Source organism: Thermobia domestica, chromosome 18 (assembly GCF_964235325.1).
Source record: "Thermobia domestica chromosome 18, izTheDome1.hap1.1, whole genome shotgun sequence".
NCBI lineage: Eukaryota > Metazoa > Arthropoda > Insecta > Zygentoma > Lepismatidae > Thermobia > Thermobia domestica.
In genome coordinates this window covers 64833932-65122289 of record NC_137471.1, presented here as the reverse complement: position 1 = coordinate 65122289, position 288358 = coordinate 64833932, and the positions used below count along the sequence as shown (strand labels likewise).

At 36.2% G+C, this 288358-nt stretch overlaps 3 protein-coding genes across 7 annotated transcripts; 2 read left to right on the top strand and 1 right to left on the bottom strand.

Annotated features, from left to right (window-relative positions):
- The first annotated feature begins 55106 nt into the window (after positions 1-55106).
- On the top strand, positions 55107-138109 carry Sf3b3 (splicing factor 3b subunit 3). Of its 4 annotated transcripts, XM_081746350.1 has the most exons (21): positions 55116-55285; positions 60820-61094; positions 63812-63982; positions 65102-65274; positions 69711-69965; positions 72771-73012; positions 77380-77558; positions 83495-83650; positions 92258-92409; positions 98979-99134; positions 101559-101714; positions 102650-102910; positions 107292-107486; positions 116910-117044; positions 120723-120928; positions 121607-121726; positions 123069-123234; positions 125694-125906; positions 129731-129880; positions 131426-131623; positions 137754-138109. In XM_081746350.1, exons 2-21 carry the CDS (start codon positions 60869-60871, stop codon positions 137892-137894), a joined length of 3651 nt encoding a protein of 1216 aa, XP_081602476.1. In that variant the 5' UTR covers positions 55116-55285; positions 60820-60868; the 3' UTR covers positions 137895-138109. The 4 variants fall into 4 exon arrangements, with proteins under 4 accessions (XP_081602479.1, XP_081602478.1, XP_081602477.1 ...); XM_081746351.1 differs by lacking the exon at positions 131426-131623 and having other exon boundaries at positions 55114-55285; XM_081746353.1 differs by lacking the exons at positions 98979-99134; positions 101559-101714; positions 102650-102910; ... (7 more) ...; positions 131426-131623; positions 137754-138109 and adding an exon at positions 85512-85567 and having other exon boundaries at positions 55107-55285; positions 92258-92297.
- Positions 138110-143429: 5320 nt separating this feature from the next.
- On the bottom strand, positions 143430-178502 carry LOC145674765 (uncharacterized). Of its 2 annotated transcripts, none has more exons than XM_081744955.1 (7): positions 178305-178502; positions 171232-171341; positions 167781-167877; positions 165438-165699; positions 161744-161865; positions 154102-154944; positions 143430-144023 (listed from the first exon to the last, which is right to left on the bottom strand). In XM_081744955.1, the coding sequence occupies exons 2-7, from the start codon at positions 171303-171305 to the stop codon at positions 143991-143993; spliced, it is 1431 nt and encodes a 476-aa protein (XP_081601081.1). In that variant the 5' UTR covers positions 171306-171341; positions 178305-178502; the 3' UTR covers positions 143430-143990. The 2 variants fall into 2 exon arrangements, with proteins under 2 accessions (XP_081601081.1, XP_081601080.1); XM_081744954.1 differs by having other exon boundaries at positions 154118-154944; positions 178305-178493.
- Positions 178503-190045: 11543 nt separating this feature from the next.
- Positions 190046-219267, top strand: RnrS (ribonucleoside-diphosphate reductase subunit M2). Its single transcript, XM_081746135.1, has 7 exons — positions 190046-190226; positions 193280-193345; positions 196305-196475; positions 201783-202018; positions 207366-207594; positions 209837-210055; positions 218184-219267. Exons 1-7 carry the CDS (start codon positions 190158-190160, stop codon positions 218334-218336), a joined length of 1143 nt encoding a protein of 380 aa, XP_081602261.1. The 5' UTR covers positions 190046-190157; the 3' UTR covers positions 218337-219267.
- The last annotated feature ends 69091 nt before the right edge of the window (positions 219268-288358 follow it).

The following is a 288358-nucleotide window of genomic DNA, read 5'->3' as shown; positions in this document are numbered from 1 at the left end:
CGCTTTTGGTGTTCTTTTAGGTACCTCATTGCAACCACAACATTGGCCTACACCACGGGATGTAGAAAGAGTAGAAACAACATTTTGATTTTTTTTTCCCAGTGATTATGTAACAAATTTAAGAAAAAAGACGATAATAGTGGAATGAAGAAAGTGAGAGGAGCCGGAAATAACTAGAGAAAATTACACGATGTTTGTCCACAAGGCGCACTTGCTGGAAGCTTGGATCATAGCAGGGTCTTCCCCCCTCCCAAAAAAAAAAAACACTAGATAACTTTGTTTAAGTCTGATGAAGATACTGTTATAGTATTGAAACTTCACATCTTATACAGTGTTTTTACTAAAAAGTGTTGTACCTTGTTACGACTATTGAGTTAAATATAAAATATGTTTACAAGGTCTACAGGTGGTTTATTTAACGTTAGAAATATTTTTTGAACATATCGTTGTGCATGTTAAGGAGATACAAAGAATTTTCACCTATACAAAATTAAACATCACTTTCATTACTGCTTACAGTAACTGTATACACATACGTAATTTTCAACTTAACCGATAGTTTTCATTTGATAATCAGACAAAAGTGTCTAGGATAAGCGCATATTATAATTACACATGAGACTGGATTTGAGACAGGTCTAGTGCCTAGGAGATATCTGCCACACAGGAAGTCCCGGGTTCGATTCCCAGTGAGAGAGATTTTAAGTTTAAGCGCATTGCGGTGATTCGGATCCCATCTCAAACTGTAGGTCCAAGTTATATATAGCCTCGGTGCTGGAAGGAAACGCTAAACACTAATAATTAACTAATTAGATGGGTGCTTCTAGGATTAAACATTTATAGAGGATTTTTGAAAGGCGTTCAGCACCCGTAGAATTTTTCGCTGGATTTTATTCCGAAATTTATCACTCTGATGCCGATCGATGCACCAATGAATATCCGTATTTAATTGCACGAATCACTCTTAAAACGGTAGTTAAAATCAATCCAACCCACTTTTCCTCTACTGTTTTTATCAGGCGCATACACAGCAATTTCTTTCTAGAGGGGGGGGTCCAATTTCAATTTGAGAATAAAGAATTTTAAAATTTGTAAAATCGCTCCTAAAATTAGACTAAATTCACAGAAAAGCAACTTTGGGGGGAGGGGGAGCTGAGTCCGAACCACCAGAACCTATCGCCTGTGTATGTCCCTGGTTTATATTTTATTGGTTAAACTAGCTGAAATGCCCGTTCTTCGAACGGGGAGATCAGGTTTATTAAAATATTTGAACTCCCAACTACCCTAACAATATACATTTCAATAATTGATTACACGGTTCATCCCGACTATACATGTCATCCCCCATGTGACCCCGAAGGGTTGATAGGGGTTTATTAGCCACATTTTGACATAAACGCCATCGGGTTTGGCACCATTCATCTCCACAACCCCGAAAACCATGGATTCCAAACAAATATCGCTCATTTTCGATTATTTGTACTTCATTCTCCCTGTGACCCCTCTAGAGATGGTAGGGGTATCTGACCTCCACTGAGACTGAAACTCTATCTGGATTGTCATCATTTATCGCCGTGACCCCGAAAACTGAGAAATCGACACTTATACCTGTCATTTTCGATTATGTGTATATGTCGTCTCCTTGTGACCCTCTTGGGGATGGTAGGTATATCTCACCCCTACAACATTTTGTGCTGGTTATAAGTAATATGTGTACCAAATTTCGTTAAAATTGCTCCGGGCGTTCCAGAGTTATGCTAGACAATATATAGATACATACAGACACACCTACATACATTATTTTTTTTTACATATCATCCTCCTGCGACCCTCCTAGGGATGAAAGGGGTATCTTTCGCCCATAGTGTTTGTTTCCTCACTGTAAGTAATACGTGTACCAAGTTTGGTTGAAATTGCTCTAGGCATTCGAGAGTTGTGCTCGAACATACATACATACACACATACATACATACTGTACGTACATCCTTTTTATATGTATAGATAATGCCTTAACAAGTTTAAAGTTTTTAATCTACGTACAGTACAACCTCGTTTATCCGGCCCTCGTTCACCCGGATCTCCGGATAATCCAAACCGGATTTGTAGAAACTTTCTAAAATTTAATGTTCACATAGATAATAATTTTTAACTATGATAGCAAGAACGTAACCATAAGTACGACAAACATTTTCTTTTTGTTTTGATTAAATGTACAGTTCGTGTATAGATTTCACAGTAAATTATGGTAATACTGTACATAAAATGATTCTTATCGAGTTTTAGAAAGCTTTACTCACAAGACGTTGAAGTTAATTGACTCAGGATTTGTTTTGCTTATTATCCATATTATCAGGATTATTCGGATTTTCGATTTTCCAGATTGCCTTTGGTCCCAGATAGTCTGGATAAACATGGATGTACTGTATATAAAAAATACGTGTGTATGAACGGATGTAGACCCTATGTGTATGTGTGTATATGTTCTAGCATAATTCTGGAATGCCTTGAGCAATTTCAACCAAACTTGGTACAAGTATTACTTACCAACTTAGGAAATAAACACTATGGGCGAAAGATACCCCTTTCATCGTTAGGAGGGTCACAAGAGGATGATATGTAAAAATAATATATGTAGGTGTGTCTGTATGTATCTATATATTGTGTAGCATAACTCTGGAACGCCCGGAGCAATTTTAACGAAGCTTTGTACACATATTACTTATAACCAGGAAAAAATGTTGTAGGGGTGAGATAAATCTATCATCCCCAAGAGGGTCACAGGGGGATCACATATACAAATAATCGAAAATGACTGGTATTAGTGTCAAATTCTTATGTTAGTGATCGGGGTCACGGAGATGAATGGTGACTCCCAATGCCATTACCGTAAAATATTGCCTCCACTGGTATGGGAAGTGAGGGGGGAGTTAAAAATAAAAAGTCACGGTGAGTATGGCATGAACAAAGAATAGATTCAGTCGAAATAAACCGGGTAATCAATCTTTGAAATGAGCATTATATGGGGAGTTGGGGGATTCAAATATTTTGCACAAACTTCGTCATACTGTGCGAAGAACTAGCATTTTAGCTAATATATATAGTGAAACTTGTATACAACAGAAGGCGGTGGGTCCGAATTTTACTCGAAGGAATAACAGCGATAAGGACTGTGAGGAGTTTCCGTTATAGACAGATTTCCGTTTTATTCAAGTTCCGGTTTCTACAAGTTTCACTGGATATATAATCTTAGTCAACCATTGTCAATACAGTGCTGGGTGAAGGTCTTTCCAACTCTTTTCCGCAGCAACCTATCTTCCATTTCCACTTAGGGGGCGCGGTGGCTCAGTGGTAGAGCGTTCACATCCGGTGCTTGGGGTCCCTGGTTCGATCCCAGCTCGCGCCGTGTGGACTTTGTGGTGGACAAACACCGTGCTCGTGGGTTTTCTCGAGGTTCTCCAGTTTCCTCCCACTTTCTTCATTCCACCATTTCACTCATTTCTCATTATCACCGTCTCCTTTAGCCTAACCGGCATAACCGTGGGACGTAAAACTTAAAGATTTCATTTCCATTTCCACTTCCATTTCCTCTTCTGAATGGCTTGTAGTAGGTGCATACACTTGAATCACTTGTAGTGTATATCTCTGGGAGAGTTTGACTTCAAGCTTTGCTACTCGACTAGATATACTATCTACCTCAAGGACCTTGTTTTTCAATTTTTCGTTGATAAGAAATCCCACTCCGACAGTCTTGCCACATTCTGATCCTCTGTAGTAGAATAAGTGTCCTTTCTTCAATTCGATTAATTCTTCTCCTTTTCTTCTTACTTCGCTCAATCCGACGATGTCCCAGTTGACTTTCTGTAGCTCTTCTTCCAGCTCCTGGAATCTTGCTTCTGAAGCCAGGGATTTTGCATTGTATGTAGCCATGGTCAATTTTAAATAGCAACCTAGTCCGTAACTCCGGGGATTCTTAGCACCCTCTGTCGGTGCTAATAAGCAAAATTTTTGTAGCTTATTTCATGCTCTTTCAAATAGAGCAATTGGAAGACTCAATAAAATGATTGGTAACGGAGTTAAGTGTATTTAAGCAAACCTATGTTTTTAATCCCGGCGGCCATTTTGATGACGTCAACATAGAAGTTCAGCGTGTTAAATTAAGTGTCTCCCAGGCATTTTAAAATTATTTATTATGTATATAAATACTGTGTAATATTTGGGACTGATATTTGGAAGTGAAGTATTTTGGCTGAATTTGTCGCTATCTGTTAGAAGTCGTGACCGCCATTTTAATAAAGTAATTAACACGTTATGTGTGATATCTCAGTTATTTATGGACCGATTTTCTTCGTTAATAGCTCATTTTAAAGGTAACGAAGTTAGCAATATAATACGTTACCTAAGTGTTTCGTCTAAAACTAAGGGTTTCGGAGTTATTTTGTATTTTTCTTCAATAAATTCTCATTAATTTATTAAATTCTTAAATAACTCCGAAACGGGTAATTTTAGAGGAAATATTTTGGTAACATGTTTTATTGCAAATTTAATTTCCTTTAAAATGAGCCAAGTTTGAAGAAAATCGGTCCATACGTAACGGAGATATTGCTTATTTTTTGAATCGAGCTGTCCGCCATTTTGATAACATCACATGAGTTCCGGACGTCAGATTAAGTGTCTCCCGGCGGATTCTTGTCCTTTGGTATACATATAAGAACTGTGGAAAATTGCAGACTGGTAGCCGGAAGTGAAATATTCTTACGCTAACTCCACGCACTAAGTGAGACGGATGGTGCATCGCACATCGAAAGCACCTTAGTGTCGAATACTATGGTCAGCATATGATGTATTTCTATCAAACAGAAGAAAAAAGCTACAAGGAATTCAAAACTTGACTTCTTGCAAAGGGCTTTATTTCGAAAAAGAGCTGAGATAAGTATCACATCTAATTACGTAGATTATTTTCAAAAGATGTAATGATCATAATGCCGTTTACAGCAATTTGATATTTTACACCGTTTAGGAGATACAATAATGAATGTTAAAGTTGGCAATACTACTAAAAGTCGTGAAATTAGGAGAATATGTGGTAATCACAACTACCAAAAACTGTTGGTCAAGTATCAAAGGTGCGAAAACAAGCAACGATCGCTTTATAAATTTCTTGCAACTGCGTCATTTTAAAAAGTATTACCAACTGTAACATGTATATATGATGTCTAGTGATGGGTAAATTCCCGGGAAGATATTTTTCCGGAATATTCCCGGGAAGATTCCCCAAAATGGGAATTTTCCGGGAATTTATCTACAATCACAAATAAAATTGCATTCTATTACTATATTATGATTTCAAAGTTAAATTCGTTTCTATATCACAGTATATTATTACTCTTGTTCCCAGCGGAGCCTTTAAAATGTATATTCTGAACGATGTTATTTTATTAATATTTTATTATATTTAGAGAGTACGTATAAATCTATATTTATTTACAATATGTTCTACGAAAGTAAATATGTTTCAAAAATGGTATAGTAAGTCGACATACTTTTAAACCGCTAAAAGTTTAAATTTACATGTAAGTGGATTATCTGAACTTGACTCTACTACTGATATAAACATATTAAGTTTTTAAGTGTTATAAACAAATTAGGTTGGGTAAGTGCCAGAAGACACATGTCCTACCATTTTGTCAACATTTGCGATTGCAAGATACTTTCTTATCTTTATAATTTTGCATGTAATATTGCCATACACGACATTTTTTCCTGCCCATTTCTCGAAATTTCATGCTTTAATTCACATGTAAGAGAAGTCCGAGTACCTCTTCAGAAATTCGAGTCAGAGACAGGAGACAGACCGACGTCTATTACTAACGGTGGTTCAGGGTTTATTAATAGTACTTCATCTCTATTTCTACATAATTCTACATTACTTTACAAAATGGATTCTTTTCATCATTTGTAAATTAGTACTTTGCTACTTTTGGCTATTGTTTAGTTTGGTGGGTCCAGATTTTGCACCTACTTTTTTTGCGATATTCTATTCCGATGCGGTTGTTTTATGGTTTCATACGTTAAATTACGTTACCAACATTACCAACACTTACCTTTACGGTTTGTACAAATCCCCTACTGTCCTAAACAAAATTGTGTTCAATACTTTCTTGACTAATTGAACACCACTATCAACTCATTTGTTCCGTAAATCGTCCAACTTTTTGTTAGTTTTGGGCCCCCAATACTAAACAATTACCCTACCTTTTAGTGCAAATGGAAATGGTACTTAAAAACTCATATTATTAATTATGTCAAGTACAGTCAAAAAAAATTTAAATTTTTAAACCTCCAAATTCTTTAAAATCTAGAAGTAAATCATAATATATTAAAATAATGTAATTAGTCATACGGTTCTTATAATTTGGAAGATAAAGTAGGCCAGGGAAAAAACCCGGGAATATTCCTATTTTTTTTAAATCCCTTCCCACTGGGAATATTCCCACTGCCCATCACTAGTAATGTCCAAGAGGTCGGGTGCCCCAAACTATAACCTCAGTGCAGAAAGTGGCCAATCACTTCAGCAAATAACAAAAACATTCATTTTTAACAGTTATAAATTCATCGAAATTAACACATAATTACAAGCAAATTATCTCTCATTGGCTTAGAGCATGTACGATTTATTGAACTTTTACATCATATGTCTCTCCGGTGTTCACAAAATAACCAACTTTTTAAACATATAGGGGAGACCGGGGCTGGTTGGCGAACTTTTCATTCATTATTTTTTTTATGAGCAGATTGTGCACTGTATTGCAATGTAATGGATGTGTACGGACAGACCAATGTTTCCTCTAATAAATTCCATTTTTGTTTTTGTTTTGTTGCTTACAGTTTTCGAGAAATAATTTTTCTTTCTTTTAAAACGGAGTATGCCAACCGACCCCTACTGAGGGTCTGGTTGGCTGATAGCGTGGGGCCAGTTGGCATTCTTTTTAAATATAGCAAAGCACACAAAAAATTGGATTTATTATAAATATACGTTATTTTTCTGAATTCTATTATATATATTGCAATGAAGTAGGCTATTTGAAGTTTGAAATTACTTTTATTCACAACATTTAAAAGAATCAGCATTATGAAATATGAAAACTTCTTTCTTTTATTCTAGCTTGGTTGTCATGACATTGAAAGCTACAAAATTATCAAACCACATCAGTTTTAATATGATTTGGTGTAGGTTAATTCTTCATATTATTTCAAAATGTAATTAAAATAATTGAACTATCCCGCAGTTCACAAAGTAGCTAAGAGAAACTAAGATATGTTTTAGCTGAATTATCGAGAAATGCAATTTATTTCCTACTTTCCACCAAGAAAGAAAAAGCAATAGCTAGGCCTCTATTTTTGTAACAAAAGAGCACATGCAAAATATTCTTGATCCTGAGAATTAGGCCTATTCAGAAAATTCAGAGTCCGGCATACAGTCTTTTCTTGATTTCTAAATTTTGACAGCAATCCAATATCTGCATGCTATTCTATAACATTGAAGTAAAAGATTGGTAGAACTGTAAACTATATAACAATAAAACAAACAATGTAACAATAAAAATAAAATGAAACAAAATTTCACATGAGGTTGTTTGGCGCACTTGCCAACCAACCCCAAATGCTATACGCCAACTAACCACAAACCCATTTTGTGCAACAAAGTCGTAATTACTCAACAATTGTTTGGCATTTACGTTTTATTGTTTGAATATCCATTAAAACAAAGTTTAGATCTAACTAATGCTATATTACTTACCTCTGTACCCCAAGTAGTGACGATTCTGTGATGTAACAGAGAACTGAAAAAAATACTTCAGACTGGCAAAAACACACTTTAATAGACACCATAATCCGCAAGTTACAAATTCCATATAAAGGTGGCAGCTGCATCCATAGGTCGCTCTTTTATGACAGTAGCAACAGCTCATTATGTTAATTAATGAAGGAGTTATATGCAGTTCGTCAACCAGCCCCAATCTCCCCCAATAAGTAAATGTTAATGCTATTGTAAATGGTTACCTCGTTCAAATCCTCAAATATTTGGGCGGTGATTTGATTACTTCCTCTTAATTACTCTTAGTTTCTTGCTTGTTATTCATAAATACTTTCTTTCTTTATGTTTTTACTAGATTATCCAGTTATTTGATGATAATACAAACAGAGTTGGGTGTTTTCCGTTTGGCAGAATTGTCAATTGGAAGATTTGTCCATTTTCACGATTGGCGCATTTGGTAATTGGCAGTTTTGGTAATTGGCAGATTTGGTAATTGGCAGGTTTGGTAATTGGCGGATTTGTCAATTGGCAGATTTGTCCATTGGCAGATTTGGTAATTGGCTCATTTGTCCATTCTCACGATTGGCGCATTTGGTCATTTTCGCGTTTGGCAGATTTGGTAATTGGCAGATTTGGTAATTGGCAGGTTTGGTAGTTGGCGGATTTGTCAATTGGCAGATTTGTCCATTGGCAGATTTGTCCATTCTCGCGATTGGCGCATTTGGTCATTTTCGCGTTTGGCGCATTTGGTAATTGGCAGATTTGGTAATTGGCAGATTTGGTAATTGGCAGATTTGGTAATTGGCAGATTTGTCAATTGGCAGATTTGTCCATTGGCAGATTTGTCCATTGGCTGATTTGTCCATTTTCACAATTGGCACATTTGGTCATTTTCGCGTTTGGCGCATTTGGTAATTGGCAGATTTGTCCGGGTCTCAATTAAACTCATTACGGAAAGCTGGCACAAACATACTTCTTACTTCCTAAATTTCAAAATTTGCTCTATAACTTCTAAAACCCGAAATCAAAATAGTTTTGTCACTGCACGAAGCTTTACGTCACATCCACGAGCTTTTAAATTATCAACCCCAAAGAATTCCTGATATAAACTATTAAATAATTTTAAAAAGTGCAGCTCAGTAAAGTTCAGTCCAGTGATACTCTAGAAATAAACAATATAAAAGGTATGTCCATTGTCATCCTAAATATAACTAAAGTTCTGTACTCTTCATTTATCTAACTTCAATTTAAACAATATATGTTTAAAGTTTAACACCGCAGAAACAGGTGTTCAACATAATCATTACCAAACTAGTAAAGAATTACTAGTCATCAATACTTCATCTCCAAAATAATAATCCACCAGCAATGAAAACAACATCAAGATTGGAGCCAAATAACAATCAAAAGTACAGATCTAAAATATTCATCATCATCAAAATCTACCAAGTATGTGTCAAAAATCTATTTGTTGTAAACTTTCCAATGGATAAAAGAATTCACTAATAAACACATAAATTGACAATTTAAATTAAACTCTATTAAAACACTCTTAAAATTAATTTACAAAATTTCAATTAGTGATGAGCGCAAGAGTCTTAGTCTTGCAGTTTTTGCAAGAGTCTTGCATGCAAGATCAAGCCCAAGCCCAAGACCATACCTGCAAGACCAAGACTCTTGCGCAAGAGTCTTGCAAAAGTACCGCTCAGTTGTAGAGCGTTCACTTCTGGCATGTGGTTCTGAGTCGATCCCAGCTTGCGCCATGTGAGCTTTTTTGGTGGACAAACACCATGTGCGTGGGTTTTCCCGTTTCCTCCTTCTTTTTTCAGTCCATCACTTCATTTATTTCTCATCATCACCATTTCTCTTAGCCTCGGTGCGTAATCTTGGGACGCAAAACTAGATATTTCATTTCATTTCAAAACATATTGGTGGTGTTCTTACAAAACTAAGGAGAAAAGAAGTATTAAACATCGATTTTTCCGCACACCACAGGTGCCGGCTACATGGGCATGGCGTTGGCTCCTAGGCTTAAGCATCCTTTGGTAATTTTTAATGTGTGCTCATATAATTAATATCGAAATAACATTTTCATGACATTGACAAAAACTTCGTACATGTGACCGCAAGTTTGATTTGATGTGCGGATGCTTATACATTGAATAATTGTTTATCATAATGTAATTTTTAACCTTCTTAGATACGCTGCGAAAAATCCGTTATCGGGACTGTGGTATATTGTACAAATATATGTTATCCTTATGTTTACTACAGAAATCAGTATGGAGCATACGTTATCCATATGCTACGTAACATACATACTGTCCTCTTTCCGCTTATATGTTACACCACACCGTTGCAGGATGTCTGACATCTAATAGTCTCCGTATATTACATAAATATACGTATGTTACATATGTCAGCTACATCTGTATATGAGATCCTGACAGCCTATATACAGTTCTTTCGTTCGCACGGAAAATACGTTTAATGGAACACATAGGGAAGTACGTATAAATCATAGTTTTTAGTTATATATTTGCTGTACATTAAGTCCAAAATATAGAGAATTTACATGTATAACCTACGTTTTTACGTACGCCACAGACGTTTTTGTCTCAATGTATACGGCATATCGAGGTTTTAGCGGTATAACATTATACAACGATGGACTAAATAATTCATATTCACAAGTGAGAGTGATTTTGTAGTTATTTCAAATAACTTGAAGCTTGATCCCGTTATTTTGTACTTCTAATATAGATCAAAATTATTTATATAAATTAAGTTTACACAAAAGACATAGACAGTTGAGCCGTTTTCAGTTTTCACTCAAATTATTCTAAAATATTAACAGGTTTGATTGTAATAATTATTATTTTTATTTTTCTCTCTCTTTTTTGGCCAATATTGCTAAACATATTATGATCATCATCGTTATCATAGATATTTTGCCATTATTGGCAGGTCACTTGCTGCAACTGAGAAGCTTCGATGTATGGTGGTCCTCAGATAGTCTCTTAGTCTTGACGTACCTATTTTCTGTTTCAATACCTTTCTTTAACTACAGTCTCTTTCGCCCCCTCTCTTTCCTTCCACCCTCTAGCACGTTTCTCATAATACAGTTACTCCTTAGACAATGTCCCACCCAGTTCCTCTTCATTGTCTTAAATACATCTGAAATTCTTCTTTCCTACTGCTACTATTTCTAACGTGTCATTCGTTTTCCGTTCAACCCAGCTAATTCTCTCCTTTTTCTCTATGCCCACGTTTCGAAAGCATCCACTTTTTCATCGCTTTTGCGTGATGTTCATGTTTCTGCCCTATAGAGTACATATTGGAATCAGTAAAAAAAAATCTTAATATTAAATTGGAAGTTTGTTCAATACAAAGATTAGCCAATCGTGGTTAAAAGGAAAAATCTGACACCTTTAGAATGTAAAAGTAATTTAGCAATTCATGGTATTTCAATAATCTGTGTGTCTTGATTTTCATGGATCTCAGGGTAGCCTCCCCAGTTTGGGAACCAGTGGGGTATTGGATCTGTTAAAAATATGAAAAGATCACGAAACGTTGTGATTTATCTTATAAGTAGTGAAGCGTGAGTATCCATTGAAAGAAAAAATAAATAAATGTCCTCGCCCATGTTGTACAGTCCGCACCAAAAACTTGCAACATGAGCATGCATGTTTATTGTGAAACTACGCCTAACAGCGCAGTGAATCAACATAAAGTCTAAGTGGCAAGAATCACGCCAGGAGAAACCTCGGTGTCCTCCCCTGCACACTTATTTTGGAGCAAAAGACTTTCTCGTTTCACAATAAACTTACATGCTCATGTTGAAGGTTTTTGCAGCGGACTGTACTCTATCATCATACTTTCACGAAGGTAAACTATATTACATTTCGAAACATACGTTGTATTTCCGTTACTATCGGTGCATTGTAGAATTTATTATCCCTTATATCCAAAATAAAATTTATCTATGAAATCCTAATGTTTCTAAAAAAGCAAGACTTGCTAGACTCTTGCAAGCAAGACCAAGACCAAGACCAAGATTGGGTGTGCAAGACCAAGACCAAGACCACCCGAGTCTTGGTCTTGCATTTGCTCATCACTAATTTCAATATTGTACCTCTTGTAAACACCGCAAAAGTAAAACCAATAATAATATAAATCTCATATATCAACATTATATGTGAATTTATTGTGTATTTCAGATGTAAAGCATCACGGGCAACAGCCAATGGTGCTCGATATTCGGCGCGGTGTTGCCGGATCATGAACTCCCCTTTCCCTTCTCGCTCTCCCTCCAGTTGAGATTATGACACATACATTTGCAACATTATTCGCAATGTAAATATACTATTCCAGCAAACTCAAGAATTTTGACTGTGCATCCTAGAAGTATATATAGCAATTAAATTACTTACCTATTAACTTTTCCAGTGGATATGCTAAACACTCGTCTTCAACACTACTTTCACTATCGTCTATGTCAGTTAATATTTCGTCATTGTCTGAATCTGAGTCTTGTAAATTTATTATCATGGGCTAAAAAAAATGTAAACACAAAAAATAATTTTCGTAGCACTTTATTTTTTATTTTTATTTTTATTTTTTTTTTAAAGAAAGCTCCGCACTTGTACTCGGTTTGCTTAAAGACATTGTCAACTATAATTTTGGAGAAGAAACGAACTACCACGAAAGAAAGTAACCCAGACACTGATGAATTCTGTTTATGCTAGAAGAGAAGTTACGTTCCAATACAACTAGCACCTTTGTTTCCTTCTCAGTTTTCATAACAAATAACATTCCTTGGCTTGGTTTAGTCACACAAAAACAATCCGTCTGATTCCTAAGCAAGTCCATATGATCGAGTTTGTTTTGGGTTACGATAATTTACGACACCATTCAGACGCCTGGTGCTTTTGAATCCCTGCTGGGGGAGGAAAGAGGGAATAAGTGGTCGCATATATGTAAGGTAGTGAAACGTGAAGAAAAAAAATACTGCCCTTTTTCTGTCGAGTAAGAAAGAATTTATCCCGAAGTAAATTTCAAAACTTCCATATATATATATATATATATATATAAATGAATCAGATTCCAAAGGCGTGTAGCCACGGGGGAAAAGGGGCCCTGTCTTTCCAAACTATTTCCAACTCCAAAATGAGGTTCGTGGTATGTGTTTAATAAACTTATTTAATAGTTAATGCAAATGAGGGACGTTTATAATAAAATATGAAAAATTAAAAAAAATCAAACATCATCAATACGATTTCTGTACCTAATTAAAACAACTAAATTTAACCATATGCTTTATATTCTCATTTCCCTAACTGGGAGCACACCGTATAAACTCTCTATTAGATTATTGCATAATAATATCTGAGTTGATATTTTTTCAAGTTTTTTTTTTTTTTACTTTACTGTTTTAACCCACATAAATACAAAGTCAGATAAACAGACTGCTATAAACAGCATTTGTTTTCTTATGAATAGGTTATTGATTCATCTACAATCCGGTTTTCAACTCAGTACTGTCAAGATCCGTCTTTTGATAAGGTAGCATCGTGAAAATATAACATGTGTATAGTATGTATGGTGAGTTAAAATGCTTCCATATTCTGAAAGAGATCATTTGTTCTCTTTTAAATGTGTGAAAAGCTTTCCTCCCCCTGAAAGTAATGTTCCCCTAGAACAACCTGCTGGTTACACCCATGATTATTCTGTAATAAAAGTTGAGTTCTATTTCCAAATTGAAGAAAAATCCACTGGAAATTAGACGCGGGACTCATCGCTCGTTTTACTAATTGTTTTATATGGAAACCTTTAAAAGCGTGTACCATAACAACCAGTTGAAATAGAAAGATGTAGTTTTCACGTATGTGTTCGTGATTCTTTTCTCTACTTCGTAAAGTGAGCAGTTGATGTGCTAATACAATATTTCTAATAAGCGCCTCTGGTATTGTCAAGATTCGCAGTAGCGCGAGAGGTCAGCATGCAGGACTGCTTATCGCGAATTGTCAACACCGCTCAAAGCCAATTGGACGCCGCGTGAAGCCAACTCAAGGCCATGCCGCTTATCATTTGAAATCTGCTATAAACCTTTTCAATGCATATTTTCTTTCTTTTTAATGTGCGAACTTTTGCCGATCTTCACGCATAGGTAACAGAAATTCCCTTGTTAAGAGATAAAAGGAATCCAGAATATGTGTGTGACGATCTGGTGGAAACACCTTAATTAGTTCTCAACCAGCTAACCTTGTTGTTGTCTAAAATTACAGGATGTGAAAAATTGGAAGTGTGAGTGCACTTTTGCTTGTGGTAATACATGATTATTTTTAAAATTACAATATTTTACTTTTTCTCGAAAACTGCGGATGAGAATGATATTGTTTTACTTCTCGGAAAGATTTGTTTCTTGTTTAGCGTCCCTTTCAGCAACGAGGTTCTATGAGACGTAGACCTGTAGCTGAATGTGAATCCGAAGCACGTGAGCTCCCACCGGGAATTAAACGCTTGTCTTCCATGTCAGAGACGAGCAAGCTAACCGCTTAACTAGGAGTAAACTCAGTTCTCGAAAAGAATGCAAGAGAAATTGGTAAACTTTTTACACTATACAGTATAAATGTTTAGATTTACAATATAGTAGCATGAAATTTTGTTTTTTCTCCTTGAAAATTGCATATGCGTAACCTCAATGTTTTATGCTCATTGAACTTTCAAAGTTCAGTATGAGAAAAATGATTAGTACTATGATTCCGTAACATCTCAGTACAGTTAAAAAACAATTTCATTCGTGCATTTTTTGTCACTTGTGCAAACAGAATCTTAGGTCAGTTAGAAGTAAATGCCTTCATTAATGTAATGAGGAAGACCTTTGATAAATAAGGTCCAGGATTTGATTTCTAGTATGACAACACAATAAAGCATTTTTCAGTCTAGCGTAACTTTCAGCAGCGAGGTTCTATAAGACGTGAAATATTAAATTATTGTAAATATGATCGCTTTTACACTTTTATATGCACATGAGCTCATGTGCATATAAAAGTGTAATACAGTTATATTTACAGTAATTTAATATTTTAAAGTGTTTATGAGAACCTAATTTCTGAAATGTGACATGAAATCTAATGTGTTATGACAATCATTTCTCATATAAAACATACCATATGTGCTGAGACTTCAGTGAGAGGAGTGGGCTTTTTTGCGCCTGTAGATTTCTTTAATATCAGGTTTTATAGCGGAAATCTGCAGTTTTATATCTGGTTTGGCATCCAGTCTGTTTCGGTATTTGCTTTTGATGGATGCATACACAGAAAATCCAGTTTCATATAAATAGTTACTTACAAAAAGAGAGGCCGGTAGCCAGCCCAAAAATGTATGGGGGGGGGGGCGAATGGTCAGAATCAACCATATTATATTTCATAACCATATTATAGTTCATTTGCATGCCTACCGTAAAATTTTAGTGGGGCAGTGAAAATTATGGGGGGCCCACTCTAGTCCCCCGTGGATACGAGCCTGTAAAATGATATAACTACTCAATAGCTTTCTGCGATAACTCCGAGTATTCTTCTCTCAACTGGCACCAAAAGTCTATCAATGGCAGCTTTCTGAACTGAAGTTGAAGGGATGAATCGGACGTCAAGTCTGTTATCTTCTCGTATTCGTCAACGGTGATGGCGAGGAGTTTTTCCTTGGATGTCATGTGGATTTTTGACTTACTGATGTTGATGCGTTGATGGTATTAATTCTTTCTGGAAGATACTGATTTACAATGTGCTTTAAATTCTCCAAATATTCAATAAATTATTTATTAATGTCATCGAACACTCTGAGATTCTCTTCGTTCTCCTCAAGGAAATCTTTCAATGTAGGAAACACATCATATTCACACTGAGTGATAGATACTTCTGCTCCAGAACTTGAACTTCCTCTTAAAAGCCGTGATTTTGTTTTCTGCTATAAATATATTTAATTCCTTTCCTTGAAGGGACAGATTGACCTCATTCCTTTTCACGAATATGTCAACTAGATATGCAAGCCTAAACAGCCACTCTTGATCATTCAAAAGTTCTTCCAGCTCGAAGTGGTGATTGATGAAGAACACTCTTACCTCATCTCTTCGTTCGAAGAGCCTGCTTAAAGGTTTTCAGCGAGAAAGTCATCTTACTTGTATGGAGAAGGAAGGATTGATGAAGGCTTTTCATGTCGTAGCAAAGAATTTTGAAGAACCTTGCATTTAATGCTCTTGACTTGGTAAAGTTTGTGATTGTGACTGCTTCATCAATTACGTGTTTGAGGGGTTGTAGCATTTTATTTATAGCCAGTGCTTGACGGTGCAATATACAATGACTACTTTTGCAATTTTTGGCCACTTCCTTTATGCGTGTAACATCATTGCAAACATCAACGCAATTGTCCCATAGTATCTCATTTTCTTCTAAATACTCATTAATAATTCTAAAAATTTTTGACCCAGATGCATTAGATGGGAGAGGTTTACATAATAGCATATCTTCTACAGTTTCTTCATAATGGTAACGTACAAGCACAAGCAGAAGAGCCAGGCCTGCTACATCGGTTGGCTCATCTCATTGTAATGAAGACGGAGATGACATGAGCCTACAGTTCATCTCTTCCTTTATGTAACCTGCCAACTGCCATATCTTCAATACGATTAGCGACTGTTTCATTTGGAATTGGCACCAAAGAGATTTGTTTACCCGATTTTTCGTTTATCATTAAGTTAACCATGTCAATCGCGCAAGATTTTGTCAGTTTCTCAGCTACAGTAACTCGTCTGCCCGTGCTAATCTATAACTTACAACGAAAAATGCTTCTGTTGCATTTTCATATATACTGAATGACATCTCAGCTAAGCTCTTTTGTGAATTTAGTAACTCATGACGTTTTCTTCCACAGAAATCAACAATTTTGTTTTAAAACTCAGGATGATTGATTTCAAAAAGACGCCGTAATTTTGCAGGAGCCATGGAACTGTTAGGTAAAACTCTACCACATATTTAGTATCCATGAATCCAATGGCTAAACTATTCTCATCATATATAACGTTTTTAATAACATGTGTTGTTTTGGATTTTGGAAGGATGAGTAATTTTATTGTACTACGTCAAGATCTTGAGTCATTTCCTCTTTATCGGGCACATTTTTTGTTTCAGCCACATTAGAAGTCGGTGAAGGTTTGTTACAATTAACTGAAACCTTTAATGATCCCATAATGTGCTAACGATCCATCTTGATTGAGATTAAACTCAGAACTGTATGCAATGAAATTCAATCTTAATTGAAATGACATTTAAAACTGAACGTTCTTGTTCTTGTAACCTCATACAGAGGTTGTACATAGGGGGAGGTGCGGCACCGTAGTAGTTAAGTCCGCTATGGCCCTGGAATTGCTGAAAAAATAAAAAATGATACATCTCTACTAAAGTCAATGCTTAATGTACATTTGTAACTCGTTGCGTCCAGTAAAAACCTTGAAGAAGATAAATCCTACGTGCACTGAAGACGAGTCCTCAAGAGAATAGTTGAAAGTAGATAACTATGTTAGTAATGATCTTGAAAATTATCCTAGTGGGGAGATGAAAATTGTCATATGGATTTCGAACAGTTCTTTGGTGATGAGAGCAGTGATGTGCCGTAAACTATAATTTTACGTCTACGCGATTGTCTACTGTAATCTATACGTAATCTACATTACACCTTTTCCCGTGTAGACTATGTAGACAATCACTATCAAATGTAAGGAACAATTTCGTTGCTCGTTTGTTCATATTTCCTCATTCAGTTGTTTCGCTTCGGTGCAGCGAGCATTTTTGCCGATCCCAAACGTTTCAGCATTCTTGCCAATTTGATGTCGAGAACAGAACCCAAACAGCCTCTGCGGGGCTTCTAACCCGTTCCTACTACTACTACAACAGCTACTACTACATTGGCTGTGGATCTATATAGTACAAGGGCAACGTACTACTACTACATTTGCTGTGGATCTATATAGTACAAGGGCAACGTACTACTACTACATTTGCTGTGGATCTATATAGTACAAGGGCGAACTTATTTTAATGAAAGAAGTTTAATGAAAATTTTTAAAAATTATCGTTAAATCACTTTTTGAATATTATTTTTAATCTTATTTTAACGAAAAAAGTGTTATAAAAAGTTTTAAAAGTAGTAAAAAACTGTCCGTAGGCAGGATTTAAACCCATGCCAAAGATATTTCCTTTATTAGCATGTTCCGCTAGCCCACTCGGCTACCAGAGCCAACACCGTTTGCCCTTTACTTTGTGCTATATGTAGATCATGTCTTATGATATCGTATCTGTTTCGACCAATCAGATCAGAGGATATCTGAAACTTTTGGGATCCGCAAATATGCGTGCAGCGAAAGATTAGGGAAACGAGTAACATATAAAAAGTAGAGGGAATTATCTAATCTGTATGTTTACTCTGCTCTGCACATACCACTTCCTTAGATTTTCCACTTCGAGCACTGCTTTTATAATGAACTTTACAAAACTAATTCTCACCTGTGAGCTTTCAGTCTTGAATATGCTGTATTTGCCAATTTTTTCTTGCATATTTTACAAAATGCATAATATTTTTCATTTTCCTTCATCAAGACGAAACTAAGTATTCGAAAGTTACTATTCGCTGGTCTAGGCATTTTATTTTGTACGCAATTTCGCAAGGTAACGACAAAATAAAGCTCCTTTATTGTCCACGATGCCATATTAAATTACGTGTTGTTGACATATTCTACATAGTCTACGTTGTTTACATTGTCTACGCATAGTTGACACGTAAACGTAAACTATCGTTTTTTACGCGTAGACGCACATCTCTGGATGAGAGTGATGCATAACATGACATATATATATATATATATATATATATATATATATATAATATATATATATATATATATATATATATATATATATATATATATATATATATATATTATGAAGATTGTCAAGCAATATCATGTTTCCACTGAGGATTGAGTCAGTTTATTATTATTATTATTATTACTACCATCACCACTACCACCATTATTGTTATTCATTGGTGGTTTTGCCTTTTCTATTTTGATAAGCTTAAGAAGTCAAATTGAGAAGAAAAAAATTACAAGCGAAGTCGATATGTCAATATCTAGAAGCACTCTCACCAGATACATCATCAAATGTCTTGAAGTTATTGTCATTTTTATTTTTTTTATTTAAGGTATCCACATAAAAATGAAGAATATATTTGCATCGGGTTTAGTAGTTTTAGAGAGGGATACCATTTATCTGTAAAAATTCAATCAATAATTGCATCATTTAAAATTTGTGCAACAGAAAAAGGTCCATAACCAAGTGCTCTGTGAAGTTTATTGATCATATAAGATCTGCCTTTAGTAAATTGTTCATAAACAAAAATTAAATGATTTAAAGATCCAATATCACGCTGACACCAACATAAAGGTGTAGTCAATGTATGTATTTGATATAATTTATAAGGCGTTAAGGCGGTGTTAAAAAGAAGGCGATATAATAGAATTACTCTGTATCTAGACTAATTATGTATAGTAAGCCATGGTTTGGGTTGAGAGATAGACATGATTTGCCAATAATGTCGCCCTGGTCCAAGCCTATTTTCAGATTTCCAAGCATGTAACATCTGGTCTTGATTTCGTTTGATGATAGGAATAAAGTTTAAGTGACTAACTTTAATAAAAGCTGGTTGACCATCATTACATGCAGACTTTGCAGCTATATCTGTATCATCATGGAATTTGATATTAGAATGTAATTTCGTGTGTAAAAAATTATAATATATTCTTGCTCTTGAAGTTGATGGTATAAAAATTTTATATTTAAAAGAAGCCAAGTTGTTTTAATATTCCAATGGGTGTGTCTCAAAGCGTTAAGAACACTGAGAGCATCAGAGCAGATACAGGCTTCAGAAAGTTGTAATTTTTTGATTAATAAAAGAGCTTGCCGAACGGCAAAAGCCTCACCTTCGAAAATGGTAAAATATTGAGGAAGTTTGAATTTTTTGATAATATGAAGAGTAGGAACAACAACTGCTGCGCCGACATTCTGATGAATGTATTTAGATGCATCTGTAAAAACAAGTGTACAATTTGAAGATAGCTGATCCACACAAGAGTGCCAAATGTAATTATTGATATTTGGTAAGTGTCCTGAAGTCGAAGAAGAGACGTAGTGGGGAAGAATTGTCTTTATTTGTACCAAACTCGTTGTATAGTGAAATATGTAGCACGGCAGTGATGGAGATTGTAGGATCATTCCTTCGTACATGTGAACTTTAAAAAATGCTTTGACTATCCACGGTGATTTATTTCTATACGGCACCTTCTGATGTCTGTTTTCCAATACATGTTTAATCTGATGAAGCTGTGCTATAAGAGGATTTTTCCTTTTCGCCATTCGTGATAAAAGAAAAGTTTCCGCTAATTTGGAAATTTGTAAGTCAATAGAAATCATACCAGTTTCCTCAAAGAGAGCATTTTCCGGGCAGAAGGTAGGCTGAGAAAGGATGATTTTAAGTGCATCATATAAAAGTTTGGTTACTCGCTGGTAAAAATAGTTCATCTTCTCCTCATAAAATATGCTTCCATAAAGAATTTTTGTCGTCATACAATGTGTAATAATTTTGTATAGACAAGTTGGATTGAGTCCCCAACGTTTTGCACTTAAACGTTTGAGAATGTTGTAGTACGAATCCAGTGCAGTTGACAACAGAGCTAAGTGAGGTTTCCAAGTCATTTTTGTGTCCAAATAAAGCCCAAGGTATTTGAGGTGACGAACATAGCGTAACGTGCGATCTTCGATATGAATGGTAGGGAGTGTATAACAACATCTTCGCGTAAAAACGGAGTATGCAGTTTTCTCCCAGTTGATGTCGATACCATTGTTCATAGACCAACGTAAGAGTTTCTGTAATTTTTGTTCAATAATAATTGTCCCTCGGTGAAAATCATCCGTAGTCAGTATTAAAATAATGTCATCAGCATACGAATACAGTTTTACTTTATGGTTAAGTTCTGTTATGAGATCCAATATATAGAGATTGAAGAGAGTAGGACTTAACTTACTACCCTGGAGTAAGCCAACCGATGTAGTTCTAGGTTTATTGTAATGTTCGTTAAGTTTGATAAAAATCTTCTGTTGATAAGCAAGTTATGAATGATTCTAATAAATTTGGAAGGTATCTGTAAGAGGTATAGCTTTTGAATGAGAAGATCTAAGATAACTGAGTCATATGCTTTTCTCAAGTCAACGCTAAATGCAATAACAAATTGTCGAACTCGTCCTGTAGTGTTTCCACTTTGCATTAAATACCGTTATCGGTACTTAAACATTTTCCTCTTGTTTTGTCATTTGTTAGGAAAATTCTACCACATTCTCATATACGTGACGTATTCACACAAAAGATACTACAAATTTCTTACTGTTCTTCTTGCAGAATTCGTACAGAACGTTAACTTTCTTGTTGAATTATTTTTTTCCTTTAGACAATTCTTTCATATCAGATATGGTAACCTTGAAATTCCGCCCAAAATAGTTCTCATAATAAAACGTGTAAATTTCGGTTATAAGCTTTTAAAACTTTTCAATGCTTGAAAACAATCATAGTGAACCTTCCTGACATCCCTACAGACACTGATCTCAGCATAAACGATGAATCCTATACTTCTGGGACAGTTTACTGCAATACTTCCGCGATGCTTGAATGACAATGAAGTTGCATTGTAGTCGACTTCGAAACTACCCTGTACTCTGCAACAGCGCTAGAGATATGAATAAGCGACATACCACACACACACAAATACACACACACACTCACAACGTGTGAACACAGGTTCTTCTTAGAAACGCGCACGCAGACTTTTGATACCTGCCGGACAGATAGTAAAATTATTCCCGCACTCCACAGTCCATTGACACGGTTTCCAGCTGTGGAGGAGACCTTTCAGTTTGTCAAAAAGATGAAGGGACTTCGTAATGAGAACTGCTGTGTTGCGTTTCCTGAAGATTTGTATTTAGTCTCCCATTGTAAGAAAGCATATGCCCTATGCAATTTCAGAAACGTATATCACAATACTTCACACGCAAAAAATGCTAATACAGTGGCGTCACTAAAATATTTTTATTGGGGGGCTGAAGATCTTTAGGGGGGCATATTCCCCAACAACCCAAAAACTCCGTTTAGTATTTTAGAATCATCTTCAATCAAGGACACAATGAAATTCGCTTTTGGGCGAGGGAAAGGGGGGGGGGAGAATATTGTTGCTGCTCTACGCTTTCATATTTTTGTTATCATAGTCATGTTTATTTGTTTCACTTTTATCGTTGCGGAAATGCACATTCTTGTACTTCATCGATTCATTCAGTTCTTAAAAATACTTCATGAAAAACTTCTTTCTCAGCAATCTTACTTTTATATTCGACTTCTGACCTGCCTGAAATAGTAATACAATAAGATAAAAATAGGCAATAATAAGTAACATATAAAATTTCTTAAAAGTTATCCATCTAAAATTTACCGCATGAGATAGTTTATAGTTGAGACCTCACCTTGCGGAAACTAAGAAGTAAAGGAATGAGAAGTTCAGTTCACATAGCATTTCCAAGTGAGAAATACGATAGAAAAGCATAATTACGTCCAGTGGCGTATTTACGATTTTGTTTCGGAAGGGGCTTTCCTAACTTTCGGGTGGGGGAGTTTTGCCTGGAAATGTGAAAATTCTGCAAGATATTGCAGTTATTTTATTATAGTAAGATTTCGTGGAGGGAGATTAAGCCCGGAAGTCCCCCTAAATACACCACTGATTACGTCATAATCATAATAGCTATTGCTTTTCTCAGCTAAATCTAACACATCAACAAGTATCTGTAGTGGCTCGCCGAAGACTGAACTTCACATTGAGAACTCTATACAGAACGCGTTGCTGTTTGTTGAAGCTAAAAGAAGACAACCCAATATATCATGAGTCTACTGATGGCGTGTTAGAATCTTACTTTTGAAATAAATTTCTCAGTATATAACGTATTTTCAGTGTGAGATTTGGGAGGGGAGCTTGGAAGAAATTTCCGGGCTTAAACTCCCAAATAAGGCCTAGTGACGCCACTGTACATATAGTCGTCTTCTGAAAATCAAAACGAAATTAGGTAAGTAAATATGTATATTTTTAAATAAAGTGCTTACATACTGAACTACAATAAAAAGTCTCATATCACAGAAACAGACACTTTGTATTGGGTCCATTATTTCCCTTAAATGACTACATAGTAAACAACAAGATGAAAAAAAAAAAGACACATGCGCAAATTGGTTATATCTCTTTTGCAGGTACCGTAAGACAAGGTTACTTTGCACACGATTTAAGGAATTTTAAAGAAAATCGCATGTAACTTAGAAACGTAATGATTTAGAACACTGTATTTTAAACATATTATAGCTAGATATGTGTGGAAAACATTCGTATAAGTTCATTAGTAAACATTCAGTATAACCATAGTTACTGAAGTATAAACTTTGGTGAAAAGTAACCCCATAGTTGGGGTCACTTTCCATAACATACAAAAAAGTACGTTAACATACGAATATAACGTTTCTGTGCAATGTTTTCCCTTCAGAATTTATACATTTTACTTTCTACACAAAAGTGCATACAGTTTACAAATATTGATATTAGAACGAGGGTACTGGTATCGATACTAAGTATGAATTACCAATATTTGTGAAGAAAATTATGTATTTTCTGGTACCGGCACAGGGACTACATTCTAATAGTTCAGCATATGTCCCACATAAATGCCAACTCAGGAACAGAAAAAAATCCCCGTGAACTGATTTGCCTGGGTTATTCCTTATACCCAAGAATATCATCTCAACCGTAATTAGTGGAAGATTTACGGAGTTTGAGACTTTCAGGCTGAAGTCCACCCAAATTGCATGATTTCTTTTTCAAAAAATCTAATGCTAATCATCAAGCCGTTGACAACCCTAAACTCGGGCCGAGCAGCTATGAACATGTTTGGCCGACGCTCTATGAGTTTTAACAATTTTTGGCTCAAGCCCGAATACTTGTTCCTCCGGAACTCAAACCCAGAACCTCGTGACCGATGTCCTTGCCTCCTGAAGATTCCTCGAAGACCGAGATCGATAGTCAACTAGTTTTAAGTATTTCAGTCCAAACCGCCGACCTTTCATGCTTATACACAGTGTTATAATAATAATAATAATAATAATAATAATAATAATAATAATAATAATAATAATAATAATTAGTAGTAGTAGTAGTAGTAGTAGTAGTAGTATAATCATCATCATCATCATTGATAATTATACTGTCTATGTAGGATATTTGAAGAGAGTACTTGGAACTACACAGGGTTTAGCTCAAATTGGCTCGTTTTGGCTCCACTCGACTCGAAACTTGACACAAATTCGAGTCGAGTTGGAAGAAATTTTTCGAGCCGAGTTTTCGAGTCGAGCTCAAAGATATCTGTTTCAAGTTGAGTCGAGTTTCAAAGAAAACTCGATCGTGCCCATCCCTAAGTATTACAGTCTTCATTGATAAATCAGTGGCCACCCCTAGAAACCTGGAACGGTGAAACGGATGTCAAATCAGGGAGCTTCTGGGGCAAACTTCTAATCTCCATACTTTGTTATTTATCATTATACCCATTATTACAATTTTGGCCTATTATGATTTGAAGCTAATTGAACTTTCATTCTCATTTGTGAAAATTGTATTATATGGAATATGATTACTTATCATCATTAACTGGAGATGGGCAAATATGGTTTTTCAGAGAGAAATGGAAAGTTTCGCCAATAGGGACTGTTGCTGCCCTGATATTTCTGCTTTACTCTAGCAGAATTATAACCATTGATAATATTACCTCTGCCTTATATTAGCATGTTTCATAGTAAAATATATAACACTAAATATATGCAAAATACAAGTCAATTACATACTATACAGTGACCCTGGTGGAATGAGTGGTTACGCTCGTCGCAAGCGTACGTAAAACTCAAAAGATTTCATTTTTTTCATTTGGAGTTTGGACCCCCCGAAATAAATTCCTACGTACGGTACGCTACTGATTGTGAATTATGCGACCACCCTCGCCTACTTTACAATTTGCTTTCAAGCTCTTTACTTCTTCTTTCGCATAGGCAAAGTATCAAAATACTTATAGTCTTTACTGATGAGTGATAAACATAACAGTGATATACTTGATAAAAGAAAGACAGAATTTTTATGCTGAAGACGTCCAGTTGATAGAAAAGCCATCAACATTTAGGGTATTCGGTGCACTATATTACAAATCAAAATCTTAAACTAACAACTTATCTAAAAATTTAATTAAAAATCTACCCAAGTAATGAATGAAAAATTAAGAAGAAAATTTTGTCAATAGTTTCAAAATTTACAAATGACATTTAACTTTGTCCGTTCCCTCCAGGCAGCTAAATTTTCGCCTCGATTTTTCTTCCTTCTTGCAGAAAGATAAAGGCCGCTCTTCTTCCTTTTCTGAGATGGCATTTTCCTAACGATTACTTTCTTCAAAGCTGCACAAACACAGTGCGGAAGCAAAACAAAAACACACTATGCGTTCGCCCTGGAATTCGGAGATTACAAACCTACCAACAGAGGAAAGGATTCCCGAACGTGACATAAGCAGCCGATTTCGAACGAAGTGAACTCGTATTTCGCGCCTCCAAGAAGTTGAGTGAGGCCATAGCTATCTCTAGGAAGGCCCCGCCATAGAAACTTGGCAACGCAGCGCGAACGTCCTATCGGCTGGAACATTTGCTTTTCGGTAAATGGTGACAATCGCACGTTGTCAGTAAAAGGCGTTCGTATTTAGATGCTGTAAAGTGTCACATTTATGGGAATTAGAGGACAGAATGCCAGATAAATGTATTATGCCTGGGTATCAACGTAATTACACTAAAACAATTAAGAAAGAAGAATATGTAAAGAGTTTCCAAAGCGCTCTATTCTCAAGCGAAATATTGGATGATCATTACGAATTTGTAAACTGTAAAGATTATATTAATAGTTTGTTTCTTGAGATTCTAAACAAAGACTATTTGAACAGTTACATTAGAGGATTCTGCATTTCTGTACGTATGTGGCTGTACATGTGTGTTTCAAGACAGAACACCAACTTAACTGTGATGATATTTTGGTACATACAGAGAAATCAAAAGATGAATATTCCACTAAGATAAATCGAAGCAAATTGTCGGTACCGTCAGATTTAATTATAAGAGTATGCAAACATGTATTTGCAATTATGCAGGTGTTAATATCTAAAGAATATGAAAACAAGTTACTTTCAAACAATAATGAGAAATTAGTCTTGCATCGCTTAAGTGTATTAGGGATAAGCAGAGACAATAACATACTTGATTGTATAATATTATAAATCCATGCCACCACGTCAGTGAAAAATTGGTAGGAAACATTGTTTGTGTAATATTCTTTTAAATAACTATTCAAAATTAATGAAGCAATCTGTTGTAAAAGAAAGAAATAGAAGGAAGTTAGACATCTTTTCAGCATGAGAACGGCCTTCAATAGAGCTAAAGTTCTAACAATTCTGCCAAATTTGTAAATACTGTATATGTATTATCTACAATACTTAAGAAGATTCTCAATACCGAAAAAAATTTTCTAGGGGGACATCTCCCTGGTTGCTACATTACGTTGCTATTTTTTTAAATTTATATTAAGAAAACCTTAAGAAACTTAAAGTGAAATCTGAGTTTTACGTCCCACGGTAATGCCGATTAGGCTAAAGGAAACGGTGATGATGTGAAATGGTGGAATGAAGAAAATAGGAGGAAACGGGAGAACCCCGAGGAAACTCACGCACACGGTGTTTGTCCACCACAAAGTTCACTTGGTGCGAGCTGGGATCGAACCTGGGACCCCAAACACCAGAGATAAACGCTCTACCACTGAGCCACCGCGGCCCCTTAAATTTGTTGTTATAATACAAATTTTCGTGAACCAGGGGGCACCCAGGTCCCCCCCTTCGTGCTCGTATGTTTTATGAATACTTATGTAACCATATATAAAACTAGAATAGGAATTTATACATATATCATCGTCACTCATACAGATAGCCTCAGTGCTGAAAAGGACGCTGAACTTCAATTCAATTGTCAATTTAGTTATATAAGCCTATCCTACTGTTCGTTTACTCTTTCTTGCTTTGACTTACATCTTTCAATATATTTTGTAATCTTATTTTATTAATGGATTTTATATTATTTTAGTCAATTTGTTGTCATGATCCTTGTACTTTAAACGTATCTTACTAATTATATTGTATTAGTCAATCACTCTTTGATTACTTATTACTAACTTAGATAGCCTTCGCTATATGTCTCTTGTTATTACATTCAACAAGAATATTACATTTGTTTATTGGACAAAACAATCACAAACAGTTGACAAAAGGAAGTGAAAAAAAAATCAAAACAACCTGCAGAAAAAGATTTGTCCTCGTATTGCTCGCGATGGACGTCGAGTGGTGTGGGGAACAGCGTTGCCACACCGAAGGCCGGGGCCTTCCTAAAGACGGCTATGGTGAGGCAGACTGCAAGGAATAGTATCACTCCGCGCTGACGTCAGAAAGTGGGTGGGTCTATGCTTGCAGCAAACGCCGCCTATGCTGGCTAGATTTTTTTTAACGTACCATTTTCTTTTTTACGTAATAGTTTTGCTAATATGCATTTAAAATAGATTTTGATTTCAGGAACGTTTAGCAAAAGGTACAATCTACAAATCCCTGTTTTTCCTTTTTTTTTTTTACGCAACAATTTGTTTCTCTGTTGAAGAGTAATTGCTAGACAAGCTGTCAATTCGATATTTTATTAATACTTTTATTAATTAAAGTTATTTTACCATGCTTATTGGAGGAAAGAACTACAGACAACTGTTACATACAATTTAATCTATCTAACAAAAAAAAGAGCACAACGATATCTCACATGATAAGAGAATTAGAGCGAAAATAGATTACCATGGATTTAAATGGCAATAGCGAACTTGGACAGAATGCAATAACTCCTCTTAAAGAAGTTTTTTTTTTTTTTTTCATGTGTGTGGTAGACATTTTATCACCAGCTGAGAGATGAGATGAAGGAAGGTTAGTATATTCCTTAGGTTCGGTAGAACGATCCTGCAGTATTGCGGAGAAGGACGGAGTATGTGAAGCTATTGTGGTGACCTTGCTAACAAGTTTGTGCTTCATTGAACGAAAGTCGTTGTATTGCCATCAGTTACATGATTTGTTTCTGTCTGTGTCGTTCCGCACACTGTTCATAATCCGCGGCATGTGAAGCACCACAGTTAATACAGTGAAGATCACGATCACAAAATCCAGTAATATCAACATGATTAGAACCACAATTTTTACTTAATTTATGTTTTAATTTACAGGAATGGGCAATATGTTCATATTTCCAGCAGCCATTTTTGCATTGACGGATGCTTGGAATATATGTTTCAACTGGAACTGATTGATAATAAATTTTAATATCTTTAGGTAAAGTTTGGGAATCAAATGTTAGGACAACCGAGCGAGTAGGCTGCCGACCTTTTGTGAAATCATTGTGGGTGATTCTACGTGCAGAGGTAATCGGGAAGTCACATTTACTATCTTTTAATAAGTCATCCATTGTGATGTCCGTGTCAACGTCTTTGATAATACCTGTAGTATACAAAACATGATTAGGGATATATGCTTCCCATTTGTTATTTTGAAGAATGTCATGGTCCAGAAAATTATTGGCGTCCTGACCTGATTGAAAAGTAAGTTTAATTAAATTTCTACCAATGACATTAATATTAAGAATACCAGGTATTTCAGCCAAGTAAAATTTGCGGCTGATGGACATTGGATGTTTTTTTTTTTTTTTTTTTACCTAAATCTTCTGTAGTAGATTTCACATAGACACCATACGGTGCAGGGTGAGTAGGTTTGTGTAAATTCTTATCAGAATGGAGAAAATGCACATTCTGATTATCGGCTGAAAGCACAATACTATATTTCTGATTGGAAGAAGGTGTAGAAGTTGACTGAATATTAGTCGAAACCGCTGAAGTGGAGGAAGAATTGGTAGGAGTAGAGGTAGGTGAATCCAAAGGTACTTGTATTTCCATATCAATGTACTTAGTAACATCTGCAGTATTAGCATCAGCATTGTCATCCTCCTCCATGTTGAAAAAGGAGCAAAGTGTAGACCAAAAAATATATAAATTGCAAGAAAATTATACGAGGCCAAAACACATCGTGATTACATGATGTAGTAATATGTGAACCATGAATAAAATAACACAATATATGCACAAAAAGACAACAGTAATAATGAACCAGAACACAGAAAAAAACACAACAGTAAATACAACACTCTATACACCACACGTAACCAAATTGTAATCGCACTACACTTTCACTACTATACACAAACTAGATTATTATCCGCCATTTGCTAATCTCTCAAAAAACTGAACGTTACAAATCTGCTGATATGTGTTCCTCTCAAGAAAAAAAAGAAACATACGCGCATTGTTGCCAAGTTTACAAAAACATAAAATTAAATCAGACATGGTTAGTGTTCGTATGTATAAGAAAAAATATACATTTGTACATTATTGTCCTGCTTGTAGAAAACAATTAAAACATCTCTTTCAGCAGTGGATTTTTGATAGTTTTAGAACTGACTTTAGGGCGCATATACAATCACGGAGGATTATCAAACGATTTGTGAAACGAAAGTGTGAAAACACGATAATTGTAATCAGCAGAGTTGCCACACTTGGTGCAATTGTACCAAATTTTGTCATTTTGTCATTCATGCCCTTTTTGTCATTCATCGGCCCGTTGGTACCACGCTGGCATTTTCAGCCCTTTTGTGAAAAAGTTGGTACAATTCTATCCAATTTAGCACCATTTAACAAATACTTGTCACATTTTCAAAAGTGTCAGTAAGACTTTTCATACATCTCACGTTACTCATACTGTGTGTTGGACTCTTAAAGAATGTTGTCTTAAAAGTATATAGTATATTATCCTCCTTCAGTTGTGAAATAACCAAGAACAAGGTGTAGTAATTTATATTTTAGTATTTTATTACAACGTACTGTTTCCAAACGAACTAGGAGATGATTGATTTGTTCCTCGTTTTATATATTTTTTTATATATAGCCATAATACAATTTTGCTTTATTGATCACTTTGAAATAGAGGCAAGTTTGGTTTCCTAAAAATACATACCGAAGATGATAACTGTTTTTCCTTTTAATTTTCGGCCCCTGTTACCCTTCATACGTGCGAGAAAAGTTTCATTTACTTCCACGGTTGTTTGGGATCCTCCTGTTTGGATGTTTTTAAAAATTATTTTTAAAAAGAGCACTTTCTTGATTTGGACTCTTGGAAGAGAAGTGGAGTGTTCTAGAACTTTACCTCTTTTAGTTTTCATGTTATAGAGCCATGTATTACACTGCTACAAAATAATGAATTCAGCTTTTTTTTTTGTTTCAATTTGGTACTATTTTGTATTGGTTTTATAATATTTTCCGTATAAGTGTTTCATCTATACCTACTTTCCGTATGAAAAAATATAGGCGGTCAGGATCTCACATACAAATGGACGTATATAGCATATAGCTAAGGAATGTAACATACTGTAAGTATATCCATGTGATATACGGAAAAATTGTTAGATACCAGACATCCTGCAACGGCATGATGTAACACCTAAGGGCAGTGTGTATGTAGCACATCGATAACGTATACTTCATATTGATTTCTGTAGTAAGCAAGAGGATTCCTTATATTTGTACAATATACAGCTGACCGGAGAACGAATTTTTCTCAGTGTGGCAATCGGACACAAATCATCACATTACTCCCCATGAAACACATTTCAAATGGGATTATTGGGGGCACAGTTCCTTCTAGTTCCAAGATTGGAGGGACATGTCCCCTTCATCCTCCCGGGATTTGCGCCAGTGATTTGAAGAATAGTTTTGATGCGTCTATGAATAGCCGCCATTCATCGGGATTATCTTCTATATTAAGTTTACTCATAAGACCAGTTATATTGTTAGAACATACTGTATCACTTTCCACTGAAAATACTGTTCCAGCAGGTTCTGACGTGTCCAAAACACAGATATTTTTATATCTTCAAAATAAGCTCCCCACTGCTTAAGTCTGGATGCCAGTAGATCTGCGCCACTTTTCGACAACTCCGGGTAATTTAATTCAGGTTGAGTATCATATGGCGAATATATAATGATATGTTGGTTTTGTAAAGTCAGGGTCGGTGGAAGACGATGAATCTGCAGCAGAATTTTACAACCTGGGTCGACCTTATCCGCCTTTGCTCTTGATCGGATGAAACACTGGAGTAAGATACGGTAGGTTCTGGACCCTTTACTTTAGTTCTTCGGAAGGCACAGTGACGAACACCTCAAGGAATATTTGGATAAGTAGTAATCTATTTTTTTCTTTTTTGGAGACATTTAATTGGAAAAACTATGCAAAAATAGCAGTTGAAGTATGATCTGTCATCTCTCTCCATATTGTTGGAACTGAAAATGGCATACATGGCCTTTTCCCATGTAACCAGTCCCGCAAGTTTATAGAATAAGTATTACAAGAAATATGTGATGCCCACTTCTTGTTCATATCTCCCACTTTACAGTCAAACTACAAGTGATAGGCTTTCTTTATGATAAGTGTGAAATTCCACTTTTTGTTTCACTTCGTTAAAAACTACAATTTACATATGGCACTGTAAACACATTTACACGAGATGTTTCTGCTCAGTACAATCATAGAACGATTAATAATAATAATAATAATAATAATAATAATAATAATAATAATAATAATAATTATTATTATTATTATTATTATAACAGCACACACTCACCCAATTTCTCACCTAGAAAATGAAATGATATGAAATCTTTAAGTTTTACGTCCCACGGTTATGCCGGTTAGGCTAAAGGAGACGGTGATTATGAGAAATGAGTGAAATGGTGGAATGAAGAAAGTGGGAGGAAACGGGAGAACCCCGAGAAAACCCACGCACACGGTGTTTGTCCACAACAAAGTTCACTTGGCGGGGGCTGGGATCGAACCCCGGACCCCAAGCACCAGAGGTGAACGCTCTACCACTGAGACACCGCGGCCCCCATTTCTCACCTAGACCACGTTCGGGATGACATATTGTAAGTACAAAAGAACCTTACACAACACGTTTTTTTCTGGCAAACTCTTCAATACAAACAAAACCATGATGTGGTTGATGTTTCTTTGTCAAAGATGAAGTGCGAGCAATAAGGATAGCCAAAGATGTACGCAGGAATTTATTTTGGGAGGGGTCTTAAGCTTTTCGGGAGGGGGTCCAAATACAATTTGAGGCTAAATTATATTAACATTTGTAAAATTGACCTGAAATTAGAGTAAATTTACAAAAAAAAAATCGGAATTTCGGGGGTCATACCCGTAAAACCCATCTCCTGCGTACGTCCCTGAGAATAGCATGAAACTAACCGTCAAAAAATGGAAGTTTATTGAAATAAGCAGGCAGCTCCTGTTGCCACGAACCCTTAATTTGTCCTCCGGAGCACATCCGGTGATAACGTATTTCTTCAAACCTGAACCAATCTTCAAAAACTAATTTCATATTTGTTATCTGCACCCTAAAATTAGTAAAAATTGGCTACTTTTATCTCCGAAGCATTTTCACTATTGACCAATGTTATATTCTCGATTCATTTGCTTTAACTTAATGTATTATGTATTAAGTAAGATAAAACAAATTAATTCCGTATACAAAATTTCAATGAAAAGATCTCTCCGTTAGCTGTACCATATTATGCTATAATCTTCAGCACCTAGAATACGTTACTTTTTTTCTTATCAAATGTTTGATACCTACACTTTAAGTTGTCGCCCGTGAAACAGTAAATAGTATTGACCATAGAAATAAGTAACTTCTGAAACAAAATGCTTTTGTTCATTTAGAGTGTGTTTCTAGTACGAAACATTGTGCTCGGGTTCTCTTATATTCTCATTCTGGCAAATTATAAATGCGTACTTTATTTATCCGTCTCCTTTATTCGAAAAGTCATAATCGCGGGACAATAAACTTAATAATACATTCACCTATGTAGCTTTTCGTCAAAACAGTAGGCCTACTGTATGTATAGTTCTATAAATATTACACACAGTGCCGGATTTAGGTTTGATGGGGTCCTAGTCTATTGAAAGAGGTCCTTTATACGTGAAGTTTTAGGGACCCTTTATACGTTAAGCTTTCTTCTGTAGCGACAAAATGTAGCCGTTTTTCTAGATTTGAATATATGCTATATGCTAATTTATTGACCTAATGGATATCTAAATACAACTAAGGGCCCATAACAAGCAGGGCTGGGAAGTGGGGTCTCATTGCAAGTGGGGCTGAGAAATGAAGCCCCACTTCTTGCTTCATAAAAGCCTAGTACATAACAATACAAAACACCATTGTTGAATGTGCGTTTTATCTTATTTGCTTTTTTCTTGTTATTTGGAAGTTACATTACAATCAGTTTTTCTTTACATTTTTTGGGCCCTCAAGCGAGTGGGGCACTAAGCTATAGCTTGTTTAGCTTATACGTAAATCCGGCACTGATTACGCACAATAAGTACTAAATAAGTGCATTTTCATTTAACTGTACGTGAACTCGCAAATGGTTAAAAAGAAGTATATTTTAATAAGGGCATCTCAACTATTCATCCTCACATATATGATTTTTCCTAAAAGATAAAGAAAATATTCAATTTAAAGACACACTGTGCGGGAGTTCTGAAGGTATATATATATATATATATATATATATTAGGGATGGCCAATTCCGGAATTTTTACTTTCCGGAATCCGGAAAGTAAAATCGGAAAAATTCCGGATTTCGAAAAAATTCCGGAATTCGGAAAAATTCCGGATTTCGGAAAAATTCCGGAATTCAGAAAAATTCCGGAATTCGGAAAGATTCCGGATTTCGAAAAAATACCGGAATTCAGAAAAATTCCGGAATTCGGAAAAATTCCGGATTTTGGAAAAAATCCGGAATTCAGAAAAATCCGGAATTCGGAAAAATTCCGGATTTCGGAAAAAATCCGGAATTCGGAAAAAATCCGGAATTCGGAAAAAATCCGGAATTCGGAAAAATTCCGGATTTCGGAAAATTTCCGGAATTCGGAAAAATTATTTTTTCTTTTTGTAATTCTAAGAATTTTGTTCAAATGCAAACGAACAAATTTCCTTTTTGTAATCCTAAGAATGTATGATGCAAGTTAAGCTGAAACTTACATCCTAAAGTATACACTACTCAATCTTCCCATGGTTAATGAGATGTAGTCCAAAAGTACGATGTACTCCTAATATTTAATTTTTGTTTTACTGTGATATTGTCCAGAGGTAAGACATATATCACACTGAGATAAACAACTTGACATAATGAAGATGTTATCATACGTAGTTTTCCAGAAAATCGTGAGAAACGATTTTTTATGAAGTTAAAATATGCGTCGCTTGTTGCCAGTGTGATGCAATTGATAACTTTTATGCTGGAATAGTCTTATTATTATTATTATTATTATTATTATTATTATTATTATTATTATTATTATTATTATTATTATTATTATTATTATTATTATTAATCGTTTATGTACTGTAAAAGAAAAATATGAACCGTTAAGTAGTAGATTTTATCTGTTGTTTTTTGATACCTTCTAACAGTAATAACAAATTGCTTGTAAATACGCAATGATTATCAAGGACAATGGCATATTAATGTAAGGACTACTCTGCAGATTAGCAATAAACAATAAACAATAACAGATAAACAATAGTCCCCCCCCCAAAAAAAGTAACTAACTTGGGCACGTCAGAATGTTCGCGAGAATATAGGGACGCATTGAGACTAGCAAAAAACGTGGTGTTATTATTACTCAAAGGGCCGTAAGATGGAGGCATTAACGTTAATGTTAATGGCACCAATGAGCACTTACTTGCTCTAACGGTTAACCTCATTTTTGAGATGATTCTTAGAAGTGGGCGTGTTGGCATGCAGTTGGAGTACTAACGATTTGCGTCACTATCGAACACTGCGACGTTTAAAGTCGAAATTGGAGTCTGACATAAGTGGCTTGTCAACTTCACGGACATTATATTTTCCTTGAATGCGAGAATTTTGCGCCCGGGAAATTTTCGCCCTACCACAAAAATAGGAAAAAATGCGCTCGCAATATATTTGCACTGGGATGTTTGCGCCCTACCCCAAAAAGAGGGGAAAATGCGCTGGCTATATATTTGCACTGGGATGTTAGCGCCCTACAATTCAACTTATTATTGTATTGTGTAAAGTAACTTCCACTCGCACTTGAACTAGGCTTGCCTCTCATCGTTTCAGTGAGTTACTCCATCCGTTATAATATTCCGAACAAATGAAAAAAATACAATTTTAGTTCACTAAAGGGCAATCCATACAAATACAATTTATCATTATACTACAAAATTTACAATAAAAGTATAAATGACTGATATATAATTATTTATTAATATAATCAAAGAGTATAATTTAATCTACAAAAGGCTGTTTGGCTCTACCCAGATATCTCTGTTCACAGTCCTTGCGAGTTGTTTTGGCTTTTCAGGACACAAAATATAGAAAAGAAAATGTAAAGTGAATGTAAAATCAGTTCAGTAATATTATCAAGAAAACTATGTACAGTGTGTTTACTTGCTGGAATTACACTTCAAACACACAATTGCGTTCAGTCGTTCTTTCAGGAAAAATGTTCCGGGGGGCACATTTAGTATTCCGGAGGGGGGTCACTGCTGGTACTATTCTATTTATTATTATATTATAGACGTATTATTTTGGTCTCCTCCGAGGGGGCACTCTGAGAGCTCTGGGGAGGCCAGTGTTCTCCCAAAATCATCTCTGGAAGAAGCAGTGATTGCGTTGATCCGTTGTGTTCTTTCGGCTTATATTGAAGTTTATTCTCCCCTTATATAGCCACAATGAAAATAAATCACAAATGGCATGGTTGTGGGGGGAGGATTGTTTATGTTGTAATGGCAGCCCCTCCGAGGAAATGCGTAAGCTCCAATAGGTTCTTTTATTTCGCAGGGCTCAAACTTCCCGGTGGAGGTACTACCATGAGCAAAATAAATGACGCGTCTCTTTATTTTGAAGTTTTTTGAAAATATCTCCGTTTTCTTTATATGTTCGAAATTTCGGAAGGTTTCCCCAGCAGGAAACGTTAATAACAAGCCCGTTTTAAATATTTGTGTTAGATATTAGCTTAAAATAAATAAATTAGAAGCAAAAAACATTAAATCGACCGAAATTACGAGAATTACCAACTCTGCTAAAGTGGGAAATTTTCAAGAACTCGAGGGAATTCTACAGTTCAACACGAAGCAACGACATCTATGTCATTGAGAGAAATGCGGATTAAATCTACAAACGAAACTTTCAACGAAACATTTCTAATATGTCTTATTACATGCATTATCTGCAAACTTCAAATATATGAATCTATGCCAAGTATTAGCGTTTAGATAGAGCAAATAGTTGAAATTACCTATGGAAAAGGACGAATTGGTAGCACGATCGTAACGAAAAATCATCTTTACCGTATAACATGTTCAATTTGCGTAAGAAAACAAATAGCTCAGTTAGTTAAAACAACGAGTCTGTATGCCGAAGATAGCTGGTTCGAACCCCCACAGAGGTGCAACTGTCATTTCTATTACTGTGGTTATTTTATTTATTTTTTATGTGGGAAAGAATCAAATTGTAACATATGTGTAAAACAGATGACAATACCAAAAAAGAAAAAATGTTGTCGCACTTGCATTAGTGTCTCTAATTTTTGTTTGCAAACAGTTTCGTAATTATTTTCCCTGTGCTCACTGCTCACAATATGCTCGCTGGTGTATAACGAATGCTTTCCAGTAAACGTTAATTCTAATTTGGAGATTTTTATAAAGTTTCACAATGTTTATCATTAAATAATCTTCTATCTACTTGTTTGGACATTTTGATAACAGATTTCCCTATTAAATGTTTAATTTTCCCTAGATGTTTCATTACGGAAAAGTTTTACAATGTATTTGTTTTAAATTGAAATTGTTTTGAATTTACCCCATGAGGTAAGTAGCCCGAAGGAGGAGAACTGAAGTAGCTGATATTCTACGTAAAAGCAACCTATTATAGAATGATGACGCTTCTTACCTTCAGCACATAATCTTTACATTAGAGAGTCAGAGAGAAAAATCCTGTTTTTTCCTCTCCTATGACCACCCATCTTAAACCACCTCTACATACCATGGTTCGTCTTACACAATTTCGGTGCTCCAAAGACATTCATATAATAATAATAATAATAATAATAATAATCCTGAATATGCCATACAGTGGCGGCGATTGGACGTTAAAAGTCGGGGGGCAAGACATGATCTGAATATTTGTATATCACTGTTAGTTTCCCTGGTTGTTTCCAACACTTTGTTTGACGAAAGGTTGTATAACTAATAGGATACTATCTTTTTCAGTTAAAATACCGTATATCGTATTTTTATATTTTATTAAATAAATTGACAAGAGCAACAGAAGTAGGCACTAGCCCTTTGTATTCTTAAACAACAAAGGTGTAAGAAGAGATTTGATTACTTGCTCATGAACATCTTAAAATTCTGGGGGTCGCGGTGGCTCAGTGGTAGATCGTTCACCTCTGGTGCATGGGGTTCCTGGTCCAAACCCTGCTCCCGCCAAGTGGATCCACCATTTCATTTACAGTATTTATCATCTTCACCGTCTCCTTTAGCCTAGCCGGCATAAGCGTGGGACATAAAACTCAAAACTTTCATTTCATTTCTTTCTCTTAACATTCTGTCTAGAAAATTGTGTAATCAGATTATTTAATAACAAATTTACAAAACAAATGAATAGAAAGGATAATATTAATCATAGTAATGAATAATGAGGTATGCTATGTAGAAGTAATATTGAAACTGGGGATTAATGAACAACTTAATTTTTAATTCCACATATGCTTTTAAATGAATGTTATTACTCTTGGAAAATGAAAGCCAGTAAATACAACAAACATTTGCTACGACATTTAAAGCAATACATGTATTTGCTTGTGCAGCTTCTCGAAACATGTTCGTTGCCATTAGGTGCAGTTTTAACTCACTTGGAATACATCAAAACACAACCACACTTAGAATCATTTCACACTCCAGTTATACAAAATAATTCTAAAACCTAGAATTATGTTGAATTTACTAAATCTAATTGTGTATAAACTCGTACACCCCTAAACACACCACTTCACTCGTATATTACACTACAAAACAATGGAAAAGGTAGAAGTTGTTTCTTATTACGCTCTTTTTAATCAATATTCCTTACTTTAGAAAGAAGAAAAGACATTTTAGGAACTGTCAATTTTTGTGCAATTAAAGAATTCCTTGTGAAATACTTTTTTTTTTTTTTTTTTTTTTTTTGCAAATGTTCTCTCAATTAGTTTCAAAGCGGCTGACTAACATATCGAGCCGTTGTAAGAAGGTTGTATAGAAGCAAAACCTTCTAAATTCGTTTTTGAATTTTGGCTGGGAACGAAGAAAAAGTTACGCCCTCATGTTTTCAGAATTTCTTAACAACTTTTTTGTTTAGTTGTTGATTTCACTCATTTGTATTATTGATCACTAAACAAAAAAATGTTCAACAATTCTGAAGCATAAGGGCGTCACTTCTTCGTTTCCTGACAAAATTGAATAATGGATTTATCAGGTTTTGCTTCTATACCACTGAATTGAAAGTATGCTGGAATTATTGTGCTTCAATAGGTTAATTTTGGGGATGTTTTCCGTGGCAATTAAAACGCAATTCCTGTTGCTTTCTTAACTTCACGGGAAAACAACCAATATATACTCACGCAATGACAAATATTATATGGCACCATTTTTTCTATGAGACCGTAATACATACAAAAACATTACATTTCCAAATGAAACTATATACATTAATGGGTTACTTCAAAAAAGTGGGGGGACAAATGCCCCCTTTGCCCCCCCCTAATGCCGCCCATGATACCTTACTTACCTAATGTAGTAACCTTAGACATCTTAGTTTAAAATGCTTTCTTTTGTAATAATTTGAGCAACCATGTGGGAGGCGGCACGACGGTTTTTTGCCCCTCTCATTTCCTCCCAACAGACAAGGACAACGTTACTGACAAACAGGGACAACGTTACGTAATTTCTGATAAGCAGGGCAGACAAAATGAATAAGAAAATATATTTATATCACCCTCTCCCCGTTCATGATTGGAATATCACGTAGAATTTTTAATTCTACTGAAGATAACCCTGTGCGGTTAGGGGTAAGTAACTAAAGAGATACCTAATACATAGCTCCCCTTGATTGTAATATTACCGCTTCTTTATTTGTTCGAGGGAGCTCCTACACAACCAAGGGTGACAAAAAGAATAGGAAAAGTGTCTATTGATTCTAGTGGCTGATCCAGCACGGATTCCTGAGTGGGAGGGGAAGCGGTGAAGTGAAGGATTCTTTTGTTGATATGAAGCTGTCACAAATTACCACTTAACTAAACTAAACATAATGGTGTGGTTAACCGGAATCCAGTCAGTTCAAATTGATGTAAAAGTTTAATTTTTTACTTCATATTAAAGTTTTGGTTTCAAATGAGAATTTCAGTCCGAGTGGTCAATGATCAAATCTTGGGGGGCTTTTCGGTGTAGAGGCTATGACCCCCTTATGGGAAAAGACAAAAATATTAAAATTCTTAAAACTTTCGAAGTTTTCGTCTATTTTAAAGGAACTTTTGGCTTCATATTCAAGTGTTTGTTCCAAATGACAATTCCAGTCCGAGTAGACAATGATCAATTCTCGGGGGACTCTGCAATGTAGGAAAAATAATGACGTCTATATCGTGATCCTGTTGGTGACATCACGAGTCATGACGTGAATATAGCACAAAATAAACGATGAACGCTGTCGGCTCTCGTAGCTGAGTGAGCTAGCGCCGCATGCTAGTAAGGAAGATTGGTTTTGGCGTGGGTTCAAATCCTGACTAGGGACGATTATTTTTATTATTTTTAAAAAAAAGTTTATAACACTTCTTTCGTTTAAAAAAAAGATTTAAAATAATATTCAAAAAGTGATTTAACAATTATTTTTTTTTATTTTCGTTAAAATAAGTTGTACTATACAGTTCCACAGATCCATAGCGAAGTTAGTAATAAAAATAGTAGTAGTAGAAACGGGTTACAATGCAATTCAGCATTCATTTGTTTCCGTGCGATGTTGCCAAACGTAACTCGCTTACAATGCTTTCTGGCTAGGCCTTAGTGTGTTTCGAAAATATGCTTGTGTTCGGGATGAAGTTCCAAGGTTAAGCATTGACTATAAGTTTTTGCTATTAATATACCTTCTAACAATATTGGCAGTGGACAAAAGTTGGACCGTGTTGAAGCTTTTTGCTCCTAATTTAGTTATTTTACTTTATTATTTAACGAATATATTGAAAATATCTTTGTCAGCAAGCACGTATGCAGGAATTTATTTCGGGAGGGGTCCAAAGTTATCTGGGGGTCCGACTTCAATATTAGGATAAATTATAATATTTTTTTAAAAAAATAACCCCCAAAATTAGGTTAAATTTACAGAAAAGTTGGGATTTCAGAGGGGGTCTGGACCCCCTGAACCCACCCCTAAATGCGTCCTTGTTTTTCAGTAATGTTTCCTCATTTTGAAACCCTCAGAAACTTCGAATATATAAAGGAAAACGAGTTATTTTCGATAAAGTATCACTTCAAGGAGACGCGATATTTTTTATTGCACATGGTGGTACCCCAACTTAACAAGGGCAAGAATTCCTTTACTTTGGTTCTCTGCAATTGCGCTGTATCGAAAGGTTAGGTTTGTAATATATACTCCTAAGAACAAACGTGTTTGCCAGAGAACCGTGATACTGAACAGAGCTCCACAGAAATGCATGCTGAACTTTCGTTATAGCTACCCTTTGGTGTTTTTTGCCCTCAAGGTCAATCGAGTGATGATTCAGTTCAGTCCCTGTTCTTAAGCTGTGTTGGTATTACTTCGAATAGTTTTGACGTGTGTTTTCCAACCACCATATCAACAGACAATCAGGGCAAATCATAGCATACAATACATTTAAGCAAGTATATATGTCGCGAAATTATTTCACACATTATCCAAAGACACTTAATATATGAATCCATACATTTATTTATATAGGTAAAGCAAAGAGTGGAAATTACCTATCGAAAGAATAAATTAACAGCACGATCATAATGAAAAGCATGCCTCGTAATATAACAGACTTCTTTCGCGTAAGAAATCGAAACTCAGTTGGTCAGAGCAACTAGTCTGTACGAATTAGGTTGTTAGTTGGAGCCTAATACGAGTAAGAGTTTTTTTTACTATTGTTTTTCTCTTTTTTTATGTGAGGAAAAATCAAATTGTAACATCGCGATATCAAATGTATTTGGTTAGGTAACTTTGTCTTAGCTAAACTTTAACTGTCGAAATTATTTTACTAACCCATCAGTTACTGAACATTTCAAACACCAGTCGCATAACATGAAGGTTAACCTCACGTCCGCAGCCCTTAGTTATGCGTCCATACTTTCATGGCCGGACCTTGGGCGGGGCAAGAGTCAGAGGGACGCCAAAACGAGCCTCAAAAAGTAAATTTTATAATGTGTTTCCTACTGACTTTTTTGGTTTATATTCTTGTAAAGTAGCGGCAATTACATAATCTTTTTCCATTTCACCATGGAAGAAGAGTTTCATAGCACTAAGGGGACTGTATCGACAAATTGAGAGATGGCATGTAGAATAAAGAGTGGAGGGGGAGTAAGTATTGTTTGTTTCTTTGCTTGAGTTTAGCGTTCCACAGTTATGCCTTAATGGCCAAAGGAGATGTGGATACTGATTATAGTGAAATCCGAACCACGTTTATCGTTCAACAGTAACCCACCGGGAATTGGACCCGGGACCACAGAAGGCAGGCATGCTAGCCACTAGACCAAGCTGGAGGGGGGGGGGCGTTGTTCGTATTGTTTATAGCAGGCCATATTTTTTGTGAAGTTTTCCTAGGTAATGAATGTCTTTCTGAAAAAATGGGTTTAAACTATTAAAAACGCTAGGATAAATGTAAAATATAGGCTAATACTAGGGGGGAGGGCGCCATAAGGTCACTTTGCCCAGGTGAAAATTTGGCCTGGTCCGTCCCTGCGTACTTTCTATATATTTTTTGACTTTGCAGCTTGTGCGGTCCCCACGCCACAGGGTTGTGGGGGCGCCATTTACGCCAATAATAATAATTATTATTATTATTATTATTTGAATATCTTTGGAGAGACGAAATTATGTGACACGAATCATTACATGTAGAGCTTTAAGATGAGTGGTCAAAGGGGAGGGAAAAAAAAGGATTTTTCTCTCTGACTCTCTAACGTAAAGATTATGTGCTGAAGGTAAGAAGCGTCATCAATCTAAAATTGGTTGCTTTTACGTAGAATATCAGCTACTTCAGTTCTCCTCCTCCGGGCTACTTACCTCGTGGGGTAAATTCAAAACAATTTCAATTCAAGACAAATACACTGTAAAACTTTTCCGTAATGAAACATCTACTGAAAATTAAACATTTAATAGGGAAATCTGGTATCAAAGTGTCCAAACAAGTAGATAGAAGACTATTTAATGATAAACATTGTGAAACTTTATAAAAATCTCCAAATTAGAATTAGCTTTTACTGGGAAACATTCATTATGCACCAGCGAGCATATTGTGAGCAGTGAGCACAGGGAAAATAATTACGTAACTGTTTACAAACAAAACTTAGGGACACTAATGCAAGTGCGACAACATTTTTTTCTTTTTTTTTTGGTATCGTCATGAGTTTTACACATATGTTACAATTTGATTCTTTCCCACATAAAAAATAAATAAAATAACCACACTAATAAAAATCACAGTTGCACCTCTGTGGGGATTCGAACCAGCTACCTTCGGCATACAGACTCGATGCTTTAACTAACTGAGCTATTTGTTTTCTTACGCAAATTGAACATGTTATACGGTAAAGATGATTTTTCATTACGATCGTGCTACCAATTCGTCCTTTTCCATAGGCAATTTCCACTATATGCTCTATCTATACGTTAATACTTAGTATAGATTCATATATTTGGAGTTTGCAGATAATGCACGTAATAAGACATATTAGAAATGTTTCGTTAAAAGTTTCGTTTGTAGAATTAATCCACATTTCTCTCAATGACATAGATGTCGCTGCTTCGTGTTGAACTGCAGAATTCCCTCGCGTTCTTGAAAATTTCCCACTTTAGCAGAGTTGGTAATTCCCGTAATTTCAGTCGATTTAATGTTTTTCGCTTCTAATTTATTTATTTTAAACTAATATCTAACACAAATATTTAAAACGGGCTTGTTATTAACGTTTCCTGCTGGGGAAACTTTCCGAAATTTCGAACATATAAAGAAAACGGAGATATTTTCAAAAAACTTCAAAATAAAGAGACGCGTCATTTATTTTGCTCATGGTAGTACATCGCAGGCGCAATTTTCCCTGTTCTTGAGGTAGGGCGCAAATTTCCCAGACGCAAAATTCTCGACACCGTTCGAATGACCTCGGAAGACGATATGTTTTTCAATACTTTTTTTATATTCTTTTACTCGAGATTTCTTCATAGCTTCTTATTAAAATACTTACTAATATATCCTCATTTTATTGTCCTAACCAATCAATATGGGTATGTTGTCAGTAAAATATTTAGATTGATCGAGCCTCTGGTGTGTAACCACAGTATTTCATATCATGCCCCCATTAGAAATCTTGGCTAAACGAACCAATATATGTTGCCAATAAAATAGTTTAGAATGATTGAGCCCTTGGTAAATAACCACAGTATTTCGTGACAGACCCCCCCCCCTTCCTATTACCATATTCTAGCTACGTGCCTGACTCAGCTAATTCTCTACATTCTTTACCAAGCACACATTTTCTAAAGCGGAAAATGCTCTCTAAATACCTAAGCTCATTATTTTCAGCAGATGCACAAACTGGGTAACATTCTATCTACATGAATGTTATATATGTCGATTACTGGAAACCGCTTCTCGCTATCTATTACCATATTTACTATATAATGATTAACGTTAAAACCGGAAATGGTTGATTTGTACCGCTTCCGGTTTGAATATTACATTCATCAGGGAACTTGATTCTTAACTATTGACTCTGTACATCATGGCCAAAATTGATTGGTAATCCATCAGATAGCCTAGTTCTTGAGACTGTTTGTTTCACTGACGGACAGAATGAATATATGGCTATAGAGTTTTGATAAACTAAATTCGTTAATGAGTGATGATGGAACAAATATAAGAAAGGGAACCAAGAGTACCACCGGGAAAATTTTCGAACACAAAATTAGCCATCGAAAACCCACGTGTCCTGGGTTAGAATACCATAGATGAAAACTCTACCACTGAGTCATCAATCACCCGCTTATTAGTTTTGTTAATTATTATATTAATATAAATTAATGAATGCCTGCTTATGTTAATTATTGAACAATTACATTGTATACTTCGTAAAGTCAAAAATTATAAATTTGTATTTACTGCACATACAGTGAGCGCAGAAAGTATTCGCACACCTATGCTATTGAAACGAGAATGCCTGCGAAAAAGAAACAGAAAATTTAAGAAGTGTAATAACACACACAATATGAATAATGAAAACTAAGCTTTATGAATATATCAATAAAGAACCACAAAGACAAGTTTAATGGTCAGAAAGTAAATAAATTCCGTAGAAAATGTATAGAGTAGACGCAAAAAGTGATCGTACACCTGACGTACGAATACGAAACAAAGATACCACAATTGGGGTTCACTAGTATACACCTCTGTATAGCATGACGAGTAACAGAATGAGTTTAGTTGTGAATAGGAGTGAAAAAACTGCACGGTGGGCTGTCGAAATGGGAAGCAACCGAACAGAAACAAATGAGGAGACAAGAAAAGTAATTATTAAAGTGCATAAAAAGGGTAAGTCTTTGAGAAAGATAGCAAACCCCAGGGGCAGATCCAGAGGGGGGCGATCGGGGCCATCGCCCCCCCCCCCACAAGAGGAAACTTTCTTATTTTATATTTAAATAAACCCATCCATAACAAGTTTGGAGCTCTTAAAAGTAGCAGTATTACTGCCGACCGCCCCTTCCCCAGAAGTCCGTCCTGGATCCGCCCCTGTATAGAGTAGCCACAATCGAGTATTTTCCGCTGTATGTTTGGAGTCATTGTCTTGCTGAACAATAAATTGTTTTCAAGAACCATCTTCTGCGCACTAGTATGGAGATATTCCTTTAATATATTAATATACACTTTGTGGATCATCACTCCATCGATAAGGTGGAGACGACCCACTCCTGAGGCACTCATACAACCCCAGACGAGCACGGGCCCTCCTCCGTGTCCTACTTTAGGGACGAGATTTTGAGGATTCATCTCTGTATTCACCTTGCGCCATACCATACGCCTCCCATTGGACTCGATAAAATTAAATTTACTTTCGTCCGAAAATATGACCCTATTCCAGAAAGAAGCCTGATCCCTTATCTTTATACTCTTTTTCAAACTTTAGTCTCTTTGTACGATTTGTCTTGTTCACCCAGAACATTTTCCTGGCTATCCGACCATGATACCCTACAAATATTCCGCACTGTACTGGCTGATACTTTAACACCGCGTGTTTCCAGATCCGTTGCCAATTGCACAGCACTACTTTTTGTAACCTTTTTTCTTTCCCTAATAATGTAACGTTTAACTTGTTCACTCAACACTCTTGGTCTTCCAGTTCTTTTTTTTTATTATTTTTTTTATGGTTTCGCACAGTGATAGAAACATTATACATCGCAAATATTGTTTGTACTGTTGAACGAGACCTGTCTGCAAGGTTTGCCAGGGGCGGATCCAGGACGGACTTCTGGGGGAGGGCGGTCGGCGGTAATACTGCTACTTTTAAGAGCTCCAAACTTGTTATGGATGGGTTTATTTATATATAAAATAAGAGTTTCCTGTTGTGGGGGGGGGCGATCGCCCCCATCGCCCCCCTCTGGATCCGCCCCTGACTCTATAATACCTTGAAACAGCTTCGCACACCTCCCCAATCCCCAGACATGAACCCCATAGAACATCTATGATCTGTTCTGGAGACAAGAATCAGAAGGCACAGCTTGTCTACTAAAGAAGGCCTAAGAAAAGCTATTCAAGAAGAATGGGACATAATCAGTCCCGAAGCTACAGAACTACGAACTACTACAGGTGAAATCAATGCCACGAAGACTACAGACAATCATTAACGCACAGGGTAATCCCACAAAATATTAAATAACGTAATATACTTTATAAGCATTAATTCAAGCATAAGTGTACGGTGACTTTTTGCGTTTACAAAAAAGGAATTCTCTCTTTTCTTCTGAACAAAACAGTGATTGTGTTTGTTTGGCCTTTCTCTTGTATATAGAAATAAAATGTATGAATGTGTAGTCTTAATTCTGGTTATATATATATTTTCCACCTCCCGTTCTCATGCTAGCTGTTTTCAATATAAAGTATGCACGGTGTACGAACACTTTCTGCGCTCACTGTAGGTATGTTGACAATAAGCGAATGTTAGAATATTTGTTGAGATTTATTTTCCTTCACTGCCTTTCGCCTGGTTAAAAAGTAGTTTGCAGTGCTTTGGAGCAGCTGCAGGTGGGAACGCGATAATGTTTGAGACATACCGGCGACTTTTTTGTGTGTGAAAATAAGACCTTTCTCATAAAGTAGTAAATAACTGCAGTAGCAATTGTCTACGTAAATGATAAAGACATATCCAACTACAAGAAATTAATACAGTATATATAGCCTATTCATTATTGTGTTTCTCTTTTAACAGCTACTAGCTAAGGATGGCCAATTCCAGAATTTTTACTTTCCGGAATCCGGAAAGTAAAATCGGAAAAATTCCGGTTCTCGGAAAAATTCCGATTTTTTCTAAATTCCGGATTTTTTCCGAATGTCGGAATTTTTCCGAAATCCGGAATTTTTCCGAATTCCGGATTTTTACTGAATTCCGGAATTTTTCTGAATTCCGGAATTTTTCCGAAATCCGGAATTTTTCCGAAATCCGGAAAGTAAATTTTCCGATTCCGGAAAACAAAATTTCCGGAATCCGGATTCCGGAAAATTTTGGCCATCCCTAATATATATATATATTTATATATATTCTTTGGTTTTCTCCCTGCTGTTAAAAATGAAAGTGACTTTATTCTTTTTTATCCCCTCTTTGGGTTTGTTAAGCGTATGTAGAATAAAGGAACAACTTCATTCAAGTTTTTCCCTCCCTTCCTGCCAATAAAAGAATTACTGCGCTATATCAGGTCAAATGCAACACAATTAAATATTAAATTAATTATTCATTTATTGTTCATAATTATCATTAAATGCTGTTATTACACGCAACAAAACAATTCTGGAATTGCATAAAGAACTACAAAATCCGCTAATTTCTAGAAGAAAAAAAAGAATTACAAAAGATAACTAATTAATATTTCTTACATACAAATCAATTCTGTATATGAATAAGAGAGTAAGAAGCAGTTAAACAGATCAGATTTGAACTTGAAAATTAATGGTTTTCAAAGAAGGATTCTTGCCACTGTCCTGGAAAGGTGATATAAAAGGTAAATAAATGTCTTTCAGCTGTATATTGATACCAAAGTCATAAGGTTAGTAATTAGCATCATACCACAACTTCGAATCAAATAAAAGGCACAATTAAACGTATATTACAGGTTCGACTTCAATTACTGTTCGACAATGAAATTATATACGCAGAAAGGTAGGTTAGATAGTGTAATGAGAGTGTTAGTACTTTTGAGGTTACATATGCCCAAAGGACAATATAGTAAGTACTGGTAATGAATGTAAGTACATATGTACTTAGAGTATTTAATGTGTATGTACAAAAAGTAAGGCCTCCTATACACTATAGGATAGATTCTAGGAAATACGTTACGATTTATCTTCGGAAAAATGTTACGACATTTCTCGTAGGAAATCCTACCCTTCTGTGTCATGCACGTGACGATTTTTCCGTCTGACTTGATTACGTACTTGAGAAGTTCAACATGCATTTCTCACGAAATATTAAACTCACAGGTGCATCGACCAAATATATGGATTTCTTGTAAAATTGTCTTTCAAAATTATATTACGATTCACAAATTTTCGAGAACTAAAATAGGAGAGCACCAGGATGACTACAACCATGTTTGTCAATTATTAAATTGCACACCTCTAAAACAAACATATTTTCTCTCACCTGATGGCACTTAAATAGAAATCATACTAATTTGCTTTCCGAAATAAAGTGTGCTCTAACAAGAGAAATCTCATGGAATCGTTCAGAACATACGATATGACATGAAATTTGATGTCATACACGTTGAGATTTTGACTCTAGGGAAAATCGTAAGTGATTTCCTAGGATCTATCCTATAGTGTATGGAAGGTCTAATTGAAAGAGGTAGAGACACTACATGAAAATGATAGAGAAACGCAGATAACTCTACTACTCTGATTTATCGACCGATATATGAGTTCGCACTTGTAATAGTTTCAGACTATATCCATACTCTTGTAAATATAAAACACAGTTTTCTTAGTTTTGCACTCATAATTTCTTGGTGGAAATTAATATCTATCCAATACAATCAATATATCTATCATTAATATCTATCATTTCAAACCAGTAATTATTTTGCAAAAATTTACTATTTTCTTGATGACTTATTGCAAACGTGCACAATTTCAAGTTTGTTGTATTGCTATTGTGTAAGTGAATAAATATTATTTTGTTGCTGTTACGGAACTTACGTTACGTTTGTGGTGGATTAAGTTTCCTCTAGGGAGCCAAGAAGCTGTCAAGCCAGTAGTCAGCCCAAAATGTAGGGGGGGGGGAAGATGAAGTTAGGGGAGCCCGATTCAGCCTCGTAGATAGTTCATCACCAGGGCCGTGCTGGGACACTAATGACGGCGGTGGACAAGTCAACTAAAAGGGCGCCCATACTAACGGTTATATATATCCCGACAAACTTCCACTTATTTAGTTTTCTCTGCATTTACTTTTAAGCCCATATCTCTGCAAGCGTTAAGTAAGATTTCTGCATTCCTTTCTATTGTTCTATCATACCCTATTAAATTTACATCATAAGTATACACCATAAGCTGGTAAATACAATTCAGCTCTAGGACCTGATTCCTGCCTTTGATTTTCCTTATAGTGTTCTCCAGAACCAGTGATGTGCCGTAAACTATTGTTTTACGTCTACGCGATTGTCTACTGTAATCTATACGTAATCTACATTACACCTTTTCCCGTGTAGACTATGTAGACAATCACTATCAAATGTAAGGAACAATTTCGTTGCTCGTTTGTTCATATTTCCTCATTCAGTTGTTTTGCTTCGGTGCAGCGAAAGATTAGGGAAACGACTAACATATAAAAAGTAGAGGGAATTATCTAATCTGTATGTTTACTCTGCTCTACACATACCACTTCCTTAGATTTTCCACTTCGAGCACTGCTTTTATAATGAAATTTACAAAACTAATTCTCACCTGTCGGCTTTCAGTCTTGAATCTGCTGTATTTGCCAATTTTTTCTTGCATATTTTACAAAATGCATAATATTTATCATTTTCATTCATCAAGACGAAACTAAGTATTCGAAAGTTACTATTCGCTGGTCTAGGCATTTTATTTTGTACGCAATTTCGCAAGGTAACGACAAAATAAAGCTCCTTTATTGTCCACGATGCCATATTAAATTACGTGTTGTTGACATATTCTACATAGTCTACGTTGTTTACATTGTCTACGCATACTTGACACGTAAACGTAAACTATCGTTTTTTACGCGTAGACGCACATCTCTGTCCAGAACGAAGTTAAATAATAATGGCGAAAACGCATCTCCTTCTTTCAGGTCACTCTCAACGTGAAAGCTCGTGAACAAGAATCTCTCTACTCGAACCTTACTTTGGGATTCATTTAAACATATCTTAATTAATCTACCTTTTTCGGTATTGCAAATTCTGTAAGCATGTTGTACAATGTTTCCCTCTTACTCTAGTCTAAAGTCAATAATTGATGTGCCAGAATATTGTATCCCCATTTATTTTCAAGTATTAGTTGAATAGTAAATATCTGGTCGATAGTTGATCAATTTTACCTACATCCGCTCTGATAATCTCCAATAATTTCATCTGTGTATGGAGTCAATCTTGCTAATAGAATGTGTAACATAATTTATTGGATATTGACAGAAGAGAAATGCCTCAATAATCATTAAATCAGTTTTGTTGCTTTTCTTCTGAACTGGAACAATGATTGATTCTTTTCACTCTTGTGGTAATTCCTCCTTGTTCCAGATAAGGAGAATGAGTTTGTGTATCTTGCTCTACAATCCCCCCCCCAGCTAAAATTAAGTCAACCAGAATTTCGTCTACACTCGGAGATGTGTGTTTCTTAAATTTTTTAATAGCGATTTCTATTTTTGTCTGGTTAGGTTCTGGAATATACAGTTATGCTGTATGCATTTCACTTTCTCCACGCACATTAATTTTTGGCTATGTTCTAAGCAAATCGTCAAGGAAATATTTCCATCTATTTAAGATGCTAATCAGATCAATGAGAATTGTTCCTTTACCTTTCTTTATTTATAAATGCCCAGAATGTTTTTATTTTTTACTATTATCTTCAAGTTAATTAATTTTAGCTTTCAAAAATCGCGTTTCTTTGTTCTAAAAGTTTTGGAAGTTTTCCACCAGATGACAGTGAAATTTTATGTAGTTATTTCGTTCGGATGTTATAGCCAACGCTGTTTCTTCTGTTTTCTCTTCTCTACTACTTTAGTGCATTCTTGGTTGAACCATGCTTTCTTCCTACGTATTTCTGCGTGTCCCAATATTTCTTTTGCTGAAATCTTAATGTTTTCTCTAATTTCAACCGAGTATCCTGAACACTAGTGCACTCCGAACCTTCTAAAATTGAGAATCTATTCGACACTTCAATTTGGCTCCCCTCTCACCTGACTCTCCTCTAATTTCTTTAAATTAAACCGCTCCGTTTTGAGATATTGAATATTTCCTTTATTCAACGATAGTCTCTCTCTTATTATCATAATCAACTCTTCTGAACGACCGAACATCAGTTGTGCTAGACTGTTTTCTTCTATCTACTAAAGTGATCGACTTGAGTATGTGTTTTTCCGTCTGATGAGGTCCAAGTATATTTATGAACGTCGCGATTTGGGAATTTTGTAATCATCACGATAAGGTTTCTTGATGTTGCAAAGTTCAAGAGTCTAACACCGTTGTCACGACCTTCCTTATGCAGACATTTATTCCTTATAATCGGTTTAAAAATACCCTCTCGTCCTACCTTCGCATTGAAACCACCTAACAGAATTTTCTTATGGTATTGCAGGAGATGATCAAATACCCATTCTATTCTTTCGTAAAAAACTTTTTTTATTGTCATCCTTATTTTCTGTTGGGCATGTACGGTACATTTAAAGCAATAATATTACACCACCGACCCTTAAGAGAAGTAAAAGAAAATCTATCATTAACAAATTCAACCCATGTAATTGCTGATATTACGTATTCGTGTGTGAACGAAAAGTCCTGATCCTAGTTGGTAATTTTTAATTCGTTCCCCGTAAAAGAACGTAAAATTTCCCGACTTGACTCCTCCATTTGCTTCTCATCTAATTTCCTGATATCCCACTAGGTCCATCTTCTATTTCTAAACTCATTCGTTACACATTTTAACGCGCCTGCCCTATAGAGACTTCTTATCTTCCATGTTCCAATTCTCATGTTGATTTTACTTTGCTGAGTTCGTGCCAAGTTATTAGTTCTGATCCGAGGATTCTGCGAATATATCTCAACAAGCCTTTTTTTTTTTTTTTTTTTTTTTACAGGGCGGGTTGTTAGCCCCACACCAAATCCCCAAGCTGGAGGATCACCCCTTGTCTGTCCGCGAATGCTTATTCAGTATATTCTCAGCTAACCTCTATATCCCAAAGGCCTTCTCCTCGATCCACAACCTGAGGACGCGCTGTGCCGTGGTCACAGGAAGACCACATTTTACGGAAATGAATATATAAGTAGCTATATTTCAGAATTATAATAGGTACTGATTATCCGAACACCGATTTAAAACAGACAGGAACAAACAATATGCTCGGATATTTGGATGCATATTAAGACTGTGAAACCTTCGATGCCGTAAAAATCGTAAATCAGAGACTAGTGTCAGTGTAGTATTTCATGAATGCATCGTACGTTTGACTATCCGAACTATTCTTGATGTATCGCGTTGTTTCGTTTTATAGCTACATAACTTTATAATATTTTTGTACTCTTTACCTGTTCTCTGCCAATAGCAACTGTATGAATTTATAATACAAAACTGAAATACAGAAGAATAAAATTTTTTAAAAAAGTGATATTTCGCAGGGCATCTCATGTAAAGGGTGCCTTATATTCTTCACAGCTTCTTTATTAACAATCACTATTTGAATTTATTATATAAAGCTGGTACACAGGATAACTAAAACCACTTATCTATAATGTGATGTTTCATAGGGCGCCTTATGTAAAAGGCGCACTGTACCTTTCACGGGTTCTTTACCAATAGTAACTGTATGTATTTATTGTACAGAACTGTGGTATACAGAAAAGTAAATAAAATTGTTCATCTTTGATGTGGACTCGCAAGGGCGCCTAATGTAAAGGGCGCACTGCACCTTTCACGGATTCTCTACCAATAAAACTGTAAGAATTTATTACTAAAAACTTGTACCTTTATTTATACTGTGATGTTTCGGAGGGCGCACCGGGACACGTCCCGGTGTCCCGGTGGGCCAGCACGGGCCTGTTCATCACCATATTATAGTTGGTTTGCAAGCTATCGTGAAAATTTTAGGGAGGCAGCAAAAATTTAGGGGGGCCTGGGCCCCCAGATCCCCTGTATACGGGCCTGTTCTAAGCGACAATCTGAGATCGAAACGGAAAGTGATTAGTCTGTTCCTGGTGGATATTCGTCGAAGTGAAAGCAAGTGCAAAAGGTTTTTTTTTTTTTTTTTTTTTTTTATCCGTGCAAACGAATGCGACACGCCACACAGTGGTCGGAAACTGGAAAAAAGCGATCAAAAATCGAATTTGTCAGCTTCGCTGCCTATGAAATCGGTATTGATATTTGATTATAAGTATCTCTCCTGCTTCCAAACCCGGAGTTTCAGGACCTAGGAATATTTTCGCTGTCCATAAAATGCATGTAAACATGAACAAATAACAATACCGAAAAATCAGTAAAAAATGAAGCAAAGAATATGATATGTTTTAACCATTTATATCGTTTCTGAGGTCGATGAAAGCGGTTGAATAGTACATTGGACTCAAATACTGTGTGTTAAGTGAAGAGTTTTGTTTGTTATCCATTGACATATCATTTATATGATAGCTTTGTTAGTGTTACCGAAAAGTTACATATACGCTGATGTTAGTAGCTCTGCAGTCTAAGCTTACCCTTGGTTATTTCCAAACGTTGTTGAAATCGCAATCGAGATCCGCTATCTGAGCCTTGTAAAGGGAAAAGGCATATTGTGTTGTACGTAATTTGGATTGCCCTTCGTCCCTGAATCAAAGTTGTAGTGAAAGCCTCATACATATTGCACTTATAAATTATCAGTCATGTGCAGCTGCTGTATATTACACGAGTGGAGTAGTATATAAGAAGATTCTATACTTAATCTTTTAATCTTACCGAAACAACGTAATCCTGAACTAAATTACATTCCAGTAAATATTAGTATAGCAAATATAGTAAATAGGCTAGTATTAGTATAAGTAAATATTAGTCTCTTCGAAGATGGTGCGAGTGCAAAACCGCGAACTTTAATTTTGACCCTAAGGCCAAACACACATTTGTTTAACACTAGCTTTTTATTAGGTACACGTAAGGTATTAGAGGGAGAGCACATTGAACCTGTAACCACTTGTTGGATATATATTAACACCTGTCATATCTTCGTACTGGCTAGCGATGTCCAATTCACATAAGGCATCAACGTGTTATGTTTTCAATTTATAAACTGTATGTATGATTCACGAAGGTAGATTTCAAGATAGCAGTTTTCATTGTTCTCTATCCTCCCCAATTTCTACTCACCTTTATTACTCCCCTACATTGTTCCTTTGGTTATATTTTGCAGTAGGTATTTGACATTTATGCGAGGGGATTCCATATCTTTGGACCGCCATGTGTATATATATTTGCACGTATTGCAGTAGAGGTTTTTCGAATCACTTTCGCAGTAGTTGCAATCGATTTAGAAAGGGCAGTTACGTATAGAACGATAGAGAGACGTCCGTCAACTTCCATCGTTTCGGAATAAACTATTTTTGTCTGCTTTTTCCAAGTTTCCGACCACTGTGCGCCGCGAGTCGTGCTGCTCAGTGAGAAAACACCATAGTGGTTTCAATGATTTTTGTGTCCTTTAGAGTTTTGTTCCCGTAGGGAGAAGTTTGCGAAGACTGGTACGGAATGGCTTATGGGTCAACGTTACGCGTCAACGTCAAATTTACATTTTATTTTCCGATATTCAAGGGAGCCGGTCCTGGGGGGCCGAGGGGGCCCGGGCCCCTCTAAGCTCATGCGGGCCTCCTAGTGTGTTTATGAATATATATATATATATATATATATATATATCTTCTGCATCTGAATGCCCCCCCCCCATATTTACAGAGAAATCGGCGCCCTTGCCGATAGTCTGCATAGAATTAGTCATTGATTGGATTATTTGCTTTGCGTTGCGATCAGCAAAATTGTGCTAAATCTTTTCCGGAATGAAACCTTTTCTTTAGAAACCAATTACAAATTTTCAAAACCATGTATTGAAACACTGATACTCAACCGGAAGCGGAAATCGTACCTTTCAGCTCGTTGTGCTTCTCCGCCTCGTGGCGCAGTGGCGCTGCGTTCGTGTGGTTTTTGTTTGCTGTGCGTAAGATCAGCGTTGGTAATGTGGAAAATGGCTACGTGGTAAGCGAAAATGGAAGAAGACAAGATAATCGAATTTAATCCATTGTTCTTTTAATATTTAAAAGACATAAATCAGAGTATACAGGTAATTCCCCTTGAAACTATTTTTACATTTAATATATTACCTGAACGTTGTGCATATAAAATAAGGTAAAGCATTTATTTACCGGCATTTTAAGATTTTAATTATTGCAAAGAAAATAATTGCCCGCAGTTTCGAATTGTGTTATATATTTGTTGTACAGGTTAAATTTAACGACATCAGAGATTATAGTTCAGATGTTGAAGGTCTCATAATTGTGGCTTTATTCTTATATAGTGGTTTTGGCGTCGTATTCACACTAGTGGGGGTTTGCGTGGAATTCAAGGCTACAGAGTATTTTTTAAAAGGATAAAAGAATAAAAACATACTCTTGTCCTAGTTTTATAGTAAGTTTAGGTGAGGCAGAGTGGAGATACTGGAAACGTGGCAAGATTTTTTAGTTGATAAATCTTTATGTAATAAAGTACCTTATTACTCGTGAGTATCATAAGAACTAATACCGGTATTGTCTTAGTAGTTTACGATTTTTAAGATAGGTGGGACCATTATTTGGGAGTACAAATTAGGCCATAAGTTAACATCGTAGGAATTTCAAGTTGTGTAAATTCCTGTAGGGCACAACCACCGAGACCTCAGAAGTCGCGTATTCTCACTACTCCGCCCGTTTTTTTTTTTTTTTTTTTTTTTTTTTTAATATAACCTTCCCGTGCTATGCACATACGAGTGAGTCATGAGATCGTGCAGATTGATAATACTGTAGTATAAAAATACTTGAGAAAATTATTTCATATAGGAAAGCTCATCGAATATATTTATTGCCTAAGGTTCTGAAGATGTAATGTTGAGTTGAAGGGAACCAGCCCTTTTTTCGAAAACTTTTTAATTTCGCAAATTTCTGTTAATATTAGTCTAGGGTAACTACTTGCTTCATTGTATTTATATTCTTACATGATCTTTCGATAAGTACATATAGTCTCGACAGAATTTCTCATTTCGGTAGTAGTATACAACAGCTCCTCATTGTGTTCCGTACTCGAGGAGGATATAGTATACAACAGGTCCTCATCATTTCCCGAAGACTCACGAAGTTCAGTCTTTTACGGATTATTCATTGAGGACCTAGGAACTTGAAAATGGGGTAACAAAGCGACTTTCATTTACTTATCGACTGAAACTTGTACATGACATACTACCATTTCTGTACGTGGTGCAAGAGTTTGAACTATCCTCGAGTACGGTGCACTTTATGTGCGCCTCTGTAGTGCCCTTGTACTTTATATTTCACTATGTGTGTGTGGAAGGGGGGGAACTTGAACGCATATTGCATGTCTTGTGCTCGTGGATAGTTCTTACTGTTGCATTACGTACAAACGTGATGCTATTTCATGTAGAAGTTGTAATAGCACACATAAGAAACGCAGATCACGGTGTACTCATACTACTTATTCTAGTGTGAGTACAACATGATCCGGGTTTCTTATGTGTTCTATTACCACTTGTACATGACATACCACCATATCTGTACGTGGTGCAAGAACTATCCTCGAGGGTAGTAGTATACAACAGCTCCTCATCGTGTTCCGTACTCGAGGATAGTTCTTGCACCACGTACAGATATGGTGGTATGTCATGTACAATCCGCGGCAAAAAACCTGCAACATGGGCATATAAGTTTATTGTGAAATGACGAAGTCTTTTCCTCCAAAATAAGTATGCACGGGAGGAGGCCGAGGTTTATTCTGGCGTGATTCGTTCCACTTAAGCGTTATGTTCATTCCCTGAGCTGTTAGGCGTAGTTTCACAATAAACTTACATCCTCATGTTGCAGGTTTTTTTGCCGCGGATTGTACAAGTGGTAATAGAACACATAAGAAACCCGGATCATGTACTCACACTAGAATAAGTAGTATGAGTACACCGTGATCTGCGTTTCTTATGTGTGCCATTTCTACATGTAGCCATTTTTATTCCATTCTTAGACACAAATCAATTAGGGCCTGCGTTTTCCATAGTTCAACTCATTTTCCGAGGAAAATACGAGGGCATTTTTTTTAAACCTCCGTTAAGTCACCAGAGGAGTTACTTGAAATGATGAAAGTCAAATAAACCAAATCTGTTCATTAGAGGTTTTCACACATACCCCATGTGAAAACAGACTCTGCCGTTCTATCATTGTACAGAAACGAGTGTGAAAATCTATCGAATCACCTGCCAAGTGTGAAGTATGTGATGCAATTTGATTTCTCCAGATCCCTGAAATTACAGGAAAGCAGTCACGATACCATAGTCTAACCCTTTTACAAACGACATGGGTTCATCAAAATTGTTTTCCGACACGCTCTCGTGTACGAGGTAAGTCTTTCTTTACACACTGTAACATTTGTCTGTATTTGTGTGCAAGGTGATTCCTGTCATAAGCCTTAACTCGACGATGAATTGCGGCTGTATTAGGCGCTTTCCTTTGGAGGAATTTATATCATATAGTTCACCTTTGCAAGGCGCTTTAATTGCACTCGATACGGTTTCACGCTTACTACACAGTCATTTAACATCTGTCTGTCTGTGTCTTTTGGTGGTGAACAAATTTTGCTAATTTGCGCTTCGCCATAATTGCTCTTCGTTATCAAATATTTATTTATTTATTTATTTTTTGTTCTATTTCATCATTAAATACGCATGTATCTATAGTTGTATTACTACGCTAAAGTAGTACTTTTAAGTGTTGCCAGCTCTGTGTTAGTGTTAGTTAAAAAGACGCAAGTACGATTCACAAAGTATTAGCTTGTGTTATCACTGTGATGGGGGCCGCTAGGGCTCATTGGTAGAGGTGCGTCGGATCACTGGTTCGATTCAAGTTCGTCCAAAGTGGGCTTTGTGGTGGACAAATCGTGTTGTGAGGGTTCTCTTCCCACCCGTTTCTTAATTCCACCAGGGCTCTATCATGGTTACGCAGTTAGCGTATGAGTCTTTGCCGTGGGAGACCCGTGTTCAATTCCCGACTGGAGCTCCTGTGGTTTGGATCCCACATTAAGGTGTAGGTCAACGTCTCATATAAGCTCGCTGCTGAAAGGGATGAAAAACTGAAAACCAAATCAAATTACTGGCACAATTTTATTCTTTCATCAGTTCCTTCAGCCTCGAAGCAGGGTTGATTGATTTAAATCAAATTTATTTTGGTTGAAACGAATAAAATGCTATAGTACTCGCGCTGAGTCGTGAAGCTTGGGCTCTAAACCAATCAGAGAAATATTTTGCTTGAGCTCCGATATATCGGAAAACTTCGGTACAATTCGTAGAGCCGCTTTCCGAGCGCACACTTGGGAAAATGTCGAACAGCTGAAATTCACCAACAATGTTGCCAAACTTTGAAGACATAGTAAACGAGTATATAGAAAAGGCATTTAAAAATTGCCAATAATAACACTGCACAACAATAACTACCGTAACAACTATTCTAAAATGGTAACAATAGCACAAATAGTAACAACGAAAATATAACGCAACAAAAACAATTAACAAAACGGAACTTGACGCCAATCCGACAACACTGTACTCTCGGGAGATGTTTTCTGTGTAGCGCGAGAGAAGACACTGACAAAATTTAATGGGTGAGGGTTGACGACTGGAACACACCCTCGCGTTCTATTGGGTGGTGAAATCGGTAGATCTAGGTCAAGCTTCACGACTCGGCGCGAGTACTATAGTTTTCTGAACATTCTGGGATACCAGGGTGGAAAAAATATTTTTAAAAAAAATGTTGATTTTTTTTATTTAAATATTTTTTTTAAATTTAGATCAAATCTATCTTCTCGTATATAATACAAGTAGCGAATTGAAGAAAAACCATTAGGAATTAAATGTTAATTATGCTATTTAAGTGAAAATATTGGGGTTGAATTTTAAATTAATCCCTACTAATCGTTAACCTATGTCAATCCCAAACAATGTTTCTTAAGCATTAAGGAAAAAGTATAGCATCGTTTATCAACACACTTTTTTCTTCACAAAAGTTACTGATATTTGGCACGGGCATATTTTGAAAAAATCAGAACTAGCTTGCGGCACGAAATCTGTATATAAAATACGTAAATTTCGCCTAAAGTTATCTGAAAAAAAAATTAAGTTTCGGAAAGGGGATCGGACCCCTTCTAAATGCGCCCCTGTTACCTGAGAACAAACAGATGTGCACACAATAATTTTCGTCTTAAATGTCGATGATGATTTTCCCGTTGGAATAGTTAACGATTTAAAAACCCTATGTTACGAAGAGAAAAAACGAAGATTCCTCTTTTACCCGTTCAAAACGGGGTTTTCCCTATCATCCTCTGCATGACACTCGTTTTCATACTGTGCTGTACATACATTTGAGTCTCATTGTATTATGATTATTATCTTCCATAATCGAAATAATAGAACAGAAATGGAATGTTACTTGTTTTCACTTTAAATTAGTTTATTTCGGAATATGATTTAAATCAATCCACCCTGTGGGATTCTAATCGAATGTAAGGTTGGGGCTCTCGTTTTAATCACTGTGATGACGAAATCTTAACTCGTTTTTTAGACTACAATTCATTTATCAAGAATTCTTATACTGTACTGATTTAATCATTCATTTTAGCGAACTTCGAGGAGAAAGCTTGAATCGATTTATTATTAGGTACTCAGTTTTTACTTCAGAGGGAGTTTTACATATAGTTGGCAATGCACATCATAGCCTTTTAGCCGTAACTGGAACGTTTACATATATACATATAACGGTCTGGTCCTTCTGAGATGAATTTTTGAATGTAGATCCTACCTCAAACTTGGTTTTTGTCACTTTGAAGTTTGTATCCTAAGAGGAAGGGGTTCAAATTTATGTCAACAAAATACTCTCAGGAGTCGTTCAAACTAGGAAAATGAAACGTGGTAAACTCCATTAAAAATAATTGGACACAAGTCTCAGCTTTCTCAAAAATTCTACCTAAATTTTGAGCATAGTAACATATTACCTGAGCTGGGTAGTTTCAGTGATTGCAAAAGTATCTCAGCTGAAAAGTCAGTGGTACATGAGAAAATAATTTTTTCCGGTTACTGTGTATATTCGAATAACCATCCTAAAAGGTTCTATTAAACTGTTCTTAAGGACGAAATTATTATTTTGACAGTCTTTAAGTAAAACGTTTGTTCCCTTTTCCTTCGTCATCCTGTCTCTCGTACACAAACAGTTCCTATCAGTCCATCCAGACAAATAAAGAAATAAGCGCTTTTATTTTTTAATAGTTACAGTAGACACATAAGCAGAATAAGGCATGGTAATACATCTCTCCAAATGTCAATCCCGTTTCCTACTTTGTTTCGATTATACTTTGAAAATTACTAACAGCTTTTTTAAAGGTGCAGTCGTTACCAGAAGTGCGACTTGCCCAGTACATATCCTCTTGTATTAATCTTGAAACTCGGGAGCAATATGAGAGTAGTTTTGTGGGGTATAGAACAAACAATTTAGTGGATGGACGTGAAAGGTGCGTACCACTGCGTAGCCTATTGTGGATTATTAATGTGAAAAATTTTATTTTTCTTTCTAATTACAGATTTTGCAAGGCATGAGTTTGTTGTACTGATACATTTAAGGAATCCATCATGTTCCTCTATAACTTGACGTTGCAGAGGGCGACTGGAATCACCCATGCAGTGCATGGGAATTTCAGTGCTAGTAAGATGCAAGAAATTCTTGTATCAAGGGGGAAGACGTTAGAGTTGTTGCGTCCGGACCCTAACACAGGAAAAGTTCACACATTGCTGACTGTGGAAGTTTTTGGTATAGTACGTTCTTTGATGGCATTTCGCTTAACTGGTGGAACCAAAGGTAAGATTTATTTTCCTAAATATACCATTGATTGTGTGTGTCTATGTCTAAAGTTAGAAAATGGTTTGTGCATTTTGTATAATGTAGAAGCTAAACATGCTTTTTTTTTTTTTTTAACTGTCTATACTTCCGAAAAAAAAAAAAAACTTATTGATGTGTTGTCAAATCCTGCACTAAGTACTTAGAAAATCTACGATTCAGATAGGAATGTGGCCAGTATTTTAGACGGTGCCGAAGGGGTCCGTCCATGTCCAGAGAACCAAAGAAAAAATAATTGATTGCTTGGCCGTTTTTTGATGAAATTATCTTTTGTGAATTTCTACATGATTATCGAGTCCAAAAATAGATTCAATTTTTTATAGTTTTCTCAACTCCAATGTAAGCCATTCTTGTTTAACATGTGTTAATTGATGCGTTTGTACGAGTTTCCGTTAACTTATATTACTCAGAACTGATGAACCTTAGGTTGATGACAAGCCATTTCATGCAGGAAAGAACAGCCACCTTACGTCCAATACATGTTTAATGAAATTTGTATGGAAAATAGTCCGAATCCACCAAAACAATTGATACTGAAATTAACAAATTTATAATGTTCTAGGGCATATCCCAAGAAGGAATGTAATCTTAGGCTTAATTGTTTGGGAGTGTGTATCTACCTAAATGTACTAAATGGGAGATTTAAAAAAAAAAAAAAAAAATCCTTCACAAATTACAATATGCAAAAACTGATTTTAAAAAAGAGGGAAAAAAAGTCAATTTGGACGCCTTGTATCTTTGTTGGAACGAAGTTTAAAAATCCGAAATTTTGATAGATGAACCCTCTATTATGTATTATACTACTGTACATGTAATTTGTGTAGGCGAATTTAAACTATTTTGCATACAAATTTCATTAAATATGTACTAAACATAAGATAGGCTGTTCTTTCCTAAATAACATTGTTTTTGTTTCATCGACTTAGGGTTTATTAGTTCTCTCCCTTCCTTTCTTTTCCTGTTGGAGAAATGATATACAAATGCTTATCGTTGACTTTCTTTAAATTATGTTGTTGTATCTTCAGACAATAAGCTAATACACTCTGGAATTTTAATAATTATTTCACACAATTTAAATTGTTTTCTGATCACTTAATCTGAATTCCTTGTATTTGCATGCTTATTAGTACATTTAGTTGGGCTGCTCTTGTACCAATTTAAGAGGTATTACGCTGATCATAACGAAAAGTCGGGAGTCTATATAAGAAACTAAAAAGGCGTGGCGAAAAGAGATGTAAAACTACTTGTCAAATAACATCGTATACAGACTACAGAACACCTATTTTCAGATCTTTCGAAACCTGTAAAAGAAACAACCAAGAATAAAATGGACTCTATCCTGAAAATAATTTTAAAAATATATCTAGATTGCGCGGAAGAAACAGTATAAGTCAAAAAAATAGGTTTTCAGGAGGTGATTTTTTATTTTACCAAGCATAAGTTTGTATCACTTATATTAACGGTACCAAGACACGATTATTAACTCACGTTTAGAATTTACTTATATCAAGTTAACCGGAGGTGCAGCATGACATTAGATCTCCAATTTTGACTGATCTCGTTTTGGCCAATTTCTGACGTATACTGTTTCTCCCGTTTAGTCAAGATATATATCCAGTATTGGCACAAGAACATTAAGATGATTTGGCAGTTCTTCGTCGCAACAGAAGAATGCACCACACAACTTCAGCCCGTCAGTTCACAACGTGCTGCACTATTATTTGACGTACAGTCAGCGGCCATTGATAAAGTGTGTTATTACTGTTTTACCATGGGAATCGATTCCTTCATTCTGCATGTACTTTAATTATGTTTATTCTCTGTGAGGAGAGCTCCAAGAGAGCCATAGATTGAAAGTAAAAGGAAGTTTCAGGAATCAAAATTAGTAAAATAATTGTTGTTTTTCATAATTTGCTTTGCTTAAACTATAAGTATGTGAGCTTATTGTATTAATCGTTTTTCCTACTTCGAACACCTGAGAATGAAAGCAACAACGGCTTTCGAAAGTATTTTCACTGTTATACGTTGACACCACATGGGTTAGTGAAGATGGGAACGTTAGGAAAGGAACCAGAACTACATTTTCCAAACATTAGAATTCGAGACAAAATTAGAAAAGATGATTCTGGAAGTACTTTCCTGTGTTCGTCCTTCTTGACCTAAGGAAAATTTATATGAATACATCAAAATATGGTTATCACTGTCTTCTTGTAGTAAAAGGAACATGGAAATTAGGAAAATAGAAGGGAAAGTGGGATCCTATGTAAGAGGGAGGGAGGGACTTCTAACATCGAAGAATGAGGAAAAGTCACTAAATATCTCCGTAATGTCACTATAGGGATCAAAAACATAGACACTTCAGGATTCAGTAAAGATAAGAGCTATTAAAGATAACGTGTGGGAAAAATGCTACAAATAATGCAAAGAAAGTGATGTTTCATTATTATTTTAAATTTCGTACTATCGAATTAAAAAATGCTCACGGACGCTTGTCCACCACCAACTCGCTTGTTACGGGATCGAACTACGGACCTCTAGTACTGAAGGTGAGCAATCTACCACTGAGTCACTGCATGAGTTCCAAGAATGGCAAAATTTACGTTTTCATTTCGCTTGTAGAGAGCCATTCTGGCATTTAATTTTATTATAAGTTTTGAAATAGTGTTTTGTTTTTTCAGATTACATTGTTGTTGGTTCTGACTCGGGGCGAATTGTTATTCTGGAATATATACCGTCGAAGAATATATTCGAAAAGGTTCATCAGGAAACATTTGGTAAAAGCGGATGCCGTAGAATAGTACCTGGCCAATACCTCGCCATTGATCCGAAAGGGAGAGCAGTAATGATTGGTATGTATATTATTTTTTTTCTTCTTATAAGTAAACCATTTATTGTGATACACCCTTTAACTTTGAAACTAGTGGGGGGAAGAAAGCTGAAATGTTGTACCATGCAAATTTCAGTAGGAGAAAATCGTTTGCCATGCTGTGATACCACAAAGTTAACAATGTTGCCATCCCAACATAAAATTGTTAGGTCATACCTGCGCTCTGAATTCTTCATTTTCTTGGGATATTGTGCTTTATTTATTTATTTATTTATTATTATTTTTTTTTAATGTGTCACGGACAGGTGCAAAAGACCTTATTGTCGACGTGCCCAGCCACACACTTTCAATCAATCATAGTGGAAGGGAGGGTTAAATACTTTGAAAGAATGAAACACTAGAAGACTGGATTCTCTCGTTAACCACTGATTTCACCAAGTTAAATGAAGTAGGTTCCTTGTAACTTCCAACTTCTGATGGTGAAAGTAAAGGACATAAAATAAAAACTAATTTATTTTTTATTTTTAAATCCTTAATAAAGCACTTTTTCCGTGCAATTTAATGTCATAAAATCAAATATAGTGCCGAATATGTAACTTAAAAAAAAAAGTCAATATATATAAATAGAGGAAAGCCCTTCTCAATCCAAATTAATGTCAGAAAAATATAGTGCCGGATATTTATGAATCTTGATTTAAAATAAATAAAACGATCGAAGAAGAGACTAAGGCGATGGCAACATAGAACCTTTTCACACATTATGCTATGAAATTTTTGCTTTCGTGATTGAAAGAGTATGTTACAGTATCTCATACCGATAGGCAAAGGTTATCAAGGTCAGAAGAAATTTGCAGCGTTTTAAATATGACTAGGACTGCACATATTAAGTATAAACAACTTCTACGGGAGCCCACGTGTCTGTTTTCATAGTAGTTATTTCTTTTTCTCCCTTAATTCCCATTCTACCAATGTGTCTCACATGCGTTTATCATCCTTGTGTAGTCCACAGGACAAATATAATTCCCTTTCATTAAATAAAGTTACAAGTTTTTATATAATATGCTCTATGTAACTTTTAAATATAATTTTGCATTATAATCGTAGTTTGCTTAATATACATCTGAGATTTTTGTTTCTGCAGGAGCTGTTGAGAAGCAGAAGTTAGTGTACATATTAAACAGAGATGCGCAAGCAAGATTAACGATTTCCTCACCTCTGGAGGCCCATAAGAGTAACACATTAGTTTATCACATGGTCGGAGTTGATGTCGGCTTCGAAAACCCAATGTTTGCCTGTTTGGAAATCGATTACGAGGTAATTCGTATAATTATTTTCAAGTGTCTTCAAGCTTCAACCCAAATCTTAATTCTTTTTTGCCGTATGGTATTTGTTCATATAGTCTATACTCTGGAAAACTATCTCGATTTACTGTTCAAGTAATTTCCTGAGTTGTTTCAGCCAAGTGTTTTTTGATACGTAGAACACTTAAGAACTTCAGAAAACTGTATTGTGGAATGTACTGTAGTTTAAACATGTAGGAAAGAGTATTTGCTCTCGTTGCCGACGTAGAAGTGTAGATTTGTTAAAAGATATGCCATTACTGAAGTGGAGATCATTGTGAAATGTTATGTGCGGTTTTGTTTAGAAGCAAGACCAATTAGTTTTACTAAACATGTATTTTGTTGTGGGATGCTGGTGTTAGATAAATTTGTTCACGAAGTTTTTTGGGCATATATCGAATGCGTACGAAGTTGGCACTAATTCCATTCACTTTTATTATTCAAGATTTCCTGAATAGCTAAAGGTGCTAGAGTCTTCTATTGTGTGCGAATGCTACTGAAAATTTAGTGGTAGTAGTCAGGGTTGGCTGGTTTAAACCAAGGTAATTTGCTGGTTTAAAAAAAAAGTGGTTTAAACCAAAAACCGAAAAATGTTCGTAAAAGTGTGTTTGTAAAAGCTTGATGAACACACATTTGTGGGTTATCGCGTGTCACTCCCGCATATTATTCGTATTATATTCAGACCTAAATTCCCCATTCATTATTCAAAGAGATTATACTACGAAAGCAACTTTTTTTTTTTTTTTTCTTTTTTAAGTTTATGAATGTTTCTTTTGTGATTTTTTATAGTTATTATTGTTATGCAATTGCAATCAAAGAAAAATTCTAAATATTGTTTCGTTTCAATGATGTTTACTATTGATAAAATACATCGAAATACCGTACTTTTTTGGGGGAGGGGGTCATAAAAACCCACGAGAGGCATTTACTGAAATCAGAAGTATCTTTGGTATCTATTTATGTATAAATGGGTCAGAGCCAAAGTGGACTCAAATAATTCTTATTTTTATTCACTTACTGATATGCAAATTAATTCGTTATATTTCTTTAACTTGGACTAATAAGAGTCGTAGTGAACTAACTTGGACTTAATTGGTTCTTCTGTACTCTGCAGTATTTTGAAATTGTCCATATATAATTCTGTATAATGGGATCACTTGTGCAACTGTTTACCTTTTTGTCCTTCCCAAATGACTTGACAATTATATTAACACTTATGTAAAGATCAGTACAACGTATCAGGAGTCCTTCATGAGTGGGTCGGCAGACGTATCGCATTTATGGCAAATTAGTCCCGGTTTCTAGTTCAAATGGAGGACAATTTGTTTCGGATGTAAGTCGAGAAACGGTCTGGACTCCGCTTTAAGCTTGTGAGCCCTTCCAGTATAACCCGCTTGTTGCTTAATAACACCAACGTGAAACAAACTTATTTCTCTCCATATGTGATATACATACACAGAGCAAATTATTTAAACCAAAAAACCTAGTTAAAAAAAAAAAAAAAAAAAGGTTTAAACCAAAAAAAGTTTTTTTCAGTAAATACCATAGTTTTTGCCAAACCTAGTAGTAGTAGTAGTAGTTTGATTTCATACCTTGTACGTTCCGTGCTGTATGGTACAAAGAGAATCGAGTGATCGAACTCATCCACGAGGATCCGCGCGAATCCATAAATGAATCCATTTTCTATCCACAGTAACTTTCTTCTGATTGTTATCTTTGAAACTTTGTAGTGAATGAAAACAGTCGTGGAGAGAATTCCATACGGAACTTTTCCTGGCCCTGACAAATTCACTTCCCTTCGCAAATTACCATGTATGTAGTATACTTTACAGTACATGATCATATAAACACATTCCCAATCGTTACTTTTTTTTTTTAAAGAGGGGAATTTGCTCCTAATCCCCTCAGTAATTCAAACACCGAGCACGAATGCTTAAATTTGCATTTATAAGTAACGTATTTATTGTGTACTACATACAGTTACTGCGTGAGTTGTAGGGAGCTAATTTGTGTGACCTCTCATTTGCGGACAAGTAATCATGTGTTATTTTTGTCTCCGTTATTCAGAGATTTTATTAGATGGTTAAAAGTGGTTGTGTTTATGTAGCTAAATGCTTAGTGTGCATGGATTCACTTGCGTAAATTAAGGTAAACTTGTGTAATATGGTTCATATCTTTTCGTGAGTTGCAGCGCCAGGGAGGTTGTTACATGCTAACATTTTTTTTCCCCTAGCTTCCTATCTTATTTAAGGTGGCCTTAATTTAAATATGAATTAAAGGAAATGTTGCTTGCTTTGTACGAAACTGCATGAGTATAAACGGGGCTTGCTTTGTTCTGTACTGGCATATTAATTTCACATAAGAAATGCGCTAATTCATGTTGTGCTTTGTGTCGTTATGAAGTTCCTCGTGACTATGTGTGCTTTTGCTGTTCTATAAATTTGTTTTATAATTACTGTAGATTGGTGATGGGTTTTTTGAGATGATGAATTTGAAATTATTTGATTACCATGATGATAAAAAGGGATCGACTGCCTGATCAAAATTACCCATCTCTTAGAATTCCTGGTTGTCTACATCGTGAATTTTGCTATTTCATTTGTTACTCGTGTATACGTTTGTGGAATTTCTTAAAAGCTAATTGCTTCGGTTATTTCACTTTCAATTCTTCTAAGGCCTTAGAAGATACACCAGACCCAATCGTCACTTTTTCTCCCTAGTTTATTAATATGTAAAAAACTAATCATATTACATAATTTATTTGTTCTAGAAATCTTAGACACAAAATTTCAGGATTATCAAACATTTGAAATTTCAGAATTATCATACATTTGAAATTAAATACAAAATCAGTACAGTACATATATATATATATATATATATATGTAGTTTGAAATAGCTCAGTTTAAGGGTTTTAGGACGAATCATTTTATATCTTGCAGAAAGAATGTCCTAATTTGTACAAGGGAACAACAATAAATGGTAGCATAATGCCATAAAACAGTAATCGGTAACAATAGATATCTTTACATTGTTATAATATTCTCATACAGGTGGGAATTTACGTTACCCAATATGATGGACTGAGCATCCTTCTACGCGAGGAAGTTCGCGACGATTACTCATAGGTTTTCTCTTTATTTCTGCTTTGGAAAGCAATACAGTCATACTATTAAAAAATTAAATATAAAAAAGGAACGTATCATCAAAGTGTACGACGCCATAGCTAGTTTAAACACTTCACAATGGAGAGTACAGAATTTTGTAATAACTAGACAGATAGAATTTTTTTTAAGGTTTTTTTTTTTCAATAATTTGAGGAAGACAAAGGACTGGATGGCTCTCAAATGAACACTTAATGTAGAACTGATTATGTATGATGGGCAAATACATAGTAAACTTGGAAAAGCTTGTCTGTTATTGATCCGTTACTAGTGTCGGATCTCAGAAGTTACTAGGTAGCTGAATAGCTGGTTCACGGATGCCAGGAGAGAATTCATGTTTGCTTTTCCTGATAATTTTCACTTGCTGTTATAAACTTAATATGTGATCACTTGAATCAAAATAATTTCTGTAAAAATATTTAAAGAAATTAATAAAAATAAAAGTTCCGAATCTAGTCATTCTTACTAAATTGCATTGCTAATAGGTTGGTGATCTCACATATGCAGATAAATGGATACATAATATCTAATACATGTGCGGAGAGTTACCGTTGATTTGCCTTAGGTGGATGCTTGAAGAGTATGTCTTCTGAGTTAGAACATCATTACTCCATAGTTTCTCTCTCATTTGCTTGTTGACTTGTATGGTACCAGTAAATGTATTTCAAGAAAAAAAAATTGAATGGGCTACGAGTGCTGCTGACTGTTTTTATTTTCATGAAATAGTTAAGCGATAAATTCGTTTCTAATATTTATGCATGCGGTGTTCAAACCTTCTTTACCGTCTCAGCAATAAATAGGATAGTTTCATTGTAGAAAGTGCTTCAATGAAGACATACTAATAGAGGTTGTTTAATATGTGCAGGGTTTCTTGCACCTGAAAAAGAAAGTGTATCGGGTTTTTCATTTAAATGCAGTTTGCAATGATTCAGAAGTTAGCATCAGCATCTAGTGACGTAGTCAAGGAAATGAAAAGTACCATGTGTTTGGAATGCAATCTGAAATTACATATTTGCTGTTAGATTGAAGACAGAATACCTAGATCGTGTTTATTTCTTCAATTCTATTAAATGCATTTTTGTGTACTTGAATTTTTGTTTTCTAGTTGATTATTGGCAATTGCACACATACACATGATCTTTTTAAGTCACTTTCCGCATTACTCTGTGAAGCTAAATTATAAGTTACGTAATTTGTAAAATATTGAGCTTCTATTCTGATAACTAAAAAAAGAAAAGTTTTACAGGAAGCTGATACGGATCCTACAGGGGAAGCTGCACAGAAAACTCAACAGACTTTAACGTTTTATGAACTGGACCTTGGCTTAAATCACGTCGTGAGAAAATACAGTGAGCCATTAGAAGAACATGCTAATTTTCTTATGTCTGTTCCTGGTGGAAATGATGGACCTAGTGGTGTTCTGATTTGTTCAGAAAATTACCTTACATATAAGAATTTAGGTGATCAGCATGATATTCGATGTCCCATTCCTAGGCGACGTGTAAGTATTACTGAGAGTAATTTATGATATTTCAAGAGTTATATTTAGATATTCAGGCCATTTTTAATAGTTGTACCATTGTAAGGTAAAAGGAACTGGCAGGGACTGTCATTTTATATCAGGGTTCTAAAAAAATCTTTTAAAAGGTTTAAATAATAATGTACTAAATGTTCAAATGAAAAGAGATACTTTGCCAGTGCAGTACATAGAGCTTCTTATGTTCATAGCTACAAAGAATGCACTGAGGTATCTCCAGTATTTGAGACAGTTTCAGATATTGGTCGTCAGAACAGTGCAAGATCAATTGTAGGTGTAGGCATCGTTGGGTGTTGCAGTTTTGTTTCACCCTGGTTTTAATCCTTCGACAGTAATTTAGTGAGTAGGTAGAATAATAATTACACATGTATTTTTACCACTTAATTTAGTGTGCTGTTAGTAGTATAGTGTGTTTTCATACAAGTCATTGAAGGTGGACATCTTCGTGTTCGCGAGTTCTTTGGGTCTTCATTCTTCTTCAGTTCTTTTCCTTATGTCAATTCTTTCCAATATTAATCACTTGCAGTATTGTTTTTCCTTCAGTGTATAGGGCATGTTAAACCGAAAGTTTATATTAAGGAAATCGTACGTTTACATCTCAGATGTGTTAATTCTAGGAATGCTGGAGAATGCGATGTTCAGACCGAAGATTCAATAACCATTACGAACGTTGTGAAATAAATTAACTTCAGCATATATCGATAAGAGGTTTGATATATATTAGCCAGACACAATGATTATTTAAAATTACCCGTATTCTATTTAGCTTTTTAGCTTTATCCTTAATTTTTTGTTACGATGCTATCTTCAAATACTGAAATGTATAGTTAAATTAGTGTTACGTTACATATATCGATCTATTATTTTTAAACTATGCTCATTCAGAGGTGGACTATATCTGTACGAGGATAGCAAAACACCACGTGGCCATTTTCTAAGTTTTAGCTCCTTTAGTTGGTTACACTGAGATTATTTGCTGGCAAAAGTTGATAATGGGTTAAGCGAAAGTTCCTTGTTTAGTAGTGTGTATTTAGTTATCACCAGTGAACTGAAAGTGTTTTAAATTAAATTCAAAATCTTGTAATTTGGCCTGCTGTAAAAATGTACATACCATGTGTTGCTATCCTCAGAAAGGAAAGGAAGTGAGAGTAGAAGAAAGAACTCTTAATTGATTCTTACAAAGAAATCAAGTTTTTGTATAATTCATGTATAACTGCACAATAATAGTTCTTGCATTAAGCTATTACTGTTGAATTAACTACGTTCGTAACAGCATTGTAGTAACTACTGCACTATCATAGTTATGTGCGGTTGTGGCAAATTTCGGAACTAAAGCAAGTGAATAGAACAGGCACAGCAGCTAAACGGCAAATCATCTAAAATTTAGGACTTGTGCCTTTGGGTCTTATGACCGTTACCAGGTAGAAGCACACATTTTCTCCTTTCGATCTTGCTTCGTAAAGAAATTGGGGAACTGTTTGCATTAGGAAGTAGCAAATTCCGATTATGAAAACTAAAACGTGATAACAATCGTAATGTACAGATATTTACAAATGATATTTAAACTAAGTAAATAAACTTGAGCACGAAATGATGTAGGTAGCTTGTGAATCTAAGTAGAGGCGAAAGAAGGATAAGCGAAAGATACAATAAGATCTTGAAGGCCTAGAACCCGCACACTGCACAATGAATTAATTGAACTAAACAGCAGCAGACTAAAATGTAGGCCCTCTGTGTGGCAAAATGAGTCACAAGGTCTGCTTTTCTTTCTATACATATACGTACATTTAGATATTTTCAGCTCGTGCGATTGAACTGGAAGCAGCCGGTAACACGTTGCTCGTAGTTGTCAATGGTGATATCACTTTTGGACCTCAGCCACTTGTCCTCAGTCAGGTCCGCATCTCCCTCGGTATGCAATTTTGAAATGTATGCGGCATTATTTATTCGAAATGTTAAGTCACTCGAGCCTATATATGAAACTAGCGTAATTTCTTTGTTTCAGAGAGTATTTTTTCCCCCCTAAGGATTATCGATCCATTTTCCTTAGATTTATTTCCACACGTTTTCTGCAGAAATAGAAGCAGTTTTTGTTTTATTTTATTTATCACTTTCATTCCAAAGTTCTTAATACACCGTGTTTCAAAAAGAATGACCTGATTTTGGACAGTAATAATTACGGACCATGGGACGCGCTGACAAGGAAATGAGTGTTGTTTGAATGGGTTTGTCCTAGTTTCAGAAAATCACCGTTAGATGTCAGTCAATACGTCTTTTGAATTTGCAGTCAGTCAAAAGTAAGATGGCGTCCGCTCAACAGAAAGCGTTTTGTGTGCTGCAGTTTGCAAAGACTGAGTTAGTGATTCGGTCCAGCGTGCTTTTCGTCGGCGTTTTGGTATTGATCCGCCTGCGCCCGAAAACATCGCCAATTTGAAGAGAGGATGCTTGTGCAAAGGTAAGAGTCCTGGTCGGCATCGCACTTCCGAAATTTATGACAAATTTAGCTATCATCTAATGTTCGTGCTGCTGCTGATGGACACACACAGCATTTGTAATAGCATAGCTAAAATTTGAAGATTTTGTGAGTATTTTGCAATTTATCCCATTTTTGTAGTATATTTTTATCAATACATACGAACTTTTAAAATTAGGTTATTCTTTATGAAACACCCTGAAGAAAGACTTTGTATAGAAATAATATAACCTCAATAAAAGTTACTTTAATACTGTGTTGTGTTTCAACGGAATTGATAAACTGCTTTCTTCCAGAATGATTTGGACGACCCTGAACGTGGAATGATTTTCGTTTGTTCAGCAACGCACAAAACAAAATCAATGTTTTTCTTCTTGGCACAGACCGAACAGGGTGATATATTTAAGATTACTTTGGAAACAGATGAAGATATGGTTACAGAAATCAAGTTAAAATATTTCGATACAGTTCCTGTTGCATCTGCTATGTGTGTGTTGAAAACCGGATTTTTGTTCGTTGCATCTGAATTTGGAAATCAGTAAGTAAGGATTTTGTGTGCATATAATAAAATAGCGTATGGTATGGTCGTAAATGTTGTCAAATGTTTGGCTTCCCTTGAAGCGGGAGTAATTTCTGTTCAGTTTCCATTGATGCCGAATCTGTAAATCATGTTGGTATTGTCACTGTAAATTAGGGGGTGGCCAACCTTTTTAAGTTTCGGGATTACTTTTTATTTCAGAAATCACTGACGGTCTACTTGTCTCATGGTCATTATAGAGTAGTGGTGTCTATATTGAACACGACGTCCATAACCGTTTTTACAAATAAGACGGTTGGAGGCCCGCTACTTAAAAATCTTAAAAGATGTGTTTTTTAAAATTTCTTCCACATTATAAGGTCAGGTACAAGTTTGAATATTATTTTCAAAACTATGTAGATTTACGTAGAATATACTTGTTAAACCTTGTTACTATTTACTACCGTTATAAGTCAAATAAGGAGATACTATTTGGAACTTATATTTCCAAATTAATAATTGCTTCCCAGCAATTCCATACACCTTTTACCTTATATGGCGCATCTTTGTATTACATCCATTTATTTATAAACATAACCTTGGTAACGAGCATGGTTGCTATAGCAAATAAACTACAACGTGTCAACAGTTTCCTTCTCTAGCATCCGGAAAAAAAAAAATCGAAATTAATCATGACACTTGTATACTTCTCATAAATTGTAGCTATTGACAGATAACATTTTTGCCTAACATATTAAATAAAATAAGAGTAGTAAATTCATGTTATCGTTGTATCTTTCCACCCCCCCATTCATGACAATGATGCATTTTCAGGAATCTGAGAGCTTGACAATATTGACTTAAACAACAATTAGTTCTGTCTCAAAATCTTTCTATAATCGAAAAATATGCTTTCTGTAAATGCGTAGGAAAATATTTTGTTTGAAAGAAAGGAATGATTACAAACTTAAAAAGAAAAAAAGAAATATAACTTTTGTTACGAGTACAAGAATGGGTAGAAAACACATTTAAAACTTTTTATTTCACAAAACAGCTATAAAATGATTGCAGAGTGCAGAGTAGTGTTAAAATTTGAATAATGAACTATTTGAACAATTGTTGAATATTCGAATAATTTTCCCAGCTCGCGCCGTGTGAACTTTGTGGTGGACAAACACCGTGCTCGTGGGTTTTCTCGGGGTTCTCCCGTTTCCTCCCACTTTCTTCATCCCACCATTTCACTCATCTCTCATTATCACAGTCTCCTTTAGCCTAACCTGCATAACCGTGGGAAGTTAAACTTAATTTCATTTCATTTTCGAATAATTTTCTCAATACTAGCATAGAGGCTCTTATTTAAAGTTTATTCTTACTTTAAGCTATACAAAGTAAATAATGTGCTTTAAACTAGTTATTTTTAAAGGGATTAATTGGAATTGATAGTGCAAGAACATATCACCGCATGCTACCTCTCGTGAATTGCCGGTTGACGCGTTGGCCACCCCCTGCTAAGATAATCGGTATTAGATTATTTATCAATCACATATCTAATGCTAAACGTCATTTGAGTTTAAAAAAAAGTAAGATTTCGCAATATGTTGCCAGTATCAAATACTAATATACACCGACTTATTACTGAATTGTAATCACTTCCCTGTATAGTAGATTTGACATTGTTTCCACGTGAATTTTGTGAAAACGTAATGCGCATCTTTGTTAGTGCACAGCTACTAGTGAATGTAGTTACGTGCTTTTTTCTGGTGGTGGGAGTGCTGATACATTTTTTTCTGAGGTATTATTTCTGTAACCTTTCTTGAATTTTTGTACAGTATGTACGAAGTGATTTTTCCAGTTTCAACTATTTGAAGACTGGAACAACAGTATTCAGATATTATATGCACTTAGAAGGTAATATGATCACTTTGCAAATTTCTTCTATTTGGGTAGATTTTGACGCGCTCAAACCATTAAAAATCCCTCTTAAACGAAAGAAAAGGAGAGTGATATTAAGACCGCAAGCCCGACATTTCCTCTAAATCACACTTCGAACAATTGTAATATTTTCCAGTGAATGTAAAATGGGATTCTCTAAGTCATCTCGAGACGGACATATTATTCATTGATGTGCATCAGGGTAATAGTTTCACTGAAATACTGGAAGTTTTGTTGTTCTCATGAGCCACGATTTTTGCTTAATTCATGGATGTGTGTGTGCGTGTGGCAGAAATCCATAAGGCCTTCGTGCATGGTGTCAACACTGTAGGCCTGTGTTTGGTGGTTGTAGACAGTTGTATGAATGGTGTCCGCCATCGCATTCACGATCTCGAGGCGGACTATATCTCACCATGCTGCATTCTTCCAGCCTTCCACTCCCCAGCTGATTATGGTATCTTCCGAAATCACAGGGCATCTAGCTATTACATATATCTGCGCGAGAATGGATTGAAGAGTGGATTTACAGAATGTTACATGGTCTCCGAACACTGGATTTCAACTATAATTAGCACATATGGGGCACCATAAAATGTTTCACATAATCTCTGGAGACTTTTCCCCCATCCGTACAGAAGACTACGTTATATGCGGTTTGGTTGGCCATGCAAGCGGGCAGCTGCTTGTGTTTTACATCTTTACCAATTTTGTTTGTGATACAAATTGCTTAAGAATCGAAGCAAAACTACAATCTTAATGATAACAATCGTGGGAAAAAAAAAAAAAAAAAGATTACGATGAAGTTAAACTTTCTATTAACGAAAATTTTTCAGATACCTGAAGTTTGTAGCCCCTTTTTGTTTTTGGCATAAGTCTAATGGTGTCCACACGAAAACCTTATGTGAGCAATCGTGAACAAATTATGAACGAACCATCTTTAAGAGTCTACGGTCGTTGACGATGGATACCCAACCCCTTCCACTACGATTTATTTTCTGAATTCTAATAATTGAAGTATAAGTTATAGAAGTGTATGATAGATGGTTTATCATTATTTAACGTTCAAAACATCAATATAGTAACCCTACGTGATGCTACAATAGTTTAAATTTTATGACTAGTGTAGCTCGTGCGATTTGGCACTGGAAGGCCATAACGAGCCAGACTCATTTCAGTGCAAGAGGTTAAGATGATACAGATAACACACACATGTCACTTTTCCGGTAGTTGCGATTTTTTCTAACAGTTTACATTCTGTGGGAGACTCGGGTTCGATTCCCGGCGGGAGCTTGTTCGGATTCCACGTTCATCAGTAGGTCCCGTCTTATACAGCCTCGCTGCTGAAAAGGACGTTAAACTCCAAATCAACTCAATTCGTTTACATCGTGAAACTCACTGACGTTCAGTTTTTCACTGGCTCCTTTTTGATGCAATCACTGATATTCCTACCACGTTTTAATACCATACTGGCGTGTGCCAGATCAACAGTCCATCAGAAAAGTACATTTGGACTTTTGCGTAAGTGTTCTCAGATTTCTTCCCCAAATTCTTACTTGTCTCTGAAAGAAATGGGAAGACAGGGTGTCTATCGGTCACGAATGTCATGAAATCGGAAAACGGTCATAAAAGTCAAGAAATTTAGCTTTAGGGTCACGATTATTATTATTATTATTATTTTTTAATCTGTACAAATGTAAATACAGATTTGAAAATTTTGTTCTATAAAACGTCAAAATTAACCACCAGAAATGTCTATAGTCGACTTTAGACGTTATCAGATGCGCAAGCAAACCACGCTTCTACCGCAAGGATGAAAATTCGGCCTAATTAGCATCCAAATTCGCTCTTGAGTGTGTTATGAAATTTTATGATTTGGTAAAGAAAAGGTCACGAAATTTCATTTTGGAATTTATGACTCTATCCACAAACCACAATTGGAGCGTAAATCATCCATAACAGTTCTGTTCATCCGTTTCTTGTACACCTTTATTATTATTATTATTATTATTTTAGTTTCATTTTTATGTATTTTTAAGCGTGTAAGGAACGTTTATAACATTTTCATATTCCCAGAAGCCATGGGAATATGGCGGTCAGTGTTAGAAATAAAGTAAAAGTGGGTTCCAAGATGGGATGTCTCCTTATGACAGTGTAGACAAACAAATTAGCTTCGTGTTCCAGTCACTATAATATTTTCGTCTATCTTCTGCAGCCTTTTTCAAACAGTTAAAAAGAAATAAGTTATATTAAACTAATGGAAAAGCATAGTCTAGCATAACGTTTATTAGTCTTTTGTACGATTGATTACCATGAAATGATGATGTAATTTTATCCGTGTTTCAGCTGAAACATTTGTGACGAAAGAATCAAGACTGATGTATATATTTAGTTTAGTAAATAATGAACTTGTTTGTCATTCTTTTTATAAACGAAACTTCATTATTTTGTAATTTCAGTTATTTATATCAGATAGCACATCTTGGTGATGATGATGATGAACCAGAATTCAGTTCTGCGATGCCATTGGAAGAAGGAGATACATTTTTCTTTGCACCTCGACCGTTGCGTAATCTCGTATTAGTTGATGAGCTTGACTCGTTGTCACCTATATTGGCCTGTCAGGTTGCTGACTTGGGTAAGGATGTAGTTTAAAAAAATCATTTTCCGTTTGAATTGAATATAATTATAAAAGAGTAATTTAGTATATAAAATAGTAATTAAGGTAGTTTTAATCATAAGTAAGCCATTTACTTTGTTGATTGCGCCTGTACGAGTTTTTCTGTACGGTTTCAACCACTTGTTCTATGGCCTTATTCACGAGATTAAGTTACATGAAGATCACTTTATCAAGAACAACTGTTGAGGAACTATTTCAAAATAGGTAAATTGATCGCACTTCGGAGCTTCTCAAATGCTTGTCAAGTTTCTTTCTCTGCAGCCAGTTTGAATATTTACTTACAAGACAATAAGTCAGACATTTTTAGTTCATGGTTCACACTGACTTTGAAAATTAGCGAAATGCTTTAAAATATGCCACGGACCAGAAATTGCTATATTTCACAGAAGAGTCAGGGAAAATACAATCAGCTTTCATGAAAATATTTCGAGTTCCTATTAATCGAGCAGTATTAATAAGTATTAGAGCTGCTCATAGATTTAAAAAAAATACCTCAAAGAATCAAACCAAAGAGTGTTAAAACGTAAGCTTTGAAAAATGAAACTAAATCAGAAAGAGATGCTATAGCAAGTTTAGTTCGCTGGTTGTAGATAATCAGAGATAGGCCAAATTATATTTACTTGGTTTGAGTGTATTCCAAATAACAGCGAGTTGGTCTCATAAGTATTTACAATAGGAAAGAAAGCTTTCTGTATTTATAAAATATTAGAGGGAAAGAAAAGTGTTGGACAGCTATGGACCTTATATATATATATATATATATATATATATGGTGCGGAAAAAGTCCGGAACGGTCCGATATCTCGCGAAGTATAAAGATCAGCAAAACAAAAATAACACGTGTTAAATAGTTTTGAAAAAGCTATGCAATGATACCCAACGCAACCCCGTATCCCTATCCCCTTCGGAGGTACGGGGGTAACTTCAACATTTTAAATGGGAATCTCTATTTCTTATTGCACATTTGGATTTTCCAGAAAAAGTGACAGTGATTTGACCCAAAATTGAAAACGGTGTCCGCAGATGGCGCTTGATTCGACACACAAAAAAAGACTGCACCAACACGTTACGAAAATGTGAATTGTCAGTCCTGTGCTCTGTGGCCGTACGGTTAGCGTATTAGATTGCAGAGTCAGAGGTTCTCAGTTCGATCCCCGTTCAAGGCAAACGTTTCTTCTTTTATTTCCCCAAATAAATTCCATACGTTTAAACTTTAATTAGTACTTTTTTGAAGTTACATAGAATACTAATTTCGATAATTGTTTTGCAAACTAGCTTTATGAAGTAGTACTTAGTAATAGGGTTATTAGGGTTATTTAGAACAAAAATAAACCATTTTTGTCACTATTTTTATTTTCTTGCGAAATAATAAATATGGACAATTACATTATTTTTATCGAAGTTAAAATATATGAATTAATTATCTGGGTATAAAAATTCACAAAAAATATTACTCTGCGCGGGAATCGAACTCACGACCTCTGACTCCACAGTCCCGTACGCTAACCGTATGGCCACAGAGAGAAGCCACATTTTCATAATGTTTTGCCTCCTGTATTTTTTGTGTGTCAATTCAAGTGCCATCCGTGAAGGCACTGTTTTCAATTTGGGGTCAAATCACTCTCACTCTTTCTGGAGAATCCAAATGTGCAATAAAAAATGGGAGTTTCCATATAAAAGTTTAACGTTATCCCCTGAAGGGGGCGGGGATATGAGGTTGCGTTTGGTATCATTGGATAGCTTTTTCAAAATTGTTTAACACGTGTTATTTTTGATTTGCTGATCTGTATATTTCGCGAGATATTGGACCGTTCCGGGACTTTTTTCCGCACCCTTTTTATATATATACTTTTTCGTTAATGCGATATGTGCGAAACGTTAAAAATATGCGTATATGTTTCAGGAAACCTCAAACTTGGTTTCAGAGCCAGAAATTACGTTTATATTATCGCGAATTTTTGCGAAATTTGGCATCACTTGCGATAAATGCGAATGAAAACGAAAAAGTGGAATTCTTGTTAATTATTGCTAATAATAACTAAAAAGTGCATTTCCAATATTATTTAACAAAATGTTGCATTTACGAAGAAACTGCGAGTTATTTGATTCAGAGACTGTTTCACTTCATAAAGATAGACACACCAACAAGATTTTTGACTGTTTTGTGGTGAAAATGTTCATGATCTGAAATTCGGTTGGTTGCTTATTGTGAATTTCAAAGTATGATTATTAAAGTTCTCAAGAGTGAGGATAAGGTAGTTGACATTATATCATTGTTAAAGAAATTAAATGTTAACCACAGGTCATTTGCCGTCAGCTTGTTAGGTTAAATATGGTTGCCAGTCTCGAGTGTTGATGTCGAGAGATTTTTTTCAAAAAAAAAAAATATAATATGATTGTTACTGACAGGAGAACAAACTTAAAAAAAAGAATTGGTAATGTCTTGCTGCATGTCATTTAACTAAAGATGACGGTAGAGGAAGTGTTTAAATTTTTGCATTAATTTCTATATTTCAGTGAATACATTATTTAGAGTGTGCGCCTAATAAAGGTATATCCTCAGTTTTGTATTAAATGTTACCTTACTACCAAAAATATGTTGTTTACAAGTTCCATATTTTTTTAAAAAAAAGAACTTGTGCTACATTAAAAAAACAATAAATGCGACATAAATTCGAAAATTGTGATAATTAATGGTACAAAATATCAAAATTGTTGCGAAAAAATTTGGTCCCTATTAATAGGTAACGGTGTCTAACTTTCATCAGTTAGTCTACACGGTAACTCTTAAACAAAACTTAATTTATGAATTCTGTACTTTGCAATAGATACATAGAGCGATTGTATCCGTCCAGCTCATTAATGAAGCCAATCTGTTAATATACTCGTGGGTAACAGTGACTTTAGCGGTAGTTATTCGTATTTTCTACGATTGAAACAAAGGTAGAAGTAGTTACTTATCGCGCTGTTAAGGTGGCAGCAAACATTCTCCAACGGTTAATACTACCGGACGAAATTGAAACTCCAGTGCGTGATTCTTCCTAATATCCAGATATGTTATTTGTTTTTTGTTGAAGTCATTATTTTCTAGAACTGTTCTGTAGAAATCTTGACAGATCATTTTCAAGTCCATTCAGTCAGAAATTTCAGTCATTCCAAGTTCTGTTGACATTAGTTACTGTCATCAGATCATAAAGTTATTACACTAAACTCGTACGACATGTGCATTATTGACTTGTATAGCGATCAAGTTAGTTGAATCTCCTTTCTCGAAACACACACACCATTATTTACATCACCATCCTTCCTATGAAATGTTGGTAGACTTCAAAACAGAAAACATCAGTTCATTTCCATTGAAACAAGTTTTAATTTTCATTGTTATCGGTGTTATTGCCACGCAATAATATAGGCGCAACAATGAAAATTTAAATCGAGCCCTTTGTTACAAATGTAACTGCTAAGTAGAACATAATATAGTTTTATTTATTTATTTTTATTTTTGTTTATTTTATTTTTTAAGAAAAAGAACTGATGGATTAGATTTGTTTATAGAATTTTTAAGCTCCGACTAAGGAAGGATGGAAGATTTATGGGGCTGTTCTTTAGTTTAAAATCAGTTTTAGTAATACATGTAACGCTTCAAGAAACAGCGAATATTCATCAGTATAGCTTGCAATTATCCATCAGTGTATCTTACAGCTCGAATACACTTTTGAATTTTTAAATCGTGATTGAAAAATAAAATTAAAATATTAGTGGTAAACATAAAAATTAAAATAACATTATTGTTAATGAAACGAAAGAAGGCCCATAACATCTGACCTTTAAAGAAAATGTCTTGCCTCATTCCATGTTGACGACTGTTAAATGTAGTGTTTTCTGGCTGATGTTCATAATTTCAGTTCTGATAATTGTTTCAACATTTCTAGGATGATTGGCCTGTTTCTGTACACACGTCCCTTTAAGTAGCCACTCTAGAAAGATGTCAGGTTCAGACACTTCGAGGCCGCAGTCCCTTTAAAATAACTCCATTCTTCAAATTAAAAAATGAAGTTCTCATTGCCATTTGTTGTATGGCATGTTGCCCCATCCTGTTGGTAATAAATGTGAGTTCAGTATTATACAACTTTTCAATAAATTCCGTTGACGAGATTGAGATTTCTATTGACGACGAAACTCAAATTACCACTTCGCATTAACAAAGGGATGCAAATAAGTAACACAATTTTACTAGCCCAAGTAAAAAAGCTACTAGCCCACATCGTGATTTTTATAGTCTTTACTGTTTGAAATAAATAGTAATGACCTTAGAGACTCGCCCGCACCGATGAAGCACTCGCCGTGGGCGATTGGTTATTTGCATCCCTGCATTAACGCGTAAGATACACTGATGGATATTTACTGTTTTTCTTGAAGCGTTGTCTGTACTACGCGGGATAAATATAAAGTGGTAAACGGTAAACATAGACTCATCATCCTTCCGTGATCATTTGCCACCAACCGCATGAAAATTGGACTTCAGTTAGAAATTCTGTAAATAAATTAGATCCATCAATCCTAAAAAGATAATTACCCTGTGTCAGTAGGTAAGTTAATGTTAACCCCGTTTAATTTAATACATTGGCCTGTAGAATGTATTTTAAACCCGGACACTGGACGACGTCCGAGATCTGGCAGTTCTAAACTTATATAGTTTTACCTTTGGAAACTATGGGAAAATCAGTTAAAATTTGACGGGGAGTCAGAAAGTTCCCGGACTTTTGTTGTAGTTGTGGTATTTGTGATGCAGCCACAATGAATCTAGCACAGTACAGTCCTTAGGTTGACTAATAATGAACTTGATAAGTATGAACAAATCATAATAGGCAGTGTGCGAGTAATGTAGCTAAACGTAGGAGTGTGTGGTTATTAGTTTACGCAATGTCGCAGTTCGAGCAACGCGCAAACATAGAGTTAATGTGCAAATTGGAGAAATTACTTCAGAGGCGTACTTTGATAGCCTTAGAAACTGTTTACGGTGACATTGCTGTGAGGGAAATAGCACCGGCACACGTTGTCATCGTAGAAGATATCAAAGGAAACACGATAACTGATTTTCGGAAGATAATAAAGAAGGACTTCCGTCAGTGTTTCCAGGAATGACTGGAGCGTAGAGTGGGAGTCGGTGTTTCCGAAGGTGCTTGCGTTGAAGGTTATGAAGTAAATGTGCCTATATTGTGGTAATAAAGAGCTACAACGAAATTTCGGGAATTTTTTTTGACTAATCCTTGTGTATTTTAGGGATAGTTCTGTGCGTCTGTTGTTGGATTTTTATAACCTAACGAAGTTAAGGGGCAAGAATAGCATATAAAACTTCTTCTTCTTATAGAATAGTCCATATTTGGTTTTAATTCACATAAAAATGCGGAATAGAGTTGATGTGATGATTTTGATTATTTTAGCACATGTTAGACTGCTGAATTACTGTTGTAACTGTTGAAATATTTACACTGATCAGCTCTGTTCTATTAAAATTTGTAATCAAAGTTATGAACAGTTATTAATATATATATATATATATATATATATATATATATATATATATATAATTCCAAGTTATAAATTCAATATAAAGAACTAAAATTGTGAAAAAATGTTGGCTATCAAAACTATGTTAATTTTTATTGTTTTAACTGTACGGAGAACAGTTCATACATTCTGAACATTATATTCTTCCTCTGGGGATGAAAAATTCGGTGGTGTTGATTTGAATGGGAGAAACTTCTGCTGTTCAGTTTGTTTTCTCAAATATAATTCAGTTTAATATATATGTCTAATAATAGTTTCAAGATAAGCATATTATTTATTTAACATATATAAGTTAATTGTAAAATATTTACTTTTCTGATTAGCAAATGAGGATACGCCACAGTTATATATGCTGTGTGGGAGAGGTCCAAGGTCTTCAATACGAGTTTTGAGACATGGTTTAGAAGTTTCAGAAATGGCCGTTTCGGAGCTGCCAGGCAATCCTAATGCAGTATGGACTGTTAAACGCCGAAGTGACGGTATGGATTTAGCATTTCACACTTGCATATATTTTAAATAGTATGTGTGTTTACAAAGTTAGATGTCTAACAGCAATTGAGAAATTGTTGCCGTTAAACAAACGTGAAAATATAGTAAAGCGCAAAAGCACAAGTGGAATAGAGTAAACTCTTATTTGTAAAAATGTTTGCATAAAGATTTTGTTCATAAAAACATTTAACGGAACACCTAAATGGGCTTGCAAGAAAAGTAAGTTGTTTTATGTAGAACAATACGTTACATTCTTGAAAATCGTAGTTTGGTAGTGCGCCAAGGATGTATAAAATGCAACATGACATACCGTAGTACTCTCTAAGGAATTTGTTCTGTATGTGTATTTTCCTTAAAATAGAAGATATGTCTTATAATCATGAAAGTGCAAGAAAAGAAAGCATGTTTATTTCTTATGATGGAAGTTAATATTTGGTTTAAATTCGCTTAAAAATGTGGAAAATAGAGCTGATATGATGATACTGATTATTTCAGCACATGTTAGACTGCTGAATTCTACAAGTGTTGAAGAAAACCACTGATCAGCTCTACTAAATATTTCAGTCAAAGCTGTACACATACACTTACGTACATAAGAAAAAGTCGTAAACTCAATGTACAGAAGTGTAAAGTTGTGTTCACTAGCTGTTGGCCATCAGAATTGTGTTCATTTTAGGAATAGTTAAGGGTTCCAAGGATATATTCCGTCGCCTCTAATCTCTCTACTTAAAAAAAAAAAAAAAAAAAAAAAAGTGGTAGAAATTATTACCGCTTCGATTTCAGAATCAAATATATCACGCTGTACTAACAAAACTCCACGTGGTGTAAACCTAATACTGGTACTTGGTTTGGCGTTTCTCTTTTTATTTGTTAATCTTGTTTCAAAACTTAAAAATTTGCTGAGGGCGTGGAACATTTGGAAAGTTACCTGCCGATAATGGCAGAATATTTACACGATGATACGCTGTTCGCAGAGAATTTCTCATGCAGACTAAGTATACAAATTAACGTCACTTCGAGACCTTTAAAGAAGTTATACCTTTTAAGCCACATTCCTTCATCTACAATCTGGTAAGTCTTCCCAGCAATAGGCAAGAAATAACAAGATAATCTAACTTGGCTGACATTTTATTGGTTTTTGTAAAACCATTTGGATAAGTTTATAACCTAATGAAGTTAATATACGCACAGTGTACTGTTAATGCAATGTATTACCGTAACCCATTATGACAAAATTTTGTCTATCTATGATTAGTACATCCTGTGATGAAGGTTTAGATGGGTAGTACAGTTCGTCTTTTCGTAATTATATGTGTATTTGAGTTTGCATAATTATATTATTATTGTGTTTAACGGATTCGCGCGTGTGATAGTGGTCATACATCAGTAGATATTGGTTATTTATTATTATTGATAACGTAGTCGTGGCCATTTCATATTTTGTAGGGCTCTAGCCGCCAATGATCAACGCATCGATTTCCAAAGTTATCATTTTAAATATTTGCCATTCGTTCCGTTTCATTTTACAAGTAGTTGTACAATATTTTGCCCACTGTATTATGTTGAATACAGACACTTTGCTCTGTTGCTGTTGAATGAAAACTAAACCTACATGGTCGATTATGAAAATGCAAAGAGTAGCCATTGAAGGCTATCAGTTAAATTTAATGAAAATAATCCTATACGTATATTAAAAACATAGACTAGTTTAAGTTTTCAGTCAAATAAAACTCATTTCTTCAGTAATAATCAGCAAATGAATGTTAATAGTAATAAGGAGGCAAGGAATATTATAATACAAACTGGTGGATTGATAAGAGTCAATCAAACACCAGTTCGTTTTACTTTCAGGACCCGAAGATAGTAGGTGATTGAAGATGTGAGGCATGTGAAAAGCTGAAAAACAGGTGAGATAAGAATCAGGATCCCTTACCTGAAGACTGTTGGTTAAGTTAAGGTGGTTGTGGGTAGGGAAATAAGGGTGGGTTGTGCTAAATAGAATTATTAAATGCGATATAAGTTATAACGTCCGTAAATTCATTGTACACGGACGGACAGTTTTATTAGAACGCTCCATCGGTAGCATTTCGTCTGTGCTGGAAAATACTTTGTAGCAACTGAAAAGATAGAATACTATCATTAGGATTTTTTTTAAAAAAGTACAGTAAATATTCTTGAGAAATTATACTTAAGTGTCTAGCGTCTTTACGAACGGTAGAAGCGGGAGAATTTCAAGTGCTAGTTTATTTTGATTGAATTACTGAATAGTGTGCGCCTAAATTCACATTATCATTTGAACATTACAGAAGCTTGTTCAAGATTAATCATCGAATTGGAATGCCTGAACAAAGCAGTTTTATCGAGAAAAAAAATAAACTTTGAAATCTTGTCCGTAGTATTACTGTAAATTATTATTTAGTTCGACATTTGTAGGTATGTTGTTGATGGTCGTTTGTTGAGTATATCACTGAATTGGTTATAATCGTACAGTGAACGAGAGCGGCTGGATTTAGAAATCTTCATTTAAGGTATTTGAGTTGAGATAATTGAGTTCAATTTAATATTATACTTAAGTTTGAAGTTTATTCTTTGAAAATCTGTAAAAAGAGACTAAAGCAAATTTAATACAATGGATTATATATACTGTTCAATAGATGATGAATATCTTACAATATGAACGGTCTTTTATTACCAAGTAAAAATTTTATTAATTTGTGTGCGTTGACACCTTTGTCGATGACATCTGAACGTGACTGAACTGGAGATGTGAAGGTTCCTTCTTTCCTTTGTGAAAAAAGAGTAAAGAATCTGCCTTCTCAAAACCGTAATGAACTTGGTTTCTTGCGGAAAGTACGGTGCACAGTTTACAGGCTAACGCACTGATCTTAATTTGTTGTTCCTGTGGCTAAATATTGGAATGAATTTCCAGTTAGGTCCTGTAACTTGCCAAAAACTGAATTATAGTTATCTGGAAGTTCACTCCAATTTTTACTCGCAGGAAGAAAAACAAATTAAAATCAGTGATAAGCGTGTAAACTGTTCATCATATCTTTTCGAAACAGTCGAGTTTGTTAGTTTTGAGAAGTATTGTTATTTACTTTGTTTCAGAAGAATTCCACAGGAAGACGGAAATCTTCACATGTGTTCCCAGTTTAACAACGTTCAAATGTCATCGACAAAAGTGTCGGTGCGCACTGACATCGTATGATTAATAAAATACCTCTTAAAGTACCTATACCTCCTAAAATACCTTTTAAAGAACTCTTAAAATTTCCTACTAATATGTTCATGATCGTATATGAATATTAAAGAATTTTTCATTTAGGGAGTATGACACGATATCTCTTAAGGAAAGTTGGGAGTAATTTTGGTTCTGTACCTGTTACTTTTGTTAGAGTATTAGCTCTTGTATAATTTAAGTGTGTTTAGCTAATAAAGTGTGATATTTAAGCTACAACTAAAATAATAATAAATAAAAAAAGTTGACATGGTGTATTTGAGGACACATCTGAATATTGCTTTGATTACATATATATTCTGAAAATTTCTAATTTGATTTCATCTTATCTATTAACGGTAGAATTAAAGTTGAATTGTTTAATTCTGTTGGAACTTACTTCAGAATAGAGCATTATGGAAATTTATATCCATGAAGGTTTAGTATAGGCACCTATACTAACTCGAACTAAAAGTTTGATTCTGTTACCTCCCGAAAAAGTTCTGTCGGATATAGACTTTACACACAAAAAAAAGGTGATAAGGTGAAATAAGATTTAAAACGTTGTTTTTATATTCTTTAACATATTCATATCCAAGTATATATAAGCTACCTGTATGCTCGCGTCGTTCCCAAGTCTTAATTCAGAACCTGGATGAAAGGAGAGGAAGTCTTATTTCATATGTATGTATCCTCTGCTGTTATATAAGCTCGAATACCCAACACGTAATGGGGTTGCATATATGTAAGAAGTTTTTAGAAACTGCTAAAAACTTTTTATATATTAGAACACCCCGCAAATTTTTCCAAGCCGAAAATTAAAAAAAAAAAAACCTGCTTCGTACGCGCTTAGAGCAAAATTTGGTGGCTCTAGGTGACCTCTTTCTGTACAAAAGTAATGACACTATATATATATATATATATATATATATAATATTACTTTATCTATTGAGAGTTTGATTTTTTTCCGACTATAGTTTTCAAGATGATGGTTTAGGAGAAAAGTAGAACTTAGCTGCATTGCCTTCTGTGGCTACAGTATTATTTTTAATGTGTAAAAGACAGTGGAAGTTTTCAATTTTCTCTTCTTGAAATGTCTTAAATGTATTGCAGTATAATAATCCTGATTAAAAGTCTTGTCTAAAAAAAATAATTCTCTGCAAATAAGTAGAGTAAAATATATTTTTTAAAGTGTGTGTGAGTTACCAGGAACTTCTGTCTGTCGCAGTATGTGTGTCCATTCTTCCAAGAGACAAAACTACTGACGGATAATCACTTTGGGTCAAGAAACTAGTTCCATTGATGGGGATGGTATTTGAAACGGAATGTTGTAGAAATCAGCTACTTTTGGTTTTACGTTTATCACTATAGAGCAAGAAGCTGTTTTCTGCAATCGAGTAAGTGTCCCAAGAATAAATTTCACATCTGTTCTTAAGTTTCTACTAGAGCCTTTCCATCTCAACTATTCCCCGTCTGGCGCTGCTGTCGATATGTGATTTCCCGTGCCTCCCTCGAAAGAGAAGGGACAAGTTTTGCGATCGAGATCTTTCAATTGTTAGATGCGGAAGCATTGCCAGAATGAATTATTTCACGGACTTCACTGTCCTCTGTCTTGTTAGCCATTCTAAGTAGCCTACGATCTTCACTCGTCAAGACCAAACGATTGATTGACAAATTGGCAACACAGCGGAGGTCATTCACTTCGTTTCCGTAAGCAAAGGGAGGGTTTCCTCCGTCAGAGGGCGGCAGGGGTGGAGCCGAAGTATAGTTTGCATAGTTTCCGAGGGCATAGATGGAATAGACAGGCTGTAACACACAGAGTGATGGAAATCCACTACAACTTCCGGTTTCAATCTTAATCTACATCGAGTGAAAACGATAAGAGAGCGAATTTTTCTTAAGCGTTCTAATAAGTGCAATCTTTCTTAACTCTATTCAAATCGGAAGTGGCAGAAATCAACTACTTCCGATTTTAATATTGACCACTGTGGATAAAAACACAACAAATATCGATATCTGCATTCAATTAATCGTCCCTATAATATAGAGGTTGTTCAGTCTTACGTTTGGCCGATTTCGTTCCTTCCCCCTCCCGGGCAGAATAGATTCACCCGACCTGGCTCGTGCCATCCTGCAGTGTTGTGCAGTGACTTCCTGGGATGGAGTTGTTTTTCCGCGTGGACGACAATAACGCACAAAAGAGGACCATTGTTGTGAGTGTTGTTAAATTTGTTTCCAAGTGTGTGTATTTCCGCTGTGTGACCAAAGTGCCGCCCAAACTAAGCCGTTTTGGCAAGGCTATGTTGCGGCTCTTTATGACGCCCACTTTAGTGTTTCTGTCATTAGAAAACAGTGCAAGAAGAATGGTTGCAACATCAGTTTAACTGGAATAAAAAGTACAAGGGCAACGAAGCTCCACTATTTGGATCACCAACGAAGTTGCCTAGGAAGCGGGAATGCACCAAGGCCACCTCCACCATGCAGAGAAAACTTCGCAAATTGGCAATGCAAGAAAATCCGCCAACACAAGGTGTATGGCTGATCGTCTTGACGTGTCTTTGGGGACTGAGAGCCGGACGTTACACCATCAATTCAAGTTGGAAAAAGTCATGAAACCTCGCGGCCATCTTCTCATGGATGCCCACCAAAAGGAACGAAAGTAACGCCCGGAAGCTATACGAACGGCATCTGGCAAAACAAAGGTGGATGTACGTCGTAACGCTCGATGAAGCATGGATTTACCTTTCAGATTGCGGGAAACCGAGAACCATCATGTACCGAGAGAAAGGCGCCAAGAACTTCAGAAGGTATGTCCGTGTCTGTAAAGAATCCTTCCCAAAAGGGTTCATGGTCGTTACTGGCTACTGTTACCGAAGTAAACTGAAGATTCGTAGGGTGGCGAAGAACTGCAAAATAAATTCGATTTTCATGCGGCCGATCTACGAGCATGAGATTCCAACAATGTACGGAAATGACGCCAATCTGGTGCGCATTCACATGGACAAGGCCTCATCACATATCTCACGATCGTCCCTCGCATTCTACAGAGAGATGGAGGAAGCAAGTGGTATACAGGTGATACCTTTCAATGAGGTACCTGTTAAATCTCCAGATGCAGTCCTATGGACTATTATGGATTTGGATTGCTGAAACGGGCTTTGGGGAAACGGCGTGTGACAACTGTGGAAGGACTTTGGAAAGCTGTGGAAAGGAAATGGGACAAGATTTCCCTCCCAGTTCTTCAGAGAAACCTATTACAGTGGAAATTACGCTGTCGGGCTATTGTTAGAAACCAAGGGAAACACATCGAGCACTTACGGACCTGGCGCCATGGATTCTTCTAAATGTTTAGGTAAGTCGAAATTGGCCAAATGTAGACTGAACAACCTCTGTATATTCCATCCCCACTCTTAATCCCTCTACTTAAATCAGAAGTGGTTTAGATGTTGAGATATCACGCCTTACAAACCAATCTTTTACATGGTGTACACGTGACACTAGTACGTGTTTATTAGATATACCGAAAAGGCTTTCTGGGTGTATTTCTGAACTACTGGTCTTGTAATACTAGAGTAAAATCTTTCAACGTAAAATATTGTACAATTGTATATACAATGAAATCGTGAAAAATTAGAGATGTCCACATTAGTATTTAGAAGTGACTTGAATTTCTTCATCCTGATTCTTTACAATTTCTAAAAAACTTATTACATGACTTGTTGCTTTGAGAAATAGACCTGGAAGATCAGATAGCGCCCATCAGACAGTAACCTCTTCCAACACTGGGTTGACTTATGAATCCTATGGTTGTAGAACTCGGCTGTCCAGGAACCACTAAGCCCAGTTTGTGGATCGATGTATCGAGAGTTTGGAGAAGTCATAACCGCAGGTGATTCTCTTAGAATATATGAAATTATGATTGTGCAATGACCGGTTAATATGGGGGACGCGTTAGCGCTTCTCAACTAAGTTGAGTAACGCGAACGACCTTACCAATATGAGAAGTATGATTGACCTGAAATAAAGTAACTCTCGTACAGATCACTGACTCGACTCCACTTCTCCATGCTGCTTTTCCAACTGCTGTGATATATAATTGTATAGTTCGTTTGACCAGATGGCAGCAATTCGCAAAATATGTTAACCCGTACTGTCCACCAAATACAAGAGCATAACTCATCGTTAACCATGTCGGTCCCGGAGTTGCACACAGGGAATATAAAATATGACATTGCTTTACAACTTTAAAATCAGACTGGCAACATTGAAAGCTGTTTACAGGGGATGATCATAGATGGATCATCCCTTATAAACAGTTTTCAATGTTGCTAGTCCTATTTTAAAGTTGTAAAGCAATAATAGTGTCGTCTCATTTTATGTCCCCTGTGGGGGACGCCGGGACCGACATGATTAATATGGTAGTTTTGGTTGTTTAAAATTAGATGTTATGTTGTAATGCTGTCTCATGACTGCATCGTTGAATATCGTAGAAAATGCGCCTTTCATCACATATATTGTTTCCAGAAGCTGGTTCTGGAGAGTGCACTTTATTACTAGGGTAAAGCCTGGCTCTATACCAAGCCAAGTGAATTTGTAGTGGATATCTTGTCCGTGAGGTTTTTGAGAGGTCTCTTTTCCTCCCACAGCATTCTAGGAATTCTTTCATTATCGTTCACATCGTACGTCTTCCTTACTCTAAAGGGCATAAACGTGCGACGTAAAATTAGAAATGTCATTTTCTTTCTCGGTAGGGAGTTACCTTTACCAGTAGCGGAAGACTCTTTTGAGAAATAGTAGTGATCTCAACTCTTGGTCGATAGTATCAGACAGGGAGGAGAAAGTTTTATCCACGTATCGGACGTATTCTTATTATCCATTCTATCAATAGACTCTGCCTAGGGCATTGAGTATCTACATGTGAAACTCAAGAAGGCATGGAAATGACTTCTGTAATAGGTGTTGGTGGGGTTGTAAGTGTACGATACCCACTGTAGTATTTCATAAGCTCAACCCACGTGAGGCGCTTGGTTTGCCATCGTCTCAAGCGTCTCTTTCAACTATTCCCATATATGGTCTCACTGACGTACCCATGTAACAACTGTAATCACAACCAAAGGCTGTTAACAAGTTGCCTTTTTTCCACCTCGAAGGAGATGTAGAGAGCGTATGCAGCGCCACCATTTGGATATCTGACAGAACTTTTTGATGTACCCATTAAGTGTTCGGTATTAATGTGTGTGTGTATAGTGTTAATGTATATTATAGATGTATGAATAGGGGAAAATTGTAATAAATACTATTATAGGTTTCACGAAACCATTGAAAGAAACTTTAAGACCGTGAAAAGTTGTTAAATTTTCGATTCGATTTGTTCTTTCAGAGGAATATGATGCATATATCATTGTATCTTTCGTGAATGCTACCCTCGTACTGTCTATTGGTGAAACTGTAGAGGAAGTAACAGATTCCGGCTTTTTGGGAACAACGCCAACTTTATCCTGTTCAGCTTTAGGTGAAGATGCGTTAGTACAGGTAATTTTTTGTTCTTTGTGAAAAAGCACTAAGGTATAAATGAAAATAGTTTTTGAATCTCCCAAAATTCAAGCAATTGATTTGAAGAACACTTTGTTTCTGCTTGTAGTTTCGCTTCAGAATTTGTTATTAGGGCGATTAAGTAAAATGTTAGAGATCACATTTTAAGCAAATTCTATAATAAAATTTGCACACATAAGTATTGTGTAATTTTCGTGTATTTTCTAGACAAGATTTTAGTTGATTATCAACAGCGTCAGAGAAGATCAGTGTAACTTTCATCTGAGTAGTCTCTTAAAAGATAAAATCAAAACAGAAAAACACTCCATCTTCTATAGTTAATGAAGTATTCCCAAAAACATCCTGATCAGTAGCGAGTCGCTTCTTCTTACGTCGCTGTGCATACTAATCGAACGGTTTTTGATATGATCATCTAAATTTTGTGCAGGTGCACAGCAAATTTTTTTTTTTTTTTTATGTACTTACTTGCTGAAATCTCAGTTCTTCATACGAGGAGAGTAGATTTACGAAAAATAACTGAACCCCTTTCCCTTTTGGGATACGCATTTTAATGGAAGTTGAAACTCGTAAGATTTTCCTATTGCATTAATTTTAACCTCCTTCCCCCTTAGGATACGCCTTTTAATCAGTGACAATTAAACCTGGCTCCAGGTAGGTACTGCACTCCAAAATTCATTTCAAACTTCTAAGTCGGTGTCCAGTGGTGCAATTACAAACACGTTACTTTCAATGTGGGAAAAACTACGGATAATGTTCTCCCCTCAAAACGGTTTTTCAAAAGCATTGGGAATATCTTCCCGCTAAATTTTTAATGAGAAGTTGATATATCAAGTTTAATCTTCCTAACTTTGATGGGCTTGAGATACTAAATTTTTCGCATCAATTTTGACTGCCCATATCCCCCTTAAAATAATCAAAGCAACGTGATAAAAAACTTGGTTGAGATAGGTGTAAACTATTCAAATATTCATTTCAAACGATTCAGCCGTTTTCTCGTGATACGATTCCACACTAAACGCTTTTATATTTATATATTAGATGATGTAAGTTTCTTGTTTGATTTAATAAAACTGACTAGGTGGAAGTTGAAGCATTATCAACAAAAAGAATTGTGAAGAAAATACGAAAAAATACACCACATTTAGAAGTAGTGCCAGCAAAAGGAGGGTTTGGAGATGAAGATTTCTGGGAAAAATGATAATTAGTTGGAAATGTCATGCAAATAAAGGTGCCACTGATATGCCATGATTAGTGAGCAAATTATTTTATAAAAGATAACTCAAGAGGGCTAACGCCAAATCATCCAATGCCGTTGTATGCTCACAGTCTGGAATTGATGAGATACCAGATCATTGCAAGCAAATTCAAATATTTTCTCTCTGGTGTGGAAAGAAATTGTGAGCAATATTTACTCATTATGAAACCATCGGAGATAATTGTAATCAATAATTTTATTGGAAGATCGTGATATGAAGAGGTAAAATTTGCACTTTTCCCCTCAGGTCCATATACTTTTACACTTATATTGATGTGAGGAATCACCTTTTATAGTTTGTGGGTATACTTCATTAACACCCTGTCCCTGGAAGGAGGGAATGGCAATACTTTGCGAAATGATGTGTGTGATCTAAGCAAAAAAGTTAAAATGAACACGGTCTTATTCTCAACGGTTTGAGAGCTACAAGTTGTGAACCATTTTATTCTTTGCTTATTGCTCTTCCTGTAGTTATTCTAGTGTGTTGTCATTCAATTTGCTTAAATCTTAATTTTCTCAAATTTCCTTTCAAAGACATCACTACCACGCATTGCATGCCGTTGGAAAGGCAATGCCAGCTTTCAAATGCCCTGTGGAATAACAGCGGAGTGAGCAATAAGCAGCGTAAGGTCAAAAATGGTTCATAGCCTGTAGTTCCCAAGTCGTTGAGAATAGGACATATGAAGTTTTTGCTTAGAATCACACATACTATCATATATATTATGTATAAGGTGTCCCGCGTGAAAATGGCAGTACTTTGGGAATTGATAGTATGTGTGATTCTAAGCAAAAAAGTTTCGGACGGATGTGTGTGTTCCATCATATCTCTGGAACGCCTGCACCAATTTTAACCAAAGTTGGTACACACATTTCTTTCGGTCTGGAAAAGAGTACTGTCAGTATAAGATCCCCTAGTACACCTAGGGAGAGTGGGAAGCGAAGATACATACATACACACACACACACAATATATATATATATATATATAGTAATTGAAAATAGCCGATATTAATATCGAATCCATAGTTTTTGGGATTCACAGCTTGACATTTTAGATGCCATTTAAGTTCAAGTTTAACTGCCATTAGTACTCGGGGGGGGGGGGGGGGGGGTGAAATTGTGATGCGTAAAAATAATTGAGAATGACCGATATTAGTATCGAATCCAAAGTTATTGGAGTCTAAGTTGATTGGCGGTAGTTCCGCATACTTTCAAGTTTTTCAGCCTCCAATAGAGGTAAGACCCCCTAGCACACCTAAGGAGAGTGGGAGGGGATAACATAAAATGATCGAGAACGACCAATATTTGTGTAGAGTGTATAGTTTTCGGGCTCGCTGAATTGAATAGCGACATATCTGATGCCGTTTAAATCAAGTTTAGTACCTCTGAAGGGGAGGGGGGATGGTGAAATGAAACAAATAAGCAAAAACGACTGATTTAATATTTAAAAAAAATAGTTTCTGATGTCCCTAAGTTGATTGGCGACACTCCCTATACCATTTCAATAAACGTTTAATCCAGGGTGGATTGATTTAAATCAGTCTGATTTAAATCAAGATTTAAATCACTTGATTTTTTTAATAAAAATCGTTGATTTAAATCGAATTCCGAAATAAATTAATTTAAAGTGAAAATAAGTAAAATCTAGTTTCTGTTCTGTTATTTCGATTATGGAAGTTAATAATCATAATACAATGAGACTGAAATGTAGAGTATAGTATGGAAACAAGTGTCATGCAGAGGATGATTAGGGAAAATCCCGTTTTGAACAGGTAACGGAGTAATCCTGCTTCCTCCTTTTCGTATCATTGGGTTTGGGTTTTAAAATCGTTAACTATTCCAACGGGAAAATCACCATCGACATTTAAGACGAAAATTCTTTTTTGTGCGTGTCTGTTTGTTTGTTCCCAGATAGTAGGGTGTATTTAGAGGGGTCCTATCCCCTCTTTTTTTTTTCTTTCTAATTTTATAACTTTAGGCGAAATTTATGTATTTCATACCGCAAGCTAGTAATAGTTTTTAAAAATAAGCCCCTGCCAAATATCAGTAACTTTTGTGAAAAAAGTGCCATTTTGATAATCGTTGCTTTACTTTTTCCTTAATGCTTAACCTTTTAAATTATGTCACCTATTTTTAGGTGATAGGGTAGATTTCATTATTCGATTAAAAAAGTACCAATAAGGCTTTTTACTTCGTTTTCTTCATGACTGGAGGCATTTTAGAACACGTTACATATGCTTTCACGCTTTTCTGCGTTGAGGTATGACGTCATAAATTTAAAAAGATATTTTTTTGTTATGCTATTATTATTATTTTTTGGCGGGTTACATTTTGCATTCAGGAGACTGAAATTTTGCACACTCGTTTACTGCACCCTTTAATAATTTTCAATGTTTTTAGATCTCTGTGTGGAAACAGCGGGGTCCAGAGGGGCAAAAATGTTTTAAAAAAGGATATTTTTTAACAAAAATAGCTTTTTTCGTGATTTTCCCGCCTCAGATGGAGACATATGAATGGTACCGTTTGAAAGGCTATTTTTGTTAAAATAAATGATGTACGTACTATGCTCCTAGGATAAATAGGGATGTCTCAGGAAACTGTTACCTGAGATCCTCTTTTATACGGGAATCTGGGGTATTTGGGGAATATTATTTTTCGCACCTACAAGATTGAAATTTTGCACATTTACTCAGTGCACCCCCTCAGTATTTTTCAGGTTTGTTTCAGATCTCTGCCTTAAAACAGGGGGAGGGGTCCACAGAGGTAAAAATTTAAAATATATATATATATTTAACAGAAAATGCCTTTTTTCGTGATTTACCCGCCCAAATACATGATGGAGACATTTGAAGGGTACGGTTTTTAAATTTGTTTTATTCTGAAAAGAATGATGTACAAATCATGATCCTAGAATAAATAGGGATGTTTGAGGAAATTTTTATATTCTATCCGGGTCATCTGGGGCATTGTAGGAATATTCTTAGCTCATTGTCAAATAGTTTTCTCACCCTTACTACTCAAGGTAGAAGCTTGAAATTTGTTACACACATTTAGTACACCCCTTAGTATTTTCCAGTTGATTTTGAGATCTGTGTGTTAACACAGGGGAATACAGACGGGATCCAAATTAAAAAAAAAAAAAAAAAAAAAAAAAGTAAAAAAAAAACGCCGATTACTCTAAAAATTTCCCGCTTCAGGGATATGATAGGGAAATGTGAATGTTACCATTTCAAAAGCTATTCTATTCTAAAGAGAGTGATGTATGTACCATGATCTTAGGATAAATAAGGATGATGCTGTAGCTGCTTGACGGAAAGTCTATAATTTACTTTTAAAAAGAGCCATAATTTAAAAGGGTTAAGAAACATTGTTTGGGATTGATATAGGTTAACGATTCGGGATAATTCAAAATTCAACCCCAATATTTTCACTTAAATGGCATAATTAGCATTTAATACTAATTCCTAATGCTTTTTCTTCAGTTCGCGACTTGTATTATACGAGGAGAAAGATTTGATTTAAATCAAAAAAATCGATTTAAATCAAAAAAATCAACAAAAATGATTTTTTTAAAAAAAAATCATGATTTTTTTCCACCCTGGTTTAATCCCATTAGCACCCCTAGAGTAGTGGGATGGGATTGACATGTAAAAATAATGGAAAACGACCGATGTTAGTGTCGAATCCATTGTTCTCGATGTCTCGGAGATAATTAATTGCACTCTCGATAGCGTTAAAGTCCAAGTTCAGCCCCCATCGGCATGGATGTGAGAAGGGGTGAAAATAAAGTGTCTCAAATGACTGACAAACTAATCTCGAATGGCTTAGTTATGGTTTCGTCAAGCTGTTAGTTTACAATCACGATGATATTTAATCCCAAGTTTAGGCATAAATAAGCATGTCAACTGGATTGGGAATGTACAAGCAATGCCATATACATTTGAATGTATGTGTATAAATGTATATTCCGGCGTAACTCCGAAACGTCTGGAAGAATTTTAACAAACTTCGTAAATACGACTTTTTTTTAAGGGGGGGGGGGGGCGGTAGGAGTTGGAAGAAGTAACATAAAAAATAATGCAAAACGACTAATATTAGTGTGCAGTCCATAGTTTTTGGAGTCGCTGAAATGAATCGTGACGCTCCCAATTCTACTTATGTCCAAGTTAATCTCCATCAGCAAAAGGTGGGTGAGGGGGTTGAAAAATGACTGAGATCTTTGTCGAATTTGTTTAATCGGGGTCGAAAAAGCGTTTGACCCGTTTGAAATAACTTTTGGAAGATAGTACCCACTTCAAGCTTTTTTTATAAATCGTATCAATTCGATTAAAGGCGTATTGTATTCGATAAGGTGTTTTATTATTATTTATATTAAAAATTAGAATATCTTCTGTATTTTTATCGTTTATACAATCGACATATTCGTGCATGTATTCTGCAATTCAAAAATCTTGCTAACCATGTAATGTCTATAAAAACTTTAAATGATCTGTTTTAATTACTTTTTTATAAAATATATATATATATATATATATATATATATATATATATATATATATATATATATATATATATATATATATATATATATATATATATATATATATATATATATATATATATATATATATATATATATATATATATATTCGAGCCTTCATTGCCAATATCCAGTGCTATAGTCTTAAAAATATTCCGAGTACACTCATCAAATCAACATGAACAGATACAAAGCTGACATAATCTATCCATTTTTTTTTCTCCTGTTTTAATCACAGAAGTCTTTGAATAATCGATATTCTTGAACAGTGGCTAAGAATATAATAGAAAGAAAAGTGATATAGTTACTTTATCACTGGAGTCATGACCCGATTAAATAAATAAATAAATATGAACGAAACAGCAGTACTAAGCTCCTTGAAGTAGAAAGTATACTCTCGACTACAACTCTGCCGGTATTCTTGTAAGATGTATTGCAAATATATTTTGTGAAATTATTAGATAAATATTTTGGTAACCTTTTTAACTTAAATACCAAGATAGAATAGTTGCTGTCTTCTTGCCTACTACAGTATTGAAACTACTGTTTTTTTGATTGGAATAATATTATGTCCACTTGTGTTCGGGTTGATATGATGATGTTTATAATCAGCGCACATGTTAGATTCTGAATTTTCATGATTGTTACTATTAATCTGATCAACCCGTAGTTTTTAAGCTTGTAATTTCATAGATGCAGCCAACTGTAACTTACAAGGATGCAACGAAGTAAAATGTGTATTTCTGTTTTCAGGTATATCCGGATGGCATTCGTCACATTCGAGCGGATAAAAGAGTAAATGAATGGAAAGCACCTGGCAAGAAAACAATTGTCAAGTGTGCTGTCAACCAAAGACAAGTGGTTATCGCTCTTACTGGTGGAGAATTGGTGTATTTCGAAATGGATCCGGTAAGTTAAATGTATATTGTATTAATGTCTCTCCCGAGAGAAAATACGAAAATACGCAGTATTTATGTCAAGAAATCTTTGCAACAATTTATCTGCAAAAACAACTATATCAAGAGGTCAGTTTCCCATTTTAAACCCTCGCACCTAAGGAGTAAAATGTTTGCATGAAGTTACTCGATTTTCATGGAGAGTGACTTCATCTGTTGAGAAAGTTTACAGTATGTGACTGAAACCACTCAGGAATACTTAAAAACCAATAAATTAATAATCCAAATTTTCAGATGGAAATGCATTCCCCTCGTATCTTTGACAGTTGCAACACTAATGATTTTTTAACCTTCAAGAAAATGCCATGAATGGAATAATATGTACGAAGATGATATGCTAATCGCTGTAACACGTGTCGAAAATACCGAGCTGTGCTCTCGGCCAATGCGCGGTATTCAACAACACCAAAATCAGTGTACTTGTTTTCACAAGTATGTTAGAAACATTGAAAACAAATAGTATGAAAGCATTTGTTATTGTCCGCAAATGCACTTGCGCAGCACACGACAGTCAATATATTTCGTCGAATTACTGGATGGGCTACAGTAGGGCACGTTTGGATTATAGTCTACTGTACGTAGCAATGTACAGTGATTCTAAAAGACTTGTGCAGTTTCACTGTATCACACTTTCATAATCAATCCCTCAATGATAAGGAAAAGTGCTTTGTGGGCATATATCGATGCGAAATAATTTCTATCATATACAAATAAGCACATCCGTTTCAGTCTGGCCAGTGGACTACAATTCGTCGTTGAAGGTCCGGCACATCTTACAACAGCGATAACAAATGTATGATGATCTTTACATACCGTGTAAAGAACCATCTGTGCATCAGTCACAAAACTTCATTTCATAGAACCTTCTTCAACAACGTCGTCGTCTTTGTTTTCCTGCTAGGAGGCTCTTTTGTAATTTCCAATACGAAATAAAACTTTTGACAATTTCTCTTTTCATTCAGTACATAACGTTGCTTTATTTCATTCCATTTTACATATGAATTGCAAAAGTTTCAGCTATTTTCAGTGTAATCAGTGCTGTTTAAGCGTTATCTATTGTTAAGGAATCTGGCAGCCAAATCTGCGACATCATGAGGAGGGAACTTATTCTCAGTACTGTGTTGGAAAGAGTGAAACCAAATATGACAGCATTTGTTAATTATGTAGAGAAGTCGTAATTTTATATTTTGTTTTTAAGTACTAGCCCAAAAAATTGTACGGTGATGTTAAATAGGATGGCTTATTTAGAAACTTTGTATTCTTGTGTCTTACTAGTGTTACAGAAGACAAATATTTCTGCTTCGAAATATTCTTGGCAGCGTACACATTGAAGAGTGGTAGTATAGAATGATACCATAATACTTTTGTGTTGAAATGTCTAGCTTCCTTATTGTGCTATGTTCGCGATATACGTATATATCTAATATAAATAAAATAGAGTTTGTGTGTGCGGCCTGGGGACCAGACGAGTGGACCCAGAGTTACCAAATTTGGATCACGGGTACCTTGGTCCAGGCTTCAGACCAAGACGAAGCTTTTATTATTATTATTATTTCGAACCAGGGGGTCTTGGGGAAGGAACGTTTACCGGGACCGGCCTGGGGACTAGACAAGTTGACCGAGAGTTACGAAATTTTGGTCACGGATACCTTGGTCCAGACCCTAGACCAAGGCGACGCGTTTCTTTTTCTTCAAGATTCGAACCAGGGGGATCTCAGGGGGACGTTTACCTGGACATGTAAAAGTAGTAGAAAATAACCGATATTAGTATCGAATTCATAGTTTTCGTGGTCGCTGAGATCAATGGTGAAGCTCTGATCACATTAACTTCCAATTCCCCCTATTCCTCTGTGGGCCGGGAATCACCGGGGAGGGGGGATACCGAGACGTAAAAGTAATCCAAAAATGACCGATATTAGTGTCAAATGCATAGTTTTCGCAGTCGCAGAGATCAATGGTGATACTCCCACAGGCGTTGACTTCCAAATACAGCCCCCATGCGAAAGTAGGTGGCTCAAAAGTAGGTATGGAGTCCCGTACTGATCAGTTATGACATTTTATATCATTTACTTATTATTATCCATACAGGTATTGACTTAGTTTCTTCCCTATCTATTAATTTATTTTCACTTATACCTTAAGCTCGAAAGAAACCAAAGCAAATAAATTCATTATTTTAATAAATTAAAATGTCATACTTGATTGATGCTGGTCTGTATACCTACTTTTGGGCCACTCTGTATATAAAACATACAAAAATAATTTCCCATTGTATTGCGTAATGTATGTAACGCCAGTACAAAAGTCTTATATTTAAGCGAAACGAAACCTTACAGCAACTGTTATTCAACCTGTCATCTTGTTTTATCTTTTTCAGACGGGACAGCTGAATGAATATACCGAGCGAAAGGAGATGCCATCTGATGTTATTTGTATGGCGTTGGCTAGTGTACCTCAAGGAGAGCAGAGATCTCGTTTCTTAGCAGTCGGCTTATCAGACAACACTGTTCGAATTATCTCTTTAGATCCTTCGGTAAGTATGTACTCTAATTAGAGTGAAGATACTTTGTTTATTGGCATAGGAGAAATAAAGCATACATGTGCACGGTAGGAGCTGTGGTCACTTGTTCATAGAGCGTTCGCCTGTGAAGGAACGCAGTAGTCGAAGATTGTTGTAACGTTTCATTAACAGACGTCAGTGAAGTGTCACTAACTCCAGCATCATCTTCATTCAGTTTTAACAAGTTGTCATATGCGCTCATGATCAGTGACTTACTTCATCCAGCATTCCGTAGGCAACTTTTTTTTTTTTTTCTTGAAAGTAATGTAAAATTTAAGGACATACCTAATCCCATAACGTAACAAAATTTTAGAGTAAAATTAAATGCAATTGTATCTAGGTGACCAGAAGTGAACTGAGACGAATAGTATTGTAGGTGTGTGTGAGTGAATACGAGAGAGAGAGAGAGAGAGAAAACCTTCATCACGTGCACTAAAGCTAGTCATGACCAGAGTACCTGTAAGCGTTGTCGTAACAACCTTCGCTGTTGTTAAACATTTATCCACACTTTGAGGTGTCGTACTATGAATAAAGATTTGATGTTTTTCTTTTCGTAATACTAGAAAGCATATGTTCCAGTTACAGTAATTGGAATAAAGGAATTCCGAAGCAGGATTACAAAATTTGAGTCAAGATATAATAATACACATTAAAAAAGTACACTATAATTCCAATGTGGACACTTCAGATTTCATTGTACTATTCTTTAATATTTCTCTTATTTCTTTCCTTCTTTGTTGATGAATCGATTAGCGAAAGCTTTAATAGTTTCCTTTTCTGTGTATGATTTTCTTTTGATAATTTTGTGGTACATATATACAAACTAAAATATGCATCATACCTTTACGTAATAAACTGAAAGTAGGATTTAGTAAATGTATGTTTAAGTATATTTTTTTCGCCCACAGGATTGCTTGTCTCCTCTTAGCATGCAGGCTTTACCTGCATCTGCAGAGTCCCTATGTATTGTTGAGATGGGTACAGGAGAAAGTCAGGAAGGTGAACCAGGTTCTCAAGGAGCATTATATTTAAACATAGGTCTTCAGAATGGTGTACTTCTGCGTACTGTTTTGGATGCTGTTACTGGCGATCTGGCTGATACCAGGACTCGATATTTGGGATCTCGGCCCGTTAAGTTATTCAGAATTAAGATGCAAGGAAGTGAAGCCGTAAGTACTTTTCCGACATACTAGGCGATAATATTTTGTGAATAAAGGAACTGTGAGGGCGTTTATTTTCTTCTGCGTTTTCCTTACATGTTGTAACTACAACTTCGTATTTAAATTGGTATTCCGAGAAGTAATGTATGAATATACGTTGCTAGCCTACGAGGGGGTATCGTAGTTTTAATTATCATAGTTAAAAAAAAAAAAAAAAATAAAAAAAAATAAAGATACAGTTATTATGGTGATTTGTAGTTGTTAACCCCTCTCAATGTAGTCACCATCCAGATTTACGCATTTCTCCCAGCTTTCCTTCAGAATACCATCATTGTAGAAGTCTGCACATTGTGTTGTAAACCACTCTTTCACCTCATGAATGACGTCATCTTGTCAAAATGGCGACACGCAACGGATTCTTCATTTGGGGAAACAAGTCACTGGGTGCGAGGTTAGGAGAATAAAACGGATGCTGCAATACTTGGAAGCCACATGCCCTTGCTTTGTCGGCAACAACTTGAGATGAATGAGTGGGTGTTTCTGAAAAGGTGTCAGCAAATAAGGTATCCAGTGCGCAGATACCTTGAACATGTGAAGTTCATGGATAATTTTCCACACATAGCTGAGACCAGATTCATTCATAATCGTTTGGATGGTTACACATCTATCTTCGAGGATTAAACGCTCCACTTTCTTCACAATGGCCGCATTGTCAGTCAGGGGTAGTGTTCCAGGTCTTCGGTCATCTGTGAGGATATCGAACTAGTTTGGAATTTCCTTTTCCACTTTACAGTGGTGTCATAAGGTGAACAATCACCGCCATACACAGCCGTCATCTCGTCAAGAATTTTTCTGGAATAAATACCCTTCGAAGTGCAGGAACTTCATGACACTGCGAGCCCTTTGGTCACTTTTGGCACACCCTGTAAAAAAAAAAAAAAAAAGAGTTAATTTCCTTAACATCATGCACATAACCAAACATAACTGACAAAATTTCATCATCATATCTTAATAACTTCCTGGTGATGATTAAAACTTTACGATACCCCCTCTTAAAGTGTCCTTAGTAACCGAGTGGTTACGACGCGTGGCATGTTAACCTCGGTATTGATTCCGTATTTAGATGATACCAGTTTATTATTATATTTTAACTAGAGTACAAGTTAGTAACTCACATTAAATCTGTGTGCCACCTTTCCTGAAAAGAGAAAATTGCTGTTCTATGGCGGTAAATATATCTGTACAAAATGATTTTGTATGCTAGTATCTATTTTATTCGATGATATAAAATTGCCATATCTGTGTTCTTATTTTTTTTTAAATTTCAGTTAATGATTTAAAGACAATAAAGAATATTAAAAAAAAAATGTAGAAAGTAAGCCAGTTAAAATGTGCAAAATACTGTTAAATAAACTAACAACTGGTTCCAAACCGTCTCTTATAGTCCAGAAATTTTAGTGCGCAGTTTGATGGCATAATTGCGTGGCACCCAAAGTTAAACTCAAGAAAGGCCTTGAAAACGATTGTAACTTTATGTAATAGCATTTTGCACATACTACATAGCTTACTTAATTTTTGGTAAGTTATCTTTAAAAAAAAAAAAAAATGCACTGAGGTATCTCCAGTATTTGACCATATGAAGTACTGGTCGTCAAAACAGTGCAAAATGAATAGTAGGTATATAGGCATCGTTGGGTGTTGCAGTTTTGTTTGTTTCACCCTGGTTTTAATCCTTCGACAGTTTAACTTGATGCACGTCATGATTGATCGTTATCGTTTGAATTACAAAGTAAATTTACGTAACACCTAAATAAATAAAATACTTTGTATTACAACATTGGTTTCCAAGAAAATCTTTACTGATCTTCATGCGACATAAAGTAGAGCAACTACTCAGTCATAGCTCTCGCGTGCTGTAGCAATACAGTTTATTATATAACAACAAAATCAAACCAGATACACAATGGCCCGAAGTGTCAGTCCTTCTCGAAAGAGAAGGCTGATACTTTTAATGCTAAATTTAGCCAAAAAATATTCCACTGCTAGTACTCTTTCTCCATTCTACAAGTACGTAAAACTTACAGTATCTTAGTCGAATGGATGCGTTGATTTTCAATTTTCGCAGAGTACACATTTTCTTGTATTAAGCACACAGGGGACACGGTGGCTCAGCGGTAAAGCGATCACCTCTCGTGCGTGAGATCCCTGGTTCGATCCCAGCTCAACGCCAAGTAGGCTTTGTGATGGACAAACACCGTGTTCATGGGTTTTCTCTGGGTTCTTCCGTTTCCTCTCACTTTATTCATTCCACCATTGCATTAATTTTTCATCATCACCGTCTCCTTTAGCCTAGCTGGCATAATCGTAGGACGTAAAACTTAGATTTCATTTTTGTCTTAGGTGCAGAAATGTAAAGAAGATAAAATGAATAGGAAAATATGTTTACACTAGAAGTGATTTGAGCTACGTGTGTACTCAATATATGATATAGCAGTTTGATTTCTTTATATTATCACTTACAAGGAGAAGGCAGACTTTGGTAAGTGAACTTCGGGGCCATTTTTTGCGAGTTGGTAGTGCACATTTAAAGCATTAATATTTCAAACTGGGAGAGCGCAATGGCCAAAAATAACGGAGTAAAACAGTCTTAAAGTTTTCTACACGCTGCATATATTTACAAAGTGTCGGCGTGGAAAAGTGAGGAAAATTTTTGACTCATGAGTAAAGGGTTCCGGGTTCGAGTCATACTTTTTTCTTTTTTTGCTTCAACCAATAAAGTAGCCATTTGTAACTATAAGTAAAATATTGATTCACAATATGTTTATAATGAATAAAACAATAGAAATTTTCATATCACTTGTAAAATCTTCGTGTTCCATATTAATTACGGTAGGAACAAAATTTAATCTATTCCGTAAATATTATTGGTACCGCAGTCGTTGTGTAAAAATGTTCTTGACGCTTCGTGTCTACATCTGTAGAAAGTGTGCGAATTACAAGGGGAATGAGAAGGAAATCTCCTTTGGTTATAGCAACATCCAGTATTAGCAAAGGGGATTTCCCCCTCAACTCCTTCGTAATTCGCAAACTGTCAACAGATGTAGACACGAAGCGTCAAGAACATTTCTTACACAACGACTGTCGTAACCAGTGGCGTATTTAAGGGGGGCGCCCCCCGAAATGTTATTTACCATATTAAAGTAAATGAAATATCTTGGAGAATTTTCACATTTCCAGGACTAAAGTTGGCAAAGCCCCCCGAAATAAAATCGTAAATACGCCACTGGTCGTAACCATAATGTAACTCGTGATATCAGTATATTTACGGAAAAGATTAAATTTTGTTTGCAGTTAACATGGAACATTGAAAGATTTTACAAGTGATTTGAAAATTTCTATTGTTTTATTCATTATAAACATACGATGAATTAATATTTTACTTACAGTTGCAAATGCTTGCTTTATTGGTTGAAGCAAAAAAAAGATGTATGACTCGAACAGGAATCGAACCCGGGACACCTTAAACATAAGTTACAGATTTTACTCACTGCCACACCGTCACTTGGTAAATTCGCGCGTCGTAGATATATGCGGCGAGTAGAAAACTTTGACTGTTTTTTCTCCGGTATTTTTGCCCATTGCGCTCTCCCAGTTTGTAATATTAACTCTTTAAATGTGCACTACCACCTTGCAAAAAATGGCCCTGAAGTTCACTTACCAAACTCTGCCTTGTTAGATGAGGTGTACCAATTTGTTTGTAGGCTCAAATTATGAGCAAGAAAATAGTTTTAGGTGTGCGCATGCGCGCAGATATCTTTCCTGTTTTCGCTTGGCAGCGACAGTAACAGAAATGGTGATTCCTCAACAGAAAGCTTTTTTACTAGTTGTAAATTAGTTATTACGCTTCAGCGTGTGTTTCGTAGGGAGTTTCATCGTGATCTCCGAAATGCCAGCAACATTCGTAACCAGTTTGAAACGACCGGTTGTCTGTATAAGGGTAAAAGTACGGGACCATGTGTCTGAGGAGAATGTTGCGCGTTAGTTTTTTCGAAGTCTTTCACATCATTTAATCTAAATTCACATGATCCCTTTCGTATTCTTAGCAAGGCTCTGACGAAAACCACAGGATCAAGATGTTGAAATCATTTTTATTTTTCCTTCCAACAGTTGACTCCCGTTAGGTAAGATGTGATTTATGTATGATGGTGTGTTTACTCGAAAGTTCTATAAATTTATTAAAGAAGTTACTACCATACAAACGTATAAAGTCATTCTCATAATATTTTGCGGATACCATTTGAATCATTTTACGAATTACTTCAATCTTCTTATCATGGAAAATAATTGTTTGAAGTGTGTGAATGTGTGAATAATTTATCGTATGTTACAGGTTTTGGCTATGTCAAGTCGTTCATGGTTAAGTTATTACTATCAGAATAGATTTCATTTGACGCCGTTGTCATACGAAGCTCTGGAATTTGCATCAGGATTCTCATCAGAACAGTGTCCTGAAGGTATTGTGGCTATCTCAACAAATACACTACGTATTTTGGCTCTGGAAAAGCTTGGAGCAGTTTTTAACCAGGTATGTGAGCACTGAACGTGTAATTTAAAAATTTAAATAATCCATGTAGTAATTGATGTAAGTGGAAATTCTGATTTGATACACTAAATCATTGATTAATATGAAGGCCATGAAATGATGATTATTTTTAGTCCGTGTTTCTGAAATGACTTTGATTATTTATTATTCTGATCATGGCATTGAACTGCGAGGATACAGTTTTGTATGATTTAATAACGCAGTGGATCAAAGTACAGGGTTGTGAAATCTAAATTGACAATACTTTTTAAGTAGTGTCATTTTTATATATTTATCTGTTCTGTATTTTTACTTTATACTACCTTCCTTCTATGAGAAAGCGTTTAGCGAAGGAACTTACTGTGTACTTTAGTGTTGTGTGATAATGCTTTTAGGTGAGTAATTTATCACCGAAAGTAAACAATGTACTTACAAAAGGGTTAATTCTTATAATGTAGTAGAAGCTATTAAATATAAGTGGAAATTATGAACATTTTTGTCCTTGTTTCTGAAATGACTTTATCGTGGCGCTAAACTGATTATAACTGGGAGAATAACAGTTTTGTTTGCTTTAGTAATGCAGTGGATGTGAAAATACAGGGTTCTCAGATCTAGAATTGGCAATACTTTTATATAGAATCATGAAATATATATATATATATATATATATATATATATATATATATATATACTTTTCGTTATCTGAGAAATTGTTTGGCGATTGCTATGTCAGAATGCTTTGGTAATCAATGTATTACAGAAAGAAAACGGTATACACTTAAAAAAGAGTAAATTCCTAGCCTTGCAGTATTTCCACAACCCAAACAGTAGGCCCATGTATACACTGTGATGACACTAAGTACAAGATTAAATTGTCCTAAGCGGTAATGTGGCAAACTGACTGCTGAATACAGAGTCCGCCACTCCATCAGTATCTTCAATCGGTTTTTAGTGGCGTTGATGAATGCTCAACAACGTCTATTACGTGAACATTTGCTGCATGAGTTCGAACTCGGGACACAGTGTTGCGGCAGCAACCCAAAACATTTGTCATTTGAAAGTGGAAGATGCAGTGAACCATTGCATTGCAACTTGTTGGTTCCAGAAATTTCATGCGAGTTATAAAAATGTGAGAGATAGTGAAGGAACGGCAGTAACATATTCTAAGGTCATGCAACACGCCATTGATGGAAATCCATTCACCAGCACACGACTATTATCAAACTAACTCGACATGTCCTAGTCCACTGTAGTGCGTCACCTTCACGAACTCGGGAAAACTACCACGAGCTCACGCATTGTGACACATAAGTTGACTCCAGCTCATTCCCAAAGTGTATCGACAACCGCTGCAAAATCTTCGTGATGTGAATTTCCTGAAACGGATTGTCACATACGACGAAAAAGGGTGATTTTTCCGAAATCCGAATATACAAAAACTGGTTAAGCAAGTGTTCCAGTCGTCAGAACCGGTCGTCAAACAGGACCGTTTCGATCTTAGTCACGCTCGCAGCGTAGTGGATCTACGAGGGGTAATTCATTTCGAGTTCGTTTCTATCGCACGTACCATCGATGCAGACCTTTATTCCTTACAGTTGAAGCGGATGTATGCTGCTCTACGCCAAAAAATCGTGCATTGGTGACCCAAAAGCGTACCCTGCTCCAACAGTATAACTTAATACTAGGTTCGAAAAACTCAGTCGATGGCATCGAACTGATACATATAGCCCTGGCGTAGCCCCTTCGGATTAATACCTGTTTGTCCATGGCCCACTTTGAAATCACGATGCTTCACCAACTAGCAGGAGGTAGATAACAGCAGTGACACATCTTTGCCTGTAGGGATGAGCTTTGGAATCCAGGAACTGGCAGAAAGATGGCTGCAGACAGTTCAACATGAGCAGCAACTCGAACCTGTTTTCATTGTTCTGTAATAAATACATATATGTTGTATACCAGAATATTGGAATACTTATAACTCAATGGTAATATTGTAGTAAAAATAGTAGGGTGAAAATTAATTCGAACAAGATAAACATTTTGTCATGTAATACGATTGCTGAAATATACAATGACACGTTTAGGCATGGGTTGCACCAAATTTACACAAACATTTTTTAATTTCTTCGTCGTGGTACCACACATTAACAAGAGCACAAAGCATTTTCATCGTGGTTGAATAATCCACTTTTGACATCCTTTTGGAGGTCGACCACAAATTTTCTCTTGAATTTAAGTCTGGTGAATTTCCTGGAGAAAGAAGTATATTGTTACTATTAATGAACTCATTAACTTTTGAGATGTATGAAATTTTTCTAGACCCCATTAGAAAACACAATCACCGGCAGGAAAATATTTTTTTCAGATGAGATAAGACTTTTCGTAGCAGTATTTCAATGTATTTCTCATGTTCATCATCCCTTAACAGGAATTATTGGTTCAGGCCCTTCAAATGTGAAACAATTCCAGAACTTTTGTGTGTGTGTGCTGGTGAAAATTTTTCAGTTTCCTCTACAAACGAAAGCAGCCTTGCGACCAAGTACTTCAAACTAGCGTTCGTCTGAAAAAAAAGTACTTTCTTCCAGTCACTCACGGTACAGTCCCGATGAAGTTTTGTCCAAATTACACATTTCTTACACTTTTCTTTTGTAAGCAACAAGCAACTTTTTTTTTAATAGCCTACAAGCTTTTCATCTAGATTCAAGAAGGGTGCGACATACTGTTGTAACGTGAACGTCTAGTTCATTTGACACTAAATTACGTGTTAAATCAACAGCAGTCAGTCCAGTGTGTGTGTGTGTGTGTGTGTGTGTGTGTGTGTGTGTGTGTGAAGGGGGGGATTTGTTTTTTGTCTAATAATTCGGTCATCCTTCATCAAAGTTTTCTCTTCACAACCACATTTTGTTTTTCTTTGAGGGTCTGTGGGTCTAGTCATTCGGTACTTTTCATAATTGAATTAGTAATACCCAATTCGACACCACATTCTTCAGCAATTCGTCTGTCATTGAAGTATGCTGTGACAACGTAACAATTTTGGACCGTTTGGGTGGCATTGGCATTAAGTAGCAGCCGTAATGAGAATCACTCATACGAAGAACTAACTTTCCGCTTGGCGCATAACTTCCAACAATACAACTGACTTCGTCTGTCGATGAGAAAACATTTCAACAATAGACTCCACAAACCATATCAACTTTGTCTTCAACAATAAACTATTGAGCAACAGTAGATTGTTGTTCAGAGCACAGGACCTTATTGAGAGAGAATATCTACTTAATTAAAGAAAGAAAGAAAAAGTGCAACTAAAGCTTAAAACTGTCTTAAGATTATTGTATACCTGAAAAAGTATGCATCTCTTTCAGATCAATTTGCACACTATTGTACAAATATAAGTAGAAATTCTGATTTGACACTCCAAATCATTCTGATTAACTTGAACGCCATGAAATGATGATAATTTGAGTCCGTGTTTCTGAAATGACATTGATTATTTCTTATTCTGATCATGGCAATTAATGAAATATAACTGAGGATACAGTTAACTGTTTATTTAGTAATTCAGTAGATAAAAGTATCGGCTCTCAAATCTAGGATTTACAATACTTTTTTAAATAGGAGTGTCATTTTTATATATTTTTCTGTTTTGTTTTTTTCTTTATACTATCTTCCCTGAGAAAGCGTTTAGCGAAGGAACTTACTGTGTACTTAAGTGTTGTGTTGGTAATGCTTTTAGATAAATAATTTATTACAGAAAGAAAACAGGATTTACTTACAAGAGAGTTAATTATTGTAATATCTTGTTTGGCGCGTGAGATCCAGGTGCGATTCCCGGTAGAAGCTCAGTTAGAATCCCATGTTAAGCTGTAGGTCCACTTGTCATATAGCCTCACTGCTGAAAAAGGGACTCTAAAGTCATGATCAGCATTATGTTATGTAAAAACGGATATAAGAGGAAATTCTGTTTTGACACTTAAATAGTTTTCAGATTAACATGAACGCCATGAAATGATGATAAAATTTTGTCCGTGTTTCAACTGAAATGACTTTGATTAACTATTATTCTGATCATGGTGTTGAGTGGAATATAACTGCTTGTAAGGTTACAATTAAAATTTAATTTTGTAATTTCACAATTTAATAGAAATTTTGAAATTTAAATAAAATCATAGTCTAACTATAAACTAGATGATGATTTCCTTGCCTTACTGAAGACCTGAAAAAGGATAAATATTGTTACCTTTAACTACGTAGTCATAGTTTAAGGAATATTAATCTTTCACTATTAGGTAACTAGTTTATGTGAATGACTTCGAAAAAAATAATAATAATAATAATAATAATAAGACCATTCGGACCATTTGTCTTCTGCTTGGTAGACAGATGCTGTACCACTTTAGCTATTAACAAAATCAAACGAAATCAAGAATACACTCATTTCTCTGGTAGCTCAAGTGTAGAGCATTTGTTTGACAGGTGTAAGATCCTGGTTGTGTCTACGCTAGTCTGTTTCTAAATTCAAACTATAGTGTAGTATTAGGTTGGTAGAAATAGTGTTCACTGCGGGTGCATCATTTTCAAAGTTTTTTTTAATGAAAAAGCCGCTGTCAGCAACCACAAACTTTTTCCATCGCTCGACCAAGAATTTAATTCCGTAGCGAAAGAAATTATATTGTGCGAGGCAAAGTAGTCCTCAACCACAAGTTGCACTCCCAATAATCTGAGAGTCTTCCCCAATCAAGTAATAATCGAGATGCCGGAAGAGGTCGGAGAGAGACGTGAGCAGAGTACGGTGGATGAGGAGGTGTTTCATGTTGTATTTCGTGGAGAGTCTGCAACTCCTAAGCGACATGTGGGCATAAATTGTTGAACGTGATATCGTATCTGTTGACAATTGCTGGGTGCTAGCCACCATAACTGCAGCAGTGCCTTTTGTAGGTTGATTGATTGGTACACTGTTCTGGACGTTCACGCCCATCTAGCCATTGTCTTGCTTATCTTCCAAGTTACTCCATAAACTCAAAGAAGTGCAGAGCTCCTGACAGCCGACCAATGTCAATTCAAGCTTCACCCATGAGTCCAACTTTCTCATTGTACTGATTACACGGAGCCGCCGATTGACAGGGTATGGTGTATGCCTATAGAGATGATCCGTGAAGTTTCTTACTGCAATCGGACGGAAAATGCAGCCCCTATTTTGGTGCTATTGTTACCAACCACAGTTACTCTGTCTTACACCATTAATTAAATTCCCATTATAGATGCATCGAAAAAAGCCTTAACACGTGAGTAGTAGCAGCGCCACTGTGAGCTGTCAGAGACCTCTTGCTGGCTCCTCTATAACTCGTCTGCAGCGATACAAACACTTTTCCTATGGTCTTCTCCCAGGGTCTTCTTGAGAAGCTCAAAGTGTGTATTCATTCGAAGCTCTTGGCCCAAAAGCACCGGTAGTGTTTTTCTTGCAGCTTGCTGTGGAAAATGTCCCAGTTTAAAAAATCACTCACATGTGTTTTCTCCAAGAGACATTTTCGTACGACCCAATTCTTGTGATTGGTCAGCATGTTTGCTGCAAAATCGTAATTAGTTTTGACGCAATACCTCTGACCTTAGACCATCTGTGTTAATGTTTCTGAGCTGTTTCCCACCAGACATAAGCCAGAACATACGACACGTCATTGAGGAAAATCTATCCACCAGCACAGACAATCATCAACCAACTCAGCGTGTTTTACTCTATTGTAGTGCGGCCCCCGCCAAGTGAACTTTGTGGTGGACAAACACCGTGTGCATGGGTTTCCTCGGGGTTCTCCCGTTTCCTCCCACTTTCTTCATTCCACCATTTCATTCATTACTCATCATCACCGTCTCCTTTAGCCTAACCGGCAGAAACGTGGGACGTAAAACTCATATTTCATTTCATTTTCTATTGTAGTGCGTCACCTTCACAAACTCGAGAATGCCATCAGCAGCTACTGCATTGTGGTATATAAGTTAACTTCAGCGCAGCCCGGAAGAGAATGGATATGTATCAACAACCGATGCAAAATCCGCTTGATGTGCGTTTCTTCAAACGGATTGTTACATGCAACAGAAAATTGGTTATATTCCGATATCTGAACGTGCAAAAAGGCGTGGTTGAGCAAGTGCCAACTTCCGAAACCGGTCATGAAACAGGGCCGTTTCGAGCATAAAGTTTTGCTCTTGTGGTGGAATCGTAGGAGGGATAATTCATTTCGAATTCGTTTCTAACGGAAGTAGCAGCAATGCCTATTTTCGTTCCGAACAGTTGAAGCGGATGTATATTACACTATGGCAAAATCATCCTGCATTGATGAAACGAAAGCGCATCCTGCTGCAAAAGGGTAACGCAAAGCCATACTCGACTTGTAATACGCAGAAAAATTCAGAAACCTTATTGAATGCAACTGATGCTACACCAGGGATACAATCCTGACCTTGTCCCTTCCGATTACTACCTGTTTCGGTCCATGACGCACTTCCTGAAATTACGATATTTCATTAACCAGCAAACGGTAGATAAAAACAACAGTGACTAACTTCGTTGACTCTTAAGGATAAGACGTGGAATCCAGGAACTGATAGAAAGATGGTTGCAGACAGTCCAACACGAGGAGCTATGCTTTGGACGTTAACTTGTTTTCATTCATTGTAATAAATACATGTACCGGGATATTTTAATACTTGTGACTTACCATGGTAGCATTGTAGGAAAGACCATTCTGATTTAACACTCCAAATTCATTGTTTGATTAATGTGAACGCCATGAAGTGATGATAATTTGAGTCCGTGTTTCTGATATGACTTTGATTACTACTTATTCTGATCATGGCGTTGAATAGAGTATAACTGTGAGAATACAGTTATTTTTGTAGTAATTCAATGGATAAAAGTACCGGCTCTCAAGTCTAGAATTTACAATACTTCTTAAAAGGAATGTGATTTTTACTTATCTTCTTCTCCCTGTTAGATTGTTAGATACTTCTTGTTCTGTAATTTTTCTTTCCTTACCTAAGAGAGCGTTTAACGAACGAACGTATTGTGTAGTTTAGTGTTATACAGAAAGAAAAACACCATGAACTTAGAAAAGGGTAATTGTAATATTTTATTGTTTGGCGTGGATGATTCGGGTTCTAATCTTAAATTAAGCTGTAGCTGCACGTCTCGTATTACTTCGCTGCTGAAAGAGACGTTAAACTCATCATCATGTTGTAGTAAAAATAGTTAGATGTAAGTAGAAATTCTCTTTTGATACTCAGATCGTTTTCTGATTAACATGAACACCATGAAATGATGATGAACTTCTGTCCGTGTTTCAACTGAAATGACTTTGATTAACTCTTGTTCTGATCATGGTGTCAAATGGAATATGACTGTTCGTAAGGGTAAAATTATTGTTTAATTTTGTAATTATTTGATAATTTAATAGAAATTCTGAAATTTGATCAAGATCGTATTCTAATTACTAGAAGATATACGATATCACAGAGAACTTAAAATTCTCGCTGCACAATTAACTCTTTAATTGGCAAGCATTGATAGCATTACCATTAAAATATTTAGTTTGCGTTTATAATTGAACCATGTCTTCGTGATCATAATTTCGCAATTTTTAAAGTATTTTTGTACTTTGGTTATAAAATACAGGATGTTCATTTCAAAGCAACATTGCCATAAAATAGGTCTTACGTGTAGTTACTGAGCAGCATTGCTCTGTTATGGTAAAATATCATAAGAATACTCTCAGTAATTACCAACAGTTTCGTTGAAATATTTTCCTACAGGACAAGAAACCACAAATTAAAAAAAAAAAAAAAAAAAAAAAACGTAGGAGATAAAACTTCTTCAATACTAAATTTGACTATCCCCTGTTGACGACGTATCTAAAGAAGCGACCCGCAAATCATGTATATGAATATTGTATGAAAGCAATAATGTCAATTAAATGATCACTGAAGATAAAATTCATGCGGATAACGCAATGGAATACAATGTTGCTTGAGAGCAACACTGCCCAATAAAGGGTTTAAAAAAAGGGGGGGAGGTATATTGTTAGCTTTAACCATGTAATTGTACTTCAAGAATTAGCAAACTTTGATTTTCAGATAATAAGCAGTCTTTGTGGAATAATTAAAAAAAAAAAAAGCCTTATTAGCTAGAACTTGAACCAACAGTTTTCTGCTTGGCAGACTGATGCTATACCACTATAGCTATTAACAAACTTAAACAAAAACAAAAGTTTTGTTTTAATTTTCCCTGGTAGCTCAAGTATTCGTAGAGCATTTCCTTGATAGAGCCGTCAGTATTTATGTCTACACTACTTTTTCGAAAACTAGTGTAGTATTAAGTTAGGAATTAAGTGTCCACCCCAGATGCATTTTTGAATAAAAAAAAAAATCAAGATAATTTCGGTCTGCAACCACAAACTTTTGTAATCGCTCAACCAAGAATTTAATTCCGTAGCGAAAGAAATCTATATTCTGCGTTGCGAAATAGCCCTCAACTGCATGTTGCACTCCGCCAAATCGTCTAAGAGTCTTCCCCTCCCAAGTAAGTGATCAAGGAATTAGGAGGGGTTTCATGTAACTCATGGGAAATCCATAAATTGTTGTAGAACATGATACCGTATCTATTGACCTTTGTTGGATGCTAACCACCATAATAGCAACAATACCTTTTGCAGGTTTATGGTTTGGAACAATGTTCTGGGCCCCGTTTACTACCATCCAGTCATTGTCTTGCCCATCTTTCAAGTTATTCCGTAAACTCAGAGAAGTGCATACGTCCAGACGGCCATACTTGTTAACCAATGTCGCTCAAGTGGTAACCATTAGTCGAACTTTTTCACCGTATAGATTATATGGAGCCGCCTAAGGACAATGGTTATGGTGTATGTGTAACTTGTCTGCAGCGACACAAATACTTTTTCGATGATCTGCTTCCACTGTCTTCCTGAGAAGTTCAGAATGTACATTCGTTGTCATTCTTGGCCCAAAAGCACTGGTAATGTTTTTCTTGCATCTAGCTGTGAAGAATGTCTGAAGTCGTAAAGAAAAATCACTTGCAGTTGTGTTTTCTCCAAGGGACACTTTATACGTCCGTATTCAAGAACGCACTGTCTTCTGACTGACTGGGTATCCCAGCCTATTTACGTAATACGTATGACTTAGACCATCTTTGTTGTGTTGCTAAGGTGTTTCCACCAGGCATAAAAGTGAACAGTTTCTTTGCACCAACCGAATAATAGATGGACACGTAATGTTGAGAATAGCAATAATACAGAAACGCTCAGGTTGCCAAATTCTATTTAGTAATGAGTAGTATTGTAAGTAGCAGAGACCCATAAGATTGAGATCGTGTGCATAATTTTCTATTTTAGTCCTTATTACAATAAGTGACTTTTTTAATAGGTTTCATTTCCATTGGAATACACCCCAAGGAAGTTCGTAATTCACCAAGAATCTGCCCATTTAATTATAATTGAAACAGACCACAATGCCTACACAGAAGAAACGAAAAAACAAAGGCGAATTCAAATGGCTGAGGTAAGTTTTAATTTTAACCAACTTAGAAACTATAATTAGAATTTCGTTCAGCCTTCCAATAAGTATTATGTAATAGTAATCGTGATTCTCTTTGGACAAGAAATGTTCCAACTCGCGAGTACGAGCTCCATTGCGGTAGCGAGCCTGACTGAGCCCTAGTGAATAATCGCAGAACGACCATCTCTCCGTTGAACTTAGTTAGATGAAATCCCATTCATAGATTTTTGCCGTCGAGCGACGAAAGGTGAGAAGAAAGCATGGTGATAATGAAAAAAATCGAATTCAAGATTTCAGATTTTATTCGTTTCATGGTCCATCCCTACATATCGAGAGTGATTTTTGAATCTCTCTCTCCTTTCCGTTGTATGTACTTTAGGCCATACCGTTCAAACTATCCACGCCAATTTTAAACTTCAAGATTTTTTTTTTTTTTTTTTTATGAAATTCTCTACGGTAGGTTTACGATTTTTTTCTGTTCAGAAAAAAAGTTTACCCAAGGGTGAAAATTAAAAATGCGGTTTTCTGTATATTGAGTTTATATTTTATATATTAATATTTCATTAACAAGCTTATACTGTAGTTCGAAAAAAATATAACAAGGATTTAGTTTTGGTAGAGTTCAGACGTTATTCTCAAGAAGGACTCAGGTGATTTTGTTCGTATTAGAGAAATATTTCATTAGTAATTTGACAGCATGACAGAACTCTTTCGTCCAGAGAAAATAGAGGAAGGGTAGTTTAGAGGCCGCGGCAGCTCAGTTGTAGAGCGTTCACCTCTGGTGCATGGCGTCTCTGGTTTGATGCCAGCTCACGCCAAGTGAACATTTTCGGTGGTGGACAAACCGCCGTGTGTATGAGTTTTCCTCGGAGTTCTTCCGTTTCCTCCCATTTTCTTCATTCCAGCCTTTCATTCATTCCTCATAATCACCGTCTCGTTTAGCCTACCCGGTATAACCGTGGGACGTAAAACTTCCAAGATTTCATTTCATTTCATTTACGGGGGGTAGTTTGCTGTTTTTAATGATTCAAAAGATACATAGAAGATTCTGTTCATATTTCATAAACATTTCATCGATAACTGTAAATTACTGTGTAGTACATTGAGTGTAAATTAGTACTTACGAAAATACTCACAACATGTATTTTACTTTTGAAGTGAGTGTCTTCTCAGATGATTTACTGGAAGACTACTCAAGGGATTTTGTTTATATTTAATAAATATATATTTCATTAATAATCGTATAATGTGGAATAAATCAATTCCATAAAAATATCCAGAACAGCTAGTTTACTATTAGGATGAGTTTTTATTTATTTTCCCTCTCAAATACGACTCACGATTTTCTTTATTATGTTAATTATATTAACCCCGGCCTAAGCAATTTCTTATGAAGAAATCCACAAGGGGTAGTTTATTTTTGAAAGTTTTTTCGAGCGAAGTTTCCCAATAACGCCTTAAATTTCTGAGCTATAATTGACTTTTGTGGGTGTTTTTTCATACGATTTACTAAAGAACGACTCAGGCGGTTGTTCATATTTCATTAATAACCTGACAGCATAGCATAACTCATTTGTCCCTGAAAAAATTTACGAAGGATAGTTTATTCTTAAGAGTTAGTGAGCGCTCAGTGGTAGTATGCTTATCTCGGGTTCGATCCTCAGCCAGGTAAGTTTGTAGTGGACAACATCGTGCCCGTGGGTTTTCTCGGGGTACTCTCCTCTTCCACAATTTTCATTCCACCAATTCTTCCATCATCGTGCACTTGCTTTAATCAGTTTCCTTTAGCCTAACGGGCATAACGTGGTATGATAAACGGAAAGATTTTATTTCATTTTTTGGGGTTAGTTACGCTATTTTTATGTTCTATCTATTCATAAAGGACTTAGAATGTACTAGCTAAGTCAATATAAATTAATACTTTCTATTTACAAGCTGACTTTACCGGTATTTTGAACAATATTAAAAATTAGGTAGAGATAATCCTGACAGTATGGAATTACATTAACGTAATTTGTGTCTAACGAACTTCACATCAAAAGAATTTTGGTAGTTGGCAAAACAAATAAGAGAAATCAAACTAGGACTTTAGTAGTTATATGCATGAGATTTTTATTTTTAACAGTGGTTTTAGCACTTAGTCTTATTAAATACTAATTCCAGACTAAAATGCAAAAGAATAAAACTAGCCTGTAGAGGAGACAGGAATTGAAGATTCAACATCAGGAACATTATTTCTCCCAATAGTCGAGCGTCAAACGTGAATGAAATATAAAATAATAATAGGACCACGCAACTTAACAGATAAAACTTTTATATACAGATGGTGATCAGAAAAATGGAAACACCTGAACGAAATGGCAACTTACCAGATTAATATGGTGTCGGGTCACCTTTCGCCTTCAGAACAGTCTTGATGCGACGTGGGATGGAGGCATAGAGGTCGTGAATGGTAGCAAGTGGAATTTTACATCATTCCTCGTGCAGCGCATCGGCCAGTTCTGTGAGAGTGGATGGAGGTGGAAATCGTCGCCGAAGTCGTGTTTCCAAGACGGACCACAGATGTTCAATTATGTTGAGATCTGGGGATCGGGCGGGCCAGGGGAGGTGTTGAAATTCATCCCGATGTTCCTCAAACCACACTGCAACAACGCCAGCTGTGTGAATGGGTTCATTATTATCCTGGAAGATGGTGTCATTGTCCGGGAACAACATCCGGATCATAGGATGCAAGTGGTCTCCTAAAATTGCGACATAATCGTTGGCAGTGATTCGTCAGCGAAGTGTAACCACAGGACACAATGAAAATCATGATATGGCGGCCCACAGCATCACCGAGCCGCCGCCATGTTTCACAGTTGGGCGGAGACACTGCAGATCATAAGCTTCTTTGGGCGTTCTCCACACACAAACACGGCCCGTGGTTGGGAATAGGGTGAAGGATGACTCATCCGACCATATCACATGTTTCCAGTCCTCAATGGTTCAAGTTGCATGGTCGCGGCACCATTTGCGGCGTGCGAAAGCGTTATGGTCCCTGATGAGCGGTTTGGCCCGTGCAACACGACCCCGTAAGTTCATGTCATGTAATTCGCGGCGGACTGTGATTGTCGAAACAGGGTGGGGGAGGTGCTGATTGAGTTCCTCCGTCACTTGCTTCGCAGTGGCACGACGGTTCTGCGTGACAATGCGCTTTTAATACCCTGCGTGACCTGTCACTCATGATTTTCTTCCGATCACTGTTCCGCGTCCCCGATGTGGTTTTCCCGTGTGTTGTGTAGGCCGTCACCACCTTCGACACTGTCCCACGCGACACACCTAACACAGTAGTCACTGCCGTCACACTCACTCCACATAACCGCACACCAACAATTTGCCCTCTTTGAAAATCTGAGAGGTCTCCCATTTTACCCTACCTCCGTCTGCTGCAGCCACTGGACACTGCTGGTTCACTGCGCGTGACGTAGTATGGAGACCGACCTAACACACCACCACCAGCGGTCCGGCGCTGCGGGCGCCACGACACCACTGCCAACCCATACATCTGACGTGTTGCCAACTACAGGTGTTTCCATTTTTCTGATCACCATCTGTATATGTATTTTTACATTTCGTTCTTAATGTGTAAAAATATGAAATGCACCCATGCATTGAAGTTCATAATTTGTTGGTTTAATATAGGAAATGCAAGAAGCTGCTGGAGAAGAAGAACAAGAGTTAGCTAGAGAAATGGCAGAAGCATTTTTAAATGAAGATTTACCAGAGAGTGTATTCAGTGCGCCAAAAGCAGGACCAGGAATGTGGGCATCAATAATTAGAGTAATGGACCCGGTTGAGGGGCGAACTGAGCAAATTATAAGACTGGACCAAAATGAAGCTGCGTTGAGGTATGTATTTGAATTGGATTATTTCAGTATCTAAAAAGTTGCTAAAATGGGGTTCACGCTTACTTTGAAAATCAGGGTAATATGCTATATTTCACAGAAGATTCTGGGAATTTATATATACCCACAAATGGTATAAACATGAATATATGTATCAAAGAATGAAGACATATTCCAAAAGATAAGAAAAAGGCTGCGAAAAGAATTATCTTTAAAAATAAAGAAGCTTGAGGAGCGCCGAAAAATCTTCGTTTCGATAGAAAAACAGCAATTAAATAATTGGTTTCCTATGTTGTACATAGTGATAGGTCAAATTATATATGTTGTTTGACTATTCAAAATGCCGAGATATTAAAGATATAGACAGTGCATAATTATTGTTTGGTACTAGTGCTTTATTGTATTGCAAATGCAGGAATTTTGATTCAAATATTTATAGTAAGAAAGTAAGGTTATATTATATTAAAAAAAAAAAAAATACTAAGCAGTCGTAAATGATAGTGTTCGTGGGAGATTTTCAGCGTCAGACTTGGATTTATATGTGGTTATACACAAATTGTCACAAATTCATAACAGAATAAAAATTATATACTAGTCTAAATAGTAAATAAAAATGGCAATATTTTCACACAGTAACACATGTTAGTCAATTGTTTCAAACTTTTTATATTTTTATTTCAGTATTGCTTTGGTTAAATTTGCCAATCAACCTGAAAACCATCAATTCGTTATCGTTGGCGTTGGCAAAGATTACCAGTTGAATCCAAGATCAGTTGCAGGAGGGTACCTTTATACTTACAAGTAAGTGAAATTAACTATTGGAATACAGCGTATTTAAAATAATAATAATAATTAAAAATTCGTCTTTGAAGCGGGAGACTTGGATTCGATTCCCAGTGGTAGCCCATGTTTCACAAAGTAGACAGTTACTCATTATTTACTTGTTTAAGTGTACAGCAGTTCTCAAGTTGTGCTATTTTTAAGATAAAATTATCTTTAAATGTTAAAGCAGTGATTGCCTCAAGTCGTACCAAAGATATCTCCCACTATGAAATATTTAAAATAACGTTTAAAGTGTAAAATCTTCATCTCGGTGTCCCACAAATGTTCACTTTAAGGTAAAGAGGCTGATAATAGACACAAGTAAATAATTGAAAAATTGATGGGATAAACAGTGGGAGGAAACAGGAGAACTTTTGAAAATGTATATTGACATGATGTCTTTAAAGTCCACATAATCAGGAAACTCCAGATGTGAGCGTACTGAGGTGTCTCCCCTAACAGTAAGTAAAAATTTTATACATAAAACATCCAAGACAGAATCTGTAAGCGGTTTCGAGGCACTTCTCATCCCTTCCTCCGCATCTAAAGAAAACTTGCTCCGAATTAAAAGGACATGATATACGGAATTTCGTGCATATATAAAATGTCGGATATGTAACAATAAATGTTCTTTAGATGTGCTGAGGAAGAGATAAGAAGTGCCTCGAAACTGTACGCAGATTTTCTCTGTTGGGTGTTATATAACATATGAGAACTATATTTACTGTCAATAGATATGCATTCCATTGTATCTATTAGTATTACCTCTCCTGTTCCCACGACTGTTAGTTGTAAAAGTTGTCTTTTAGAAATGCACGTTTGTACTTGTCTGATTTTCTTCTCTTTGTTTTTCTTTTTTTAATAAATATAATTTTGTTGCATTATAAAGTTCTTTCTCATTGATATAGGATGTATATGAAACAATCAAAATAAAATTAAGTCCGCGCTAAATTCAAAAACTATGAACATTATTTCTTACAATGGTTAAAATTTATCAAAATGTGTAGTTTAAGGAACGTACGTTCTCAATGGATAATCAGTGAGAATAGCGACAACTTGCCGCTGAAACGTTTGTATGATTTCTTATTTCGTTGTTTTGATGTGTATTTAATTTTGTTTTGATTCGTCCTTATTCATTCTTATTCAATTCTTCCTTATTGGTAAAACAATAAACAGGTATGATGATACATGACACATACATATATGATAGTAGTGATTTAAACGTCCTGCAGTGCTGACTTGACATTCCTGATATCTTAGTATGATATATCATAGAATTTTGTGTAACTTTTTCAAGTTTCTTTGTTTGCTATGATTTCAGAGTCAATAGCGAGTGTACATCACTAGAATTGGTGCATAAAACACCAGTTGATGAAGTGCCTACATCCATATGCGCATTTCAAGGAAGGATTCTTGTTGGTGTTGGCAGACTGTTGAGGTTATATGATATGGGCAAAAAGAAGCTACTTAGGAAATGCGAAAATAAGGTACGATTTAAAGTATATAGTTAGCGTAACACATTTTTGTTCGTTGGTGCAAAATGTGGCTGGCAAACGTATGTTCGGATATTGTAGGTTTCTTCCATATACAGTGAAACCTCTCTAAAGCGGACAGCCGTGGAGAATCAAAAATTGTCCGCTATAGAGAGGTGTCCGCCTTCAAGAGGTTTCAGTATTTTGTTATGTAAGTTAGTGAGGAAGGTAATATTCAATTAGAAAAAAAATATTTTTGCATGAATCACGTATTTACGAATACTACATCCATTATCCTCTGTCATCCAGAGTTCGAGGCACAACATGGAAATAACATGTTATAGTTCTGTGCACTTTATACTTATCTGTACTTCCTTCGTTTTCAGTATGGCGCTTTAATTTGTGGAGTAATTGCAGTCCTGAAGTGTCCTTTTTGAGACAATAAACATACCTGAAGGCAAAAATTACTAAATTTGTCTTCTGGTTGGTTAGAGACTCCAACGGGACAGTAGCATAACGTGTCATCCTTAACGGTGGGCAACTGTCAATCACTTTTGTGTCTAAAACAGCTTGGGTGGGAATGGGATGCAAGCAAAGGACATAAGAATGTTGTTAAACAGAGACGCTTCGTCTGGGTTGCTGAGCAGACAGTTGAGGGGGCAAAATGTTGTCACAATGCTTCCTTGGTGACACATGTATGAATTACTAAAAATGTATTTTTACTACACTTTTCAACATATTTCTAGATAAAGTGTCCGTAATACGGAGGTAAATAATACCTATGAAAGACAGAAAAGACTGTCCGTGTCCGTACTAGAGAGGTCCGCTTTAGAGAGGTTTGCCAATAGTTTTTTTCCTATTCTAATGTTTGGGGATTACAAAATATGTCCGTTAAGGGAGGTGTCCGTTAGTAGAGGTTTCACTGTACGAATATTTCATCGTATTGCAAGATTCGATTTTCCAGAGACTGGAGTAGACAAAGTTTAGTGTGATTTGCTGGAGTTTATGCATTACATTCATCATTGTATACCTATTATGTTTTCGTTCAGAGTATGGACTAGTCATAGAGATCATGTAGACATTGAAGCGGGATATGATTCAATGTCTATTTGTTATAGCGCCTTGTAATTTAGCAATTGTAGCTTCATCCTAAAAGAAATTTGCAATTTGCAGATTTTATAATGTGAAGACGGAAGACCAAATTGTTCATTATCTCTAGATTTTACTGGTTTACTTCCGTGCAGCGAAAAATGCTCGTTAAGCTTGTGAAAAGTTGAGTAAAGTTTATACGGTAACAAAGGTTCTACAAGAACGTCAATACCAGTGATGATTCACGAAATTCTCTGCTGGTAAATTTATTTCCACCATGCTTCTCGGTTAGCGAGGCCCACCGAGGCTGATGAAAAGAAGGAATAAAATAATCATGAAACCCACGTGTAGAAATACTGAACTCAATTATTGGAGCGTTCACAACCATCTGAAGAAGCTGGGATACGTAAGAAAGCTCGACGTTTTGGTCCATCATGAACTGAAGAAATTTATTTGATGTTGCGTATGAACATGTAAAATATGCTTTTTGTAGCTGAGGAAAACTTCTGATATGTGATAATGAGAAGTGGATTGTTTACAATAATATAATGCACAAATGTTCTTCATGCCGTCGTGATGATTCGGTTCAAATAACACAGAAAGCTGATATTCATCAGTGGTGCTGTGTGGTGGAATTTTAAGTGTGTTGTGCTTTTCAAACTCGAACCAAGGAACCAAGCAATCAGTTCGAATAATACTGTCGGCAATGAGATGATTTAGTTGACTTTACCATCCAGAAACGTCTAGAGCTCAATTGCAAAAGAGTTGTTCCATCAAGACACGCAAAAGCATACATGTTTGCTTCAAAACGTATTAGGGCTTGGGTGGGATGTGTTGTAACACCTATCATACTCATCTGATTTTGCACGTATAGTTCCGCTTATTAAAATTTCCTTGCGTGATTAAAATTTTCTTACACAAGGGGATTTTTTACACAATCTCGGTACTGATAATTGAAGTTTGATGTAATATATTCCATTAGATAAGGCATAGCAGTGTTCAAATTCTCTCAACCTTTTATGCTTAGCTATATGCCTAAAATGAAGTAGTAAAATAAATTTTATGTAAATTATAATCACATCAACGCTGACAAGTAAGAATGATGAAATATACACACATGTATGATAGGAATGATTCATTGTCCTGCAGTTCTGACTTACTTGTTTTGAAGTTGGGTGAGTTTGGTGTGGTTGGATTTTATAAATGTTTCTATATTAAACAAAAATATTTTTAAACATTCCTGTGCAGTGAGAAACGAAATGCTGTCAATGAAAAACTGTGATTGTTCTTGTCAATGTTATAATATGTTTATTGTGTTGAATGATATAATTGTAAACAGTTGGTACAGAGTACATTTTGATACAAATTTCTTTTGGATTTTGCAGCACATTCCAAACCTAATAGTGAATATTCATGCAATGGGTCATAGAATATATGTATCTGACGTCCAAGAAAGCGTATATTTTGTACGCTACAAAAGGCAAGAAAATCAGTTAATAATTTTCGCTGATGATACTCACCCACGTTGGATAACCACGTCATCTGTATTGGATTACGACACTGTGGCAGGGGCCGATAAGTTTGGAAATATAGCTATTGTAAGTAACTTTAAGTCTAAAACCAAATATTCACATGTCCCTTCCTTTTCTTCCTTTCCCATGTTATTGAAAGTAAGGAAAAGTTTATGTATATCAATGTTTATTGTGAAACATAATTGCAACAAAATAAAACGTCGTTCAAATATCCAATAAACTTTAGTCCAATGTGATCAGAATTAGGGTACCGAGTACAAGTTTTAGTCGCAGATTTGTCGCTTGGAACATGGATGTTTATAGTAATTCGCTATTGTGTTGTTTAGTCTGATAGTTTGTTAATAAAATACTTTGAGAACTTTAAATTATTTGGATATTCAGATGTAGTTTATTCTTTTAAAAGCCTTTTCATGTGTTCTCAGGGTGCAGGTTTTCCAATGAAATAATAATAATAAAGAAGGAATGTAAAGGGTCATATAAAAAGTTTCCATGTTTTAGTACATTTTTGAACAAAAAAAATTCTTTATTGAAAATCCATTTTAATCAAGTACATATTGACCATTATCTGTGACCTTTTGCCATTTTTCGGGTAGCTTCATAATTCCATTGGTGTAGAACCTCCATGGTTTATCGTCGAAAAACTTGGCCAAGTGACTCAGCGGCGCTTCGGTCGGCAAATTTTTTACCATCAAGAGTTTTGAAGAGACCAAAGCAAATGGTAGTCAGGCGGTGCTGGGTCCGGGCTATATGGTGGACGCATCAAAATTTCCCAACCAAGTTCCGCCAATTTGTTCCGACTTATCAAAGATGTGTGTGGCCGCGCATTGTCATGATGACCCTCCACAAACAACTTCAAAGCCTGGATTGTCGGCAAACAAGGTTATGTTGAGTGTTAGGTGAGATTGGAAGGGAATTGTCCATTATGAGCTGCTGCAACCTGACGAAACCATCAATTCGGTCTTGTACTGTACACAACTCGACCGTTTGAACGAAGCAATGCAGAAAAAGCGACCAGAATTGGCCAACAGAAAGGGAGTTGTGGTCCATCATGACAATGTGTATTTACACACATCTTGGATGAGTCGGAACAAATTGACGAAACTTGGTTGGGAAGTTTTGTTGCATCTACCGTATAACCCGAACCTTGCACCGTCTGACTACTATTTGTTTCGGTCTCTGCAAATCTCTCTTGATGGTAAAAAAAAAAAAAAAAAATGACCGACCGAAGCGCCACTGAAAATACTTGGCCAAGTTTTTCGACGATAAACCACAGAAGTTCTACACCGATAGAATTATGAAGCTACCCGAAAAATGGCAAAGGTCGTAGATAATAATGGTGAATATGTACTTCATTAAAATCGATTTTCAATAAAGAAATTTTTTGTTCAAAAAATGTATCAAAAAGCTGCAGAGACTTTTTATATTACCCTATATATAGAAAAGAATTTGACCCGAATTTCTCATGCTTTAACGCATAGTCAAAGCCAATTGTCCAGCACAGTCAATATTTACTTCCCTGAAAACATTGCAAAGCATTAAAATTAGACTAATGGATACGGTAGTACAATGAAGGGTACGTGATGACAATATTGCAAATTTTAACTAACATTTATTAAGCAATTTACTGCTAGAAAAAGACACTGTAAAGTAACACTCGAGAAACTAATTTGAATCTGAAACTGAGGCTAAAAATGTAAGCAGTTGATACACAAAAGAGAGAGATGCGAATAATAAATAGGAGTATCATCGTATTTGAATGTAACTAGTATGATTTAAAAATAACTGATAGAAAAATCGACCGTCTTTAGTATATCAATTGAATAGAAATAATATTACAGTAGAGCGTCGATTATCCGAACGTCGGTCAACCGAACGACCGCTTAACCGAACTGTGTACTCGCTCGCACCTGTTACTCTCGCACCCTACCGTCCATCATCCCCCTCACTCCCAAACCAAGTTTCCCACAGTAGTTGCCGCACTGAGCCACCGCTGGCGGAACATTGATTCTAATGGGGCCTTCATAAGGCGCTGCTGACCGGCCAAGCCGCCAATCGCTGTGTTTCAACAATCAGCACACTTCTTTTTATGAATAAATTTACTGTACAGTACTTCTTTTTGGCAAATAAAAATGTACAGTTCGATTATCCGAACAAACCAGTTTTCCGAACACCCATGTCCCCCAATTACTTCGGATAATCGACGCTCTACTGTATATATAAAGCTTGACTTATATACGCATCTTAAAGGCGAGGGAAGAGGGTTTCAAATGTTTTCCATAAACTTACTCTTTCTGTGCGAAGAACGGCTACTTTAGCTAATAGTACTTAAAAGTAGTAAAATTAGAGGGTGGATATATATACAGGGTTTAACTTAATGTAACAAACGTCGGGAGGTGATTCCTGACACCGAGATAAACAAAAAACTGTCGTATGAACATATAGCATATTGACAAAGTTAGCGAGGGTAAAAGTTCGAAACGGTAGTTATTGAAAACCAATAAGCTTAGAGATGGCGGTCTATGAAAGCGGAGAGGTGGCGCTTGTGTTCAAGGGGTTACGTACAGGAGTGCGGTCATTGTGCTGCGAGTGAATAGGACAAGTGGCAGTGCTCGACTAAACCATGGTGAATTATTCAAACCGCGAACAGGCTGACATGCTATTCATGTACGGTCGTGCATATGGCAGTGGACGTGAAGCAGTCCAATTTACAGGAGCGTTTTCCTAACAGACGCCAGTCATTATACAGGATGTTTGAGCAATTTATCAGCGCGTGTGAAACGGACCGTACTAATGAATGTGTGTTAGAAATTGTGAACAATGAGGCAGATGCGAGTACGAGGGAACTGGCCGCAAAATGCATGTTAGTCACATATGTGTGGCGTGCGTTACATCAAAATACCTTGTACCGTACCACCTGCAAAGGGTACAAGGACTGGCATAAGCAGAGTTCCAACCACATAAAGCATTCTCTTAGTGGTTCTTTCAACAGACCGTTACCATCATTCTGTTTCAGGCATCAGTACTGTTCACTTTCGAGGCCACCTATGGAAGGGATAGTATTATCGATATTCATAACACCAATTTGGACTTATGTATGATGTGATATTGCCCATGATCAATTGATCGGCTCCATATGCTACCCCGAAGCCTTAATGGAGCATAGTACTTGACCTTCCTGCAGGACACTGTCCAAATTACTGGAAAATGTTCACCTAACGATTCGCAACAACATGTGTTATGTGCATGATGTGGCTCCCTTGCACTCCCGTGTGAATCTCCGTCGGTAGTTGAACAACGCCTCAGAATGTTGGATCAGACGTGGCGGCCCAATGCATGGGCTTGCCCGGTCTCCGGACCTGATCCACTGGATTTTTATCTGTGTAGGGACAGTAAAATGTGGCGTATGCTACTCCTGTCAATGACCTGGAATAGCGTATCCATACTCTGCAACTATTCGTCATGACGCAGGCATCTTCGAACGGATTTGCCAATCTATGATCCGGAGTTGGTATGCATGCATTTCTGGACACTTTGAACATCTGTTTTGTGCCCGACAAACGTACATTTGTCTCTTTCTGCACGTCAATATCTACCGCTTCGAACTTACTGTGCCACACTTTTGGTCCTTGCTAACTGCTAATATACTATATGTTCATAGTACCTTTTTTGCTTATCTCGGTGTCAGGAATCACCTCCCGACATTCGTTACGTTAAGTTATACCTTCTATAGAAGGAATTTTAGGATATAGAAGTGTTCAAGTGTTGTTCAAGTTAAGCATGTAAGCATTTCGGAAATAAAAGTGTAGTTTTTCAATATGAGAAGTGTGTGCTGAATAATGTTAATTAGAAGCTGGTTAACATTTCAATTGTTTTTAAATTTATTTATTTAGGTAAGGCTGTCGTCAAATGTTAGTGACGAAGTGGATGAAGATCCTACTGGAAACAAAGCTCTTTGGGATAGAGGACTTCTAAATGGAGCCTCTCAAAAAGCTGATGTCATAGCGAATTTCCATGTTGGAGAAATATGCATGTCTCTGCAGGTAAGAAGGAAATTACAAGTTTAAGTATTTCGCTTTCAATATATCTGATGCTCAAAATTATTTGTAGTTACATTTTGCGTGATTAGAAGCAGAATCAATTATTTCTAAAGATCCTAAATCAAGAACGGCCAAAATTGGCGCTTTTGAACGTGAGAAACGATCTTTTTTGGGGAAAAAAGCGCGTGTTATTATTATACCTTAGCCCTAGTGACAGTGTTGAACTTACGGGCTCAAAACGATCCTTTAAACTTGAATACAAAAATAACGACAAGTTATGTGAAAATTTTAGTGAGAACCGGCAAATCTACACAGATCGGAAGGAATTGACCACAAACATCAAGAAGTAGCATTTTAATTTACAGATGTTCGGATAAGTTTGTGGCAAATTTGCAGAAGTCACATAGATGATGTAAAATGGAAATATTGTCTTCATACAAGGAAAGTTCAAAAATAGGTATACAGTTATAAGAATTCTTGTTTTCTTGTTTAGTAGTTACGTAGTATATAATGAAACTTGATTATATTTAAAAAAAAAAAAAAAAAAAATACTTTGAGACAGGAATTAAGTACAATCTTTGAGGTTTTCAGAATGCGAATCTTCAGCGTTTGCACATTCCTGCAGTCTAGTTTTTAGGTTATTAATTTCGTGGCACGTTTCTCGTATGAACTTAGTTATGTCGTTAATAGTACGTTTCCTCGAAAATATTTCATCTTTGACAACCCTCTTCCCCCAATCCAAAAAAACAAAAAGATGGGTGAGGTCTGGTGATCATGATAGCCATTCAACTGGCCCTCATCGACCTATTCAACAACTGGGTAATTCGTTGTCAAGAAACTAGCGCATTGTTACAGCAACAGTACATTTAAAGATTACATTATAGTCAGCGTTACCAACAATAAAAATTGCCTAAATTTTTATGCGCATAATACTAAAATATCATCCACGTAATAATAGGATACTCAGCTATGAGCCTACATTTCCACCCCTCCGAATTTCGCATCACAGGCATAAATAGCATTATAATTCATCTCTTAAAAATGGCCTCAGCGATTGACTTACCAATCTAGAGTAGATCTGCATTCTGTGTGCTGTATGGATTTGCAAGTGAAGAACGTGTACTACATTCGGTGGAAGACTTCAGTTTCGTTTACACTATCACTTCGCAGATAATTTCATATTCTTTAGACAAAAAGACATGATTTCTATACTCAAAATTTATTTACGTTCTTGTAAAGCATTTTCTTTAGGTAATAAAATATGAATAACTTGGTAAGACAGATATGATTTTTGGTTAAGCTGCAAATGTAGAGACCCTCATTGTTTTTCACTATTCATGTTACTTTTATTACCTTTGCCAGAACATGCGAATTTTAAGTTACAATTAAACTTTATTTGACTACTAGTAATGTTACCATGTTCCTTTTGCACAATATCTAATATTAAAGTTTGAAAAATCTCAGAGCATAGTTACGAAAGTGCAAGAAATACTCGGAGATGTTTCTCGAATGGGATTTTGATGAGACTGTGCACTTGTATTTTTACAGAAAGCGACTCTGATTCCTGGAGGAAGTGAGTCTTTGGTGTACACTACGTTGTCAGGTACAGTGGGTGTTCTGGTTCCATTCACTTCCCATGAGGACCATGACTTTTTCCAGCATCTCGAAATGCACATGCGCTCAGAAAATCCTCCTCTCTGCGGAAGAGACCATTTGTCCTTCAGATCATATTATTATCCGGTCAAGGTAAGTCATGTGTACAGATCAAATGTATATTCATAAATTGCATTATAAGTGCATTTTTAATTTTTTAGTATCTTATTTGCAACCGAAATAACATTGTCCGAGTAAATATTAAAGTTTTCAGAAAAATTCAACTAAAGGTACAGTGAATACTCTGACATCAATGAAATATTATTTTGTTCATAAGAGGTATCCATTATTGAAATGTAACACAAATTTAGACTACTCTGTTTATCCCTAATGTATTCAATAGGCAGTAAGTACAGTGGTTGTAAATTAATATCGAAAGACCGTACTCATTGTTCGAATTATTGAGGGGGATTAGGAAGGAAATATCCCTTTGTGAAAAAAATAAAAGTATTCATGGAGAATTTTTTATACCGGGTGTATACTGCAAAGTTATTGCATGTGTAGTAATTTTCCCAAAGGGAAAGGGCAGAAACTTCGCATAAAATTCATGACCTTACGACTGGCTGTCCATTATTTCTACTTACTGAAAGTTTTCTAGAACTCTCTCAGAAAGCAATTTATTACAGATAAAGTAAGAATTTCAAGTTCAGTTTGAACTGTTCTATGTAGTGATTCATCAGATCACTGATTCATAATAAATACATTTTGTGCAGATGGGATGTTTATCCACTGTAATGTATCACAAATTTATTTTCAAATTGCAGAAAGTATTTTGTGCCAAATGCATACGAACTAAGAATAAGAGACGCATGTCAAGGAAAGGGCCGATATTTAAAAAATAAATAATAATAATAATAATAATAAAAAGATAATAATAGAAGAAGACATTTATTGTGTTTGATGAAGTACATATCTTAGCTGTTTTTGGACGTAGTCATCATGAACTTCCAGACATTTCTGATAGCGTAGCACAAGCTTCTCTATACCTTCTGTGTAAAACCTTGCCACCTGAGAGTACAGCCAGAATTACTGTCTTGAGCACTTCTCTGTCGTCCAAATGCTTCAATGCAAGTCACTTTTTCAGGTGAAGAAAAGGGAAGAAATCGCTGGGGATAAAGGTAGAGGCTGGAAGGGGATGTTGAAATAGTTCCCATCCCAAAATCTCGAAATCCCAACAGTACGAGCAGCTGTGTGTAGGCGGGCGTTGCAATGGATCAGAATAATTCCCGAGTGTAACCTTCCTCTTTGCCAGTTTTGGATGGCACGCTATAGATTATTTAATGTTTGGCAATGCACATCTGCCGTAATTGTTCTTCCTGGTTCCAAGAATTCCATCCTTTCAGTCCCAAAGCACATTGTCATAGTTTTCTGAACTGATAATGTTTGATTTTTTTTTTCGCTTTAGAAGAGCCAGAGTGCCGCTATTGCACTGACTGCTGCTTCGACTCGTCAGTGGTGTACGATATCCTGGTTTCACTCCTGTCACTATGTGAGAAGATGTTATCCCCATTCTTCCCCCAGTGGGTCAAAAAATTATGCTCAGCTGTCGTTCTTTGCTCTTTGTGAGCGTCTGCCAGTATTTTTGGCACCCAGCTTGACAATCACAATTTTATGCACTGTTTTCGCACTTCTGGAAACACCTTAGCGAGTTCAATTATTATGAACCAGCGATTGGATCGCACTTTGTCCTTAACGCGTTCCACCTGATCTTCCGTCTGACTATTAGGGCTTTCGCGAATTTCATAACCATGAACATTTGAACACCTTTCCCGAAACACTGCACTTATGCCTGATTTTCCCTTATTCATTACTGTCGGTCCGTAAATGGCACCTAATTCTGATTGGATGTCAGCTGTATTTTGTCCTTTGGCGTTCAGAAATCGTATGACAAATCTCACTTCACATTTAGTGGGATTTTGTATAACGGGAACCATTTCAACTTACTACTCCTCGCACGTACACGACTCCACTCGAATGATTCTATCTCTGTTGCAAGTACAGAATACTAAGGCATGCTTCTGGTACGCTCAACTTCATCAGTATTGCCAATCTCGCGTAAAAAATTGACCTCTTTGTGACATGCGCCTCGTAATTTTTGTCCGGTACCGCAGAAAAGACTTCTATTCCGGTATAAGGAGATTACGTAAACATTGGGGGAAGGAAAAGAAGGTTGTAACCGTAAAAGTGAGGGTTCTGCTCCTTAGTAATGCTTGTATTTTTGCTGGGACCGACAAAAAAAATAAAATATTGTTAAGTGTCTGCTAAGGAACATTGATGTTTCGTTAGTTGGCTGATTAAAATCTATTTTGAGTGATGTATGTAGATGGATGAAATTGAAATTCTACCGTAATATATATATATATCGATGGCAGCTGGCTAGGAAACTATGTATAGTAGTGATAAAAGGCCAAAATTGGAAACCGCATGCCGCATTTGTGTGTGTATAGTGTATATTTACGAATTTATCCTCAAATTTCATGGCGTGTAATACACGGAATAATTCCGCAAGAATATGAATCCATGTGCACTTGCACTAAGTCGCGCCATATAATATGTAGACACTAATAGGTGAAATTGTTATGGCCATAACTTATATCGGAAAACCCATACTCCCAGTGTTTGTAGGATAGTGTTTATGTACCCACCGGTACTTACGACCTTCGTAATCCCGAGAATTTAATCTGTGAATATAATAGTTTCGTGATTCCTTCTGCAGATGTCTTCGATTCAGAGTTCATTTTGTGGGCACGATGTTAACACTTTCTTCAAGCACAAAACGAACAGCTTAACGAATAACAACTAAGAAAATAATTTGTATCGATTGTGCTGTGCGTTACGTAAAAGATGCCGTTTTAGGTAGAGTTTTCACATTAAAACTAGAATGCTCATTTTATAGCTGAAATGTAGTATGTTGTTCCTATGCGGATAATATTCTCCAAGAAAACAAGCAGTATAGGAATGGATAAACTAAACATGAGGTTGAACTTCATAATGACATTTTAAGAAGTATTACAGTATAGTTTGAAGCAATTTCTATTCTTATTCACACTTGCTGTATTTTAAAAATGTTCTGTGTAAAGGAAACTGAGTACTTACTTTCTAACTTGATAGTTTTGGCTTTGGAATCAGGTAGGATTTCATAATTTTTAATTGGCGATGTAATTTAATTCACATAAAATTTTAAATTTTGAGAAATATTGCTGTTATTTCTTAAATGTTGGGTACAGAGATTAGTATTACTTGGAACGAGTATCGTAACTTTGTAATATAAAAATTGTGTTCATAATTTTCATCGCTGATTCTTTGATCAGACTAGGTGCCTCAATGGTTCAGTGGTAGAGCGTTCACCTCTGGTGCGTGGGGTCTCTTGTTCGATCCCAGCTCGCGCCAAGTGGACTTTGTGGTGGACACCGCGTGCATGGGTTTTGTCTGGGTTCTCCCGTTTCCTCCCACTTTATTCATTCCACCATTACATTCATTTCTCATAGCCGGCATAATCGTGGGACGTAAAACTGAAAGATTTTGTTTCCTTTCTTTGATCAGACCAATGTCGATAATCCTTCAGAGCTTAACTATGTAAAAAAAAAAAAAAAATCATTTAATTCCACGTGATTGGGGAAAAATAATTGCGTTAATAACCAGGAACTTCCAAGAATCATGATTATTGAATATGTCGTTCTGGATTTGCCCTAGATATGCACACGTACAAAATGTCATGAAATGTAGGTTATTTCAGTTCCATGGTAAATAACACTATTGAGGACATATTAAAAAAAAAAATCCTTAATATTTTAAGTTAAACGTCAGAAAGTTATACATTTTCAAAATTAGTAAGTTTACTACTTGACATAAGTAAATAGACAACCGTAGGGCCACTCGATTTCGCGGAAATACCGAACGCATGCGTAAGGTCGAAGTGTATTGCGTAGGTTTTGGTGTGAGTATGCAATACTTATCAGTGGCACTATGGAGCGCTACTGTGACTGTGAAGAGCTGAAAAAATGTATACTTAAGGTCCACTATCACTCATCGGACTGTGGTAGAAATCAGCAAATTATTAGTGCTATTAACTGTACTGTTAGCAACAGGCCAGAGATTGCATCGCTCAGGACCAATACTACATCTGAAACATTTGGTCGCACAAAGTATTAGACTCAGCCATAGAAATATGTTATACCTCGCAGCAGAGGTTGACAACCCAGTGCGAACCGTCCAGCAATTTTTGTATAGTGCGTGAATGTACAGACTCGTTGCCAAAAAGAAGCATCTTTTTATCGTACCACAAATGACACTATTATAATTGGGCCAACTCGATTACACTTATAATTGGTTACAATTGATTACACTTTTAAAAGCATGCTCCATTCTCGTATAAAAGCAGATTTTGCCAATTCTTGTACAACGACCGTTACTGTGGAAGCGATGGAGACCGATTTACTACACCTCAACCTACAATGAAATACGGCTGCGCGTCAGTGTGGGGCGAAATTTAGAAAGGTGGTTGGATAATCTTATTTTTGCGATGGGCACATCAATACTGCGAAATACGAGGGTGGTTCAATAATTATTGTCCCTGACCTATTATTTTTCCAAAAAGTCTCCTTTCATAGTAATGCACTTCTTCCACCTATGCTGTAAAGCCCCTATGCCAGCTTCAAAGAAAGTCTCTGGCTGAGTCGTGAACCATTCTTCCACAGCTTCAATAACAGCTGCATTTGAGTGAAACTCTTTCCCTTGAGGTGCTCCTTCAACTTTGGGAACAAATGAAAGTTACTAGGGGCGAGGTCGGGTGAGTAGGAAGGATGTTCCAACACATCAAAACCAGCAGGATGGATTGTGGCACCAGTAAGATGGTTTTTGTGGGCCGGAGCATTATCTTGGTGGAACAGCACTGTTCGCTGCAACATCTCGCGCAGTTTTTCCTTGATTGCTTCGCGTAACTTAGGGATTAGGGCTGCATAATAGGCCCCCGTGATAATGTGTCCAACCTCCAGGTAGTCAATAAGGAGCACACCCTTCGCATCCCAAAAAATTGTGGCCATAACCTTGCGTGCGGATGCTTGCACCTTGAACTTGCGTGGGGGAGGCGAACTGCTGTGCCGCCACTCGCTCTGTCGTTCGGACTCGGGATCATAGTGGTGGAGCCACGTCTCATCCACTGTCATAGAACTGTTTCAGGTCTGCCCCCATAACCTCCAAACCAGCCCTTGAACTTCGAACTCTTTCTGTTTTTAACGAGATGACATTTTGGGTACCCATCGCGCTGACACCTTTCTGAAACAGAAGTGTTCATGCATAATGGTTTCCACTGAGCCTACTGCTAACTGTTGCACCGTGATTCGTCTGTCTGCTATAATCGTATCATGCACAGCATCAATGTTTTCTGGGGTGCATGCTGTTGTTGAAGAACCAGTACCAGGGGCCTGTTAACAGCTTTCCCTGCCGCAACGGAAGTCGCGGCACCAGTTCTTTATCACCTGGTAGGAAGGAGCCCCATCACCCAACACACTGATCATGTCCTCATGAATCTCCTTTGGGCTTAACCCCTTTCTCTGGAGGTACTTGATGACAGCTCATTGTTCGGTTTTCTCAATTTTTAAAGCTAGGTGCCACTTCTCACATCTGAAACGACAAAAAGATTAATATAGTAGCTATGGTTATGAAATTTAGCATATAGGCATCTAAGACATTAGGCTACAATATCCGCCATTAGCCATCCCAGCTCAAGTATTTTAAATATACCGGGGACAATAATTATTGAACCTCCCGCGTACATTTTGATTAGAAAATAAATGGTTACTTTCTCTTTGAAACAAACTGTGCTGGACATCACGGAATTTATAAGCTAAAGTTGACTACCGCTAGAAGAGGCAAAATGAGTTTTAGACTACCGTGACACAGTCTCTAGATTTGAATTTGTAGAAAATGTTCGGAATTTGAAACAAATTACGAACAGACAGACAGTAGTTACTTGACACTCCGTAACAAATGGTATCGCCTACGAGATTTAGTAGATACCATTCTGTGTGGGATTGAAGCTTCAAGTGCTGCCTCCACGTTGGTACGTAATAATGACCACAGACTTAATTTACAGGCCCCTTACTTATGTCAGGCTAGTATATTATATGATTATTATGGAATGTTATCTGCCTAAATGTGAAGTGTTAATACTCCACCTTAATTTTACTAGAGGTTTTAATTGTGGTTATTGATTTCTTTCTAGAATGTACTAGATGGAGATTTGTGTGAACAATTTAACTCCATTGATCCGAGCAAACAGAAGAGTATTGCAGAGGACTTAGACAGAACTTCAAGTGAAGTATCCAAAAAATTGGAAGATATTCGTACTCGTTACGCATTTTAAGGATTCTCTCATGTTCATTTGTGTATGTGCAGACGTGTGTATTGTACATTTGTATGTATATTATTAATTCATTTTATTCATCAGAAGCACAAGAGATGTGTTATTGAACTTTCATTTATTAGTACAAAGATCGACTTTTCATCTGTGATGGATCATGTAGTTGTTTCAGATGTGTAAATACTCTCTAATTTGTAATAAAATCGATTAAAATCTTAGTGTTTTAGTATTTAGTTCCTTTTAAAAAAAGTGAAAGCTCTTGTATTATTATTAATGAATTTTATATTTCAACTGTAGTAGTCATTTGTCAGAAAGACCGTAATTAAGAAAATTTTGAGGTTAAAAGTGGAATTAAGGTGTCATTAATGTACAGGCTTGTTCAAAAATCTTTACTGTCCCTGACTTCTATTATCATAGTCAAAAGTAAAAAATATAAATTTTAATATTATTTTCTCTTGCAATTCTTAATTGAAGTCAAGAGGAGTGGTGTTAAAGTTTCCTTGAACAGATCTGTACTACAGAAGTACCAGGGTGTCTATCGGTCACAAAAGTCACGAAATCAGAAAACGGTCATGAAAGTCACGAAATTTAGCTTTTGGGTCACGATTTTTTCAACTGTGCAAATGTAAGTACAGATTGAAAAATTTTGTTCTATAAAACGTCAAAATTCACCACCAAAAATGTCTATGGTCGGCTTTAGACGCTACGAAATCGCAAGCAAAATACGTTTGTATCGTATGGATGAAAATTCGACCTAATTCGCACCCAAATTCACTCTTAAAAATGTTAGAAAATTTTATGATTTGGTAAAGAAGAGGTCACGAAATTTCATTTTGGAATTTTAATAAGACAGCGTGAGTACACAAGTCCACATTTATGGAAACAAAATGGAGCAACCGTTATGGGTGCTGTAAACGCACGATGAGAAAGCGAAACAGCACTGAGAAGACACGTTTGTGTGAAGAAGACGCTTGCAGACAGTGAAGTGTGTCGAGCGTAAAAGCCTCCAAAAATTATCGCATTGTGCGAGTGGTACGTCTTAGCACTTTCCGACATAGGCTACATCTACAGTGAAATAGTGTTTGGCGAAGGGTTTCGCCGTATCTAAGAAGGGGGTTGCTGCTGTAATCAAACGCAACAAACATGCACCCCAAGAAGAGGTATATGCGCAAAAAAAACACCGTCCCAAACGGACAATGGATGTGGTTTGACAAGTGTATCAAGATGGTCACAGAAGAATCCGACGACAAAGTGGACATGGTTAGGACAGTGTGGAGCTCAAAAACAACCGGGCAGAGGATAATCACCCTGCGGCTTAAAGTGAATTTTAAGCCACGTGTTTACACACTAGCAGCCAAACACACCTGTGAATGCAGGGTACATTGCAGCCACTTTATGAACGGTATTTAGCGGTTGACAAGGGAAGTATATGGTAATCTTATGTAACACCTGGATCTACTTCCAACTTCTACGCGGATCCGAACCATGTACTACCTAGGTATATCATTCAAAGGATGTCAAGGACCAGGCAAATTGGGTTCTCATTTCGCGTGCAAGTTTTCCTCGGGGTTTCATGCTGGTTGCAAGAGTTATGGAACTTCTGCAAGGATATGTGGTTAAAACTAGATCGTATGTCTCTCGATAGACGCCTCCTCCAATGGAAACTCCGCTGTTAACTATTGCGTACAGCCAGGGTAGGCATGTAGAACACAGCCGCTGACGGAAACACGCCCTAGGATGGGTATTCCAAAATTGTTTCCAGAAACGTGGGCTTACCTCTGTATGCTAAGGGACAGTGTTTGTGTCGTTTAAAAGTCGCGCCCCGAGTTCCTTTGAAACACTTTGCGTCTGGTCACCTGTACTCCTTTACCACACACGATCGTCGCGTCACAGCTTTCATTCTATTCTAACCGACACTCCATCTATTGCGTCCCATGCTAGGTTAAGTTGAATTATAGTATTAATTAATTAAGTTGAATTATAGTGTTAAAAATGTTTTGTTATTCAGGACATTAATGGTCAAGGGCTAGGTAGAAGTAAAGCTCCACGACTTCGACACTTCAAGAGGATGACGGATAGGTTGATTGAACGTATGAACCACAACAAAACGAGAGAAAAGTTACCAACCCCACCAGGAATTAAACCCGCGCCACTTAGTAAGACACCTTAACGATTATACTACCTCAGCTCTGTTATGTCTGAAGCAAGACGTTGGAAGTCACCTTTGCAGCTGATTTGAGTTTTCTGTGCAGTTAGTTCTAATAACGTTTTCTTCACATCGGAAGTTTTATTTTGTCTAAATTTCTTTGATCTGAATTTGTTTTTGTTTCTGTCAGAAAAGGCTGGTCACAGATTAGCCTTTCCCTTTTTTTTTTCAGAAAGGAAAAAAAAAAATCGGTCATGGTGTAGCATTATATTGACCGGACCACTTCTAGTGTATATATATATATATATATATATATATATATATATATATATATATATATATATATATATATATATATATATATATATATATATATAGAGAGAGAGAGAGAGAGAGAGAGAGAGAGAGAGTTAGTTTGTAACAAAATAACTGCACCACTTAAACCAACGCAAGAAATATTGAGTTTTTGATTATTAACAGCAAATAATACTGTTCATATTATACATTACATCTATCCGAGTCCTTGGTTGGTATGTATGTTAACTTACAAACTAATTGTTCACATAATGCCATAATCTGTCTATATGATGCCAAGTGGTCTCGATATGTTACTTTTGAATAAAGTAATACTATTAACATATTGTAATGTCATATTTTTCAATAATGTTTATTATGAGCAAAACTTAATATATCTTAATGAATATTAAGGTAAACAGAAACCTTATTTTCCTATAAATGTCTCTCAGAACATCATATCACATCCCTTAGCCACGTACAGTGCTGCCAACTCTGTGACACGCTGTGTACACTAATGCTTGGCATACATCAACCGCTATTTTTTGGTACCATACGGTAACAATGGCTTAAATAAGATCTGGCCTGGTCTTAAAGGTTCTCCCTGAAGCCAACGGGACATTAGGTGCCACAAATTCTGAACAGGGTTCATATCAGGGGAGCTCGGTAGCCACCACAACCGATTAATGCCCATCTCAGAACAGCACATATTAACTACGCATGCTCTGACAGGGAGCTTTATCGCCTTGGAAGATGTAGTCTAAATTTTCACATGAAAGGTAATCTCTAGCAGCTGGCAATAAACTTTTCGGTAGTATTGTGGTGCATTGTTCGGCAGAAGCGGTTTCACTTCAAATTTACAGTCTGCTCACATCTGTCGAGGTGAAACAAGCCGACACCATAAAATTTGCATTGAACTTCTGTATTGCCAAAACGCAATTCGCAGTCACTCTTCAGTTCCTCACTCTTCCTCATCCAGAGCCTGTACCGCTATCATTCCCAGGTAGCATCAATTTCTTTCCGTCAGAAAATATTACGTGATTCCATTGGTCAATACCCCAAGTACTATACATGTCACTAAACTTTTTCCGAAGACAAGGCTATCTTCGAAATTCCTTTCTTCAGTTCCCTGACAATAGTCATGTGGGACACAGTGACACCAACACCTCAGAAACAGTTCGAGCAATTTTTCTTGTAATAGAAGATCGATCGTTTAATGTTATTGCCTTTATTTTCCACACAAGACGTGGATTTATTTCTGGTTTTCTCCCACAATTTCTCCTGAAAGATGATGTAGTAAGGTTACTTTCCTTCCTAAGAATTATTCCTACTGTTGTGTTATCCACACAAACTTTTGCAGCTATCTACTGCTGCGAAAAGCCCGCCGATTTCAGAGCAAGTATCATCCCTTGTTTGCATGTAACCTATCGCTTATTATTTTATCATGATATATACAGGTCACGGTTACTGCACAAATTTGCTACAATAATGCACAATATAATTCTTGGAAAACTATTTAACAACTGAATAAGTCAGGAACATCAATTTTCCACACCATTTCCACCTGTAAACGACTATATCTAATTAATAGGCATCAGCCATTTCCACAAAGATATATCAGAGCCATCTGTTAGAGGAAAGCAGAATTAAAAACAGCGGTGAAAAAGTACAAAAAACATCCAAGTAGCACCAAGCAACAATTTGGGACTCGATTCGACATTGTAGGGTACTTATTTTGATATTAAAACATATTTCGATGTTTCTGTAAATTTCTTAGGTGGTGCAGCTATTTTGTTACAGACTGTATATATATATATTTTCTCTCTCTTTCTCAACTCGGCACTCCATCAATGAGTCATTTTAGGCTTCAGAACTCAAGATTTTTATTAATGCTTTCAATATGTTTGTGTTCTAAATAGAGTAAGTACAAATACTACAAGTAATCTCTGATTTTGTTCGCACCATCTTGTGCTAAAAGTATGAGCCGTAGAGCATTGAAACATACAGCATGAAAAAAAAAAAAAAAAAAAACTAAGTTTCGTTTCAAATATCCTGAGAGCTCTTGGTACAACAGTGTGACTGCTAGGCGCGCGTAAGAAATTCATATGCAAATTTTCCAGCAAATCGACTATAGGAGTTGCGCGGTGCATGTGATAGTGTTAACATTTCTGAAAGTGAGGTACAGAAGAGCAAGTGGTTAAAGTGAACATTTTTCATCGTACACTTGTTTTGCACATTTCTACAAATACTCATGAAACCCTACATCCATATACAACTACTATACGCGCCTTTATTTAATTTATTTTTCACTTTTACCAATTTTCATACCCTGACCAACTGGGTGGCTGGCTCTCTTCCCCGTTGGAGCTCCTTCACGATCTAGACTGCAGTTATACATTATTTAGACTATTATTACACCCTATTGTGACTATACATTTCTAACACTGAGTTCGAGAAATTGTTTTTATGATCTTGAATTTCCACAATGACAGTTTTTATTCTAATACATTTTCTTAACTATACATATAACAGGCAATTCGACTGAAAAGTCGACCAACAAATGCAAATGACCGCATTCGCCATTTGTAAATTTCTTTACAATTTTAATACAATTTATGAATAAGTAATTCAAAATACGCACATTTTTAGCATACTTGGCTTATATAGCTGATGCACCTATTAAAACACCATTATTGGTGAAGAAGACAAGACAAATCGACTATAAAGGCAGGCAGAGAGCTTGGTATACCATATCGGACAGCGTGGAAAGTGCTGCGGAAATCACCTCACCAGCTGATCTTGATTTGAAAAATCCGATCAGAGCGGCTGTGGGTAAGATTGATCAGGATATGCTCTGACGTGGGTAGATAACGTTCGGACTATCTCGAGAGTGTGTGCTGTGTGATTAGAGGAGAGCATAACGAGCATATGTAGCTAAAACTAGGTGACTTTTTTTCCTTTTATGCTGTATGTTTCAATACTCTATGCCTCATACATTTAATACAAGGTGGCTAACGAAATCAGGGAGATATTTTGTGGTAATTCTGTATAATGAACTACTTATAATGCTAATGTTCTGTGAAAGGAAAGAGTCAACATAGATAATATATAATTATGTTTTAATTATTTAATATTTACTACTATTCAGTTGATACAAAATCAGTTTTAGGCAAAGAATAATAAAAAGTGTGTCCAAAAGCTTACAAAATATTATCTCAGAAATCACCAAGAACAACTTGCGCTGCTTTTAAGAATATAAAAGCTTTCTTGTTAGCCTATACTGTGTCTTTTCAACACTAAATGAATATATTGCAAGACATTCAATTGTGGAGTTGATTGTTGCTTAGCAAATATATTAAAATATATTTTATTACATCACAATAATTGTCCATTTTCAATGGGAACTGGAAAACGAAGATATGAATGAAACAATAGTAATCAACAAGTAATTTGGATTTAGTATTATTTTTCTACAGTCAATTTTTTTTCTATCTTTCAACCGTAAGTTTCACTTGTAAATGTGGTAAATGACACTTAGTATTTAAGCAAAAAAGTCTTATTTTATTCCACTTTATGCTAATGGTGCGAAGAGACCTCCTTCTAAACATGGAATCTTGATTGGTGGAAGATCAGCATCTCCTGCAGAATCATATCTTAACTTATTGTTCAGGTCCCTGAAAGCATAGCTGCCTCTACCAAAAGAATGCATTTGGAAAAATATTAAAAGATCGAAAAAGAAGTTAGATAATAGCTATTATTATAAGCAAACAATTAGTAATTATGAAGACTAATAATTCCTTTCCTAAATAAATATTGAATACTTATGTACAGTATGTTATTGTGAAATTCATACTGTAACGTTGACAGCAGTAATGAGATCAAATAGGTTCGAGCCCACAGATCCAGTAATAACATACATTAACTAAAAGTCCTTCCCAAAATAATGTTTCTGTATTTATTGCACATTATTGTGTTACTATGTAAGATTATACAATAATTCATTTGTAAGCAGTATGTAAAGGTCCTTTCCAAAATATGATTTCAACTCTGTATGTTTAATAAAACAAACTGTATTTTTAGAATGTTCTTCCCTGTCAAATTTCTATAAAGTCTGTATATATGTTATTTTTCCAGACGTTAATTGACATTATATAGATATGTATGCCGATTAACGTCTGATGAAAATAACGTTACGCTATAGAAACTGTTACGACTTATTTTAATATTAATAAAGAAGTATGTACTCTGGTCAGAAAAATATTAGTTATTTAAGTAATAATTCCAGAGCCAAGATGGATGGGCTTACTGTAAATATGTATATATTGCTAAGTATGGGACGCATGTTGTTTCCAACTTCCAAAGCACCGTTTTTATTATTATTATTTATTAATTCAAGATGTGATCTCTAGGAGCAGTAGCGTACACAGAATTTCAGGGGGGCGAACTATGGTAAATGTTTTTTTATTTTTTTTATATCTTGTTCAAGATGATGTTAACACTCCAGAAGCTTCCTTTTGCGTACGCCACTGTTTAGAAGGGAATAATAGCTTCTCTGATCAGTTTTTCCATTTGCAATGATCTTCAGAGCTACCCCGAAAGAAACGAAGGAGACAAAATCTTTGTTAGGGCACTACTCAATTTTACATCTATTTGCAACTTCTTCGTTGTTACCGGAAAATAGTTAAAGATATCTTGACCATATTCTTCCTAACAATTAAAAATGAAATTAAATTTTAGTGATGCCACTCTTCTAACAAATAAGTTATACTTAGAAACACTACTAAACGCTATCAATACCAAACGTGTTGTAGCCCTACTGACTTATCTGTCCTTGTTGAGTTTTATATGTTTTAGTAATTTTTGTTTAAGTTAGCTATCATTAGAACATAAGATCTGGTAACACTGAAAAGAAAGGAGAGAGAGTGTGTGTGTCGATTGCGGTGTGTAAGGCCATGAAAGCGGACTTGTGGTGGCACTGAACCAATGTTTGTGTAAAAATTGAAGCTAATGTGTAACATTATTTGAATACAGTCCACATGTTTTATATAATGACTTCTGTCATTTAGAACCAAACCAAAACATGGTCCATATCGGGCCGGATCGTGTGTAGATGTGGTGTAGTGAAGAATGAACTCGTCCAGCCTTTGTTTGCGGAATGGCGGGAGAGTGATTATTTCTAATAACTTTGATTGTTTTAGTGACTGTGGTGTAGTTTGATTTTTGTAGCGGTGAACATAAATACGTTGGTGTTTTTGTAAAATTAAATGTCACCATGGAGAAGTTACGTGCGACGAAAACAGTAATAAAACGCGGAATTACAAGGTTAAAGAATAAGGTTGGTGATACGTCATTAAGCCAAGTAGCCATTCAGTGCTATATTGACAAAGCAAAAGAACTTACTGCTGAATGTAAAGAATTGTTCGTAGAATTTGCAGTTATAGCTAAAGAAGAAGAACTTGCAGCTTTGGAAAATGAGATCAGTGAAATGGAAGAGACTTTGGACCAAATTAGTGAAACGTTACTAGAGCGAAAGGCTAGTTCGCAACAGCATTCTCAGAATAATTCAGGTAGTTCACTCCCCCATTCTGAAGTGCGGTTACCGAAGTTGGACTTGCCCAAATTCAATGGTGTATTAAGAGAATGGACAACATTTAGAGATTTATTCATAGCAGCAGTGCACAAAAACACTAATTTAAGTAACGCGCAAAAACTACAGTATTTAAAATCATCTATAGGTGGTGAGGCTAGCATATTAATTCAAGGAATTAGCATTTCAGATGACAACTATACCAATGCTTGGGATGTTTTAGTTCAACGTTATGACAACAAACGTATGCTTGTAAATGACGCAATTGGACGGCTGCTGAATCAAAAAAGGGTAGATAAAGAATCCAGTGTGCAGTTACGGAAGTTACTCGATACAACAAATGAATGTGTGCGTGCTTTAAAGGTTTTAAAAATTCCAGTTGAAGCTTGGGATGCAATATTAGTCTATATTGTGGTGGACAAGCTGGATCCCAAGACAAGAGAATCGTGGGAATTGTCATTGGAAGGACAGGAGATGGCAATCTTCACTGAACTCTCAAATCATCTCGAGAAAAGATCCAGAGCATTATTAGCGCAAGAAGCAGCTTCGTCTATCCCCTCTCTCAAAGTGAAAGGCAGTACAACAGGAAAACAGCAGTTTTATCACAAGAAATCCACCAGTTCGTTTCATACTGAATCTGTGTTTAAGTGTTTTTTCTGTGGTGATAAACATGCGTTGGCAGTGTGATAAATTTGTAAAGTTAGATCCAACAGAGCGCCATAGTTTTGTTAAGAAAAAAGGTCTGTGTTTTGTTTGCTTCAGTGATCAGCACAAGATAGGGGTCTGTGATAGCAGGTCAAAGTGCAGTGTGCCATAATAAACATAATGAGTTATTGCACTTCGAGAAGAAGGAAGGAGCGCAGGGACAAAGCACAAATGAAGTGAGATCCCATTACATGCATAAAAATCATCCCACACAAGTGTTGCTTTCAACTGCGTTGGTAAAAGTAAAAAATAAAAATGGTGGCTTTCAAACGTATCGTGCTTTAATAGATTCAGCCAGTGAATGTAGCTTCATAACTGAAAATTGTTGTCAACAGTTAGGATTACGAAAAGAAAAATGCAGTGTTGATATTTCTGGCATAACTAACACACGTGTCTCACGAGCTCATTCAGTTGTTAATCTTGAGATTCAGTCTCGAGCAAATGAATCAGCTGATGTGTTTAGTACTAGTGCTATTGTAATACGAAAGATCAGTGGGGATTTGCCTAAAGAGGCCCACTCACGGTCCATGGTTTGCGCAAACAAGGCTGTTTGTGCAAACAGTTTGACCGTGTGTGGTGATGTATGAACTGTTTGTGCAAACATTTTCCACATCGAACTCGTTCGAAAATTGTTTACACGAACATGATGTTTGCGCAAACACGTGGACCGTGTATGGGCATGTTTGTGCAAACACGAGCTTTATTTCCGAGTAGGAAGCCTAGTGTACAGACGCTTATTTCTTGCGCTATGGCGTCAATGAATAGGAATCAAGAATTCTGGCGAGAATTTATTGACCTTTATCGAAATTTACCTGAACTGTGGAAGGTAAAGAGTGAAGATTATAAAAACAGGAATTTGAAAAATGTGGCATATGAGAAGTTACTGCAGATTTCAGATGAGAAACGACATGGCCTTGTGTTGGCTTCACACGGCGTCCAATTGGCATTGAGCGGTGTTGACAGTTCGCGACAAGCAGTTATGTACGCTCTCTTCTCGCGCTACTGCGAATCTTGACAATATCACAGGCGCTACTTAGAAATATTGTACTAGCACATTAACTGCTCACTTTACCAAGTAGAGAAAAGAATTACGAACAAATACGTGAAAACTACATCTTTCTATGTCAACTGGTTGTCATGATAGACGCTTTGAAAGGTTTCCATATAAAACAATTAGTAAAACGAGCGTTAAGTCCCGCGTCTAATTTCCAGTGGATTTTGTTTCGATTTTCAAATAGAACTCACAACTTTTATTACAGGATAATCAGCGGTGTAGCCAGCAAGTTGTTCTAGGAGAAGATTACTTTCAGGGGGAGGCAAGCTTTTCACATATTAAAAGCAGAACAAATTACCTCTTTCACAACATGAAAGGATTTTAACTTACCATACATACATACATACTATGCGCATATTATATTTTCACAATGCTTCCTTATCAAAAGACGGATCGTGACAATACTGAAGTTAAAAACCGGAGTGTAAAAGATGAATCAATAAGCTATTAATAAGAAAATAAATGCTGTTTATAGGAGTCTGTTTATCTGACTTTGTGTTTATGTAGGTTAAAATACTAAAGAGGAAAAAAACGAAAAAATATTAACTCCGATATTATTTTGCAATAATATAGTAGTGAGTTCACAGTGCACCCAGTTAGGGAAATGAGAATATAAAGCATATGATTAATTTTAGTTGATTCAATTAGGTATAGAAACCGTATTGATGATGATTGATTTTTTTTAAAAAATTCATATTTTATTATAAAGTCCTTCATTTGCATTAACTGTTAAATAAGTTTATTAAACATATACCAGACGAACCTCATTTTGGAGCTGGAAATAATTCGGAAAGACAGAGCCCCCTTTTCCCCCATGGCTACATACCTTTGCAATCTTTGCCATCATCGTAAGAATAAAGCATGGGAAGTTTGTAATTTGTTTTGAAATTTACTTCAAGATAGACCCTTTGTTATTCGACAGAGGGAACGCAGTATGTTTTGTTCCTTTTTTTCTTTCACGTTCCACTGCCTTATCTGCGACTTTTAACACCCTCTTTTCTCCTCTATAAGGGAATCAAAAGCATCAGGCGTCTGAATGGTGTAATAAATTATCGTAACCCAAAACAAACTCGAGCATATCGAGTTGCTTAGGAATCGTAAGCAAACCGAGTACAGCAGAAGTTTTATTTTCTGTCTTCCTTTTTTTCTTTTTCTTTCAAGTGCTACGAAGTCAAGCTCGAAGAATTATTTTTTGTGTTTACAGTTTTTGGAACCCATAAAAATAAATTTACAAGAGTCAGATTCAGACAAAGACGAAATATTAACTGACATATATGATAGTGAAAGTAGTGTTGAAGACAAGTGTTTAGCATTTTCACTGGAAAAGTTAACATGTAAGTAATTTAGTTGCTATACATACTTCTAGGATGCATAGTCAAAATTCTTGAGTTTGCTGGAATAGTACATTTACATTGTGAATAATGTTGCCAATGTATGTGTCATAATCAACCACTCTTTCATCCACACCCTCTTCTTTCTTTTTGGTTTCGCGGGTATTTCCGCTTCCAAAGCACAAGCAATTACTATCGCTAAACAAGCTGCTTCAGTGGACATGCTTACGCGATTCAACTCAAAATTGAACTGAAGTTTGTGCAAACAGTTGTATCGTGTGTGGCCGAGTGTTTGCGCAAACATGATGTTTGCGCAAACCATGGACCGTGTGTGGGCCTCTTAAGATTTCTTTGGCAAACGTAAACCAATGGTCACACATAAAAGGTTTATTTTTAGCTGATCCTAATTTCCACGTAAGTAAACAAGTTGATATTCTGTTGGGTGCGGATATATTTCCTGTATTAATTGGAGGTGACAAAAAAGTAGGAAAAGAAGGTCAGCCTATCGCAATTGAAACCAAATTAGGGTATGTTGTGTGTGGAAAGTTACGTTCAGAATGCAATTATGACAGGAAAGTAAGGTGTCATTTTGTATCTAATAATCTAGATCATTGTTTGAAGAGATTTTGAAAATTGAAAATGTTCCTTCTCGTTACCATTTAACGGAAGATGAGAAAGCGTGCGAATTGCAATTTGATAACACACATTATCGAAATTCAGAAGGTAGATATGTAGTGAAACTGCCATTTGCAGAGAATAAAGATCAATTAGGCACTTCAAAGGAAATAGCTGTTAATCGTTTGTTGTCGAATGAAAAAAGGTTTATGAAAAATGACATGTTACAAAAGAAATATACGGAACTTATGCTTGAATATTTAGAATTAGGTCATATGGAACTTGTAGATAATTCTGAGAGTCCAGATCCTGCTAAAATTTCTGCCGCATCATGCTGTGTTTAAGGATAATAAAATCAGAGTTGTTCTTGATGCTAGCGCTAAGACCAGTACAGGCATATCATTAAATGATACATTGTTAGTAGGTCCTAAGTTACAAGGAGATATAATTCCATTACTTATTAGATTTCGGGGTCACCAAGTAGCATTAAGTGCAGATATTGTAAAAATGTATAGACAAATTCGTGTTGACGACAATGACGTTGATTTCCAACGTATTGTCTGGCGTAGTTCTACCAACGAAAAAATACAAGAGTATAGATTGTTGACTGTAACATATGGTACAGCATGTGCGCCATATTTAGCTACAAAATGTTTACAGCAATTGGCGAAAGATGAAGGTCATAAATATCCGCTTGCTTCAAATGTAGTATTACAAGATTTCTTTGTAGATGATGTTCTGTCTGGAGCTGATAATGTTGCACAAGCCATAGAGTTAAAACAGCAATTAATTGAATTGTTAAAAGAAGGTGGCTTCGAGCTAAGCAAATGGGCTTCTAATAGTAAGGAAGTACTTGATTCAATGTCAAGAGAAAGCGATGAAATAAAAGTTTCTTTGACATTTGAAAGTGATGCAGTAAAGGTGCTGGGAATTCAGTGGTGTCCCAGTTCTGATTGTTTTTCATTTTGTGTAGTTAAGCCTAAGGGTAAGGATAGATTAACAAAACGGGTGTTATTGTCAAATATAGCTCAATTGTACGATCCTCTGGGATGGTTGTCTCCCATTACCGTAAGGGCTAAAATTCTTTTGCAAGAATTATGGATATTAAAGCTAGATTGGGATGATGAATTACCGACGAATGTAAGAGTAATGTGGGAGCAATATTGTTCTGAGCTTCCATTAATTGAGTCAATTAAAATCAAACGTTGCTTAATGCAGCCAAATGCAGTAAAATTAAATCCAGAAACAAGTTCTGACTCCCCCTCCGCGAAATCAAAAGGAGTTCGGTTAGTTTCAGCTAAACAAGAAGCAAATCAAACTAATGCCAGAGGAAACGTAATTCATAAAAATCATAATTCTTCCTGATAATAACCAAAATTTAACAATCCATATCTCTCAGCTAAAAATACAAAAGATAACAAAATTAATGCCAGACTAACCTCATAAGAAATAGTCTGCGCTACCGCCCGAAGACCCCCTAGCAAAGAGTATGAAGAATTAGAAGATCAGCCAGCAATTATTACAGTATACACACCTATACTTGTACAACATAAAAAAAATAACTATGCTTTCAATATAAGCTACCCAAATATACAAATATAAAGAAGCAAAGGAAAATTGTAAAAAATAAAAAAATTAATAAATACATTTTAAATAGATTGTCCTGCGATTGTTGAATCAATATTGAACCGTCCTTAAAACTACTATATATGCCCTGAGCACCAAGACATTCTCTCCATCCTTGATCAATATTATTATAATATAGGCCTCCTACATATTAGGCCTCGTATGAAGAATTAAAACCCAAAATATTGATCGTATTTTGTGACGCAAGTGAAAAAGCGTACGCGGCAGTAGTGTATTTACGTTCTCTGTATTCAGATGGTCATGTAGAATGCAATCTTATAGTAAGTAAGACAAAAGTAGCGCCATGCAAGAAAATTACTTTACCTAGATTAGAACTTTGTGGTGCATTATTGTTAACTAGATTGATTAATGTAGTAAAGGAGTCATGTTTGTTCCCGGTGGATGATGTATTGGCTTTTACAGACTCTACAATAGTATTGTTAGGCTGTCATCTCCTCCTAGTAGGTGGCAGACTTTGTAGCCAATCGAGTAGCAGAAATTCAGGAATCTCTTCCTATAAACAAGTGGTCTCACATCAATTCTCAATTAAACAGTGCAGATATTGCTTCCCGAGGGCTTGCAGTAAAACATTTAATAAATAATGAATTTTGGTGGCATGGCCCCGAATTTCTGAAACAAACAGTGTTGCCAATCTGCAAAACACAGGTGTTTCATCCAGATGCTATCAATGAACAGAAAAGACAGGTAGTAGTTATGCATTCGGCAATATGTATGGAATTGATAGAAAGATTTTCATCATTTTCTAGGTTGCTAAGAGCAATAGCTTGGTGTCTAAGGTTTATTTACAATTGTAGAGCGTCAAGTAAGTTGAAGGGAACTTTGAGCACTAGTGAATTAGGTCAGACCTCGATTGCCTTAGTAAAAGTAGTGCAAGCCTTAAGTTTTCAAACAGAAATTAGAAATTTAGAGAACAAAAAAGAACTCAGCAATAAAAGTAGATTATTGAGTTTAAATCCTTTCTTAGATGAGCAGGGAGTTCTGCGTGTAGGAGGTAGACTACGTAATGCTTAAATTTCAGAAGATCAAAAATTTCCAATGTTACTTCCCAGTAAACATCATTTTATTGAGTTGTTGGTACAGAATGAACATTTACAAACATTGCATGGAGGTGCAGAGCTGGTGTTAGCCAATTTGTGTCAAAGATTTTGGATTTTACGAGGCAGAGATGTTGTAAGGCGTATAATAAAAGCTTGTGTAAGGTGTCATCGATTTGAAAAGAACACGACTACGCAATTGATGGGTAATTTGCCATTGGCCAGAGTTACTCCTGGTAAGGTTTTTACTTATTGCGGAATTGATTATGCTGGGCCCATGTTAGTTAAATCTAGTAAGCTTAGAGGCCAGCGAGCGTACAAATGTTATATTGTACTCTTTATCTGTTTGACTACTAAGGCCATACATCTTGAGCTTGTAAGTGATGCTAGTACTGAAACATTTCTTCCTGCCTTACGAAGATTTGTATCGCGTAGAGGGAAACCATTACATGTATATACTGACTGCGGTAGCAATTTTGTCGGTGCCAATGTAGAGTTAAAAAGATTATTGAAATTTATGTTAGATACACAACATAAGGAAAAGTTATCAGAATTTGTTAATAGTCAAGGTATTGAATGGCATTTCAATCCTCCTACAGCTAGTCATTTTGGTGGACTCTGGGAAGCAGGTGTAAAATCAATAAAATATCACTTAAAACGTATTGTTGGCAGTGTATAGTTAACATTCGAGGAGTTGTATACAGTGTTAACTCAAATTGAAGCATGTTTAAACTCTAGGCCTTTGACTCCATTATCTAGTGACCCCAATGATTTGCATGTATTGACACCAGGTCATTTTTTGGTTGGGCAGGCATTATTAGTTGTGCCCAGTGAAGATTGTACAGTAGGTAGGATAAGTTTGATATCTAGGTGGAAACTTGTTCAAAGTTTGGTTCAAACATTCTGGAAACGGTGGCGATTGGAATATTTGTCAAGGTTACAACAGAGGCCTAAATGGTTGTTACAAAAAGAAAATTTAAAGGTTGGTAGCATGGTTTTGCTGAAGGATGATCATTTGCCACCGCAGCAATGGAAACTAGGTAGGATCATAAAGGTTCATATGGGAACAGATGGATTGGTACGTGTAGTAACTGTACGCACTGCGCAAGGAGAATGTAAGAGGTCTATTGTAAAAGTCTCGATCTTGCCTTTTGAACAATAATGAATCGAAAATTGTAATTATTATATGTAAGTATATGTTGAAGTGAAGACTTCAAGGGCGGGGGCATATTGGGTTTTATATATTTTAGTAATTTTTGTTTAAGTTAGCTATCATTAGAACATAAGATCTGGTAACACTGAAAAGAAAGGAGAGAGTGTGTGTGTGTGTCGATGGCGGTGTGTAAGGCCATGATAGCGGACTTGTGGTGGCACTGAACCAATTTTTGTGTAAAAATTGAAGCTAATGTGTAACATTATTTGAATACAGTTCACATTTTTTATATAATGACTTCTGACATTTAGAACCAAACCAAAACAGTCCTTATTTAAGTAAAATGTTGACAGGAGCTTTAGAAGGGAAAATGACTGATAAATAACGTTCTATTTAGAGAAGGATCGTGAAAGTACCTCGATTACTTGTACTAGACAGATAACTAGGTGAAAAACATCTTGCCCATTATTTGTTTTGGGATTAATAATTGTGTGATTATGATTTAATTTTGTGTACTTTTTTTTTTAAATAATGTGATATTTCTACGTATAGTAAAGATATTGAGTTGAATTACAAGGATACTTATGTATAAGTTATTGACAAATTAGGTGTATGTTAAACATATCCTTTTGTAATTGTAATACCTTTATAAACACTTGCCTCGATCTACGTTTCCGTCCTTGTGTTCTTTTGATAATCAATCCGTCTGAACTTTTGAATGATTTATTGGAACTTCCTCCAGTGCTATCATTACACAACTCGTAATTAAAAGAATCAGAAGCATTTATCTCACCAAAATCGTGCGAAGTATTGCTAGGTTGAGTTGTTTCAGACGAAACGTAAGTTGTTGGTGCATAGTAAGAATTTGGAGCAGCAAAGCTATTTTGTACACTAGTAAAATGAGTCTGGACATTATTCCCTTGAAAGGCATTATCATCCATGACATACACTAGCGGATCTATTACAGTAGGTTCGTTTGTTGACGGAAACGAACTGTAATAAGGTTGAACACATTCCTGTTGATACTGAACAGTTTCAATTGATATATTTGTCACTTCTTGAAAAGAATCTTGTTCTTTGTCTTCCATTTGAGAATTTTCGTTTGCCTCGAGTTCTGTTGGATAGCTCGTCGCACTTACCGTAATACTTTCGTCACTAGTATCATATCCAAATAGTTCACCGATCAACAATTTTATAACCAAATTAAAAGTTGCAAGCTGGTGATCTTCAGAATCAATGTAGGTCTTGTCTACTCCAGCGACAGTTAATTCTAAATTTTTAGGGAGCAAACGTTGTTCGATTATCCCAGTACTTTCTTCTACGTACGCAGATCGTGCGCGTTGAACGTGGTAAAATATATTTTCAGTGTTGACAAAATTGTCAACAAGTGATTCTAAGTTTCGTAGGAAAGGTATTTTCATGCGGTAACACAAGATTCTTTGTAAGGTAAAATCTCCATTGGAGAAGCGAGGAAGTAAGGAGTTTATCTGAAAAAAAAAAAAAAAAAAAATATCAGGATTCTTATAAATACTATATTATAAATATTTTGAATTAAGAAATGAATTCCATATATATCCGTAATGATAATGGTACTTCTTGTGTTTAGTTTTTGCTTATAACTACCAATGTTCCATTTTATTTACAGAATAAATAAATAATAAAAAAAAACTTCCACGGTGGACAGGCTCACTTACAATAAAATTAGACAACAAAACATACTTAATTGTTATAGGAGGAAAATAACTAGATATTAGGAATTAGATTTCTGGGCTTTCGTTATATATGCCCATGTTAGCCCTCAGACATATGAGGGATGACATCCCTTGGCGATCACACTGCCCGGAGAATTGGGGAAGAAGGAAGGAAGCGGCCTGGAACTTGTATGTTAGGTACCATCTCGGCATTTGCCTGATTGAATGAGGAAAATCTTGGGAAACCTCACTCGGGATGGCTAGCCTGAAAAAGCTGTTATACCTGTTCGACTGGGTGTCAGCTAGATTTCAATTGGCTGCGCCATCACATATTTGTTTAATTATGCAAGGCGTATGTGAACCATGTATTCCCTTTCCTCCAAGTTGAAACCTACCTTATAGAATAGAACGGGAACAAAGCTCGGACTATTTGTGCGCGTTATTTACATTAGCGGCGTCATGATGCCCAAGCTTTTTTTTTTTTTTTTTAACTATTTATAATTTATTCCTCTATGACAATAAATTCGGAGGTTCAAGAAGATCGTTTGAAGGTCGAGTTTGTAAAATGGATGCTTTTTAAAAGTATTTTCTATATGGTATTTGATATTTTTACTCACCTAAATAATCTCATTAACAATACAATTAATTAAAACATCGTCAGCAATTATCTAATACAACCCAAAAAAAGAATAGTATCACATATTTAGAAAGAAGAAGCTGTTGGAAAACTTCAAAATGCTAAAACAAGGACTATGAAAACCTTATAAACTTTATAGCTACATTATTCATGTAGGACAGTTACAGCGTGAATCAACTTTTTTTTTTTTTTTTTTTTTTTTAAGTTTTAACGTGTGAAGATTAATACTTGAAACGTTTAATATGAGAAAGAAACCAAAAACCTTCTTTACAAATGGTGGTTGGAGATATTTATTTTATGTATCTTTTATACTTTTGAAAATATTAATTGGACATATCCAGCCCATGAAAATATTAATTGGACATATCCAACTTATGAAGAATAATATATCAAGGATCATTAGAGTTGCCAACTCGCCGGTATTTTCAACTTTAACTATGTATTTCAAAGTTTAGTCTTCATCTGTTTTGAAGAGTAAAGCGGATGCTGGTAATTTTATTTTTCAGAGTTGGTAAACTTAAGGTTCGTCATGTTCCGCGTAAAACCAATTTATAATCATGCAATACAATATTATTTGAGCAGTTGAATTGGAATTACTTTTTCATCTTTTTTTAAAAAAAAATGCGCGCAACGTAAGAAGTCCAGAAATGTTTTAATTGTCGAGCTGATAAAGGAATGTTATTTTTAGTCAAATGTATGTGTTTCCTTCTTAGATCAACCCCATAAGAACAAATAAATATGCAAAAAAAAAAAAAAAAAAAAAAGTGATTATCAAGTGGTTTGCAGCCACTTAGGTCTATTGAGAATACGAGAAGATAGGAACGATGGAAGTATAAAGGTAACCAAGAAAGTTCTATCGCTTTTTGTGGAGGTATGTGTTCCATTGGCCGTCACGCCGTGAGTTGAATGCGAGAAAGGAGATAAGGCGAAGGTCAGTTGTTGGTGTGAGTATATCCAACATACTACCTGTTGTGGCAGTTCAGTTACACCGTGAACTTGCGTAAGGACAGTGTGAACATGGGACCTCCACAGAGCGTGTATGCTATTCGAGTTCAAGCAGGTCAAACGCCGCTGCAGCGGGGCGGAAGATATATCAGGCCTTTGGTGAGGGTGTCGTGACCACCGACAGTGCAGCGGTGGTTTAACAAGTTTAAGGACGGTAACGAAACACTCGAACACGCACCACGTGCCGAAAGACCAACACATATACACCCATGTTCAAAATTATTGTCGCATGTCTATAAATATGTTGTTGTAGGAATATAATTTGGTAACGAATTCGCCCGGTATTTCTTATAATGTTAGTATGTGTATAATCGACAAAGAAATGTTTGTGGCAAATTTCATGTCAAAAGAGCAGTAAATAAGAATAATAAAACGAAAATAAAACTTTCTTGTCCATTTAGCAACATTTTGTTTTACTCATTCTAATTTTCAAATTTATAATTCCTTATCAATAAAATTTACCTCAAATGTTCATGAGGCGAACAGTGGCCAGACATCTGAGGAACTGGGATTACAATTCAGTGTGTTGGAGAAACCATTCGGCAGCACCTCAATCAACTTGCGAAGCACTATAAATTGTGTCGATGGGTCCCACATGATTTGACTCCGGACCAGAAGGTAACGCGAACAGACACATGTATTTCTTTGCTGTTTCGTCTAAGGAGCCATTTCTGGACAGGGGTTGACATGTGATGAGAAGTGGGTCCTGTACGTAGCTCCACGGCGCCGTCATCATTGGTTAGCATCCTATGAACTGGTTCCAAAATAGCCGGAACCAGCACTGCACCAGAAAAGGTCCTCCTGCGTGTTTGGTGAACTGCTCGCGGCATCGTGTATCGGGAACGGCTGCCAGTTGGTCAGAGCATCAATGCAACTGTATACTGTCAGCAGTTGAGCCGTGTTCAATAAAAGTCAAAACTCTGGAGCCAGCACTTCTCAATCGCAAAGAATACAGGGCAACGCTAATTCCCACGTGGCTAGGATGACCCGGGACACCATTCTACTACTTGGATGGGAAACATTATCGCATCTGCCATACTCCCCGGACATTGCATCGTCCGATTATCATCTGTTCCATGAACAATCACCTTAGAGGACGCCAGTACAAATCCCTAGCAGAGATGCAAAATGCACTTGATACCTACCTTCTTCGCTTCACGGCGCACCAAGTTCTACCGTGATGGAATCCATGGCCCTCCAGAACGTGGGCAGAAGGTCGTCAATATTGATGGGGACTATTTTTGATCTTCCAGATACGTCTTAGGTGACATATCGATGTTCGAAAGTGGTGGGCAAAAAAGCGACAGAACTTCCTTGGTTGCTTTTAAGGGCCGTCCACATATTACGTAACGCTATTTTTGACCAATTTTTTACCCCCTCCCTCCCCCTTGTCACACTTCGTAAGGCAAGGTCAAACCCCTCTCTCCTTCGTTACGTAACGCTTTATGATTTTTGTTTTTTCGTTAATTTTGCTTATTTTGGGGGCTATTACAATAAGAAAAAACTACTTTAAATGGTAGAACTTTTTATTACAAAATGCTTGTATTCTGAAAATATTGTAGTGTTTTTCGCGAATAAATCAAAGTATGTATTAGAAAATGGTAGAACCGTAATAATATTTTAACCCAATAAGGTTGCTTAATTAAGCAATCCTAATTCTTCAAAACTGCATACTGTCGCTTTCCCAAGGAGATCGCACCCATCCTTTTAAGTCACCGATGATGTCAAGGAGGAAATACTGCCAGACGATGCAGATGAAACAAGAGCTAAAGAACTGACATCGAACTCTCTTTCAGGGATCGAGGATGTTTCGTGCATTTGAACTTTGCCAGTATCGACGATGCAAAGTTCTCTTCCTCGTCGACCACAGATTCGAATTGGATGCACACGTGAAGGAGCAGGGAAATCTCGTTGGGACACAAGCTTTCCAGCCTCTTCTTTGGACTTTGGATTTTAGTTTACCCCTTTAGAAATTCTTCCTGTCCTAAATCAGTGCGAGAATGCGAATAAACTCAAAATATTCAGAAATATTCAATCCAAAAATTTCAAAAAAAAAAAAAAAAAAAAAAAACAGTACGAGACGAATTAGGTTTTTAATTTCCTACTTTGATCTGCAAATCGTGGATCATTTCATTGCGGAAATTATTATTTCACGAAAAAGAATTTCTTCTGTTTCACATGCGAAACCCCTTAGAAGAGAGGAGTGACAATGATTCAAATCAAAGGTTTTAGATAATATTCTTAAAAATAGTGATATGAGTGGGTACACCTAGGGCATTTTCAAGCAGTGGTTACAATAACTAACTCCAGAAAAGCTTGTTCCGTAAATCCAATGCTGCGATAGCCACAAAACGGAGTTTTACTGTATTGTAATATACGCAGGGTTCGTTACCAGTAATGCTGTCTAGTGCGTCTTCGAATCCCTTCTGTACGATTCAATTTATATAGGCTATAGTTCGCAATTTTCCAAAACAATGGAAATATTTATTTATCTACATGTATATAAAAATGAAAGTGACTGCGTTTGTAACTTAATGACTCTTAACCACCCGATCGATCTCGATCTAACTTTTAACATAGATGAAGTTCGGCTTGGGGTGGTTTTTGTTATTTTACTCTGATGGTGCGACTTGGAGATGATCGAAAATTACAGATGCTAGTCGTCAAATCCATAGTTTTCGGGGTCGCTGAGATAAACAGTGACACTTCCGATGCCGTTTAAATCCAAAGTCAGCCCCGCAACCTGGAGGAAGGGGAGGGGTGACATATAAAAATATTCGAAAATGACCAATATTAGTGTTGAGTCCATAGTTTTCGGGATGGTGGAAATGAAGAGTAAAACTTTTGATGTCGTTTAAATTAAAATTTAGCCTCGCAACTTGGGGGAGGGGGAGATGTATAAAATTGATCAAAAATGACCGATGTTAGGGGCAAATCCATAGCTTTTGGGGTCGCGGAGATGAAGAGTGGCACTTTCGATGCTGTTTAAATTTAAATTCAGCCCCCATTAGTACTCCTAAGTGGAAGGTGGCATGTAGAAATACACTGCTCCACAGAACTTAAGCAACCCGAGAGAACGTGGTATAACTGACGTGTGGGGCCCATTCAACACTGGTTAGTGGCATGCACATACACGCAGGCATACAGGCAAGGCGAGCACCCACTCTATCGCATAAGCAGCACCGTTGCAAGCGCGGTGAACAACTTATGCCATGGGACGTATACGATAGCCCAGTAGTGTCCGAAACTCCAAGCACTGAGTTAGTGGTTCTTGTGTAGGGTACACACCTTGCAATGGCTGGTAGACGATATTTGAGTGACTGACCGCGGGCGAATAACTGGACGGTTGGAATTGGGCCGATCGCAAGTGGAAGTAGCGCAGGAATTCAACGTGAACAAAAGTGTTGTGTCGAGGCTGTGGAGTCGCTTCCAAAATGGAGGTGGTCAGTAGGCGTCATGAAGGAGGCCATCCGAAGTCGAGGATCGATTTCTCACAATTTCTGCCAAACGTAACCGTCAAGCTTCATGCTCTCAACTGACCAATGATTGTTTCAGGCTACAGGACAACGCGTGAGTCGTGAAACTGTTCGTCGGCGGTTCAATAGTTCAGGACTGTATGTAAAAAGGCTTGTGCTGTGTGTGCCATTGAAACTTTAGCACAAACGTGCGCGTTACACAGGGTGTCAGGAACATATTGCATGGGGGGAACACCAGTGGACGCATGTCATGTTCTCCTATGAGTCGACATTCAGCCTGTCGTCAGATTCTCGTCGAACTTTAGTATGGAGAGAGCCAGGAACACGCTATCATCCAAACTTCATTGCTGAACGCCCGTCCTATGCGGTGGTTCCATTATGGTGTGGGGTGGAATTATGCTGGATGGGATTACGGACGTCCATATTGTGCAACATGACACTTTGACAGCACAATGGTACCGGAATGAAACTCTCAATACACATGTGCGCAATTTCCGCGGAGCATTTGGTCCAGACTTCCTATTCATGGATGACAATGCCCGGCTACACCGTGCACATCTTGTGTCCGAGTATCTGGAGAGCGAAGACATTACGCGTATTGCATGACCTGCATATTCGCCAGACTCGGATCCCATCGAGCATGTGTGGGATGCTTTTGGGCGGCGAATAGCGCAGCGCAGTCCACCAACATGTACTCTCCCTGACCTGCAAACAGCTCTTATCGAGGAGTGGCGCCATCTGCCGCAAGACTTGATCAGCACTGATTTGCAGCATGGAAGCCAGATGTCGTGCCTGTATAGCTGTTCGTGGTGGTCACACGTCATCTTGACTGCCCATGCCCTCGCACAATCCAGCTTCACCTGTTGAGGTATTGTGCTAAACTTTTTGGTCACTCTGTACATCCTAACTGTATTGTTCGTCTTTACTTGTGTTGCATTATACATCTGAACCGTCTGTTTGTTGCAGTGATCGTGTCATTTTATTTTCTGCCACTTTGTTCGAGTTGCTTAAGTTTTGTGGAGCAGTGTAATTGAAAATAACCGATATTAGTGTCAAATTCATAGTTTTTAGGATCCCTAAGTTGATTGGTGACAGTTTTGGAGTCCTTTATGTCCAAAATGAAATGTATTCTCCCCGTGCAAAGAACGGGTATTCTACTAGTTTATTTATAAAAAAGAAAAGAACCGAATAAAATTATTTGTTTAAAAGATTGCATATAAATTTGAGAATAAAAATAAAAATTACAGAAAAAACGCGTTACGTAACGAAGACCTAAACCCCCTCTTCCCTCTTTGTCACGCTTCGTAACGCAAGGCTGAACCCCTTCCCCCTTTGCCGCGTTACCGGTACGTAATATGTGGACGACCCCTTATACTACTTTAGATAAAATAAATAAAGTCGCAAATTCTATTTTCTGAAAGTGTGCAATTCTTTTTTAAAAACATGGCCACTATTTCGTTCTACTGATTGCTCCTACCTGTGTCTCTAAGTTCATTGATGCATTTACACAACTAACATGCATAAAACATTGCGTTCTGTAAAATTGTAACATTTCACAGTCCAACCTTACATTTTCCACAAAAGAAGATAACGACCGTTCTGAAAGCAAAAATATGTTCAAAAAGAAATAATATAATCATTCGTATTCATGATTAGGATAAAACATACAATATGTAAATTATTGACATTCAAAAATCTTAACCGTTAAACAGTCTGTCTTCTTCGTTAAAATAATTAAATAAGGACAAACTAACATATACGAGGTCAGTACGAAAAGTAACAGCTATAAAATATACAAGTTGTAGTGTGTCTAAGACAATGACACTTGAACTCTCTTCAAGGAGACACTTTGAGCACTCACACACTTCTCCCAACATCTCTACCGCTTTCCAAAATTTTTCAGTGGCGGCTTTTGAGGGAAGACACATTGATAAATAGGTTGAGTTGAGTTGATTTTGAGTTTAACGTCAAGTTCAGCAGCTAGGCTATATGAGACGTGGAATCCGAACCACATGAGCTCCCGCCAGGAATCGAACTCGGGTCTCCCATGCCAAAGGCGCGTACGTTAACCGCTTAGCTACGAAGGAGCTCCATTGGTAAATAGGGTTGCCACCTATCCCGAATTAGACGGAACATCCCGAATTTTAAGGAAATTTTCTGTGCCTCGAATTATGCCTAAGACATTTATAAATACTTCTAAAATATGCTATAGGAATTCTTAGGTAAATTTCGACTCACCTATGACTATCGAGATATTAATATGGTTCTATAAAATATTTCGGGTTGATAGCAGTGAGATCAACACCAATTATATGATTCTTTGACCGGCTCAATTGTTCATTAACTTCTGTTCAAGTAAGTGCCAAAAAAACTGACGCTAAATTTTAAAATAGGTGAATTGTTCCGTGTACAAATTTAGATATGAAGAACCGCAAACTACATTAGGCTTGCCAACTGACTGGTATTTTTATGAGTTCAACTATATTTTACGAGGTTTAAAATTCAAGTATTGTTTACCTGTTTTGAGGATTATGAGCGGATGACGGAAATTTCATTTTTCAAAGTTGGAAACCTTAGTCTGCGCATGTTCGATAAGTATGCCCTGGTTTAGCTTTACCAAACGGTGGTAACCCTATCGGTAAAGAATTACTTAATTTCTACAGAGTAAGAAAAAAACTTAAAATGTGTATTGTACTCGGATCAAAATAAGAAACAAGCTGATGTCCGGAGAGGTATGTGTTGTCCTGGTATCGTGTAATGAGTATTTCGCTGAGGCATCTCTCTGTGCTCCTTTCAATTCGGTTAACGAAATTCTGGACTTGCGTTAAAAGACGGCACTTTTTTTTTAAAAAAAAAAAAAAAGAAACAGAAATCCATATGTAACTACCGCCACGACATTTGTGATTGGCCCCCTCACCACAAATTTCCATGTAGTTCAAAATTGTCAATTCGGTTTTAATTTTGATCCGAGTATAATACACTTAACTTGCAGCGATAAAATGATAATTTTTACCGATGTGATTTACACCCTCAAGACCTGCCACTTGTATTACTAATGGTGATTCTGCGTTCTGAAAAAACAGAAACCTCGGAGCAACACATTTGAGTTCAAGAAAGATAATTTACCCAGCCAAGTAATTTACTATTTTGTGCAAAACAGCTTGCACGAGAAGCGATGAATAAGTAACAACGTTTTCGCAGTCGATCAACCAATCAGCAACTGAATACAACTGCGACTATTTTCTCCGTACTGCATCTTTCATCCGCTGAAGAACACAAGATAGTCCTTACTAATTTTTGGACTTAAAGGGGTGTTCTTGTATTGAACATCATCTCAATCAAGAACTACGATTACCAAAGTATACATTTTGCTGTGATTCTGACTCTTTGTGAAAACGACTATGTCACATTTGTATTTTTGCTGTACTTATTGCATTGACACTACTCGGTTACGTATCCATTTGAATAGTTGATAGAGGTGAATGTTCCACTTTGACGCAGCTGTACTTACTCAGCCACTACAAAAGTACGGATTTCATAATACAAGTATGAGTTATATGTCTTACAGTATTTCCAACCTAAACAGCAGGCACGTGTATGCCTTGTGATAGACCCTAAGTACAAGATCAAACTGGCCCAAGATCTACATAGGTAAGCGACAGGGGCGGATCCAGGACGGACTTCTGGGAAGGGGGGGGGCGGTGAGTTGTAATACTGCTACTTGGAGTTAATTTTAAGAGCTCCAAACTCCTGAATGGGTTTTATTTATATATATATAAAATAAGAAAGTTCCCTCTTCTGGGGAACATTGCCCCGATCGCCCTCCTTGGATCCGCCACTGGTAAGCGGGCTCTTTAACGTGGAGGTCGCTAGTCTGTCAGTATTTTCAGTCAGTTTTTACTGGCAGTGACCATGGGTACTCAACAACGTTTAATACATGGGTTGTTACTGTATGAATTCGAACTTGGGCATATTGCTGTTCTAGCAGCTCGAAACATTTGCCATGCGAAAATTACAGCACAGTAACTCGTTGGTTCCAGAAATTCCTTGCAGGTTGTAAAAATGTCGAGTAACTGCCAATGTCCGGCCACTCCAGGGTAACAAATTCTGAGGTCATACGACACATTATTAAGGAAAATCCATCCACCAGCACAGCAGCAGCAAACCAACACGGCTTATCCCAGTACACTGTAGTATTTCATCTTCATGAACTCGGGTAAACTATTAGGATCTGCCGCATTGTGCCACATGAGTTGATTCAAGCTCAGGGTCGGAGAAAGGTGGATGTGTGGAAGACCTGCTGCAATTTCTGCGATAAACTCGTGGTCTGTGTGTGGTAGAACTACGATCGGGTAATTCACTTCGAGTTCGTACCAGTCATGACCCTACAACGAATGACGAATTATACCGAACAGTTAAGTTGAATGGATGCAGGCTGCACTACGCCAATATATGTTGAATGGATGCAGTCTGCACTAGCGGTATATATGTTTTGGTAAACCGAAAGCGCGCCCTGGTGCAACACGAGAATGCAAAGCCATACTCAACTCGAAAAACATATCAAATATGCATATGCCTTTTTTCTGCAAATTTTTGGGTTCTTTTGGACTCGAGATTTTTTGAAAATACTTCGGAAGAGGCTTAGGCCCCTTCAAACCGTTTTTTTTTTTTTTCGCAGAAACGAAAACTATCTGTCACTTTATTTTATGTATAGTATCTACCTGCAAAATTTCATTGAAATCGGCGTGCAATATTTTGCGGATGTTCCATGTAAGCATTTTCCTAACGATACTCATGATCAGCATGTTAATCTAAGGAGGATCTAGTCTTGACAGAAATTCATTAAAAATGACTAACTTATAATATCCAATGATTAGTCGGAGGCCCAGTTAGAATTAAAATGCTTGGTAAGAAAGAGTCGACTACGGACTTTTAATGAAATTTTGCATAACAGGTCCACTTTGACGCCATGTTTCACCTGGATCTAATGGGTTCAGCCATAGACAGCAGGTACTTCAGAGCTCATTTTAACGACAACAAAGCATTTTCAGATAATATTAGAAATAACGGGGTTTAGCAAAACAGATCTCATTTAGTCAGAATACACTAAAAAGTTAACATGAACAAAAATCGTCGATTCATTAACATAAAATAACAAATCAATGTTTTACCTGGCATGGTATGACTTAATAGTTGAACGTTCGCAAACTTTCTTTTGATTTCAAAATATCCTGCTCCCCACATTCCTATTATTTTGTTAACAAATTCATCCACCTTATACTTCATATATGGATCCAAATAGTTGGCTCCTTCTCGCAGATAATGGAGTTTCTGGTTTACAATTTGAACCATTTCATTGAATCTTGCTTTAAACCATTGTTCTTGTTGTTCAAGATAGCAAAGTTGTTCGTGTTCTTGAAAAAGATACTGGAGCTATAAGACATAAATAGAAGTTTTGTTAATGTACATACAGCATTCTCTATATTCTTGTTAATCCGTTAACTAAATTTTACATAGAATTGGCTCTTATGTTTTAAGATTTCTCAGGTTTCAGAATTCAAGATTCGAGATAAAACTTTCAGATGCAAATTTGGTGGTTATTATTTAAATGAAATTTTGAAATTTTTCGTCATTTATAATGCACACGTGTGAGATGTATTATCGTTTCTCTTTGCATATTTTTACTTTTAAAACTCCCAAAACTGCACTCTTGGCGAACACTCGTTAGAAGGACAGTGTCTAGCAGTAGGCTTGTGATACGTATTGGGGATGGCCAGAACCTGTTCCTGGTGGAACCGCTTTTCGGCTTTGAACGGATCCGGTCCTAGAAGATCCGGTTCAGGAACCGGTTTTCGGAGCCAGGTCTGGAACCGGTTCTGAAAACCTGAACTGAACCGGTTCCGCCGGAACCGGAACTTTGTGGCCATCTCTACGCTAAACCCGAGCTGCTGGCAAGCTGTGAACAGTGTTCTAGATGAAATGGTGGGAGCGACAGGCAGGCGCTCAGGCGGCGGCCGCTTGTCTTATTTGGCTAAACAAACTGGGTAACTGGCAAACTCATTGGCTAAACAGACAAACTCATTTGGCTAAACACCCATTGGGAGACCATTTTTTTTTTCTGGGGAGCACAAGCGGGTCTGGGCGGGAGGGCACAAGCGCGTGGTCCTCTTTACAGTGTTTCGAAGGTGAACTTTGTGCCTCCTTTACGGGTCTTTGAGGGCTTTTGGATCCAGGTCTGGAATCGGTTCCTAAGATCCGGTTCTGGAACCGTGTTTTTGGATCCAGGCTGGAACCGGTTCCTAAGATCCAGCTCTGGAACCGGGTTTTCGGATCCAGGTCTGGAACCGATTACGAAACCGGTTCTGAAAACCGGAGGAACCGATTCCGCCGGGACCAGAACTTGTGGCCATCCCTAGTGCGTACGTCTTTAGGGTGATCATCACATCAGCTCCCCTCACCGTTTTTGCTAGTTTTTTAGACCGGAGTTCATTACTTCTGTCTTTCGAGTAGTCGCCCCCTCATGATGCTGGGTGAACCACGAAATGCCAACAGCACCTGGTGAGTACAGATAGTCACCCATCATTCCCGTTACCAGACCCGGTACTGACTTTGCTGATCTGATGAGAAGGGTTATTCCATTGCGGCTAGGGCGTTAGCTATGTTTTTACTTTTTACTTTAAAAAGGGAAGAAATATATGACTTCAAAAATATATCACGTTTATTGTATTTATATTAATTTATTAATCAACGGACATCCTACAAATAAGTTTCTTGTATGTATATCAAGTACAATTACCGAAGTTGTGACTATAGAAACATAGTTTATACAATACAATTAAGTGCATGGAAAAGTTAATACTTTTTTTATTTTTTATTTATTTATTTATTTTTTTTACATAATAAGAGTTGTTGACAATATCTGAACATTTATCTTTTAAGCTCTGATTGGAGCTTAGGGTAAAGATTTTAAAGATGAAATATGTTTAAAATGACCAAAAGTGGACTTGATTCATTTTACAGAGAAGGCACCAGTGGCGTATTTACGATTTTGTTTCAGGGGGGGGCTTTGCTAACTTTCGAGGGGGGCTTTGCCTCAAATTTTGAAAATTCTGCAAGATATTTCATATACTTTACTATAGTAAGTGAGATTTCGGGGGTCTTAAGCCCGCAAGCCACCCCCCTAAATACGCCACTGGAAGGCACTATATACAGATTTTTAAAAAGCAATTTTCATAGAGTACCTATCACGGTCGTGTTACCCATGAGACGAGACGAGACTGGATTTTCGTGTCGAGAGCGAGAAGTCTTTCAAAAGAAACGCATATGTAACTTTCGAGACGAGACTGCAGTGTAAGGCCACATTTTCGAGACGAGAAAGCCCCAAATATTGTTTCGTGGGCAATACTATTACCACCGTGAAAAATCTACGAGATACTAATGGTATATTTAACTTCCAACGTAAGTACATAAGGATAGATGTACAAATACTTTCTGTTGAAGTACACATTACTTACGTCTAATTCAGCATCTTCTGTGAGTGTACAACATTCATCCTTAGGTACAACAGCCACAGGAATTAAATTTACAGCTTGCTGAATTGCCACAACCCTCCTGCAAATTAATAAAGAATTTTAGCGTACGAATACAAATGGATCTACATAAGATATTACTTACTAACAGAATTATGGCCTATGTTTAGCAGAAGGGGTCCAGCTCTTTTCTCTAAAAAATGATACAATTTTGGTAATTTCTGTTCATATTCGGTTAGTTTAGGGTAGGTTAGGTTTGTTTAGGTTAGGTTAGGTTTAGTTTAGTTTATGTTATATTAGTGTAGGGGTACCGCATAATTTTGCAAAAAATGATAGAATTTAGCTTATTTCTACAAATATGAGGTTAGTTTAGGTTAGTCCAGGTTAGCTTAGGTTAGTTTATGTTAGGTTAGGTTAGATTTGGTTACGTTATGTTACGTCTAAGTACTTGCATCATTCATTTCTCTTGTAAATTTTGTGTGTTTTACGTGCTTCTGGACCCCTTGTACTAAACATACTCCAGAATTATCAACGAATCCACAAACAGGAACCCGAAACGAAATTTCAATTTTAAAAAAATGAAATTAAATAAATATTTCAGTTTAAGGTCCCATGATTATGCTAAGGAAGACGAATGATTGTGGAAGGATCATTGGAATGAGAATAATTGGGAGAAAACGGGAGTACCTCGAGAAAATCCGTGGACACAATGTCGTCCATCACAAACTTATTTGATCGGGAATTGAAACAGGGACCCCACACACGAGGTAGCACTATCACTGAACCACCATGCCCCCTAAAAAAAAAAAAAGTAAATAGAAAAACAAAAAAGGGTTATTATTTGGCATAAATTCTATTATCAGATCACGTAACAAAAGACAGTTAATTCATAACTTTTATGAATATTCCTGATCAATAGCATTTAAGTCAAAACATTTTAAACAATAATAACAAATCAACATTCTTGCGTGTCCGCGGGTTATAAAGAAATGTCTTTCCTTGTGTGATGGAAATATTCTTCTGTTACCATGAGAATTACTATTTATATTTTTCTGGATCTTGAACCTATTTTAATAATAATAATAATAATAATAATAATAATGTAAAGATTATACTCATTTTGAATAGTCAAGTTGACCCATGGGCATGAAGATATTCTTGCCTTCGGCACCTAGTTAGTTCATGTAGTTAGCATTTTGCTTCTTCTTTCCCCCTCCCCCCCCGCAGGTTACAGAGATTGTGAATTGATGCATATGCATCTTGGAAAGTTGCGTCATTGACCGAAACATATGAAACATAGCATGCATACGATGACCCAAAATGACCATATAATCATTCGCAATAATGTCTCCTGTGAGTAATCACAGAATTCCCAGAGAATAAGCAAATTGCGACCCACAGCATCACAATGCACTCACCATATTTCACGGTAGGGAGGGGACAGTTAGGAGCATGAACTTTTCTGAAGCGTCCTCACTGCCTGTTGTCGAAAATAAAGCGAACGTAAACTCATCGGGTCATACTATGTTTACAATCATTTTTGCATTTGCTTCCATGTTATCAGTCATCAGTGGTTTATGTTACATGTTCGCAGCACCCGTGGCATCGTGTTAGAGTTTTGATTTCTTATTAGGAGTTTCCCCTGAGTGGTAATCCGCTTTATTGCTCGGCGGGACCTGTCACTGAGAATTTGATTCCGACCATTGTTCCTCTTCGCCGATGTAGCTTTTCTGTGAGTTTTGTTGGCCATTCTCGCCTTCGACGCTTTCCCTCACCACGCAAAACACTTACTATTTTCGTCATACTCGCATTACATAACTGAGCGCCAACAATTTGTCCTCTTTGGAAATCAGATAAATCTTCCATTTTACACTATCAGTTTACTGCACACTGCCATTCTACTGCTCATCACATAGTACAAGTTTGCTTTGAAACATCACCAGCAACAGCCCACCACTGAGGTCGCTCCCTGACCGTTGCTAACCCAGACATTTGACTTTTTTTAAACTTCAGGTGCATCCATTAAATTCATAGATATTTTCGTATGCCTATTATGACATTCCATACGTTATGTTTTAACTAATTTTCTTACGTAAGGACTATACGAGGGTAGGTTGATAAGTTCTCAGGCTACCCAGGTTCAAACAAAGCTAGATATAAAAGTTATATACGTTTATGAGGCTTATAATTTGTGAAGCTACTGTGCAAAATTTGGTTTGACTAAAATATTTTTTTTTTCAGGTCCAAAGTGAGGATGTCAAACCTCGTACCAGAAATTAGTAAATTTGAACACCGTGCATTCATCAAGTTCCTCTTTCTAAAGAGATTCTCGCCGAAGGAGATCCACAACGACCTTGTCACGACATTGAGGTACAAGGCACCGTCGTATGCCACTGTGAAGAAATGGACAGCGAACTTCAAACGTGGGCAGTTTGGTCTGAACGATGATCCAAGGCGTGGTAGACCAATTTCAGTGACTTCTCCCGAGATTATTGACGCCATTCACCGGATGATTCTCGACAATCACCGAATCCCGCTCAAACAGATAGAGGAGAGAGGATTGGGCATTAGTCATGAACGGGTGTGGAAAGTTATCCATGAAGATTTGGGTATGAGGAAGGTCGCGGCAAAATGGATTCCGAAACTTTTGAACGCAGATCAGAAGCATGAACGGGTGGGGGCAAGTAAAGCAGCTCTGTCCCAATTTCAAGCGGATAAGGTCAATTTTTTGCAAGCTGGTAACAGTGGACAAAACCTGGTTATATTTCTACGATCCCACGACGAAACAGCAATCGACGGAATGGCACCACGGCGGTTCTCCACGTCCGAAGAAGGCTAGGACACTGCGCTCCTCTGCTAAGGCTGTTGCTACGGTCTTCTGGGATTGAGAAGGAATTCTATTGCTGGAATATCTGAAATCGGGAGAAACCAGCGATGAAACTTATTATACATCTCTTCTGGACAAACTGAAAGCAGTACTAAAGGAGAAGAGACATGGAAAACTGTGAAAAGTGGTAATCTTCCTCCAGGACAATGCGTACTCACACAAGGCATGTCTAACATTGCAAAAATTAGAGGACCTACAGTTTCAAATACAGGAACATCCACCTTATTCGCCTGATTTGGCTCTGTCAGACTTTAATCTCTTTCCTAAATTTCAAAATGTTTTTAAAGGGAACGCATTTCAATGGCGCCGATGACGTCATTTCTCAAACAGAGGCCTGGTTTGCAGAGCATTAATCCGACTTCTATTTGTCCGGCCTGCAAACACTGCAGCAGCGATGTGAAAAGTGCATTGCACTATAAGGGGGATATGTTGAATAAAAACCCCAAGCTTCGCTTCCTATCTACTGGTTTTCTTGGTGAGGCTGAGAACTTATCAACCCATCCTTATATTTATATTTATTAATAGTTGAGTTGATGCCAGGATACTTACTGAATATCCGACTGAGCTTGTTGCAAATCCCAAGTGCCAATTTGTGGCAATTGATAAGTATCTATCACCTCCATAATTAGAACGTAAATACAATTGTGGGCTCCTAGAAACTAAAGTATAGGAGTTATAAAAGCATTTTAAAATTAATAATATAAACTAGCTAGAAATGATAATTATATCAGATAATGAAATGAGAATTTATACAAAAAATATATAATTATAAGTTCTTTCAAAATATGAAGAACATAATGTGCAAATAACTTGTATTGATTGAAAAATGTCATTTTTAAAAAATAAAATTTATTAGGGTTAGGGTAAAAACCGTAAATCAATTATTTACGATACTACTTGAAGTAATATACATAATCTTCCCTAAAGATATCTAAATGCAAAACTATTTATGTTTTAAAATCGTGAAAATTCGGTTTATTAAGATGCTCTAAACAGTTACCATATGAAATTGAAACCATAAATGAAAAACATTAAAAATTTGAACTATTATATTCCAGACTTGAATTTGAAATTGGCTATTTGGTAAGACTTCGTGGGCTATTATGTTCCATTTCTTCCTACACTGTGATTTTCACACATAGGTAAACAGATTAATTGATTATTGTTCAAAATATATTCATATTTTGTAGTACTTTGATTTTAATGCTTTAAGTTTGTGCTGACAATTATACAAGGCACATCTAGAAAATAAATTCTAATGGACTGTAAAATGAGATACGAATGTCAAAAGAAAAAGAAAATGATTTTACTAGTGTGGAGTTAATGGTACATAATCTACTTCTTAACAGATGCACCATCATTGTACTACATACAGGCATTTGTCGCAATGCGGCACCAGTTTTTGTATACATGTGTCAAATAATTCTGCTCCCTAGAACTGAAACCAGGATGTCACAATCAATCGTCTACAACTCAGCTGCACTGTCTAAACGTTGTCCAGCCAGAAATCGCTTCAGGTGGGAGAAGAGGTGGAAGTCGCAAAGCGCTGTAGGGGGTGGTTGAGGTCACATAGGATATCAATGTTTCGTCCTCGGTGACAATGTGATCAAGGAAATGGTCACCTTTTTGGTGACAATGTAGCAGGAAGGTCGAAGCGGATGCTACGTGCATCTTATGTTCCTCTATCAGTTGTTTTGGAACGGTAGTCGCTACGTAACGATCTCATGCAGCTAGGGAGGGAGATCTGCGGGAACTGATATGAAAATTTGGATATTGTGAACCGCCAGTTCTTCAGAATTGCTTGCAGTGCTCTTTCCACCAATTCAGGCGTAACCATGGACGGTCGGCTACTACGGAGTTCTCTGCACCTTGTGAGATCCGGTCCATACACTTGACACAACTGGCGCACACTGGACGAAATGGACAATCTAGCTGTGCAAAAGTCCAAAATTGAATTGCACCCATTGTACACGTAAAGAGTTACAGATGGCAAGAAAAACAGTAGAAAAATATTACGCTTTGTAGGGAAATGGATTTGCACGTATAAAAGACGGGTTGCGATAAAGTAGCAGCTATTACTAATAGTGGTCAGATTTAGAGGGTCAAATTTAACCCATCGTGCTCAACGTTTGCTCGACTGTTAGGAATCGAGAACTGCTGCATTTGCTGCTGCAGGGATGTACTGTGATTGAAATACAAATTGACTGAAAATGAGTTTACTGTACCACAAGTAGCATACGTACAACATCGGAAGTTGCTGTCCGTACAAAGAAGATTGTGATGTTGCATTTTAATGGAAAATAATAAAGATATCCACCTATATCTACCGAAGTACACGATTCGATTTTTGCCATTTTTTATATACTTTGCTATTAAAATTGTTTATTTGTTACTGAATATACTCGTTTTTATCTGTATTTGTCTTCTCCGGTCTCAGTGTGCTCTAGACATATGTTGCAACTGCAGCATCTTTGGTAGTTAGGATTCTTTATTCATTCCAAATACGCGTATGAAACAGCTTTCTCCGGGATATAGGCGTCGTATCCGAAATGATTAAACACATCATAAAATTGCAGTTTGCTGCAGCTAATGTCACTATTATTCCATACAAGAACATTTATGTATTACACATGAACATATTTCGAGGTGGATATCTATTATTTTCCATTAAAATGCAATATCATGTACTTTTTTTGTACGAACCTAGTATTAGTAATACCTGCTACTTTATCACAACCCTTTTATACGTGCAAACCCATTTTCCTACAAAGCGTAACATTTTTCTACTGTTTTTCTTGTCATCTGTGACTCCTTATGGGCACAATTGGTGTAATTCCAAACAACTTTATTTTGGACTTTTGCACAGCTAGATTGTGTATTTCGTCCAGTGTGTGCCGGTGGATCTCTGATAGTCCAGGAACTTTAGCATTTTTCTTCGGAAAAATTAGAAGCCAAGGTTTTTCTTCACAAAAGCGTTCGTTAGGTCATTCTAAATAACATTTTAAAAGTCCCCCACTTTCTGCTGTACGCTTCCCCTTTTTTCGGGGGGTGGAAGTGGGGGAGGAAAACGCAATTTAAAATACTATCAAATTCAGCTTATTCGCACGCTAACCTAAATATTCCGAATAAAAGAACAAACTTTACCGGGAACGCTTAGCACATTTACTCGTAAATGTTTCACAGGAAGTCCCAAAGAATATCGAGTCGGGTTTCGGAAATATGACGCCATCAAAATGACCGACACCAGAATTTGTAGTGTTTTGTAAGAATGGTTATAACTTTCCGCAGAATAGTGGTAAAACCGTCGTTTTTGTTTCAGATTGGAGATAACTAATTATCAAATGTACGGAATGAAACGTGTTGTCTGCATTGTTAATTTCTTTCGAGATACAATAACAAAAAACTAGTTTTTGAGTACCTGGTTTTAAGTATAAATGCAAATAACTCAGTAATCATAAAATATTTCAAAATATATCTTCAAACAATGATTGTAGAGCATTATAAAGCCTTTCCAACGGTACCTGTACCTGTTTTTTTTTTTTTTTTTTTTTTTTTGTATTTTGAAATGTAAGGAAGGTATGTTGTTTTATTTAATAGACCGACTCTTGTAAAGACAATATAAGCCTACTTTTTTTTTCTTAATTTTGAAAAAATTGGATATAAGATTCAATATCGCATTAGAATCCTTAAGTCACACACACCCCAGACACAGATACAAAAATGAGGATTTACAACGTTCTGCGATAGATTCTTATCGTTTGTAGAATAAGAAATGTAAAATTCAGTGTGATAATGAATAAGAAATGTAAACTATTCAACTTACCCGAAATGGTTTACTTATTGAGTTGCTTTGCTGATTGATAAATAGTAATTTTAATTATAGCAGGTCGACATGGTTTGTTACCTATATTTCTACGGCATCCATGAATATTTCACGTTCAGAGATTCCTTCCGTTGGAGTGACATTCAAACAGGATTGTCCGTGACAATTTGCACAAGCAAGAGAGCAGAACAGACCTAGCTTTCGACATTCATACACATTGCCGCATCCTTTAAATCATGAACAGAAAATCATTCTTAAAAGGGACGGCGGAGCAGGTGGCTGCGTTCATCGAATTGGTACTAACAAATTGTCTTTCATAACCCAACCCCACTCCTCAGGATTTAGTTGGTTTCCGAACCATGTTTGTAAGTGGTCATAAACCCGAAACAAATGTTGTTGTGCTGCAGCTGAAGTCGGTGGTAGGGCTTTTAAATCGACATACTTATTTCTCTTCGCTGATTTGGTGAAATAATGATAGCAGTAATCATTTAGTGAAATGTCATTTGCAGATGCACCGTATAACCCCCCCCCCAAAAAAAACTGTATGCCATTTTCAGTTATTTCTGCATGGGAAACATTACTTCGATTAAAAATTTCTACGACATGTTTTAAATCTTGACGTTTTTGTAATAATTTCAAACAAGCTGATTTCCCCTTCTGAAAATGGCAGATGTTCCATCACAGCCTGAAAAAGCATGTAGAAATAAAATGTGATTTTTGCATACACCTTCTAAACTCCTTGATGGGTAACTCTTCGGCTCTGTCTTTCCTTTTCCTGGCTTCAAGAAAAAATTTCTAAATTCGGCGGAGTTCGAGCTGTCATGATTACTAACAAATCAATATCCTCACCAACAATAACTGTAGAATTAGAATTAATTTTTGATATCGTGAGTGCGGTTTCTACAATGAGGACATCAGCATCATTCTCTGCTTGTTTGACATCAATATTGGCAGCCTTGAATTTATCAGTGAGCAAAAAAATAAACCTACTTTTGTTGTTTGCATTGGCGAGAAGGTTTTCTTGGCTCGTAGTCGCAACCATGTTTCTATCAAATATAATTGTTGTTGATGCTGCTTTCGAGCACCGTCGAAGTTGCTCCATACCTTTTACATTTCTCTGAGGATTACCATATCCATCAAATACGATGACAGTATTTTGACCGAAGTGTTTTTCCACATATGCCACATATTTATCACAAATATCCATGAAAGAATCGTTTTGACGCCACACCACTCGATGAAGAAGGAACCCTCCATCAACGACGTAGTTTGCGTTTCCGAGATCAGGATGAACATTGGTCGGGTTGAAGATATTGAATAAGGATGATTTCTTTGTTTTTCTTATTCCAGTTGCATCAAAAAGAGCCATTGGGTAAGGAGCCAGTTCGAAATTTAAACATGCTCGAAGGTCACCATCTGATCTTTTGATTACGCTGAATCGTTGAAATAACAGCAGTAGATGGACAGGCACAGTAACATCATGTACCGTAAGGTGACTGTTCACTGTTTGACGAGAAAGAACCCTATCAGTACGAGAATATTTTGTCATGAAAATTGTCACCAACTTTTCTTTCCATCATGGTTGCTCCAATGTTCAGTACATCGTAGCTGTTTATCTTCTCCACATTACCTGTAACCCCTGTTGCTATAGACATGATCACTTGTACAGTTGGGAAAGGGTTGTGGGCACTGAACCACTCTGATGCTTTCCTTACATCTTCTTGGTCCCGTTTGATTAGAGATTCTCGTGCATCTACATTCTGTTCTTCACTTGCAAACGAAATCCCACAAAAGTTTTCTTCAGAAATGTTGCTCGCACTTAACAAACCAACAACAAACTTAGTTAAAACATTCTCTTTTGTACTTCTTCCATGCACGAAGCCTCCTCGTATCTTTGAAGACTTCATGAGTCACTGTTCTATTGCCATATCTGTTGGAGTTCCACTAAAAAATTTGTCTGATCGCTTAATAGTGAAAAAGTCTGCAGTAAATTGTCTATAGATGTCTCCATCCATTATGTTCTCCAACATTACAATGTCTTGTACAAACAAGTTGGCACTTTTAACGTACAAAAAATGTCCTGCGGCGTGGAAATACGAAATCATCCTCTTCACTGCAGACAAATATGCCTTCCAGTCACCCATCCTCTCTGCCCTAATAAACTCTTTGAGGATTAACACCATGTCTAAATACTGGTCCCATAATTGTGCAGTTGGACCTCTCTCTTTTAGTTGGTTTTAGTTACAAAAATATGCAGGTACAGGTACCGTTGGAAAGGCTTTATAATGTTCTACAACCTTTATTTGAAGATATATTTTGAAATATTTTATGATTACTGAGTTATTTGCATTTACACTTAAAATCAGGTACTCAAAAACTAGTTTTTTGTTATTGTATCTCGAAAGAAATTAACAATGCAGACAACACGTTTCATTCCGTACATTTGATAATTAGTTATCTCCAATCTGAAACAAAAACGACGGTTTTACCACTATTCTGCGGAAAGTTATAACCATTCCCACACAACAATACAAATTCTGGTGTCGGCCATTTTGATGACGTCATATTTCCGAAACCCGACTCGATATTCTTTGGGACTTCCTGTGAAACATTTACGAGTAAATGTGCTAAGCGTTCCCGGTAAAGTCTGTTCTTTTATTCGGAATATTTGGGTTAGCGTGCGGGATTGAGTATAGCCCGCTCCCCCCAGTGATTTTTAATGAATCATAGTGATTCTAACGACTCATACTAGTTCATAATGAATCGGAATCGCATGTTATAAAGATTTAAGATGTAAATCTTGCGGTAAGGAAGCTTTAGTATAAGTAGTAGTAGTAGTAGTAGCGGTAGTAGTAGTAGTAGCAGTAGTGGTAGTAGTTAATAGCAATAGTAGTAGTAGTAGTTAGTAGCAATAGTAGTAGTAGTAGTAGTAGTAGGAAAGGGTTAGAAGCTCCGTAGGGGTTGGTTGGGTTCTGTTCTCGATATAAGTAGTAGTAGTAGTAGTAGTAGTAGTGACTCTTCCAGTTCCGGTGACAGAGAACTGGGGTAGCGGGCTATACACAAGCCAGCGTGCGAATAAGCTGAATTTGATAGTATTTTAAATTGCGTTTTCTCCCCGACTTCCACCCCCCGAAAAAAGGGGAAGCGTACAGCAGAAAGTCGGGGACTTTTGATATGTCATTTAGAATGAGCTAATGAACGTTTTAGTGAAGAAAAACCTTGGCTTCTAATTTTTCCGAAGAAACGCCCATTTTTTGACTAAAGTTCCTGGACTATGACGCAGACTTCTTCTTAGCGTGGAGAAACCTGATTACCGTGTGTACTCTACACTTTGGATGTGTGCAGCCATGCTTATCGTACCACAGTTCTTTCAACAGTGATTGCACGCATTGCGCTCTCGCTTCTACTTCTGGGCAAGGCATCCCGCTTTCACCACTCGTGCCACTTTGGAATACTTTCGAATTTACTTTCTGAATGCTTTTCGTAAATCCATGATTTTGTTAACTTCCTACTTCGAATTATTTTCCAGACCTTCATGCTTTATCTCCGATTCTATGTTTGCAGAACAACATTAAAAGATCATCTTTCTAGCAATTTTATAGCTTGAACTAATAAAGGTTTACTGTAAGCTTACATTTTAAGGAATTTCGGATTTGAGTTATAACCTATTTGAATTGAATAATTGGTACTCTTATACTATAATCTAATTTGTTTTAGTGGGAATAATAGTCAGTAAATGACGTTATACCTTATGCTTATGTAAAACAAAATACTTTCTTTTTATATTCACAATGTTTACCTCTGAAGTATCTCCTTTGTGAAATATATACACATTTGTTTAAGAAGAATACGATCAAATTTTTCTTATTTGAAAATTATTCATTGTACAGATTAGATATTTTATTTATTGTTATCGTTAACGTATCTAGCTCGTTTCTTTTTCTCTCTGCATAGATTTCCCTGTAAATATTCTCAACTTTCTCCTCTGAGCACCATCACTCACCTTCTTATGCATTTATAGTAAATTTTGTCGTCAGTTAATCACAATATGCACTGACATAATGAAGTTCGGTCAACATAATAATATTTTGTAATTATACAAATTTTATAAATTAAATATTGTTCCATCACTGTATTGAATTAATTATATAAGGTGATCCAAAATTTAGCATACTCGTGTGATTATTGAATGTGAGATGTGTAGTAATATTGCAAGGTGATATTATCTTAGTCGTTTACTCAGGCACCTAATTGTAAGTCCCATATTTTCGACACTAAAGTGTTGATAAAGAGTTACCCAGTATATTGTAGAACAGTTCATTATTTTTCTGCAAACTGAGGAAAGTTAATACTGTCATACTTATGCGCGCCTCAATTGCATCCAAACAGCTGTAAATGATTTGGAGTTTCTCCAATAGATCCGAACTGCGAAATTGCGAAGACCGACGAAAAGTTGTGAATGCGAATGATTCCATCATGTTGGGATTGTTCGTCAGAACTCATGCAAATTGAGCGACGTCTGGAGTCGAACTCATGCAATTTTCAGTGCGGGAAATGCCTATAGAACTTAAGTGTAGGAAAAATTACAACTACGTGTATCAAATAAACATTATAGTTTGTATAATACGAACGAGATTTTGTATTTCTTTATGTATACTTGTTCATAGTATTTGTATGGTCAATGGTATCATTAAACCCCTCCAAATGGAACATGAATTCCTTCTTCGGCAGAAAATTTGTATTTATTCTGCCAGTAGCGCAGTATGGCAGAAAATGGAAGTTACTTCTTTCCACTTGAGTACGCTAATAAGTGATGGTGTGTTGTTACCACTTTCCAAAAGCTTAAAATACGAATTTTGAAGCTTGAATTATATTTTTTAAAAGATATACATTGATGTAATTCGCTTTCACAGGTTTTTGGATCTAGTATAAACAGTTGAATTCGCAATTCTCATTCATAATTCCATTCGTAGGCAATGGAGGCGCGACCTTAGCGTTTCTCACGAGATGAGAGAGAAATTTTATAACAAACGTCGAAACGAGACAGAGATCCTTCAAAAGAAATATATACATTTTTTGAGGCTAAATCTCACTTTCACGACATATTTTCGAGACAAAACAGCTTCACTTCTTGTCTTCTTCACATCCTTACCTCATATAAAACTATGGAGGTATTGATAACCATTTTCTAGGACAGAATAATCTCAAGTTATATGGCTCCTAAGATTTCCTGACCTTACACCCTGAGTTTCCTTTGTGAAAAAAACTCACAAACAGATGTTCACCACAAACTCAAGTGTGCTGGAGTCGAACTAGAGACCCCTCATACAGGGACGTAGTGTCCATTAAGGCTATAAGGCTTAGCCTATCCATTTATTTATACATCAGCCTCAAATGTTGCTTTTGGATATTGATACAATTATTTTTATTAAAATGGATTTATTTTATAATACGCTGTTTAAACATCAAGCGAGTTGAAGCGAAGCTTCTGCAAGAGCGCATTGAAGGCTATCGCAGGCTAGCCTTCCGCTTCTCTCATGGAATTAGGAGAATGGGGCGGTGACAATCACTCTCCCGCCACCCTCAGCAGACGATAACTTCTTGAGCTATACACAAATTCAACATGATGCAACGAAAGTGGACGAATGTTGACGAAAGGCTAGCCTTTTGCAAGGATGTTATAAAATAGAGGATCTGCCCATTCGTATCTTCAACATATGAACTCAATGAAGCCAAAAAACAATCAAGCATCGACTGAGCCTTCACGTCTGATTGGCTACTCTCGTTTCCGCCATGATTGTTGGCTCGAAACATTGCGATCTTAGTGGCGCGGAGTGGGCAGAGTAGGTGTGGCGGGGACGCGGCAGAAGTCCTAAATGGCAGAAGTCCTAAAATGCAGAAGTCCTAAACGGCATTAGACCTAAAATGCACAAGTCCTAAAAATTATTTCGCGGCACAAGTCCTAAATGGCAGAAGTCCTAAAGTGCAGAAGTCCTAAAGTGCAGAAGTCCTAAAATGCAGAAGTCCTAAAGTGCAGAAGTCCTAAAATGCAGAAGTCCTAAAAGGCAGAAGTCCTAAAAATCATACCGAGGCAGAAGTCCTAAAGTGCAGAAGTCCTAAAGTGCAGAAGTCCTAAAAATCTCTTGTGGCGCTACCATCGCGTCCGTAAGAAGAATACTGTCAATCTGTTAGTCAAGTTTTAGATATACTGTTTCATATTACAGAGCCTTAGTTCTTACAAGTTATTTGTATAAATACATATTCTATCGTTCTGAAATAATAAATAAATAAATAAATAAATGAAGCCTATTGTCCTTTCTTACTCTTTCCATGATATATTTCTATGTTGACAAAATTTTAACTTTCTACCAAATGTGATTCCCAGATCTTTCATAATGTCTGTTTTTCTCTATTTCCACACCATTGACTTCATATTAGTAACATAATATTGTGTTTTAGTTATGTACGTCATAAATTTTGCTTTCCTTGTGTCGTTTTGAAGTAAATTATTTTTACACAAATATTTCTTGTACAGAAGTCTTTCTGTAGCAAATAATTGTCATATTCGTAATTAACTACTCCTGGGATACGGCTGTTTCGGTGTAGGACGTTTTGGTGCAGGGCGTTTCGGTGTACGGATTGCTCGGTGTAAGGACGTTTAGGTGTGAGGCTGGTTCGGTGTAAAAGTTCTAATGTTTACACCGAAACGTCCACTCTTCAAAATGAAAATTATTCGTTAGGGAGAAATAAATTCACGAAGTAGAATATATAAATTAATAAATAAAATAAAAATTAAATGTTTCTGTAATTGGCAAGGGTTACTTATTTATAGTGAGTCCCCTCGCTTCACTCTATGTCAGAACTTCTTATATCCTCAAATGTTATAATTATTAATTGATTGGGAAAACGTTTTACGGTAATGATATATAGTAAAAAAGTGTGTGATGCATAAACATTGTGTACACCACACACACCTTATTACGGCAATAACTGTGCACAAATCGCAAAATGCTGCACAATCTTTGAAAGAAAATTTTCAAACACAGATGGTTTTTCTTCCAATAACCGCTTTTATATCATGCATTCCCAATAAGATTAGCAAATCTAGGAAAAGAAAACTGATTATGAATCAGTGATGAGATCTTAATTATATTATTACGGAGATGTAAATTCATGTTATAGTTGTAGAGAAGGACAGTGTCAGAAAAATGTCTCAAGAAAATTTTTAACGGCCTAAAGAACACAACAAGAGGCTGAATCCTACCAGTTGTTCCTACAGAAATTGTTTCTATTATGAGTTACTCTTTTGTTCTTAAAATAGGTTAAAGTTGAATTGTGACCACTCCACGAAACTAATAACAAAATGGACTTTGCATTACACGCTTGAAGAAAAATCTCTTGGAACCATGATCTCACAAGACTTGATGTTAATTTTTCCGGATTTGATGCTTTTACAAGGATATCTTCAAATTTAAAGAGGTTGTGTTGGACTATAAGACCAAATGTTCCATTGTTTTCCTACAAAACAATTAAAAGTGGTGATAACAAAACACTATTTGCAGAAATTGAAGGCTGTATGATGTAGCTACGAGTCATAGAATTTACTGACTGTACCACCCTTTCTACTGTTTGTGTCCCTGTAAACACTAGAGTACGTCCCGTCTGCATTTAAAAATTAAACCTATTGATCAGAGTTATAAATATTTAATTTTCCAATATGTGTTGCTTCACATTCACGACAAGTGCATTGGCATTGGCTTCTAGCTTTCTGGCTATAGATTTAATCAAACGTCCTGTTAAAATAAGTACAAAAAGGGGTTTCAAATCAGTCTGCACCTTCTCTCAGTAGCCCCTGCCAATTATAATTGTTCTTGGCTAAATGCAGAACATTTCAAACCAGAAGACTTTGTAATTGTAATCATCATATTGGATCCGCCAATTTGAATTTTGTAATTTCAACGTCAGGTTCTGAATCACCTGTCCTAAAAACTCCTTGACAGTAAGCTGGTCGTATCATTTAATCTTCTATTTTAATGATTGCTTTCTGTTTATGCTTGGAGGCCACCTTTAACGTTCAAAGAGTGGTTTCTACCCTTAAACCCGCACCATTGCCGAAAATAAAATTAAAAAAAGTGACGATTATTTTTTGATATTCTACAAGTATGCAAAGTTTCATTCAAATCAGTAAATTACACTTCCATAAGTCTCCTTGTTAGTGCTGTTCAAATGGAAAAAATAAGTTAATTGGCGGATATGAAGTCAGAACAAAGAAAAAATACGCCTATGTTAGGAAGAGACTGAGCAACGTTTGTGAAAATTACAAATCTGATGTAATTTCATTCTTAAAAGGAATTGCTTGCAATTTTAGATTCTGAGTTGAGTGATTCTATGTAATTATATTTTTTTCAACAAAATTCCTTTGAGTTGAGATGAATTGATTCTGAGTTTAACGTCCCGTTCAGGAGTGAGGCTATATGAGACGTCCACATACTGATTAACGTGGAATCCGAACCACATGAGCTCTCACCGGAAATCGAACCCGGGTCTCCCACGCCAAAAATTCCTTTGAGGTATTATTCAGTTTGTATATATTATTACTGTGTCTCAGGAACTTTGTACAATATATTTATTTCAATTTAGAAATAATGCTGAATATTTTGCAGTAAATTTGATTATTATTCTATAAAACTCGCCTATGGACATCTCTGAATAGAAATTATTGTTGCAAATGGATTGGTGTTGTATTATCATCCTGTCTCAATAACAATGAGACTCAATAACAATGTTAATCAGTTTACACTATTCCAGAGTGGCTACACTATGACACTTCATGCCTGTTCATTACAAGCATATGATTAATGCAATCAAATATTAGGCTATACACCAAAACGTCCTTTACAGCAAGTGTCCTTACACCAAACCGTCCTTACACCGTAGCGTCCGTACACCGAAACATCCTACACCGAAACGTCCTACACCGAAATATCCTAAACTCTTACTCGTTATCATTATTAATAATAATTTTAGTGTTACTAACATAGTTGTTACCGTTGGAATTAAATACGTTCATATTGGTATTGTGGCAACTACTTAGTACTGAAATGCTTTATCGAATATTTAAGTCTGTAGTTTGTAGCAGGGTGGCCATAGAAGTTAATGGCTTATAGCCCATATTGCCTTATTGAAATTTTAGAGGATCTTTGAAAAGCAACTTAATTGAAATTAATGAGAAATATATATTTAAAATACATTTATTTAATACAAGAACATTACGTTTAATCAATTCCGCAACCATGGTTGAGGAAGGGATGTCTTAAAGTACGAACCATTGAAATAGTGCAGAAGCAATAGCTGAGTTTTTTATAAACATATAGCCTATATAAATGAAAGTATACTAGAATGTAACTAACTAGACTGGAAATGAAAGAATGTAACTCTCTCTCTCTCTCTCTCTATATATATATATATATATATATATATATATATATATATATATAAAATGAAAGTAACTATATTTGTAACTTAACAACACTTGAACCACCAGACTGATTTCGACAAAAACTTTCAACATAGATGAGGTTCGGGCCTGAGATGGTTTTATCATTTCACTTTGAAGGTGCAACTTGGAGGAAGGAAGTGCGGATATATATTAAAAATTATCGATCTTAGTGTCGAACCCATAGTTTTCGGGGTTGCTGAGATGAACACTGACATCTCCGATGAAGCTTAAATTCTAATTCAGCACTGCAACTTGGAGGAAGGAGAGGAAGATGTATAAAATGATCGAAAATGACCGCTATAAGTGTCCAATCCATAGTTTTTGGGGTCGCTGAGGTGAACAGTTACACTTTTGATGCCGTTTAAATTCAAATTTACTCCTGCAAATTGAGGGAGGTATATAAAAATGATGCAAAATAATTGATATTAGTGTGAATCCATAGTTTTCGAGGTCGCTGAGGTGAACAGTGACACTTTCGATGCTGTTTAAAAAATTTTAATTTGTCCCCGCAAATTGAGGGAGGGGGTGGTATATTAAAATGTTGGAAAATAATCGATATTAGTGTGAATCCATAGTTTTCGAGGTCGCTGAGGTGAACAGTGACACTTTCGATGCTGTTTAAAAAATTTTAATTTGTCCCCGCAAATTGAGAGAGGGGGTGGTATATTAAAATGTTGGAAAATAATCGATATTAGTGTGAATCCATAGTTTTCAGGGCCACTGAGATAAATAGTAACATTTCCGATGCAGTTTAAATCCAAATTCAACGCCGAAACTTTAGGGAGGGGGAAGGGGGTGATATATAAAAAAAATGATCAAAAATGACTGATATTAGTGTTGAATCTATAGTTTTTGGGATTGCTGAGATGAGCAGTGACACTTCTAATGCCGTTTAAACCCAAATTAAGCGCCGTGACCTGGGGACAGAGGAGAGGGGTATATATATGAAATAGTATATATATATATATATATATATATATATATATATATATATATATATATATATATATATATGTGTGTGTGTGTGTGTGTGTGTGTGTGTGTGACCGATATTATAGTCGAATACATCGTTTTTGGGGTTGCTTTGATGAACAGTAACACTTCCGATGCCGTTTACATCCAAATTCATCTCCGCAATTTGGAGGCGGAGAGATGTATAAAAATGATCGAAAATGACCGATATTAGTGTCGAATCCATAGTTTTTAGAGTCGGTGAAATGAACAGTAACACTTCCGATGCACTTTAAATCCAAATGCATCCCCGCAACTTGGAGGCGGATATATATATGATCCAAAATGATCTATACTAGTGTTGAATTCATGGTTTTTGGGGTTCTGAGATGAACAGTGACACTTCCGATGACATTTAAATCCAAATTCAGCACCGCAACTTGTGGCGGGAGAAGATGTGGGTATATAAAAATGGTCGAAAATTGTCGATATCAGTGTCGAATCCATACTTTTCTGGGTGGCTGAGTTGAACAGTGACACTTCCGATGCCGCTTAAATCCAAATTCAGCCCCCATTATTACTCCTAAAGGGAGAGGATGACATGTAATAGTAAGTGAAAATGACTGATACTAGTGTCAAACTCATAGTTTTGGGGTCCCTAAGTTCACTGGTGACAGTGTTGACGCTCCTTATACCGAAAATGAAACTATTCTCCCCGTATGAAGAACGGGTAATCTGCTAGTCCTTAAGAATAACGAACGGAAGTTTCACATGTTATATTCTTTAATATATTTGTCGCTGCTCAAATTTACGCACTTATGCGGTGTATGTGTGTATATGTAAAGAAAATCGTTTCTCTTTTTGAGTTCTTCGAAAAGTATACAAATAATAAAGAGGTATTTTTTATCAGAAAACTAAAAAGTAAAATTAAAAGATGTTGCTTTAACTATTTTTCCTGCTAGCGAAATACGTTGTATGTATAGATGCTGCAGACACGTTACAGCAAATAAGATTAGCATCAGGCGAATAAATAGTTTTTAAATTACATTATCCGGGTTTTGCCAATATTTCCGAACAAAAGATTTTTTCCAATGGGTTCAAAATTTACAAAAATTTACACAGCACAAGGAAGATACGTGTATCCATAAAATAGATATTTGATTTTAACATACTGGTATTAACTAAAATGATTCTGGCCCTGTTATTTTAACACTTCCCTGCTATGAAACGGTAACTTTATAAGATTACTTAAGATAATTTAAATGCGTCTATATTATTTAATCTAACTTCGATTATATTTCAGAATTTTTTGTAGCCATAACTCCATTCTATCACGGTGCTACCTTTAAAGGAATGGTGTAAATATATTTATTGCCATTAAATTTCTCTATTCTAATACAAGAAACATAACTACTCAATGATCTTAACTGTAAAGCAGTAAATATAAAATAGTGTAGTTTTCATTTTAAAAGCATAATGTGTGAAACATTCGAATATTTCCATTTTTCCCAATCTTTTCGTTTTTTTCAGGTTCGGGAAAAACGGTAAAAAATTGTTTTTTTTACCCAAAATTTCCTTTTTGTTTTTTCTAGACCTTTGCAACACTAGTTGCACATATTGTAACATTCATCAGACACGAAGATATGATTCATCACTATTCTCCAATCGTCAGCAGTCCAATGTTCTTTGCCACGTGCCCATTCGAGGCGCTTCTTTGTAATGATTGGAGTAATTTTTGCTTTCTTTCTTGGCCTGAGTGCTTTTATTCCCTTAACACAAAGAACCCTTCGAACATTTTCAGGCTAAATGTCTACACCATACTCAGCCATTTTAATGTTTAAGTCTGTAGAAGTTGCGTTTCTGTTTCCCAGAGCCAATCTTTTTTAGTTTTTTGATACCTCTTAGCAATAGCTTTGGATCTCACCCACTGTTCCAAAGCCTATTTTGCTGACACATTTGCTTCTTGCTCATCGCAACGGAGATTTTACTCACAAATTTTTGCCCTACCCCAACTCTAATAGCAATTTGTCGTGTATATCTTCCTTTCACCAGAAGTGTTTTGACAACTTCCACTTTACGGGAAGAAAGGTCTCTGGCTTTTCAAATTATGCCGCGATTACAGGACTTCATAGAATAAAACATTAATACACAAAACACGTCAAGATCACTTCTAACTGACCCATACGAACTGTTGAAGGCTTTGAATATCGTAACCGCTTACGACACAATACTTCAGATTGTAACTTGTTGTTCGAAATCACAACAGCTGTCTAAACTGAATACCACTTTCAGAACTCTTTCCCCTCTACTAATGCCATCTGCTGTTCAACGGTGATATCACCACTTCAAGTCTACAGTAAAAAAACGAAGAATCCTATATTGGTGGTTTAAACAATTACATTACACGTTCAAGACTTATTAATGTCACCCACTGTATTGCATAATAAATGTTCTTTGCTCAATTTTAAATTTACTGCGTTCTTTATGTATACAGTTGGTATTTAATGTTCACTCGTGAAATGTCTAGTGAGCTTTTGTCCTAATTAAGTAAACTTTGGTGGATTTTTGTCCTACTCTTAATAAAATACGCTCCGCACAGTATATATTGCAATTCTGAATGTTTGCTTGGTTTCAGAAGTCTGGTAAAATATGCTTTTTAAACATTTTTTTATTATTTATTTATTTTTGTTTTAGGAATTTGTCTTGGGATTCTCGTATCTCCATTCGAAAGAAACGAATTTCTTAACAAATTATGTAATTAATTCTTAGAATGAAATAGGTTGTATTATGTAATTCGTGTATAAGTGCAGAACAGATAGTGATAATAACGATCTTAGTAGTACAAATATAGCTGTTACTGTTGGAATTAGATACGTTCGTAACATTATTGCCAACTAGTTGCTGCATCGTCCCAATTTCGTGTGGTGGTGGCGAATTTCAGAACTAAAGCAAGTGAATGATAAAGGCACAAGTCCTAAATGGCAGAAGTCCTAAAAGGCACAAGTCCTAAAAATCATATCGCGGCAGAAGTCCTAAAAGGCAGAAGTCCTAAAGTGCAGAAGTCCTAAAATGCAGAAGTCCTAAAGTGCAGAAGTCCTAAAATGCAGAAGTCCTAAAATGCAGAAGTCCTAAAGTGCAGAAGTCCTAAAGTGCAGAAGTCCTAAAATTTAGGTCTAGTGCCCATATTTTTAGGACTTCTGCATTTTAGGACTTCTGCACTTTAGGACTTCTGGATGTCACCCGGTGTGGCGAAGCTATGACGTATGGCTTCACGATTTTGTTGCATGGACAGATCCTCTATTTTATTACATCCTTGGCCTTTTGGGTGTTTGGCGAAACAAAAGCAACAGGATGCGGTCTTGGAAGAAACTATAGAACAGAGAGACTATGAAAAATTTAGAGCCTCACATTCAGTAACGAGTTTTGATCAAGAAAAAAGAGAGAGAGAGAGAGACAGAGAGAATAAAAATGTTGTTATTATGAATAGTATTAATTCATCAGGGACCTTATTGCGTACTGGTTTGCGTTATCACAGCGTAAAATTTACATTTTAGTTTTCGATAATTGACATAGCAGTTATAATTGCTTGTTGTATTTTTTGCGTTGCGTTGCTATCCGGAAGTTTTTCGAAGATCGATACTTTAGATGAGGTATAGTTTCATTTTCATTTTCTTCTTTTTTTTTTTTTTCATAATTTCAATATAAAAAAAACATCTGTAAAAATCAATTGACTGTGAGCTACTGCTCCAATGTTTTCTATTAGTATGCTGATATGTGTTGTTGTGGGTGAAGTGCTTAAGTTTGTCTATGATTTGGGGAAGTTACACTTAAGATCGTCCTATAGCTATCCGTTTTTATTTGTTTCTTTGAAACAGTAATACAGTGTATGTGTGATATGCGAGTGTCGCATATGTAAAGAAACCGTATGTGTAAGAGAAATATGAAGCAGAACCACTCATATAGTTTTTCTTGCATTGTATGAAAAATATATTGCATGAATTAGCACTTTTCTATCAAGCATTACAGCGTAGTCAGAACACTAAGACGTGATCGTTTAAATAAGGGCAAGATAGTTTTTTTTGGGGGGGGCTAACTTAAATTCACTTTACACATATATATACATACAACAAAAATCGCAAGTTTCAGGGGATTGGGCCCCTCCTAGCCACCCTCTAGCTACGAATCTAATTTCAGCCTACCCATTTAAAAACTTCACGCTACGTTACTGCCCTCATACCAGAGATGAATGCTCTATGACTGAGTCACAATGTCTCTTTAAACTTTAAGATTGAAGTCTTGATTGTGTGGTTGGTTTCGAGAAAGAGTAAAAGTGGATCTGAAATGATAGGGGAACGGTAGGTCACACCGTCCCCTTGCCTATCTTTGCCCATTGTAATTTTTTCAGGAACTGGGGGACGCCGTACATATTCTTTAGAAGTGGGGGACGGCGTCTACCCGCGTTCCTTCGAACTTTTACCCCTGGTTTCGAGTTTAACCAACTTCAGTATCGAGATTATATGACACATGGACCTTCAGCGTACCTTTAACCTGATATCCGAACCTTACGAGCTTTCACCAGAAATCAAACTCGGGTCTTCCGTACTGAAGGCGTTGCGTTAACCTTATAGTAATTAGGGCATTCAGATTGAAGGAGTCTTGAAGACCATTTATTGAAAATTTATATTAAAACTTCAAGTGTATTTTCGAGAAAATAATCTGCTTTTTAAGTGTTGTATGATAAAATTAGATCTATTAATTTAATTTTGATGCCTAGTAGACTGAATAAATTAACTAAAATGAATCCCAAACGTTCAGATTATTACACAGCTACTAGTTTTAACTTGTTATTGGTAAATAAATAAAATTTATAAAAAAAAGAGCCCTGTTACTGTGTATTTGATTGAAGACGAGACATTCAGGTGCCACAAATATTTATTTATTATGGTAATTCTACATTGAAGGAAAGTTAAACTGATCTAATGAGCAGGAGCTGTGTTTATGAACATGCAACAGGCATTTCCGATGACGGATGATAAACTTCCGATGACCTTGCTTGCTATAGGTTATCTTTGAACAACGCGGGAACAGTAAATTCGCGCGGGAAATATGTGGTGATGTGTTGAAACTTGTCGAAATCACAGTTCGCGCCCTGAAGTGTTTGAGTGTAGAAGGCAGAAAGCAGCTTTGAAGATTTTAGTCAATATGTATCACAATGAAAATAAGGAAAATGTTGTGGCAAAATTTAAGGAACTGAATGTTGTGGAATACAAGGTAAATATAATTTTAGATTATATAGCCTACATTTTAAAAGAGAATTCGATGAACTTGTAGAACTTGGTTCGTTTCTATGTTGCAAACAGAAAAAAAAAGTTTTCTGATTTTCTAAAGATAAATAACATATATCTTTTACAAGTATAGTGTAAAAATATTGAAAGACAATAGTACTAATATGATAATGTATAGGGAAAGTTCATATAATAATGTCTTTAGCACAGTAAGTACCGTATCTCAAGTTTTCCGGTAAGAAATCAGTATATAAGAATGAATATGGTTAATGAAAACATAGAAAATATTTTCGTGTGATAAACGAGTTCTGCAAAGGATGCAAAAATCTTGTAGTTTTTAAAAAAATTCGTCATTGGAAGCAACTAATACGTGAAAATCATGTGTAGGTTAAGTTCCGCAGTTGGATGGGAATAAATAAAATTTACGGGGAAGAATCGATAGGAAAGCTAAGAGTATGGTAAAGAAATTAACTGTATTAAACCTGTGCTGCCTCCATCTGCGGGACCTAAGTCGAATGTTCGAATAATTTGACCAAATTACTCAGGATATGAGTAGTTGAGATTTAGGCGGGCATTTGTACCGTATCGCCGGACCACTTTGAAAACTGACAAAAAAGCACAAAAGTGTATTGCATTCGGTTGTGTTTTGTTGGATTACAGTAAGTTACGTTAGATTACGTTACATTAGGCGTGCAGTATTACTTTACTATGGATCCATAGTATAAGTATTAGTAGAAGCAGGAGTAAGAGTAGTAATAGTGGTAGTAGGAACGGGTTGGAAGCCCGGCAGGGGTTGGTTGGGTTCTGTTCTCGACATGAAATGAGCAAAGTAAAGACTTGCCAATTTTTTCTGTACATTTTACAATTTCTGGATCTGTATAGTAAAACAAGTGTACCTCTTCCCGAAATAGCCCATCCACCTCCACATACAGTGCCGCTAACATCAAAAACAACAAATACGACCACTTTCTTAACTTTTACTATTCCCCTTACCTGCGTTGTACTCATTTTTTCTCACAAACTTAGATAAATTCTCCAATTGACTCGGTAAATTCCCCAAAATTGGTCCGGCGATACGGCACTTAACCCTTTAGGCGCGCATAATTTCTTTCCCAAAATTAATTTTACTGTTAATGCATATATTTTATTCGTACTGGTTTACTTTTTGGCGCACCGCTAGAAAGAATGTTGAAAAATTATAATTCTTTCACTAATTTCCCTATTTTGCCCTAAAAGATTTGTGACGGGCGACGTTAAAATATCTGGCTTAGCATAGATAGAATTCAATGGTTAAATTCCAAAGTTGGGCGTCCGTTTCCAGCGAAATTTTTAAAATTTACAGGAAATATATAGATAATTTGATCGTTTGTGTGCTTGATAATATATGAGTCTCGAAAAATCTGTTTATTTGTTATATATAAGTGGTTATAAACATGGGACTATATGGCGAGCGGAGGGAACTACTTGGCGCAAGGTAACCGAACAGTTGCATTGTGGGAAAGAAACGAGCATTTATGTTACCAACATGGCGAATGTACAAGGGCAATGAACTAGCAGTTTTAACATTTGTGAAGGAATACATTGATAACGGGCAAAATCTTTTAAAAGTTTGTGAAGAGCACGGATTAATGAACCTAATAACAAATTGCAGAAAGTGTGGAAAGGAGATAACAGTGAAAAAACTTGACGAAAGCGGATGCCAAACTTCGGAATATATGCCGAATTCAAGGCATCTACCAGAAGTAATTGATGAAAATGCGCAATACTTTTTACGATTTGGATGTATGGCATAAAAGCTATAGTGCAGAAAAAAAAATTGCTAGGTAGCCAGCAGCAGCACGAATATCTAAACGAGTCAGAGGAGGGCGAAGCTGGTGTGGTTGCGTCCAGAAATAGCAGAAACGTCAGCGATAGTGGGTATACGCGTAAACGAAGGTAGTGAAAAGAAGTGGGTTTGGCTATAATGTGAGTTTGAGTAGCACTTCTCATGGTTTCATGCTAGTAACGTTCCATTTATATACATAAAATACAGGTTCTGTACACTGCAAAAATACTCCGCCGGCAGAAGATAGCCTATAATAATAACTTTCCAAATGCACTCGCTCATTTTATCTGTTGTAAAGCACTTCTACTGATTTTACACTAGTAACCCTACATTTGTGCACGTAAAGTACAATTGTATTACATTGTATTTAATTCTGTCTCCTACTGAAATTTGTTTCTTATAAATATGTCGTTTCATGAAAAATATTGAATAGTATCCATAAATTTTCCAAAATGTGGTGCGCCAAAACTACACCAGCACCTCTTCACCTTTTTTATATAAAAATGCCTTTTCATGCAAGTTATTGTATTTTACCTCTAAATCTTCCAGAAAGTGGTGCACTAAAACTACAGCTTTTTTTTTTTTTTTTTTTTTTTTTTTCGCATATCATTGTAGAATATGCTTGCAGACAGGTTGAGAATTTCGTGAAATGCTTACACAGGTAATGTTAAAAAATAAATCGTGCAAGGTATAGTGGCAAACTTACTCCCTTTTGTTGCCGTTTCCACTTTCGAGCTAATGAAAAATTCCAGTCTTCGTGTTCATTTTTCAAACATTACGTACCCTAAGAAAAGCTAAGTACCTATGTCTCCATGGTCCAGATACGTTATACTGTGTATAGTCATTCCCAAAAGTAAACTTGGGTGTCTTGGAATTGAGTCATAATGCGATTGTAAAATAAAATTATCTAATTTTTATATTGTAAACTCAGATCTGGATAAGATGTTCGGCCAGATTTTACTTTAGGCAGTTCATTCAATGGTTCGACTCCTTAAGACACCTAATCTAGTCTAATCTAATCTAACTTAATTTTTCATTACTGAATATTTATATCCTCTGATAGCTGTTAAATACCAAAAATAGTCATAATAAATAACTTGTCTAAAATAGTCTTATTGGTTGGTTTAATTGCAAAGATTTTGATTTTTTAAAAGATTGTACAGTTGCTGAAGTTTTACAGCAGGTCAATTAAGATAGTATATTTTTACTTTCAGGATCACAAAAATCACAAAGTACTAGGGGAGCATACTAATAATATAATACAGAATGGGCACAGCCAGGTAAGTATTGGAAAGCAGCATTTTTCACATTACTAAAACACCTTGAATTTTGATACTTATTACATTTTATACCGTGTGAAAACAGAGGACGTCTTTGCTGTTGATTCCGAAATAATTCTTTAAAATTAGTTTATGATCTAATCATTTAGTTCTGCTGAGTTCCAAATTTATTTTACTATCAGATTCCCTCTATGCAAAGTAGTGTCCGTTTTATGATGTCATTGGTAGAACTAAAAAGAGAGGAAGTAAATGATAAAATATAACCATATTTCTACAGGGTATTCTGCTTCCTTCAGATATTCAAAAAAGACTGTCAATGAACAGTCTATTCGCTCATTCCACCACCGTTAAATTCATCCATCTATTTATTGAAATCAGCCAGTTTAATTCGCCAATCCAATCAATTCCTTTGGGGGATTGGTATCCCCAGCGTAGTGAGAGATTTGTTGTTGCTTTGGAACGAAGTTGGCAGGAAGTACTGATAGACTGTTCCGTATTTTGTTTAGGGCATTTTTTTAAAATTTGGCTCTCATTGGAAGCCACTGTGCTGGGAAGGGACGTAAGAAACTACTGGAGAAAGTTTTTTTTTTTTTTCCTTTCCTTATGTCGAAATTATGCACGCTAGTTATTTCTAATTTACCTTCAGATAGGTTTGGCTTAAAAGTTTTCGCGAGGGTGTTTTTGAATAAGTACACTTCACTTTGTGGCCTCATCTTTCGATGAAAAAGTACTTTCTGATATTGATCTGTTCCCTAAAATTACATCAGTGGAAAGTGTATTAATGATGTAAAATATGTTATTTCTTCCTCCTCTTAATATAATTCAGCCGTGAGAGGTGTTCTATAGTGTTCTGGGTTGTTCAGGCACAACGGTGTTTACGGTGTAGTTAATGTGTAACTAGCCGACCCTCGATCTTGTTATACAATTTATCATTATAGGGAGCGGACTGGGTATTGTGGTGGCTAACACATTATAACGGCAAGCCAAGCTAGTGATTTTTTTTCTGTGCCAATGAAATTTGTATTGTTCCTCTAGATGTATGGAAGAGGAATTTAGAAGATACACCAGTTAATGAAAAAGTGTTTGGTGCGTAGGGTCCGTGGTTCGATCCTATTTCGCGACACGTGAGCTTTCTGTGGACAAGGAATGTGCGTGACTGACTTTTCTCGGGGTTCTACTTTCGTCATTCTACCATTATTATCCACTCCATCGCAAGGATGTAAAAAATAGAGGATTTGCCCATATGTATCTTCATCATATGAACATAATGAAGCCAGAAAACAACCGAGCATCGTCTGAACCGGCACGTTTGATTGGCTACTCTCGTTTCCGCCATGATTGTTGACTCGAAACATTGCGATCTTAGTGGCGCGGAGTGGGCAGAGTAGGTGTGGCGAAGCTGTGACGTATGGCTTCACGATTTAGTTGTATGGGCAGATCCTTGCTCCATCGTCACAGTCGCCTTTAGCCCTGGTGCATAACCGTGGAATGTTAAAGAAAGAAAAGTATGAATCTATTCCGTGCATTCAGCAATTAAGTGATTTATCCAAGACATACAGTGTAATGCATTTCGGAATTAACCTTCTGTTATTACAAGTTGCCAAACTATATTCATAAATGGAGGGGAGGTAGAGCCCCTTCGTGGTTAAGCGTTTAGCATACGCGTCTGTGGCATGGGAGACCCGGGTTCGATTCCCGGCGGGAGCTCATGTGGTTAGGATTCTACGTTAATCGTAGGTCCCGTCTCATGTAGCCTCGCTGCTGAAAGGGACGTTGAACTCAAAATCAATTTTCTTTTTCTTTTAAATGAACAACAGCTGGGAGAGAAGTGGCTTTTTTCTATGTTAAGGTATATGGCTTGTCATGTTCAGGGAAAGGAATATATACATCGGGACAGCCTAAAGGGCTCTTTCCCCAACCACTGCTTCTTTTCATCCCCACAACCCTCGGTCAGTCCTCGCGAGCGTTTAAGCTGTCATTGCTCTGTGTTGCCGTACCTCCGATCCACTTGTGTAGTTACCCGGCAAAATAAGGAGAAAGCTTTCCTTCCTATTTTCAGTTAACAAAAAAGACTAGGAAAAAGGAAAGAAGGGAAAGGAATCGAGGCAACATTGGTTTTTAGGCAGAAGGGATCATAAATCTCTACCACGTGTCGCGGAGATTAGTTAACGGAAGGTTTAGAGGGGTGAACAGGGTTTTCAGAATTCTTGAGAAAAGAACAGTCTAAGTATGACCCAAAGTTTACAGGTCAGGTCATGGTCATCAAAAACTGTTTTCAAATTAGTTGGAATGGTAAGTTTTTCTATTTGTATGAACTTACAACACAAAAATGAACAAACTTTTTCTCTAATAATTTGACTGCTGAAAATTGGTTTAAAAGGAATTTCCTCAAGACAAAAGGCTATCTTCACGTATGATGGTATATTATTATTAATATTGGTATGAGATGTGTACTCAGTGAATATTATCATGAAAAAAGCATTTCATTGAAAAAATAGTGTCATTCAAGTATCACATATCAAGAATTAACTTCTTTTAACTGGCCAATGGAGTGTCCCTTTTTTTCTTAAAAATTAGAAAAAAATGATGTTTCAGAACTCACATGTTTTTCTTTAAAGAGAATGTATTATATGAAAACTTACAGGTCTCTTCTACAAGAAATTTAAAGATATAAGACAATGGAAAGCCCTAATTCTGATGTAAGTGTTAAAAGGTAAAATTAAAATTGGAATACGGTTCAATAAATAAAAATTAGTTACATTGAAAGCTAGATCTCTTCATTGGCATGAGTCACCTAGATAGTCCCTTATCAGTTTGTAGTGCCCCTCTCTTTTTTTGTATTCTGTAAATCTGGTTCCCCATACGTTTGCGTAGTTGCAAAGAGTTTTGCAAAATACTTAAGTGTGCATTTATTGCAGTTGTTTTAATAGAAATTTCATAGTTTTTATTTTTTTTAAAGGTAAATGTAAAACCTCTTCCAAAGAAGGTAGCTGACACAGAAGTTGAACCTCTTCTAAGAGAGAACCCACGACGTTTTGTTATCTTCCCTATTCAGTATCATGACATTTGGCAGATGTACAAGAAAGCCGAGGCATCATTTTGGACTGTGGAAGAAGTAGATTTATCAAAGGTAACTGCAGAATATAAACAAATTACTGTAACGTTCTGTGCACAAATTTAGAGTACTTTGAAATAGCCCAAGCACAGGTATTTTGATACCCATATCTCATTTATCTTCTACAATTAATCTTTCAATAAATATATAAGCATAGCGGAAGTTTTTAGTTTCTAGTTGCATTGTTGTGGGGTCGTATGTCTTTACTTTTGAAATGCCATGTGAAAGCTTCTTTTACTGAAGAAAAGATACTAGCTAGGGATAAACTTAAAAAAAGTAGGATTTTAACTTGGTATATATATATATATATATATATATATATATACACCAAGTTAAAATCCTATATATAGTTGTTTTGTTTGGAAAGTTAAGATTACTAACAACGCAAGAACTAGGAACTAAAAACTGCTATTCAGTGGAACTACATTTGTACATTTACTTTACGAAATGAATTAAAACACCAGTGTTTTTAATAAATAAGGAATTTTATTTTTAATTGTGGATCAGGCCCACTCTTAATCAGGCATTTAAGGAGTCTTCATGTGTGGCTCGGAAGTTAGTTTGTTACCCACTATAAGGCATTGCTGGTTAGTTCTAAATTAATTTCGTTCGAAGGTATGGGCGAAGCAACTCGGTTACTTTTTTTTTTCTGTTTCTTCGCTCAGCAAGGTGTCTCAATTTAAAATGTTTACTTCCACTCGATAGTAGTATCGTCTTTTCGCATCTGAGAAACAAGCTGAGATTGTACCTACATTTGTTGTTGCGTAATGTGAACTTGCAAGATCTTATCTCCTGGATAGGGTGAAACTAAAGCATGCTTTCAAAATAATATAATTATTATTTTTAAATGAAGAAGTCAGTGACAGTGAGTGGAGAGTTCCCTTTGTTATAGTAGTTCCCTTTATCAAAAGCCACGCATTAAGACAGTACATTCTTCCCTTCCTCTGCCCATGTCCCATGAGGAATAAAAAGCTTCCAAATTTCATCCATTTGTTATCAATTCAAAACAAATGTAGTAATCGTTATTTGTTCACTTACCTTTCTCGTAGCTTGAAAATTTCAAAATTCATGCATGTGGCTGTGAGGAAATCTTCATTGTTTTAGGCGTATAATAGAGGCTTCTCCAGGTCTTAGTTTAGGTAACACTTCGTCGAAAATGTTCAGTAGTTTTGGCACGATGAGATTACATGTAGTGATCTTTTAGTTGTGGAGAGAGAAGTTTTTCAGATATCTGAAGACCAAATAGAATTGATGAGTAGAAATAACGATACATTTATTAAGTACACCGTACGAGTGTAGACTACGAACACGAATTAATCTGATTCTCCATATCTTTTCAAATATAATTAATTCTCCTGTGGAACTTAAAGACAACTTAAGGGCTCCTTTGTGGTGCAGTTAGCGTACGCGCCTTTGGCGTGGAAGACCCGGGTTTGATTCCCGGCGGCAGCTCATGTGGTTCGGATTCCACGTTAATCAGTGGGTCCACATCTCATATAGCCTCGCTGCTGAACGGGAAAGGCAAGTTAAAATTTGACGTGCGTGAACTCTTTACTTCGATTTGTAGTAGAAGTCTATAGGGCAATTTAATGTATAGGTTCTAACCGTACAATCTACTTAGCGTGGAGTTACTCCAACCGTGATTTCTTAATAGGTTGTTAAGTGTTATAGTGTATTTTATCAGTTTTTAATCATGATAATTTCAGATTTAGAGGTTAATCACTTATTTTCTACTTCTCTATACTTAAGTTTTTCATGAATAATGAAATCTCCATGTTGGAATCGAATCTGAGTAGCACATGCATCGAAGAATATATTAAAAAGTGGAGTTTCACATTCCAGTACTTGAGCATATTCTTCATATATTCACATAGTTGTTTGAACGTTTTATTCAAATGAACGAATGATGAAATAATCGGAAAATGATACGTGAAAGCACAACTTCAATATCACTAGTACTAGATCGATCTGCTACTTGGGAATTCTGAGATATTGTAATGGGAAGATTACAGATTGATCATAGAACTGGCGTTGCTTGTTGTTTTAAATAACAAGTATACATTTTACGGATTAGGTAAAATACTGCAAACTTTTTTTTTTTTTTTTTTTTTAATTTTTGAAAAATAATGTTCTATTTAATGTGAACCAATAGGAATTAAAACAATGAATTGCTTCTATATTTTTTACAATTATTACTATGCAGTGTATCAGTTTTAAATTAACTAGAAATCACTAATGTGTAATATAATAAGGCAAAATAAATATTTACTTATTTTTACCCAAATTTTCGGCAACTGTTAGCTGTTACCTTTGAGGGACGAAAATTCGAAGTTTTATTTTGCTTCATTAGTATACGTTAATTTATATAGTAAGTACGCAAACAGATATGAATACGTTAATATTTTTAAAAATATCACTAGTTTAGGTAATTACTACAGTTTGATCTCAATTTTAGTTTGTTTCTGTGCTAATACTAAAATTAAAACAATCGTTCGTATGCCTGGTTTCAACAAAATATGACTCAATGTTGTAATGTGGTTGTTTTGGCGTTGAGTGGCGTGCAGCAAAGCTAGGTTTATATTCGGGATTTTCGAGTGCACTTTTTCATTATTTACTATCCTTTGGTTAGATGGGGGCTCCGCCCCTAACCCACCGCGTTTGCTCGTCCTACGGTCTCGCATCTTACGTATCAGCCTTTGCATCAAGAGTGAATTTCGTGCATTTGCTCTTTAATTACATTTCGTTAATTTGGCCCAGCTGGGGGCTTCGCCTATGGCCTCACCTCTCTTAAACCCTCAATTCTACAGAATTTCAAGTTTCTTTTCCTATTTTAACTATCTAAAATATAAGATTTTGTATCCCATGAAAACGCCCATTTAAATAACAGGAATTTCTTCGTCCCCCCTTTAGACCCTCTTAAAATTAAAAATAGTCACTTTTGACAATTTTCCTGTGAGTTAGTCTCGGAAAGCTACAGTCATATCAAATTTCTATATGTAACAAGTAGTGCTTTCGGAAGAGACTACTTCTTTCATCAGCCTGTTGAAGACTCAAAAAGGATTTAAAAAATGGTTAAAAGGTTCAGATATGTAGAAAACATGTTCTGTCAAACATTAAACATTACCTTTTGCGCTGAATATTAGTATTTTTGCTTTTCTCATTGAATATCATCACCGCTCGCAATATTGTGATATGTATCCCTCATCGTTTGAGGAAACTAGTTAACACAGGGGCCTAGCATGAGATTTAACCTGTTGTTGCTTTCGTATCTAACGAAGAACTTACATGCTTTTTTTTTCTTTCTTCTAATAATCAATCACAGAAACTTATTACAAAATAAATAAAAATATTATTTAAAAAGTAGTTAGCAAGGAACAAAGATACCATGATATGTCATCAATTACCGTTGAGTTCATTTTTCTAGTCGCTGCCTTAACCTAGATTTTTGGGTAATTCATATTCTGGTCAGACTAATTTCTATTGGTGGCAACACTGAAAATTCTTCCCATAGTATTTCCGGGTGTAGAATAATATCTATTATTATGGTAAGTTACATTTGATTATCTCTTTTCACTTACGAAAAACGGGCAAAAGAAAAATTGTTATAAAACTTACCTAATGTACTAACTGTTCCTCAAAAGTCGCTACTGCAAAAGTCCTATGATGTAATTACCATAGCGGTGACAAAACACAATATCGGTAAATTGTCTTGGTACTTCAATTTCCACAAATTGTCATTTCCGTATGGCTGCACGTAGTCACCAAAGCAAATATTTCAGGATTCCATTATCAAAGATAACCTTCATCAGCGTGCGGTAACTGGGAATAGCAATTATGTAAATAAGTTTTTTAAAGAAAATAGGTTTTCCTATTACAGGGTGTCTACCAGTCACGAAAAAGTCGCGAAATTTAGCTTTTGGGTTTTTTTTTTTTTTTTTTTTTTTTAAATTGTACAAATGTAAGTACAGATTGGAAAGTTTTGTTCTATAAAACGTTAAAATTCACCACCGAAAATGTATATGGTCGGCTTTAAACGCTACCAAATCGCAAGCAAATTAAGTTTCTATCGCATAGATGAAAATTTGGTCTAATTCGCACCCATATTCGCTCTTGAAAACGTTAGGAAATTTTATGATTTGGAAAAGAAAAGGTCACGAAATTTCATTTTGGAATTTTAGTAGACACCCTGGACTTGTTCATATGACTAAACTATTAACGTTCTTACCGTTCGCATTAGTATGTGGATGATATTGCGAGAGAAGATATTACAAGAAAAAGGTGGTGATGGTGACACAATGTTGAATTTACAAACTGGAGCAGTAAAAAATAATCTTAGCATCTGTTAAGACGAAATGAAGAATATCCAGTTGCACATTTCGAAAACTTGAAAACCAAAAAAAATCGCATGTATAAGCTATGCAGAATTGCGAACAGGAATTTTCGCATAACCATATCACACAAGAGGTTTACGATAAAACTGTTTCATTGTAATTCCTAGGATATTGTAAAATTAAGATAACAACTAAATAAGATTCAATGCAGTACGATAATCTGAATAACTAGTACATTCGCAACTACATCATTGGAGCACTTCAGGTGATAGCAAATGAAGAACCCGTGTATGTAGAACTCCTAAGGTCATAGAATCACTGAAAAAAAGAAAGCAAGTAACGGAACAAACAGATGATTGAGGCAGAGATTAGGGAATAATTAAAGGAAGAAGTGGATTTGTATAATTTTTTTCCAGCAATTAAAAGCAGTTTGAATATAAAGAAATCAATCTTCCGCTCGGACGTGATCCATTTACAGCTTATTTTAAAAGAATACAATTAACGAATGACAGTTGAGGACCAAAATAAAAATCCCCAAAACACGTTATGTCCGTTGCAGGTAGGAAACAGGAGTTTGGAGCAAAATTATTGTTCCGAAAGACAAGGAAATTATTCAGGGTGTCTATCGGTCACGAAAGTCACGAAATCAGAAAACTGTCATGAAAGTCAAGAAATTTAGTTTTTGGGTCACGATTTTATCTGTACTAATATAAGTACAGACTGGAAAATTTTGTTCAATAAAGCATCAAAATTCACTACCAAAATTGTCTATGATCGGCTTTAGACGCTACCAAATCGCGCTTCTATCGCATGCATGAAAATTCGGCCTAATTCGTACCCGAATTCCCTCTTGAGAATGTTACGAAATTTTATAGTTTGGTGAAGAAAAAGTCACGAAATTTCATTGTGTAAATTTAGTAGACACCCTGTATTATTTTGCAGTTTTTATCACATTACATTATTCAACATTTTTTTTTTTCTTTCTTCACAGGACTTCGCGCACTGGGAATCCCTTAAAGCTGAAGAAAAGCATTTCATCTCCCACGTATTGGCTTTCTTTGCTGCTTCCGATGGTATAGTCAACGAGAATTTGGTTGAAAGATTCAGCCAAGAAGTTCAAGTCCCTGAGGCCCGTTGCTTCTACGGGTTTCAAATAGCGATAGAGAACATTCACTCTGAAATGTACAGTCTCCTAATCGATACATATATCAAGGATCCGATTGAAAGGTAAGTTTCAAACTTATTTTACAGCTTTCCTTTCGTTCAGAGTGGTTACTATTGTAATGAAGAGAATGGGATTGTGTTGAGGTTAGTCTTAGAATTTCTATCTATAAAATGTGTAGTTGATTTAGGATGTGACACACAGAGCGGAAAAATACACGACTGGACCGGATCTTGTCTTTGAATTCAAACGTATAGAGGAATTAGTATGCTAAAATCTGTTTTTTCCACTCATTAATATGATTTAGAAACTCGCAGCTTCAAGTACAGAAATAAAAGCTGTCAATTGATCCTATTCTATGCCAATGCAATTTTAGCAGGATGTTGACTCTAAACCTCGGATTTTATTTGGCAAAAACGTTGCATTTTGCTGTAACTAGGCTGTCAGCAATAAATTAAAAAATCTTCCAGGAGAAAAGAATTCTTGACTTCGCATCGGACATTCAAACTTAACACATGGATTTGTACTTCGTGGCAACAACCAACCTTTGTCTGCATCCTGTGGAGCTAGAAAAAAGTCGGTTTCTGCTTGTGGGTTGTAGTTATGCTCAGTTTTGAACAAACTTTGCTTTACTAGCAGACTTTCAAAATTGTCAAAGATTACAACAGACTGATTTTTTGGATTTTGTTAAAAAAAAAAATTATCTATTTATTTATTTTAGTTAGTTTGTGGGTCGGTCGGTCGTATTGCAATTGTCGTAGTGGTTATATTTATTTCTCCTTCCCTTCAACGTATTTGTCTACTGCTTGTTATCACTTAATACGTTCTTTCTTTCATGTTCCAATGACAATTCCGAAATGTACTTGACTTTCCTCTTTCATGCTAACTTGAGCTTTTGTTTGGCGTTGCCACATAGCCCTGGCAAAGGAAGATTAATATCTCACTGTGTGACTAATTTTATCCTTGTTCATGTGCTTTTGTGTGTCTTTGCATGTTTTGTTGTAATATTTACTTTCGTGCAGGGTTTGAAAAAACCCGGGCTTTTTTGAAAAAGCCCAACCCACCTGGGCCCATATGGGTTTTTTCGAGTATTTTCGGGTTTAATCGGGTTTTTTCGAAATATTTCAATGTCTTTGGGGTAAAAGTGTTAAAATGTGATTTATATTTCAAGATTGTCATTGTCACAGTTCATAACAATTTTCTTCTTACTGCTGTTTTGAAAAAAAGGGCCGCCATTTTGAAATTTTACATTCGATCGCCGAGAAAATCTATACAGCAAATTTAGCATATCTCCTGCTTCCACCGTCAGTATTTCAACTTAAAAGACAGAAAATTGCGCTTCGTAGCGTGGATACCGCTGTTTTGAAAAATGGCCACCATTTTGATATTTTAGGTTGGTATGCCGCCAAAATCTATACAGGAAATTTAGTGTCTCGTGCTTGCACTCTGAAAATTTTAACTTAAAAGGCCGAAAGTTGAGTTGATTTTGTATTTAACGTCCCTTTCAGCAGCGAGGCTATATGAGACGGGACCTACTGATTAACGAGGAATCCGAACCACATGGGCTCCCTCCGGAAAGCAAAGCCGGGTCCCACACCGAAGTCGCGTACACTAACCGCATAGCCATGAAGGAGCTCGGCAGACAAACGAACAAAGGTAGATCAAGTCGTCCAGAAGCCTGGCTGACGTTCGCCAAATATGAATACCAAAAGGGGTCTATTAATTTAAAACAAAGATACAATTCATGTTGTATGAAATAAATAAATGCTTTAAATTGTCTTATATGAAATTAAATCTTCCAGCGTAAATAAACCTGCCATATTTTCTCCATGAGAATACGGGACACCTCAGATCCCCCCTTCCTCAACTTTTCAACACAATGCAATGAACTGTAGTCTGGTTATGAACAAAAGTATAATAGGACGCGGTGGCTCAGTGGTAGAGCGTTCACCTCTAGTGCATGGGGTTCCTAGTTCGATTCCAGCTTGCGCCAAGTGAGCTTTGTGGTGGACAAACACCTTTGTGCGTGGGTTTTCTCGGGATTCTCACGTTTCTTCCCACTTTCTTCATTCTGTCATTTCATTCATTTCTCATCATCACCGTCACCTTGAGCATAGCAGGCATAACAGTGAGACTAAAAGTAAAAGATTTCATTTTATTTAATTTTTTTTTTCAATAATATAATAGGCGAAAGTTCACTAAGCAGCAGCTGCTTTTCTCTGTTCGTACCGTGCAATTAATTGTATAGACTAAAGATGCCTAAAAACTTAAGATGTGCTATAAAAATGCTTTACAGGAAAACAATATGCAAATTATTTAAATCAGTGGTACAATCTACTTTCAATATTTTTCGCGGATTTAGCAATATGTATTTACATGGCTGGATCTGCCAAAATTACGTTCGTCAGTTTAATCTGATGAAAAGCTGATTTTTCTTCTTGTGTCGTGTGTAATTGTCAGGTCCAGATTTACATTTTTCTAAGACGTGGACCAAAGAACTATTCTGTGCCCCTAGCCTCTAAAAAAGATTATAATTCTTGTTAACTTATCCAATGTGTTGCCATTTATATATATGTTCCGGAGAGTATCCGAGTTTCCATCAAGTGTAATGGAAAAAGTAGCATTGCAAATTTCGCTCGCTATCAAGTCGAACAGGGTGGTGTTATAACTTCCTCGAAACTGTTACATGCAACAGCGTACTGTTCATTCACTAATTACGGGATTCGCAGCTAATGTCAGAATTTTTTGTTTTTCACTTTTCGAATATGCTGATATTGATAGAAAAAATGGAACGGAGTTAAAATACGGGAAATTTCCCTGTCTCGACTAAATTTACGGGGACGCGGGACACTCGGGCCCAAAGTCGGGACATTCCCGTTTTTTACGGTACGTATGGCTGGCTTAAGCGTAAAATAAATAGTTTTATTGTTGAAGTATTCATTTCCGATTCTTCTGAGTTTAATTCCGGAATTTGTCGAGCACTTCTTTCACGGCGTGTACATCAAAACTTCCACTAGTACGGAAATTTGAACTCAGCACTTGAAATAGTAAGCGTTATATAGTCTTCGAAACCCTGAGCATTAAGCTTCTTAAATTTGACAAGAATTTTTACGCTATTACTGGTGTTGATTTTACAGAATGCTTATTTGAAGAGTAGCAACAAATGACTGAATTAAACTGTTATTGTTGGAAAATCAAATTTTAGTTGAAGAACCTTGGGTTTTACATCAAAGGTAAGAAATAATACTAATAGTTTTACTAATGTTTTTACATATGTACTATTAGTACCGGTATCTATGACCTTAAACCCGTCAAACGTATGAGTGATGATGTCCCTCGGTGTCGCGAAGTCGACGAGCATACTATTCACGGAAAATGTTTTCTAAAGTACAAAATTGCTTATTTTACTTCAAATAGGCTATAAGCATAATCCATACATTAATTTGTTCTATAACTATCTCAAGCTAAGGTAAGTGCATTCAGAACTTTATAAAGCTCTTATGTTGAATGTTGTTGTATACCTTAACGTGAAAGCCTCTAATTCGCCCAAGGAAAGTCTAAAATCTGATAAAAATCACTTACAATGTGATCACCTTAGTTGTATCAATAATATACTAACAAATAGGTCAAAAACCCAGGTGGGTTTTAAAGTGTTTTTTTTTTTCAGGTGGGTCCAACCCGAAAAAACCCACCGGGTTTTTTCGGGCTGGGCCCACTTGGGCAAACCCTGCTTTCGTGACAGGCATGTTAGTTTTACATATTGGCGGGTGCAAAAATGCCTTACTCTTTTCGTGTAACTAAAATTGCAATTTAGTGTTTTAGCCTGTCGTTTTTCGACTCTTGTTAACACACCCCTTTGGCGATGAGGGAGCTGAATGCTCAACATACGGTACAACATAAATTATATCTTATATTTTTATTCTTAAATGCTAGTGACACCGATAAAAGGTTTTCGTGCTCTTAACTTCCTTTTATTTCGTCAGATATTAATGTAACATTGCGATGATCTGTGTGAATTGGCTTAATTTGAAAGTAATTTATATGTACAATAACATTATCTCTAAATATTCTTAATTTTAAAAATCCCAAACTGTTTCGACAAGACCTTGATTTCGACGACTTGGAAATTCCTACTGCAATTTACATCTCCAACGAAATAGCACCACAGGGTTCCTATTGGTCAGGGAAGTCAAGGAAGCTCAGGGAAAAAGACTGGAAATCAGGAAAATTTTGCAAAATGTAGGTTTTCTAATATTAATTGTGTACCATTACAATGGACGTTGACATATTAGCCAACCATTATAATAGACGTTGCTCAGATTTTTGTGGGAGGCAAGTGGAATGTACGTATGAGCAATTGATTACTATTTGTCTCTAGAGAATAAATGTTCTCATATAAATATTCAGTTATTTATTTCTTATTTATGCCATCATCATCCGACACCTTCATGAAAGTCATGGAATTTCCTGCCAAAGGTCAGGGAGAAGTCAGAGAAATATCTCACCAGATCAGTAGGAACCGTGCATAATAAGAGGTCTTGTTGAAATAGTTTGACATTTTTGGAATTAGCATATTTATAGGCAAGACATTGCTAATTGTTAAGTATAAATGTGCGTAAATTTATAAAGTAATCGAAGGTAAGTGTTTTCAGTATATAGCGTCAAATTTAATTTTATAGTCCTGTATTGTTCGGTACAGCCGAGTGGTTAGGAAGCGTGCTTTGTGTGCGTGAAGCCTTGATTTCATTTCCTATGAAAACCACGGTGGTTCATCCTACGTTAGAGCTTACATATAGCTTCAGTGCTGAAAAGAAATGTTAAACTTCAATTATCGAAAGCTTAATCTAATGACAGGTATGTATTTTGAAGAGGTAACACTTCCTCTACAGTCTACCAAGAACTGTAATCACTGAGACTTAAGTGATGTGTGATCACAATATCGGCTTCTCTCGCTGTTATCTGACTTTAAAGATTGATCCCACCCTCTCAGTTCAAGTAGTTCCCCAATTGGCGTACGATTCACAGCAATGAAATATGGTTTGTAGTGGTCTGTTAGGTAGCAAACCAGGATTGAACCCCAGAACAGAAAATTTTCTGACAATCGTTAAATTCTCACATTTTCGTGTACGGTTTCAAAGCTTTTCATGGAAATAACTCATAAAACTGAGAAATTACCTAGATTCTTTAGTAAAATTTGTTACTTTTAGTAAATGTCACATTCCTAGAGAATGAAACAAGAATTTTATTTCTGTGGGTTGTCTTTAAGCTTGGAGTTGACTTGGTTCAGTACATTTACAATCCTTAACAAAAATTCTATGGTAGTAGAATAAGATGTAATTTTACTGAAGTAGTGGTAGGATCTACACTTTTGATGGTTTGTTCACGTAGCATTTTGTTTTCCTTTTCCTTCAGGGATCATTTATTCAACGCTATCGAGACCCTTCCTTGTGTAAGAAAGAAGGCTGATTGGGCATTGAATTGGATTGGTAATGAATCAGCGAGTTACGGTGAACGAGTGGTTGCATTTGCTGCAGTCGAGGGAATTTTCTTTTCCGGCAGTTTTGCCGCAATTTTCTGGCTCAAGAAGAGGGGACTAATGCCTGGACTGACATTTAGCAATGAATTGATCTCACGGGATGAGGTAAGTAAATTGGTGTGATTAGTTAACTGAAATTAATTCTTCTCTTATTGTTGGTTAACTTGACGTGTTTTATTAGAAAGCTGAGAGAGTCCCTGGAAAGTAAACTGCATAGGCATTTCTGTATGGTAAATTATGGCCAGGTCCAATTTTAAGTTCATTATCAGCTACGTATTCAAGATTCATTGAATAAATAACCGGAAAAATGGTATAGAAAATCTAAAATGTTACCATGATTGTTTACTTTTTAATTATATCCTAGAGCAATTAGTAACAATGGCTGGCACGCATGCGTGGGATGTTGAGGAAACAGTTACCAACTAGAGCGGCACCCTTATGGGTTGCTCCAAAGTAAGGGAGCGAAGTGTTGTAAGATTTGAGTAAAGGAGACTGATAGAAATTAATCGCCGCAAGATAGTTCAAAACAGTGACAACTTTGAGTCGAACACAAGTTTACGAGTGGGTTTAGAACTTCAAATAGGGCATAACCAATCTTGAAGATTCTCTGCGTCCAAGTCGCTCTTCCACTGTCGTCATGGTAAACAATATTAATGAAGTGGGACTCCATACTTGAAGACCGGCGTCTAAACTTTGCTGAACTTGAAGCACGTGTGGACGATCTGATGGGCTGATGCTACACTTAATCTATCATTGAAGGAACTTCATACTCAGTTATACGCAGGTTTTCTTATAAATTCTTCCAATTTTCCAATTGCTTTCCGTGACTAGTGAAAGAGCGGTCTGGATGTGGATAATTTTCACTTATGCCGTGTTTGAACTTCTCACCCCACTCGTAAACTTCCATGTTACCATATTGAACTGTCATGTGGCCATGAATTTGTCGGTCTTACGACTTTAGTCAATAGAAATCGTAAGACACTTCGCTGCTCCAACTTGGAGCAATCCTGTAAGAGTGCCGCAATCTTGACATTCCTAGCGTTCCGTGCGCGAGCCCCCACACGCCCCAGCTCCAGTTATGAATAAGACAAGTTCTGGTACTTACCGCATTACTGCTTGGTGTGGTCATTACTTTCAAAGTGGTTCCGTTCAGCATTTATATTCTTATGCATTAGCTGCTGCTGCTAGTGTTCGTAACAATGCTGGAAGTCATTTTCTGAGAGTTCTCTTACAAAGTCTGCAGTTTTCGACATCTTCAACTGAGGCAAATCTTATTTCTGTGAAGCAAGACTTTAGTCTTGGGAAAAGAAAGCTACATGGTGCCAGATGTAACGAGTAGGATAATGTTCCATGATAGTAATGCTTTTAGCGCAAAATATTGCCTGACAGATCCTTGTGATCGGTGCATTGTCCTAGTGCAGAATTCATACATTTTGCACCTTTGAGACCTCTTTCTCCTCACTTTTGTAAGTATTCAAACCTTAATACCTCTGACTACTCCCAGTAGGAACCTGTTCAGACAGTACAATTTCATGAACGTCATTGAACACTGCCACCACGGGCTTAAATTTTGAGCTTGTTTACGTGCGTGCATTTGTCAGTCTGGGGAATCGAAACACTTCCACTGCATAGATTGTTGCTTTAGTTCTTAGGTAAAAATCAGTCTCATTGAAGATTCTTACAGCATTGTAACGTTCACACACAATTCTTGACACTTGATATATTCCTGAGACATTTTCTAGCGCTGTCTGCTACTGATTTTCCTAATTTTTAATTCTGTGATAGTTCGCGGAAGATATTCTCAGCCAAGTTCAGATTCGGCCACTGTACTCACTCAAATTTTCCGACACAGCACGGTTACATGTGTTCACGGAATGACATCTCAGCTGGAAATTCCAAGATCAGGTGAGTGTAAACTTCAGGCAGATGGAGGGAAAGGATGAACACAACACTACCAGTAATTATGTACTGCAACTGCTTGGTTTGTGAAATGTAAATTGAGTACTCCTCTGCGTGGTATAGAGTGGAGAGGGTGAAATACCTGGGTATCAGATACAAATACCGGACTAAGTATAGTATCTTATTCGGATAGAGGGTAAACTATTCGATACTAAACAAATTCTTTTTCATATAGTATTGCTGATACTAAATATCTTGAATTATGCGGCGATAGCACTAGTACTACATTTGAATCTTTCATTGAATAACACTTATTTTGATTTATTTCGTAATTGCACATATTAACTAAAAGGACAAAAAAGTGTCAGAATTAAGGCAATGGGGAGAATATTTGAATTAGTGATAAATTAGTTTGATTTTATTTCATTTTTACATGTTTATTTTTCAGGGCTTACACTGTGATTTTGCCTGTTTGATGTTCAAACACTTGGTGAATAAACCAAGTGTCGAAAGGATAACAGAAATTATAAAGGATGCTGTGAAAATTGAACAGGAGTTCCTAACTGATGCTCTTCCTGTAGCTATGATAGGAATGAATTGCGAACTCATGAAGCGGTACATTGAATTCGTAGCTGATCGATTACTTGTAGAGCTGGATTGTCCAAAGGTAAGTTTTCTTAAATATCCACACAGTTAGTATTGTTAATTTTTTCGTGTTCCAAAATTTGTCCTGATTATTCATTGCATGTGTATTATTGATTCCAAATTAAGCAGAGGGAGTGTTTGAATCGTAACACCGAGTGTATATGAGACATGGACCTACTCGAAGGTGGAATTCATATCACCTTACAGTGCAATTGATACTGCTTGTCCCTTGTGACAGCTCGCTGCGCGCACGTGGTGTTCAATGCTACGTTGCGAGCTTTTGCGTCGGGTGTTGAAACTACACGAGTAGTATACACGAAACACGAAATTATTCACTGGAAGTAAATCTCAGTTTTATAAAATTAAATGACACAAAGGAACTAAAAAGCATGCTCTTAATAACCAGCAGGTCCACTACTAAAGTCGACATTCGACTGAAACAATGTGCATTTGTTTATATTCAAACTGGCAACGTGCGGAGAGGGTGGAATGTTTACTACTGCAGAGCGAGAGAAATGGGCCACTATAATTGGCTGAACGTGCTGTTTCCATAGAAACAGTCCTTCTTGGCTGATTATGACCACGTGCAGGAGGGGAAAAAACAGAGGAAAGCAACTGTCACAAGGGATAAATTGTATCAATTGAATTATAATACATTCAATGCTCTCCACGGGAAATTGAACCTAGGACCATTCTACAACAGCAGTGTTATTTCTTTAGAAGAGGAAGTTGTGTTAGTTCCGTAATTAGTTATTTGAGGTAGTAATAGTAGTAGTATCCTTTCATAGTTTCATTCATACATGAATTGTAAATTAAGGTCAATTGTCAGTGTTTATGACAATATAAAATCTTGCTTGTTGAAACAAATGATTACAAATTCTCAGCAGACATTTTTATAACTGAATATTGAGTAGGTACACTGTAGAAGTCTATTTTGAATATTCGCGATTCCTGAATACTTTATAAAAGAACATTGAACAGAATGAAATTATTAGAATTAATTATTATTAACAAAGTGACCTCCATGAAAATTGTACAAAATACATTCTCAGTTTAAGACAAATTCAATAGTTAAAGAAAGGAAACTCTTACGTGGGTCAAGAGAAGCGATGACATTCTCATATCTCAAAAGTTCAGACTGATGTCAACTTAGTTTGCTTCGATGTGAGTTCTGAAAGAGATTTCTGCTTTCTGATCACTTGTCACTTTTTCGGAAGTATTTATATGCTAATTCCAATTGGTACGTAATTCAGCCTTGCACATTATATTAGAATTGTTTTTCAGTTGCAATTACCTATAGTTTAAAATAAAACTGCTCTTTTTACTTTTAAGCACTTTGAGTTGAGGTACAGTCATGTACAAGTTTTTAATATTTCAAGTATTTAACTAATGATGTTAACATTAGTTAACAGTAATAACGCAACTGAGGCTGACGGGCATTGTATATCCGAAGTGTCGTGGTGTCGAATATTATGATTATGATGGCATATTTCGAATAAATAGAAACGGAAGTTACAAGGTATTGCAAATTTGGCTTTTTCAAAAGAATTTTTTTCAGATCTATTTCGAAAACCGCTTAGATAAGTAACACATCCAATTAGATAGGTAATTTTGAAGAAATTTGGCGAACATACGTATGTACGGAATGGTTTAAGATATCAAATTGCTTTAAACGGCATTATGATCTTTGTCTATTCAAAAGTGTGTACGTGATTGGATATGATACATTCGATATGGATATGTATAGTTTTTAAAGAAGTCTTAAGAAGTAACTTTAAAAAAATAATCGTGTAATTTTGTTTACTCGAAACAAGTCACATCATGGTTATAGTATTCGGCACTATGGTCTTTAGATTCTTTATGCCCCTTCCGTCTCACTTGCATTATTACTATTTTAGAGGGCTCCAAAACTTGGATATTTGTGATACTGTAGCATCCTTAGTTTGTAAATCGGGATAATAAATATGGTTTTGTAAGATGAGTTTAGTGTGTAGATTTCAAATACGTAATTATTAACATTCCCATTTGAAATTATATATAGAGATGGCAACACTTAATATGGTAGTATTGCAGAGCATGTCAGATGATTTCCCCTGTTGATACTTACGTAGTACAAAATTGCAATTTCTTTCATCAATTGAAAAGTTGAATAACGTTTAAAAGTAAATGATCCACCATATATTTCCTTACCTTTCTTCCCTAAGTAAAATTCGCACTACTGAACATCCTTTCTACCTTCTGAAGTGTTTTTGAGACTTAGCTAAGTTGCTTTCTTACACACGAAAATTAGAAGATACAGCGAAACCTGAGTTTAACATCCAAAGATATCTTACCTTATTTCTGTAGACAATGTTTCCACTTAAGGTTGCACTGGCTTTGAACAATATTGTATTGAGTAAAATATTCAGTAACCAGTATATACATAATTCATGTAACTTCATGTAATAATTTAAATGCTTTATTACTACGATGTTGCTAAATAAATGTATAATTGTAATACAATACGTAATTCTAATATAATATGTTAAGAAAAGAATTACTCAACTAAATTTTTTCAATAAAGAATTTCTGAACTTATAGTAAGAATATACTGAAATAGTGGTGTCACGTCCTCTCCATTATCGAGGTGATTGCCATGTTTTTCTATACAAACGCGTGAAGCAAGAACAGTGGTCGCAAAATTAATTCATATTTGTAAAATATTTTGAAGACTTAAAGTTGATGAGGAAAAGGTGCAGATTATGATTGTGGGCCACTATTCGAAAAATCTAAGAGTAAAATTAGTAATTCACAAAGAAAGAATAACATCGAAGGAACTTATTTCTACAGGTGCCAGCTCTAAGTAATAATAAGATAGAAGTCGCAAACGCTATTACAATACAAATGCACGAATATTGTAAAGGGTAGGCGTAAGAAATTTAATTGTGCCAAAAGAATTAGCCTCTCTAAAAGTATATAAATGATTACTAGTTTATGTTAATTGCATTTTTACCATTTTCTTTGTGCCGATAACTTGCCAGTGTGCATGTTAGTGTTGATATTGTGTATTATTTTTCCTTATTTGGCAAAGCGTATTAAACATAAACGGCCCCTCAAAATTTTAGTCCACCCCTTACTTTACCCCAAAAGCAATCCTAGCTACAGCATTCCTTGGAAGATTCTTTCCTATACCGGGTGTGTCAAGAGTCCTGGGTCATAGGCCAACTCCATTGAGTAGATACAAAAAAAAAAAAAAAAAAAAAAAGTTGGAAATAGATTGTTTTCGGTTTCAAATGGTGGAATTTTTGTAATCGTACTAGCAGTTTGGGCTCCATACTGGTTAGATGTCCTATAGTAAACGAAAAAGGGAGATCGTTCATATTGTGAGGGAATCTAGACCACCTCAACTCAGTTTTTTCAGCAATGTTGTATTGTCGATATAACTTAGTGAAAGCCTTAACTTAGAACACCTTACCAGTATGGAGTCCAAACGGCTGGTATGATTGAAAATATTCCACCATTTTAGAGTGAAAACTACAGATTTCCATCAACTTTACTCTCTTCACATATTTTTCATATCTTGACTCAATGGAGTTGACCCATAGCCCCGTACTTTTGATACATCCGCTATGTAAAATACGGCAAAATTATTTTTAAAAATACCAGTTGTAATTTAATAGTTCGATATTCCCCAAACGTTAATGCCGAGATTCTTTTCCAAGTATAATATGATTGTTACTGACTGGAAAACAAACTTAGAAGAATTGGTAATGTCTTGCTGCATGTTACCCTTTAACTAAGGATGAGATTAGAGAAAGTGTTTAAAATTTTGCATTAATTTCTATATTTCAGTTAATATATTAACTAGAATGTGCACCTAATCAAGGTATATCCTCATTTTCGTATTAGATACCTTACTATCAAGAATATACTGTCTACAAGTACCATATTAAAAAAAAGTACTACATTTAAGAAAAAATAAATGCGAAAATTATAATTAATGCTACAAAATATCAAAATTGTTGCGAATAAAATCTCTAGTAATAAGCCTTTGTTGAAATCAAAAGATAGAGTAGGGTAATTATTATTATTATTATTATTATTATTATTATTATTATTATTATTATTATTATTATTATTATTATTATGTTACCCAGGAGAGATCTAGAGGCTACATAGAACCAATCTGGGAACTACATATATAAATTCAAGGGGCTCCATTTGTTAGGGCTTCTGACAAGGAGATAGTTTCAACTGTTATTCGTGAAAACCACTGATTGGGAGAAGGGTATAAATACTATCCTCCATTGTGGCTAACTCGCTTATTGGTTGCCCCAACAATACTCTTTCTGCACTGGAGTCCAAAAGAATTTATTGCGACGCTCAGTGTTATGCAATTCTCGAAATGAGTCATATACTCAGAAATGATATACTCCGACACTCTTTATTTTAATTTTCATACCAGCACATTTCATAGTGAGATTGTATATGTAAGGATTTTTAATTGGATGGTCAGCGCTAGTATTAGACATTTCTAGTTTCGAATATTGGTTACATAGGGAGTGTTTCGAAAACTAGGGGAATGGTAATCTTAAAGAAAAGGAATACCGCTCCTAATTTGAGGACCTTTATTTGTGTAAAAGTATTTCTGTAATGGAGAAACTACGAAAATCGTCCGTGGTTGATAGGTTTCGAAATCATTTTATTATTTCAAAGAACAAATCCAATTTCGATTTTTGTAACAGATGTTTGCTTCAAAACCGAAAAAATCAGTTTGTTTTCATAACCGAAATATTGGGTTTTCAAAAAACCGGAAATGTCTTGAAATGTGGACAACACTAATGTGTGCATATTTATGTATGATGTATTGAATTCCGACAAGTCCATTTTTCTTTTCCTTCCATCATAGTAATGGTTTTTCAAAGCTCGTAAATAAACATGCATACTTACGGTCCTTGGAAGTCTTGTCCCACAGAGTTCCGTTTAAGTTTGGTTTGTATTTTATTGATGTTTATTCCAAAGTTTTGGGTTAAACAATGCTTTTATTCTAATCACATTTATCTTCAGTTCGTCCGAACATGATCATTTGGCAGTTTTCTGACTAGCATTATTTTAATTGAATGAACAGACTTAAAAGTAGAGATGCAAGGGCTCGAAGAAAAACCGGCTTGTTTGGAAAAAAACTGTTTTTTCTGCTTCGCTTTTTTGCTTTGGAAATTTTGGGCTTTTTGAAAATTCTGCTTTAAATTGATAAACCAGATTTTGTTTCACTTCTCTACAACACAAAAAGTCGTTTAATTAGTGGTTGATGCCGATAATAATATAAAACCTCGAAAATAAACCATGAATTTCGAAAAGATATTTCAAACAGTTTTACTTCTCAATATATTTACATTATGAATTCCAAAGTATTAACCAATGTATATAATAAGATTTTTTTTTTAACCTCCTACATACAAAAGTAAGCAGGGTTGGCAAGAGCCATGGTTGTTTTTGAAAATGCCAAAAATACCGTTTTTTGGGGGAGTTTAAACTAGGCTTTTTTGGTTTAAACCAGGTTTTTTGGGGTTTAGATATTTTGCTTTATGTATTTATATTACATATTGACAGAAATAAGTTTGTTTCGCCTTGGTGTTATGCAACAACGGGGTTATGCTGGAAAAGGTCACATAAGCTTAAAGAAGTCCGGTCAGTAAATTTCTTAAATTGAGAAACTCCCGCCCAAGCCATCGGGAAAATCCCGTCATTACTCTAAATGTAAAACAATAACGGAAAAAATCCTGTTATTGCTTTGCGTGTAAAATTTAAAGGTCAGCGTATCATAATCAGTACGCTAAAACTGAGGTATTAAATTACAAATTTAGTGCGTACATATCATTGAAAGTACAACCCAAGCCAATGTTGGAAGCTACGTAGGCAATCGATAAATTTTGTCAATTTATATCAGTATATTTAAGCAACCTTGGCTTCTTTATAAAACAGGCATTCAGACATGCAGAAATATACAATTTAGTTTCGTTTCGTATGTTCAGGCTTAACATCCTTACGTAATACCGAGGTTATCAAGGAGAAGACTCGCTTAAAGTGACATCCGAACCGCTACTTTGTTTACGCATGAAAGAAGGGTTGTGGTTCGACCGAGAATTGAACATGGGACACCTTGATTAAAAGGTGAAAAGGAAATAAAACTAATGCAGATGGTTTGATGTATGGAAACGTCACCATGAAGTTCACACGATTCGCATTTTTCGTACCTTTTATTTTTGTTTTTCGGTTTAAACCAGTTGTTTATTTAAAAAAAAAAGAAAAACAGCTGGTGTAAACCAGCCAACCCTAAAAGTAAATACTTCTTTTAAAAAAATACTCAAATAAGTAGCAAAATTCTATGTAGTATTTTTACTTCAAAATATTCCATACCCTCTTTTTGGAACAAAATAAAATTAAAATAAAATATAAGAAAAATACTTAGATTTATATGATACACTTAAAGGCTGCACACCTAGAGCTTTTAGTTTTGTATATTCTTGAAATTCTACAGTTTTATATAAGCACCATCACGGTTTATTTAGTCCTCAAGTTTTCTGTATTTTTAACAAAAGGGATTGAACATGAAAGGTGTGAGAGAAGAATATGGTAACCCATAATTTTACTATTTTAAGAAATTAGAAATTTTCTGCTGCACAATCCATTTTGAAAGTCGGAAAGCTGATTTTTCACAAGTCTATACATGAGGGATTAAACGAAGCGGTATGCGTTGCTGCCTATCTGATGCTGCGTAACTCAGCAATTGAAAATTTGTTACTTACCATGTTCTTGGCTCACACCCTTCATATCATTATGGAACTCTCCCCACCCCACCAACACACACACACACACAAAAAGACTACGGAATGTATTTAAGATAAATACAACTGCACAACAAACATGATTGACTGGAGCTTTTGCGCTTCTATCGAGAAGTCCGGAATTCAACTCAGCATTCGACCATTCTGACAAAACTTTTCTTCATTCCATCTATGAAGTAGAAATAGTGCGTGTACTGTGAGTTGGCTGACTTCATTTCTTATTGTTTTTAAATCGCTATTATTACTAATTACCAGCAGTGACGGTTTTGCGAGGGTTAGGGGAGGCGGTCTTTCGGACTGAAGCCTGTTCCCCAAAATTACAGAATGTCTAAAACAAACGAAATATCTATTAGTTATGCCTTTACTCGTAAACTTTAAGCTGCCGTCAAATAAAAATTACGAATGTTTAGAAAAACTAAACATTAGTAAGAAAAAAACCCTCTCAAAATACTTTTCTAAATCCGCCACTGATTCTCAGTATAAAATGATCTTCAAGGTTGTATCCGGAAGATTATCGCTAAATATATAAAGGAAACGAAATACAGTATTAGTTATGCCTGTACTCATAAACTTCAAGCTCCTCCCAAATAAAATTTGGAGATTTTAGAAAATGAAACAATCAGAGAAACCCGTCCCAAAGTACGTTTCTAAATCCGCTACTGATAATTTGTATAAATTAGTATTCAAGGTTGTATCCGGAAAATTATTGCTAAATCGTTGCACAGCTACAGTATAACAGAAATGTGGAAGTACGGTTAGACGGATATATTGAAAATCGTACGCTTTGACGGATATATAGAAAAACGTAAGTTTAACTTCTGCGTTAGAAGCTAGAGTACTAAGCTCTTAGAAATGAAACAGACGACAAACTGAAATGATATCGAGAAGAAAAAATATCGATAACTCAAAAGTTAAAATAAAGTTAAATAGCCTCTAAAATTGCCCTCAAATACTACATTCTTCATGTTAGCTTTAATTCGTAAAACATGTGCTCCATCCATCTTGATCGTGAATTTTAGAGCGAAATATGGCATTTAGGTCATGGAATTCTTATCTAAGTATAGAATATACTATAAGAAAGCTATTTAGATAGAAAAATCATGAAAATGAAAAAAGCCAAAATTTCCAAAATTCTAGTTTTTTTTTTTTTTCAAAAAAGCCGGCTTTTTATGTGAAAAAAAAAAACAATCGATTCAAAAAAGCTGGCTTTTTTGCATCTCTACTTAAAAGTAAAATTAACACTTAAAACAATCACAATAGGGAAAAAAAAAAAGAATTCTTACATATCCTAGCACTGAACTAAATTGTTCACTTTTCTCTTTTCAGGTCTATAAATCTGAAAATCCGTTTGATTTCATGGAGCACATCTCTCTAGAAGGGAAGACCAACTTCTTCGAGAAGAAAGTAGGCGAATACCAGAAGTGCGGTGTTATGGCGAGGAAGGAAGATATGGTATTTACGTTGGATGCAGACTTTTAGATGTACTGTGTAAATGACTATTTTTAAATGAACGCGTTGGAATGCCAGTGTTTTACGACTTGTTTATGTGGAAGAATGTATGGAAGATTTTATACATATAATTTATATTTTTATGGATGTAATGTTAACTCCAGGTATAGAAAAGCTTACTCAAATCTGAAAATGGGAGAAATCACAAAACTGAAACAAAGAATTTGGTCCATTTTGTTTGCTGCTGAAAGTACACAATGAAGGAAATATACGACCTCCAGTTTTCAGTGCTTACTATCTCTGATTCTATAACTAGAATATAAGAATTGTAGGACAAACAAGATTTTGGACAATCTCTGCATTCTTTATTTACAGTATTAAAAGAGAAATTTTTGCTAATTTCTTGCCATTTACTTATCCTTGAGTTCTACAGGGATCAAAATTTTAATTTGCTTGCGCAATAAATTTCTAAACAAAAATAAAAATTTAACAGTATAATTTAAGTTAGATTTATATATAGTAGGCAGTGACAATTTATTCCTTAAATTTACTTGATAGTGGAAACTGTGTTACAGTAATGTAATCGTGTGATAAAAGGACCATACAAACAGTTTAGACGAAAATTAGTTGCTTTGAATTCTAACCAAAAATGTACATTACAATACTTAACGTTATTTTTATAAACAACTTACAATATTGACAAAACTTTTTTATTATTAAATTGAACTTCGGTTTTGTGAATTTTCCTATTCATTTCAGGATCGTATTTTGTCCTAAAAGAGTGTGTGTATAAACTATCTATTATATGGCCGTTTATCCTGGAAAATCTGTGATCATATATTGCATTTGAAAAAGTAATGTAAGTTAATATTTTTTTTTTTTAAGTTAAGTGACTCAATTTTATTGAAAATTTACTTGATAGTGGAAAAGATCCAGTTTTATAAATGTATATTGAAATGATGATAAATAAATAAATATAAGTAGAAACAGAATACGTGATGATTAATAGTAATGTCGAAACTAATAATTTTGGGAATGCCATTAAAAAATTTCGAACTTTGTCATTAGAGCAGGTAGAAGTTTAAGTCGTTTCTGCACTGGTTTATATAGATTTTTTTCTCTTAAAGTTTGAGACATCTCGATTTTCTTGATTACAGGACATTCTTATGCACGATTACCAAAATTGAGACATAGCATATATATATTCGAAATTTTTGGATCAAAAGATCCAATATATTTCAATCAAAAAAAATTCTTGTAGGCCTTATATCTGGAGAACTACATGTAGTGTAGCGAAACCTCAACTATCACTTAACGCAGTATGTCCTTATTCCGTAAAAAATATTTACCGTTTAGGGGCCGAATATTTACCGAAAACTCTATTTAGGGGAGTTCAAAAATTTTGTGGCCTCTGATCCAAAAACTAATTGGCCAAGTTAGCAATCTTTCGATGCTTTTTTTTTTATCATTCCTAAAATTGTTATCGACAAATTTTTTCTTCCTTTTTTTCTAAGCTTCTGAGTCCCACGTAAAAAAATACAAGTTGTGTTAACAAGTGTCTTTTTGTCGCTAAATTGGAAAAGTGTGCATATGAAAACAGCTTTCAAACTGTTCCTAAAAATTAATCGTAGACAACTACTATTTGCTGATAGGGTAAGTAACTTCTGTAGTGCAGTTTGTTGTGTTTCTTTATTTTATTAAATGAACTCATTTGGATAAAACATAAGGCTGTATGAATAAATAAAAAAAAAAAAAATTCAAAGCTTGGGCATAAAGTAAAAAAGCATATGCTTTAAAGCAAAAGGTCTTCGATCTGTAAGAATAAGCTCTAGTTTTTACTTTGTGCTTGTACTTCCCGTGATCGAAGCAAATGCTTCAATCTGTCACGTTACGACATTCTGGGAGCTTCTTAGTATTAGAAATGCAAGAGCTTGAACAAAAGACTGCCGTTTTGATGGCCAAAACTGCAGTTTTTTGCCTGGGGAAATTGACTTTTAAATATTTAAATTTTAGTGATGAGGTAACATGTTTCTCCAATATAATACTCGCGCACACAAAATAATTACTACATTCTGAAGTGAAAATCCTGAAAAATTCAGGAATTAAAAACGAAATTGTCACTCGGTAGGAGAAAAGAAGTCCAGATTGGTGGACGCTGTGGATTGTTTACTTGCAACGAATTTTTAATAGTGATGGGCACAAAACTGATTTTTCGGTTTCTCCAAAATCGGTTCCGGTTTTTCCAAATTTTTTCCTATTTCTGACCAGAATAGTGTCTCGTTGTTCTCCGGAAACCGAATTAGTTTCCACAGAAATACAGTAGTTTTGTTTCCCAAAAGTTCACCGAAACCGGTTTTTGGAGAAAACCGATCACCAAAACCGGTTTCGGTGAAAAACCGAACCGGTTTTGGAGAAACCGAAATGTCAGTTTTTCTAGAAACTTTTTTTTTTTTTTTTTTAAATAAAAACCTGTTTTGCCCAGCTCTAATTTTTAATATAGTTATTAAGGTTCAACTACAAAAATGAAGAAAATGTAAAAATTAGACTAAAAAAGAACTGTCAGAAACTAGAGAACTAAAACTATTGGAGAGGATGTTGCATGAGTTAGTACAGGAAGACAGTAGCCCATCTCGGCATCCTTGTAATCTTTTTCCCTCAGTGGTCACGCTCTATGATGCTACGTAAATTCCCTAGTTGTGCCATTGTTCCCTTACGTGGTGCTAGAAGCATCAAACCTTCAAATTTCGGAAGCATTTGCTTGTTTAGAATATTTGTTTTGTTTTATTCTTATCAAGGTCGGAGTTTGGAAATATAAGCAACTGTTTCCCAATTTTTATTCATTTTGCAGCATTTTGCTTCAACAATCTTTTGAACGATAAGCATTTGCTCCTTTTTATTAATTTGGCCCTATAGTGTGCGAGCATTTTCGCGATATAATTAGTTTTTCCATTTATTAGGATCACGTTAATGGGCCTTATAAAATCTCGTTAGTACTTCTGCCCGTTACTTGACACAATAACTCCTGGTCCAAAGCGAACTTTTAATGTTTTTTACAGTATAGACTGCTAGAGCGATTGTCTTGGTAGACTTCGTTAATGGAATCAGTTAATATCTTCACGAATATCGGTAGCTATGCATATTCCATTCATGCGAATACGTGAATTGTTTTTTTCAGATTAAGATTTTTTTTAGTTACCTTAAAATTTTTTGGATAAGTTGAAACCTCACGAACTTGTGGTATGAAATGGTATATAAAGCGTAGAGTACACTGATGTCAAACTGATATGCTTACCATATGTTATAGAAATTTTCGGGTAAAGCTTATTAAGTAACATACTTGGGATATGAGAGAGTATTATACCACCAGGGTAGCGACAAACCGGGAAATTTCAATTTGTGAATGAGATTTTAAAAACATTAAAAATGAAAATGTTAAAACTATTTCAGATGTTGATTTTTTATTTTATTTTTAATTGGGAACTTCAAACCTAGTTTTCCACTAGCGTTGTGTAACAACTTGTTCTGTAGTTGTGTGCAGTTTTTTTTCGCTTGTCCAGTGGAATGTCATATTGAATCATCCATAAAATAAATTTTGTTCAACTATGCAGCAGGGTTTGCCCAGGTGGGTCCAGCTCGAAAAAAAATCCACCTGGATTTTTGAGCTTTTTGTTAGTATATTATCGGTACAACTAAGGTGATCACATTGAAAGTGACTTTTATCAGATTTTGGACTTACCTTGGGCGAATTAGATGCTTTTATGTTAGAGTATACAACATTCAATGTTAGACCTATATAAAGTTCTGAATGCACTGCATGAATAAAAAAAAGCTTACCTTAGCTTTGAGATAATTATAGAACAAATTAATGTATGGATTGTATTTATAGCCTATTTGAGGTAAAATATGCAATTTTATATTTTAGAAAATACTTCTCGTGAATAGTGTGCCGTGGAACGTTATCCCTCATACATTTGACGAGTTTAAGGCCATAGGTTCCTTTATCACCAGTAAATATGTAAATACATTAGTAAAGCTAATAGTATTAGTTCATACATTAGATGGTAACAAGTATTCTTCAGTAATATTTGGTTTTCTAACTACAACAGTTTAGTTCAGTCATTAGTTGCTACTCTTCAAATGAGCATTCTGGAGAATCAACACTAGCAACAGCGTAAAAATTTTTGTCAAATTTAAGAAGCTTAACGCTCGAAGTTCCAAAGACTATGTAACCCTACTATTTCAGGCGCTGAATTTAAATTTCCATATTATTGGAAGTGTCGATGTACAGTAAAGAAAGTTGCAATTTCGGGGAAAACCCGTCATGAAAAAAGTGCTCGGGAAATTCCCGCAATTGAACGCACAAAGCATTGAAAGTTTATACTTCAACAATAAAACTTACTTTTAAGCTGGAAGATATTTAATTTCATAATGATTCGATCTACATTTGTTCGTTTGTCTGCCTGTACCACACACATATTACAGGGTACAACTTTCGGTCTCTTAAGTGTAAATTTTCAGAGTACAAGCACGAGACACTAAATTTCCTGCATAGATTTTGGCGGCATACCAACGTGAAGTTTCAAAATGGCGGATCTTTTTTCAAAATAGCGGGTATCCACGCTACAAAGTGCAATTTTCTGACTTTTAAGTTGAAATTTTGGGGGTAGAAGCAAAAGACATTCTAATTTTGCTGATTTCCTCGGCGATTCAATATAAAATTTCAAAATGGCGGCCAGTTTTTCAAAATAGTAGTAAATAGAAAATTGTTGCAAGTTGTGACACTGACAATCTTGAAATATAAATCACGTTTTAACACTTACCCCAAAGACATTGAAATGTTACACAATGCTAATTTAATTTCGACGCACGCATAATTCCAACCATTTTTTCCTACTAATTTCGATTTTGTTTCCTTTTCGGCATTAAGTACAGATAGCTTATTCCACAAATGAAAGGAGTTTTGAATACAACTATTCATATTTGAGCTGTTTTCATTTTAATGTATTTTCATTAGCAAAAAGGGTTTATTTCGGAAGTGCTTATGAATTTACCAAATTGGCTGATAAAGTTGCACATCAGCGTGTGCACTGAGTCAGTACTCAGTGGATAGCTTTACAAATTTCATCGGATACTTGATCCTTAAATATAGGATACGTCTGCAGATACGAAAGTGTACTTTTTGCTTTGTGCTTGTAATTAATAATCATTTTTATGTATTCTGGCATCAAAAATGATCCAGCGATTTGAGAACAATATTTGATACACAAGTTCAAATAAAACAAAATATTTTTACGTGTCGTGTCCTAAAGGGATCAAAGAATGATTAAAGAGAGAGAGGGAATAAAGTTAATTGGAATGCAGTTTTTGAAGGGGCGGTGGAGATATTCTCCCATGGGAACACTCCTCCAAAAAGTATGTAACAAGGACTGGATTTCTTTAACAGTGAAACGAAAGAAAAGTGAGTTCAGTTTCACGATGTGAAACTATGGTAGACTTCCAAACAACGGAAATTCAATACTCAAAACTTGAAATAGTATATCTATACTGGTTGCAATAGAATAATATCAAAGAACCCGTTCCTTGGACGCTGAGTCAATATCAGAATGTCAATACTTGCTATGCTTCGATAAAGGTTGAAGCCGGAAATCGTCCTTTGAACCATTTCTGGTTGGATTAGATGGTTAAGGGAGAGAACCTTCGCTAGGAAGCTGGATTGATTGCAAAAAAGTGCATCTCTATATCTATTGCCATTCTTGCTTTATGGAAACCAGTATTAAACCCGGAAGTAATAGTAAATTAAAATTTCCGGTTTTGGTAGTGTTGTAGGTTGTGATGGTATGTTTTGAGAATTTGATTCGATTACAGAAACAACTTGTCGCTATATATTACCATGGTAATAAATGTTGAAACCGGAAATTGTTTATTTGAACCACTTCTGGTCTAAATAGTTAAAATAGCAGATGAAACCTGTTCTTGGGGTGCTAAATCAGTTGCAAAACACCGCATCTCACTATTACTGTTTTTGGTTTATAAAACCAGTATTGAAACCAAAAGTAGTAGTAAATTTGAACCATTTCCGGTTTTGGTAGTGTGGATAGTCTGATATGTTCTTTTGAGACGCTGACTAGTTTTCAGAAAACTCGTTATCTTCTACTGTCTATGACGATAAATGTTGAAATCGGAAATTTTGAACCACTTCTGGTTTGAATAGAGGGTTAATGGAAATGAAACCTATTCTTGGCACACTGAATCGATTGCAGAAAGATAGGTAATGGAAACTGGGAGACTGTTTCAAAGAAGCCAAATGAATGTAGTTGACTTAAGTGTATCTAAGAAGATCGGAATATTAGGTGTGTTGCGAGGAAATATCCAAGTTAATGCCGGCTATCATGGCAAACATTGACGCAGAGTAGTAGTGGATGAAATAGAAGTCTCAACGACCGGGATCTGAAAGCACTTAAGAGTTGTTACCAAGAACCGTATGCGGCAAATGTGACTGTCGCAATAGGCTGCTCCAGATGCTGATTGTAGTTCACAATCAGTCCGACGCGATTTGTATAACCTGAGCATTCGCAGTCGGGTTGCAATTTTCAAATATCTTATCGTTGCCAATAATCGAAGAAAATGGTAGCGAGAACATGCAAAATGTACCGTCGATGGTTGGAAATGCATAATATGATCCAATGATTTCTCTACCGTGAAACATGCTCGGTAATGCTATGGGCTGCAATTTCCTGCTATTCCGTGGGTTCTTTGATAACGCTTACAGGTCGCATTCCTATGGTCCAGATGTTTCCGCGAACAATGACGCAATTTTCCAATATGACAATACGTCAAGTCCCATTGGTGCAGCTGTTGCGTGGTTTCGTGAACATTTAGGCGAACTACATCATTTCCCCTGTTTAACACAATTCAGTGATTTTTAAACGTCATTGGACAACTGTTAGCTCTGGAACTCCGACTCTCCATTCTTGCTGACGGGACTGTCTAGAAACCATTTATGACATATGTTTCCATTGTACAAGGCTTTCATTCAGCTGCTCTACAGGCTAACTGTGGTCCTTCGCACTAGTTATCAGGCAAGTTACATTTCTGTAGGAGCTTCCATTATTTTATCATTTGTTCCCGTAAAACAGTAAAATACACCAACAATAAACAATTAGAGGTATGTATATATAGAAATCGAAAGCTCAAGAAAATTTGCTCCAAGATAAAGATTAATAAGTATCTGAGGGAATTTAGTCAATCCTTCGGACGACTTAGAAATTTAACCCAGTAATGAAAAACAAAAATAATTATTTTCCATCGTGTTAATTTCCCTCCGGTACGTATTTAAGAAAGAAAAAATGCAGTAACTGAATTCTAGATCACAAATGAAAGAAACAATCGATTTTTCGGACAAAATCCAATAGATAAACATTGAATATAAATCGAAGGAAAAAAATCAAAACAATCGATTCCTCAGAAAAAGTTGTTTATGAAACGATTGATTCAATTGTTGTTTGATCATTTACAAGATATTGGAATCACGTGATGTAATTTAACAAGATTGTACTGTTAGTTCGTCCATTACTTCATACGGTAACTATTGAACGGAAACGAATTTTTTTTTTCAATAGACAGAAATTATCTCGGCATAGTTTGTTAATGGAGTTAATCTGTTGAATTTTCAAGGGTAACGGTAAGTATCCCGTTTAAAATATATAACATTCCCTATAGCTTCTAGGCAAATCGTACAGTAGGAAATAAATTTTGGTTTCCTCCATAATAAAAGGATGTGGAATTGCATGATCCTCTTTATTGCATTTTAGCAGTTGGCGAGGGGGGGCGGCACGATGGCTCAGTGGTAGAGCGCGTATCTCTGCTGGGTGGGATCTTTCGATGCCCGATGAAGTAAGTTTGTGGTGGACAACATCGTGCTCGTGGGTTTTCTCGGGGTACTCCCGTTTTCTCTCACTTTCTAATTTCACCAATTCTTCCATCATTCAGTTGCTTTAATCATCGTCTCCCTTAGCCTCAAAGACATAATCGTGAGACGTTAAACTGGAAGATTTCTTTTTTTCTTTCCCTTTTTTTCATTTTAGTAGATTAACATAAATTATATTCTGGTAATGATACATGGTATAATATTAATAATTATGCCTGCATCTATATTTCAGATATGCAGGAAATACTCCATTTTAGTGTAATGATGCGTTCAGTGCTTATGATCATAGGTTCACTCTCTCCTGAAAGAAAATGAACGAACTATTATTAACTAATAAGTAATTCGTACCCCACTTTAAAAGGTTTTGCTCATAACTTCACTGTCGAATAAGAATATATAAATAAATGTGAAAATTTACAGTGTGTTAATAACCAAGGTTTGCAGTACACGCAAATGAATCTTGAAACCAATTTCACGATGTGCTTTGTCAAAATCATACAATGAGAATTTTATTCGTTTGATCAGCAAACTGCTATAACCCATTCCCTTTTGAGAAACAATAATAAGTATACTGTTTTTGTTCTTTTTACATCTTCCACTTCGTAGTGTTTACATTTTGAAATATTTATCTTGCAAGCGTTCTCCAATTAAACTTATCGATCCCTTGTTTTAACAGCTTCACTACATTACGCGTCACGGATTCTGTAATCGGTCTACCCTTTGTGAATATTGAAGGGTCGATGAAGACCAGCTTGAGATGTTTTGAGCTTGCCACGCAATAGCAATTAAATTTAAAATTTTGACACACACACAAAACATCTGCGGATATTATATGCACATATTTATACACTTCAAGTATTGTAGGTATATGGTAATTGAAATGTAATTTATTTCTTTTATTGAAGTGTTTGTTATTCAAGTAAACGCACATTTGTATGTTTGTCAGTTCCGCGATAACTTTTGTCATTATTATTATTCTTACCTCGACTTTTGACCCTCGACGTCCTGCTTGAAACTTAAGGCTGTAGTTCTTGAGATCTTTTGTTTCCGAACGAACGAGTGGACACACGGAAGTTGTATATCACTTTCGGTTTAAGTAGATTGTTAAGAATGAAGATGAAATTATTCTTGGGACGCTTAATCGATTGCAGGAAGCAGCTGCCCTATCTATTACCATTTTTGCTCTATATAGGGTGTTTCAAAACAACACCGACAACGTTTGGGAGGTGATTCCTGACACCAAGATAAGACAAAAAGTATAGACCAACCTGGGTGCACAAATGCTTCCTTTCGGAGTTACAGGCTGCCGAAAACATGAAAAATTGAATTTTAAAAGTCCATGCCTCCAAAACTACGGGACCTACCGTAGTCGGGTCAAGACTTCACTTAGGAACTAGTATGTGCCCTATCCAAATATCCATGTTTCAGAATCCTGCGGTACTTCTGCAACAGTTTTTACAGAGGTAGTTGGCGAATACTTGAAATTATATGCCCTTAGCCAAACTCCCTCTATAAAAATTGTTGCATGAGTACCGTATGATTCTGAAACATATATTTTTGGATAGGGCACATATTAGTTCTTAAGTAAAGTCTTGACCCGACTACGGTAGGTCCCATAGTTTTGGAGGTATGGACCTTTAAGATTCATTTTTTTCGGCAGCCTATAACTCCGAAAGGAAGCATTTGTGCACCCAGGTTGGTCAACACTTTTTGTCTTATTTTGGTGTCAGGAATCACCTCCCAAACGTTGTCGGCGTTGTTTGGAAACATCCTGTATTGTGATGAGCGTTAAAACGGGAAATAATTGATTTCTACAATTTCCGGTTTGAAAATCAGCTCCACCAACATCAATTCCTAACTTTTGATCGTCTACGTCCTGGTGGAAATTAACGATGATTCATCAAGTAATTCTTGGGATTTCTGTTACTTGCGTTTAAAATCGATCAACTTAAAATCAATCTTTGAGTTTTACGTCCCACGGTTATTCTGGTTAGGCTAAAGGAGACGGTGATGAGTAATGAATGAAAGTGGTGGAATGAAGAAAGTGGGAGGAAACGGGAGAACCCCGAGAAAACCCACGCACACGGTGTTTGTCCACCACAATATAGTACATTAAACAATATTCAGAAATTATTCTACTTTGATGCTCATGTTTCCTTAAGGGCTTCCCATTGCTTGAAGTTAAGTTCGGTGAAGAATAAAGAGGTAAACTTAAACCATTATCTTAACAAAGTATGTGTGTACTATAATAAGTGAAAAAAGATGTGTCAAATTTTTATATAGTAGTGCGTGGTTTGGAACTTAATAAAAACTACCCCATTATTTGAATCCAGCGGCGTCATTCAAATTATTTAATAATCGTTGCGCGATGCTATGATATGTATAGTAAGTTGACTTAGTATTATTATTTTTGCCAACAAAATACACAAATACATAATATTCAATATTGGGTGTGGTTACCGCGAACAGGTGTGCAGGGTGCACAGAGTACACTCATATAATGGATTAGACCAACAAACAGCTCCTGTGGTAAAACATCTTATTCTTGCACAAGCAACCTTCAGTTCAGCAATTGGTCATGGTGAAAGTGTTATGGCTGCAATGCGACGTCCGAGAGCATCCCATCCATGGTCAATGGGTTGCAGTTCCGGTGACCATGCTGGCTACTCGAGACGCGTGATGTTTCCATGCTGCAGGTAGTCCCCACCAACTATGTCATATATGGACATGCATTAGCATCAACAAAACAATTCAGGACCTTATGTGACACGGAACAATCAAACATACTATTAAAAGTACTTCCTGGAGGTCTCAGCTGTTTCCAACCACTGGTGTAACACCTGCAATGGTATACGGGCTCCTAACATGATGCCGTCCCATACCATGACATCAAGGTCTCCATACTTGTTTCTACCAATAAGATTCTGGTAGTGATAACGTGTTCTGGAACTTTCCACATAAGAGACAGCGAGAGCAGAGACAGTGACACAGATCACTCTCCAAATTTAATCATGACTCGTCACTGAAGAGTACACTACTGCACTGTTCTGGGGTCCACTTACTGTAGGATGTATACCATTGTGAACGTGCCTGGTGCTGTTATTTTGTGAAGGAAATGCATCTACTGGGTCGGTGTGGATACAATGTGAATTCATGCAGCCGCTGGTATACAATTTGACGTGAGACGTGGTTACCAGAGGCAGCTGTAAGGTCTTGAGTTAGTGTTTCTGCCGTGTTTGTTGTTCTTCGTTGGGCATTTAAGAGCAGATAACGATTTTCACGTGGCGTTGTCACACGTCGACGGTCTCCAGCATACTGGCTTTCAGTGTTTTTACCAGCCAAGAAACAATTCGACAGTCACGATACAATAATGCGAGGAACATTTAAGAATCGAACTACACCCTGTTGACCTTGCCTCATTTCTAATCTACCGATAATTTGACTGCGTACCGTATTACATAATTCATATGTGGTCTCTGAGCGATCATGTGTTCCTAGGACACGTTCACTATGACCGATATGCACTGCACAGCACATTTCGTAAAACCAGAACTCACTGATTACAAATTATTCCACGTTCTTCATGTTATCGCAGTCATAGAGGGTACCTGTGTCGCCGAGCGGGTTGGTATCTATGCCATTACAATCAAGTGTGCCACCGCGATGTCTGGCACTCACAGGATCAACATGACTTAGAGGTTACTTTTCAAAATTAACAATCCCTTACATTTTTATCATGAGTGTATTTGAACGAAGTAAGCTAAATACCCAAGCTTTAAAATTCATGAAGGGTCACGTTCATTTTGACGTGGGCGATGCGTGGTTAAGTGATCAGCTTCTAGTGCCATTATTTTGGCCCTTTAGACGAAGTTTGTTGCCTCTTAATTCAAGTAGATACACAGTTATCTCGGTGCTGGATCAACATCGAAAATTTCGTTATACCCCTTACTCCTAGAATTCGAATTCAAAGCCACGGACGTTGACCATTAGACTTCATAGAATACTTAGTTAAATTGATGTGTTTCAATAAAATTTACGCTTGATCGTAAACAAGTAGCAGTGAACGTGTATACCACGTGAAGGAATTTGGTTTGTATACCATATTGAAACCGGAAATGGTGGTAGATTTTTTTCTGGGCGGCAACAACCTCGCGGACCAAAACCTCGCCTGACCAAAACCTCGCGGCCCAAATTCTCGCCGGGCCGAAACCTCGCCTGGCCAAAACATCGCCGCCCAAAACCTCGCGGGACAAAATCTCGCCGGGCCAAAACCCCGCCTGGCCAAACCCTCGCCGCCCAAAACCTCGCGGGCCAAAACCTCGCCTTGCCAAAACCTCGCGCCCCAAAATCTCGCCTGACCAAAATGTAAATGTTCCAACAGATGATAAGAATGACGGCATAAAAGACGCTGTTTTACCAAGTCCACCAAAGTATCACGGGTATTTGACCAAGTCCCGCGATACCATATGAAAATTCTATTTCTGTATTAGAGGATTTCAATGTGAAGGTAGGGCGACAGGATGTTTTAAAACTGGTTATAGGGAAAGAAAGTCTGCATAAGGAAAGCAATGACAACTAACGGGGTTAGTTTCGTGAACTTTGGAACATCCAAAAACTTAAAATTTCAACAAAAATCTAATAATATTTATGAAAGTATGAAATAATATATGAGTTTTTACGACGTCCCTTGATTATGTCCTGTAGGTTAAAGGAGACGTAGATGACCAGGATGAAGGAAATGATCGAATAAAGAAAGTGGGAGGAAACGGGAAAAACCCGAGAAAGCCCATGCACACGATGTTTTTTGTATCTTCTTCTTCTTCTTCTTCTTATTATTATTATTTGTAATGTGGAATTCCATATTAAGAAACTCATTGGGTAAATTTTAAAGAAAAGTTTCATTCGCGGCGAGGTTTTGGCCACGCGAGGTTTTGGCCCGGCGAGATTTTGGGCGGCGAGGTTTTGGCAACGCGAGGTATTGGCCCAGCGAGATTTTGTCCCGCGAGGTTATGGGCGGCGAGGTTTTGGCCCGGCGAGATTTTGTCCCGCGAGGTTTTGGGCGGCGAGGTTTTGGCCCGGCGAGATTTTGTCCCGCGAGGTTTTGGGCGGCGATGTTTCGGCCGCGAGATTTTGTCCGTATCCCCTTGAACCACACGACCGATCTTGATCTAATTTTCAATGTAGATGAGGTTCGAGACCGAGATGTTTTTTATCATTTCACTTTGACGGAGCAACATAGGGGAGGGGGTGGCGGGGGAGATATACAAAAATCAATAAATATAAAAATAAAACTGACTATGTGAACGACCCGATCGAATCTCTATCAAATTTTCAACATATATGAAGTTCAAACCTGGGAAGTTTTAATCATTTCATTTTGACAGTAGAACTTAGGGGAAGGGGAGAAGGGGAAGTATATGAAAATAAAACTTAACAACTTTTGAACCACCCGACCGATCTCGATCAAACTTTCAACATAGATAAGGTTCAGGCCTGGGATGTTTTCGTTATTTCACTTTTACGGGGGAACCTAGGGGAGGGGGAGATATATGTAAAAAGAAAAAATGGCTGCCTTTGTGACTTCATCACCCTTTAACCACAGGACCGATCTTAATCAAATTTTCAATATGAATGAAGTTCGGACCTGGGATGTTTTTTTATCATATCACTGACAGTAGACCTTAGGGGAGGGGGAGGGGAGGGGACAGATATATAAAAATAAATAAAACTTAATAACTCTTGAACCACCCGACCGATCCCAGTTAAACTTTCAACATAGATAAGGTTCGGGTTTGGGATGTTTTCTTCATTTCACTTTTACAGTGCAACGAATGGGAGGGGAGGGGAAGATATATATGTAAAAAAAAGTAAAAATAAAAGTGACTGTCTTAGTGACTTCATCACGCTTAAACCACCCGACCGATCTTTAAAAAAAAAAGAAAAATCAACATAGATGAGGTTCAGACCTGCGGTGGTTTCTATCATATCACTTTAACGGTAGAACTTAGAGGAGGGCAGGGAAGGGGAGAAATCTAAATAAATGAAACTTAATAACTCTCAAGCCACCAGACCTATCTTCATCAAACTTTCAACATAGATAAGGTTCGGGATTGGGTTGTTTTCGTTATTTCACTTTTACGGGGGAATCTAGGGGAGGGGAAGGGGAGATATATATAAAAAGAATAAAAATAAAAGTGACCGTCTTTGTGACTTCATCACACTTTAACCACAGAACCGATCTTAATCAAATATTCAATATGGATGAAGTTGGACCTGGGGTGGTTTTTATCATATCACTTTGACGGTAGACCTTAGGGGAGGGAACAGATATATAAAAATATATAAAACTTAATAAATCTTGAACCACCCAACCGACCTCGATCAAATTTTCAACATAGATGACGTTCGGGCTTGGGATAATTTTTATCATTTAACTTTGACGGTGCAACGTAGAGGAGGGGGGGGAGGCGGAGATATATATGCAAAACAATAAAAATGAAAGTGAATGTCTATGTGATTTCACCCTTGAACCACCTGACCGATCTCGATCAAATTTTCAACATAGATGCGGTTTGGGCCTCGAGTGGTGTTTATCTATTCACTTTGACGATATAACTTAGGGGAGGAGGTAGGAGGGGGAGATATATAAAAATAAATAAAACTTAACTCTTGAACTACCGGACCGATCTCGATCAAATTTTTGACCTAGGTGAAGTTCGAACATGAGATGATTTTTGTCATATCACTTTGACTATGTAACTTAAAGGAGGGGAAAGACATTTACAAATGATCGAAAATGACCGATATTGTGTTAACTATTGTTAACAACGTTAAAAAAAATATGAAATATTAAAATTTTTATTATTAAAATTAAATGCATCAAAAACTTTTAATCATGTATGTACAGCAATTTCATATTTAGTGTATAGATAGAATGTAAAAAAAAAACTTTCAAATACGAAAACAACTTAGAAATAGAATTCAAGGATGTATAACGTCCAAGTTGTTTTGTAGTAAAAGCCAGTGAAAGCACATCATCTTTCATATAAATACTTCCCAAATTTTACTGTCGGGAAGATGCGAAAGGGAAGCGACAGAGAAGCTATAGAGAAAACGCTAACGATAGCTACGGATGAAACATGGACTTCTGGCTGACGAGATTTAAAAATTATCCGTTCTCGATTTATTTCATGTAAGTTTACCTTTTCTTTATGTTAAATTTGTTCTTAATATAAAAATGTATTTTATCAGTTCTCATGGAGGTCTCCTGATAGGCCAATTCATGTTACCAGATCCTTCAGATCTTGGTGAAGCTTTATTTAATTTTGTAATTATTAAAGCAGACATTTAGTGTACTAAGTTCTGACAATATTCAATTACCATGTCTGCAACTTCTGTAATATTTAATTTGTCATTCAATAAATCTGCATCTATTTTAAATTTAATTTATAAGGCATTTAAAAACTTAAAATTAAAACAATAAACCACTATACTACCAATATCAAGTTTCTACCAATATCAAGTCAATAAGTCTCTTTAAAATATCACTATAAAAATAATGCTAACTCCTTTAATAAACTTTTAATAATTATATTTAAAGTTAACCATTTAGTTAACCATCTCTCCAGTGCCTACATCCATTTAGAAACCCATCCCTTATAGAAACCTACACAATATGAGTGTCGAATCTATAGTTTTTGAGGTCGCTGAGATGAACAGTGACACTTTTGATGCCATTTAAATCCAAATTCAGCCCCGCAAAAATTGTGGGAGGGGAGGGATATATAAAAATCATCGAAAATGACCAATATCAAGGAGAGCTTCAGTAAAAAGTGTCTGATAACGAAACATATTACTATATTTTCTTAATTTAACCCAACTAGTTATACATATAATGAAAAGTTCTATATACGCTGTCAATTTCGACGAAAATTCCTTTTATCCCAATATGAACAACTAATGTAAAAAATTCCACAAAATGGGATTTTCCCCACGGATTGGTATCACTGATTCAGCGTACAACTTTTTATATTTCCAGACAAAAAAAAAAAAAAAAAAAATCAGAAGATTGTTAGATTAATATCTAAGTAACATGTCACTGAGCTTTATAACACGCATACCGAAGGCGGCGAAAGAAAGAAAAAAAAAAAAACAGTTCTTTCAGCGATTTTTACGGATTGACACGTGATGAAATATTGCCGCCGTTTTAGAAACGTTTACCTTCGAGTTGTAAAGGTTTATCGACGAAATGTGATGGCCAATTGGTTTGTCGTTCTCTACGTCATAGTCTGTTATTTAGTTAGTTTAACGTGGCCTTTTGTTTATTGATCACGCCATTCAATAACGTAGAAGAAGAAAAACTAGTTACGAGTAAGCTGTTATTCATTGTTTCCTCTTATCATGTTTGTTTACATTGGAGAATATTTAAAAGGTCGAAATTAGTCGATTGCATTTCCAAGGTTTCTGTTAGTGATTTTTTTAAAAAAATAATAATACCATTTTATCAAGGTAACAAGTCATAAAAAGACACATGAATGTTGCTCCAAATATATTAATAAAATTGAATGAAAATTGTACCGTTTTCTGAAACATGCTTTCTGTGTGCGGGTCTCATGTTCGATTCCATTTGGGGGCAGTGTTGACGCCAGATGACCCAAGAGGGGTGCGCCCTGTGGACTAAGCCTCCCCAGAGGAAATAAAGCTGGCGTCGTCACTGATTCGGGGTAGTAAATAAGGTTTGAATTATAATCCAAATAGTAATTCAAATCATCGAATCTCACTTTAACTATTTGCTATTGTTTGTTGAAGTTTAACATTCCTTTTCAACACCGAGGCTATATGAGACGTGGACTTACAGTAATGCGTGCAACGCTTTCCGGAAATTATATATATATATATATATATATATATATATATATATATATATATATATATATATATATATATATATGGTACTTGTACCGATTATGGCCCACGGAAAATATCTTTGCAGATATACGTTGGTGGGTGTCTTCCCGTTGTGCCTACTTCCCGTTATGCCTACAGGCCCTCCAGCACTTTGTAGAAAATATTTTTAATGATCTTATCTGTAGGCAGAACGGTAATTCCCGTTGTGCCTACTTCCCGTTCTGCCTACTCTTTCGAGACGGGGAATTCTGTGCAGGGAGGGATCTTTTCTAGGGATTTTTTCTTTAGTAATTCTAATAGATTCTGTAAGAAGAATAACTATTCCTTTAAATTTCATCATATATTTTAAATGTTATCTTACTTGCTCTTCTCAGAAAAAATGACTAGGTACAGTTTTGTTATTAGCAGCGTTATTCACGTCTACTTTAGTAGAGATGTGTTTTTTTAATACTTACAGAGAAATGGAAAATTAATTGATTCAGTTACAAGAAAATAAACTTATTTCGGTCTAATATCAAGTCATTTCACAACAAAATTTTATTCAGTTTTCCAGTAGTTCATCTCCAACATTCTAAGGCTCGCAGTACGTAATAGGTGCTACAGTTCACATCCTCAAAATATATTTGGCCATATATTAAACAAACAATGCAAGAAGATGCATAATTCGGTCTCTTTTCTTTTTCTAAAAAAAGCCTTTGTCTTCTACATCACAGATCTTTTTCCGGCATCACCTCTATATATGATCAGGTGCTTTGTCCTCTATACATGATTCTGTATTACACGCAATATGTCGTACTTATATTGTAAAAAAAGAAAAAAATGGGACCGCAATGGCTCAGGGGTAGAGCGTTCACCTCTGGTGCATGGGGTCCATGGTTCGATCCCAGCTCGAGCCAGGTGAGCTTTGTGGTGGACAAACACCGTGTGCGTTGGTTTTCTCGGTGTTCTACCGTTTTCTCCTACTTTCCACTATTTCATTCATTTCTCATCATCACCGTCTCCTTTAGCCTAGCCAGCATTACCGTAGGACGTAAAACTTAAAAATTTCATTTCATTTCATTTATACTGTCAATGTAAATACTAAATACCACATATCGTCAATATACCCAATGTAATTTAAATAAAGATCTCATAATCGTTGTTCAAAATGTAAACAGTATGCAACCACATCTATGTAAGCCATCAAGCCTATTACACGTGGTTCCAGCCTTCCTAATAATCGTAAATATCTGTGATTTTATTCTGTATGTGACCACACAAATAGCATTTTAATTTCGATTATTTTACGGTAAAAATATTCTGTGAAATGTAATGGAAATTCAGAAGGAGCCTTCTTTGCGAATTTCTCAGAGTTTTCATTCTCACCGTCGTGAGTAATCCGATTGGGTAGAGAAGCGTGATTATCTAAGCAAACTCATCACCAACAAAACGCCGAACACGTATTTCATACTTTGACCGTTTCTGATTTTGAAAACACTCCTGTGTAGACTATAAGTCATTACTAGGCACCTTGCTTATCACACTGACACTAACAAATCATATATAATAACTTTTTAACGTAATAAGTAAAAGCTTGTTGTGATTCTTATTGAAACGTTTATGTTGCGAGCGGAGCAAGCAAGAAAATTTTTATCATATCTATTTCTTTGCAAACTAACAATATTGATTTAATCGGACGCCAATACGTTTTCAGGGCGACGCGTCGTTTACTGACTTCCCATATTTTTTCTTTCTTCTTGCTTGTTCGGCGACCCCTACTATTAGCGCTCAGGGCAACAGCCCCGCTCGTTCCCCTCTAGCTACGCATCTGATTACTATAACAGTCTTATGTGTTTCGTTGGGTTTTCAGTATTTAGAAAATGTTATTTCAATAAAGTGAAGAATTATATATAACATTTTAGATGCATGGCCGCTGAAAAAAAAAAAAATCTCTTTATTAAACTGCAACTATGATTCTGTTCCTTGAATTTTGTCAGTTTTATCAGAAATTTTCCATGGGTTTTGTCTTGCATTCGCAATAATCTGTTTCGTAATTCTAAGAAATTATGTAAGAAGAATAACTATTTCTTCAAGTTTCATCATAAATTTTAGATGTTATTCTACTTTTTCTTCTGGGAAAAATTGCTGGGATATAGTTCTGTTATTAGCAGGGTTGTTTGCATCTACTTTAGTAAATATGAATATTATTTCTTTTTAATTCCTACAGGAAAATGGAAAATTGATTCAGTTGAAAAAAAAAAAAAAAACAGTTTGACATTGAAACTGAAACGAAAACGAACATAAAACGAAGTTTCTTCGGTCTAATATCAAGTCATTTCACAAAAAAAAATTTATTCGGTTTTCCAGTATTTCATCTCCAACGTGCTACGACTCATAGTACGTAAAATGTGCCACAGTTCACATCCTTAAGACATGTTTGATGGCCATATATTAAACAAATAGGGCTAATGCAACAGGATGCATAAGGGGGCCCTTAAGAAAGGGTCTTAGTCTCCTACATTAAAATTACTTTTTCGGCATCACCTTATCAGCTGATTTGTCTTCTATACGTGATTCTATACTATATGCCATAATATCATACATACTTCTATTTTCATATTTATATTGTCAATGTAAATAGCAGGAATACAAAATACAAATATCATAATTGAATGTTTTTGTAGAGTTTCAACTCAAATCAAAAGGTCAGATAATCGGGGAGGGAAAGGGATTTATAAGATTTTGTTTCAGTTTGGTACTCTTGAAGGTGATTGGCTACTGTGTTCACCGGTAGCCAATCAGCGTTCAGAACACCTGACGGCTTCGAAAAGTGAAAGTCTTTTTACAGAAGCTTTTAGAAATACTAAAGAAATATTCCCTACAAAAATTCCTCCCTGCACATAATTCCCCGTCTCGAAAGAGTAGGCACAACGGGAATTACCGTTCTGCCTAGAGATAAGATAATTAAAAATATTTTCTTTAAAGTGCTGGAGGGTCTGTAGGCAGAACGGGAAGTAGGCACAACGGGAATGAACCACGTTGGTGCTACTAGATGACAATATAAACTATGTCCTCATGACAAGCGTAAACATATCTGCGCGGCTCAGAAGACACAGTTTATATTGTAATCTAGTAGCACCAACGTAAATCTGCAGAGATATGGTATGATCTGTCAGGAAAGTAAATGTATACCTATTTTTCGAGTCTGGCATTCCTGCGCTCCATCCGTGGAGAGTATGAGAATTAAATCGATCAAATGTTTACTGAGGGGCAAAAAGAAAAGCTTAATCTGAATAAGACATTGCAGAGGGGCACAAGCTGTGAATACGAATAGTGCATTGTGTAAATAAAGGACGACACCGAAAGAGAAAGCCAGAAACAGCTGTTAAACTTACAAAAAAAAGAGTAAAAATTGTCGAAGTGGGAACATAAAACACAAATACAACAAATACGCCGACAACTAAACGGTCACCATGCCATGATCTTGGTGTAGTGGTTAAGGTGCTGGCTTACAAATGCAAAGGACGCAAGTTCGAATCCTCGGCAAGGACATTTTTAAAAATTTTTGTTAATAATACATACAACTCATGAGAGATGGTAAAAGAGGTCGTATTTAGTTTTTCGTAGCAATTATTATTGGTAATGTTTAGTACTGATAATACTTTTTGTCTTTGCGTATTGCTTTTATTCTTTTCTTCATTTCCAAAGAGAAGAATATCCGAACAAATGCCACCAAAATTCCTCATATTTTGAATGTAAACGCCATTTGCAATTAGTGAAGAATAAAAATTGAACGTTCCGATGTAGCTGCAAAAAGTAAAAAGAAAAACATGGAAGTGGACCATACTCATGGTTATTAAAAATACAATTTCTACATGCCTTACACCTCCCGACCACGTTTCTACGTTAGCAAGTAAGAGGTTTGTGTGTAGGTTAGGTTGGTCAATACGTTTTGCAAAGGGGCCCGGTTTAGCTCTGACGCACCACAGGTGCGAGAAGGGAGTAAAACACTCTTTCTCTCTCCCTCTGTGTGTCTACTTATCTATCTATTTGTATATATATAACGCTATTTGTGAATGCCATAACCACCCTAATTTTCAGCGGATTGAGACGAAACTTGGCACAAACATTAATTGTTGAAATATCTTGATGAGTTCGTTAACCAGAATAATCAGATGAAATTGTTCAAAATGGTGGCCCTTCAAACTCTTAAAAAGTTCCAAGGGAACCAAATTTCGCCCATAAATAGGTATTCAGAAAGTTTGAATAAATTTTCCTCTTTTACTGAAATATTTGTGTGCAGAAACTTATTGAAATATTGGACCCGATTAATCGCCTAAAGAAGGTTCACGCCCTTTCGCTACGGTCAGTTTTTTTTTTTTTTTTTTTTGCAGGAGGGGGTTATTTTCCTATCGGAACAAGATGATTGTTAGTGATGATATGAAATTACACATTGAAAGTGAAGTAACTTGTGTAACGTGTTATTTGAAAGAATAATATAATAAATGTGCATTCCTCTAACACAGAGAACTGTAAATCATGTATTTCGAGTTCGGGAGCCTGAATGGCGAGGAGTGTTATTTGATTTGCTTTTTAGTAACACATTGCATTGCAAATAAAGGTAGGCAACATTAGTGGTAAGTAAAATAATAATAATAATAATAATAATAATAATAATAATAATAATAATAATAATAATAATAATAATAGGTGTTGTTTGTGGCAAAGTAATATCTTAATCAATTCTTCTTCAAACGTAATGATTGTAACGCCATATCTCCCTTACAAACAAAATATTAACAATTTATATCGAGAGAACGAGAAACTGTAGAGCGATGGGAGCAACGTTGGACAGTATGCACTCATAGTACTCAGAAAAGTAAGCGATTTCAATGCAAAAGGAACGAAGAGTCATTGTCATGGGTAGTCATGGGGCCACGGCAGAGCCCTCTTTAGACAAAGTGTCAATAACTTATATCGAGAGGTGATACTGGGATGGGACCAACTTTGGACACCGTGGACCCATAAAGCGCATCGAAAAAAATAGGGGGAGGGGGGCGCCAGCCAGCCTTACTTATTTTCACATAATAATATAAAATTATGTTGTCGAAATACGCACACGAGTTAGCTACTAATATTTCATATTATTATTATTATTATTATTATTATCGACAGCGTCTTTTCATTACGTGTTCGTGTTTGACATGAAGCCAAAGAGAAGATCCATCATTCATAGAAAGAATAATAGTCAGTTACTTTAACTGTGAAGACAGCGAAAAATACGAAAAGACTGGCTACCTGTAGCGTAAAGAAGCAATATTTTCTCTCAAATGGATAAAAAATCAAGCCGAGATTAATTCGAACTCGCATGGACGGCGCGAAAAGCCAGTGCTTTGTCCACTTGTTTTTTTTTTTTAACTGACTCACTGAACGTGTTTCAGTAACTTACTTATTGCTAATTTTACTTGCTTCACTCGTTTAACTTGCTTTTTCTAATAACTTATAACGACAGAGACACGAACACAGAAACATCGAGAACAGTTAAAAATCATAGATGCTCTACCGCCGGGAATCGAACCCGGAACTCCATACACCAAAGGCGCACTTGCTAGCGACTAGACCAGCGGGAAGGGCACCACTCTCTCCCTGTGTCGTTTGGGATTACGACCACTGTCTTGCCAGCTATCACTTCTGTGGGTTGTATACTATGATCACATGTTTCTTCTCTGCTGCAAGAGTAAAACCTACATTATATGTAATACATGAGGTATTTAGACCTACATGCTCTTCATATAATGTAATAAAAGGGTCATGCTGGGAATAAGAAAAAGAACATTCCTTGGACAAAACGGAAACTATTGGCATCAGAAATATTTATCTACGAGGCATGCGCAGTAGTATATTTCAGAATAGTTACTGTTTTGTTCAGTAAACGAAGAAAGGGGTATAAAAAAGCAAATATGTCGCGTCAACGAGATCGACCAGATTTGACAGGGGCGGAAGCAGATGTATAGTAATACAACAACTTCGCTCAGTTGATACGAGCCGAGCCGGTTGATATCACTACCCGAGTTGGTCTTCTGCTTGGGCTCAAGAATTCGACCTTGCAGGTCTCAGCCTTAATTTTAAGAACTACAGTATAATTTTAAGTACTACAAGAAAAATACCTTTGACTCGACTCGGATTGAACTCGAGTCGAGTCGAATTTTGGCTCGACTCCTGCTCATCCCTATTCGTATTTGTATTTTATGTGTCCACTTCAACAATTTCTACTCTTTTTTTTCTTCGTTTACCTATTGTTTCTGGATTTCTCTGTCGGTGTCGTCCTTTATTAACACCATGCACTATTCTTATTCCCAGCTTGTGACCCGCTTCAATGTCTTATTCAGTTTAGACTTTTCTCCTTACATTGACTTGACATGTGATTGATTTAATTCTCACTTTCCGCGCACGACCGATGAAAGTGTTTTATTATTATTATTATTATTATTATTATTATTATTATTATTATTATTATTATTATTATTATTATACTATTGAACTTGCACGGCGAAATTACTGTATAATACGATATCATTTCAGTAATTTTATTCCATTGTATGTTATTTAATTTATTAATGGGCACTAAATTGTCTCCAGATCAACGAATAAATTAACTACGGCATGCACTTTGGTGGAAATATCATTACATGAACATGTTTGGAACGAACCAATAATCTTATTGCAATGATATTTCCACCAAAGTGCATGCCGTAGTTAATTTATTCGTTGATCTGGAGACAATTTAGTGCCCATTAATAAACTAAATAACATACAATGGAGTAAAATTACAGAAATGATAGAAATGATATCGTATTATACAGTAATTTCGCCGTGCAAGTTCAATAGTATAATAATAATAATAATAATAATAATAATAATAATAATAATAATAATAATAATAATAATAATAATAATAATAAAACATTTTCATCGGTCGTGCGCGGAAAGTGAGAATTAAATCAATCACATGTGAAGTCAATGTAAGAAGAAAAGCCTAAACTGAATAAGACATTGAAGCGGGTCACAAGCTGGGAATAAGAATAGTGCACGGTGTAAATAAAGGACGACACCGAAAGAGAAATCCAGAAACAGCAGGTAAAAGGAGAAAAAAGAGTAGACATTGTTGAAGTGGAAACATAAAATACAAACACGAATAGGGATGAGCACAAGTCGAGCCAAAATTCAATTCAACTCGAGTACAATTTGAGTCGAGTCAAAGGTAATTTTCTTGAATTGAGTTCCGAGCCAAGTCGCTGTTTTCGAGGTCTAGTTTCGAGTTGAGTTGAGTTTGATAATGGCTCTCTCGCTCGTTCAGCTCGTTTTAACTCGTTTTGAAATATTGGCCTGATCAGACTGGAAAGCAAAAGCCATGAGAAATATAAGCAGTAATGTGGAATACTTTTAGTGTTGCTCACGACAGAGGTGCGTCTCATCTTGTAATTTTAGTGCATCTCGTGGGGCAATTTTAGTGTATCTCGTCTCGTCTAGATAACGAGAAGACAAGAGTTTATTATTATTATTATTACGAGACAGCCTCAAATATCGTAATCACCAATATAAGTATATACTGTAGTTCTTAAAATCAAGGCTGAGATCTGCACGGTCGAATTCTTGAGCCCAAGCAGAAGACCAACTCGGGTAGTGATATCAACCGGCTCGGCTCGTATCAACTGAGCGAACAGCTCGAGTCGGCTCGGTTGGGATGAGCCGATGACCCGAGCCGGCTTAGTTGGAACAAGCCATCGACTCAGCTCAATTGAGCCGATGGCTCGAGCTTTCTCGGTTGGGATGGGTCACCTACTCGGCTCATGTGAACCGGTTCGAGCCAGCTAGGTTGAAACTAGTTCATCAGCACGTTTCGACTCAGCTCAACTAAGCCGATGGCTCAAATCGGCTCGGTGTTGTGAGCTGTTGGCTCGGCTCATTTCTCGATTCGGTTCGATATTGAATGAGCTGTAAGCCGAGCCGCTCGAGGCGTTGAGAAGCCCAAACCCGGTCCCAGCTGTTTTGAATATGTTTGGATGAAGCCTATAACTTTTAACAATTTTTTGCTCGAGCCCGAATACTTGCCCCTTCGGAACTCAAACCCAGAACGTGACCGATGTTCTTGCCTCCTGAAGACTTCCAGACGACCGAGATCGACAGTCAATTAGCTTTTACTATTCAGATACAAACCGTATATCTTTTAAAGATTATACATGGAGTTGATATAATAATAATAATAATAATAATAATAATAATAATAATAATAATAATAATAATAATAATAATAGTTTTAAACTTGCCCTGAAATTTGGCAAAACTTACTTAAAAGTAGAGATTTCGGGGAAAGGGTTCCGTACCTTCAAGACACACCTCTGCAACTACCAACATTTTAAACTAGAACCTTTTATTGAAGTTTCATGTAGAAAGTATGTTTTGAGGAAAATAACTGTAATAAATATAACTGAATATCACGCGACAGTAAGGCATATAATAAACTAATTTTTAGAATATGCAGAGGTAAATATAAAAGCTTTGCTACAAAAATACCTACACAGAGCATAATTCAATGAGCTCTGAAATACAATGTAACGAAATAGCCTATGAGATTCAGTCTACAGAGCAATTGTTACTTAAAGAATGGACATACACTATTTCGAGAATCGAGACAAGACGGGAAATGTTTACGATACTTTTCGTCTCGTCTCGATTCTCATCTCCAAAGAGAGACGAAAATTTTGATTTAGCCCTGACCCGTCTCGAATGTAAAATGTTAATTCTCATGTTATTTTATTTGTTTTAGAAACGAGATGAGAAACTCCTCTTTTCGTGAGCAACATTAAACCAAACCGAAATATGCTTTCCAAATGTCACGTTTCTCCTTGTAATGGTATGACCTGAGCGATAATTTAGCTTCTAGCTTTTAATCTTCTACGAGATAATAATAATTATTATTATAACTATTATTATTCCTGAAGATTTGATAGTTCAAGTATTGAAACATCCGAGTATTCAAATATCTGAATATAATAAAACGTATGTTATCGCTGATCAATCGCCATCAAAAATTCTAAAGTAAGAAAAAAAATTGCAACGTGCATTCGCAGAAGCACCTTGACCACTGAACCGCGATCGCTACGCGGTAAACGATTCGTCTTTAGTCTGGTTACGTTAGGTTTCTTTGTCTCCGCTTGCAAACTTGTATGTTATATTTTTCGATTCAAAATGTCTTTCGTATTTCTTTTATGAAGTCGGCAAAGTTTATATTAATAACTTGAGTTTTTCTTAAACCACTGGTTCACAAGTTCGTTCTTTCTCCACACGAAACTACAAATATGACAGATTGAATTCTCATACTCCCCATTTCTTTCAAAGCAGTCGCCATTACCTGGTCAGAGACTTATTTCCGCCACGATTCATATTAACCAAAATAAATTCATTTTTCGGAAGCGGAACTTTCACTTTCCGGATTTCGCAAAATTATGGAATTCAGTTATACTCCGGAATTCAGAAGAATTTCGGAACTCGGAAAGAATCCGGAATTTAGAAAATTCCGGAATTGAGAAAAACTCCGACTTTCGAAAAAATCCGGATTTTCCGAATTCCGGAATGTTAACGAAATCAGAAATTTCTAAATTCCGGATTTTTCCGAATTCCGAAATTATTACAAAATTGGAATTTTCCGAATTCCGGAATTTATCCGGCTTTACTTTCGGGAGTCCGAAAACTAATAATTCCGGAACGGGCTATCCCTAGTTTATACACAACCTTTCAGAACACTAAGCTAGTAGCTGTCTACAAACAAACAAGTAATGCAAAGCATGTTGTATACTGCAATACGTCATGTATTAAAATCCGACACCATGACCCTTTTATTACATTATATGAAGAGCATGTAGGTCTAAATACCTCATGTATTACATATAATGTAGGTTTTACTCTTCCAGCAAAGAAGAAACATGTGATCATAGTATACAACCCACAGAAGTGATAGCTGGCAATACAGTGGTAGTAATCCCTAACGACACAGGAAGTGAGCGTTGCCATCGCCGCTGGTCTAGAGGCTAGCACGTGAGCCTTGGGTGTATGGAGTCTCGGGTTCGATTCTCGGCGGGAGAGCATCTATGATTTTTAACTGTTCTCGATGTTTCTGTGTTCGTGTCCCTGTCGTTATAAGTTATTAGAAAAAGCAAGTTAAACGAGTGAAGCAAGTAAAATTAGCAATAAGTAAGTTACTGAAACACGTTCAGTGAGTCAGTTAAAAAAAAAAAAACAAGTGGACAAAGCACTGGCTTTTCGCGCCGTCCATGCGAGTTCGAATCAATCTCGGCTTGATATTTTATCCATTTGAGAGAAAGTATTGTTTCTTTTCGTTACAGGATGGATTTTCTCTTTGGTTTCATGTCAAACATGCTCACGTAATGAAAAGACGCTGTAGATAATAATAATAATAATAATAATAATAATAATAATAATAATAATAATAATAATAATATGAAATATTAGTAGCTAACTCGTGTGTGTATTTCGACAATATAATTTTATATTATTATGTGGAAATAAGTAAGGCTGGCTGGCGCCCGCCTCCATAATTTTTTCGATGCGCCTTATGGGTCCACGGTGTCCAACGTTGGTCCCATCCCAGTATCACCTCCTGTTTTCTCGATATAAGCTATCGACATTTTGCCTAAAGAGGGCTCTGCCGTGGCCCCATGAGTACCCATGACAATGACTCTTCGTTCATTTTGCATTGAAATCGCTTACTTTTCTGAGTACTATGAGTGCATACTGTCCAACGTTGGTCCCATCGCTCTACAGTTTCCCGTTCTCTCGATATAAATTGTTAATATTTTGTTTGTAAGGGAGATATGGCGTTACAATCATTACGTTTGAAGAAGAACTGAGGAAGATATTGCCTTGCCACAAACAACACCTATTATTATTATTATTATTATTATTATTATTATTATTATTATTATTATTATTATTATTATTATTATTATTATTATTATTATTATTATTGTTGTTGTTTTACTTACCACTAATGTTGCCTACCTTTATTTGCAATGCAATGTGTTACTAAAAAGCAAATCAAATAACACTCCTCGCCATTCAGGCTCCCGAACTCGAAATACATGATTTACAGTTCTCTGTGTTAGAGGAATGCACATTTATTATATTATTCTTTCAAATAACACGTTACACAAGTTACTTCACTTTCAATGTGTAATTTCATATCATCACTAAAAATAATCTTGTTTCAATAGGAAGATAACCCCCTCCTGCAAAAAAAAAAAAAAAAAAAAAACTGACCGTAGCGAAAGGGCGTGAACCTTCTTTAGGCGATTAATCGGGTCCAATATTTCAATAAGTTTCTGCACACAAATATTTCAGTAAAAGAGGAAAATTTATTCAAACTTTCTGAATACCTATTTATGGGCGAAATTTGGTTCCCATGGAACTTTTTAAGAGTTTGAAGGGCCACCATTTTGAACATTTTCATCTGATTATTCTGGTTAACGAACTCATCAAGATATTTCAACAATTAATGTTTGTGCCAAGTTTCGTCTCAATCCGCTGAAAATTAGGGTGGTTATGGCATTCACAAATAGCGTTATATATATACAAATAGATAGATAAGTAGACACACAGAGGGAGAGAGAAAGAGTGTTTTTCTCCCTTCTCGCACCTGTGGTGCGTCAGAGCTAAACCGGGCCCCTTTGCAAAACGTATTGACGAGCCTAACCTAAACACAAGCCTCTTACTTGCTAACGTAGAAACGTGGTCGGGAGGTGTAAGGCATGTAGAAATTGTATTTTTAGTAACCATGAGTATGGTCGACTTCCATGTTTTTCCTTTTACTTTTTGCAGCTACTTCGGAACGTTCAATTTTTATTCTTTACTAATTGCAAATGGCGTTTACATTCAAAATATGAGGAATTTTGGTGACATTTGTTCGGATATTCTCTTTCGAAATGAAGACAAGAACAAAAGCAATACGCAAAGACAAAAAGTATTATCAGTACTAAACATTACCAATAATAATTGCTACGAAAAACTAAATACGACCTCTTTTACCATCTCTCATGAGTTGTATGTATTATTAACAAAAATTTTTAAAAATGTCCTTGCCGAGGATTCGAACTTGCGTCCTTTGCATTTGTAAGCCAGCACCTTAACCACTACACCAAGATCATGGCATGGTGACCGTTTAGTTGTCGGCGTATTTGTTGTATTTGTGTTTTATGTTCCCACTTCGACAATTTTTACTCTTTTTTTGTAAGTTTAACAGCTGTTTCTGGCTTTCTCTTTCGGTGTCGTCCTTTATTTACACAATGCACTATTCGTATTCACAGCTTGTGCCCCTCTGCAATGTCTTATTCAGATTAAGCTTTTCTTTTTGCCCCTCAGTAAACATTTGATTGATTTAATTCTCATACTCTCCACGGATGGAGCGCAGGAATGCCAGACTCAAAAAATAGGTGTACATTTACTTTCCTGACAGATCATACAAGTACCATATATGCACCAGGGTCTCACCAAAAGCTTTACAATACAGGAGAACTGTATCTTGAACCAACTTTTGTTACTTATATTCAAAGTAATTCCATCCAGCAGCGATATACTTATTTAATCTCTCCTGCTACAATTCGAGTCTTCCTTAGCGCCACTCTTGTCCTGGACTGCTGTTGAAAAATATCATGATTAATGCTACAGTTTCATCTTCTGAGCGAAAACAGCTTGCCCACAAATGCTTTCTAACGTCAAATAACAGCCAGAAGTCACACGTAGCTAAACCAGGGAAACAGGGGGGGAATACTGGAGTATTTTGACACGATTAGCCTGAAGATACACCACTGTTTGCTTTGCAGTGTGCACAGGGCCGGATTTCCATGTTTTGCGCCCATGGGCCGTAGCGAAATTGGCGCCCCTAACCACACCAATCGCATCGCTCTCCAAAACTTCCATTCTCATGGATCCACTTCTTGAAATATTACTTTTACAATTGCTAGTAAATTATAATTATTACTGTTACTAATTATTAATATTATTAGTTATTACTGTTTTTTTACGTAATTGATATAACGAGTTATATTATTGTACCTAAAAATATAGACCTACAAAATGATGTTTCTGAAACTTTTGTGTGGAAACTGTTTACGTTTTACTTTGACTTTGGCAAAATCATCAAAATAATGTTTAACAGTCAAGTAATTTTCGATGCTTAAAACAGCTAGATGAACCAGTCTCTTCTGAGAGTAGATCTCAAATACTTTTTGATTTTTGACTGTGGAATCCTATGCATTCATCATCAGTTTCAAGATTACTCTGGATAGTCTTTAGTTTTTTCTTACCAGCCATCTTACAGAACTTAAACATACGTTTTAGTTCATCCGCAAATGTGAGAGATGTGTACAATCTCACAACTATAGCTACAGTCATATTATGGGATGGTGTCTTTTCACTCACAAAATTAAATCTACTGAGAATGTCTCTCCATAAGGCTGCCATAAACGAAGTTTCAGGAGAAACAAGTTTTCTTTAAAATTGCCGCCCCTCAAAATTTGCCGCCCTGGTGCCGGGCCCATGTGGACCATGCCTAAATCCGGCCCTGAGTGTGCAAGGAGACATGATCGTGGTGGAAGATTAAACCTCGGTTTTTCAGGGTTAAAACGCATATTTTTTATTCCTGCCCCAGCCTAGTCAAGACTAATTTTTATGTCTGATAAGATCACGTGACAACTGTCTTTTCGCTATTTTTGAGTGTATCTTTGAGCCATGAGGCGGGTTGAAAGTATATGCTCTAGGGAGTGAACAACAATCATTTGTCGGAACGTACACAGTTGAATAAATAAATTTGTGTTTACCTAATTACGCACAATTTTTCGTAAGTATTTAATATGAGGCCTACTGCACCAAGCACCAATTTCAAGTTGAAGGTAGTTTTGCACTAGATAAGTACTTTAACAATAAATTGACACAGTAGATAATATCTTTGTCATTATGTATCAAGGGTCTTATAAAATAAAGGATCTGCCCTTACAACAAAATCTTGAAGCCATACGTTACTCTTTCGCCACCCCTACTCTGCCCACTCTGCCCAATAGGATCGCAATGTTTTGAGCCGACAATCATGGCGGAAACGAAAGTAACAAACCAGACGATGGCAGAAACGAGAGTAGCCAATCAGACGTATCGATGCTCGGTTGCTTTTTGGCTTCATCGATTTAATAGGATGAAGATACATATGGGCAGCTCCTCTATTTATAACATCCTTGTTATGTTAACGTTAATATTGGCCACCTTTATAGTATTTGGCCGCCTTTATAAATAAGTTTCTTACACATTACTCTCACTTTATAGATAGAGAGATTTAATCTGTAAACGTTAATATTGTGCTGCCTTTTCCCTTGTTTCAATGAAAACGCAAAGGCTAATATCAAGCTGCGTTTTTCTTTGTTTCAATAAAAATATTTAAATGATAACTTTATAAAACGTTACATTTATAAATCATACCAACTTTAATATCAGCAACACACAACATGCATCAGAACTCAATTTATTCAAGGTGGAGTCACTCGGTCGAAAAAGTGTAACACGCTTTTTCAGGTCAACCACTCTGAATGAGGTTTTCCTGGGTTTTCCTTATTCACACCAGGCAAATGCCGGGGTGGTACTTAACTTATAGGTCCCAAGCCGCTTCCTTCTTTCCCCATTCCTTTCTTCCTTCCCTTTCCATGGATTGTGTGCTCGCCGAGGGACGTCATCCCTCAAATCGTGAAGGGCTAAATGGTCTTAGATGCCGAAAGCCCAGAAATCTAAATCCTAAATCCTAATCAATTTATTCAATCACATGTTCTCTAAGATGGATACACTGAAATAGGAAATGAAAATTTATTGTCATGTGATCTGATCAGCCCATGAGAATGAGGCTGTAGCTAGACTGGGGCAGGAAAACAAAATATTCGGTTAAAACAACTTAGGGTAAATACACTGTTCCGTACCAGTTTGCTGCAACAGTCTTCTTCTTCTTTTTTTTTTTTTACCTAATAACTGCAATTCAACCAGTGCTACGGAACAACATAACGTGCATCACTTTCTTTATTGCTTTTTAATTTTTTGTTAAAGTTGTTGCAGTCAACTTGGCCACCTCTCTAAGTTGGTCACCTGCTCATCTTGGCCTGACATTCATTACTTACTACTCTGTAAGTTGGCCACTTGTCTATCTTGGAAGCTGGCCACATTGAAGCAGTGTTTACCTTATGTATATAATAATAAATTTACCTGTGTATCTTGGCCACGCAAAATACCATTTCGTTATTTTTCTTAACTCTTTCGTTTTCCCATATGAGAGGCAGATGTTCCATATTTGTGACTGGACACAAAGAGGCATGGATACCCACGATTTGTTCTTGGAGGTCAATGGCCAGAACACTACCCTGATAAAGGGATGGCGAAGGAATAATGTCTCATATGTAACGAGAAAAAAAGGCACAGCTTTATCTCTTATTGTTTCTGTGTATTGCAAAATAAATAATATAATTATATACTAAACGCAAATATGAAACTATTACATCAGTTGAGTGTTGTCCTCTTCTAAGCAAAACGTGAAATTGTAGTCCTGAGACGAATCCGAGATCATAGCCACTCGACTAGCTGAGAGATTTCACTTTAACCAACAGATCTCTTCTCACCTAGTGTTGGTACTGAACAGTATTGGGGAAGTTATTTGCATGGTGGCTCTTGAGGTAATTCACATTGGTAAGAATTACAAGTTTCTCACTACAACGTATCTAGTGTTTTCGTTCTTGTATACAGCAAACACTGATCAGCCAGAACATTATGGCTACCTACCTAATGGTCGGTATGTCCACCTTTGATACGGATAACAGCGGCGACGAATCTTGGCATGGAAGCAATGAGGTCTTGGTATGTCGCTGAGGGAAGTTGGCATCACCTCTGCGTACACAGGTCACCTAATTCCCGTAAATTTCGCGGAGGGGGCGATGCACTCTGACGACATGTTCAATTATATCCCAGAAGTGTTCGATTGGGTTCATATGCTGCGAGTTGGGGGGCCCAACACATCGATTGAAACTCACCACTGTGTTCCTCGAACCACTCCATCAAACAGGTGGCCTTATGACATTGCGCATTATCTTGTTGAAAAAAGCCACTGCCGTTGGGAAACATAATCATCATGAAGGGATTTACGTAGTCTGCAACCAGTGTATGATACGCCTCGGCCGTCATGATGCCTTGCACGTGCTCCGCTGGACCCATGGATGCCACGTGAATGTTTCCCAGAACATAATTGAGCCGCCACCAGCTTGTCTTCGTCCCGCAGTACAAGTGTCAAGGAGATGTATCTCTGGGAGACGACGTATTCGCTTCCTCCCATCGACATGATGAAGAAAGTATCGGAATTCATCAGACCATGCAACGCTCCGCCACTGCGCCAAGGTCCAATGGCGATGATCACGTGCCCATTTCAGTCGAAGTTGCCGATGTCGTGTTAACATTGGCACATGGATGAGTCGTTTGCTCTGGAGGCCCATCGCTAGGAGTGTTCGATGTACTAGGTTTTTAGACACACTTGTACTCTGCCTAGCATTAAAGTCTGATGTTAGTTTCGCTACAGTTCACCGCCTGTTCTGTTTTACCAGTCTGGCCAACCTACGACGCCCGTCATTGTAATGAGGGGGGCCGCCCAACCCCTCGACGTTTGAACGTCGTTTCATCTTGGTTTTGCGACTTGTTGAAGACACTCACCACAGCACTCCTCAAACACCCGACAAGTCGTGCAGTTTTCGAAATGCTTGTGCCGAGCCTCCGGGTCATTACAATATGCTCTCGATCAAACACAGATGAATCTCACGCTTTCCCAATTCTACATACTGTCAGGCAGCACACTCACTGATACCACATGCATCGTACGTGTGTCTGACTAGCAGGCATTCCTCGTAAGGTGACGCTGCTATCGCCTGGACTTGTTTATATCGACAGTAGGTAGGGGGTCATAATATTCTGGCTGATCAGTGTATATCGCTATAGTAATAAAAGTGTAATTATTACCGATATTATCCTAGTGTCTGTATCATTGAGTATTTGAAAATTCTAACTTCGTAAAGAAGGAAAGGGGTGAAAATACGTTGTATTTTAACTTTATCATTACGGAAGAGAACGGCAAGCCAATTGGGCATAACATTACGTCGATAAACCTTTACAAGTCGAAGGTAAACGTAAAAAAAAAAAAAAAAAAAAAAAAAAAAAAAAAGACGGCAATATTTCTTCACGTGTTAATCCTTAAAAGTTGCTGAAAGTTTTTTTTTTTTCTTTCGCCTTTGATATGCGTGTTAAAGTTCAAAGACATGTTATTTAGATATTAATCTAACAACAGGTTGTGATCATTATTGGTATTAGAGCTTCCTCTTGGCTAAGCGGTTAGCGTACGTGCGTTTGGCCCCCCGGGCCGTAGGGGACCCGGGTTCAATTCCTGGAAGGAGTTCATGTGGTTCGGGTTTCGCGTTAATTAGTAGATCCACGTCTTATATAGCCTCGCTGCTGAAAGGAACGCCAAACTAAAAGCAACTCAACTCAATTTTCAACAGGTCATCAATTCTAACAGGTTTTCTTGATCTCAAAGTTCCTAAATGTCACTCTGTAAAGCAGAGTTTCTTAGCCTGTGGTATACGCGAGCCGCTGTTGGTGGTATTAATAATTAATACAGCAACCCACATTATGCTTTATTTTTTGTGTAATTATGCTTTATTTTTTTTTCAAATTATGCTTTATTGTTAATTTCAGTCATTGTTTTATATTAATCCTGTATAATGTAAAATATTTACTATACTTTAAATATTCTAAATATCTTGATCCATTTATTAATATTTTATGCAACCTGTTTCTTTCATATTTAATAAAATTTCTACTTAATGCATTGTAAAGAGATATGCATTACTCGAGTCAGTTTTTGTTTCACTTGTGTGCGCCTTAGAGGTGCATATATACAGAAAGGGAAAGTAAAAGATGCCACCAAAATATATAGGAAGTGCTCAAGTTCAAGAGGTACACATAACAATATAGTGTGTTCTTGTGTACTATTCATTGTTGGCGGAAAGTTTTCTTCATTTCCTTTTTTTTTCTCCACAAAGGATTACACCGAAAAGTTTACAGAAATAAAAATTACCTTTTCATTGTTGCATTGTTATGTTCTCAATGATTTTGCTTTGTAAATATTGTTTTTTTTTTTAAATATTAATATAGTATGTTAAACTTGCAGTTAAACAGAATTTTAAAGAATTGTGCTATATATTTTAAATTATGCTTTATGCTTTATTTTCTAAAATTATGCTTTATTATTCTTTTAAAATTAGTTTCTTAAATAATCATAACCATATCCAAGGTACCAACCATATATCTAAATTGCTATTATGCTTTTTATGCTTTTGGGTTGCTCTAATAATTAATATGCATTGGTGGTAGGTAAGCCAGTGGAAAAGATTCAAAACCCCTGCTGCAAAGGGAAGGAAGGAAGAAATGCAACCATTATTGCGTGTGTTTTCAAATTATGAACGTACATGTATCCTCGTCGCCATAAGTGCCTTTACATCGCAGTGACGGGTATGTGACCGCGCAGTACTCCAAGGAAGGGATGGTTGTATAAGAATGTTTTATTAATTTTGAAGAGTTTTTATTTTGACTAGGGAATTAACATAGGTATAGGGAGTAAAGACAAAGATTTCAAGCATCAGTGCACGAAAAGATTCGTATTCTCAGTTTTTCTATTTATTGCTTTATATGTTAAGTTAAACACCACAATATGTATCACTGATATCGCAGATCGAATTATTTTGTAAAATCGTGTCTGTAACCTATTGTCAAAACATTCATCTCAAGACATGATGTAGAGAAAAGAGAAAGAGATAAGACATCTGTAATATATGTATAATTACTCAATAAGTAATTATAAGTAAATTAGACTCAATAAGTAATTGTAGAAATTAGTTAAAGGACACGTAAGAGAGCGAAAAGGAGGTCTAGAAGTCTGAACTTTTTAGAAACGTCCTAGATGGGTGAAAATATAGTTAAAAATTGCAAAAGGTATCATGTGATTTATCTTTCTTTTCTTATATCGTAGTATACTTTTTTCTTTCTCATCCAAACATCTCTATTCAGAATTACGAGATAAAGATGAAGAGAGAAACATTTCAATCTCAAGAATTATATCAGAAAAAAATCTTTTGACTTAGGCTAGATTCGAACTTGTAACCCTTGAATCCATAAGTCTGCGCTCTACCGATTGAGCTAACAATTGCTGTTGCAAAAGACTTATTTCTACAACTACCGGTTGCTGAATGGTGTGTATTAACGAAATTGGCCTAGATAATGGCTTCATATAGCTATTGCAATAATAATAATAATAATAATAATAATAATAATAATAATAATAATAATAATAATAATAATAAAGATGATGAACAGAATTTAAAAAGTCGCATTGTTAAAAGTTTAGTGTGCGAAGTTAGTCCTAATATGAGATTTTATTAATTATATATAATAAACGTAAGCGTGGTTTATTCGTGCGTGCTACTCAAACTGCGCAACTCATAAGGGTTGTACGCGTATGGTACAGTAGCCTTGCGTCCTCCAACCGTGAAGAAAGATTCGGTTTTAAACCTATGTGTGTCCTAAGAGCAAGGAGGAGATTCAAAGAAAGAAAAGTGGTTTAGAAATTATGCAAAAATAGAATATCTCACGAGGTGAGGTGATATAGAGTTCAGCGTGTCTTTCAGCTGTGACTCTATACAAGATATGAATCTACGACGTAACGTGGAACCCGAACTACACGACTCCTGCCGGGAATCGAAACCCATATCACCTCTAGCTGTATCATGGGAGACACAGGGACATGTAAAAATAATCGAAAATAAACGATATTAATGTTAAATCCATAGCTTTCGAGGTCCTAAAAATTCCTAATTGAAAGATATGAGTGTCTATTCAATAGTTTTCGGGGTCGCTGAAGTGAATAATGACACTCCCGATACCATAAAAGCCCAAGTTTTTATTCTTCGTTAGCGGCAAGTTAATTCATTTGCTCCTGCTGGAAATGGATTCGTACTATTTCATTCCGATTCAAATATGTATTCTACTGGGAAAACTAATCTCAAATATATCTTTGAAATATAAACCTATTCTTCCCTTGCAACGCCGGGTATTTCAATTAGTAAATAAATAATTTAAGAAACAATGAGTATATTTAATGGAAACAGACATATGTATTTTTGAATGTTGTATATGAATTGCTAATTCATACTTTATCTAGTAGAAAATGGTGCATCCATTATATATTCTGAAGCAATAAGGAGAACTATTGGAGGTGTATTTTATTTATCTACTATCGAATTTAGTGTGGAATAATTTCAAATAATTTATTTCGGAACTATCGAGACGAGACTGAGACTGCTATTTGTCGGTTGAAAGGAGACTAATACTGTAAATAGTCTCCTATTGTCTCGTTTTGATAGCAGTCCTACTTCGGGGTTTGTTCTCTAGTAACTGGTTGCGTAGTGCACCTACAGTATATAAGACGTCGTATATTTAAATGTTTGAGAACTTACCCCACCTCCACTTGACGGATCGTTCTAACTAAAACTACCAGACCGTTTATGTAATTTTGCGTTTAAGTACAGGTCCTATCCTTATGTCAATTATTTTCTTGCAACAGAGAATGAAAAATGTAACAGTTATAATGTTGATCGCGCATAATCCTGTATAGATAAAAGGCACTTTATAGAGTGTCTGACTCCGTGGTGTAAATACAGTAGTTACTGGCTTGGTAAGTTCATCACTGAACGCGTTTCCGTCATATCGTGCAATGACGTCACCTTTGACACATGCTCGGGACAGGACCACAGGAGGAGTAACGCTGTTGTTTGCTTACTCGGTGCTGTTTATTCTCTTTGGAACCTGATGTGAAATTACTGCTTTCTCCTTACTTTCAGCTGTTTTTGCTATTTCTAATTTAGATGTCTATTATACTGTATTAGTGGAATTTTATTCCATCATGGAAATATATTTTATATCTTTTTAAATGTAAATAAAAAGAAAAGTCTATTTGGACAAGTTTCCCCCACAACTCTAGAGGTATTGTCTTGGGTGCGCTTTTCTTTTCTTTTCCTTTAGGGCCGCGGTGGCTCAGTGACAGAGCTTTCACCTCTAGTGCTTGGGGCCTCGGGTTCGATCCCAGTCCCCGCCAATTGAACTTTGTGGCGGACGAACACCATGTGCGTCGGTTTCCTCGGGGTTCTCCTATTTCCTCCCACTCTCTTCATTTCATTCATTACTCATCATCACCATCTCCTTTAGCCTAACCGGCACAACCGTGGGACATAAAACTTAAAGATTTCATTTCATTTCTTCAACACAAATGCAATTAAAACCTGACTCTGAGAGCGCAACAATGTTATCTTGTTCGAAGGGTCAGTGATTTTGTGTCGAAGGTAATGCCACGCGAAGAGACAGGCTGCGCGTGGGCTTACATTGTCTTACGTTTAGCAACATTGCTCTTGGTCAAGTGACCTATTGCTTATGCCTTTAGGTATTTGCCCTAAAGCCATACAGCGAGCTGTGTGCGTTCTGTTACTCCCTCCCTGCCCCTCGCGGTGTTTGCGAAAATATTATTTGCTTTTCATGCATTGGGATAAGGGGTAAGGCATAGCGTCGGACAATGGAAGGGAGTAACATATAAAATGATCGAAAACGACAAGCGATGTTAAGGGTCTTCACTACAGCGAAATTAAACTACCGCTAATTTTAGAGTTTTTCTGTAATATCTTCAAAACAAATAAAAATATTCGAAAAGCAGAAACGTGGTGAACTAGACAATATGTTTATGCATGTGATACCTTTACCACAATTCACCTATCTGTTTTGGTTATGCCGCTAATTACAGAACCCGCAAAAAATGCTAAATTTATCGACAGTTGCAAATAGAAAGCAGATAGATGAGTTGTAATGACGGTATCGCATGCAAAATAATATTGTCTAGTACACTACGTTTTTGCTTTTCGGATATCTTTATTTGTTTTGAAGATATTACAGAAAAACTCTAAAATTAGCGGTAGTTTAATTTCGCTGTAGTGAAGACCCTTAATGTAGAGTTCGTAGTTTCGAGGTCGCTGAGATGATTAGGCGTAAAGCTATCAGCTATTTTCTGTTAGTGGTTTCTTCATATACGTCTACCAAGTTAACAAACCTAGACTTATCCGCGTACAGTAGTTGGTTAGTGTGTCCTCGATGGCTATTTTTACTTTTTCCATGATCATCCCATACCATACAGTATTTTTTTATGTTTTGAAAAAGCTTGATTTTATCAATTCGTTAAACAACAATGTTTCTTTTTTTCTAACCATGTTTCTTAGTATTATCCTCTTCATTCTAACTAATTTAAATATTTTCAATAATTCAGAATTTTGACTAAAAACGTTACAATGATCAAGATTTGTATAAGAAGAGGAGCCTTCATTTCTAATCATTGTCATAAACGGAAGGGAAAACTTATAAAAAATTGAAATAACTTAGTAGACGTAGAAAATCGATAGAAATAATGAACATCAACTATTAGTTGACTGTTAGAAGTATAGTAGATATAGTTCTCAACCCAAGTAGAAGATGCACTCTTTGCTTCATGAAAATAATAAACATTTTTGAAAAATAATTACAGAAAAGTAATTTGAAGACATTTACTGAGCGAACGAAGGTTACTGGTTAGTGTTGACGCTTCGTAATTGAGAGTCTCCCGGTTCAAATTTCGATACGAGGCATCCTGACTAGTGATTTTGCAGTATCACTGGGCGAATACCAGGATACCTTTAATACATAAGCTTTGGCAAAAATTTCTTGAAATCTTTGTTCTTATGTTGTTAATGTTTCAGTGTGAAATGGCATTTTGCTGCATGGAAAATATTTTTAGGAAACAAAATATAGTAGATGAATGGTTAGTGTTAGGAACTCCTACTTGTATGTCTTAGGTTCAAATCCCGACTCTTCTTATTGATTTTTTCTTTTAGCTACGCTCATATGTTGCACTCCAGAAGTTTAATTTTGAATTAAATGTAGTCGCAGCTAGTTTAAACTGAAATTATTTTCAAAACTATTTGCTATTACATGTTTTTGTTTTACTTGCGATGTTTCAACTTTGATGTTAGATCTTAGAACCGTAATGTAACTCATTTCCCTACGTCATATCATGATGAATGTTTCCACAACAACGATAATCGGGCGGTAATACAGAATTTCATTGTTACTGCAGGGTCGGATCTTGAAGCCTGCGAACTACGCGTTCGCAGGAGGCGCCAGGTGAACAGGGAGCCAAATTAGAAAAATGAATTTTGTTTTAAATGTAAATATTTATTTAAAAAAATATTATGATGAAAAATTTTCCTCATATAGCTTCAAATAAATATTGTACAGACTGAGATATGGATAAAATACATCAAAAGGACAATAAAGTCGAATCTTTGCGTGGTTGGCTGTAAAACACCCTTTACAAATGAAATGGACTCGTACATCAATTGATGCCAATACCACACGCACAAGTGATGCTAGTTTGAGGAAAATTTCCACGGCACAGGATAGACCTTTTTAAAGAGGGAAAAGGGATATTTTACGAATATGAGATAAAATGAAGGTAAATTTAGCTTTCCAATAGATGTTGTATTAAGCACTATGACCGTAGAGCTAAAGACAGTGGTATTCTTTCCACAATCCCACCATATGCACAAAATACAAATATAACAGACTCTTCATTCCTTCCTCAACAATCCTTCCGACACCTTGCTAGAGAATATCATTGCCAAATATGTCTTTAAAATCCGAATGGATCAACAAACGAAAGGAATTCAACCGCAAGTATTGCTTATGGATTGGGTGGCATTATCACAGTAAAAAGAAATGTCTCCAAGGGTGCTCCTCCATCTTGTCTTAAACAGTGTCTTCGCATAGTACTTTGGTTCAATGACCTCAGTTAAGGGTTGAGAAAGATCACCGTAAATGAAATTCACATTATCAAAGTTGAAGCAAGCATGGGCGCCCAAAAGGGGACGAGGGGACCGGGCCCCACCTGGCTTACGACAAGTATAATATATATGTATAATTTCTTAAGGTTTTCTTAATACAAATAAAAATACCAAACGTAATATACCAACCAGGAAGATGACCCCTCTAAAAAATTCTTCGGGCCCCCATGCAAGCAAGTAGGCTTTTCTTGTCCATTCGCCCCGGGAGTGGAGCGAATACTAAGAAAAGACGGGCGGTACAAATGGATTTTTTAAAAATCATTTCTGAGGGAAATTTTAACTTAAGTTCTTAATGGCTCAAATCGCTGTCCACTGCTTAATGCTCACTTTGTTTAATATCTATTAGTTCATTTGTCGTTCGTCAAGATTTTCATTTCTATCCTAAGTCATTTCGTTTTTGTTTTATTTTTTAAATTTATAATGATGTGTGCTTTCACTTTTTAATAGTACTTTGTTTTTCATGTAATAATAATGAGCAACGATATAAAAACAAGTGAGCATTTTATCGAAAAAAAAAAGCTACAAAACATGAAAGAAGATAAGAGGCAACCGAAGACTCTAAAAGGTTTCTTTCGCGTTCTGAACAAAATCATACAAATGTTGAGGTGGGGAGTTGTCAATACCAGTCATTGTTAACGAAGCATTTGCAGGTCGACATTCTTTTGAAACTGTAAGGTTATTTTACCTGATTGCAGTAATTTAATTGTTGAATTAAAATGTCACGATACGGTCATTTCTGTTACGGGTCTGAATTAAATTTCATGTATTTCAAAATATGTTTACACGCGGCATATAAGTATATAACTTGAAAGGATATAATCGAAAGCGATGAAAGGTCATTTGGATGACAAGTAATTTTTTTTTTTTAGTACTCTCACTTTCAATCACAGCAGCATATACAGATGCTTGTTTTATTATAACAGTATAACAATAATTATTAATCCATTCTCTGTTATTAAATTTAGATGGAGCGATATTTTAAATTAGTAATAATTCTAATGCAAAGTAGAGTTTTGATTATTACTTACTTGTGTTCAGGGATGCACCGACGAGACGAATCGAGACAGGATTTTCCAGACAAAATTCGAGTCGAGACACGGTTCTTCCAATAGAGAAATATATATTTTTCGAGTCGAGACATCACTTTTACAACACATTTTCGAGACGAGACAGCTACACATCTTGTCTCGTGTGCATCCCTACAAGGTGCAGTGTTCCTTTCAGAAAAAATCTTCCGGGGGGTACACTTAGTATTCAGAGAGCCACTGCTGCTACTCTTTTATTTATTATTATATTACAGACGTGTTATTTTGATCTCCTCCCGGGGGAAAGTGGCCCCCTAAAAATATGTGTGGACGAAACACTGCACAGGTAGTCTGAGAGTCTGGATCCTTCAATTAGCACAATTTCAGGGGCAGATACACAAAATTATTTGCATTTGTAGGCTATTCCGAAAAATCTTCGAACCCGAAAGAAAAATCTTGGGTGCATCTTTGCTTGTGTTTACATTGTGTTACTGCCTGATTTCGTACGTTTATGTTGGAAAGAAACATGAAAGAATTGAATTGTTCTATAGGCCTAAAGGGCCCTGAAAAGAATTTTTGCGAAGGAACCTGATTTTAAAGTGCTGCCACGGGATCGAGGACAAATTAAATATCAATTAAGACACACACTTTTGTCATTTGTTGTGTATTGAACTAGTTTAACTAAAATTAATAAAGAATTATTTGAAATCAAGTATATCTCAAGAACGATTAAATAGACTAGCTTTGATGGCCATTGAAAATTACATTCTGAATGAAATTGATATTGATGCAATAATAAGAGATTTTGCCAAATTGAAAGTCAGAAAAGTGTCTTTATAACATGAACTTTACAGTAACAAAGAAAACGAGAAATTAAGCTAACTACCATACTTGTATCACTGGAAAACACTACTTAAATATGCTTTTAATGAAGTGTAAGAGCATATCTCTTTGTCAAAATCAAACCTGTGATAATGTTAAACTTAAAGCTCATTAGTTTTTTTCTGTTTCGACTTTTATGTTTCAACTGTATTTGTCAAAATACATCTTAGGTATACATTTTAGTTGTTTCCTGTGCTTATTTAATAAAAAAATATATAAATTATTAAAACTGGAACTTTGGTCATGATTCATCCACAATTAATTAGGTTTAATTTCGCCACTTTCCTTTAATACTCACAGGAAGACTGAATTATTATATATTGAAGAAATTTGTAATTGTAACAATTATCTGAAGAATTTTTGTCCATTACAGCATTCTATTCTTTTATTATCATTTAGGCGGGGGCGACTAAATATTGTTTATTTACACTTACAAAATGTCTACAACCGATCCTGTTACTGTTTTATATATATATATATATATATATATATATATATATATATATATATATATATATATATAGAGAGAGAGAGAGAGAGAGAGAGAGAGAAAGTTTTGATTCAGAAAAAAGTACAGTTGAACGTACGATGCAACATGGGCTCCTGGAGGGATTTCAAACGAATTTAGTATACGTATACATTACCATCTGAACAATTTAACCCTAAAAATGCTTTCGATCACTGAAATAAATTCCTGCCTACGCTCCTGTAAAGCAGTAAGAATTTTAGGGACTGATCATGGGGTAATGCCTCCCTGGAGCAACGACAGTTCCCCAGAAATCACGAAAACTAATACCATAACGATTTCGATATTAATATTGTTCATATTGAGTACTTTTACATGCCACTTGCCCCCTTATTACGGATGGCTTCAGTGTCTCACCCCCACAACTATGGAGCAATTTCAACAAACTTACGTATAGCTATAAACCACCATCTGTAAAATAAATGTGCGGGTGACCTTTTTCGGGGAGGAATTCATTAGCTACTTTTCCAATGTCAATGTGGTGGCTTTTTTCTCTTTCCATGCTAAAGGTTGCCGAAGAGCTCAACTGCATTTGCACCACTGTCCTATGAATATAGATTTTAATGGCATTTACTTTACTAAGTGTTTGCTTAGGTGTTACAGGAAAAGTGAGATTCTGTTATAAATGAGTAGGGGTCTAAACAAATACGGAAAACTATTAGCAATGACACTACTCGAAATGAGTTTTCGCAATATAATGGAACAGTATTTTATTCGAATGTGAAGGAAATCATTGCATAAATTGGCCCTTCCCCTCCTTAGAAGTCTAAGCTACAATACGTATCTAATAATTTTGAATTAGAAATATATGCATCGAGTTTCATATCCTTAACTTTAAGGTCTCCTGAGTTAAGTAAATGAATAACCTTCCTGCTAACGAAAGAGTAAAGCTTTGGGCTTTAATGGTATCTGGAGTGTAATTATTAATTTCAGCAACCCCGAAAACTATTGAATACACACTCATATCTTTCAATTAAGAATTATTAAATTTTCACCCCTCCCATTAAACCTCCATGCCGATAATGCTAAACTTTGATGTGAACGATATAGAAAGTTTCATAATTCATGTACTCAAAAGCTATGGATTTAACATTAATATCGTTTATTTTCGATTATTTTTGCATGTCCCTGTGTCTCCAGGGGCGCCCATTAAGGAAGTAAGAGGGGGCGATTGCTCCCTCTAGAGGAAATTATACTTTGCAAAATCGAAAACCCAAAAATTGTTTGAATATTTACCAAAAAATTTGGAACTATATTTGAAATGTCGCTTACACTTACCCCTTTGAAAACCACAATATGGGCGCCCTTGTGTCGGCAGGAGTCGTGTGGTTCGGGTTCCACGTTAAGTCGTAGATGCACATCTTGTATAGAGTCACAGCTGAAAGACACGCTGAACTCTATATCACCTCACCTCGTGAGATATTCTATTTTTGCATAATTTCTAAACCACTTTTCTTTCTTTGAATCTTCTCCTTCCTCTTAGGACACGCATAGGTTCAAAACCGAATCTTTCTTCACGGTTGGAGGACGCAAGGCTACTGTACCATACGCGTACAACCCTTATGAGTTGCGCAGTTTGAGTAGCACGCACGAATAAACCACGCTTACGTTTATTATATATAATTAATAAAATCTCATATTAGGACTAACTTCGCACACTAAACTTTTAACAATGCGACTTTTTAAATTCTGTTCATCATCTTTATTATTATTATTATTATTATTATTATTATTATTATTATTATTATTATTATTATTATTATTATTATTATTATTATTGCAATAGCTATATGAAGCCATTATCTAGGCCAATTTCGTTAATACACACCATTCAGCAACCGGTAGTTGTAGAAATAAGTCTTTTGCAACAGCAATTGTTAGCTCAATCAGTAGAGCGCAGACTTATGGATTCAAGGGTTTAGTTCGAATCTAGCCTAAGTCAAAAGATTTTTTTCTGATATAATTCTTGAGATTGAAATGTTTCTCTCTTCATCTTTATCTCGTAATTCTGAATAGAAATGTTTGGATGTGAAAAAAAAAGTATACTACGATATAAGAAAAGAAAGATAAATTACATGATACCTTTTGCAATTTTTAACTATATTTTCACTCATCTAGGACGTTTCTAAAAAGTTCAGACTTCTAGACCTCCTTTTCGCTCTCTTACGTGTCCTTTAACTAATTTCTACAATTACTTATTGAGTCTAATTTATTTATAATTACTTATTGAGTAATTATACATATATTACAGATGTCTTCTCTTTCTCTTTTCTCTACATCATGTCTTGAGATGAGTGTTTTGACAATAGGTTACAGACACGATTTTACAAAATAATTCGATCTGTGATATCAGTGATACATATTGTGGTGTTTAACTTAACATATAAAGCAATAAATAGAAAAACTGAGAATACGAATCTTTTCGTGCACTGATGCTTCAAATCTTTGTCTTTACTCCCTATACCTATGTTAATTCCCTAGTCAAAATAAAAACTCTTCAAAATTAATAAAAAATTCTTATACAACCATCCCTTCCTTGGAGTACTGCGCAGTCACATACCCGTCACTGCGATGTAAAGGCACTTATGGCGACGAGGATACAATTACACAATTTGGTGTAGAAGGATTTTGCTATACATAATACGAATATCGTATTTACTCGTTTTTATCTTTTTACTACTCATAATTTTATAGCTCAAAAATCGAGAAGAAAAATACTCGGAAATTTCAGCACTTCTTTATCAATTTCTAAATATTTTCTGGGTTTTGGTCCGCTCAATGGTCTCCGTTAGAGTTTGTCTCTTCAACACGCCTTTCTGCTTCCTCCTATATCTGTAGTTAAAAATGGTTCAATAGCAGACCCTCTATTTGTGGATTTGACACTGTTAATCTCGGCGTATTTTAATACAGCGCATTTTAAATTTATGGCTACGATTTTTTTCTTCAGTACTGCAGTAACGCAATTTCAGATTGTGCTTTGGAGGAGGGTGGAAGATTGTCCACTGATACAAGAAAACCTTCTGTCCACTGATACAAGAAAACCTTCATGGTATATTACTAATTTATATATAACTCAGAAGGGCAATTGCCCCTCCTAATCCTCTTAAATGACACCCCTCTTTCTCCATTGTATAACTTCTGTGTCATGTAAAACTGTGTATGCAACAAACTGTAAGAACTTCCTAGTTACATTATACTGAATAACGTATTTCTCTTAAACCGACAGTTTTCTGCACACTTCGAAATTTTGGATTTGAGACACCACAGGTAGTATTCTTCCACGTTTCAGTACCATCTCTTCAATGGTATATAAACTTTGAGAACTTCCTACTTTCATTTATTTGGTCTCTAGTATTCACTCGTTACTAGAGACAGATAATCAGCCGAGCTCGCAACACTAACTCTGAACTCAAAACTCCTAAGTATCCTGATTCTAAGTTCTACTGGATAAGTGGTGAACTTAGCGTTTAGACTCATTCATCGATGTACAGTACAAGGAAGAACTGTTTCCGGGCACATAAGAGGGAAACGATCTACGTCATCAAGAGTAGGTTAGTGAAAGAGGAATATATTCCTTGTATACACGAATCCATCACACATCAAATACTCTACATTTCCAAAGTGTTCACTGAAAGACTATTATGCTCAGATACAAAACGTACTTCTGTGTCAAGCATTTCTTTTCAAAAAAAAAAAAAAAAAAAACTTTAAGAATACCAATACAAAATTGGTAAAGTACGTGTGTCTTTATGGCGCTGGATATTGTAGTATTTAATCTCTATCTTCATCTCTATAACAGTGACATTAAGGCACGTCAGCGTTATTGAAGCGAACCCACGAAAAATGTCTCGAGAGTTTGCAGAATAACTTTACGATGACCATTCAATGTTTGTTCGACATTTACACCAAACGGAAAAATTAGAAAAAAGCTAGAAAATTGCGATTCTTAAGACCTGAACGAAAAATCACAAACCTTTCCGACATAAAGTCTCCTCTCGGCTCTTTTCCCAACAAAACAAATCCATTCCTTAATCGCATTGTGACATAAAAGAAATACATCCTGTTGCGACAACCAACAGCTTTCCACACGTGGCTGGACAGCGATGAGCCACCAATTTCTCTAAACTGAACTGCATGAAAAGAAGGCAATGGTTACTGTTTGGTGATGGAATCATTCATTATTACAAGTTCTTGAATCTTGCCGAAACCATCACATCAGGCAAGTATTGCCAAGAAATCGATAGAATGCACCAAAAACTGTTAAATTTATTGCTCGTGTTGGTCAACAGAGATGGAGTGGGTCGGTGGGTCAAGTGGGTCAAGTTTTCTGGGTGGGTTAGTGGGTCGTGGGTCAACAGCATGTGACCCACCGTGACCCACTGTGACCCACCTCCCACCGTGACCCACTGCGACCCACCACCCACCATGACCCACTGTGACCCACCACCCACCGTGACCCACTGCGACCCACGACTCAGTATGATCTACCGACACTCTCTGCTCACTGCATTGTAGACAGTATCTTCTGAAGACTGGTAAATTTATCTTTGTTTTACTTTCAAGCCCTTCATTTCCCTTTCTTTTCCACTTGTTTCTGTCTACTTACCTGAGGTGAATAAATCTAATCAAGTGAAAAAAGAACTTCAGGCGCTTTTGGATATTGATATTTTTAATAGTAATAATAGCAATAAGACTTATACTACTACTTGGCTTTCGAGATATGTGAGTTTTTAGAGCTAACTACTGGAAAAAATACATTTTTGAATCACTGTAATATATAAATTATTATATAAAAAAAATGAATGTAACTATGATGTATGAATGTAACGTGTGCCTGATGATCACGGTCAAATTGCAAAGTCAAATGAAATTACTTTTGGTATATAGTTAGGCCTTAATCTAAATTGGGATGTTATATTGCTTTTATTATAATGCATAATATCCTAAGGAGGTAGTGAGGATCCGAATTTTTGCGAAAAAAAAAAATGAGTAGGTCTATCTCGCAAACCGTTAAACTTACGGAGATGAAATTCAGTGTATTAACTCTTTATTGAAAACAAACAGTGTGTGTCCTAGCATTTTTAAAATTCTCCTTAATGTGGGGGGGGGGGAGGGTTCTATATATGGAAAATTGGTAGTGAGTTGGTTTGTAAAAATGATCGAAAACGATCGATGTTATTTAAGAAAGAAAAAAAAAATTAGAAACAAAAAATACAGTGCTTGGCTTCATATATATCCATTGCTTTCTGCTATAATAATTGCTGAAGCTTATGTTTATTATATGGAGCGCTTACAGCACAGGGCAATCAACCCTTAAAGTTGTGAGAAAAATAGGCATAAAATTTGTACTGTAAGCTTAATTACACGGAAATTTGAAGTTTTAATTGTACGTATAATTGTATGGAAAATTTTACACTTTTTCTCCCTTTACGTTGGTCTACTTACTTTGATTTGGAACTTTGAAATTTCATCCTTTTTTCCACTGAAAAGTGTTGATAATTCAACAAGGAAATAATTATAATATGATAATTTAATTGAAATTCATCGTAATTTGGCACATGGCAAACAGCAGTGTGATAATTGAAGTTGAAGAAGGAGGGAAATTCCCATTCACCTCTTAACACTTTCCAGGAACCTCGTTCCCTTTCGCTTTCTAGACGGGGGAGGGAACTTGGTAATGGTATCAAACCTTCATGTGTAATTACAAAAATTAAATTTATGAACAAATAAGAAATCATCAGTTTATCAGGCTTTAATTCATAATTTATTCACAAGATTCCCTATCAAAGGTGTGGTAGATGAAGTTTCTGTTCTACATGGGTCGACATTGCGAACTGACATGGTCGATATGGAAAAGATGTTGTATGGTGATAGAGAGATGATATTTCTTGCTGAGTATTTCAAAACTGACCAAGAAAAATCGTTATCAGACTTAAGTCTAACAAGCAGATTGTCGATGAGAAGTTGCAGAAATCGGGTAGAAATATTATCAATTTCCACGACAGAGTGCGAACGGGGATTTCCCCTTATGAATTTACAAATGACTGATATTAGAAATAGACTAAGTGCTCAAACATTGTCTAACTTGTTGCTCATCAATGTTAATGGCCCACCGCTAGACAAACTCAAAGTAGACGAGCTAGTTATTTCTTGGCTGAAGGATGGACATCATTCCACTGCGGATGATTTACCGCCAAAAAGTTACCAACAAGGAATAAATCCGATTTCAGATTTGTTTTAAGGTGGAAAATTACAAGTTACGGAAAATGTTTACTTGTATTACTAATGGGTTATTTGTGCTTTTCAACTTTATACCTAATTTTTAGTAAGTCTCTTCTTTGCTTTAGGTAAACTACTTTGGAATAAATATTCATAATAATTGCAATTATGCATATTTGTAACTTAAATTTAACGTGGTGTTTTAGTGATTACACAAATTACAATTATGAGCATACTTTATGGAGATGTTCTCACATAGGGTACCCGAGCACCTTTATACCCTATGAACAACTGATTTTTCAAGTCTTGTGTGAGAAAAATACTGTGAACTGAGAAACCATAACCTTTTCCATATTGTACAGGGGTATTTTCCTGCGAATAGAAGTTTCTTGTGAAATGCGTTCAGAAATTAACACTTGAAAGAATTCTCTCTTAGTACAAGTATATTTTAGGCACACACTAATTTCCCCCCATCTCGAAGTGTTTCAATTTCCACACTGACAAACACTTTACCAGTTTATATCGTAAAGGTCAGATCCACTGTTATTGTAACAGAGTGGTGCTTGAGCGATTGACTAGAAATTCAAACTCCCGATTAGTGACAATTTCACAGTCTTGTTTTACTACAACTGTAAACTCTAGTCAGTTCAGAAGAGGCCGTGGATCGTGTTCAGAGTTGATGACGATGGATTTTGGTGAGTCAGAGTAGGTCAATGTGGATGAGAGTGGTTCATGGTGGGTGGTGGGTCAGAGTGGGTCACCGCGGGTGGTGGGTCAGAATGGGTCACCGTGGGTGGTGGGTCACAGTGGGTCGTGGGTCAGAGTGGGTCACGGTGGGTGGTGGGTCAGTGGGTCGTGGGTCACGGTGGGTGGTGGGTCAAGTTTTCATTGATCCACGCCAACTCTGTTGGTCAATTGAAAATGATTAATTCTTTATCATAACGCCAGGTCACATGTCTCACAAGTGATCGCACAAAAATTGAGCGAACTAGGAAACTACATTACGAAGGTTACTCACTAGATCTTTTTCCCACCAATTACCAGTTTTTCAGTCATTTTGACACCTTCCTGCAGAAGAACTTCAACAACCAAGTAGCAATCCAAAATGTTTTCGAAGAATTCATCGGTTATACTTTTATACCACCGAAACCAATATACTTGCTAATTGACAAAAGTACTTAATTCTGATGGTTATTATTTTGACAGACAAACTTTAAAAACATTCTAAGGTGATATGTACTGCTTTGAAGTTCATAGTTCAAAACCGCAATTACTTTTATACCAAGCTGATAGTAATTTGAAAATTTCCTCAGATGTTTCTTGTCTTGAACCAAACAGTTATGAAACTCCTAGGTTTCGTGAATGCACGTGTATGCAAGCATACGTGTAAGATTCGTATGTGTTCCATATTTTACGAGATTGTCTCTTATTACTAATGTGTCCTGGCATGCCAATAAAATTCTTCGGAATGTAGAATTGTCCCCCCACAATTTGTGGATTTGTGTTTAACATTCCCATTAAGGAAAAAGAAAAACTTAAAACATGTAGGCCTAATTGCCAAGAAATTGATGACATTCTCGTAATAAAAATGTGATACCAATTAATGCAAGAGCAATTCCTAAAGTCTTACTGAAGTTTCCTGATACTGAAATATAACAACTGGTAATAAGTTGTTCATACCATATATACTGCAATTGATAATATTTGTCTTTTCTGACAGCTCGCTACGCGCACGTGGTGCTCAGTGCTGTGTTGCCAGCTTTAGCGTCAGGTATTGAAACACGAAATTATTCACTGCAAGTAAATCTCAGTTTTATAAAATTAAATGTCACAAAAATAAAAGAACTAAAAAGAATGCTCTTTATAACCATCAGGTCCATTACTCAAGTTGACATTCGACTGAAACAATGTGCATTTGTTTATATTTAAATTGGCAACGTGTGGAAAGGGTGAAATGTTTACTATTTCAGAGCGAGAGGAATGAGCCACTATAATTGGCTGAACGTGATATTGCCATAGAAATAGCTCTTCTTGCCTGATTGTTATAAACACGTGCAGAAAGGTTAAAAAAAAAAAAAAAAAAGTAAAGCAAGTGTCAGAAAGGACAAGTTCTATCAAATGAAGTGTGGTGCCATCTATGGAAGAAATAATGTATCAGTTTCAACTGTCTAGTTGTGTCAGTTCGTTGGAGACAGTGTTGCCAGATCTACTGATTTTGAAGGAGATCTGCTTTTTCTACGTTCTACTGATCTACTGCGAAAGAAAATGAAAAGTGAACAATCTCCTGCTTTTTCCTTACTTCGAGAAGTTAAAGAAATATATTATTATTAATATTGAATTTTGAATGTTTCTTCACATAAAAAGACTAAATTTCTCTGTTATAATACACAAAACTCTGTATAGCATATAGTTATAGAGTTTTACTGTATATAATATGAATCCAAAGAATACAACTGTACGTCATCTTCTATATGCATTAAGCAGTGGTGCCCACCCCCCTTATGTCCATGACGCACCCCCCAATTGTCTATCCATAGGTGTTCTTCCATGAAAAAAAAAATCTTTTCGATTAATTTTTACATATACCCTCAAACATATTTATATAGATTTTTAACCCACCCAAATATTTCAATGACGCAGTTTACGTCATAGCCCCCCTTGTGGGCACCCCTGCATTATGGTTAGTGTTTTTATGACTTTCTGGAAGATTTACAAGTAAGTGTTGTTTAGATTGGGACTTGGGTTGGAAGAGTGGCTTAGATCGTTTCTCCACGATCGTCAGCAAGAAATCGTCTTACGTCACGATCACGTGTGACTGCACAACACAGTTACGTTATCGCTACGTGCGTGAAAAGACATTTTCCCACTCCACTTTGCTCTTTCACTACGGTTTACGGTGATTCATGTGTGTATCAAATAATATTAATATAAATCGGGACTTTTCCCTTTCATTTGCTCAACGTAGTTCATCGGAAATGAATTCTGGACTACTTGTTTTGACTACTGCCCCCTTAATAATGGCAAATTTTATTGCCTCCCCTCGGATTTACATTCAAACGCCAACAGTGTATGTGTCTACTGATTTCTCCTATTTTTTGTCTTCGAATCTCCTGCTTTTCCAACTGGCTGGTCTGGCAACACTGGTTGGAGAAAGTCATTTCAATTAGTCGGAATGCGGAACAGGCATGTGGACTGAAGCATTATTATGCAACGCGTAGCGACTGATTCAAATAACGCAGTTAGACAATTGATACTGATACGTCATTTCCTCCACAGATGGCACTGTTTGTCATGGGTAGCTTATTACCAGTAACCCGATATTTCAGTGTCAGTACTGGAAACTTTTGGAAATATCCTCGTATGCTGTGAAAACAGCCCCACTAACAGCCCAGGCCCGTATCCATGGGGGGAAAGAGGGGGCCGGGCCCCCCTAAATTTTTCTTGGCCCCCCTAAAATTTTCATGGAAAGCTTGCAAAAAAAAAAAAAAAAAAAAAACCTCGATTAATTCTATGTGTAAACACTAAGAATAAAATGCAATATAAAAGAGATTATTCCAAGAATTTTTCCATTTTAACTATTTGATGAACACTTCTAAACATATTTTAAAGGAGTTAAAGTAAAGTTTATCAGTCTTCTTGAATCTTGATATGAAATGACATAATACATATTGAAGCAAGCTTTTAAAAAAGAAGGAATATGTTCATAATATTTCATGCCACAGTTGTAATAGTGATCTGGGAGGTAGGAGACGAAGTGTGAAGTGCTTGCTGCAAGCCAAATCATAAAAACAGGAGCAGGAACAAAGCGTTTATCTTTTGTCGATTGCAGTAACGGCGGTAGGTTATTGTTATTCTATTATATAGTTGTAGTACATACATGCATTGCAAAATCCTCGTCAACAGCAAACTTTAAATTAACTGTGGAACAATTTGATGTGAATTGAATTAAGAGCTCCGAGTTCCGATAAAGGCGATTGATTCTAGTAGGGTCCAAATTATTGTGGTGTGATATGTAAAACAAGAACTGTGGGGGAACATTCACCGAAAAAGTAATGGTTGCAAAGACTTTCATATGTTTGTTCTCGTAGAAGAATAAAGTTAAGCTAAATTACCTTAATTAGATGAGTAACTGAGCAAGTGAACATATTTAACGTTTAAGTTTAAGGATTAAATTCCGGATTGTGGAGCCAGGACTAATAAAAAATTGCAAGATTTAGAGGAGAAATTAAGTAGCAAAATGTTTTGTATTGTACCTGGGGTAGGGGATCCCGTGAAAGTAGCTAGTTTTCATATAAAAACGTTGTAAATTGGAACTATTTCTTAGTCGCGTACGCGTAATAATGTTGTAATTCATCATGGAAGAAGCAGTGATGATTTTACTCGATACTAGATGGGTGTAGCGTTTTACTTACATTATGAAAAATCCGTTTTCCGGAAAGTGGTATATTGTACAAATATACGGAACTCTCTTGCTTACTACAAAAATTAGAACGGAGCATACGTTATCCGTATGCTACATAGGCGCTGCCCTTAGGTGTTACATCATGCCGTTGCAGGATGTTTGATGTCTAACAGTACATACATATATGTATGTTACCTTCGTCAGCTATATGTTATATACGTCCATTTGTATGTGAGATCCTGACCGCCTATATTGTTTCATACGGAAAATATGTATGGATGGAGCACTTATACAGAAAGTATTATAAAACATGCGTTTTCAGTTATACGCTTGCTGTACGTTAAGTCCAAAAACTACAGGATTTACAAATGTAATCTACGATATTACGTATGCCGCATACATTTTTTCTCAGTGTAGCTTTGAATAACATTATAGTATTTTTAAAAGTTGTTTTGGTATGTATCTTCTTGGTGCAGTATGCAGGTGGTTCATTTATATAAAATGAGTTTAATTTAAGATTTTAAACAAGAACTTAGTATAAATATTAAAAAAATACAACTGTAATTGTAAACAAGGGAATTACTTCAAAGTTACCCGTCCACCAAATTTTCAACAGAGCTCCTCCGTGGCTAAGCGGTTAGCGTACACGCCTTTGGCGCGGGAGACCCGGATTCGATTCCCGGCGGGAGCTCATGTGGTTCGGATTCCACGTTAATCAGTAGGTACACGTCTCACATAGCCTCGCTGCTGAAAGGGACGCTAAACTGAAATTCACCTCACCTTCACCTCACCTAATTTTCAACAAAAACCATAATAAAATCTACAATCATCAATTTCTACTTAAACTTTACTCATTTTATGTTCTGTTACATTACCTTGAGAGCGTGAGTACGGGGGAGGTACTACAATTACATATGGAAGTCCATTTTTAACCTGAAGGGGAGACTGGCGGGCCGCGCGGAGCACGGTTGTGTGTAGTTAATGGGGAGTGCGTAGTTGAGAGGGAAGAACGAGCGAAGCGAGAAGCCGAAGTAAGGCGGGATAACGCACTACTAGGTTACTTAGGTTAGGTTATGTCTACTTCGCACTTACCTTAGTACAGGGGCGGATCCAGGGGGGACGATGCCCCCCAGAAGAGGAAACTTTCTTATTTTATATATATAAATAAAACCCATCCCAAAGTTTGGACCCCATAAAAGAAGCAGTATGACAAACCACCGCCCCCCCAGAAGTCGGTCCTGGATCCGCCCCTGCAGTACGTACTTAAGTTTGCAGAGCTCTCTTATCTCAAGCAGAAATTCGTGAACGATTGTTGGTGGTCTTTGTTCTTTCATTCATTAAGCCATGAATATTCAAAAGATTAACCCTTGTCTGGGTAAGATATTTTTGTAACGTAGACGGGTAACTGGGACCTTACCAACTCTATTAGCCTTACCAACTCGATATGTTCATGACTTTAACTTCGACTAAAGATAGAAGAATTCAGAATTTTATGTCATCGAAATATTTATGGTTATTGAGAAATTCGAAAAAAAAATATATGAAGCCTGGGAGGCCCCGCTTGCTCGGATAACATCGTTTTACAAATGTTAGTACTGTCAATTCACATCCAGCGCAAAGACCCTCTACACTTGCAGGCATATTTACTCGAACATTATCCACAATCCAACCGTCCTGAACCTAGAGACAAGTAGTTCCCTCTACTTGCGAATTAGTCCCGTCTTTATAACCGCTTATCAAAAGGTATTACACATAAATTACGCTTCACTTACATGTTATCAAGCACACAAGCAATCAAATTATCAAATTCTTCTAGGTAAATTTTCAAAATTTTGATAAAAACGGAATGACAACTTCGCAAGTTAACCCTAAACAAGAGCCTAAGTAAAGTTGAATTTCCTTATTTCACAGTAGATCATCTCTCGTTCTTGATCTTAATGTTAGTATTACATGTGGGACTATTAAAACATTTATATTTTAATTCAAATTCGTGTAGTTAGTAATACCCATTTAATAAAATTCACTTTTTTTATGTAGATTACAGAATGTTAATGTGTGTGTAAAGGGGATAATAGAATTAAATAGAAGCAAAATACTTAAACATTCAAGAGCAGATATGATGAATTGCTGATGTTACTATTTGATGAACTATAATATGGTTGGCTCGCCCCCCCTAACTTCTACCGGGCCCCCTCTACATTTTTGGGCTGGCTACGGGCCTGTAACGGCCTCGCTAATAACCTCAATTTTAAGAGTGCTATACTTAATATAATGTAAAATTGTTTCTCCTTGAGAAGTGTTCGTAATAAAGAAGCAATAAAATTCGTTGATTTATTCAAACTGAAAGTCTTCTCACCCTTTCTTTTCAAAAATATATTAATCCTAAATCTGTTATAGAGTTTATACTCATATCTCACAATAGCGACGTTGGAACATGAAAGAGAAAATATAAAAATGCCTAAACAAACCAATAAAGCATTATAAAATTAAATTACTATTAGTACCGCCATTTCGTTGAAGTCAACAGTTTATTTACTTCGTACTGTCAAGTCCCCTGCAGTGGTGCATAATCACTACCTTTTGTTAGTCAGGCACTTAAAATGCTTTATTTTTTTAAACAAAGAACAAGGCCATTGCAGTCATCAAATGCGAAAATGCCTGTTCATTTCGTTCTCAGAATTAGTGTTTTTGAGATATTAACGTCAAACTTAAGTTGACTGTCAACTGTCGTCAGGGTCATCTTAAAAATAAACTTACAGTAAAAAAAAAAAAAAAAAAAAGTTCATAGCAATTCCAATATGTAAATTATGGATGAAGAACTGTAAAATTATCTCAAGGAGTTGGTAGCACGCAATCTATTTCACCAAGGTTACGCGTTGAATGGCTAACAGGTGATCAATACGCACTCATGAATTTCAAAGTAGCCACTTGGATATTCAAGGTGTTTGAGTGTTCTGCATATAGACCTTCCATATCTCCACTCCCCGCTGCTGTTTTGTTATGCCCGTCACTCAAAGACAAGAAGTCTTGGATCGAATTTTCTGCTCTTCTGACTTACATAATATCTTGAATAATCCATTGCAATTCAGGGAACTTTGCGTCTATTGTATGTAAAGTAAACGGTAAAAATCTGTTAAATGTAAACTAATCTCAATTTAACAACGCTTGTTGACCTGCAATGACTTTTTTGATTTTTCCGTTGTATTTCAAGATGGTAGCTACGAAGCAAATATTTTAGTACTAATGTTAAGATATTACTTGTCTTAATTTGGATTACAATAGGGGGATATGCACATGTAAAATGCAAATGTTACTCTGATTGTCTGGTTTTTGGGTTCAAACCTGTATAGTCGGGCAGCCAGGGTCGATTTTCGACTCAGTTGGAGGCAGGATATACAGCGTCGGGTGAATATTGTATGGTCTATGGGAAGTTCAAAAATGTATGTTGCCGGCCTGGGAAGAGCAGTTGTTCCAAAATGGCCACCCAAATCCAAGATGATTGCCATCAAATACCCGCATTCACATTAATTAATTTTTTTGTGTACATCAATTTTTCTTTTTCTATTTCTTTTATGTGAGGCAGTTTATTGTTCTTTTTAATTGGTAAAATTATGGGGTAAATGTGGTAATGTAACTTGCTAAATCTTTTGGTTTTTAATTATAACTATTCCAGTTACGTATTTTATTTTATGAAGGCAGTCAATGAAAAAGTTTGCACTTTGAAATTTATAGAATGTAAAATTTAATAACAATATCAGATTCGAAACTGCAAATACAATTTGAATAGGAATTAATTATATAAAAACACAAAGAAACACATTTTCCCGATATGAATGATGGAAAACCTTATACATCATCACCACTGTTAATTGCCTTGTTATCACACTGAACTTTACATAAATCTGTGCAAAGCAAACTAGCTTGGAAACAGCAGCAAGTATCTTTGGTACATTTTATACAGTCACAACACATGAATTGTAGTATTTCATCTGGTGCTGGTTTACATCCTAGCCACTGTATTCGCATTGTGTTGTCGACACTCAGAGTCCATCCATGGGGTAAAGGGATTGTAGGTTTTGGAACCAGAGCGTTTCCCCAGATTCCGCATTGATAGTTAGCTCGAGCAATGTCAAGTTAAAGGGATAATTGACAGGGTGGAAGATTTTCTGGATTTATTTCTCCATCTTTTGCACAATACAGTTCATATCTTAACGAATTCACATCAACCATATTTCTTCCATATAATTCGGAAAAGTGACTCGATAGAAACTATTAGCTGTTCGGTTATGACCCAGCTTGTTCCCAAATTTTTACATGTAATAGTGCGTTCTTTTGACTTAAGGACCAACTTAACAACGGAAACTTTTCTTTTTCTGGAGAAAGCTGAAACCGTGTCGCATCCTGAAAGTGAATGCACTCCAGGCAAAGCAGAAAGAAAATCATTCACAGCTATGTCTTGACAGCTATGATTTCTTCGGTCTTGACTTCGTCCACAATGCTTGAAATGCAATCATCTGAGGATTTTTCCTTTCTTGAAATAAAAAAAATCCCTGTTTCTGTATGGTAAGATTGTGAAACAAAGCGATCACTAATACGTCTGTGTCATCGCCGTGGATCACAAATGATGCCTGAGGGACGTAGGCAACATGCAGCAACATTCTAGTGTCAGCCTCTTCATGTGTGCAGAACAACTCCGGAACAGGATAGGAACCATTGGAAGTGATGCAGATACATTCTTCACCACAGGTTACGAAGAGTGTTTTTCCACCGAGTTGTTTCTTGTAAGTCTCCTTCTCCCATTCCTTAATAAGAAAGGTGACCAATGCAATTTTGTTTTCTGAGCATTGTAGGAACTGTCTCCAACACAACACGGTAGGGTAGAATTGTACTGTAACGAGGCTGGCTGTGACTGTGCTCTTCTCTGTCGTTCATAGTCTTTTATGGTAGGGCAGATATAAACGTCAAAAACAACATTTATTCGTTTGAAAGGAAACCTAGTAATGGTATCGAGTATCTTCTGAGCGAGTTTATCAAATATTCCACCAGATCCAGGTGTATATCTCTGCATAATAGCTATTCCATTGAAGACTGTTACTGCTCCGTTTCGATAGCTCGTTTCAGGATGGAGATCTTTTGTGAAGTAGTTGGTAAGTTGCGCTTTGTTGATTTTTCTGGGCATGGCAAAGGGATCACTCAGACTCCATGGAAGTGGGCCCAAAGGATACTGGAACACAGTTCTTATACCTATAGAGCGTACCTTCACCAAGACTGCCATTCTGCCGAATATGGACCGGTCAGCTTTTAAGGGGATTAGTTTATCCTTCGTTGGAACAGACACTTTGGTGGTCATGTTTGTAAAAGTTCTTAAGCGTTGCTTGATTAATGGGTCAAAATAACCAGTTGCTGGGTACTTGAACAACGATCCTGGAGAAACGGTTTGTAGGCCTTTCTTCCTATTTCTTCTGCGTTCAACAAATCTTGTTTTATCTGCTCTCTCGCCACTTTTCCTGTAGATAGACTTCTGAACTCGCCACCTAACCATGGATTGACTATGACTTGACAAAAGGATAACTTTGCGCACACAATCATTATCTTTCTTTGTCAACGAATAGCACAGTTCCTTGTGTTGACAGACAGACTGAGGTGATTTTATATGGTCATGGATGAGCTGTCTGAACATGGCTGTACGTGATGCGTTCAGTACCCAACGATGAGGTGCTGAATAATTTACACTAAAGCCAGTGTAACCTCCTGCTGTCTTGCAATCTCTGCTAGTCGTGTTTTCAATCGTTTTGTCAGCTTCGTTTCCGGAGAAAGTACGTTAATCATTGCAGTATATGGCAAAATCACATCGTAGGAAGGCAGTGTGAACTGAAGGATATGAATGCGGAAGCAGAAGCATATCATTCAGAAAAGGTGGAAGATACCTAGCATAATTTTGCTGGTCATACGCAAACGTCCATGGAATTACTGCGTGTATGCAAACAACAAGCATGTTCCAGTCTCCAGTACGAGTAGGAAAAGTGAGATTCAGGACCAGTTCTAACATATGTATGTCTCCCAGAATCGTAACAAATCTCCACTTTATCTTTCTGATCAGAAAAATACTGTTCGAATTGTTGATACAACGTTAGAAATGCTTCACTGTGTAGCACTTGCTCATGATGCTGCTGACAAAGATTGATCTTCAGGTCACCAATGCATTCGGTAAATTCACTTCGAAATTATCCCCTTTTTTGCAGTGAAGCCTCAAATTCATCAACGAGTAAACGGAACAGAGATTCGTATATCACTTAATGCATGTGAATCGCACGATTAAAATTCTTCCCACTTAATGATCTATCCACACTGCCAGCAGCTACAACCTCGTTATAGACCGCTAAGTCTCTAAGGCCTGCATCCTCATATCTGTGTCCAATTATCCCGAGCAACATCATCAATAGCAACTTTCGCATAAAACTACTGATCGAATACACACACTACAGCTACAAGGTGCAGCGTTTCACGCACTACAAGTGCTCTTTGAAGAATCTCATGCGCAGTTCTTATATCAGTTGCGGGAGAATCAATCATGTCCAAACAACCCACGACACTTTCAATGATAGCAATATCCTGATGAATAAGAATGTTGAGTCCCGTCCAGCTGGAAACGAGTTTATTTGGATAGAGAGGATTTTGCCTGGCACTTATCTAAATCAGGTAACGCTGCCTATTTTTTCTGAATTTCCGAGTACTTAGCCCGGAATAATAGTCTGAAATATTTGTTGCGATTATAGCAGTGGGCAAGGAGCGGCAATGTCTTTTTATTCTCGGTTCAATGACTTGCTCTGGTTCTTCACTCTGCTCATTCGGAAAAGAGTCGGCTAACTTCCTCTGGGCAACAATGGCATTGGCACGATGTGAAGTACCAGTATCTGTAAGAGTACTCTCGTTCTTGTCGATGTTGTCTGCAACCGTAACTACTGTCTCATCCCCAGGCACATGTGACTTACGAATTGATTCAGAAATGGCAACCGACGTCTGATCTTGTTTGGAGATAATTTTGAGCGCGTATGCAGTTTCAAGTTCTTCGATGAGATCGTAGCTAATCCCATGACCATGCTGATTAATAAGATTTATGACGTCTTTGTTATTGACTAGTGATTTAATTACACATAGGGACAGGACAATTTTAGGCGGTTTTACAGCTGCGTCTGTAGCACAGAAAACAATATCTTGCGCTAGTGATGTTGCACGCCGAAGAATAGGAGCATTAAGATCATCATTACTAGAACTTCCACTCAGAAGAAGTGTAGGAACGACAACAGTGTCTCTGGCACATATCTCGAAACTTTACTGGATTTTAGATCTTCAGTTTTGGGGGACCATTGCTGTGTGAATGGAGCGTTTTTTAAGAATGTGTTTAACATAATGAAAGGATGTGTTTACAAGAATCACGAGTATCATTAAGAATTATGTTGTTTATTTGATGTTGTCAAACCATGGCTGTTTGATGGCGGCCATAATGGATTTAAGTGGCCATCGTGGAGCAACTGCTCTTTCCAGAAGTACAAAATTTCTTTTTGAAATTCCCGTGGGCCATTCAACATCTTCACAAAGAAGGAAAACCTTCCTATCTATCACCGTTTCATTGTTCTGTAGGGTACTGAGAATGCGGCTATTTGAAGGCGATCATCTTAGATTTGAGCGTCCATCTTGGAACAGCTTCTCTTCCCAGGCTGGCAACATCAATTTTTGAACTTCTCATGGCCCATACAATATTCATCCGAAGTTGCATTTTCAGCCGAAAAAACGAAAATAGGGGTCTAGCTGCCGGACTAGTATATATTCCCGTATTTGAAGAGTTGATAGTCGGCCATAGTGACTATCTTCATTTGTATATATACACGGTGAAAGGTAACTCCACCGAGAAACTTTCGGAGGTGATTCCTTATATGTAACGGAAGAAAAGAATTCTAATAAACATGGGTCGATAAACGTCTCCTTTCAGAGTTATGAACCGCCGAAAATTTGAAAAATCACGTTTCGAAACGTCCTGCCTTAGAAACTATAGGACCTATCCCAAGCGGTTTGAGAAATTACACAGGAAAACTAGTATGTGCTGTATCTAAATATCCATCTTTTACCATCCTCCATTATCTGCGAAACGAACTGTAGAAAGGAAATTGAGATATAGGAATACTCCTTTAAGTACTAATGGTGCGTTCGTTTCGTTGGTATCGCGAATTCTGAAACATGGATATTTAGATAGAGCTCATACTAGTTCCTGTGTAATTCCTTAACCTTCAGATTCATTTGGGAGTTTTTCTTCGTTATTACATTTGAGTGGGCCATTTTGATCCCTTGACATTTTTTCTTGTTTCTTCAACATTGTTTTGTAGTTCTTATTTGAAACGTACTCCTAGGACCATAATCAATATTTTCAAGCAATATTTTCTTAATGATTTCCCATTTAGGTACAAGAGCTCCAGCTTTGTATTAACAATAAGTGAGTACTGTACATAAATTTCATAAACATTAAATCTCGCTTATACTTTCCAGAAATATAACTTTATTATCAATTTTCCATAACAAATTTCTATTTTTGCGTACTTTGATATAGATTGCAAAACTTATACAATAGGTGAACTCTTAATCTTTTCTGTACAATGGTTTCAAACTTGTCACTCGTATATCCGCGTACAATGTTATTCTTGTTCCTTTAAGCGGTGGTTCGGATTCCACGTTAATCAGTAGGTCCACGTCTCATATAGCCTCGCTGCTGAACGGGATGTTAAACTCAAAATCAACTCAACTTAATTCTTGTTCCTCTAAAATAAGTTCCTGCAAAATTTCATCGTTTGTGAGACCACTCATCTTTCACCAGACTGTTTCGACCACACAATAATAACCTATCAGCCTAGACGCAGTCGTTAGACATCAGTTATCTGACGTAATAAAAAATCTTCCAGCAATTAGAGAATCATCGGGCCTTTTTCTTACACTTTCTCTTTTTCCTTCTCCTCCTCCTCCTTCTCTTCTTCTTCTTCTTCTCATTCTTCTTCTTGGGCTTATAAAAGACGGTGTAGTAACTGTCATTACTTAAATATGAAACCTTGTACAAAATTCCACCAAAAAAGAACAAAATTGAAAAAAATGCTCAAATTAACACCCCAAATGAAAATACGTAGTACATGTAATTACTATTCCTACACCGTTATTTTAAATAAAATTATTAAATATATATACAATAATAATGCAGAAGAACCTACTGCGAGATGTCAGAAAGAAACACTAAGATTTTTAAAAAATCATACACTTAACATACAAAAAAAAAAAAAAAAAAAAAAAACCTAAGGGTCAATTTGTTCCCCGAAATTTATCTAAAGCTTAAACCGCTTGGGATAGGTCCTATAGTTTCTAAGGCAGGACGTGTTTCGAAAGGCAGAACCCATGTTTAGTGGAACTTTTTTCCTTCCATTTCATATAAGGAACCACGTCCGCAGGCCCGCAACCTGAAGGGGTTAGGGAGGCTTAGCCCCATAAACTTTTCGTGGCCCTTCCAGATCTTAACTTAAAATGCAATACAAAAAACACAATTTAGCTACTTGTAAGAAAATTTTTAATGACTTGGCCCCCTTAACATATTCATGGTCTCCCCAAAGCTCTGTGCCTGGTTGCGGGCCTGCACCTCTGAAAGTTTTTCGGTAGAGTTACCTTCCACCCTGTATATAGTCACTATGTCCAGCTATTAACTCAACAGATGGGTGACTATTTTAATTAACCAAGAATTTTAGTTTTTATATTTTTGACCTCTGGAAATGACGTATCTGGCGTGGACATTTCATTCGCAACAATACTTCGCGGATCACCTTTTAGGCTTTCGAGACCACATTTGAACTCCGACATCCACTTGACAATAGTTAAAAATGACGAAATGACGTTGTCCCCAGAGTATTTTTCACATAACTATATATTTCTATTGCCTTCATACTAAATATGCAATGCCCGTTCGGTGTTCAAAATTTATTATTTTTAATATATATATATGGATTTCTCTCTCTCTCTCTCTCTCTCTCTCTCTCTCTCTCTCTCTCTCTCTATATATATATATATATATATATATATATATATATATATATATATATATATATATATATATATATAACATAACAACAGTTACCTATGACTTGAGCTGTTGTTGAGCTGATCTAACAAACAATGCAAAGTTATCATAGTGGAAGATGGCGCATGATGGATGAATCAAGCCTGACGTACTTCCGGCTCAATTTTTTTCCGGTGAGTTCTAAAGAAATATGCACCTATGGAACTTACAATAGGTTGATATCGTAGTTTAGTGGTTAGAGTGTTGGACTCATATCCACGTAGTCCCGGTTGGATTCCGGCCGGTGTTTCCTAATTTTCAGCATTCACCTAGCGTCGTGAGGGAAACTGGGGAGTCACGTGTAAAAAAGACGTGATGACCACTAGGTCTAGAAAGCTCCTGATGTGCTTCTTAGACTTAGGCTATTTGAGAAAGCGTTACCCCCTGTAGCGAACGCGGCCAAGGTGGCTATTCAGTAATTTTACTTTCACCAAAGTTGTAAATCATACTGTGAGCCAGTGAGGGTTTCCGGGTCTTTTTGCCAGGTCCAGGTGTGTAATAGCAGAGTTCCAATACTCTGCACAAACCATCTTCCAAGCAGCTGTTTCTTGCTACAATCCCATTGCCTGGCAACACGTCTTTCCTTTTTCCCCCTTCCTTTTGAAATCTTTTAAACAGCAGGCGGTCTATTGTTCCGAAATGCACCAAATACGCTCGAGCTGACGTTTTCTCCGCGTTTTTATTGCTTTCGCGTTTGTGATTAGCCATCTACATTTAAATACATGGTCAGCGTATTCCAAGCGTACGCATGAGCAATAAATACGCTTTGCGACCGCCTCAAATAGCCGGGTACTTAGGGACAGGTCGTAACAGCGCGTTGACCACGTGTTGACCGCTTGCCTGGACGTAGTTTGTCGGTCGCTAGCGGATGACGCTGGAGCAGGTTTAGGCCTACAAAATAAGCTGTTACGCTAAGTGGTTTTTTAAACTTACAATGTTTTGAATTGACCTATAAACATTAGAATTAAGAAAAAAACTTTGTATAATTTTTGTCTAAATTTTCAAGACAAAAAATTTCAAGGAATAAATAGATTGAATGTAAGGGCGCTAAATATAGCAAGAAAATTTAGCATTTTTTTTTGGGGGGGGGGGTAACTATTCAACCATCCTGAAAATACTCTCTTCTTTTTAAACGCTTATTTTGCCATTTCTATTATTGCTTTTGTTGCATGCTCAGACTTCATATCGTGACACTGTTTTCGGTGTCTACGTTGAATAATTAGTCATCTGCTCTACGTTTTGCTTCTCCTTAATTTCCGAAGTTGACACAGTTCTTTTTAATTTTCTAAAGTATTCCTTACGTGACGTCTTTTTAAATTTCATTTCCATCTCATTTTTCTTCACAACTTTTCCTTCTCAAGTTTTACAACAAAACGAAAATTCAATTTTAACATTTCTCTTCACCTTTCTAATGCTGCAGTATGGAATCTATATAAACTATCAACAACAACAGTCACTTCGAACATTACGTATAAGTCTAATAATTAGAGACCGGATGTTAGGCAAAATGCCTATTCTTTAATATTAAAAATATGATCAAAAACAACGTTTTAAAGTTTATATGGGGCGTTATAGTTTCGATTTAAGCGAATTTTATTTTGCCTATTTTGCCTATTTCGACCTTTACTGCCTAAATAATTGCTTTAGTGCCTAATATTGCCTATTCTATGCATTTTCTTCAAAATAAGCCTTCATTGGGAAAATATATAATTTATGTAATATAATGCACACATATTTACTTATATTATATGTTTGTAAACACAAACTCGTCGTACGTTATATACAGGATGAACTACAAAGATGTTCACATACTTCGAGAAGTGATTCATGACATGAAAAGAAGATAAAAGTCCTCTTGAATGTCACGAATCATCTCCTGAAGTATGTGCGCAACTTTATGTCCCGTTTCAATTGTCAGGATTCGATTTTCGATTCCAAGTTGGTACTCCTGTCACTCGAACACGACGCAGAATTCGACAACATGCAACACAACTTTTTGTCTTCTTTTCATGTCACGAATCACCTCCCGAAGTATATGCACATCTTTCAGATTCACCCAGTATGTAGAATGCATAACATGCCTCGTTTTTGTATATACAGTAAAAGAAGATATTCTTTAACAAACAAATGTGTTTCTAGGCCTATATTCTTTGAACATTATCTATGACTTGGATCTAGTTTTTAATGGTATTGAGTATTTATCTTCATTATTTCGAGTTACATTTTAGTGCCTATTTTACTGCCTATTTTTAAATTTTAAGTGCCTATTTGCCTGCCTATTTTGCAGGTTTTTAGTGCCTAAACATCCGGTCTCTACTAATAATGATTAGTGGGGACACGGTGCTTCAATGGTACAACGCTTACCTATGGTACGTGGGGTCCCTGGTTTGATCCCCGGGTCAAGTAAGTTTGTGGTGGACAACTCCGTCTCCGTGAGTTTTCTCAGGGTACTCTAATTTCATCCCACTTTCTCATTCCACCAATTCTTCCATCATCATTCACTTGTTTCAGTCATTGTTTCCTTTAGCCTGAAAGAGCATAATCGTGGGACGTTAAACTGAAATATTTCATTTCATTTTTTTCTAATAATAATCAGGTATAACATTTAATTAATTTTTATGCTAAAATTATATATTAAACAATAATTTATACGAAGCGAGTCTGTTCTGCCTTTAGGAGAAAAAGTATAAGATATGATGCACAATCTATGTAAATAATTGCTAATTGGATTTCTAGAATTTAGAAAGAAAATTGAGTTGATTGATTGAATAATAAAGTAAAACAGGTAACACGGCAATCGAATACCTAGGTACAAGCTGAATAAATATTTTGAAAGGCTATGACAATAACCAACATATTACTCTACACTGTTACCATCCGTTACTAGATACCCATACCAGTATCTTGTGGGACCGTCTTTTGCCGCAATGACGTCCGGAACTCTTCGAGGAAAACTTAACACCAATTAGCGATACGTATCGACGGGAATCTTAACCCATTCACCCTGCAAAGTGGCAATCAGCTCAGTGGTGTTTTTTGGGCGGCATGGCCTGGCTCCCAAGTGGCGCCCCAACTTGTCCCAAAGATGTTCAATAGGGTTAAAATCTGGACTTACTTTCTGGCCAACCGAGGTTTTCCACATCCATGCCCTCGAATCATGTATTTATGATGCCTGCCGCATGAAATGGAACATTGTAGTGCTGAAATAGATATGGGCCAATACCAAATCGTGCCCATAATGTCGGTAGCTCAAAGTTGTCTACAATTGTTTGGTATGCTTCGGTATTCATGTTTCCCCGAACTAAAACAAAAGAACCAAGACCATACCACAGAAGCAGGACCTCACTATGATGCCACCTCCACCGAATTTCCTTGTGGGTACGATAAAGTCCTGTAAACAGTGTTCTTTGGGCATACAACACACCCACACAGTCATTCATATTGCCACATCTGGTAGCGCGATTCATCACTCCATATAACGAATTTTCATTGTTCGAGATTACAATGGCGGCATTCCTGGCATTTAAACGACGAGTCGCATTGCGGGCTATTATATATGGTTTGTGAACTGCTGCACGACCATGGAAACCAAGTACTTCGATTTCCCGGCGAACGGTAGGATCACTTGCAGCACTATTGGAATCCGGTCAAAACTCCTGTGTCACAATCTCTATTAAGGCTTTCCAGTTTGACTTCACCACTATTCTCAAACACCAACGCCTTTTATAGGTTGTATGACATGTACAGACGATTCCAAGCTTTTTTTAAAAGGAATGTCCGGTAACGAATGAGTAGGACTTCCAGATTTTAAGGCTAAACGCACATCCTTTTTGCTGAAATATGCCGTAGAATGTTCCCATTAGTTGAGTGTGGATGACTAGCAAAAGAGGGATTTTTTAAAAAAAAATAACCACACAAAAGATATTAACTTATATTTTGAGGAAAAACTGGAACATTTACAGTTTTGAACATTTTTTTTTTTTGAGGAGGAAGGAGGGAGACAGACCTAGCTATGACGGAACCAAGTGGACATCAACGGATATATTAATTTTTGGTACCAAAAGCGATTGAATTATGCAAAACACTATTTATTTAATCACGAAATAGAATAGATTTGTGACACATTAATAAACTGTTTTCTCATATATATATATATATATATATATAAATAAAAGTGACAATATTTATAACTTAATAACTTTTGAACCACCCAACTGATCTTGATCAAATTTTCAACATAGATGAGGTTCGGGCTTGGAATGGTTTTTATCATTTCACTTTGATGGTGCAACTTAGTGGAGGGGGAGGGAGAAGATATATAAAAATGATCGAAAATGACGGAAATCGGAGAGCGCTTTAGTAGTAATAGCAAAAAAAAAAAAAAAATTACTGACTAACGGAACGTATTACTATTTTTTTCTTATTTTAACTCAGCGAAACAGGTAATTGACGCTAGTTTTAATTAAAATAGTCTCCGATAAAGATACTGGAGAAGGTCACACGAAATTTAGGAACGTGTATTTTATAGTAAGGAAAGATACACATACCTCAGAATAGACTATTTCAAAATACTATAATGCCAATACATATCCTTTATCATAGGCAACCAACAATGCATTGCTGCTGTACAAGTTGCATAAAAGCTAGGAAATAATGTAGATTTTAAAGGATACATGAAAGTACCCATTATTCGCGAAGATATTAGCGAATTGACGACATTGATGAAGTATGCCTAGATCATTGCTCTAACTATTTGTAATAGAAAAAAGAGACATGATGCAAAAATTCGTTTCGTTCAAGAGCTATCATATAGAGTAACAGATGAACGGACGGACTAACATACAATCTTATAAATACCACTGCCTGATCATAATAAGAGCAGGGGTCCGTTTAGCATCAGGAAAGTTAGTAAGGGAAAATATAAAACAGACTGTAGTTGTTGGAATGAGATTTTTTTAAGTGAACAATTTATACAAGTATACATGTGAGGCACTACCAAATATACCGGTAATTACATTACTTTTCTCTTTGGTATGCCAAATGTAATGAATTGCAAGTAACACAAAAATGAGCGGTCTCCTGATGTAATTTGCAACTAAGCAAGGCCATTGAAAAAAAAATGTAATAACATACCTGACATTCCTCAATTCCAACAATGACCTTTACAACAGATTTTTTTTTTTTTTTTAACTGAATGTAATATATAGAAGATATGAAATTTGCATTTTATCTGTTCCATGCTGCAATCAAGGCTGATTGTCAGATTAAAAAAGAGAGAAAAAATGTTGAATATTTTTACTAAAGTAATCATTAAGTTTGCGTGCTTAAGTAATATGTATTATTATAACGTCGGTCCTTGTGAACAAGATTCGATGCTCTTATCAGTAAATGATGGTGATAAATTCCACGTTTTTCTGTGTCCTTACTTATCATATATTTTTTATTCTTGCATAAAAAACAGGCAGAGCTCTATTTTAGTGTAAGCTGTAGCTGACAAAAAATGTTCGATTTTTCTTAACTATTTTTCTCAATTCTAGGTTTATACGTATCTCATACTTTTCCAACAAAATGCTTCAACCTATTATTGTAATAAGGATATCGATTTTATAGCGATCACCCTTGCAGTACATGGGGAAAAATATTTCTGAGTAGTTTTTTCTTATAAATTAAAAGGTGATTTTTTATTCACTTAAAGCTTAGTCTGTAAAAGCAGTGAGAACCAAAGTTACATCTCATGCAAATGGTATCGGAATGGAATTGTGAAAATGAAATGAAATGGGCACAACCACAAATCACTGACAGTTTGGCCAGTACAGAGACACTTTAAAAAAACAGCCGAAGATCACGCTACTCTGGATTTCAGTAAACATGTCTAAAACCATGATATGTGGTAGATATTGTGATCGAGAGAAAAAGTCTCAAGAGGCACAACCA

What these genes read in the sequence shown, in the direction of transcription:
- Sf3b3 (XM_081746350.1), top strand. Translation starts at nt 60,869, where the DNA reads ATGTTCCTCTATAACTTGACGTTGCAGAGGGCGACTGGAATCACCCAT. An exon ending in GTCCCATTCCTAGGCGACGT is followed by an intron (nt 69,966 to 72,770) that starts GTAAGTATTACT and finishes GCTTTCTTCCAG; the next exon opens with AATGATTTGGACGACCCTGA. An exon ending in CATATTATTATCCGGTCAAG is followed by an intron (nt 131,624 to 137,753) that starts GTAAGTCATGTG and finishes ATTTCTTTCTAG; the next exon opens with AATGTACTAGATGGAGATTT.
- LOC145674765 (XM_081744954.1), bottom strand. Translation starts at nt 171,305, where the DNA reads ATGGAGGTGATAGATACTTATCAATTGCCACAAATTGGCACTTGGGAT. An exon ending in CAATGAACTTAGAGACACAG is followed by an intron (nt 154,945 to 161,743) that starts GTAGGAGCAATC and finishes TTTTTTTTTCAG; the next exon opens with ATAAACTCCTTACTTCCTCG. An exon ending in GGACGGAAACGTAGATCGAG is followed by an intron (nt 144,024 to 154,117) that starts GCAAGTGTTTAT and finishes TTCTTTTGGTAG; the next exon opens with AGGCAGCTATGCTTTCAGGG.
- RnrS (XM_081746135.1), top strand. Translation starts at nt 190,158, where the DNA reads ATGTATCACAATGAAAATAAGGAAAATGTTGTGGCAAAATTTAAGGAA. An exon ending in AAGAAGTAGATTTATCAAAG is followed by an intron (nt 196,476 to 201,782) that starts GTAACTGCAGAA and finishes CTTTCTTCACAG; the next exon opens with GACTTCGCGCACTGGGAATC. An exon ending in AATTGATCTCACGGGATGAG is followed by an intron (nt 207,595 to 209,836) that starts GTAAGTAAATTG and finishes TTTATTTTTCAG; the next exon opens with GGCTTACACTGTGATTTTGC.